The 232,175-nt window shown below is 48.4% G+C and overlaps 6 protein-coding genes and 1 long non-coding RNA gene across 15 annotated transcripts; 4 read left to right on the forward strand and 3 right to left on the reverse strand.

Annotated features, from left to right (window-relative positions):
- Positions 1-29,381: 29,381 nt before the first annotated feature.
- Positions 29,382-47,839, reverse strand: CDK5RAP3 (CDK5 regulatory subunit associated protein 3). The gene is made up of 14 exons (XM_077313980.1): positions 47,711-47,839; positions 46,829-46,874; positions 46,115-46,246; positions 45,848-45,948; positions 44,756-44,804; positions 43,404-43,582; positions 42,550-42,686; positions 41,507-41,651; positions 40,127-40,249; positions 38,675-38,759; positions 35,273-35,361; positions 33,747-33,952; positions 31,723-31,894; positions 29,382-29,694 (listed from the first exon to the last, which is right to left on the reverse strand). The coding sequence occupies exons 1-14, from the start codon at positions 47,714-47,716 to the stop codon at positions 29,629-29,631; spliced, it is 1,536 nt and encodes a 511-aa protein (XP_077170095.1). The 5' UTR covers positions 47,717-47,839; the 3' UTR covers positions 29,382-29,628.
- Positions 47,840-56,539: 8,700 nt separating this feature from the next.
- Positions 56,540-66,884, forward strand: PRR15L (proline rich 15 like). 2 transcript variants are annotated; one of them, XM_077314969.1, is made up of 2 exons: positions 56,540-56,825; positions 66,316-66,884. In XM_077314969.1, the coding sequence occupies exon 2, from the start codon at positions 66,345-66,347 to the stop codon at positions 66,666-66,668; it is 324 nt and encodes a 107-aa protein (XP_077171084.1). In that variant the 5' UTR covers positions 56,540-56,825; positions 66,316-66,344; the 3' UTR covers positions 66,669-66,884. The 2 variants fall into 2 exon arrangements, with proteins under 2 accessions (XP_077171084.1, XP_077171085.1); XM_077314970.1 differs by lacking the exon at positions 56,540-56,825 and adding an exon at positions 56,915-57,022.
- An 11,756-nt stretch (positions 66,885-78,640) lies between these two features.
- PNPO (pyridoxamine 5'-phosphate oxidase) lies at positions 78,641-87,701 on the reverse strand. Of its 2 annotated transcripts, none has more exons than XM_077314114.1 (7): positions 87,550-87,701; positions 86,827-86,951; positions 86,623-86,722; positions 85,057-85,110; positions 84,446-84,574; positions 83,545-83,615; positions 78,641-80,981 (listed from the first exon to the last, which is right to left on the reverse strand). In XM_077314114.1, exons 1-7 carry the CDS (start codon positions 87,682-87,684, stop codon positions 80,819-80,821), a joined length of 777 nt encoding a protein of 258 aa, XP_077170229.1. In that variant the 5' UTR covers positions 87,685-87,701; the 3' UTR covers positions 78,641-80,818. The 2 variants fall into 2 exon arrangements, with proteins under 2 accessions (XP_077170229.1, XP_077170228.1); XM_077314113.1 differs by having other exon boundaries at positions 87,538-87,686.
- A 444-nt stretch (positions 87,702-88,145) lies between these two features.
- LOC143825518 (uncharacterized) lies at positions 88,146-91,833 on the forward strand. The gene is made up of 4 exons (XM_077313545.1): positions 88,146-88,260; positions 91,067-91,171; positions 91,287-91,592; positions 91,719-91,833. Exons 1-4 carry the CDS (start codon positions 88,146-88,148, stop codon positions 91,817-91,819), a joined length of 627 nt encoding a protein of 208 aa, XP_077169660.1. The 3' UTR covers positions 91,820-91,833.
- Positions 91,834-93,913: 2,080 nt separating this feature from the next.
- SP2 (Sp2 transcription factor) lies at positions 93,914-113,055 on the reverse strand. Its single transcript, XM_077313076.1, has 7 exons — positions 112,967-113,055; positions 105,446-105,522; positions 100,930-101,910; positions 99,131-99,446; positions 98,399-98,573; positions 96,220-96,413; positions 93,914-95,543 (listed from the first exon to the last, which is right to left on the reverse strand). The coding sequence occupies exons 2-7, from the start codon at positions 105,506-105,508 to the stop codon at positions 95,443-95,445; spliced, it is 1,830 nt and encodes a 609-aa protein (XP_077169191.1). The 5' UTR covers positions 105,509-105,522; positions 112,967-113,055; the 3' UTR covers positions 93,914-95,442.
- Positions 113,056-113,385: 330 nt separating this feature from the next.
- Positions 113,386-222,654, forward strand: SP6 (Sp6 transcription factor). Of its 7 annotated transcripts, XM_077313078.1 has the most exons (6): positions 113,410-113,818; positions 120,514-120,590; positions 132,932-133,171; positions 134,408-134,497; positions 184,545-184,632; positions 219,934-222,654. In XM_077313078.1, the coding sequence occupies exon 6, from the start codon at positions 219,971-219,973 to the stop codon at positions 221,072-221,074; it is 1,104 nt and encodes a 367-aa protein (XP_077169193.1). In that variant the 5' UTR covers positions 113,410-113,818; positions 120,514-120,590; positions 132,932-133,171; positions 134,408-134,497; positions 184,545-184,632; positions 219,934-219,970; the 3' UTR covers positions 221,075-222,654. The 7 variants fall into 7 exon arrangements, 5 of the variants coding, with proteins under 5 accessions (XP_077169193.1, XP_077169195.1, XP_077169196.1 ...); XM_077313080.1 differs by lacking the exon at positions 134,408-134,497; XM_077313081.1 differs by lacking the exons at positions 113,410-113,818; positions 120,514-120,590 and adding an exon at positions 122,546-122,561.
- On the forward strand, positions 177,995-178,726 carry LOC143826648 (uncharacterized). Its single transcript, XR_013227081.1, has 3 exons — positions 177,995-178,101; positions 178,215-178,520; positions 178,648-178,726. It is a non-coding gene; the product is annotated as an uncharacterized LOC143826648 (long non-coding RNA).
- Positions 222,655-232,175: the final 9,521 nt, after the last annotated feature.

A 232,175-nucleotide genomic window follows, 5' to 3' on the forward strand; every position in this document is an offset into this window, starting at 1 on the left:
TTGACAAGATTTAATAGCGAAGATGCAAATAGTATTTAATATGTGACAAGTGACATGGGGTGGGATCCAACCCAGCTTTCTGCCGGTGAAAAAGAGATGAGGATATGCCGGGGGTCATAAGGTCTGCATAGATAAAGGGCCATTTGGAATCAAGGGGCTGCAATCCGAAAGAGTGCAAGACTGATCAAGGAAGCGGTCTGCAAAACTGTCTGAGGAGCAATACTAAGCAGGGCTACTCAGAAGTAAGTCCCATGTTATTTAATGAAGTGTACTTCCAGGAAAGAATTAGGGCATTTCCGCACATCAAAAAAAATAGCGTTACGCCAGCATAATGGCTTAGCACTAAATATTATCGCGCCTCCAGCCATTCCTCACACAGTGGGAGAATGCCAGGCACTACCTGGAGGTTGGCAACCCTACTGATTGTGAAGCCCACTTCACAACATCTAGAAATAGACAAAGTTCTCCTCTCCAGAACTTCAGCCTCACGGAGATCAAATGCATCCTCCTGACATCCAGATGTATATGTCTCCAGTAGCACAGTGCTTCCTCTGTGAATTGACTCCACTGAAATGAATTGTCCCTGAAGTACCTATGCCAGCCTCTTGGTGGGGGGCTTAGTTGCCGACAATCTGGCATTTTCACATATCAATTTTCACTTTTCTGTCTTTCTGTTTTCAGTGGAAGGAGGAATGATGTGTACCGAGATGGGCAGAAACTATGATATGCCATAAAGTTGAGGATAAGGGGGTGTTGACCTTGCACATCTCTAACAAATTCCCTCCCCTCTTCAAACCCCACCCTCCCTAAGCATCAACCCCCAAATCGCCAAGAATTTCTCAAGCTGGTTTAGCAACTCAACTGAGACCATGTGAAAGTTCAGTTGGTGGCATCAGAGTGAGGGCGGATTCCTTCACACATCCAGCTCATTGATGGTCTGTTTCTAGGCCAGTCTCTTCCAACCGTTTGACCATAGAGTAATCCCTGAAATATTCTTCAAGCTTCAAGTAACCCTAGAAGTGATGCCCGCTGGCCACATTTTTTTCAGTGTGCATGGCATCACTCATAAAAAAATAAAATCCCTGTTAAATAAGATGTTGATTTCATTTTTGTGTGTGCAGTACCTTGCCTGAGCAAAACAAGGAAGCACTCATCTCAGCTGTCATAAAGCCCACTATGCAAAGCAACAATTCTCCTCTGGGGAAATGATCTGTGTGATTTGAAGATTACTTGTAACTTTGGGAGATCTCCATCCAGAATATCTGAATCCCTTGGCTTGCAACAGCCTTCCTCTAGTCGTTTTAGGCGGGCAGGGCTCTGAGAAGAAAGTCTGAGATGGGGAAAATGGGAGGAGCCAATGGGGAGAGTGCGGCAGATTCAGCTCCTCCCTCCTGTTCTTTTTCCATTAAGTGTGAATTCAACAAGGCCACTGCAGACCAGAGAGAAAAGCAGAAAGCCACTCTGCTCTCATGACTCCTTCCTGGATTAGTTAAAATTTTAAATATTATTATTATTATTATTATTATATTTATTGCCTGCCACTATCAGCAAAGCGGTCTTGCAGCGAGCTACACAATAGTAATTTTAATAAAAATCAAATCCTCACTACCAACAACTGGAGTAACCCATCTGGGGCTCTGGAGTAACCCTGAGGTTACTGGTAACCCTGGTTGAGACTGCTGTGGGCACGGTGTCCAGCTGACCAGGAGTGGGGAGGATATGATAGCTTTCCCTGTGGAGCTCCCGGCCTTGCCAGAAAAGTTATGTGGACGAGCCTTTAGTAGCAGTAGCTGGGTTCTGCACTGTTCAGATCCTGCAGCCTGTGAGGAAAGTGTTAAAAGGTACTGCTTAATTCATCCGTTAATCACAGTTAAGAGGAGTGATGAGTAGCTCTCTGGAGCCTGGGTGTTTCTCCGCAGATTAAACACCAATTTACATACCTCCTTTATTCATGTTCACCTTCCCCTGCAGTGGCACGGTGTCCTTTCAGACACAGCCAAGCAGAGCTCGCGGGAATGTTTGACAAATGGCTTTGCAGTGCTGGAGCTTCCCCCCCCCTCGGAAAGGTGGGGGGGGACACGGAGGTGTGGACAACGCACTTGAGAGGAACGGGGCATTTCCGAGACACTTTAATGGATCGGCGAGGTTAGCCAATTGCAAGAACTTTTTTCCGGTTTTATTTTTCCCGACTCGACTAAGTTATGCAGGAGTCACACAAATAAAGGAGACGTCTCCCACCGCAATGGGCAACAGGGCAGCACCCGCCACCACTGCCTGGTCTGAAAATGGGACTATGAAAAATGCCAGAGTTTGGGCATCGGAGACGAGGGACAATTCCGCACCTGATAAATATAGTGAAATGCTTACATTATGAAGATGCCATAATTTTGGCGTTTTGCACGGCGTCGCCAAGCTCCCGTGTCTATCCAGCAAACCTCAAGCAACCTCCTCCATTTTAAAGCACTAGCTGGGGAATCACATAAAGTGTGATTCTTGGTAGCATGAGCTACAGGAGAGCAACCAGTAAGCCACACACTACCTCCACCTCCAAGAGATGGTCCACCTCACCAGCCCTACCAGAAATGGAGACCACGTCACTAAGAAGAACCTCAGGAGACAAACAAGGTATAAAGAAGTAAGCAAAAAGTGTTCCTAAGGTCCCTCCTCCAAGAGGTGCAGGCTTACCCCTGTGGGACGTGAACAACACATGACACTGCCTTCTACTGAGTCAGACCCTTGGTCTAGTAGGGTCTACTCAGTCTGGCAGTGGCTCTCCAGAAAGTCTTTCACACACAATCTGCATGGAGTGAACCTGGGACCTTTAGCAGGCCAAGCAGAAGCTTTTGCTCTGAACCAACTACCTATGGCAAATCTAGAGAGCATCCTAATAAGCAGAGACATCACCCTGCCAACAAAAGTGCGTTTAGTGAAGGCTATGGTCTTCCCAGTTGCAATGTATGGCTGCGAAAGTTGGACCATAAGGAAGGCCGAGCGTCAAAGAATTGAGGCTTTTGAACTCTGGTGCTGGAGAAGACTCTTGCGAGTCCCTTGGACTGCAAGGCGAACAAACCGGTCAGTCCTAGAGGAGATCAGCCCTGACTGCTCTTTAGAAGGCCAGATCCTGAAGATGAAACTCAAATACTTTGGCCACCTCATGAGAAGGAAGGACTCCCTGGGGAAGAGCCTAATGCTGGGAGTGATTGAGGGCAAAAGAAGAAGGGGACGACAGAGAATGAGGTGGCTGGATGGAGTCACTGAAGCAGTAGGTGCAAATTTAAATGGACTCCGGGGAATGGTAGAGGACAGGAAGGCCTGGAGGATCATTGTCCATCGGGTCGCGATGGGTCGGACACGACTTCGCACATAACAACAACAAACTACCTTTTCTTCCTTCTCCTGTTCAGGCTCACTTCAGTTATCGGGGCAGATCCAGGCCTCTGTCAGACTTAGTATGCTTCTACACAATGAGGCTAACATACACTTTACTTTTAGGGCTATAACCATTATGCCATGTTTTAAGGAAATATTTTGGTTGTTTTTTGTTACTTTACAGGCTTTTTCATCTTGCTGTTTGAGAATAAGACGTGGTTGTAAATTTTGACCCTCCATCTTTTTAGTAACAGCTGACTTTTATATTTTTTTAAAGCAAGAGGAAGACACTGCGTGCCCCCCCCCCACACACACACTTTGCAGCAATCATGTACTTTTGCATCAGGCACAATCTAACACATTTAAATCTGCTAATTGCCTCCTCCATCTCATTTAAAAATGGTTCCTAACTGCAGGCGGAGGCTTTTCTCCTGTTCAGCAGCATCTCCTCTTTCCCTGTGTTTGTTTGTTTGTTTGTTTGTTTGTTTGTTTGTTTGTTTGTTTGTTTGTTTGTTTGTTTCGGGGAGGGGGTGTTGACAAATATCTGAGGATGGGCAGTTTTTCTTTTTTTATCTAAAGCCATATGACACATGTCATGTCTTGTATGATGTTTGTGCCTTTAAGAGCACACAGCTGCTGGAGACAGAGTTGGTTCCTGTGTGTAGGGAAATCACTGGGGAAGTTAAATAAAGGCAGTGGGGTATACTTTCAGACCATTTCCGCACTTGTGATATCCCTCGATTCTGATTTTTTTAAAGTGCTAAATTTTGTGTTCCTTTCTGCACCTAATTTTGCCCCTCCAACTGCAGGCCCAAACTGTCTGCTCATTTACTCTGCTGTTAATGACTCCTCAGTTACATGTGGAAACATAACTTGTGGCATATTCTGAGAAACGGAAATGATTATGGATGCAATATGAGTTCCTCATGCCCCTATATGTACATATATTAGCTTGGGGTTCCCGGGGAAACTGCCCAACACGTCCATGTATTAAAGACAGCCCTGATCCCCAGCCCTTTTCAGCCAACAGGCACCTTTGGAGTTCTTGCATGGGATGGTGGCTACAAAAATGGCTACCAAGGGTGAGAGATCAAGCACAAAATGGCTACCAAGAAAAAGGGGGAGGAGAAAAGCAGAAAATGGCTACCAAGACAGGGGCAGAAGCTAATCACAAAATGGCTACCAAGAAAAAGAAGGAGGAGCCAAGCACACGATGGATACCAAGATAGGAGGAAGGGCCAAGCACAAAATGGCTACCAAGGAAGGGAGAGGAGCAAATCACAGAATGGCTACCAAAAATATGGGGGAGGAGCCAAGTACAAAATGGCTACCAAGACAGGGGGAGGGGCCAAGCACAAAATGCCTACAAAGGCAGGGGGAGTGGCCAACCACAAAATGGTTCCCAAGGCAGGGGGAGGGGCTAAACATAAAATGGCTCCCAAGGCAGGGGAAGAGATCAAGCACAAAATGGCTACCAAGGCAGGGGGAGGGGCCAAACACAAAATGTTTACCAATGCAGGGGGAGGAGCTAATCACAAAATGTCTACAAAGGCAGGGGGAGTGGGCAAGCACAAAATGGCTACCAAGGCAGGGGGACGATCTAATCACAACATGGCTACCAAGAAAAAGGGGAGGAGCCAAGCACAAAATGTCTACCAGGACCAGGGTAGGAGCTAATCACAAAATGGCTACCAATAAATATGGGGAGGGGCCTAGCATAAAATGGCTACCAAGTCAGGGGGAGTGGCCAAGCACAAAACGGTTACCAATGCAGGGGGAGGAGCTAATCATAAAATGGCTAGAAAGGCAGGGGGAGTGGCCAAGCACAAACTGGCTACCAAGGCAGGGGGAGGAGCTAATCACAAAATGGCTACCAAGAAAAAGGCCAAAAAACCAAAAAAAAGGGGGAGGAGCCAAGCAAAAAATGGCTACAAAAACAGATAGAGAACCTAAACACAAAATGGTTACAAAGGCAACGGGAGTGACCAAGCACAAAATGGCTCCCAAGGCAGTGGTAGGGGCTAACCATAAAATGGCTCCCAAGTCAGGGGAAGAACGATTTTATGGTTAGCCCCTCCCAAATGGCTACCAAAAAAGAGGGAAGACCTAATCACGGAATGGCTACAAAGGCAAGGAGAGTAGACAAGCACAAAATGGCAGTGGGAGGGACCAACCATAAAATAGATTCCAAATCAGGTTGAAAGGTCAAGCACAATATGGCCACCAAGACAGGGGGAGGAACTAATCTCAAAATGGCTACCAAGAAGAAGGCCTAAAAACCAAGCACAAAATGGATACCAAGACAGGGGGAGGAGCTGATCACAAAATGGCTACAAAGGCAGGGGGAGTGGACAAGCACAAAATGGCTCCCAAGGCAGGGGAGGGGCTAACCATAAAATGGCTACCAATACAGGAGAAGGAGCCAATCACAGAATAGCTACCAAGAAAAAGGGGGAGGAGCCAAGCACAAAATGGCTACCCAAAAAATGGGAGGAGATGATCATAAAATGGCTACAAAGGCAAGGAAAGTGGCCAAGCACAAAATGGCTCCCAAGACAGGGGGAGGGGCTAATCATAAAATGGCTGCCAAGGCAGGGGAAGAGGTCAAGCACAAAATGGCTACCATAGGAGGAGGAGGGGCCAAGCACAAAATGGCTACCAAAACAGGGGGACTAGCCAATTACAGAATGCTTGCCAAGAAATGGGGGGAGGAGCCAAGCACAAAATGGCTACCAAGACAGAAGGAGGAGCTAATCACAAAATGGCTACAAAGGCAAGGGGAGTGACCAAGCACAAAATGGCTGCCAAGTCAGGGGAGGGGCTAACCATAAAATGGCTCCCAAGGCAGGGGAAGAGGTCAAGCACAAAATGGCTCCCAAGCTAGGGGGAGGTGCCAAGCACAAAATGGCTACCAATACAGGAGAAGGAGCCAATCACAGAATGCCTGCCAAGAAATGGGGGGAGGAGCCAAGCACAAAATGGCTACCAAAACAGAAGGAGGAGCCAAGCACAAAATGGCTACAAAGACAAGGGGATTGGCCAAACACAAAACAGGGGGAGGGGCTAACCATAACATGGCTCCCAAGGCAGGGGAAGACGTCAAGCACAAAATGGCTACCAAGGCAGGGGGTGGGGCCAAGGACAAAATGGCTACCAAAATAGTGGGACTAGCCAATCACAGAAGAAAAAGGGGGAGGAGCCAGGCACAAAATGGCTACCAAAACAATGGGAGGAGCTGATCATAAAATGGCTACAAAGGCAAGGAGAATGGCCAAGCACAAAATGGCTCCCAAGACAGGGGGAGGGGCTAATCATAAAATGGCTCCCAAGGCAAAGGAAGAGGTCAAGCAAAAAATGGCTACCATGGTAGGCGGAGGGGTCAAGCACAAAATGGCTCCCATAACAGGAGGACTAACCAATCACAGAATGGCTACCAAGAAAAAGGGGGAGGAGCTAAGCACAAAATGGCTACCAAAACAGGGGGAGGAACTGATCACAAAATGGCTACAAAGGCAGGGGGAGTGGACAAGCACAAAATGGCTTTTAAGGCAGGGGGAGGGGCTAACCATAAAATGGCTCCCAAGCCAAGGTGAGAGGTCAGGCACAAAATGGCTACCAAACAGGGGGAGGGGTCAAGCACAAAATGGCTAGGAATACAGGAGAAGGAGCCAATCACAGAATGGCTACCAAGAAAAAGGGGGAGGAGTCAAGCACAAAATGGCTATCAAAACAATGGGAGAAGCTGATCACAAAATGGCTACAAAGGCAAAGAGAGTGGGCAAGCACAAAATGGCTCCCAAGGCAGGGGGAAGGGCTAACCATAAAATGGCTTCCAAGGGAGGAGGAGAGGTCAAGCACAAAATGGCTACCAAGGCAGGGGGAGGGGACAAGGACAAAATGGCTACCAAAATAGGGGGACTAGCCAATCACAGAATGGCTATGAAGAAAAAGGGGGAGGAGCCAGGCACAAAATGGCTACCAAACCAATTGGAGGAGCTGATCATAAAATGGCTCCAAAGGCAGGAGAAGAGGTCAAGGACCAAATGGCTCCCAAATCAGGGGGAGGAGCTAACCATAAAATGGCTCCCAAGGCAGGGGAAGAGGTCAAGCACAAAATGGCTCCCAAAACAGGGGGAGGAGCTAATCACAAAATGGATACCAAAAAAGGAGGAGGAGCCAAGCACAAAATGGCTACTAATACAGGGAGAGGAGCCAATCACAGAATACCTACCAAGAAATGGGGGGAGGAGCCAAGCACAATATGGCTACCAAGACAGAAGGAGGAGTTAATCACAAAATGGCTACAAAGGCAAGGTGACCAAGCACAAAATGGCTGCCAAGGCAGGGGAAGGGCTAACCATAAAATGGCTCCCAAGGCAGGGGAAGAGGTCAAGCACAAAATGGCTCCCAAGCTAGGGGGAGGTGCCAAGCACAAAATGGCTACCAATACAGGAGAAGGAGCCAATCACAGAATGCCTACCAAGAAATGGGGGGAGGAGCCAAGCACAAAATGGCTACCAAAACAGAAGGAGGAGCCAAGCACAAAATGGCTACAAAGACAAGGGGATTGGCCAAACAAAAAACAGGGGGAGGGGCTAACCATAAAATGGCTCCCAAGGCAGGGGTGGGGCCAAGGACAAAATGGCTACCAAAATAGTGGGACTAGCCAATCACAGAAGAAAAAGGGGGAGGAACCAGGCACAAAATGGCTACCAAAATAATGGGAGGAGCTGATCATAAAATGGCTACAAAGACAGGGGGAGTGGACAAAAGGCAGGGGAGGGGCTAACCATAAAATGGCTCCCACGGCAGGAGAAGAGGTCAAGGACAAAATGGCTCCCAAATCAGGGGGAGGAGCTAACCATAAAATGGCTCCCAAGGCAGGGGAAGAGGTCAAGCACAAAATGGCTCCCAAGACAGGGGGAGGAGCTAATCACAAAACGGATACCAAAAAAGGAGGAGGAGCCAAGCACAAAATGGCTACTAATACAGGGAGAGGAGCCAATCACAGAATACCTACCAAGAAATGGGGGGAGGAGCCAAGCACAATATGGCTACCAAGACAGAAGGAGGAGTTAATCACAAAATGGCTACAAAGGCAAGGGGAGTGACCAAGCACAAAATTGCTGCCAAGGCAGGGGAAGGGCTAACCATAAAATGGCTCCCAAGGCAGGGGAAGAGGTCAAGCACAAAATGGCTCCCAAGACAGGGGGAGGAGCTAATCACAAAACGGATACCAAAAAAGGAGGAGGAGCCAAGCACAAGATGGCTACTAATACAGGGAGAGGAGCCAATCACAGAATACCTACCAAGAAATGGGGGGAGGAGCCAAGCACAATATGGCTACCAAGATAGAAGGAGGAGCTAATCACAAAATGGCTACAAAGGCAAGGGGAGTGACCAAGCACAAAATGGCTGCCAAGGCAGGGAAGGGGCTAACCATAAAATGGCTTCCATGGCAGGGGAAGACGTCAAGCACAAAATGGCTCCGAAGCTAGGGGTAGGTGCCATGCACAAAATGGCTACCAATACAGGAGAAGGAGCCAATCACAGAATGCCTGCCAAGAAATGGGGCGAGGAGCCAAGCACAAAATGGCTACCAAAACAGAAGGAGGAGACAAGCACAAAATGGCTACAAAGACAAGGGGATTGGCCAAACACAAAACAGGGGGAGGGGCTAACCATAAAATGGCTCCCAAGGCAGGGGAAGAGGTCAAGCACAAAATGGCTCCCAAGCTAGGGGGAGGTGCCAAGCACAAAATGGCTGCCAATACAGGAGAAGGAGCCAATCACAGAATGCCTGCCAAGAAATGGGGGGAGGAGCCAAGCACAAAATGGCTACCAAAACAGAAGGAGGAGCCAAGCACAAAATGGCTACAAAAACAAGGGGATTGGCCAATCACAAAACAGGGGGAGGGGCTAACCATAAAATGGCTCCCAAGGCAGGGGAAGAGGTCAAGCACAAAATGGCTCCCAAGACAGGGGGAGGAGCTAATTACAAAATGGATAGCAAAAAAGGAGGAGGAGCCAAGCACAAAATGGCTACTAATACAGGGAGAGGAACCAATCACAGAATACCTACCAAGAAATGGGGGGAGGAGCCAAGCACAATATGGCTACCAAGACAGAAGGAGGAGCTAATCACAAAATGGCTACAAAGCCAAGGGGAGTGACCAAGCACAAAATGCGTGCCAAGTCAGGGGAGGGGCTAACCATAAAATGGCTCCCAAGGCAGGGGAAGAGGTCAAGCACAAAATGGCTCCCAAATTAGGGGGAGGTGCCAAGCACAAAATGGCTACCAATACAGGAGAAAGAGCCAATCACAGAATGCCTGCCAAAAAATGGGGGGAGGAGCCAAGCACAAAATGGCTACCAAAACAGAAGGAGGAGCCAAGCACAAAATGGCTACAAAGACAAGGGGATTGGCCAAACACAAAACAGAGGGAGGGGCTAACCATAAAATGGCTCCCAAGGCAGGGGAAGAGGTCAAGCACAAAATGGCTACCAAGGCAGGGGGTGGGGCCCAGGACAAAATGGCTACCAAAATAGTGGGACTAGCCAATCACAGAAGAAAAAGGGGGAGGAGCCAGGCACATAATGGCTATCAAAACAATGGGAGGATCTGATCATAAAATGGCTCCCAAGGCAGGAGAAGAGGTCAAGGACAAAATGGCTCCCAAATCAGGGGGAGGAGCTAACCATAAAATGGCTCCCAAGGCAGGGGATGAGGTCAAGCACAAAATGGCTCCCAAGCTAGGGGGAGGTGCCAAGCACAAAATGGCTACCAATACAGGAGAAGGAGCCAATCACAGAATGCCTGCCAAGAAATGGGGGGAGGAGCCAAGCACAAAATGGCTACCAAAACAGAAGGAGGAGCCAAGCACAAAATGGCTACAAAGACAAGGGGATTGGCCAAACACAAAACAGGGGGAGGGGCTAACCATAAAATGGCTCCCAAGGCAGGGGAAGAGGTCAAGCACAAAATGGCTACCAAGGCAGGGGGTGGGGCCCAGGACAAAATGGCTACCAAAATAGTGGGACTAGCCAATCACAGAAGAAAAAGGGGGAGGAGCCAGGCACAGAATGGCTACCAATACAGGAGAAGGAGCCAATCACAGAATGCCTGCCAAGAAATGGGGGGAGGAGCCAAGCACAAAATGGCTACCAAAACAGAAGGAGGAGACAAGCACAAAATGGCTACAAAGACAAGGGGATTGGCCAAACACAAAACAGAGGGAGGGGCTAACCATAAAATGGCTCCCAAGGCAGGGGAAGAGGTCAAGCACAAAATGGCTCCCAAGCTAGGGGGAGGTGCCAAGCACAAAATGGCTGCCAATACAGGAGAAGGAGCCAATCACAGAATGCCTGCCAAGAAATGGGGGGAGGAGCCAAGCACAAAATGGCTACCAAAACAGAAGGAGGAGCCAAGCACAAAATGGCTACAAAAACAAGGGGATTGGCCAAACACAAAACAGGGGGAGGGGCTAACCATAAAATGGCTCCCAAGGCAGGGGAAGAGGTCAAGCACAAAATGGCTCCGAAGCTAGGGGTAGGTGCCATGCACAAAATGGCTACCAATACAGGAGAAGGAGCCAATCACAGAATGCCTGCCAAGAAATGGGGGGAGGAGCCAAGCACAAAATGGCTACCAAAACAGAAGGAGGAGACAAGCACAAAATGGCTCCAAAGACAAGGGGATTGGCCAAACACAAAACAGGGGGAGGGGCTAACCATAAAATGCCTCCCAAGCCAGGGGAAGAGGTCAAGCACAAAATGGCTCCCAAGCTAGGGGGAGGTGCCAAGCACAAAATGGCTGCCAATACAGGAGAAGGAGCCAATCACAGAATGCCTGCCAAGAAATGGGGGGAGGAGCCAAGCACAAAATGGCTACCAAAACAGAAGGAGGAGCCAAGCACAAAATGGCTGCAAAGACAAGGGGATTGGCCAAACACAAAACAGGGGGAGGGGCTAACCATAAAATGGCTCCCAAGGCAGTGGAAGAGGTCAAGCACAAAATGGCTACCAAGGCAGGGGTGGGGCCCAGGACAAAATGGCTACCAAAACAATGGGAGGAGCTGATCATAAAATGGCTCCAAAGGCAGGAGAAGAGGTCAAGGACAAAATGGCTCCCAAATCAGGGGGAGGAGCTAACCATAAAATGGCTCCCAATGCAGGGGAAGATGTCAAGCTCAAAATGGCTCCCAAAACAGGGGGAGGAGCTAATCACAAAATGGATACCAAAAAAGGAGGAGGAACCAAGCACAAAATGGCTACTAATACAGGGAGAGGAGCCAATCACAGAATACCTACCAAGAAATGGGGGGAGGAGCCAAGCACAATATGGCTACCAAGACAGAAGGAGGAGTTAATCACAAAATGGCTACAAAGGCAAGGGGAGTGACCAAGCACAAAATGGCTGCCAAGGCAGGGGAAGGGCTAACCATAAAATGGCTCCCAAGGCAGCGGAAGAGATCAAGCACAAAATGGCTACCAAGGGAGGGGTGGGGCCAAGGACAAAATGGCTACCAAAATAGTGGGACTAGCCAATCACAGAAGAAAAAGGGGGAGGAGCCAGGCACAAAATGGCTACCAAAACAATGGGAGGAGCTGATCATAAAATGGCTACAAAGACAGGGGGAGTGGACAAAAGGCAGGGGAGGGGCTAACCATAAAATGGCTCCCAAGGCAGGAGAAGAGGTCAAGGACAAAATGGCTCCCAAATCAGGGGGAGGAGCTAACCATAAAATGGCTCCCAAGGCAGGGGAAGAGGTCAAGCACAAAATGGCTCCCAAGACAGGGGGAGGAGCTAATCACAAAATGGATACCAAAAAAGGAGGAGGAGCCAAGCACAAAATGGCTACCAATACAGGGAGAGGAGCCAATCACAGAATGCCTACCAAGAAATGGGGGGAGGAGCCAAGCACAAAATGGCTACCAAAACAGAAGGAGGAGCCAAGCACAAAATGGCTACAAAGACAAGGGGATTGGCCAAACAAAAAACAGGGGGAGGGGCTAACCATAAAATGGCTCCCAAGGCAGAGGAAGAGATCAAGCACAAAATGGCTACCAAGGCAGGGGTGGGGCCAAGGACAAAATGGCTACCAAAATAGTGGGACTAGCCAATCACAGAAGAAAAAGGGGGAGGAGCCAGGCACAAAATGGTTACCAAAACAATGGGAGGAGCTGATCATAAAATGGCTACAAAGACAGGGGGAGTGGACAAAAGGCAGGGGAGGGGCTAACCATAAAATGGCTCCCAAGGCAGGAGAAGAGGTCAAGGACAAAATGGCTGCCAAATCAGGGGGAGGAGCTAACCATAAAATGGCTCCCAAGGCAGGGGAAGAGGTCAAGCACAAAATGGCTCCCAAGCTAGGGGGAGGTGCCAAGCACAAAATGGCTGCCAATACAGGAGAAGGAGCCAATCACAGAATGCCTGCCAAGAAATGGGGGGAGGAGCCAAGCACAAAATGGCTACCAAAACAGAAGGAGGAGCCAAGCACAAAATGGCTACAAAGACAAGGGGATTGGCCAAACACAAAACAGGGGGAGGGGCTAACCATAAAATGGCTCCCAAGGCAGGGGAAGAGGTCAAGCAAAAAATGGCTACCAAGGCAGGGGGTGGGGCCCAGGACAAAATGGCTACCAAAATAGTGGGACTAGCCAATCACAGAAGAAAAAGGGGGAGGAGCCAGGCACAAAATGGCTACCAAACCAATGGGAGGAGCTGATCATAAAATGGCTCCAAAGGCAGGAGAAGAGGTCAAGGACAAAATGGCTCCCAAATCAGGGGGAGGAGCTAACCATAAAATGGCTCCCAAGGCAGGGGAAGATGTCAAGCTCAAAATGGCTCCCAAAACAGGGGGAGGAGCTAATCACAAAATGGATACCAAAAAAGGAAGAGCAGCCAAGCACAAAATGGCTACTAATACAGGGAGAGGAGCCAATCACAGAATACCTACCAAGAAATGGGGGGAGGAGCCAAGCACAATATGGCTACCAAGACAGAAGGAGGAGTTAATCACAAAATGGCTACAAAGGCAAGGGGAGTGACCAAGCACAAAATGGCTGCCAAGGCAGGGGAAGGGCTAACCATAAAATGGCTCCCAAGGCAGCGGAAGAGATCAAGCACAAAATGGCTACCAAGGCAGGGGTGGGGCCAAGGACAAAATGGCTACCAAAATAGTGGGACTAGCCAATCACAGAAGAAAAAGGGGGAGGAGCCAGGCACAAAATGGCTACCAAAACAATGGGAGGAGCTGATCATAAAATGGCTACAAAGACAGGGGGAGTGGACAAAAGGCAGGGGAGGGGCTAACCATAAAATGGCTCCCAAGGCAGGAGAAGAGGTCAAGGACAAAATGGCTCCCAAATCAGGGGGAGGAGCTAACCATAAAATGGCTCCCAAGGCAGGGGAAGAGGTCAAGCACAAAATGGCTCCCAAGACAGGGGGAGGAGCTAATCACAAAATGGATACCAAAAAAGGAGGAGGAGCCAAGCACAAAATGGCTACCAATACAGGGAGAGGAGCCAATCACAGAATGCCTACCAAGAAATGGGGGGAGGAGCCAAGCACAAAATGGCTACAAAAACAGAAGGAGGAGCCAAGCACAAAATGGCTACAAAGACAAGGGGATTGGCCAAACAAAAAACAGGGGGAGGGGCTAACCATAAAATGGCTCCCAAGGCAGAGGAAGAGATCAAGCACAAAATGGCTACCAAGGCAGGGGTGGGGCCAAGGACAAAATGGCTACCAAAATAGTGGGACTAGCCAATCACAGAAGAAAAAGGGGGAGGAGCCAGGCACAAAATGGTTACCAAAACAATGGGAGGAGCTGATCATAAAATGGCTACAAAGACAGGGGGAGTGGACAAAAGGCAGGGGAGGGGCTAACCATAAAATGGCTCCCAAGGCAGGAGAAGAGGTCAAGGACAAAATGGCTGCCAAATCAGGGGGAGGAGCTAACCATAAAATGGCTCCCAAGGCAGGGGAAGAGGTCAAGCACAAAATGGCTCCCAAGCTAGGGGGAGGTGCCAAGCACAAAATGGCTGCCAATACAGGAGAAGGAGCCAATCACAGAATGCCTGCCAAGAAATGGGGGGAGGAGCCAAGCACAAAATGGCTACCAAAACAGAAGGAGGAGCCAAGCACAAAATGGCTACAAAGACAAGGGGATTGGCCAAACACAAAACAGGGGGAGGGGCTAACCATAAAATAGCTCCCAAGGCAGGGGAAGAGGTGAAGCACAAAATGGCTACCAAGGCAGGGGGTGGGGCCCAGGACAAAATGGCTACCAAAATAGTGGGACTAGCCAATCACAGAAGAAAAAGGGGGAGGAGCCAGGCACAAAATAGCTACCAAACCAATGGGAGGAGCTGATCATAAAATGGCTCCAAAGGCAGGAGAAGAGGTCAAGGACAAAATGGCTCCCAAATCAGGGGGAGGAGCTAACCATAAAATGGCTCCCAAGGCAGGGGAAGAGGTCAAGCACAAAATGGCTCCCAAAACAGGGGGAGGAGCTAATCACAAAATGGATACCAAAAAAGGAGGAGGAGCCAAGCACAAAATGGCTACTAATACAGGGAGAGGAGCCAATCACAGAATACCTACCAAGAAATGGGGGGAGGAGCCAAGCACAATATGGCTACCAAGACAGAAGGAGGAGTTAATCACAAAATGGCTACAAAGGCAAGGGGAGTGACCAAGCACAAAATGGCTGCCAAGGCAGGGGAAGGGCTAACCATAAAATGGCTCCCAAGGCAGGGGAAGAGGTCAAGCACAAAATGGCTCCCAAGCTAGGGGGATGTGCCAAGCACAAAATGGCTACCAATACAGGAGAAGGAGCCAATCACAGAATGCCTACCAAGAAATGGGGGGAGGAGCCAAGCACAAAATGGCTACCAAAACAGAAGGAGGAGCCAAGCACAAAATGGCTACAAAGACAAGGGGATTGGCCAAACAAAAAACAGGGGGAGGGGCTAACCATAAAATGGCTCCCAAGGCAGGGGAAGAGATCAAGCACAAAATGGCTACCAAGGCAGGGGTGGGGCCAAGGACAAAATGGCTACCAAAATAGTGGGACTAGCCAATCACAGAAGAAAAAGGGGGAGGAGCCAGGCACAAAATGGCTACCGAAATAATGGGAGGAGCTGATCATAAAATGGCTACAAAGACAGGGGGAGTGGACAAAAGGCAGGGGAGGGGCTAACCATAAAATGGCTCCCACGGCAGGAGAAGAGGTCAAGGACAAAATGGCTCCCAAATCAGGGGGAGGAGCTAACCATAAAATGGCTCCCAAGGCAGGGGAAGAGGTCAAGCACAAAATGGCTCCCAAGACAGGGGGAGGAGCTAATCACAAAACGGATACCAAAAAAGGAGGAGGAGCCAAGCACAAAATGGCTACTAATACAGGGAGAGGAGCCAATCACAGAATACCTACCAAGAAATGGGGGGAGGAGCCAAGCACAATATGGCTACCAAGACAGAAGGAGGAGTTAATCACAAAATGGCTACAAAGGCAAGGGGAGTGACCAAGCACAAAATGGCTGCCAAGGCAGGGGAAGGGCTAACCATAAAATGGCTCCCAAGGCAGGGGAAGCGGTCAAGCACAAAATGGCTCCCAAGACAGGGGGAGGAGCTAATCACAAAACGGATACCAAAAAAGGAGGAGGAGCCAAGCACAAGATGGCTACTAATACAGGGAGAGGAGCCAATCACAGAATACCTACCAAGAAATGGGGGGAGGAGCCAAGCACAATACGGCTACCAAGACAGAAGGAGGAGCTAATCACAAAATGGCTACAAAAGGCAAGGGGAGTGACCAAGCACAAAATGGCTGCCAAGGCAGGGAAGGGGCTAACCATAAAATGGCTCCCTTGGCAGGGGAAGACGTCAAGCACAAAATGGCTCCGAAGCTAGGGGTAGGTGCCATGCACAAAATGGCTACCAATACAGGAGAAGGAGCCAATAACAGAATGCCTGCCAAGAAATGGGGGGAGGAGCCAAGCACAAAATGGCTACCAAAACAGAAGGAGGAGCCAAGCACAAAATGGCTACAAAAACAAGGGGATTGGCCAATCACAAAACAGGGGGAGGGGCTAACCATAAAATGGCTCCCAAGGCAGGGGAAGAGGTCAAGCACAAAATGGCTCCCAAGACAGGGGGAGGAGCTAATTACAAAATGGATAGCAAAAAAGGAGGAGGAGCCAAGCACAAAATGGCTACTAATACAGGGAGAGGAACCAATCACAGAATACCTACCAAGAATTGGGGGGAGGAGCCAAGCACAATATGGCTACCAAGACAGAAGGAGGAGCTAATCACAAAATGGCTACAAAGACAAGGGGAGTGACCAAGCACAAAATGCCTGCCAAGTCAGGGGAGGGGCTAACCATAAAATGGCTCCCAAGGCAGGGGAAGTGGTCAAGCACAAAATGGCTCCCAAATTAGGGGGAGGTGCCAAGCACAAAATGGCTACCAATACAGGAGAAGGAGCCAATCACAGAATGCCTGCCAAAAAATGGGGGGAGGAGCCAAGCACAAAATGGCTACCAAAACAGAAGGAGGAGCCAAGCACAAAATGGCTACAAAGACAAGGGGATTGGCCAAACACAAAACAGAGGGAGGGGCTAACCATAAAATGGCTCCCAAGGCAGGGGAAGAGGTCAAGCACAAAATGGCTACCAAGGCAGGGGGTGGGGCCAAGGACAAAATGGCTACCAAAATAGTGGGACTAGCCAATCACAGAAGAAAAAGGGGGAGGAGCCAGGCACATAATGGCTACCAAAACAATGGGAGGAGCTGATCATAAAATGGCTCCCAAGGCAGGAGAAGAGGTCAAGGACAAAATGGCTCCCAAATCAGGGGGAGGAGCTAACCATAAAATGGCTCCCAAGGCAGGGGAAGAGGTCAAGCACAAAATGGCTCCCAAGCTAGGGGGAGGTGCCAAGCACAAAATGGCTACCAATACAGGAGAAGGAGCCAATCACAGAATGCCTGCCAAGAATTGGGGGGAGGAGCCAAGCACAAAATGGCTACCAAAACAGAAGGAGGAGCCAAGCACAAAATGGCTACAAAGACAAGGGGATTGGCCAAACACAAAACAGGGGGAGGGGCTAACCATAAAATGGCTCCCAAGGCAGGGGAAGAGGTCAAGCACAAAATGGCTACCAAGGCAGGGGGTGGGGCCCAGGACAAAATGGCTACCAAAATAGTGGGACTAGCCAATCACAGAAGAAAAAGGGGGAGGAGCCAGGCACAAAATGGCTACCAAAACAATGGGAGGAGCTGATCATAAAATGGCTCCAAAGGCAGGAGAAGAGGTCAAGGACAAAATGGCTCCCAAATCAGGGGGAGGAGCTAACCATAAAATGGCTCCCAAGGCAGGGGAAGAGGTCAAGCACAAAATGGCTCCCAAAACAGGGGGAGGAGCTAATCACAAAATGGATACCAAAAAAGGAGGAGGAGCCAAGCACAAAATGGCTACTAATACAGGGAGAGGAGCCAATCACAGAATACCTACCAAGAAATGGGGGGAGGAGCCAAGCACAATATGGCTACCAAGACAGAAGGAGGAGTTAATCACAAAATGGCTACAAAGGCAAGGGGAGTGACCAAGCACAAAATGGCTGCCAAGGCAGGGGAAGGGCTAACCATAAAATGGCTCCCAAGGCAGGGGAAGAGGTCAAGCACAAAATGGCTCCCAAGCTAGGGGGAGGTGCCAAGCACAAAATGGCTACCAATAAAGGAGAAGGAGCCAATCACAGAATGCCTACCAAGAAATGGGGGGAGGAGCCAAGCACAAAATGGCTACCAAAACAGAAGGAGGAGCCAAGCACAAAATGGCTACAAAGACAAGGGGATTGGCCAAACAAAAAACAGGGGGAGGGGCTAACCATAAAATGGCTCCCAAGGCAGGGGAAGAGATCAAGCACAAAATGGCTACCAAGGCAGGGGTGGGGCCAAGGACAAAATGGCTACCAAAATAGTGGGACTAGCCAATCACAGAAGAAAAAGGGGGAGGAGCCAGGCACAAAAGGGCTACCAAAACAATGGGAGGAGCTGATCATAAAATGGCTACAAAGACAGGGGGAGTGGTCAAAAGGCAGGGGAGGGGCTAACCATAAAATGGCTCCCAAGGCAGGAGAAGAGGTCAAGGACAAAATGGCTCCCAAATCAGGGGGAGGAGCTAACCATAAAATGGCTCCCAAGGCAGGGGAACAGGTCAAGCACAAAATGGCTCCCAAGACAGGGGGAGGAGCTAAGCACAAAATGGATACCAAAAAAGGAGGAGGAGCCAAGCACAAAATGGCTAGTAATACAGGGAGAGGAGCCAATCACAGAATACCTACCAAGAAATGGGGGGAGGAGCCAAGCACAATATGGCTACCAAGACAGAAGGAGGAGCTAATCACAAAATGGCTACAAAGGCAAGGGGAGTGACCAAGCACAAAATGGCTGCCAAGGCAGGGAAGGGGCTAACCATAAAATGGCTCCCAAGGCAGGGGAAGACGTCAAGCACAAAATGGCTCCGAAGCTAGGGGTAGGTGCCATGCACAAAATGGCTACCAATACAGGAGAAGGAGCCAATCATAGAATGCCTGCCAAGAAATGGGGGGAGGAGCCAAGCACAAAATGGCTACCAAAACAGAAGGAGGAGACAAGCACAAAATGGCTACAAAGACAAGGGGATTGGCCAAACACAAAACAGGGGGAGGGGCTAACCATAAAATGGCTCCCAAGGCAAGGTGAGAGGTCAAGCACAAAATGGCTACCAAGCAGGGGGAGGGGTCAAGCACAAAATGGCTAGGAATACAGGAGAAGGAGCCAATCACAGAATGGCTACCAAGAAAAAGGGGAAGGGGTCAAGCACAAAATGGCTATCAAAACAATGGGAGAAGCTGATCACAAAATGGCTACAAAGGCAAGGAGAGTGGGCAAGCACAAAATGGCTCCCAAGGCAGGGGGAGGGGCTAACCATACAATGGCTCCCAAGGCAGGAGAAGATGTCAAGCCCAAAATGGCTACCAAGGCAGGGGTAGGGGCCAAGGACAAAATGGCTACCAAAATAGGGGGACTAGCCAATCACAGAATGGCTATGAAGAAAAAGGGGGAGGAGCCAGGCACAAAATGTATACCAAAAAGGAAAAGGAGCCAAGAACAAAATGGCTATTAATACAGGGAGACCAGCCAATCACAGAATGGCTACCAAGAAAAAGGGGAAGGGGTCAAGCACAAAATGGCTATCAAAACAATGGGAGAAGCTGATCACAAAATGGCTACAAAGGCAAGGAGAGTGGGCAAGCACAAAATGGCTCCCAAGGCAGGGTGAGGGGCTAACCATACAATGGCTCCCAAGGCAGGAGAAGAGGTCAAGCCCAAAATGGCTACCAAGGCAGGGGTAGGGGCCAAGGATAAAATGGCTACCAAAATAGGGGGACTAGCCAATCACAGAATGGCTATGAAGAAAAAGGGGGAGGAGCCAGGCACAAAATGGATACCAAAAAGGAAAAGGAGCCAAGAACAAAATGGCTATTAATACAGGAAGAACAGCCAATCACAGAATGGCTACCAAGAAAAAGTGGGAGGATCCAAGCACAAAATGGCTACCAAAACAATGGGATGAGCTGATCATAAAATGGCTACAAAGGCAAGGAAAATGGCCAAGCACAAAATGGCTCCCAATACAGGGGGAGGGGCTAATCATAAAATGGCTCCCAAATCAAGGGAAGAGGTCAAGCACAAAATGGCTACCATAGCAGGGGGAGGAGTCAAGCACAAGATGGCTACCAAAACAGGGGGACTAACCAACCACAGAATGGCTACCAAGAAAAAGGAGAGGAGCTAAGCACAAAATGGCTACCAAAACAGGGGGAGGAGCTGATCACAAAATGGCTACAAAGGCAGGGGGAGTGGACAAGCACAAAATGGCTCCTAAGGCAGGGGGAGGGGCTAACCATAAAATGGCTCCCAAGGCAAGGTGAGAGGTCAAGCACAAAATGGCTACAAAGGCAAGGAGAGTGGGCAAGCACAAAATGGCTCCCAAGACGGGGGGAGGACCTAACCATAAAATGGCTCCCAAAGCAAGGGAAGAGGTCAAGCACAAAATGGCTCCCAATACAGGGGGAGGGGCTAATCATAAAATGGCTCCCAAGTCAAGGTAAGAGGTCAAGCACAAAATGGCTACCAAGGTAGGGGAAGTTGCCAAGAACAAAATGGCAACCAAAATATGGGGATTAGCCAATCACAGAATGGCTACTAATAAAAATGGGGAGGAGCCAAGCACAAAATGGCTACCAAAACAATGGGAGGAGATGATCACAAAATGGCTACAAAGGCAGGGAGAGTGGGCAAGCACAAAATGGCTACCAAGAGAAAGGGGGAGGAGCTAAGCACAAAATGGCTACCAAAACAGGGGGAGGAACTGATCACAAAATGGGTACAAAGGCAGGGAGAGTGGGCAAGCACAAAATGGCTACCATAGCAGTGGGATGGGTCAAGCACAAAATGGCTACCAAAACAGGGGGACTAACCAATCACAGAATGGCTACCAAGAAAAAGGGGGAGGAGCTAAGCACAAAATGGCTAACAAAACAGGGGGAGGAACTTATCACAAAATGGCTACAAAGGCATGGGGAGTGGACAAGCACAAAATGGTTCCCAAGGCAAGGTGAGAGGTCAAGCACAAAATGGCTACCAAGGAAGCCATTGTTATTAGTAGCCATTCTGTGATTGGCTAATCCCCATATTTTGGTCGCCATTTTGTTTTTGGCCCCACCCCCTGCCTTGGTAGCCATTTTGTGCTTGACCTCTTCCCTTGCCTTGGGAGCTATTTTATGATTAGCCCCTCTCCCTGTCTTGGGAGCCATTTTGTTCTTGGCCATTCCCTTTGCTTTTGTAGCCATTTTATGATAAGCTCCTCCCATTTTTTGCTTGACCCCTCCCCCTTTTTCTGGGTAGCCATTCTGTGATTGGCTCCTTCTCTTGTATTGGTAGCCATTTTATGCTTGGCCCCTCCCCCTACCTTGGTAGCCATTTTGTGCTTGACCTCTCACCTTGCCTTGGGAGCCATTTAATGGTTAGCCCCTCCCCCTGCCTTACGAGCCATTTTGTGCTTGTCCACTCCCCCTGCCTTTGTAGCCATTCTGTGATCAGTTCCTCCCCCTGTTTTGGTTGCCATTTTGTGCTTAGCACCTCCCCCTTTTTCTTGGTAGCCATTCTGTGATTGGTTAGTCCCCCTGTTTTGGTAGTCATTTTGTGCTTGACCCCTCCCCCTGCTATGGTAGCCATTTTGTGCTCGACCTCTTCCCTTGCCTTGGGAGCCATTTTATGATTAGCCCCTCCCATTGTTTTGGTAGCCATTTTGTGCTTGACCACTCTCCTTGCCTTTGTAGCCATTTTGTGCTGGCCAATCCCCCTACCTTTGTAGCCATTTTGTGATCAGTTCCTCCCCCTGTTTTGGTAGCCATTTTGTGCTTAGCTCCTCCCCCTTTTTCTTGGTAGCCATTCTGTGATTGGTTAGTCCCCCTGTTTTGGTAGCCATTTTGTGCTTGACCCCTCCCCCTGGTATGGTAGCCATTTTGTGCTTGCCCACTCCCCTTGCCTTTGTAGCCATTTTGTGATCATCTCCTCCCATTGTTTTGGTAGCCATTTTGTGCTTGACCCCTCCCCCTGCCTTGGTAGCCATTTTGTGCTTGACCTCTCACCTTGCCTTTGGAGCCATTTTATGGTTAGCCCCTCCCCCTGCCTTAGGAGCCATTTTGTGCTTGTCTACTCCCCCTGCCTTTGTAGCCATTTTGTGATCAGTTCCTCCCCCTGTTTTGGTAGCCATTTTGTGCTTAGCTCCTCCCCCTTTTTCTTGGTAGCCATTCTGTGATTGGTTAGTCCCCCTGTTTTGGTAGTCGTTTTCTGCTTGACCCCTCCCCCTGCCATGGTAGCCATTTTGTGCTTGACCTCTTCCCTTGCCTTAGGAGCCATTTTATGATTAGCCCCTCCCACTGTCTTGGGAGCCATTTTGTGCTTGGCCACGCTCCTTCCCTTTGTAGCCATTTTGTAATCAGATCCACCTATGGTTTTGGTAGACATTTTGTGCTTGGCTCCTCCCCCTTTTTCTTGGTAGCCATTTTATGATTAGCCCCTCCTCCTGTCTTGGGAGCCATTTTGTGCTTGGCCAATCTCCTTGCCTTTGTAGCCATTTTGTGCTTGGCTCCTCCCCCCATTTCTTGGTAGCCATTCTGTGATTGGCTCCTTCTCCTGTATTGGTAGCCATTTTGTGTTTGGCCCCTCCCCCTATCTTGGTAGCCATTTTGTGCTTGACCTCTTCCCCTGCCTTGGGAGCCATTTTATGGTTAGCCCCTCCCCTGTCTTGGGAGCCATTTCGTGCTTGGCCACTCTCCTTGCCGTTGTAGCCATTTTATGATCAGTTCCTCCCATTGTTTTGGTAGCCGTTTTGTGCTTGGCTCCTCCCCCTTTTTCTTGGTAGCCGTTCTGTGATTGGCTCCTTCTCCTGTATTCGTAGCCATTTTGTGCTTTGCCCCTCCCCCTACCTTGGTAGCCATTTTGTTCTTGACCTCTTCCCCTGTCTTGGGAGCCATTTTGTGCTTGACCACTCCCCTTGCCTTTGTAGCCATTTTGTAATTAGCCCCTCCCCTGCCTTGGGAGCCATTTTGTGCTTGTCCTATCCCCCTGCCTTTGTAGCCATTTTATGATCAGCTCCTCCCATTGTTTTTGTAGCCGTTTTGTGCTTGGCTCCTCCCCCTTTTTCTTGGTAGCCATTCTGTAGCCATCACAAAACAAAATGGCCGCCGCCACCCCCCCCCATCCCCTCCTGAAAGCCGGGAGAACGGCAGCAGTGGGCGGGCAAGGCTTCTGCTGGCCCCGGGCGCTCCTTTGCTGCTGCAAAGGATTGGCCGGGCCCGGCAGGACCCGGGAGAGAACGGCGGTTCGCACTTACCTGAGGTGCGTGCTGCTAGTGGCGTGTGTGGAGTCTGGGGCGGGCCAAGTGGCCAATAGGGAGGCGTGCTATGCGCGCCTCCCAATTGGCCACTTGGTCCCTGAGTGGCTCTCGGAGAGGGCCAATCAGGAGCCGCTTTGCGGCTCCTGATTGGTCCTCTCCGAGTTTTTCTCCCGGACGGGTCCCACCCTAACTCCTCCCACAGAGCCCTTACTCTTTTATTTATTCCGTGCCGCACCGCGCCACGGTGCGGGGTTTAAAGATACTCAGGTAGGGCACAGTGAGAAGCAAACAGGCACTCCTCCAGAGCAGCAAATTTCCTGCCCTACATATCAGAACCTCCAGGAAGAGAGACCCTACACAACCACCCCTCAAGAGTTTGTATGCAAAAGAACATAAGAACTTAAGAAGAGTGGTCCATCTATCCCAGCATCCTGTCCCACACCATGGCCAACCAGTTCCTCTGTAGGGCCAGCAACCAGACATAGAAGCTGAGGCCTCCCCCCCCCCCCATGTTACCTCCTGACTTAATGTGGCCACTGATGGATTTTTGGAGGACAAGTCTACCTAGTCCCCCTTTAAAGCTGTTTATTCCTGAAGCCATCACCTATTGTGACTGTTTCCTATTTGAATCACTTTGGGTGGCTGTATTCATATGGCATTTTTCCAGCACCACTGGGATATGCACAGAACAGTTCTTCCCACACTATCCTTGCCACAACTACATCTCCCTCACCCCACCCTGATGACTGGCATTCCATACTCCTTGTAAGCATGGAGAGGCACAATAAAATCAGAGTCCATTAGCACCTTTAAGACCAACAAAGATTTATTCAAGGCATGAGCTTTTGTGCTATTTCAGACCAACATGGCTACTCATTTGAGGCATGGAGAGCGTTTTTAAAGGCTTTAAAAAAAATCAGTAGTTGCTAGATCGCTATAGCACCATAACATTCTAACAACCTTTTCTTCAAATCCCCAGAGTAATATTTTAAATTAAGCCTCTAAGACTTATTTGTTGCAGAGACATACAGAGCACCTTTCTCTCGAAACAGAGACCTCCAAAAACGCAGTCACTTCAACCATTCAGGAACCTGGTTTGGATCAGGGCCGCTTGGAAACTAGTTAGAGAGTTAACTCTTTCCCAGTATAGTTTTGTCAACTGAAATAATGCCAGTCTCACTGTAATGATCTGACCAGCAAGGCTCAGATGGTCCATAGTGTGTCACATTTTGGAAGCAAAGGGGTCTCTGGACTCAAACTTTCTTCTGCTGCTTCAGTCCAACATGGCGACCCACCTGAAACTTTTCCCACGTGGTAAGTATAGTTTACCAATGAAATTGATAACATAGAGATGGGAACTCTTTTTGCTGGAAATCTAAGCAGAGACTGGACAGCCATCAATTCTGTGCATTGAGTTGGACTAGATCAGGGGTAGTCAAACTGCGGCCCTCCAGATGTCCATGGACTACAATTCCCGGGTGCCCCTGCCAGCATTCACTGGCAGGGGCTCCTGGGAATTGTAGTCCATGGACATCTGGAGGGCCGCAGTTTGACTACCCCTGGACTAGATAGAGCAAAAGGCCTCCCCCTTCCCCCCAACTCTAGAAATAAGACTTTTACTGTGTACATCTGAATCCGCAGGCTCCTCCCCATCATTCAGCAATATGCCCAATATGGTGTTCACCTGCTTCGTTGCTTCTCTTCCCCAAAGCAAAGAGCCGATCCCGACTTTCCCCCACCTACCTCGTTGGAACAAGAGAAGGTTCAAAAGAACACAGGGGGTATCATCTGGGTTGAATCCAACCAGTTTTTCTGCTGGTGAAAATGGAAGGAAGGGTCTCCACTGAGGCCATGGTGAGACTCACGAGACATGCATGCCCAAAAGCTGTGTGAGGTGGGGGCTGAAATAAGTAGCAAAAATATGGCTCAATCCAATTCATTATCTTTGCAGGAAGTACCCTGACAAACCTAATGGTTAATACAAAAAGCGAACTGGAGGCCCCTTGGCCACCTTTGGAGCTCTGACAGAACTGCTGTATGAGATCAGCGCTAAGAAATGTTTGACTGGCCTGAGGTCACCCAGCTGGCTGAAGGTGCAGGAGCCCCATCCAACAAATGGGGTGGCCTGGGATTAGTCTAGCATGGCAATATGACTCAGTTGGCAACAGCTTGTCTCTACCAGCCAGCAGGCGAAGGTTTTACACTCTCCGCAAGCAGGTCGTTTTAGGAAAGAAGCCATTTTATGCAAGCAGCAAACAGGCTTCTAGCCTTGTAGCACGAACATAGAGGCTCCTATGAGGCAGGTGGAAACGGATGACCCAGCACTGGCCAAGACATTCTTGAAGAGGCTAAGTCCAATGTGTTCATGCCAAGGAAAACCGGATTTCCAGTTCTGGCCACTGCAACGCCACCCAACCAAGCATGGTAGTTGCAATCTATGGGGAGAAATTGTGTTTTCTGAGGATTCTCAAACCAGGAAACATTCAGATCTATTTCTGTGTAAAGGTATGTTAACCCATGCAACTTTAGGGAGGCCACTGCGGCATTTTTCACGGCTGTGGAAACAGTCAAACCTTTAGCCTAACGTATCTCACAGGATGGCTGTGAGCAGGGGTAGTCAACCTGTGGTCCTCCAGATGTTCATGGACAACAATTCCCATGAGCCCCTGCCAGCATTCGCTGACAGGGGCTCATGGGAATTGTAGTCCATGAACATCTGCAGGACCACAGGTTGACTACCCCTGGCTGTGAGAACAGATTGAAGAAGGAATGTTGCAGGCTGGGGGGGGGGGAGCAGGGCATCAAAATGGAAATAAAGATGCTGCAGAATAGACGGGACATAGCAGAGAAAATGCACATTTGAAAATCCAGCAAGAATGAAAAATGATCAAAAAAGCAAGAACTTTGAACTCGACTGATTGAGTTTTGGACTTTGTGTTCTTGGAATGAACAGACAAGATGTTGAGAAATGCCTTGAGTTCTTTGCACTGAGCTACCTGCAGACAACAGGATGGCTTGGAGAGCAACATGAAATTTGCAATATTAAGTGGGTCTGGAGCATCAGAAGGATTTGAGTCCAGTGGCTTCTTTATCAGAAGTGTACATGCACACAAAAGCTTACACCTTTATATATTTTATATAATATCGTTCCTTAACAGCTTTAAAGGGTGACATTCTTTTCAGTATGGTAGATCACAGCTCTTTTGTAATCCTCTGGAACGTTTTGGGATGGTCATCCAGAAGAGCATACTGAGTAAAAGCCTTATGACCCCTCCTTTCCTAGACCTGATGGGCCCTCCCCTTCTGTTGTGGACTCATAAAACCGCTTTTCGGTCCCTTGGCAAGTGGGAGGGTCTACTGGAGGGAAAGTTGGTGGCGTAGCTAGTCTGGGTACATGCAGTTGAGAAGATCATGGCAAGCCCTGGCCTATCTTTTTAAAAGCCTGAGCTTTAAGAACATCTTTATGTCCAGCAAGTCTTCTCCCCCATGGAAACTTGGGACATGTAGTTCTGCAGAGAGGAGACAGCCAACTGCTAACAAAGAATTTTCAACCACATCACTAAATCAAAGTCCCCGGGATTCTTTGGGGACATCCTATGAAACATCATATGCGAAATAACTAGGCAGGGGGTGACTTGAGGTTTTCCAAAGTTCTCAAGTCTAAAAATGGATTTGGAATACGGCCTGCGTTGAGAAGGAACTGAGAACTGTCGCCTTAGGTGGTGGCAGCAATCCCATTATGAGATTTGGGTCACCACTTCCCCCCTCCCAGAAGGCTTTGAAGAACTTGCAGAGATTCCAGCCAAGGATCCCGGGACATGTCCGGGAAGCACAGTCCCCGATTTCTCTCTCCTTGCGCCTTTCTCCGCCCCACCAGGAAAGATGTCCACCTCAGGAACCACAAGAGGGTGAAAGCAGAGGAGAAGGAAGGAGGGGCCGGAGAGTCCTGCTTGACATTAATTGATCGGAGCGGCTGTTGGTGCCTTATCTCTCTCCCCTTCTCTGCTGGGGAGCGTGTGTCCGCCAGAGTCCGCGGGGTCGGTGATTAATAGGGCCCATCACTCACTGTCCAGGATGGCTGAAAGGCGGCAGGGGGGGGAGGGGGCGGCCCTCCCCCCGCCGCTGAGATAACAAGCAGCAGGAATAATGAACGCTGTCATTCCACTTTTCATTTTGATGGAAAGTCATTACGAGAGTCAACACCACCGACAAAGAGCAATGAATCAACTGCTCTCCTATGAAATTAAAATCGAATCACCTCCCTACCACCACCCCAAACTGATCGCCCTCTCTTTGCCCCCCCAAATGGCAGGAAAGTGCGTGCTGGGGGGAGGGGGGGAGGGTTTGAGGCTACTGTGGTATCCTCTGGCCAGGATGAGACGCAGATCCCAGGCCAGAGGACGGCCTAGGCACCAGCCTCAGTGCTCCTCCTCTGCCTGTCATCTCTTGCTGCCAGTCGACTCGATCCAAATGCCCCCTGGCAGCCAACATTGGCTGGGTGAAGTTGGATCTGCCATGCATCTGGCCCCGGTTAGTTTGCTTGCTGTTCCAATGGCCAGGCTTGCTGGCAGGGCAAAACGGGAATATGGTACTTCAGACAGGAATGTCCCTCGCCCTCCTCGCTGGTGCTCTCCATGCGGGAGAAAATGGTGCTAATATGTGATGCACGAGATGTCTCAGCAGGGATCCATTCTCTTGAGCCTGTGGGCAGGACTGTATTTCAGAGGGATAGCATCTTGCGTTTTAATGCTGTATGCCTAAAGTGTGATTGCACCACACATTACCAAACATGCAGTCTTGTTCATTTAGGGCAGGGGTAGTCAAACTGCGTCCCTCCAGATGTCCATGGACTACAATTCCCATGAGCCCCTGCCAGCATTCGCTGATTTAGGGCACCTTTTCTCAACTTTTTGATTGTTGAGAAACTCCTGAAATATTCTTCAGGCTTCAAGAAACCCCAGAAGTCGCATGATCGTGCAGAATATGGTTGGGATGGCTGTGTACATGGCCACCTGGAGCTCCTCCCCTTCCCATTCTCTTCAGGCCCATCATTGGCCATCTTGGGCTGGGCGGGTGGGTTGACATGACCATATATGGCCATCTAACTCGATAATTGTTCAACAAACTTAAAAAATATACTAAAAATTAATTAACTACCTCCCATTTGGGAAACCCTTCCAGGACCCTCGAGAAACCCCAGGATTTCACAAAACCCTAGTTGAGAAAACCTGATTTAAGGTCTGATATTCAGCTCTGGTTCCTCTAGAGTAGGGGCGGCCAAACTGGGGCTCTCCAGATGCCCATGGACTACAATTCCCATGAGCCCTGGGGCACATAGGAATTGTAGCCCATGGACATCTGGTGAGTCAGTTTGGCCACCCCTGCTCCAGAAGCACACCTGGACAAACAAACAAACAAACAAACACAAAGGTTTGCCCTGTATGAGGAGTGAAAGAGCCCACTAAGTTTGGTTCCCAGATGGGGATTAAACAAAGCTAGTGTCCCACTGAGAACAAACTTGTGGGTGTTTGCTCTTTTCTCAGGGCTGAAGATGGAGGCACAATATCAGAAACTGGTAACAGGAGGCAGCGTTGTCCTAAAGAACAAATGGGACAAAAATATATCCCAGCAGGACCTTCCCCCCTACCTCCCAGGAAGGTCAGGAGTTGAATCCCCCAAACAGACAGAGGGCCTACTATTCCCAGAGGTATTAATAAGACACTAGTGGAATGCTCCAATAACTGAGCTGACAGCTGCACTTCCTCCTCTAGTTGGAATATTTTTCTTAAGATAAAACCGAGACTAGTCCAATGACTCTTGCAAGACGTTTCCCTGGGGAGGCAAGAATTGGTTTCACGTAGGGCAGGGATGTGTAGCTGAACCATGTCTCTCCAGATGCCCATGGACTACAATTACTATGAGCCCCTGCATGTAGGAAGGGTCTCATGGTAATTGTAGCCCTTGGACATCGGGAGAGCCACAGTTTGTAGGGCGTCAAGAGGCAAAGATCATACACTTTCCTTGGCCAGAGAATATGGATATAAAAACATACAAAGGAACTCATGGTGGAGAAGAGAAATTTATTTTGCCCTCAAGGATTTGTTGATGCACTTCTGTCCCTATGTGGAGGGTGGTGGTGGTGGAATCCCTCGTGTTCTGGCTACGTCTCACTGCCAGAGTTCAGCAAGTCCTTTCTCCTCAGCTCTTGCACTCCTTCTGTTCTTCTCCCTTAGGCTTGGTTGAGGGCGTGATTCATGCCTCACTGCTCCAACCCCAGAAGGGGTGTCTGCGTGGAGAGGAACGGGGATCAGAGGGAGGCACCCATCAGGTTCACCGGTCGGCCGTTGTACCGTTTAGAAATGTCGGCTTCAATCTGAAAAGACAAAGAATGTCCATCATCAGGGGTCCTCTGGAACAGCTCAGCCAAGAGCCTAAAATCCGACCGGCTCCCCTGGCAAGGCTTTCTGACCGGCTGGAGGCCACCATTCAAACTTTCTTCCCAAGTATGACCTGGTTGTCCACAAGGCTGACAGTGCCTGGCTGGGTTTATCGATAAAGAAGCAAAACTTCCTGCTTGTAGTCCTTTTTTTTTTTGTATTAGTTTTGCTTGAAGTAAACGCAAAACATTTGGGTGTGGATTCACCTTCCTCAGTTATGTTCACTCCAAAGCACAGGGATGGGTGTATCTATGGGCAATGGAAGCCCAATATGTAAAACTTTTAACTCAAAAACGCCTACAAAGTGTATCTTTGGGCTACAAGAACCTATAATTAACAATTGCTCACAGCGACGGTACTTCTAGCTCTTTCACAGGTTCCATGAGAACAGATGTTCTTGGTATATTATTGTTTATTTCATAACTGCGTCTCTCAGTTATTTTATGATATGGTCCAGCTTGAGACTTCACATGGAAAATCACAATTGCAGCTCCCCCACCAGCCAGTAGCTACAGCACTCCTCCCGGCCTTTCCCCGAACGTCCCACTGAAAGGTACAGGAGGTGTGTGAGAGCTCCTGTTTTCTGAAACACAAGGCTCACTTTCATTCGTCTTCGAGCCTTGGTGAAAAGACATTGCTTGGTGGAGTGAGTCAATGTCTTTTCACCAAGGCTCAAAGACAAATGAAACCATGGTTGATTTAACCACGGTTTATGAGACCAGGATTCAGTTCATGGAGGATCATCAAAACCCTGGTTGATCCAGCTTGCTCTTTCCCCTGTCTCTCCCACAGACACCCACTTGGGACCTGCAGGGATGTCCGTCTTGATATGTTGTGGGAAACCACACTTGAGGCAACCAGTGGTTAATAGACCATCTTTAAACTGAAGTTTCAGATCCTGGTTTTCATGGATCATAGTTAGTGGAGGTCTTGAATGATCACACTAACTGGTTTAATCACACCAGGGTTTCATGGGATGTCTGAACTAAGCCTAAGACTTGATATGAGGGCCTGAAATTTGTTTCAAATCCCAGTGAGCAGTAAACCTTGTTAGTGTGAACCACGGTTAAGATTAGCAAGGGATAAAGCACAGAGAGTGAGAACTAGGCAGACGCAGGGTGTAGTCCTGATCCCCAATGCTTTACCCATGGTGAGGAGATTATAAAGTCGCAATGGCACAATCCCAGCCCCTCCCCAACTCCCAAAAAGAGTTAGGCTGCTAGTCTACATCCCTCAGCCTTTTCTACTTCACCGGGCAGCACATAAATCTCAGACAGAAGCCCTTTCTTAGCTCAGTCACACCAAAAATCCTTCCATTAGACTTACACTTGGGAACCTCAGCATGCAAGGCACTTTAGCAGACCAGTAAGCAATGGGTCTGCTTTAATTCAAAGAGCTGCATTTACTGTGCGAAAAAGCCAAATGTAGATTTTTAAAAATTCTGCTTCTGCTAACAATGGGGGGTGGGGGTGGACACAGAGATCAACAGCACCAGTGGATTTTGAAGGGCTTCTTCATACTCCAATAAACCTGCCATAGATGTGGGCTCAATACTAAAAACCATAATGGTGGTGAAACGTTATGGAATTCTGAAAAATGTAGAGTAGAATAGCAAAGCCACAATCCACTGGTCGGTTATGCAGCAAATCCTGATGTGTCAACCAGACCAATGGTGCTCCAGTTGGCCTTACAAGGCTCCCAAATCTGGTTTGACTCCTTAGTCTAAGCAGGTCATTGGGAGAGGAAAGAATACCAAGTCCCAGTGCTCTGCCTGTAAGCTTCCTCTTCTCCAACTCCATTACTTCCCAGGTGACCCATTTACCAAGCTTCACCAGGCCCTCCAAGGCCTGATGGCTCTGGGAGCCTGTCTGTAATAGAACTGACCTCTGGACTTTTGAGGTGGTGGAGACAGGGCAGAGATGGGAGCCCCCTCCCCAAGCTTTGCGCTGTCCTGCTGTGCTCACCAGTTTTTGCAGCTCCTTCGTTTTCTGCACAAGAAGGTCAAGTTTTGGCTCCAGGGCAGCCTGCTCTTCCAGGGCCTCTTGCCGTTTCTGGATCATTAGGTCCTTCTTCAGGTACAGCAAGTCTGCCTGCTTTAGTTTCTGGCGAAGGAGCTCCGTCACTCGATCCACGTACCTAAAGCAACAACATGTGAAAGGGGCCAGCAAGGTCTTCTCTGCTGCAATTCTTCAATTGGTGTTTTTTCTCATCGCTCTCGTGAGATCTCTGAATTGTAAGATTTGCAGGGATTGGAAAGGACAATCCAGGCTGGCCTTTTAGAGCTTGCCGGCATATTTGGAAATCTGATGCGCCATGGTGGGTGCAGCAACAAAAATGGCTGCCGCTGGAGGCGGAGCCAGCCACAAAATCATTGCTGCAGCTTAAATTCAGTACCACAGGGCAGATGCTTGTGATGTCTTGGCAGCTGCAGAGAAATGTTTTTTTAAATGTGCCCAGCCAATCAAATCTCCAAAAGGTTCTACCTGGCCCCACCCACTTCCTAATCAGTGGGCACCAGAAAAGGTTTCCTATGCTAAGCAAAATCATCCCTTTCCACTCGCTAATGCTCTCAGTCTGACTGGCTGATTTGCAGATTTTGTTTCTCTTAAGCAGCTATGTGGTAGCAGGAGAAAAGGCAGGGAATGGGATGAGAGGTCTTTGCACCTGGAAAGGACACACAGCAACAGACCTATGGCACATGCAGAACAGGATTAGACTGTGAGCCACATCACATCTTACAGCCTAGGAGACACTGGTCACTGGTCCTTTCCCTCAATACTCTAAAAGCAATGGCTTCATTTAGGTACTGCAGTATTTAAAAGCAACCCAGATTGAATTAACGGATTGGTTTTCTTTTTTAAAAAAAGACCTTTAAATCAGCTGACAGTCCTAATTAGGGTACATCGGCACAAGCTTTCCTCCGTTTGCCCGTTAACAGATAACCGGAATTGTAGGAAACGGTGCCAAGGAGAAGAGGGTGTGCTGCAGTGCAGGAATATTTGCCCAAATGCTGCACTCTCCTTTATATGGAATGCGGCAGACGGTCTGAGACGCCCGGCATCTGCAATGCAAACATCCAAGGAAGGGGGTTGTGAATGCCTGTTTGTGAATGCTGCTCAGGGCCCTGGGTGCGCTGCGTGAGCACATCTGATAAACTTCCCTCTCTGTGGCAGAAGGAAGGCCTTCGGTAGACTTGGAGAATGAAGGCAGGCAGGACAGACTCTTTAGCCTTGGGATGCTGGAGCTTTCACAGCACTGGACCCAACCAGGTTTTCCACTGGTGAAAAAAACAAGGGGGCCCCTGTTTACCCCCCACAAAGCCTCTGCTGGACATCATGGGACCTGTATGTGGAATGAAGGCCGCAGTAAGGACAGGAATCGAGTGATCCAACACTTAGGCTACAGTAATGGGGGCTACATATGTGTGTTTAAAGGTAAAGGTATCCCCTGTGCAAGCACCGAGTCATGTCTGACCCTTGGGGTGACGCCCTCCAGCGTTTTCTTGGCAGATTCAATACTGGGTGGTTTGCCAGTGCCTTCCCCAGTCATTACCGTTTACCCCCCAGCAGCAAGCTGGGAACTCATTTGACCGACCTCGGAAGGATGGAAGGCTGAGTCGACCTTGAGCCGGCTGCTGGGATCGAACTCCCAGCCTCATGGGCAGAGCTTCAGACAGCAAGACAGCTGCCTTACCACCCTGCGCCACAAGAGGCTCTATGTGTTTACCTGTCATCAAAAGCGTAGCTCTTTCATCAAATCTAAACACTGTGCCAAATTCCAGATTCTACGTGGCCAATAAATCCATGGTCTTCCTACAGAACCAGTCCTCACTTCCCAAGAGGGATTTAAATCTTGGCCTACCCGTACTAACAGCCACTGTAATTCTCAGGCATTAAGAGGTTAGAAATTTTGTTTGACGGCGCAGCTAAAGGAGGGACCCTGATATCGAAGGGAAGATGTTAGGTTTGGGCAGGGAACTGGCACCAACCTTGGGGAGGCCAGGATCATGAACAGATGTTGCATCCTCAAGCTGGTCATCCGGCCAATCAGATCCTGGAGGGTTGCAACCATGGCCTCTAATTTCTCTTTGATCTGGTCCTGCAGGATGGGCGGGGCTAGCTGGAACTGGCTGACGGACAAAATGTCTACCTCTTCACTCGTCTCGACAATGCGCTGGGATAGGAAGATCTCTAGCTGTGGGAGAAGGGAGAGAAATAGGAAGTGAGAGGACACAGCGCAAGGTATCTGTCAGCCAACCAGCCCCCTTCTTTTAGGCTGGATCTGGCTTGCAAGCTGAGAGGAAGGCAGTGAGGTAATGGCACAGGGTAGCTTTCGGCAACTGATCTGACCAGAGTTGTACTACGCTGTCCTATCCCATATCCAGGTTTCAGTGCCAGAACAAATCCAGAAAATACGGTGCTATCATTGAAATGCATACCTCTGAGCATATACAGGACACCTTCCCCAAAATTTAAAGGCAAGCTAGGGACAGATACAAATGCTGCTGGTAGAAAGATGTAGATTGTACTACTACACTGAAAACATCCTGCCTTCTACCCCTTAAAACTATAATCACTTGAAGGAGGGGGGCATGTGGGAACAGAGATAAAATTTGTAGGGCACGCCTGAAAAGGGCATCTCAGCCTGCATGTGGAAACATACATGAGGTGTTGAACCCTCCCTCTTGACACATGAGCACTTAGCTGCAGGCTTTTTCAAAAAGCAACAAAAAATGGCTACACAGTGCATGTGTTGATGGCCACTGTTCTACTGCATAACAGTGACTGCAAACACGGGCATTTTGAGTCCCTTTAAGACCAACAAAGTTCCATTCCAAGTATTAATTCTGGCTTTTATGTGCACACACACACTTCTTCAGAAAGCTTACACCCAGAATTAAACTCTGTTGCTCTTAAAGGTGCTGCAGGCCTCCAACTTTATTCTATTGCTCTACTAACTCATCTAAAAGACCACCAATGCTCATGCAAGCCTACTTGGTGAACTTTTGAGGGCACCCTTGCCTCCTGATGCTTGGGTCAGTGGCGACCCAAGAAAGGGGCTTCTTGGTGATAGCACCAAAATCATGAAATTTCCTCCCATGGAGATTCATCTGTCCCACTCTCTTCATTGTATCCCACCAGTGCGTCCCATCTGGCATGCCCTCCCTGATCCTCCTTCCTGTTTATGTATGTGGTTGCATTATGCATTAAGTTTTTTGTTCCGCTGTGGTTAAACTGTTACGTGTGCTTCTGCACGTATACTTAAAATCTCATTTAAATGATTCTGAACGTTTGCTGCCTTGAGGTTCCTAAGTTGGGTGGAAAGGGGGCAGAAAAAAATGTTTTAAATAAATAAATAACTTGGAAATGGAGCTTTTCAGGAAAACAAATCGCGAGAGCTGAAGTCTAGTAGAAGAGAAATACATGGGAAGAGCTTCAGAATACTCAGAAGTCCAGCAGATAAAGTTATCTATGGTTTTAAAAAAAATCTCTTTAAAACCAGTTTCCCCATTACCTCCATTAGTTCATCGATAAACTGGTTACGGGTCTCCGGGGTCTCAAGGAGGCTGAGAGCATCAGGACCTTGGGCAATTCCTTCTGGGGCTGATTACAGAAAACAGATGGGGGAAGACACAGAAGACAAAGGAGGAAGGAAAATTTGTTGTCACACAGGCCAAAAGTTCTAATGCAACAGCTCAGCCCTGCTTCCTAACCCTTGTCCCCTCTCCCCCAGCCAAACAAGGAGGGAGAGGCCTCATCCTGCCTGGTTCTTACTGTTTTAATACATCACCAGCTTTTCTTTTTAGCCCAGGTAAGTGCTCTACCTTTGCCAGAAATTGAGGTCCATTTTATGCTCTCCAATGTTATTTAACATCTTTATGTGCCCTCTTGCCCAGCTTCTGCAGAGGTTTGGGCCGGGATGCCATCAATCAGTAGGTGACACCCAGTTCTTCCTCCTGATGGATGACCGCCCTGAATCACCCCCGGAAACCAGATGTCTGGAAGCAGTGATGGGATGGCTTGAGCAGAGTTGTCTGAAGCTCAACCCTTCAAAGATGGAGGTCCTGGGACTGGGTAGAAAGGACCAAGTGGAGGAAGCACGATTGCCCAACCTGGACAGTGTGCAGCTATCAGTGACTCACTCCGCCAGGAACCTGGGCGTGATCCTCAATGCCTCCCTCTCAATGGAGTCTCAGGTCACAAGAGTAGTGCAGCTGGAGCTCTACCCCCTATGCCAAGCCAAACTACTAGCGCCCTACTTGGACCTGGAACACCTAGCCACAGTGGTCTACGCAACGGTCACCACTAGACTGGACTTCTGCAACTCACTCTACACAGGCCTACCCTTAACCTTGATCCAGGAACGACAGCTGGTCCAGAATGCAGTGGTAAATTCCATAATGTCGGACCGGGAGATACGTTTTCTCTCTCTCAACTATGAGTTGGGAAATTCTTGGCTGCTTGAGGTGGAGCCTGGATAGGGATTTCAGCTGCATATAATACTACAGAGTCCCCCCAGTAATACATCCATTGATGGGCCTTTTGACCATGAGTTTGTCTAATTCTCCCCTTTCTGTACCCTTTTTACAAGAACAAAGTGTCCTGAAGAACAGTAGAGGGCCAGATTCACAAAGATATGAATCTTTGGCTTTGTTGTAAAAATAGAGTCAAGATCCTACTAATCTCACCAACAGTATATTGCGTTATCATATACTGCAGGAGCCCCCAACGTGAAGTCTCTTCCCCATTTACCTATGCCCACTGGATCTTCCACTGGTAGTTGGAACTGGTGTATGGAAGTGTGGTTAGAACTTTGTTACTGGCTGCTGAAATTACTGTTACTCTCACTATTGTGCTATCTGAAGTTTTGTAATGTACTTATTCCTACATTCTATGTAAGTTGCCCTGATCCGCAAGAGGGCAGTATATAAATATAATAAATAATTTCCCCCTTCCTTTTTATCCATTTTCTGCAAGGGAACTGGTTCCTACAGCCTGCAGGTCAGTTGTAATTCCAGAGATCTCCAAGCAATCCCGAGATCTTGCGCAATGCTACTCTGCACACTTTCTTCAAACCACCAAGAGCATTATTTTATAGCCCTGCATCATGCTCCACTTGTCATTGCTCTAAACGCCCCAAATCCCAGAGTGCAGGTCCGTTCCACCAACGCAACATAGGACTGCACAATGAAAGCACCAGAACAATTTCAACACATGTCAACACACAAAACTGGTTTATAAGGAGTTCGGGCTATCGATCCATCTAGTGCAATTCCAAAAGGCGATGGCTCTTTAAGTCACACACAGAGAAAGGCCTTCCCCAACATTTCACTATTTGAGATCTTTTAACCGGAGCTGCCAGTGAATGAACTTTTGCAGACTTTCTGCCTGCACAACAGGGCTCTGCCACAGAGGAACAATCCTTTAGACAAACAGAGGGGAAATTAAATGTAAATAAAATAAATGCATCAAGGAAAAGCGGGATGAGCTTGTCCTGCGGATGATTCCAAGCAGGAGGGAGAAACCATGCATCCAACAGCGCCATCGTGTGTCTGCTTCTTGCCTGGGTCTCCTCCAATTCAAGCACCAGAAACAAAGAAGTGTGTGTGCACACAAGAGCTTATGCCCAGAATGAAAGGTGGTCTTAAAGGTGCTATTTAACTCAAACTTTGTTCAGTGCCTTCAGGGTCGGATGGCATGCCATCATGGGAATCTGCTATTTGCTAAGGTAACATAAATATAGGGGCAGAGAGGAACACATGACATACCAGATGGAATTTGCTCCCAGAAGAGATCAGGGCCCTGCCTGAGCTACCACAGCTCTGCAGGGTCTGTAAAATGGAGCTATTCTGCCAGGCATTTATTTTTATGTATTATATATTTATACACCGCCCTCCCCTAAGGCTCAGGGTGGTTTACATAGGGGAGTACATTATAACCATAATAACAAAAATCATAACATCATTGGATTGAGGTCGACTGAACCAACGACATCTGCTGGCCCCTCCAGAAACCTCCCCCCCCCATGAACTGATGCCCAAATTGGCCAACCTAGGAGACCACAGCTGACACCACTGATGTTGGAACTGTTGTATGGAAGTGTGGTTAGAACTTTGTTACTGGCTGCTAAAACTACTGTTACTCTTACTATTGTGCTGTTTGAAGTTTTGTAATGTACTTATTCCTACGTTCTATGTAAGCTGCCCTGAGCCGCAAGAGGGCGGTATATAAATATAATAAATAAATTTCCCCTTCCTTTTCACCGTATCTAGACAGGCAACCTGCTAAGATCTACAAGTCCGGCCCTTCCACCCAAAGTCTGATGCTAATTAACTTAGTGTGTTAAGTTTATCTGCAGGCTGCACTCATTGGGGAGAGCTTAAGAAAGGGAAAGGAACAACCAGCATTTGCTGGCAGGGGCTCATGGGAATTGTAGTCCATGGACATCTGGAGGACCGCAGGTTGATTACCCCTGAGCTACAGAACAGGCTTCAGAAGAAGCAAAAGGAGGAAACAGCCTCTGGGCACGTACAGAATGCAAGCACCTTCTCACTGGGTAAGGACAGCCAACACATGCACAGGAGAGATTAAAAGGAGGGACTTCTAAATCAAAAGCTTCCGGGTAAACTTGAGACCAGAACCTCTCTCTCTCTCTTTTTAACAAATCAACAACTGGTATGGCGTTACCAGCATCTCGAGCAGCCCAGGCTAGACCACTCTTATCAGAAATTGTAAATTAAAACAAAGTAGCCTTCCCATACCCAATTCAGCCTTTCCCGCTGCCTTGAAATCGCTTTCCGTTCATCCGCGACTTTTCAACCACCCCCTTTTTTCCTCCAAATGTGTTCCACCCCATCATGCACCAAGTGCGCCCCTTTTCCTCTTGGGATTAATAAGCAACGGGGTGGAGGCTTACCCTCACTGCCAGCGTCCAGCACCACAATCTGCGCTGGGTCTGCTACGCTCACGCCTCCCTCGTCTGGGCTGGTGGTCCCATTCGCCTGCAGAAAAGGAAACCCAGAACACTTCAGCGACTGGACGCCAGCAAGTCGGCCCCAGGATCTCAGCTATTATTTCATGCAGCCTTTCCCAACCTTTTGACTGTGGAGGAGCCCCTGGAATACAGATTATCACTGCCACAAACAGAGTGTTCCCTCTATACCAGGCTTCCTCAATCAGGTTTTTGCAAAACCCTGGGGTTTCTTGACGATCCTGGAAGGGTTTCTCAAATAGGTGGGAGTTAATGAATGTTTTTATATTTTTGTAAAAATTGTAACACATTTATCAGGTGATATGATCGTATACAGCCGGGTCGCCCTGCCCCCCCAACCAAAACGGCCAATGAAGGGCCTGAAAAGGGAAGAAGCCCCTGATGACCACGTACACAGCTCTGCTTCCCAACCATATTCTGCATGATTGCGACACTTCTGCGGTTTCTTGAAGCCTGAAGAATGCTTCAGGGGCTTCTCAATGGTAAAAGAAAAGTTGAGAAAGGCTGCTCTATACCTTGTGGCCAATTACAGGCCAGACTAAGATGTCACCTTTACTATTTGTTCATACTGCATCTTGTTTAAATTGGTATTGTTTCCTCTTTGGGGAAAACAGGGTTACAAGAGCTGGCAGATTTGCCCATTGCCACTTCAAGCAGCTACCGGGGCGGGGGGGATCCTTTTAAAAGGCTTTGCTGCGATGTCATTTCTAAGCAAAATCCAGAAATAGCAATAGATAGCCCTAGGAATGGTAGAAGCTCTATGGTTTTGCCACAGAGTTCCTAGCAATTCCTAGAGCCACCCAACGTCACTTCTCCATTTCCCCAGAAAAGATACCATGTTGCAGAGACTGCTGTTGCCTCCCCCCCCCCTCCACCTCTGCCCCTGGAGCCCCCGCCAAGTGAAGCATGGCCTAGCAACTCTAGGAAAAGTAAGATAACAAATGCCCTAATCTGGGAGATGAAGGTTGTGCTGGCTACAAAAGAAGCTCCACTTGAGGTATGGGGTGGGCGGCAGCAGCAATGTCCCCTGTTCTCCAGAGTAGTGGCAACCCTGCATGCGCAGCTGGCAATCTCCCACACCCACCTTGTAGTCTGAGCAGAGGCAATAGTCACAAAATACACCACCACCCACTCAGGTGGGACTGCTGCCAGCAGGAAGTGCTCTAGTGGCTGACATCACCACTCCACCCCCCTCTCCCTGAGGTCCCAGAGCTGTGCTGTAGTCCCACCTGACTTGACCACACCTTTTGGGAGCCAAGGTAGCTGCTGAAGTTGTCTGCTCCCGGTTTGAATCAAAGGCTCTCCCTGAAACCAGAAGGGAAGCCCGTGCCAGGGGGAAACGGAACACAGAGGAAGACGGACGGGGAAGCTACCCACCAGCTCATTCGACTCTAGGGAAATCCCCCAATCTATCTCTTCGCTGGCTTCTTCAACGGAGATGCCATAATCGACCGTCTCAGGAACAGACGCTGACTCTGCTCCGAGGTCTCCCCAGTCGATCTGCAACCAGAAGAGGTGGAAAGTTCACCAAGCCCTTTGAAAGTCCGGTGTGGCCTCAGCAAAGATGATTCGGGAAGGGTCACAGAACTCCCAGCTCAGGATATATTTACATACCCCACCCCCATGCAAATGACTTTTTATTATCCAATTTTAAAATCCTGTGATCATACATGAAGCTGCTTTATACCAAATCCAACCCTTGGAAGAAGAAGAGTTGGTTCTTATATGCTGCTTTTCTCTACCAGATGGAGTCTGAAAGCAGCTTACAGTCACCTTCCCTTTCCTCTCCCAACGACAGACACCCTGTGAGGTGGGTGAGGCTGAGAGAGCCCTGAGATTACTGAAGAAGAAGAAAAAGAAGAAGAGTTGGTTCTTAAATGCCACTTTTCTCTCCCCAAAGGAGTCTCAAAGTGGTTTCCATTCACCTTCCCTTTCCTCTCCCCACAACAGACACCCTGTGAGGTGGGTGAGGCTGAGAGAGCCCTGATATTACTGCTTGATCAGAACAGCTTTATCAGTGCTGTGGCGAGCTGCATGGGGGAGAGCAGGGAATCAAACCAGGCTCACGAGAGTAGAAGTCCTCACTCCTAACCACGACACCAAGCTGGTCTATCAAGTTCAGTATCATCTACTCAGACAGTGCCTCTCCAGGGTCTCAGGCCTTTCACACCAGCTCCTTCCTGGAGCTTTCAACTGGAGATGTGGGGATTGACCCTGGGACCTTCATTGCCGTTGCCCATTATGATTACTTGCTCTGAGGGACCCACAGCCATGGTCAGTCTCTTCTACAGTGATTAACATGGTAAAAGGATTTTAAAAATCCCGTGCCATGATCTTCCTGACTTCCAACAGCACTGCTTTGTCACAGAAGCCCTTATGATTCTGGGGAAGAGGGAGCCTAAGAAGTCACCAGCCACATTTAGATGTTTGACATCATCCCTATGTCGTTCTGTGGAAACGGTCAAAAGGGTCCTTTGTTTCTAAAATGTAATAACACCCTCTCTCTTGATATTCCTCCATGCGTAGCGCCATGCTCAAGAGTTCCTGATATCATGGAAGTGAGGCCTCAAATCACGTTCCTACTCAATGCTACAAAAAACTTGTGAACTAATTGTGCGTAGAGAAGCCTGTAATATTTTGGCTGCCCTAAACAAGACCTGGGTGGACCCTTGGCTGGGATGATGCCCTGAGCGAATCCTCATTCAGCCCCGCATCTCTTAGCATCCATTTCCAACTCTTTCACAGAAGTGGGCTTACTGCCTCCTGGTCCATCGACTCCTTCGCTTCCTCCGTCGCGAGCCGTTCCACCGAGGTTGGCTTGACGCCCCGTCTCCACTCGTAGATGGTGGTGTTGCCCCGAACCTGCATGTGCCTCAATAACGGGACCACCTGTTCGGTGGAACTGGAATGTAAAGAAGGAGACCCCAGATCAGCATGCAGAGGTGAGGCATCAAGAAGCTTGCCTTTGGTTCCAAACCTCCTAGAGCAGGGGTAGTCAACCTGTGGTCCTCCAGATGTTCATGCACTACAATTCCCATGAGCCCCTGCCAGCGTTTGCTGGCAGGGGCTCATGGGAATTGTAGTGCATGAACATCTGGAGGACCACAGGTTGACTATCCTTGTCCTAGAGACATCTCTTCCATCCTGGGCAGAGAGCAGCACTTACCAACCCAGAGCAGGTACCAACCTCCACATGCTGGTGAAAGACACTGATAGGTGGAGCAGACAAATCTCCCTGGCAAGGGAGCTCCAAAGTTTTGGTGCCATGACCAAGAAAGCCCTGTCTAGCCTCAGTCGGCGGGGGCAACCAAAGCAGGGCCTCTGAGGATGACCCAAATAAATGGGGAGGTCTGCAGGGGAGAAGGAGGGATGCTGGGACCAGGTTCTACAGGGCTTTAGTCATCAATACCAGCAAAATGATTTGAAACTTGAAGCAAACCGGAAGCCAGTATACATGGAATGGGAAGGGGGCAATATGGTTCCTATGACCCACTGCAGTTCAGCCTAGGGGCAAGACCTTTTCAGCCCAGTTTGACTACTGGTCCATCCATCCACCGTCCACTACCACCTACTCTGACTGGCAGCAGCTTGTTGGCATCTCAGGCAGAGAAATGTCCTTCCCGACAATGACTATTGTAGAGAATTTCTTGCCAGAGATAGCAGAGGCTGAACCCAGGACTTCCAACCTCCCTTCACCCCCAAGCTAGCTGGCCCATCCCCAGCAGCACCAGCAAGCTGTGGGGAGGAATCTATGTAGACAAAAAGGGGGGGAGCGCAACGGAATGTTAGCAGCCACCTACCTCTCACATACAAACTGCACACAAGCTTGGTAGAGGTCGATGGCATCGGACAGCCCCTTGGCACCAGCCCCGATCTCATCCAGTTGTGATGGCAAGTCTTTGACCAGAGCCAGAAGTTCCCGTCGCACGTCATCGCCCTGTGTAGAAAGGGAGCATGCCATAGAGCAGGAGTGGGCAAACTGTGGCCCTCCAGATCCATGTACTACAATTCCCAAGAGCCCCTGCCAGCACCACGCTGGCAGGAGGAATTGTAGTCCATGGACCTATGGAGGGCCACAGTTTGGCCACCCCTGCTATAGAGACACCTGTGACCCTGTCTCAGAGCAAATACTCTTTAGTTTAATGCTCTGTACAGTTATTTTGTATGGTCACATCACCCAAGGAGTAGGATGTTTTTCTGCTTTCTTACGTGGTGTGCATACACTGGCTATATACTGCTCTGATTATTACTGGACACGGTGACACGCCCTAGATTAATTCCTATTTTTACGGCTCGTGGCTAAATAATTTCCTTCTCCTGGAAACCTGTAAAAAGCCCCAAGCTTTGACATTTCCAGCATTTCCAAAAATGCTGTAGAACTTTGATCACCTAAGCTGCCTTTTGCTGATCAATGACAGAATGACCAAGGGGTGGGTTTTTAAAAACTGACACTACTAGCACTCACTGCACGGACATAACTACAGCCCAGAAGTGATATCAGGTTGCAAAGAGCTAGCATGAAAGAAGAGTCTGCAGGCTTCTGAATTAGGTTTGGCCATAACAGAAGACCAGTTGCAGACGGTTAGCATCCTGCCCCATTCTTAAAGTGGCCAGTGGGGGGTGAGGGTGGGTGGGGGTCAGCAGCACGTCATACCGTGATGCCATACTGCTTGCAGGAACTGTAAAAACGCTCCCTCATCTCAGCAGCTGTTAGCTGGCACTCCTCCTCCTTGCGACTGTATTCCTGTTGCAGCTGCTGGCACTTGCTGATCTGCTTTTTGAGGGAGGGGATTTCGTAGCTGATGTTCCGCACCAGAAGGCTGGCCAGTTCCGCTGGGAGGAAAGACACAGGGAAGTCAGTTTCTGTGCTTGGTGGAGTGGTTAAGAGCAGCGGCCTCTAATGTGGAGAGCCGAGTTTGATTCCCCACCGTTTCCTAACATTGGCATTCAAAATAATAAGCTAGTTCACTTCCTTTCCTATTATCTCAAAACTCCTGAGAAATCTTGTATGCTACCCACCCCCAAAGGTTAGCCCTCTTTATACAGGGCCGTCAGAATCCTACCTGGTAACCCATCATGGCAACCTCCAGCAGAAGTTCCATCTAGACACACCTGTGAAATTGGGTTTGTTCTCAGGCTCTAAGAACAGCCCAGTACAATGCACCCCTTCCCATGCAACTGCTTCATTCATGCACACTCCCAGGCGATCTGGGACTGCAGCCATAGGGTTATAGTTCCTGTAGGTGTGTGTGACACTCAGTAACCAGCTGAGGGGAAGAAGGGATGGGGCTTATGGACAACTAGCAGCATGTGGACCCACAGGGATCTATAAACCCTGAAAACGCCATAAGGGTTAAAAGTTTGAGGCAAGTCCAACTGTGGATACAGAAGTGTACAAAGGAAATACAGGGGAGTTACAAGAGACAATCTTGTGTAGACTGATAAAGGGCAAGTGGGTGTGAAAAACAGGGAGCTAAAGGACTGATCCATGTATTCTGTGCAGCCAGACCTCAGATCTTGGCTGCAGTCACTGAACAGTGGCTTGCCATGTGAACCTTTCCCATGGATGACGACGTCCCACATGAGTGACAGGTGCCTTAAGGAATGTGAGCAAGTTGGAGGAGACAACTAGTTCACCATATGGGAGCAGCTTCCCACAACCATTACAGATCCTCATTCCTGTTTATGGGTCTGTTTGTGTTTTGTTTTATTGTATCGCATGTGTGTATTTTAAAACTTATTAAAGCGTCTTGACTGTGTGCCACCATGGGGCCCCTGAACTGGGAGCAAGAGTGGCGTAGAATAATGAAAATAATGTAATAATAAATAATAATCCTGGGCTGTAAAAGGTCTTGGTCTGATCATGCAAGGAGCTTTGGAGATGAAACTCCTTCAGCTGCAGAATTCACAGGGTCTGACTTGCAAAAAGCTCGGTGAGAAACGAGTCACCTTTGTCTTCCTATTATAATGGCATGTCTACCCATCCAATGCGGAGAAGTGCCTTACCCAAGTAAGAATTCTCTTTTTCATAAAGTGACACAACTTCTTGCCAGTCCTGTAAAAGAGAGAGAAGAGTGAAAATATCACAGGGTCAACCAGTACACAATTCTATATTCCCTCAACCAGGAATCCAGAATGCAACCTGGCCAGACTTGATCACAGAGGTGGCATCCCACAAGGTTCTGTGTGTCTGGTCCCTACTCTGGGATCTCTGAAGGGATGGGATCATCTGGGCAGAAAGGGGCAAGTCAGGATACATGAGCAGAACAGGAAAAGAATAAGGAAGTCAGGAAGAAAGCCAACCGTTCTAGAATTTTAAAAAATCCAACAGCATGTAATAAAGAAGTAATTATCAAGTATTCAAGTAACAAATACCGTAGAGTTTGGCAGGGAATTTGAGCACTTCGCTTCATGTTTTCACCTAGCTGTGACATCAATGTGATGTCATTTCCGCTCCTTGCATGTATTCCACCAGCCCAGACACAAGAGCAGGTGGGAGGGCTGGAGGTTTCCCTACCCAAAGAAGAAGCAGTGATCAGCTTACATGGGATTCACCTTCCAGTGCGACAGATGGGAGATGTCGCTATTTGTGATGGACACAGTCCAGTAAATTCTGCCCTGTAAGGGGAGTATGTAAAATATGCTGCTGCAGAAGCCTATGAGAGGCTGTGGAACTTCTAGAAGGATGGAGGGAGATGAGTTAGTGTAAACGTGGGGTCTGGCTCAGACAGGGCTTGGGGAGGCAATGGGCTTGGGGAGGCAATGGAGAAACAGGGGAAACTACCAGGAGATTAGCTAGGCCGAGGACCCATATACACATGTGGAGGCATTGTCCAGTTATGCAAGAAAGAACCACAAGAACCAAGCATGGACACAAACCCTTCTGACCACCCACTTACAATCTACCTAAATCCACAGAATCTTCTTCCTCTCCAGGTTTCTTCTGTAATAGTAGCACATAATCCAGTATGGTTATGTGCTAACACTTCTTCATGGACCACTCACAAGCCATTAAAATCAACTGCGTTTGGACAGTGTGACTGGTGAGGAGCTGAGAAAGCCCATGGCCATCACACTCCTCCTTTACAAATCACTCACTTTCATCCGCTGAGAAGAGTAACGTCCAAATATGTTTTTAGTGGAGGCCTCTGTCCCTTTAAGGATCTCCACAATCCTCAGGCAATGAAAATAGTGAATATCTGGAATCAGAGACAGGGATGACTGTTAAGGTTCTGATAAACTATGTGCAAATCCCATTCTCTTCTCCCAATCCAAACCGGGAAATTCCCCGGTACTTGGTGAGCTTGGAACCTAGAAACCCAAAGTGGGATGTTTGACCCTCGACAAGCCTCCACAAAGACTTACAGGAGCCAGCAAGAAGTCTTTTGATCTCCTCATTCTCTGGCATGTCTTGGATTGCCGTGGCGATCTTCTCTCGGACAGTGCGAACTTGACCCTGCCATTTCAGGCTGCAATGTCGCCTGTCCACCAGCCAGTCTGCAGAAGGAAAGTAGTCATGTTAAAACATAGAGCCCTGGAGGCACACTTCCTGTCTCAAGCAACATTTGCAGTGCAAGGGGAACAAAAACAGAGCCCAATAGCACCTTTAAGGTGCTACTGGGGTCTATTTTTGTTGTGCTACTTCAGACCAACGAATCTATCCTAATGCAAGGGGAAGGCAATTGGTTTTTGCACAAGAGACACCACTTTAAAAAAAAGGGCTACCATTAAAATAACTGGCATAACCACTGAGAGCCAGTTTGGTGTAGTGGTTAGGAGTGCGGACTTCTAATCTGGCATGCCGGGTTCGATTCTGCACTCCCCCACATGCAGCCAGCTGGGTGACCTTGGGCTCGTCATGGCACTGATAAAACTGTTCTGACCGAGCAGTGATATCAGGGCTCTCTCAGCCTCACCCACCCCACAGGGTGTCTGTTGTGGGGAGAGGAATGGGAAGGCGACTGTAAGCCGCTTTGAGCCTCCTTCGGGTAGGGAAAAGCGGCATATAAGAACCAACTCTTCTTCTTCTTCTTCTTTTCATTATTCCAACCAGCAGGGGAAAACAAGAAAAGTACATACCAAGCAGCTTGCTAGTCTGTATGTCAATCGGCAAATTCTGATAGTCCTGCCCCCAAAAAAAGAAAGAAATTATATTGTATAATAAAGATTACAAATCCAATGAAATGGTTTGTTGCATTTGTGACACAAAGTGTTACCACCTTTGCATTGGCCATAAGAAATATTCGCAAGAACAGCTGATGAGCAGAGTGTGTGGGTTAAATGTAAGTTTCATTTTGTTTTAGCTGGTAATTGCAATAGATTTGCCATTGTCTCTTGAACTTATTGATGCTTTTGTACAATTTTACCGTGCATTGGATCTTGCACCAGCCTAGTGCAATAGTCTGCTGGCTTGCCTCCCTCCTGTATCACACCCCACCTAGGAGTCCGGCTTATACTTCTAGGTGAGATTTTAGGAATTAAAAAAAAATGTTTTAATGTGATTAAGTCGTATTATTGCGCACATGCTGCCCACCGCCCTGAATCTGCTCTGCTGGAGAGGACAGCTTGCAAATTTAAATTCACTACCAAACTAATTGGGGTCAACAGGCTACATGGACTCCAGAGCATCACGGGCCACAACTCATGGCAAGAATATGTGCAATTGACAACAGGGTCTTGACACTCCAGCACAACTACCAGACTCAGGACAGGCCTAGCTGCAGGCAGGTGGGCCTCCAAGGTGAAGGAGGGGGTGCCTTTGGCTGCAGAAAACCGAAGTCTGGAGAATGGGGGGGGGGGGTCTTGGGGTGCCCTGCATAACGAAGTCGCCCCCAAAGGGAAATGCCAGGAAGCCTAGGCAGGGAAAAGCTTCCTAGGGACCAAAGCAGAGGGCTGTTGCCTAGCAACGCAGGAGACCCACGCCCTCCCCCTCCCGTTTCGCTTATAAAGAGTCTCGCTCACCTGCATGGTCTCTACCGCGTCCGGCAGCAAAAAAGAACGCGTCACCTCTTTGAGGTCCCGCCCCCTCTCATAGTCAGCCAGTCACCGGAAAGGCAGGTTGGAGGACGTCTCCCGCCGCAGCCATTCAGCAACGGGCTGCGCTTCGCCCAATGCCCACTCGCTTTACACAGCTCTGAGGGAAGCTTCGTATCCTGTTTCCTAATTGGGCTGCGGGCACTGTCCTATGAGAGAGGGAGGGCAAGTGGGCAAGCTGCGGGGAAGGGCGGGTGACGAGGTGATGGCGGCGACTGGCCAGTGGGTGGCGCTCGAAGGCTGCAGGCGCAGGTTCTTCTCGCCGATACTTTTGGAGGACGCAAGGAAGAAACTGCGTCTAAAAATGCTTTTTTTGGGGGGAAAAGCCACATTGATTGAAATGGGACTCATTGCTGAGTAGACCTCATCGCTCCATAAACGTATACAGCAGTATGGGTAGTGTAGTGCATGGGATGCTGGATTTGTTTTTATAGTCTGCCTTTCTCACTTGAAGGTCGCAAGGCGGATTACACAGAATGAGTACAATCGACAGGGTAGGGTTGAGAGCGCCTGGCTGGGAAAGACCCAGAGAATTTGGATTGTGCAGTTCCCTAGAGAGGAGGGACTTCAATGGGGTAAAATGCCATAAGATCCACATTTCAACGTGGGTTATTTTCTCCAGGTGAATTGAACTCTGTCACCTGGCAGCTGGAATAGTGAGAGATCTCCAGCCACCCCCTGCAAGTTGGCAACCCAAGATAGGACACTGAATAAACAATGCAATAGGGTTAGGGTCGTGGAACCCACCAGATGTATCAAAACAACTGAAGCTAAGCATGAGAATGACACATTCAACGATCCAAAATTTTGAAGACTGCAGTTTAAAAAATTGAAAACAGCTCCGTAGACCAGACTGGACCTTTTAGGCTTGGCTTTAGTGTTTTTACAGACCTTCTCTTGCTGATGGTGTGCACAGGTGAAGAGCGGCAGCCTTCAAGGTCCTTTTAGCACTTGTGAATTTATATCTGCTTTCTGAATCTCTCTTATGGCCACGCAAGAACGCTGACTGACAATCACATTCCAATCTCCTTGCACTTTACAATGCATGTGTGATTGGAGTCCCGGAGACGTGGCCAGAGAAAAACATCTTATTCAACCTTTCACCCTCTCTTCCTCCAGGCAAATTCCTCCAGCAGTTGTCAAAGGTAGACACTTTGCATTTGAATTCACATAGAAATCCAGAATATTGCCAGATCAGAGTTTTCAGAAGTTGATTGTTAAATGTGCTGTGGATTTCCCTTGGGAAACAAAATGAAACCTGAACTAATTCAACAGCGGCAGGCTTCCCGGTCTGAGAGTAGGAGTTACTGTAATTTATTTGTTCAAGCCAGAGGTCATAGCGAAATAGGGCTGGCCAAATCACAGGTACTGTACAGAACAAAAGCTTTCATTACGCACAGAGGAAGCCTATACTAGAGTTGTAAAAGTGTTTCTAACCTGTATTTCAGCCATCTATCGGACAATCTCCCTGCTGTTTCTGTATCAGGTGAACACCTTGGCAAGATCTAGCGATTGTTTACGGCTTCCAGGCAGCACCTGTGGATTATAATGCTATCGGAGATTTGTCTTTGTTCACCGGAAGACAGAAAAATAGTTTCAAAACTGGACATTGCAGAGGGTCTATTCAAGCTTGCCCAGGTCTTTCATGGTTTGCACTTTTGCTCAACCTGGGAGAAAGGTAGGGAGGCAGGCTTAAGACTAAGGGCCATTTCGCACGGCTTCAAAATAGCACAATGGTTGCTAATTGGAAACGCTACTAATTTGCCATAACCCACGACGTCGTAGACAATCTGCAACAATCCTGAAACCGACCCGCCAAAAGCGCTTCGTTGTGGCGCTTTCAGGGGAATCCAGAAAAGTGGATTCACCCTCCGGATAGCGATACACTCCTGCAACCAATCTGCAACACTAGCGCTAAAGACCTGTGCGTTACCATTGTTGCGGGTTCTTCAAAGTCCCTCCCCCTGGCTCTCTCCTCCAAACTTCCGGCGAAGCGATCGCCATTTTTTTTTCTCGGAGCGAGCGGGGATAAACGCACCGGCGAGCCTCTTTCTGTTTAGAGGCTTCCCTGGCTTCAGTCCTTCACCTTTAGTCACTAAGCACAAACCACTTAAAAGCCCGTTTGCTGAAATAAAGTCCCTTTATTTTTTACACATAAATTCAGCCGAAAATCGAGCCCGTGAGAAGGGGGGGGGGAATTTTTTTTTATCACTCGAGGCAGCGTGCAAACGATCATACAATCAAACGACAGCTCACATTAGGCAGCTGGATGGGTCTCTCCGTAGCAACGAATCTACACAGATTCGTTGCTATGGGTCTGTTTTTTTTTTAAAAAACCTTCCTTAAAGGGAAAGCGGCTGTTTGGGAGCATGCTAACGGCTGCCCATTGGCTGCTTGACGGCCAGGGGCGGGACGAGCTTGGCAATAGCGCTTCCTTTCTAGCGATTTCTGCCGAGACCGGAAGCCTGTGGGAAACGCTAAAAAACGCAACTGATTCCACTACAAAGCCAGGTGTGCAAAACGACGAATTCCACTATTTTAAATGGCGATTTTTCATTCAGTGACCAATTTGCAACAAAGATCCCCGTGCGAAATGGCCCTAAGGTTGCCAGCCTCCAGGTAGCAGTAAGTAATGAGACCGCCTAAAAGGTTTTTGTATACACATATGCCTTTTTTGTACTTTCCCACTTCCTTCTATGGCATTATGTTATTTTTTGTCTTATAGTTGCCACTGAGGGAAGCACTGAAACTGTGGTTTCTATAACCTGTACACAGTTTGGCAGTTTTTAGTTTTTTCCCCCACAGGATATTTACAATCATTGTTTGCTCAGAAGTGAAGATTCAAGATCTGCATTATACAAGCCTGTCTGTCAATTTCTTCACTTCCGGGCTGCAGCCTACAAGTAGCCCCTGAAGATCTCCTGCTATTACAATTGCTGTCCAGGCAATGAAGACCAATTCCCGCAAAGAAAATGGCTCCCTTGGAGGGTGGATCCCACGGCAGTGTACCCTGCTAGTTTTGCTAGCCTGCAGTGAAGGGCCTAGAAAGTCTCTCCAGACCATAGAGATCAGTCCCCCTGGAGGAAAGAGATGCTGCAGAGGGCAGACTCTGTGACATCACACCCCTATTGAACTTCCTCCCCTTCCCAAAGTCCACCTAGGGGCCAAAATCTACACCCATATCCCCAAGCCTGATTCTCACTGTAACTGCAACCATTTTATAGGCAATGTCTGGAAGTCTCTAAGGATTACAGCAGATCTCAAGGCAACAGAGCTTCGTTCACCTGAAAAAAAGGTACCTTACTGAGGTCACTCCCCTCCCCAAATCTGCCCTCCTCAGACTCCAACCCAGACTTGGCAACCCTTCTGTCATAAGAGAATCTGGGACCCTACCCATTATTGCTGGTATTTCAGCACAACTCATGAATGGCCCCCGCATGTTCCTGATTAGAAGAAGAGTTGGTTCTTATATGCTGCTTTTCCCTACCAGAAGAAGTCTCAAAGTGGCTTCCAATTGCCTTCCCTTCCTCTCCCCACAACAGACACCCTGTGAGGCAGGTGAGGCTGAGAGAGCCCTGATATTACTGCTTGGTCAGAACAGCTTTATCAGTGCCGTGGCAAGCCCAAGGTCACACAGCTGGCTGCATGTGGGGGAGGAGCACAGAATCAAACCTGGCTCACCAGATTAGAAGAAGAAGAGTTAGAATTAGAGAATCATAGAGTTGGAAGGGACCTCCTGGGTCATCTAGTCCATCCCCCTGCACTATGCAGGACACTCCCAACCCTCTTGCTCATTCCCTGTAACCTGCCACCCCCTTGAACCTTCACAAAATCAACCTCTGCATCAGATGGCTATCCAGAACAGCTTTGTCAGTGCTGTGGCGAGCCCAAGGTCACCCAACCGGCTCCATGTGGGGGAGCGAGGAATCGAACCCAGCTCACCAGATTAGAAATCCACGCTCCTAACCACTACACCAAGCTGGCTCTCTTAAATTTGAATTTCCCACAGTTTGTTTTCCCTCTGCAACTTCCTGAATTACACGATCTCTCAGCCCCAATGTTTGCTGGGTCATTCTTTTTTCTTCAGACCTACTAAATTAAACAATTGCTAAGTGAAGATGGGCTGCTGGCATCTGAGGACGTGGGTGCTGGGCCACAAAAGCACCCGTTGAGAAGGGGAATCTCATCATCTTTAATGTTTTGCACGGCTCCTCTCCGTCTTTTGGTAAGATCTGTCGGGGCAAGGGAGGGCAGCCTGACTTTTACTGGAAACACAACTAAACAGTCCTGTAAAGCAAGGGAGAGGAACAGTCTCCCACCGAAACAGGCCAGGTATCTGGTAGGCAGGCCGGAAGGCCGAAAGGTGACCAGGGAGACAGCGTAAGCACAAGAAAGAGAGGGAGGAACCGGTCTGACAAGTGGCCAGGCCAGAATCTGGTCTGATTAATTCTTTGGAAGGCAAGAATAGATTTTAAAGGACAATAGTCCTACCAGGCAGCTGGAGGCCTTAACTCTTTCGTGGCAATGTGGAATCCCAGGGAGGTTTTTTGCTTGATGGTGGGAACCTGACCTTTGCAAGCAGGGAGTTCCAAAAACGAACTGCTGCTGCTGCTGCATCATTTCCCAGGTGGGACAGGCCTCAACCCTACCTGGGAGGCGTTTTTGTCTCTGGATACTCATGCTTTGCTCTGCTCCCCAGCAGGGACCCAAAGCAACTCACAACGTCAGTCTCTCCTGACCCAAGGAGAGCTGCCAACCTCCAGGAGGGGCCTGAAACTCTCCCAGAATTGTTATGGAGATCTTGGAGAATACGGCAGCTTCAGAGAGTGGACTTTCTGGCAGCGTACCCCACCGAAGTCCTTCCCCTCCACAAACTCCTCCACCCACCAAGCTCCATGAATCGGGGCACCCAGCATTGGCAGGCCAGGGCCTAAGGTAATCCAATGAACTTCTATCCCTGTCAGAGAGAAGGCTCTCCCAAACCCCAGTCCGACACCCTTCGCCTTCCTTTTTGAAGATCTGCCCACAACGGTTGTGGTTCCTTGGCACTGCAGGACGTGCTTTTATTTCTGTGAATCTCCAAGAAGTGCTTGCAAAGAACAAGTGTCCAAAGTTTGCCCCAGATGTGTGCCCTCTTGGTTGTCCCCAAGAAATAAATCTGTGCAAATAGAGACCTCATTCTGCAGCTGCCATCTCTGATGGTAAGAGGCAGGATTTTGCCTGTTAATCATAGGGAGGGATCATTCCTTCCACAGTCTGGAAACTCCAAATATACGTGGCTGAGCTCCCGATGACAGAGAAAATGGCAGCTTTGGAAGGGGGTCCCTCTGTCATTATGCCCCTTTTAAGCCCCTCCTCCAAGCCCCACCCTCCTTAGGCTCCACCCCCCAAAGTATCAAGAGATTTCCCAGTCAACAGCTGGCAACTCTACTGGGGGAGCCCATGGCTGTCTCCCCACCATCACTTCCTATTGGAGACTTGGGTAGGGTTACCAATCTTAAGACAAGGCCTGGAGATCTCGTGGAATTACATCCGATCTCCTGAGTACAGGAGACGAAGAAGAAGAAGAAGAAGAAGAAGAAGAAGAGTTCTTAGATGCCGCTTTTCTCTACCTGAAGAAGGCTCAAAGTGGCTTACAGTTACCTTCCCTTTCCTCTCCCCACAACAGACACCCTGTGAGGGAGGGGAGGCTGAGAGAGCCCTGAGATTACTGAAGAAGAAGAAGAGTTGGTCCTTAAATGCCACTTTTCTCTACCCAAAGGAGTCTCAAAGCGGCTTACAGTCGCCTTCCCATTCCTCTCCCCACAACAGACACCCTGTGGGGTGGGTGAGGCTGAGAGAGCCGAGATATCACTGCTCGGTCAGAACAGCTTTATCAGTGCTGTGGCGAGCCCAGGGTCACCCAGCTGGCTGCATGTGGGGGAGTGCAGAATCGAACCCAGCATGGTGTTAGTCATGCCCTCACTTGTCACATAGTCATGTAAGTTTTTACATAAGCAAAGCAGGCTGTTAACCTGATGTTAACAGTACATGACTGAGCTGCCTCCTTAGAATAAATCTGCCAAATGAGGCCAAGAAAGTGGGAAGGCTCAGAAACTACCATGGCATAAGAGTCACTGTCTCTCTGGCCTTCAGGTCACGTAACGGTGATGCTTACCAGCTTCCAGTGGGAGGGCTCCCATGGATCCTCCCTGCTTGGCTGCCTGCTGCTCCAGTGCATGGTGGGAGGAAATGAGGTGGTGGAAATGGCATTGCACAACACTGCAACTTCATCTCTGGCTGAAAAACTGGGACTTGCATGACACTCTAGGAATCCCTCAGATCTCTATAGTAACCAAATAGACTGAAGATATTCCTAGAGTGTCATCAGGATGCAGTGACATCCCTTCGGATTGTTTGGCTGGTAATGACATTGCACTGGGCCATTTCTGCCTCTTTGAACTTTGAGATCCTCCTGGTCAGTGCAGCCGGCTGGAACCCTAAAGTCACTACTCTCAAGAGAGTGTTCACCCAAAGAAGTTCATCCCTGAGATTTTGGAAATGTCCCACATGTATGAAAATGCTCTCAGAGGTCAAACGCCATTGACAAACTTTGCATATCACGGGTCGTTTTATTTCCTGATTTACTTCATTGATGGGCTGCCTTCCTTGTTGGGACTCAAAGCAGACTGCGCCATTAAAAGAACACACATATTTCATCTAACAAGCCCTGCAATAGAACAGGATGGCAAAACTGGAGGAAAATGCCATAAAAACAGTATTGAACACAGAAAAGAGCTTACACTACATGGCGCTATAAAGCTGGGTGACAAGCTTAGAAAACTGTGCCATCAAAAACTGAAATACATATAATAATGCATTGAAAACTAAAATATCAAGCGGGTAGCCATGTTGGTCTGAAGCAGCACAACTAGATCAGAGTCCCGTGGCACCTTTAAGACCAACACAGATTTATTCAAGGCGTGAGCTTTCGAGTGCAAGCCTTGAATAAATCTTTGTTGGTCTTAAAGGTGCCACTGGACTCTGATTTTGTCCCTAAAATTTCAACAGGGAAAACTTTAAATGATTTTAAACAGATGCAGTTTGCCATACCCGGCCGACTGGGGGCCAAAATATAGAATGACTTGGGTGAGCCAGCCTTCAGGACACTGCGGTGTTATGGGTAGAGCGTTCGGTGTTGATGTAGGGAGTCCAGATTCAACCTTGGCTCAGTCGTAAGGGGAAATGCTAAGCAGGGGGTGGACTCGGGAGTAAGGGCCAAACTAAGTTCCCTTGCTGAACGGCTTGGATCCAGGTTCTCCCTACTCGCTTTTTGCACAATCAAACAGGTTTGGAGAGCTAATTTGTCAAGTTCCACAGGCACGTAATTTTGGATCGGCACCATTGTTTGTGTGGGGAGGGGCTTCATCTCCCCTCCCTGCACTATTTTCCTGACCCCAGTTGGCCTTGGGTGGGGTCTGCTCTGTTTGGAAGCTGTCTGTGTAGGGCTGCTATCCCCAGATTGGGAACTCCCTGGAGATTTGAGGGGTGGAGCTTGGGGAGGCGGAGTTTGGGGTGGAAGGGGCCGCAGCAGAGTATAATACCACAGAGTCCGCCTTACGAAGCAGCCATTTTATTCAGGAGAATGGATCTTGATTGCCTGGAGATTAGTTGTAACAGCAATAGATCTCCAGGTGTTACCTGGAGGTTGGAAACCCTATGTATGTGTCATATGGTTGAGGCCGGGCTGGAGTAATAAGATCAGGTCCTCCCCCTCCCTTGTGTAATCAGTGCCCTCTGGGCCAACCTCACCTGGTGACACCTACTTGAACATTGCAACGGTGAACAGAAGAGTTGAGAGGTTAAGTAGGGGGTGCAAACTGTTGCCGCCATCCATTGTGTGGTTTTGTCGGCCGACTGTGTGGGGATACTGTATTTTTATGGTCTTGTGTTTTATTGTAAACCACCACGAGCCGGCTGGTCTGAGAGTGGCGGTATACAAGTTCAATAAATAAATAAATATTCTATGTATGTGCTGCAGTTCTAGACTAAGGTGACCAGATGGTCCCACTTTGGGAGGGACATCTGGGGGCACCTGGCAAATGGTGCTTATGTTGAAATTTAAATATATATATTACAATACTTTGCGTTCTATGAACATTTTTGTCGCTCCATATAGACCAAATTTTTAATCCAGAACCCCCCCGGGTCAATGGTGTCCCGCTTGACCAGTGTTAAAATCTGGTCACCTTATTCTAGACCGGGCAAGCCACAGGTCTAGAATGGGCAAGTCACAGATCCAGAATGGGCAGGTCACTTTCCCCCTGGGATGTTTTGACTCCAGAAAACCGTGTGGGCGAGGCAAGCGATCCCTTTGCGCCACATTCCTGAGGCGAATTGGCCCCCGTGGCCTTTTAAGTGGTTGTGCTCAGCCGCTGCCTGAAAGTTATTCATTAAGAAAGGTAATTTTTGGCCCCGGTAGTGCAGCCCTGCTCAACAAAGGTGCTCCCTTCTAAAGCAGTGAGCTAACTCTGCATTGAATTGCCAGGGGACTGAACTTTTCTTTACAAAAGAGACCCGTTGCTGTTCTGGAATTTGGCCCCTGGTGCCTGGCGGCGGGTGGGGGTGAGGGTGGGGGTGGCGTTTCTCTTTCTTTTAGGTGACATCAAAAGAAGGAGCTTGGGGGCAGCAAAAAAACCACACACACACACACCTTGGTTCGGATTCCTCCCACCATGAATATTCAAAACTCTCTCTGGCTCAGCCTCCGTTGGCTCTTGTTTACTTTAGGCGGGAGCGGCTCCCTCTCAGGTTAACCTTGACATACAGAGAGAGCGAGGTGCAGCACAGCTAGGTATGTGGCACCTGGGCACACCTGTGTCCCAAGCACCTGAGATGTGAGATCCGCGTTGCTCTGGGCTGCGGGGAGCCAAGCCTGCCTGTTTGGCCACAGAGACCTGTTCCACCTCCGCTCCCATCTCTTCTCCATGTCGCTGTCTGCGGACAACGACTGACCGGGGCCACCCGTGTGTCGGAAGGAGTGTCACAGACCGAGAGAGAACAGGTATGTTGCCGGGAGGGAGGGGAGGGAAAGGGGAGCCACTGGCTGGGACGTTCCGCCTGGGTGCCTCCACAAATGTTTAATTGATCAGCGCAGCAGATGGGAGGCCTGAAGGCGGTGTGTGGCCGCGGACAGGATTTGGACTCGGCGTCTAGGAGACAAGAGTCCTCATCCCCTTGTGAGCTGCCCACCTGAACCAGGTATCCTCGGACGGACACGGCACAGTCGCTCCACTTCCTTGTCCTCGCAGGGCTGTCTGGGGGGGAATAAAGTGAGTTTAAGGGCAATCCGTGGCTTGACTCGGAGATAAGAGAGGAAGGCAAATCAAAAACACGGACAGCGGCCGGAGAACCCGTCACACACTACAGGCTGGGAAATCTGGGTTTGGCGCTTGAAAGGCTCCTCGGTTTGAAGAGCCAGCCTGTCTGTGGTACGAACATTTGCATATACAAACAGATGGAGCAGAGGTCCTTCTGTGGCCATTAGCTAGAAGGTATGGATGGAACACTACGGGTGCTTTCACGCTCGCTAAATAACACACTTGCAATCCACTTTGAATGCACTTTGCAACGGGATTGGCCTGTGTGAAATGGTCAAATCCACCTGCAAACAGCAGCTGAAGTGGATTGAATCATTTAGTGGGTGTGAATGCGCCGTACATCAGTGGACGTGATGCTCTGTATTTTTGGGCAGGGGGGGCAGTGGGAGGGCTTCTGGAGTTCTGTCCCTGCTGGTGAACTTCCTGATGGCCCCTGGGTTTGGGCCACTGTGTGACCCAGAGTGTCGGACTGGATGGGCCACTGCCTGATCCCATATGTTCTTAAGTTTTCCCATTCTTTTAATAAGAACCTCTTTTACACGTATCATGTCGAACTCCATGAAGCTGCTGCCTACTGAGTCAGACCCTTGCTTCATTAACGTCAGTATTGCCTGCTCTGGCAGACAGCAGCCCTCCAGGGTCTCAGATGGAGGTCTTGCTTCCAGATTTTTTGAATCTGGAGATACTGGGCATGTATGCAGTTTGGAGGTGCCCTGCCTCTGAACCCCAACCCTCCTAACTCTCTGAGTCTTTCCGGACCATGTTTTAATTTTTTGCACTATGAAAGCCCAGTCGCTCCTACTGGGTGCCACTAAGTCCAAGATCATCTCTTGAGGCAGTGCTTCTGCAGCAAGGAGATTACATTTCCCGACCAAAGTTTGATCTTCTATACTGTAGGCTTACTCTCCTTCCCGCCCCCACACCGGCAGTGGGTGTAGCAGGCCCATGGGGGAAACGGCAGTGAGCTTTTCTGCCCTCTGGATGTGTGAAGTGTCAGCAAGTCGTAACATTGGTTGCTGGATGCAGCCCGGATCCGGTTCAAGGTTTTGGTTTTGACCAGGGATAGTCAAACTGCGGCCCTTTGCGGTCCAGGACCCACATATCTGAGGGATTGTCTGTTGCCTATGCCCCCCGCAGGGCCTTGCGCTCTGTAGGTACTAACTTGTTGGTTGTTCCTGGCCCTAGAGAAGCTCGCTTGGCCTCAGCCAGGGCCAGGGCCTTTTCGGTCCTGGCCCCTACCTGGTGGAATGAGCCCCTGGAAGAGCTGAGGGCCCTATGGGAACTTTCTGTGTTCCGCAGGGTCTGCAAGACGGAGCTCTTCTGCCAGGTTTATGGTTGAGGCCGGGGTCTGAGTGGAAGATCTGATCCCCACCCCTTGGCGCTAATGCAGCAGTACGCCAGGGTCATCTATTTGGCGTCGCGTTATGGCTCCTTCACGCCACTTCCTCTATTGCAGTGGTTCTCAACCTTCCCAATGCTGCCACCCTTTAATACAGTTCCTCCTGTTGTGGTGTCCCCCAACCTGAAAATTAGGCAAGGGTTCTTTCACAGAAATGAAACCGAAGCTGACCAATGGCGTGAAGATCCATTGTTCAGGATTGTATATAAATTGTTTTCCCCCCGGAGTTTCTCAGTTCAGTTCTGCCTCTTGTGCCACCATGCCGATCTCGCTGTTTTCCGCTGCTCCAGACAGACGAACGCTCTATCTCGATCTACCCCACAAGGCTGTTGTGTGGATGGCGCCCACGGTCAAGCTGCTCGCCCTGCCACAACCCCTGTGAAAGGGTCGTTTGACCCCCAAAGGGGGTTCTCCCCAAGTTGAGAACCACTGCTCTATTGAATGTTATCATGGGGGGATGGGTAGTCGATTTATACCACCATGTTCCTTATTCCTATGTTGTAATTTTTACATCCTGCTTTTGATATTTTTAATGGTGTTTTATCGGGGATTTTATGAAAGGACTATTTGTAACCCGCCGCGAGCCAGCTTCAGGAGTGACGGGAAATAAATATCTAAATAATAATAATAACTGACTTATGGCGACCCTGAAAGGTTTTCAAGGCAATTTTCTTTCAGGGGTGACTTGCCCTTGCCTGCTTCTACATAGCAACCCTGGACTTCCCAAGAGGTCTCCCATCCAAGCAGTAACCCAGGTTGACCCTGCTTAGCTCCTGAGATCTGACCAGATCAGACTCACTTTGGCCATCCAGGCCAAGGCAGGTCTGTCCTAGTGCTGTACCACCATTTGCAGGTCTGTGTTGTGTTTATTTCTGTCATGCTTTTGAGACTTAGTGTTCCTTTGAGCCCCTGATGGAAAAGAGGCTGGGCTGCTTCATGAGCCCTTCTTTGATCTGGGGAAAGGTGGACAGGAGATTAGATCAGCAGCTCTGAAAATTCAAAGTCATTTCCAACTTTCTAGCCATCATACCTCCCAGCCAATGAACCCTAAAGTCTGCGTTTTCTGAAGGACCGGGATTTCTAAGCTATGACCGTCTGTCCTTGTTGTACGCACGCAAGGACAATTGGTATAGTTTGTTGGGGAAACAATGAGGTCGAAACCCATAGATTTGGTGTCGATATTGCCCAAGAAGTCTGTGGTTGCGGGCAGGAGGAAGAGCCTTCGTTTCATTTCTTACCACCCCCACTTTTTGGCAGTTTAGAAGATAATAATGGAGAACATCAGAGAAGCCATGTTGGATCAGGCCAATGGCCAATCCATTCCAACACTCTGTGTCACACAGTGGCCAAGACCCAGGCGCCATCAGGAGGTCCATCAGCGGGGCCATAAGAGCATAAGAGAAGCCATGTTGAATCAGGCCAATGGCCCATCCAGTCCCACACCCTGTGTCACACAGTGGCCAAACTCAGGCACCATCAGGAGATCCATTAGCGGGGCCATAAGAGCATAAGAGAAGCCATGTTGGATCAGGCCAATGGCCCATCCAGTCCAACATTCTGTGTCACACAGTGGCCAAGAACCGGGTGCCATCAGAAGGTCCACCACTGGCTCCCAGTGAAATTGGGGGATTGGGGGGGATGGAGCCTGGAGAGGGCAGGGTTTGGGGAGGGAGGGACTTCAGTGGGGTACAATACCATAGAGCCCCCCTTCCAAAGCAGCCAGCTTCACCAAGTGAACTGATTTCAGTTACTTGGACATCATTTGTAATCCCACGGGATCTCCAACCATCACCTGGGGGTTGGTAACCTATGCAGTCTCCTTTGCTGGCCCCTGACCCAAAATCTCCAGGAATTTTCCAAGCCAGCATTGGCAGCCCTGCAAAACATCCTACCCCAGATCATGCTGGGTCACCTCCTCCCTCCTGGCCTCACGACCCACTGGCCTAATGACCCACTTTGGGATCCTGGGCCAAATGCTGAGAGCCAGTCTTAGGGCATGTTTACATGGATACTTCCTGGATCACTGCTTCAACAGGAGGTTTTTTTCTTCCCACAAAAAAGAGACTTTACATGCCTGAAGAAGACCCTGCACCAAAACATTTTTGTGGACTTGTCAGATCTGCTAAAACCTACATTGGAAAAATCCTGGAGATTTGGGGGTAGAACATGGGAGAGAAGGGTTCTCAGCAGGGTGTAATGCTGTGGAATCTGCACTCCAACCCAGCCATTTCCTACAGGGGAATTGACCTCTGTTGTCTGAGGAGCAGTTGTAATTCTGGAGAGTTTCCAGGCCTTACCTGGAAGTTGGCAACCCTAATGAAATGGGCCAAGACGCCAGCCTCCAGGTGGGACCTGGGGATTTTCCAGAATTACAGCGTATCTCCAGACTACAGAAATCAGTCCCTTTGGAGAAAATGGATGCTTTTGAGGTGGGACTCCATGATATTATACTCCACTAAGGTCCCTGCACTGCTGTTGGCTCTCCAGAGGAACTGATTGGCCACTGTCTTTGACAGGATGCTGGACTGGATGGACAATTGGTCTGATACAGCAGGGCTCTTCTGGTGTCCAACCCAGGCTCCATGCCCAAGTTTCCATCCCCAAATGCCAAACCTGCATCTGGCAACCCTACCTCCTTCCCCTCCATGCCTAGGGGGATAAAATGTGTACACTTTTCTGGGGCCCAGCCTGGGTTTCAAGCACATTATCAAAAAGTGGTTTATTTAGGTCATATCCAAAATGAGGCAGCTTATTTCCCCCATGACTCATGAGACTGTACATACAAGAGAGTGTGGAGGTGTGTGTCCTGGGAGTTTGTACTGGGCCTGGGAAAGAGTGTCCTGCCTCTCCTTTGAGAAGTTTTTCCTAGGAGGCTTCTGGTTTATTTAGGAGATTTTTTATGACCCTTACCCATTTTGCTCAAGGCCATTTACAATTAAAATAATAAAAATTATCTCTATAAAACCAACAAAGCCATTAAAACTAGCCAGGAGACATAAAAACTGCACAAAAATATCCATAGAACATGCCTTAGACCAGAAGTATGATATAAAAGAGCTGGAAAATAAAACTCTCATAAAAAAAAATACCAGGGTTGATTTTTGACCATCCCAGGCCTGCAGCTTGAATGCACAGCAAGTCTGGCAAAAAACGGCTGCCCGGATCTTGGCCCTGGAAACTGAGTAAAGGTCACCGGAGAGGATATAATGAGGAAGCTCTTCCAATCAAGTATAGAACCGTGGATTCCTCAATGTGGACTCAAAAGAAAAAAGGAAATCATGAGGCACAATGATATATAGTAGTCCTCTATGTTTATAGGTGAAAAGGTTATAACATAAAGTCTAAATGGTCAAACACATGATCAAACGATTAGGAGCATTTTGCCAATGCGATACTACGGCTACTACTAAGACAGTATATTGGAAGGTATGTTATGCTGTTTTGTAAAATTATGAACTATGTTTTGGAAATTCGACATGCACATATTGTCTACCTGTCTATTCATTTTGCAGAGCAACCACTGACGAAGATCAAACAGAAAGCGGGTCACTTAACCTAGGATCCCGTTTTGGTTGACTCTTTATGTTTGATCATATGTGTGACCATTTAGACTTTATGTTATAACCTTTTCACCTATAAACATAGAGAAGTCTACTATATCATTGTGTCTCGTGATTTCCTGGGTTTTTTTTTCTGAAGCTCCCCCAATGTCAGGGGTCCACAGATACATACTCAGTGAGCAACTGGAGTATGCTGATGACGGCCAACTAAAATGGCTGCTCTCATTGTTTGACACCTGAGGGCTGTAATGGCTTCTCCACGTTTATAATGCCCCCCTCCCCCCTATCTCCGATGGCATCTACTTTAAGTATCAGATCTGAAGTTTAGAAGCCAGCCAGAGGGAAGCCCTGGGGGGTCAACAGATATTTGAGATCGACAGAAGAGCCTGTGGTAACTGGCAACTGAAGAGGAGTCTTTTGGGAGCTAGAGGGGGATTCCTTGACTTTATTGTATTCATTTATTAGATTTATATACTGTCCTGTGGGGAATAAAACCTGGTTCTCCAGATTAGAGTCCATTGCTCTTAACCGCTACACCACACTGGCTCTCTGACTGCCTGCTGACTGCCTCTGAATGTGGAGGTTCCACTGCAAACACTTGGCAGGGCTTCCTCCCGATATTGGGGTTGAAGTCAAGCCATTCATGCTTTGCTTGGTGTGGATTTTTCCTCTTTCTCCAAGAGTTGTTGCTTTGGTTTGGGGCTGGACCCACACATAGCCTTCCTTTCACCTTGTATGTGCAGCCCATCAAGGCTCCTGACTGCAGCACCGTGTGCTTGCAGACCAATCTCAAGAGAGATCGCCGGACGAGCGGCAAACACCTTCAGCAAACACCTGGGAGAGATCCTGCTAGAAGCGGCTTCATCCCCGAGAAGCAGCCAGGTTTAGAGAAACCGACCAGCTGCCATGATCTAGCCCAAGCTGGCTTTTCTTGGAAAGAGGATGGAAGGCAAAGGGCCCCTTTCCAGCCAGTTCTCGGAGAACCGTTTTGCCCTTGTGACCCAGCCAAAAGGCTACCCTGACAGCTGTCAAGGCAACTGCAGAACGATCAGAAGGTGCCCACCCCCAGGTCCAGAAACGGGACTGGCAGCAGACGCCGGGCACAATAATAGAACTGCCCCTTGCAGTCCGCTTGGCGGGAGAGTCTGATCTTAGTAGAACAGCAGAGTTCTGCACGCAGGAGGTCTCAGGTTCAATCGCCCGCAGCTCCAGCAAACAGGATCAAGCAGGAAGTGATGTGAAGTAGCTCGGAGAGCCAGTTTGGTGTAGTGGTTAGGAGTGCGGACTTCTAATCTGGCATGCCAGGTTCGATTCTGAGCTCCCCCACATGCAGCCAGCTGGGTGACCTTGGGCTCGCCACAGCACTGATAAAGCTGTTCTGACCAAGCAGTGATATCAGGGCTCTCTCAGCCTCACCCACCCCACAGGGTGTTTGTTGTGAGGAGAGGAAAGGGAAGGCGACTGTAAGCCGCTTTGAGCCTCCTTCCGGTAGGGAAAAGTGGCATATAAGAACCAACTCTTCTTCTTCTTCTTCTTCTTCTTCTTGTCCTGGAGAGCTGCTGTCGGCCAGAGTACAAAAAGTTGACCTCGACCGACCAAAGTTCTGATTCAGTAGAAAGCAGCATCACATAGTTCCCATGTAGAGACAAGAAGGAGACCTGCAAGGAACTGCAGAGAACACAGTTCTTCCCCCGTGCACAAACACCAATCCCCGTTTCTTCCCCACTGAACTGTGGCACAGTCTGCCCAGTCAAGTAGATCTCCATTTCTTCCTGCTCCTTGCCTATCGGGGCAATTGTCCCAGGCCCCGAGTCATCAGTTTTCCCTCCTCCTTTGCCACTGGCCTAAGTGTCCTTCAACAGGGTTGCCAACTCCAGGTGGCACCTGGCGATCTCCCAGTAGTACAATTGATCTCCAGGTGACCAAGATCAGTTTTCCGGGGGGGGGGGGGATGGAATGGCTGCTTTGGAGTCTGGACTGTAGAGTATTATACCCTGCAGAGGTCTTTCCTCCCCAAAGCCCACCCCACTCAGCCTCCCTCCTCAAAACCTCCAGGTATTTCCCAAATGACAGCTGGCACCCCTATCCTTCAACCCACCCAACTGCAGGCTTCCCCTCCCCGTACCTTATCCTCACAGTGTTTCTTCCCCCTGGTCGCTCTCCTCCCTCTCCCTCATTTTTTACATCTTTGTACCGCATCTCCAGTTACCTGTTTTGTTTTTAGCCACAAGGCCTGGACAGCTACAGGTGCCACTGTTTACTTTGGGGAGGGGGGCTAACCCTGGTTTTCATACATTAGTTTTCATGCTTTTCCTGCAAACTCAATTTTGTAGAAAGATCTCTCTTAGCGGTGGGTTGTCAGTAGGTTTGCCAGGGAAATAGGGGGTGGTAGGGGTGGGGGTGGGGGAGGAGTTGCCATCTCCAGGCAGAGAAACCCCTAGAGATTTGGGGATGGAGTTTGGAGAGGACAGGGACCTCTGTGGGGTACAATGCCCTAGAGTCCACTCTAGAAAATTTTTAAACAGAGGCTGTTTATCTGACGGAGAGGCTGATTCTGTGAAGGCTCAAGGGGGTGGCAGGTGACAGTGGATGAGCGATAGGATTGTGAGTGTCCTGCATAGTGCGGGGGTTGGACTAGATGGCCCAGGAGGGCCCTTCCAACTCTATGATTCTATAATTCGGTGATTCCAAAGCATCTCTTTTCTCCAGGAAAACTGATCTCTGTCATCTGGAGATGAGTTACAATTCCAGGGGATCTCCATGTCCCACCAGGAGGCTGGCATCCTTAACTGGCACACTGCTTGCCGTTTTTTAAAAAAATCTGCACAGGAGTGTCCCCCATTGCAATCATTTCTATGCTAATTTCTATCTTTATCACATGTACAAAAGTCAGCAGGCAGGTCAGTCCAAAGCTAAAGCCATAAACAGAAATTATCTCCTATCTGTGACCAGATAAAAGAGCCTGGCAACTTAGGCAGTCGTGTGATTTCAGCTGACTACCAAGAAAGGGGTTTGATGGCTTTTGGTTTGAGCATTTGTGCAGCACGAAGGTTTAAAGTGAGCCTCACAGTCACCCCGTTCTTCCTTGGAAGCATTTGTCCACAGGGAGGAAGGGTGGCGGGTTACAACTGCACAAATGCAGCATGTTTTTGCAATCTAAACACGAGCCCACAATCTAGGAGGAGGAAACATTTATAGGCGGGAAAGATGAAATGGACTTGAAAAACTGTGGCAGATACTGAAATCGAAAATTGTGTGTGATTTTTAAGTCCCTGGGAAGGTGGGGGCTGGACCGGATGACCTTTTGCGGTCTCTGCGAACTCTGCGTGATTCTGATTTTGATTCAGCCCACCCACCGAAACAACAATGCCGTTAGATTCAAGTGGGTAGCCGTGTTGGTCTGAAGCAGCAAAACAAAACAAAATTAGAGTCCACGGCCAACAAAGATTTATTCAACGCGTGAGCTTTCGAGTGCAAGCACTCTTCCTCGGACTTAGTCGAAAGCTCACGCCTTGAATAAATCTTTGTTGGTCTTAAAGGTGTCACTGATTTTGTTTTGTTGTGCTGCTGTTAATAAGAGGCAGCCAGAAGGTGCTTTCTGCAACAACCCCCCCAAACCTAGAAGAACTGGCCTCAAGGACAGCCAATTCAGTATCTGGGTTATAATTTACAACCTGAATTAAACAGGAAGGACTACAAATGATGCTTTTTTCCCTGGGTCAACAGCGGAAGGCAGCAGGAAAAGAGGAAGAGCCAATGTGGGATGGATTGATTCAATAAAAGGAAGCCATGGCCCTCCCTCCCTTTGCAAGGCCTCAGCCAGGCTATTAACGTTAGAAAGTTTTGAAGGAAGCCAATTCATATGGCCACCCTAAGTCTGAAATGACTTAACTGTACTTAATTGAAGCCCTCCAGATGTCCATGGACTACAATTCCCATGAGCCCCTGCCAGCATTTGCTGGCAGGGGCTCATGGGAATGTTAGTCCATGGACATCTGGAGGGCAGCAGTTTGATTACGCCTGACATAACACAAACACATGCACACCCAACCCACATGCACTTGTAGGGAACTTGCTATGGAAATCTGCACTGGGAGTCTAGCTGTGCCCAGAGACAGGGGTTTTGCCACCATGCCTGAAATCAGGAAGTGAACTGAAGCACCCAGCATAACCACATGCTCTTGCTAACCTCCGTGTTTCGCTTTTCTTCCCCAGGGGTGCCGGGATTCCTCCCGACAGCTGCCATGGCGGAAAACAATTACAGCTGGTGGAAACTGACCTTCCTCCGGAAGAAGAAATCCACCCCGAAAGTCCTGTACGAAAGCCCCGATATCTATGACGTCGCCGGCAATGAAAACCAACAAGAAGTTACGCCGGGGGACGGTGGCGGCGACGGAACGGGGGAACAGAAATTCAACGCCCGGCTAGAGAAGATTGTTGACAAAAGCACCAAAGGCAAACACGTCAAGGTCTCCAACTCAGGGCGCTTCAAGGAAAAGAAGAAAGTCAGGTCCATGTTATCGGAAAACCCCAATCTCTTTGTTGACAGTCCACAGGACGAGAAATGAAAGGACTATGAAGGAGCAGCGTCCCCTCGAGCACATGAGGACCTTCCGCTGATCAGAAGGCACCTCTGACGCCTCCGTGTCCCTAATTCCGCCGACGCAGTTAACGAGGGGCCCATCTGCAGACACAGACCCATGTCCCGATTTTCACTGGAAAAGAAGTGAACTTTATTATTATTTTTTAATTTAAGGAATAAAGCGAATGGTATTTTAAAAAAATGCAAGCTGGGTGAGTAATTGACAGCGGGGAATGAAAAAGAAACCAAAGGCAGGCCATTCCGTTATCCATCCCCATAATCAGATGCTTTGTTCCACCTTGGCTTCCTTACTGCAATACCGTTTACAAGAGTTTCCTCTATTGGTCCTGTTGTCTGTGTATTTCCCTCCAGTTTGTCCCGACATGGTTTGGTACGATCTTTTTGGAAAGGTCACAGTCAAGGCGCCTTTTGATGCCATGAGGATAAGATGTGCTTTTTTGCCAGCCCTGTCCACACTGGGACTACTTTCCTGGCTTAGCCCCCATGGCCACTCTTCTTCCCCCATAAGTCTATAGTTCTTTTAATTGTGGAAGAGAAATACACAGCCAGTACCTTTCCCTTTATAACTCAGCAACAAAAAGGGCTAGACGGTTTTCCTTCGCATGAATTGACTTCCATGAACTTGGAAGAGTATAGCACCGCTCGGAATGGTAAAACTCAGTCCTGGAAATCTGCTATTTGGCTTCGAAAAACACACTAAGTTTCCTTTCATTGAGGCAAATAGCTGACAGTAGCTGTCCAGAGTCTCAGGAGAGAAGGGTCTTTCTTGCCACTTGCTATCCAAGGTCCTCTAAGTGTGGGTGCCAGAGATTTCTGTATGCAAGATATTCACCATACTGGCACAAGGAAGTCTTGCTTTCTACACTAGCTGTAGCTTGAACGTATGAAGCTGCCACCTACTGAATCTGGCCCTTGGTGCATCAAGGTCAGTATTGTCGGCTCAGACGGGCAGCAGTTCCGCAGGGTCCCGGGCCTCCTGCCTGGCCTTTTTAACTGGAGATGCCGGGGATTGAAGCTTGGACCTCCTGAATGCCAAACGGAGGCTCTGCCACTGAGCCACGGTCCCCAGCCTTCCAGCATGGGAAATTGCTCTGCAAACTCCCTGAACTGGTTTTTCAGCTAGGCTGCAGGGACAACATAATGAATAAATCTTTATTTTCCTAGCCCTTCCTTCCGATACAGCCCACGGCAGGTAACGACATCATTCAAACAATAATGGGGTTAAAAACATAAACCTTCACTAATTTCCCGCAACTAATTATGTAACAAATTGGGGCGATTCTAGAGTTTACAGAGCAGGTCTTTTCTCTGAATGGTTATTTGGTGCCCTGACCATAAGCCTGGCGGAACAGCTCTGTCTTCCAGGCCCAGCGGAACTCATGAAGGTCCCTGATCTCTTTCCGCAGAGCGTTCTGCCAGGCCGGGGCCAGGGATGAGAAAGCTGGACTCAAGCATAGCTTTCAATGGAGATTAGACAGATTCCTGGTCATCGGTGCCTATTAGCTGGGAGTGCCAACACCAGGTTGGGAAATTCCTGGAGATTATAGCCTGAGGAGAACAGGGTTTGCGGACGTAGGAGAACTCAACAGCCATTTTCTTTCTGAGAGGTGCTGATGCCTTTACCTTGGAGGTCTGCTCTGATTCTGGGAGATCTCCAGCCTCACCTGGCGGCTGGCAACTAGCCCAAAGGGAACGCCTCCCCTCCCTCAAACACTGCTCCTGAATGCCCAGAGATTTCCCAAACCAGAATCAGCATTCTTAGATGGATGAAAAGGGGTGCTGGCACAGGAGGGCCACTGGTCTGCCTCAGCAGGGGTCTTTGGACGTTGTCCTTAAAGCTATTTCCTCCCCCTTTGTGTCATTTTATTCCCAGGGATGACACCCGGGGGCCTTTACGGGGCGGGAAAAGGACTCCCGACAGCGCTTGCTCTGCACGCTGAACCCAAGGCTGTTCTTTTCCCACATTCAGTGCAACAACCCCTGGGCCGATCCCCGCCGCCTCTCTGCCTTGACATGAACTTTAACTCCGAGGAACGGTATTAATAACTCACCCATCAAGCTCATCACGGACTCGTAAAAGCCGAGTTTTGCAGACCTTTGCACCCAGCGTGTGCCGCTGAACTCTGCACCAGTTTGTCTCCCTGCGTGGAGAGAGCCAGAGTGGCGCGGTGGTTAAGAGTGGCAGCCTCTAATCTGGAAAATCAGGCTCGATTTCCCCGCTCCTCCTTCGCATCCAGCCAACTGGGTGACCTTGGGCCATTCACAGTTCTCCCAGAGCTCTCTCACAGAGTTTCTGTTGTGGGGAGAGGAGAGGAATGTAAGCCGCTTTAAGACTCCTTCGGGTAGAGAAAAGTGGGTTATAAAACCAACACTTCTTTTTCTTCCTTCTCTTTGTCCTCTAAGTGATTAAACTTTGTCCTCTAAGTGATCACAAAAAGAGAACCTTACCAGCTGTTATAGAGATCCAGGCAACAGAGATCAGATCACCTGGAGAAAATGGCCCCTTCGGAAGGTGGGCTCCAGGGCATTGCACCCCATTGATGTCCCACCCCAACCCTGTCCTCTCCAGACCTCACCCCTAAATCCCCAGCCATTTCCCAACCCAGAGGTGGCAACCTCATGCCGAAATAGGGTTGCTAGGTTCCCTCAGGTCATTAGTGGTGGATGGGAGGTTTGGGCTGCCAGCTCTGGGTCGGGAAACCTCTGGAGATTTGGGGTGGAGCCAGATAGGGGCCTCAGTGGGGTACAAGGCTACAGAGTTCACCCTCCAAAGCATCCATTTTCTCCAGGGGAGCAGATCTCCGTGGTCTGCAGAAGATCTGTAATTGTGGGGGGATCCCCAGGTCCCACCTGGAGGCTGGCCTCCTTAGTTGAGGCCCCTCCCCTTCCAAAACTTCACCCTCCCCAGGCTTCACCCCCCTTCCCAAATCTCCAGGGATTTTCTGACTCTGAAATGACACCCTGTATCCCACACCCCAATCCCTACTGAGAGGATTTGACTTGTTTGGCCTATCACTCCCTTGAAGAAAGGATGGGACATTTCCCGGCTTTCCCCCATGCCCTTCCGCAATTGTCGTCTGGTGTTATGATTGCCTTGCGTCACATTGCCAAAAGAGGTGGTCCCATTATAGGGCAAGGACGTATAGCTTGCATTTGGTTCAAAAGGGGTGCAGCATAGGAGGCAGAGAAAGCCAACAAAAGGCAGAAAATTCTCTCGAACAAGAGAACAGAAAGGAAACTGTGTCTTGCCTAGAAGGAGATATGTCTCATGAATTCAGGGAGATCTCCAGAGCTCATCTGGAGATTGGCAACCCTCATGCTGTTGCCTGCCCTCCTCTCAACTTCTCCCCCCCCCCTTCTCTGGCAGCATGGGGGGGGGAGGCCTTCCTCAGTTCCAGGCTGCAGAGGAGGAAGGGAGAGGCTTTCCACTGATGCTGCATTCTGGGAGTACCTCTTACCATGGCAAACCCCAACGGCATGGGGGTGGGCAGGCATAGGGCTCCCTCCAGCCCCCTAGATGATAACCTAGGTGCATCTATGAGCAGGCTAACCCTATGAGCAGGGAGAAAAACCTGGGTCCTTCCCATCTGCTGAGAGCCATAGAGAAAATCAGGATTCTACCTGCCCTTCAATAGCAATAAGTTTTTGTTTGCTAACGGAGGGCATGTACTTCCCTTCCCGGGCAAGGAGGGGAAACGTCAGCAACTGTTTTCAAAATATCATCTTTCCTAAAGGTTTTTTCAAAGGAGGAAGTTTGTTAATGTTGTTCGCTAAACAGCTGGCGGAGCTTGAAAGAGGAAGACCTCGGTGCTGTTTATAACGACGGCTTTTGCTCAGACACCTTCAACCGGGCATAATTTATAGCATGGATCAGCCCTTAACATGAACAGGCTGGCTCTGAGCGTGCACAGAGTGTCTCTCCCACACCAGTTCACCTTCTTAGCATCTGGATTTCCTTCTTCTCTTTGTGTCACTTTTTGAGATTGCAAAAAGGCATGGGACCCTTAGCTCTCAAAGAAAATTGTCACGAATGCTAAATAAAGCACTTTCCACTCACTTTGAATGTACTTCACAACTGGATTTTCCAATGTGAAATGGCCAAATCCACTTGCAAATGGTCACGGAAGTGGGTTGGAACGGCATTATTTACGAGGTGTGAAAGACCCATTCTGAAGCGTGTTTGTCACACACATGACGTATCAATAGCCTCAGGCATGAAAAAGTTAAAAAAATAAGACAAAACTGTTAACTGCTTGAAAGGACAGGCCGAATCCACATTATAAGGATAAAGTAAAGGTAAAGGTATCCCCTGTGCAAGCACCGGGTCATGTCTGACCCTTGGGCTGATGCCTTCTAGTGTTTTCATGGCAGACTCAATACAGGGTGGTTTGCCAGTGCCTTCCCCAGTCATTACCGTTTACCCCCCAGCAGCAAGCTGGGTACTCATTTGACCGACCTCGGAAGGATGGAAGGCTGAGTCAACCTTGAGCCGGCTGCTGGGATCGAACTCCCAGCCTCATGGGCAGAGCTTTCAGACTGTATGTCTGCTGCCTTACCACTCTGTGCGACAAGAGGCTCTATATTATAAAGATATACACCTACAAATTCAGTGGCTTCCCAGGACTTTTCCCCACAAGGAATTCAGCTGGGCCCAGCACTTGTCTGGTCTTGGGGCTAATTCCCGCTTCCAGACGACACCAGGGGTGGACTGAGGCCTGCCGCAGACAAATGCTGGACCGAGCCAAATTCCTCATGCAAAAAAGGTCTCACTTTCCCATCGTCCTACCTGGCACCAGCCTGATCTATCACTCCTTGCCCTGTTCCCTTAAACTGTCCTATGTTCTCCGCCCTCTTTCAGCTTGGCTAGGGTCTCCCTCCACCCCTGATGAAAACCATTTCCATTTCTTTTGTGGCAGCTGCCTTATCTCTAACGTTCTGTGACAGTACCCCACCTTGGAATATTTGTGATGATTCCTCATCAAGCCACAAGAAATCTGACTGAAAGTAGAAGGTGGATTGAACAGAACAAGTTCCCAGGGACCAGGGGCAGCTGGTCTTTAGGTTTCATATACAGAAATGCTCCTCCCCACCCCTTTCCGGATCTCACCTGTGCTATCCTCACTGGTCAAAAGAAGCTACTAGATGGGCTCATCTGGAGGGACAAAAGAATCGGCTGAGTTGAATTGTGGTGAACATTATAAAGACAGATAAAAGGGGGAGAACGTAATCCCCTTTGGTCAAATGCGGCTGTGTGAGAAAGCGATTCAAGGCATAAAGGGCAGACAATAGCTTCTCTTTCCAACCCAAGTGTCCTATTCATGTTTGGCTTCAAAGCTGACCACACCCAGCTGTTAAAAGAGAGAGGTAAAAAACGTTCTTTAGAAAGTTATTCTCATCCTAGCCCAGGAGATACAAAAGGGCTTCTTCAGTCGCATCCACTACAAACGCACCACACCCCTCATCTGTTTAGGGTCACAAAGAAGCATCTCAGATATAGCTTATGGCAGGGATAGTCAACCTGTGGTTCTCAAGATGTCCATGGACTACAATTCCCATGAGCCCCTGCCAGCAAATGCTGACTACCCCTGGCTTATGAGATAGGGAAAGCTGAATCAGGTGTAGGTAGATGCCCCCCCCCATGGATGCAAGGAAGAGCCAGGGGTTGAGCTCCCCCTCGAAGCTCTGCCCCCCAGTTTCCCTATGGGGGTCAATGAAAAATGCCCCACCCATCCGTCTGAATACTGCTTTGCACAGATCCTGCCACTGAAAGCGAGTTCCGGGATTAGGCCTTGGAAACCACGAAGCCCTCGGGCTTGTTTACCCTGCTGTCTAGCACTGCACAGATTTCCCCTGGTTTGCAGCATACAGTTTCATGCCTGACCATTAACTGCTGCCTGTCGAAAAACCAAGCACAGATGCTACTGTGATACTCCGGCGTAACTGAAATGTGTGGCCAAATGGCTTTTCGAACTCAATTGAACAGAGACTTGGCCCCCTTGACAATTGCTGCTAGGGTTCTGTTTCCCCACCGTGTGCCATATAACTTTGGATGTTGGAGGATCGCCTCAGAATGTAATGGATTGGAATATCTGAATGTAGACATTCCGGATAAAGCCTCTGAGCGTGGACAGAGTACTTCCCTCACCGTTTTCTTCCATCCTTCATCACACACAGCTCTAGGAACAGGGATGTCAGGCTGCCCCTTGCCTGCTGGCAGATGGTGACGGAAGGGTTGCCAAGTCTAGGTTGGGGAACTCCTGGAGAGTGGGGGTGGTGCCTGGGGAGAACAGGGACCTCAACGGGGTGCAATTCCCTCCAAAGCAGCCAGGTTTCTTGAGGTGAACCAATTTCTGTCGTCTAGAGAAAAGCTGTCATTCCAAGAGTCCCCAGGTGTCACCTGGAGGTTGGTAACCCTATCTATGAAGGGGTGATCCATTTTCTCTAGAGGAACTGGTCTTTGTGGGCTGGACAGCAGATGCGATTCCAGGAGAACTCCAGGCCCCGCCTGAACGTTGGCACCCTTTGTCCCAAGGTTGTGCCGAAAAGAGAGCTGACAGCTGTGGCTTGTGATATATCTGGAGATTTGGGGGGGGGGATGGAGCCTGAGGGGGGCAGGGTGTCAGGAGGGGCACAATTTGATGGGGTACAATGCCACAGAGTTCACTTCCCAAAAGCATCCCTTTTCTCGGGGTGAGCAGATTTCTATTGCCTGGAGATCAGCTGTAAGCCCAGGAGGTCTCCAACCATCACCAGGGACTGGCAACCCTGAGGAGAAAATGTCGGAAGAGCGTGATGTAGGCTTCTCTAAGCTCCTTAAAGCAGGGATCCTCAACCTGTGGTCCTCCAGATGTTCATGGACTACAATTCCCATGAGCCCCTGCCAGCATTTGCTGGCAGGGGCTCATAGGAATTGTAGTCCATGAACATCTGGAGGACCACAGGTTGAGGATCCCTGCCTTAAAGGAAAGGCAGGATAAAGGTGTGATAGGAGACTAAATGAGGTGATAGAATGGACCCCTATCTTCAGATTACAGGTGTGGGAGACCACGTTCTACTGCTTTTTAACACTGAGGGTCGGAGCACACACAAACACCTGCAAGGTGGGGTTTCTAGGCCACCCGATTTGTTTGCTGTCTTGGCTTTCTGTTTGCAGGGAGTTTTACTCACCACGCAATCCCTTAGCCATCCTCTGAGGTAGCCTCCAAGGATTCTACAGCAGTCTAGCTGACCGAGAGATGCAAGCCTCCAGGTGGGACCTGGGGATCCCTTGAAATTACAGGCTGTCTCCAGACTGCAGAGGTCAGTTTCCCTGGACAAAACGGATGCTTTTAGACTAGAGAGTTGTTTGTATGACATTGTACAGCATATATCATTTTAGCCTCACAACAACCCTGCCTGGGATGCCTGGCTGAAGGGTAGCAAGCAGGTTTAATCTGCAGATCAAAAATGGTGCCTGTTCCACTCAAACTGTGGACTATGAGAGACCTGTAGCATGCATGATTCGACACCATAAGAAGACTATCCTGCAGGGGGCATCAGAGGAGATATGCAGTTAGCATATTTAGATTAGAAACTTCCTGATATTTTCAAATATTCTCCTCCCGTGTTCGAATTGGCCCGGTTGGAGACAGTCCGCTCCTTTGAGTATCCTTCCTGTCCGCTTTCTTTCCAGAAAGTTAGTCAGTTAGGACTCTCCCCTCTTACTCACAGAGTTTGTTTTTCTTCTCAATATTCTTGTAAGTAGCAGGCGCTTTGTTCCTTTGCATATTTAGACACTGCCAACAAAAACAGCAGCCTAGTAAACAGAGCAAGGGAGAGAGAGAAAATAAGACACTGGAATTTCTTTCTCCTTACGTTTTCACTGAACATCACTTCCTTCCAACAGAGGTCTGGGTGTGTGTGGGAGGCGGATGAGGATCTAATAATCTGGAACAAGATACTGTTCATCAAGTTGATGAACACCTCTCCTTGTTTGAGGCCACGGCCCTCTCAGTTACAGGAAGGAGAAGGAGGAGAAGTTGGTTCTTCTATGCTGCTTTTCTCTACCCGAAGGAGACTCAAAGCGGCTTACATTCACTTACAATCTGGCCACCTTATTAGAAATGAATGATGAACTATAAATGAATATAAATTCAAATGGGCAGCCGTGTTGGTCTGAAGTTGCACAATAAAATCAGAGCCCATAGCACCTTTAAGACCAACAAAGATTAATTCAGGGCGTGAGCTTTCGGGTGCTTTGTTGGTCTTCAAGGTGCTCCTGGACTCTGATTTTATTATAAATGATGAATATATTGTTGTTGTTGTTTAAGGTGACCAGACTGTCCCATTTTTGAAGGGACATCTGGGGGTACCTGGCAAATTGTACTTATGTGAAAATGTAAAAAATATATATTACAATACTATTTTTGCATTCTATGAAACTTTTTGTTGCTCCATATAGACCACATTTTTAATCAAGAACCCCCCCCCCCCCGGTCAATGGTGTCCCGCTTTTCCAATATTAAAATCTGGTCACCTTATTGTTGTTGTTGTTAATCTTCCCCAAATGTCAGCATGGTACATTAAGAGTATGGGAACCTTCAGAACATCAAGGGCAAAACTCCAGGCAAGCAGGACCAGAAAGAAGGTCAGGGGGTCACGTCCAGGAACATAACAACTTTAGGACTTAGATAACACCTCTGAAGGAGGATTTGTCATCAGCCCAATGGATAAGCCAGGTCAACAACTATTTACCTGATGGGATTTACTCTTCAAACTTTAACTATTATGGTGCTTTTAAAACTTTCTTTCCTTCTCAGTATTGCAGTTGTACACAGGTTTCTCCACTTCCACGTTTCTGGAATACCAACAGTGTTTTCCGTGTTCATATAAACACATGGCCATTATTAACCATGTGGCTTCTTGCATCTTATAATTGCAGCATGTTCAGCAGACAATAAAACTTAATTGCTTAAGATTTCCCCCCCACAGAGAGAGAGAGACACTGAATTGGTGACAAGAGGCAGGGTTAAATATATAATCCCAGGACCTCTAGCAAAGTCATTCTTTTAAGCCCGAGGGGCTGTCCAGGTAGGGGGTTGTGCTACTTCGTTCATCACTGAACCCCATTCCCAAGGATTCCCACATCAAGTCTGAACACTTAGAAGGGAATAAGAGCCAATCTGACTGCTCTCACTACAGCCCATTCCGATGCATGTTTATTCAGAGGGAAGTCTTACTTAGTGCAGTGGAAAGTACTATGTGTACAGCTTAAAAAAAAAATTCTTTATACTCTGACTTCCTGATTAACAGGGACACAAAGCTGTTTACAAGATTCCCACTGCCGTTTTATCCTTACGCAAGAAGAGTTGGTTCTTATATGCTGCTTTTCTCTACCCGAAGGAGGCTCAAAGTGGCTTCCAGTCGCCTTCCCTTTCCTCTCCCCACAACAGACACCCTGTGAGGCAGGTGAAGCTGAGAAAGCCCTGAGATTACTGAAGCAGAAGAAGAGTTGGTTCTTAGATGCCACTTTTCTCTACCCGAAGGAGTCTCAAAGCGGCTTACAGTCGCCTTCCCTTTCCTCTCCCCACAAGAGACACCCTGTGGGGTGGGTGAGGCTGAGAGAGCCCTGAGATTACTGAAGAAGAAGAGTTGGTTCTTATATGGTACTTTTCTCTACCCAAAGGAGGCTCAAAGTGGCTTCCAGTCGTGTTCCCTTTCCTCTCCCCACAACAGACACCCTGTGAGGGAGGTGAGGCTGAGAGAGCCCTGGTCAGAACAGCTTTATCAGTGATGTGGCAAGCCCAAGGTCACACAGCTGGCCGCATGTGGAAGAGCAGGGTATCAAACCCGCCTCGCCAGATTAAAAGACCGCACTCCTAACCACTATCTTGACCTGTCTCTCCTACAACAATGCTGTGAGAGAGATTAGGCTGACTTTACACGATTGGCTCGAGGTCACCCAGCAGGGACACAAGAAGAGGCCTGTTCCATTAGATCAGTGGTCCATCTAGTCCAGCACTGTCTCACACCTCCACAGGGCCAACCACAGGGCTAGGAATCCCAGGCCTTCCCCTGACGTTTCTTTCTGGCTCTGGGATTCACAGGATTATATAGATTCATGGAGGATACGTCTATCCGTGGCTGCTAACCGTGGTGGCAGAGGGGAACCTCCACAATCAATCTCCCTTTTAGAACTGTTTATTCCTATGGCCCATCACCACAACCTCTGGCAGCCAATCCCACATTTTAATCACCCTCTGGGTCAAGTAGGATTTTCTTTTCCGACTGTTTCTGTGGCAGAGTAGGGATACCAGCCTCGGTCTCCCAGCTCCGGACTCAGTGCTGGATTGCATTTGACAGTCTCCACCTGCAAGGTATTATTGCTAAAGTGGGAGAGGCTGGGACACAGGGCTAAGGGGAAGCCACGCCTCCCCGCTAGGAGCCCTGGTAGCGCCAGTGGTGCTCTGCACGTGGGCACTGAAGCATGTGCGTCCAAGTTAGAACAAGGAGCACAGAGCCTTCAGAAACCACCAGAGGGGCTCTCCCACAGCCTTGGGGGAATCCCAGCAGCCCCAGTCAGTTGCCCCTGGGGATTTTGACCCTGGGAAGGCAAATATGCTGCAGGGAGCTGAGAAAGGGCAAAAGGTTATCTGGGCTGCAGTTTCACTGGGAAGCAACCCAAGAGGCAGCAGAGAGTGCACACCTGAGAGGAGCCCCAACAGTGCCACCTGGTGGAAGACAGGGGCAGAGCACCTTCATGGTCAGGTAGCCACTGGCTCCTGCCCTGCTGGTCTCCAGGCCGAAGTCTGACTCCCTGCGGGGGCTTGTCCTGAAGTTCTTTTGCTCACACACACACACACACACACACACACACACACACACACACACACACACACACACACACACACACACACACACACACAGACTTTCTGTTCCCATGCTCTGAGCCACTGGGCTCCCTAACACGTCCTCAGATATTTGGGCTGTTTCCTTCCCAACTAGAGGTGACAGCTGTACATCGCATTATCCTTTGATAAGGACCGTCTACACTGAATTGTGCAGTTTGGGAGGGGAGGAATTTGCCTCTGTAAGTGTTCCTCTTTTCCTGTTGCCGGCGTCTCCAGCAACAAAGGCATTTGTACTCTTTGGAATAAACTACTGAGATTCTAGCTAGAACTCTGAGTTTGAACTCTGAGTTTGTCCTTTTTTCTAAAGTGATTTGCCATGGAACAAGACATTTGCAACTGTGCATGCACCTGAAAGAATGAATCTTTGTGGCTCTTGAAGGTGCCACTGGACTCACAGCTTTGTTCGACTGCAGAAGTTATAATCCACGTGAAAATCAAATAGAAATTCCCCCCTTTCATACAATTGTTTCTCTGTTTGGTGCAGAAAGAGCAGGTGCACAAGAATTAACAGGGCCTTCCCTACAACTGGGGCATTCCATTGCACATCTCAAGCCCAAATCTTTTCTAGCCGTGTTCTGTTGGGGAGAAGAAGCGTGCATTAACAGATAAGATCCTGGACTATAATGCTTTAACTTAACCTCACGAGCAACTGAGCTTCCATCTCCCCCCCCCCTTCCTGCAGTGCTTCTACTGCACTTCTGGCCAGGGGAAGGGGGAATTCCTTGTTGTCTCTTTCTGCAAAGTGTAATTCCCCAGGATTCTTTGTGGCAAGCAGAAGCAAGTTAAAACTGGTATCATCTGTCACACATTTCCTCCATATCAAAAAGGGGGAAACAGTAAATTGGATGGCTCCTAACACCAGCTGCACCTGTTGAACTTCTCAGTTGTTAAAGATCCAAAAGGAGAGAGGAGTGGGGGGGGGTAATGTGAGAGAAAGATGAGACGGCACCATACTGGAAGGTTTTTTAAAAAAAACACGGGGATGGGGGAAATATCCCACTTCTGAAAAACAATCGGGGCAAAAGTGAATATTAAACCACAGCCAAAATTCAGTCCCCAAATCAGACATTTATTTCCAAACATTGGTACAGAAGACAGGCGGAAACTTGACACACAGCAGCACACTGATGCCAACTTGGCTGGGCCACAGTGGAGACTGGAACTGCTAAGGACAATCTCTAGAATCTGAACTTATTTTGCAAAGAACATTAACACTGGATCATATATATATACACATACACACACACACACACATACACACAGAGCAAAAACACATTTTGATGCACTAGGATCAGTTACTGATTTTCAGTGCACTTGACATTCTAGTGCAGAACCACCACGTCAGCATCTATAGCGGCTGTCACCAGGGGATACACATGACAGAATGGAGCTCTTAGGTTTAAACAATTTACAAGTGGACTTGATTAACTTCATGAAGCCCTGAAACCGACCGGCAAGTCCGAGCTTGGGACCAACGGCCAGAGGACCATATGCTCCCCTTTGAATCCACCCAACTGCCATGGTCATCCTTAGAGGTTCTACTTTGGAGGGCCCTGCCTACCAAGATTAGCCTCTTGGTCATGGCACCAAAACCTCTTCTCCACTGTCCTCTTTCACCAGCAGGTGAAGACTTCTCTGCTTCATTGGGCATTCCCTCCATGATCCCTCCCCACCTTCTTGGCCAACGGTTTAATTGTTGTTCTCGTCCTTCTATTTCAGGGCTTCATTGTTGTGATTTCATTATTTATGTCTCCACTGACAGCCGACTTGTTGGCCCTCATAAGGTATAGATTTGGTAATATAAAAGAAATACATCAATAAATATCCAGACTAATAATTTAAAATCCGGGTCAGGTTTCAGCATTCTTAGATGCTCAATTCCTCCCCCCTTTTTTAAAAAACAAGTTTCTGGTTCTTACTGAAGAGCAGACAGCAGTGGTAATGAAAATCAGAAGCAAAAATGAAGCGGGGGGGGGGGAGCAGAATATGCAGATACCAGCCCCCTCCTCTCCGATTTTCTAGCTTCTGTGTGGGTTATTCACACACACAGGTTCCTATTGAGATGTTCGGTGCCTAATGCTGCATTCTGGAGCTCTGGCAGAACTGGAGATGGGCACAAACCACGTTTTTGCAGCTTACTTTATGGCTGAATCACAAGCTGAATGACAAACCTGTATGAACTGGGAGTTTCGTCTGCAAATCAACACAATTCGTGTCGGTTTGTGAACTATTTGAAGTTTAAACCCCTGTTTTCTGCTCCCCCGCTTTTTGTGAGGAGCAGAAAGCAATGGCTTTAATAGCTCGCAGCTGCTTTTCACGGAGAGCAGAAAGCAGCCCCCCTGCTTTCTGCTCTTCATGAACTGCCATAAGCTACATCAACATTTGTAAACGTTCATGGAGGCTTGCCTGTTCTCTCAGGGCAGAACGCAAGACAGGCCTGATCTTGACTTTCTAATTTACTGACATTAAGGAGCCCCAAATTTTAGCCTACCTAGTATGCTCCAAGACAACCCCACCTGGAACAGTGGTTCCCCCCAACACACTGCCAACCCCCAACAAGGCAGAGTGCCAAGAATGGCTTTTCCTCCATCTTACTGGACCAGGAGGTGCTTTAAAAGAGCTCCGGAAGTGTGACCTTTAGCCTCCAGGGAAATGGCTCCTGACATTTTGTAATCGGCCCTACTATTTTGTGGTGGCACCACAAATTCACAAAACGGCCGACAGGGGCCCTTTAGATGACACCCAAACTGTAAAACGAAGCCCATCTGAAACAGCCCCAGCCTCCCAAATGCCAAGAGCCTTGGAAAGTATAGTTTACGGGTTTTAAGAAAGCAAACTCCCTTAAGAGAACTGCATTTTCCAGGGATGCTCAGCCCTGGGATACAGGATACAGGATAGATTTGCTCTCAACCCATGTGATGAAGTAGCTGATTTCCATTAGTAATTTGTCTTGTTCTGTCCAGCCTCTTGCTCAGAGCAGTGTAGCTGAGCAGCAGCCCACTTTTTACCCTCACAGCTGAGATGGATTAGGCTGAAGAGTTAGGCGCAGGGTCCCCCCGTAAGGGTTTTGAGCCAGGCCCCCCTGCCTGAGCCCGACCCTCCCTCCATACCCGTCTGCTCCATCCTGGGTGTGTAGGGGGTGGGTGGGGAGGAAAGACTTTGGCATCAATATTCCAAATCTGGCAGGAGTGGGGCAATACCCCTCCTGCCCCAGGCCACGACTTTTTCAAGGCGCCAGTCTCTCGTACACCCAGCTGCCAGCCCCTTGGTGGGTCATGGGCCCCACAGGGCTGCTGCTGCTGCAGTGCCTGAAGACGATTCGGTCGTGCAGACGGTTGGTTTGCCCCTGCCAGAACTCCATGACTTCCGGCTTCAGGATGTAGCCTCCCCTGGAAGAGAAAAGAATCCCTTTTTAAAAGGAAGAGACCCCATGCCCTCCTCCTGTTTGAAGGTCAGGGACATTGAGAAGGAAGCCAGCTGCCCAGTCAATACCTAACACAAAGAATAAAGCTGAGTTTGCCCTGCTGTTCTTCAGACCCATCACAGGTCTTCCTTTAGGTACCAGAAACCCAGTTTTTCTCTTCAGTAGGGGCCCAAAGCAGCCTCTAAGCCAGTGGTTCTCAACCTCGGGGTCGGGACCTCTTTTGGAGTCAAACGACCCTTTCCCAGGGGTCGCGGCAGGGCAAACAGCTTGGCCGGGGCGCCTTCCACACAACACCCTTGCAGGGTAGATTGCTAGAGAGAGCGTTCGTCTGTCTGGAGTGGCGGAAAAGAGCGAGATCAGCACGGTGGGACAAGAGGCAGAACTGAACTGAGAAACCCTGGAAAAAAACTCCAATATATATACAATCCTGAACAATAGATCTTCACGCCATGGGTCAGTTTTGGTTTAATTTCTGTGAAAGAACCCTGGCATCATTTTAGGGTTGGGGGTCACCACATCATGAAGAACCATAATTAAAGGGTTTAGGAAGGTTGAGAACCACTGCTCTAGAGTCAGGTTAGGCAAAAAGAGCAAGAAGCACAATGCGGGCAAAAAGAGCAATTGGGCCAAAGTCACCCAGAGAGCTTCTACAGCAAATTGGGGATTTGAATGGGGGTCTCCCAGCTCCCAGTCTGATGCTCTCAGCATTATGCGGCGCACTATTTATTTATTTATTGGATTTATAACCCACCGCTCTCGAAACCGGCTGGCGGCAGGTAACAGCAATAATCCAGCAATAAAACCCCAATCAATAATATTACAACCCCAAACAGATGGCAAAGCTTCATATGGGGAAAGACCTTATGAGGATGGCATAGGGCCTTGATCAACCTGCATCAAGAGGTCTGACGCTGAGACTCTGGGGTAGGGGGACGGAAAGCACATCGTCTCTGCTTAGCAACCACCCAGTATGCTCCCAGATCAATGGGGCATTTTAAGCCTGACGGGGCATCTCCTTTCCTCCCTTGCCCTCAACTCGAAAGGATAACACTATAGAGTAGCGATCCCCAACCTGTGGGCCACGGACCACATGTGGTCCTTCAACTAATTGAAGGTGGGCCCCAAAGGACGCCTTCTCCCCCCCCCGGCCCCTTACTTCACCCCCCCCCTCCCAGCCCTTTACAACACACTTCATTGTTGTGGCGTGTCTGTATCTTATTTTGAAGGGATGTTTAAACATTACCATAGCGATCAGAGAGCGTTAGGGCAGTGGTTGAAAGTAGAGGAGTAAACTACCCCCCCCCCCCGAGCCTCAGTAAAAGGCGTTGAGTGGTCCCCGGTGATAAAAAGGTTGGGGACCACTGCTTTAGAGTACCTTGCAAACTGTTAGAAAAATATTTGCTGTAGGTAAGATCAGAAGTCTTTCTATATCCGTCCTCTCACTCCCCAGCCCCTTTCAATGGCAGATGGTCTCCTCATTCCATGTCAAAATGGGCCCATCTCACACATTCCCGGTCCGCTGACCTTGTTTTAATCATTACTCCCTGCTGCTGAGAATTTATGCTGTAAGCCCTTGAGGATGGGAGTCTGCCTTAAAACCTGACCGCAAGAAGGAGAGGTGTTCCAAAAATCACACTGGCCTTTGGGAAGGCCATGTGAAAGTGGGAGGGACATGTCTAGGGCCCAAGCTGCTAACGTTAGAAGCGGAGTCCCCAAAGGAATATTCAAAACAGGAAGGCGATAGCTGTTTGGCTAGGCAGGTTTCAGCAGAAAAGGGATTCTCCCCCATGCTAGGCAGAGGGCAGATATATCAATGCCCTGCAGGATGAAAGCGTAGTGATAAGACATCGTTTTTGCAGGGGGGGGGGACCACAGGAAGCCAAAGGGTGATAGGATAGCTGTGTTTAACTGTATAAAAGACATGTTGGAGAGGGGACCAACCGGCTTACTGCAGATTTAGAGACAAGGATTGGAACCATGGGTTCAAATTACAGGAAAGGAGGCTCCACTTAAATATTAGAAAGTCATTTTCTAGTGGCGAGGACTGTTTGTAGATGGGATATGCTGCCTCGGAGAGTGGTGCAGTCTGCTTTGTTGGAAGTTTTTAGGGGACGTTGAGCACCTGTCAGGTGGGGGGCTGGACTGGATGACCCTTTTTCTGGTCTCTTCCAGCTCTGTGTGATACCGCTATGACTTCGTACACCTTAAACCGCAGATTGTTATTCGAGTACATGTTGGCATGGACCAAAGGTCACTTTATCCAGTCCATAAAAGTTTATGCTAGAGAATAAAAACCCATTAGCTTACAAGGTGCCAAAAAAAATTTGTTTGCTCTGGCTGGGTGTTGTCAAGCTTTTTTGCCGGAGCTCAGAATGTGATGCGGGAATTGGCTTCCTAGGACTCTCTGAGTTGTTTTAGAAAGAGAACAAGTATCTGGACTAGGAGTGAGGATTTGATGGCTGCCGCAGAAGCAAGGGACTGAGGACGACGATAGAGCCCAGCTTCCAAACGCTTGAAAATCAACTTACCAGTAAGCTGGCTTAGGCACTGGGGCATCACGATACGCCTCTTCCAGCTCGGCGTTTTTCTTCCGCAAATACTAGGAAAGTGAGAAGAGCTGTGAAGGCCTCAGGTTGGTAGGCGTGAACTAACAATGCCATAAAGACACTTGGTGCTGCAATGCAGTGACTTGCAGGCCATGGTGCACAATTCAGATCATGGCTGCTAAAAGCGCAGCATGATGCACTCATGCAGCCATCTCAGCCCTGACACTTTGTGTTGGTCTAAAGGAGGTCTAAAGTGGAGGAGGTCTAAAGTGGTTGTCAAGTGGAGGTCTAAAGTGGTTGTCAGGATCCACCAAACAGTGATGCCCCTTGAGAAGAAGAAGGGCTGTTTCTTATATGCTGCTTTTCTCTACCTGAAAGAGTCTCAAAGCGGCTTACAATCGCCTTCCCTTTTCTCTCCCCACAACAGACACCCTGTGAGGGAGATGAGGCTGAGAGAGCCCTGAGATTACTGAAGAAGAAGAAGAGTTGGTTCTTATATGCTGCTTTTCTCTACCCGAAGCAGTCTCAAAACAGCTTACATTCGCCTTCCTTTTCCTCTCCGCACAAGAGACACCCTGTGAGGGAAGTGAGGCTGAGAGAGCCCTGATATTACTGCTTGGTCAGAACAGCTTTATCAGTGCTGTGGGGAGCCCAAGGTCACCCAGCTGGCTGCATGTGGAGGAGGAGTGGGGAATTAAACCCGGCTCACCATATTAGAAGTCCACACTCCTAATCACTACGCCAAGGCAGGAAAAGTCCACTAGAATAAATTTACAGAACATAACCAAGCATGCAGTTTGAAAGCAAACAAGAAACACGTTCTCTCCACTGTTTGGCTGACTAAAGGGAACTGCCCAAGGGACCCAGCGCCGTAGCTCCTCACCTCTCGGTCAGCAATCACCGTACTTTGCCTGCTTACGGCCGCCCCGATCTGGCTGCACTTTGGTCGCGAGTGGAAGTATTTCTCAGACTCCTTCTCGGGAAGCCTCTCCACAGAGCCCTCGATCCGCACCTGCCGAGAACCCAAACAGTTCTGAAGTCAGAAGGGGTCCCTGTGAAAGATGTGAGCTTCTGTGAGGTTTTAATATTGATGAGCTGAATATTGATGAGCTGAAGCATAGCCCGCTTCCACGCTTTCCCCATGGGATGTTTCTGTGGCACTGAAGTAGTAAGCCTGGACCCACATCTAATCCCTCCCCTCCAATGCACACATCTGTCCCAAATGTCCCTGATGTGGAAGAAGATAAACAGAGGACAGGATCAGAATCTGGCTCTCTCCAGGATAGGTTGGGGGAAGCAGCCAACTCTGGCTCCCAGCAGGTTTTTGTTCCTCAAGCCTTGCCCGAAACGATAAGGGCTTGGAGCATTAAAATGACTGCTGGAAAGGGGGAGTCTCATAATCAATTTTCCTGAAACCGCTCTTTGCACACCAGCCTTTCTACTATAGGCACATCTTTGGCAGTCTTTTCATTAGCGGGAAAGAAAACAGGATACCTGGCGATTGAGGGGCTCCCAGTAGAAAACGATGGAAGCAAATGGGTTGGAGTCCTGCAAGCGACAAAACAACAAATATACTCATCAAATATTGAAATGATCAATGGTGAGAAGAATAGCAAAGAATACGGAAAATTAAGCCCACTGAAAAACGACAGTTTCCAGGAAGGTTTCAAATCTCTTTTGTCCCAGATGTTTCATTGTACATGGAGAGGGCCCTTCTTCTCAAAGCAAATGCAACAACTCCTGAAGAAGCAGCCCTGAGGACAGGGTTGCCAGGTGGGTTCGTGGCAGTTCATTCATGGCCTCAGCAGATCGGCTCCCATGCCCTACCCCGGCAAGTATGCAACCCTAAGCAAGAACCTGTGCACACAACAAGCCGGCCCTGCTGACACCACATCTACACTTTTCTTTAGGCCATCTAAACAGGTCAATATGGTTACGAAGGAGGTATCAAATGGGGAGAGCATGCACATGCGTAGCTCCAGTTTCTGCAGGGCTGGGATCATGATAGTGCCGTGTTAAAAAAGAAAGCGGCTGGTTGCATTCACTAAACCCTTGAGGGCATCTCTCTGCAACCAAACGGTAGAACTGATGCAGACCAATGCTTTATGGAAACCAAGGTGTTAGAAAATATGGCTATGGAAACTAGTTTGGTGGGTAGTTTCAGAGGACGGCCTTGTTGATCTGACCTTAGAGACCTCAAAGAGCTTAACTCTTTTTGGTCTCTACCATGTTACTGGACTGAAATCTAATTACTTTAGTTTGTTGGAAAGCTAGATTCTCTAGTAGACCATTTTCTGAGAAGGAAAGGCGGGCCCTGGCACTACCCTTTGCTGCTCACTTAGGAAGCACCCCGTTCTTCTTTGCCTACCTTCCATGTTCATTGCCCTCACCCTCTGTGCTTCTCTCTAATGTCTGTCTTGACTTCTCCTGATCTTTTCTTCTGCTTGAAGCATTTGACTATAGGCAAGAAGAGGAACCAGTTCTGGAAAAAGGGATGGTCAGGGACCCTTCTGTCTGCCAGGTTATTTTTGACTCAGAGACCAGCACATCTGCTTATCTGGGAACATCTCAGAAGCCACGGTTGGTTTCTGTGGGTCATCCATTGGGGCACAGAGCTTCAGTTTCTTCCAACTAGTTTTTGTCCTTTCCCATAAGTCATGCATGTGGAATGATGCAAAGGAAAACAGATCTCTCAGAGTGTTCTACATTTGTGCAGTTGGGGGAGCAGTTGGTATTACTAGCATCCCCATATTGAAGAGCCAAAGGCTATATATGCTATATTATTCAATAGAGGTTGAATTTCACAATTTGGATATTCATGATATTTACATTCAAAGGACAACCATTGAGGACATATCTAGAAACCGTTCTGTTTGGATCCTACAAGATACTAAACAATAACAAAGAATCCTTTACTTTATTTATTCTGCAATAATTTTAGTAACATCAATAGTAGCCTTGGGATAGGTTTTTTCTTACTCTCATTGTATTCACCACAAATCATCCCACTTGTCTATATATCCTATAAAGTATGGCTTTCTTTTGCCATAGTTTACTCACCAGCTCCCTTCCTTTCCGGCTCTCGTGATTGGTGAAGAAGCGAAAGCCATCCTGGCTAAACCCCTTCAAAAGCAGCATGCGTGCAGAGGGCCTTCCATCCCTGAGAAGACAGGCCAAAACAGGAAGACAAACATAAACCTAGTTGCGGGAATGAATCTGTAAAAAATTCATGAGCCAGAAGCCATTGAGAGTGGCAATTCCTACCTTGTACAGGTGGCCAAGCACATTGCATTGACTTCCCCAATGGAGGGGCACTTCAGAGCCTCTTCGAACCATGCAGAGAACTGCTTAATGGGATCAAGGGAGGAAAGGTGCTTCTCCTCAAAAACCTGAGAAAAGTAGCAAGAAACATCTTCAGAGAAGTCTCGGTTAGACAAAGGACACCCACCATGGAAGGCAATGGCCGCACAAGCAGGGACAAGACCCTGCACCAGCTCTCTCTTCTCCAGAACCTAGCCCATCCAGAACTAGTTTCTTTCTCCCCCCTGCACTGCCTTGCCCTCTCATCCAGCTCTTTGTCCCCTGATCCCCAATAATGGCAACCACCCCAAGCAAGGCAGCATTCCTTGAAATCCACAGAAACTGACAAGCTAAGCAAAACATGGCTCTACTGGGTTCACAATTGTGTAACAAGTCTCCCACGGACCATCCAACCATCTCTTGAGACCCTTCCTCCTCCCCATGGCAAGGGGCCACGGGGGTGGGGGTGCCCATCCCGGCTTGCCCCTGGGGCCACATGTGCTTTCCGGTCCATTCCTCTTAATTCCGGACCCTCCATCCCGCCTGCGGGATCGATCTCGATCTGGGACCCTTGGCTGCCCATCCCAAAGATCGACAGGTGCCTCCCCGCGTCCTCAAAGCACCCTCACCTGGCGCCACCCACTCCCCGCGGAAAACAAGGCTTCGGGTCCCCACCTGACCGCTCACCTCCTCATCCCCCCGGTAGTTTTTGCGAAGGGAGCCCAGGTCCATAGGACAAACCGATTTTCGCGCTTGGCCTGAGCTACGGAAAGCGAAGGGGGCCAAGCTGCGCAACCCCAGACCCACCTGGCCACTGAACATAAGCTCACCTTTACCTATGGTGCACGCATGCGCAGAGGGGACTGGAGGCGGGCTTCAAAGCAATCTCTCCTCAAGCCCCTCCCTCTCTTTGCAGACATCCTCAGAAGCCGAGGAGAAGGGGGTGGAGTCCAAAAGCCAAAGCGCCCAATCAGAATCAAGAACTGCGGGGGAGGGGAGGGGGGTGTTGGAACGATCGCGTCTGACTTGCTCGGTTTTCTCCTCCTCCTCCCTCAGCCAATAGAGCGAGCGAAACAAGGGGGCGGGCTCTGTCAATAGACGGCTCTCCTCGGCCGTTGCGATGCGGCGTCATGAATGAGGTCTTTCGGAAAGGCGGGCCACGGAGTTTGTCAGCCAATCGGAAAATGACCGCTGGCTTCCTAGCCTAGAGGAGGCCGTAGCGCGCAGCCAATGGGAACGCAGTAATTAGAGCTTGAGGTGAGACGGGTGCAGCTATTGGATGAATGTCAAAAGAGGGCGGGGACGAGGACCGGGAAGTGGTGCGGAAGGTTGCAAGCGAGCACGTGGAGGGCTTGTTGAAGGTCGGGGGTCTCCGCTGGCTTTGCGAAAGAGGCTCAGGTGGCTGGGATGAGTTGGTTTCCTTATCATTTGCATTGCAGAAATAAGATGCTCAGTGGCTCTTTTAAACAGTTTTTGGACAAATTGCTGGTTTGTTCTATTTAATGTTAACCATTTTCGTTATGTTGCACTTTATTTACTTATTTATATTTTTATACTGCCACTACCAGAAAGCTGGCTCGCGGCAGTTTACAAAAAAGTAACACAATTCAGTTTACTAAAAATGCATTTTAATAAATGGATCCTCTCGCACCTTGCCCGAAAGTATTAACTGGTGACTTCCATTCCAGGACATTGGATCTGAGGAAGTGTGTGTGTGCACATGAAAGCTCACACATCTTGAATAAAACTTGGTGGGGCCCTAAAGGGGCCACTGGACTTTTTGCCTGTGTGTACTACTGAACATGCTCCTGGGATCAGTGCGGCGATTCAGAGGAGGTTCCTTCCTGGGCAGGGCTCAAATGCAACCAATTCCCCTTTTAAAAAATTGCGATTCAAATGCAATCTTGTTTTACCCTCCAGTTTCCTCCTGGGATATTTAATCTCCTGCCTTTCTATAATTCTATCCCACATGGACAGCTGTAAAATAACCCCTGAGATCTCAGGTGTCATTGGTGGTTTTAAGAGCTTGGCCACTGGGAAAGATTGCCAGGTTAGCTCATGTTAGAGTGCCCATGAAAGAGTGACATTTTTTTCTTCCCCTCCCCAAATATTAAGTCAAGGGCAGCCAGTGAAGCTGATGCACAGTAGTTTCAGGACAGAAAACATTTCTTTACACAGAGAGTGATTAAAATGTGGAATTTGTTGCCAGAGGATGTAGTGATGGCTACAGGAATAAACAGTTTCAAAGGGTTAGATAGATTTGCAGAGAATAGGTCTATCAGTTACTACTAGCCGTGTTGACCGAAGGAAACAATGTGCCTCCACATTCAGGCACTAATCTCAATCTCAGAACCCGGAGGTAACATTAGGAGAAGGACTTGGCCTCTATGCCCTGCTGTTAGCCCTCCAGAGGAATTGAAAAAGAGTTTTCTGTAACTGTCTCTACACAGGACTGCCTTTGAAACTGCTCCAGAAACTCCAAATGGTCTGGAATGCAGCAGTTTGGCCTTTTCTGAGGCCCACACGTTACACCTGTGCTCTCCCACCTGCACTGGCTCCAGATCAGAAAACAGAAGAGGTTCAAGGTTCTGGTGCTTACAGTCAAAGCCTGTAAGAAACGGTCTGGGACCTTGTATCTATGCGACCATCTCTTTCCCTGTACTCTCCAAAGAGCGTTAAGATTGAGTAGTCCAAACCTCCTCAGGGTCATCAGCCACACAGAGGTAAGACTGACCAGGGCTGGGGCTTTTTCGGCTCTAGCTCGAGCCAGGTGGAATGCTCTTTCTGGGGAGATCAGGGCCCTCCAGGACTTTAAACAGTTCCAGAGGACCTGTAAGATAGAGGGGGAGAAGAAAGAAAGAAAGAAAGAAAGAAAGAAAGAAAGAAAGAAAGAAAGAAAGAAAGAAAGAAAGAAAGAAAGAAAGAAAGAAAGAAAGAAAGAAAGAAAGAAAGAAACTGGTCTCCAGGTAATACAGAGATCATTTCACCTTTAGAAAAGGGCTGCCTTGGAAGGTGAACTACCAATTCTTTAGGTGTTCTCTTTACCCAATGGATGTTGTTCATTTACTACCCTCCCCTTGTGGCTCAGGGAGCTCTCGAGGTGATGTGGGGTAGGGGCTGGGAGGGGATCAGCAGGCACAGCTGGAGGGGGGGTGGCCTGGCATGCTGGAGCCCTGACTCTCAGGACCTCTGGCAGGTTCCCCTCCTTAAATGAAGGGGATGCACGAAGGGAGGGAGGCCTTTAGTGAGTCATCTGGGGTTGACAGCTTCAGACAGGGAATACCTGGAGGTTATTGGGGGGGGGGTGAGACTGGGAGGGAGGGCTTGGGGTCGGGGGAGTGGATGACATCATGCCACAGGGCCCGCCCTCCAACGCAGCCTGGTTCTCAATTTGTCTACCTACTTGGTTCTTCAGGGACACTAATCTCTGCTGCCTGAGAGCCACTGGTTGGCAACCAAGAAGTGTCTCCCAAACAGAGGGAATGAATCTCTGCCCAGTTCCCCTAATTCTCTCCTAATGGTCCTAAGTCTCTCCTCTGTCTCTGGCTGAGCCCCTGGTTGGTCACTCCTGCCTGCCCTGAGGCCCTCTGCTGTCCTCAGCACTGGCCTCTCCAGGGCTCCTTCCTGCCTCTGCCTAATTAGCTGCAGGGTTGCCATGGGGATGGCCAGAACCATTCTCGCATCACAGTCGGTCCAGGGGGACATCCTGCCCCCCAGCACCCGTGGGGGCATTTGATCCAAATATCTGGATGAAGATGCCAGCACAGGCAAGTGGTGAGTCCAACTTGGGAGGTTTCCCAATAGAAGGGAGAAAAGGAGGGAGCCCCGTGGGTGTGAACTAGCAGGGAAGACGTGGAGTCCCACAGCACCTTCACGCCCCACCCAGTTGTGTTCCAGGTGGGAGCTTTTGTGTGCCTGGCTGAGGAAGCGTCCAGGAGCACAAAGTTCCCACCTGGAGTCAAACATTGTGGGGCCTAAAGGCTGAAGGAAACCAGGGACCCCTGGGGGAGGAGGCTACACCTTGATACACCATTTTATCCCTTTTATTGTAACTTAGTAGTCCATGTTTACATTTTTAGGTACACAATATTGGACACAATATTGTTTTATTTATTTATATTTGTGCCATATTGTGTAGCCTTTGGCTACATACAATAAATGTTATCGTAACTAGCACAGTTCTCTCTTTCCTCTTTTTCTCCAGGAATGGATGGAATCCTTCTTAAAGGAAAAAAATGGAATATTTTGGAAACATCAGCCCCCCGCAGCGGAGAGCCTGGCCGCCTTCCGCCTATTTTTACCAACAACGGTAAGAACCTCCAGCTGCCAGTAAAGGAGCCAGGGGGGGGGGCATGGAGGAGCTTGGGGGGGCATTTCCCCCCAGTAACTATTTTAATTTTGCTGTTCTTGTTTTTCATTTCCAGAGGCGGCCAGGCAGATCCCACCGCGGCTGGAGGACCGGGGTGTGGGCTGCGTCAGCCTGGCGGGGGCTGGTAAGGGCGGCCCTGGCTCGAGGTGGGTCAGCTTGAAGCTACCCATCAGAGAGCCAGGGCCCCTCGCCTCCCCCCCAGCAGCAGCCCCACCCCACGGAAGACCTCCGCTCTTCCCCCCAGTTGAGAACACCGCCCTGGTGTGTCGGCACCAGGGCCTGAGGGGGAAGAGCGGCTCACTCCAGCCGCGGCAGGGTGTCCCGCTGACGGGGAGGACAAAGAGGCGGTCGGCGGGCGGAGGTGAGTATGGTCATTTCTTGATGTGATGGCGGGTTAGAGGGAGGCAAGACTTTGAGTGGCCAGGGTGGCCCAGATTTTCTCAGGCACAATGTGTGATGCTGGTATATCCGTCTGTTTCACTTACAGGGGACCATCAGAACAGGAGAACAGGCAACAACTTCCGATGGCGGGACCATCACTGTCTCCTGACAGTGGCTGGCCCATATTGTTTGTTAATATATAATTAATTAAAATATTCATATGTGATCCTGCTCTTTCTTTGGTTGTCTTTTATTGCAATGTGTGTGTGTGGGGGGGTGTTTAGGATTAGATGTGGTCGAGGGCTCTGGGAGTTCAACCCACGGGAGGGAGGGAGGGAGGGAGGGAGGGAGGGAGGGAGAAAAGCAAGAAAAGACTATCTAGCAAGAAAAGACTTTGGATCCCATTTACTGACAAGCCAACAGTTGAATTCAAAGTCCAGTTTTATGACATCTGGTTTGCAGTATTTCAGCCTGAGGTCCCGCTTTTTTCTAAAACTCATGTAATTATGTTATTGGAACACCAGGTTTTCTCCCAGTCCTCAAAAGAGTAGAAATTCTGGGGAGAAGAAAACCTGTGCTCCACGTTAATATGTTAGCCTGTTCCCAAGGATATCTTTCCTCTTGAGCTTTTAACCAAATAATGTATGAATCTATTGCAAATAATACAAGACATCCTTTGCGCTGTGGTCAAGAATTTTGTAGCCAAGAAATGGACTGGGGCGTGTCTATTGCTACTTTTTCCATTTAGATACTGTGTTAAGAATAGCTGGATTTTGGGATGCTCATAAATTGTGACAAAGATAGTCCACGGTAGCTTGATCTTGTCAGATCTCAGAAGCTAACCAGGGTCAACCTTGGTCAGTATTTGGATGGGGGACCTCTAAGGCAGGGGTAGTCAACCTGTGGTCCTCCAGATGCCCATGGACTACAATTCCCATGAGCCCCTGCCAGCATTTGCTGGCCAGGGCTCATGGGAATTGTAGTCCATGGGCATCTGGAGGACCACAGGTTGACTACCCCTGCTCTAAGGAACACCAATGGCAAACAACCTCTGGATGACTCTTGCCTTCAAAACCCCATGGGGTCACCATAAGTCACCTGTGACTTGATGACACTTTCCAACGACAACCTGGATGGTTCAGTCTAGCCTGATCTTGTCAGATTGCAGAATTTAAGATGGGTCAGCTGTGACTAGTACTTGGATGGAAGATCTCCAAGGAGGTCCAGGATTGCTAGGCAGCCTCTGAAGTCTTCTGCCTTCAAAACCTTGCAGGGGCGCTGTAAGTCAGCTGAGACATGACAGCAAAAATAAATAAATGGTGAAGTTTAAACCCATTTGCATGTCACATGTTGCTTTTCTTGCAGGGTGTTTGTAAGAATTTGCTGTAGGGACACATTCTGACAGTAGCAGAGTGCTCTGCAGGGCAATGGCTCTCACCCAGCGTCTTATTTATGAGCTAGAAGAGCTCTAGACTGGTGGCGTTTTCTTCATGCGTGTCAAAACCAATGGTAAATTTAACACGGCTGTAGCGGCATCTAGTGGCAGAAAACAGACATGAAAAGAGGGAGACCCCAACATACAGCCCTGTTTCCTTAGACCAGGGGTAGTCAAACTGCGGCCCTCCAGATGTCCATGGACTACAATTCCCAGGAGCCCCCTGCCAGCGAATGCTGGCAGGGGGCTCATGGGAATTGTAGTCCATGGACATCTGGAGGGCCGCAGTTTGACTACCCCTGCCTTAGACAAAATCCCACTTGGCCTCTGTTAGAGGGTCAGGTCTTTTATTTTCCTCCTGGCAACCCTAGGAAGACGTCAGCTCTGATGCTGGGCTAAATTTTGTTAGTCTTAAAAAGGGCCACTGGATTTCCATTTAATCGTGCGGCAACAGACTGACGTGACTACCTCTCTGGATTTATCAAGGATAGATTCAAATGAGTAGCCGTGTTGGTCTGAAGTAGCACAATAAAATCAGAGTCCAGTAGCATCTTTAAGACCAACAAAGATTTATTCAAGGCGTGAGCTTTCGAGTGCCTTGAATGAATCTTTGTTGGTCTTAAAGGTGCTACTGGACTCTGATTTTATTGGATTTATCAAGTTAGTTCCCTTCTCCATGTGCATCATAAGCGATTCTGACAAAGGGCCAGTTTATGTTCCTCATGAGAAAATGCCCCCCCCAATCCTTTCATACCAACACATCTCTATAGTACCCAAGTTTATGTCTCAGTGAGCCAAACCCCAATGAGTCTGTGCTTCCCCCCCCCCCTTAACGTAACAAAAGGATTCTTTGCTCCCAAAACTAGTCAGGTTTGCTTTTCGACAACTAGATTTATTTAATCAAGAAATGTGATTGTTTCTCCCCTCGGCTAGCCTCACACTGGCTGGCCGTGTTACATCGTCGTTAATAAAAAAATAACAAGGATTTGACACAATTAAAGAAAGAACATAACTTCAAGCAATTACAACTAAAAAATAAAGTGGATTTTTTTTTAATTTAAAAGCTCAAAAATAACAAGCCGTATGTTTTTGAAACATGTAGGAAACACAACGCAATATATAGTCTATGATACAATATACACTATAATACAAAGAAAGAAGCTGTTACCGGGAGACTTTTTTTCTTTTAAAAAAAAGGAGGGGGGGGGAAGCAACCCAATGAGATCACCTGGAAAGAGAATGCCTGCATTTCAGTACCCAGCAGCATTCGGGTTCCACATGCTCATCTGCAGAACCAGGCGGGCTAAAGTTGCCAACTCCAGCGCTGCGGGATCTGTCTACCATGGCCCAGAGATTCCCCTCCCCTCCGTGTGCCTTAGAGCTGCCTTCTACTGCAGAACTGTCCAAAACGAGGAGTTTCCCTTTTGCTCAGGGGTTTTCCCTCCGCTCTTTACCATGAGCAAAGGGCTGCCCCCCTGCACATGCCCCCAAACAACCCCTGCTGCGCGCACAGAGAAGGCCCTGATTCACAGACCGGTAAATGGAGCTGTCTGGGTCCCGCATTTGCTATTGATACAGGGGCTTGGGATTGCCCTTGCACCATTCCATTCAAGCAAGGCTTTGTTTCTTTCACCAAGGAAATTTGTTTTTTAAAACCCCAAACTTCACAATACATAATTTGGAACGGGAGGGGAGGGGAGGAAGAATATAAGGCAACGTTCTCTGTAGAAAAAACATGGGGCTTTCTAAGGAGGCTTTTTCATATATAGATATAGATATATTTATAGATATTTATAATTTTAAATATAAAGTAGGAATGTGCTGGGGTGGGGGGAGATGCAGAGAGTCCCAAGGTTCAGGTGGCATCCCTGTCCCCCCCATTAAAAAGCTTCACAAGCACATGGGGGTGGGGAAGAGGGAGCTGGGACTATAAGGGGGGGGGTGCAGCTGGTTTTACTATCACTTACATACGGAGGCCCTTTGGTGCAATGGAGTAAAGATTTTTATTTTGTGGGCTTCCCAAGGACTGCTGGGGCAGGGGGCGCTGCCTTGCTACTGCCCCCCATCGCTTTCCTGCCCACTCCTGGACTCTGTGCTGATCTCAGCCCATTTGTTTGGAAGTGATGTAGCTCCTCCTTCGCAGCCCAGCCTGACGCCACGCCGTCCGATGCGTCTTCTGAGAAGGGTCCAAGGAGCACGCCAGGAGGCCGAGGCCGTAGGTGGAAACCACAGTGGCTTTTACTCACTTTTCCTGCCAAGAGGACATCTGGGAAAGGTGACGTCCCCGATCAGGAGTGTCGTCTGGGGCCCTTTTTCTGTCATTTGTCCCCTCGCGGCAACGGGGTCGACAACGCCCTCGGGATGGCTCCCCCACGTCTTCTGGTGGCATCCAGCCCTACAAGTTCTTGGTGACCAGGTGAGTTTTATAGTGCTTTGTCAGGTGGTCACTTCTAATGAAGCGCTTTTGGCACTGGGCACACTCGAAACGCTTGTCGCCTGTTCAAAGGGAGCAAAGGAGTGACATCTGAGTACGCAACAGGGAGGATCTGCAGGGTCCTTTCCTGGTGTATTCTGGGAACGTGAGTAGAGCTTCTGATTAACCCCTGGAGACCTGGTGAGCTTTAGAGATTTTTTTTTAAAGTTACCTTGGCCACACCTGCTGCCACGGAACACTGTGCAGTTCAAGATAAGCGATGGACAGCCGTTTTGTGGCCAGCGCCACTTTTTGTGGCAGCCATTCCCATGGCTGCATCCACCAGGCAATGGACAACCACAGAGAAGTTATGCCTGGGAGGAAGCAGCTAGGCTAGAGCCTTCTCCCCTACCGGCCTAGTCTTCTACACAGAGGGAAGGCCGTGTACATCGTAGGGCTCTTACTGCACGAACCACCACCTGCATTCTAAGGATGGGCAGCCCAGACACAAGTGGACCGCCTCAGTGGGAGAGCCAGGCCACTGTATCTGAAGTCACTGTTCTTTGCCTAAGACACAGCTATAGCACTGCTAGAATGCCGTACACCTTTACGACTGGGCCATGTTAATAGCGAAATATGTTGTTAATGATGCACTTGGGGCCGGAGGGTTTTTGCAGAGCATGCCCCACACATTAATCATCAGCCAGTGCGGAAGAGGAGGGGTGTGGCAGTGGAAAGCAGGAAGATGGCACCACTGACCTGTGTGTGTCCGGGCATGCCGCTGCAGTTCATCGCTGCGTGTGAACCGCTTCCCGCAGAACACCCAGTTGCAGATGAAAGGGCGCTCCCCGGTGTGCAGGCGCACGTGGGCCCGCAGCAGAGAGGTCTTGCGGAAGGTCTTCCCACATTCGGGCACATGGCAAATGTGCCTCTTTTTCCCCTGATCCCCCAACCTGCAGGGAAAGAAGAGGGGAGGGGAGGGGAGGGGAAAGGAATGATCAGTGTCAGAAGGCCTCCGATCCCTTGACCATAACAGGGTAGCAAGTTGACCTGTGGAGATCACTCCCTCGCAGCATCAGGGCCCAAGAAGTGGCATCCTTGCTGACTGATGCAACAACATGGAATAATACTTCTCTAACTGAAGACACCCCCATGGTTTCTCTTGCGCCCCACTCCTAACTTAGCACCACAAGTGCTGCGGTCCTGCTCTGTAACAATGTGCAGCAGAGACCTGCAAAATGTAGCCAGCAATAGATCAAGGAATGCTGCCTTGAGCCTTAAAGCATCCACCGGCCATCCTAACAATCACCTGGATTCTTCAATTATATAAGCTTTTGTTAAAATTTGAAACAGAAACTGAACAGGTTAAACAATGTATGATAAAATGGATGCAAAACTTACCATGTAATATTTCAATGAATCAATGGGAAAGCTCAATTTATCTAATACAATCTTTAAGAGAAAATTGGTATAAAATATTTTACGGCTGGTATATTACACCTAAGGTTATAAGCAAAATTGCGAAGGATCATAATCATTTCTGTTGGAAATGTAATGCAAAAACTGGCGCCTTCTTTCATATGTGGTGGAACTGTAATAAAATCTCCAAAATGTGGGCTAAGGCCCATTCTTTATTGGAGATGAATTCCTTTGAAACCAGAGTATATGCTTTCAAGTGTTTGCCCAGAGAACCTACACCATGTAGATTTTTTTTCCCCACGCTATGACAGGTGTGAGAATCACTCTGCCTAAGTGACAAGAAAACGCAACAATCCCTACAGAATCGGCTTGGAGGGACAAATTGGCAGAACTTTCAAGGATGGCTAAGCTAACCAACAAAGTCAACAAAAGAACAACTCAAGAATTTCAAGAACAATGGCACTATTATGTAGATTTTTCTCAACTAGAAGAACTACATTTGAGACCTGGGAAATGGGGTATTATCTGATATCATCTGTTATTATGTACTCCAGCTATATCTATTTTCTATCTTTTCTATATTGCATTGTAAATTTTAATAAAAGGCAATTAAAAAAAATTCTTGATTCTTCTGCTGTATGGGGGAACAATGCTGTGCCACAACAGTAGAACATCTGCTCTCTAGTTTAATGGATGAACTAGTAGAAGATACAAAAGACCTGTACTAGAGGCTCCAGAGAGCTGCTGTCAACCTTTTGACTGTGGAATAACCTCAGAAAACCTTTGCAGGCTTCATGGTGACCCTGAAGTGATGCCAACTGGCCATGCCTCCTGGCCATGACACAAGACGCCACCCCCTCCCATCCTTCCAATCCACCCACAGGTTTAAAAAACAATGGAACAGGCCATCACCAAAACACAAATGGATTCACTGTGCTGAACTTCAACCACCACCAAGAGGTCCACCATGATAGGGGACCCTCAGCCGGCAAAGGTTGGCATCTCACCCTTACCCCCCTCCAGGGCCAGGCACTGGTAGAACTGTGGTTGGGAAACGGAGGTCTAAGTAGACAATACTGACTTTGATGATCCAAGGGTTTGGTTCCGTAGAACAGGGGTAGTCAACCTGTGGTCCTCCAGATGTCCATGGAGCCTCTGCCCATGAGCCCCTGCCAGCTCCTCCAAAGGCTGACTACCCCGGCCGTAGAAGGTGGCTTCATGTGTATTGTTCACAGGGACTTAAGACAGTTTTAATGGCATCTTCAGGACAGCTATCCTCCACTGCAATCGGGTGGGGGGGGGGGGAAGTATTGTTTTGGCTGGCAGACACCTAGTTTTGTATCCCTGCTCCTCTTTGGCTGTCGTGATGATCCAACCCCCCCTTGTGTGAAAGGGCCCCAAGTTTCTTCCCCATAATCCTTTTACTGCACTGATGCAAGTCTCTGAGCAGCAGTTTGTTCAGGGAGAGAGGGGTTGGTTTCTCTTCTCTCTCCGGAGGCCTGCACGTCTTGGGCCTCACCTTTTCTCCCCATCCTTGCAGTTAGGGCACGTGCACGCCATCCGCCGCCTCTTCTCTCCAGGCTGCAGGTCCCCCGAAAGCGCCTGCTCCATCTGCAGCTGGATCTGGGTGGGGCTCAGGCCGCTGATGGTCAGGTTGTTGCCGGAAACATTTTGCACCGTCAGCTGTTGCTGGCCTGGAGGAAGAGGGACAATGATGCCCCGCCTCAGGGTCTGTTTGAATACACCTAACCCTAACCACATAGCTATGCCTATTCAGTTCCACCTTCTCCTACTCGCTGCTCATCTCACAGTGTAACCGGGCTCCAGGACCACTTACATCTCTCAGAAGGGAACAGAAAATATCATGGCTTCAAACTCTGCTGAGTGGTAGGATACAGGACACTCAACTTTTGTGTGTACATATAGCTAGGAACTATATAGGGCACAGAAAATGAGACCCCTTATGTATACAAGTTCCAAGCAGGTTGACTTAGAAGGCTTAAGGTAAGGATGCTTCCTGTTGCCTTCCTGTTTCCAGGCAACACCTTCTTAACGTATGGCGCACAGTCACGGTTTTGTCCTGCCCCTCTCTCTTTATGCTCTCCCACATTCCTAATCTCCATGCCTCTTGTCCTTTATCTTCTCTGCGAGTTTCCAAATTTCAGGCAGCCTAAAGACCCCTGGGGCAGCTGCATCACATCTCCCACCCTCATGGGACCCCCACAGCACACATCTGACCTCAAGCACTCACCTCCGGTGTTGGTGATGGTGACCGGGACGCCTTGAACTTGCACCCCATTGATGCTGATGGTCTGCATGGCCTGCGCAGCAGCAGCGAGCTGAGCCGCGTTGAGGCTGATGATGCCCCCAGCGGGGGCGATCTTTGGCAGGGCGCGCTCCTTGCGAGCCCCCATCTTTTTGGTAATGCCGCCTGCCTGGGAGACGCGGGGGATGGGGCTGCTGCAGGAAGTGGCAGAGGAGGCGGTGGGGGAAGGGGCCATGGTGACCGCTGGGGCTTCTTGGAGTAGCACTGTCTGTAGCTCGCCAGAGGGAGTCTTGAAGTAGACCTGAAAGGACAGCATTGAAAAGGGAAGAGTAAGCAGGGTGCAATATCCCACGCTGGTCGAACCCACAGTTCAAATGGGTAACTTGAACAACCAAGTATTATTATTTTGGGGGGGAATGGCCAGCACTCCAAGGAACCTGCTGCCTGAGGCAGTTCACAAAATAAAATACAACTGTTACAGTTTTTTTATAAGAATCCGGGATTAAAAACCTACCCCCAGCATAAAAACAGAGCACCAACAGGTTATAGATGTTCAGACTAAAATAGTTGTTGTTTTTTTAAAAAAATCAATCCCTGAATGAAACTCCTAGGCAAACACAGAAAGTTTTCAGCCTGGCACCTAAAAGAGAGCAATGCAGGTGTGTCAGGTGAGCTTCAAGGGGAAGAACATTCCATAAATGAGGTGCCACCATGGAGAAAGCCCTGCACTTGAACAATTTTACTGAGGACCGGGGGGGGGGGGTTAGTCTTTTGCCGAAGATGAACAAGTAAAATAATGGATAGTCGAATGGCATAGAAATTTTGGTTATAATGTACAAAGGGATCAATGGGAAAGGATGTGAATAAGGGGATTAAATTTACAATGCCTGCTAGCTGGAAAGAAAATGTTTAGAACCTGATGTGTAGGTGGTATTTGACGCCAAGAAGATTGTGTAAAATGTATAAAAATATATCAAATAAGTGTTGGAAGTGTAAACAGCTCCCAGGGACATTTTATCATAAGAGGTGGCATTGTAAGGCTGAAAAATTCTCAGATTCACACGTGTGTATGAAAGATCTTAAAGATTAATGTGCAAATGAAGCCACAGATATTTTTACTTGGACTAACGGACAGAAATTCCGGAGGCAAAAATTAGGGACATTATTCCAATATATATGAAAACAGCTGCAAGAATACTATGGCCGTGGAACTGGGAGGAAGAGAAGATACCAATAACTGAAGACTGGATATTAAGAGAACTTGCTGAAATGGCAAAACTCACAGCATTGATAAGAAAGAACTCAACATCTTCTTTTGAAATAGAATGGAAACCTCTTATAGACTTCTTGCATTATCATGACTAAAATGATCTGCTAACTGAAGGATTTAATGATTAAACGAGGGGTTATTGGACAATGTACTGATTATTCGATATAGAAATGTTCAATAACTTTAGATTGGACTTGATGCATTTTAATATGTATGATAAACATAAGACTGATGAACTGTGTTTTTAATGACATTTGTATGCCTGTTCTTCTATGGCCTTTTTTCCTCTTTATCTCCCTTTTTCTTGTTATTTTACATTTTTAACTTTTTACTATTTCTGCTCTTTTTTACGTGATGAAAAACTGACAATAGAAATTATTTTAAAAACATACAAGTAAATAAATAAAAATAATCCACTGGATATGTAACATGCAGAAGACACTGAGATTTCCTTGACTCTCATTCCAGCCCAGAATCACAGAAATGCCCCACCTGCAACCAAAGCCCCAGGTACCTGAGTGGGAGTCGGCTCAGTGGTCTGGATCTGGAAATTTTGCGGTGACTTCTGGGGGACCGTCGGCAGCGTGGCCGAGGCTGCCTGGACCACCCGCAGAGCTTGCTGGGGGATCTGAACCACTTGCTGCTCTTGCTTGGGTTGGACCACTTGGACTTGCTGGACCACTGCGGGCTGGCCAGAACCGGGACTCTGCACGATCAACAGGTTGTTCCCCGCCTGGATGATGTTATCGGCTGTGGTCTCTATCAAGACCGTCTCCACTTGTTCTGCCACAGCCATGGCGGTCGTCTGAGCCGGCGACATGGCTTTCTTCCGAGCTTTCTTGCTCGGCTTTGAGGGGCTCTCTGGGACAATTGGAGCCTGGCCTCCGGCGTCCCCAGCGCTCACCAAGTTACTCACGGGGAGAGTAAGCGTGACGTTACCACTGGTGCCGGTCAACTTGACAACGTTGCTTGTGTTGTGGACAGATGCCGGCGGGGTCTTGTGAGCTGGTGCTGGCTTGATTGGCACAGGCTTATGAGCGGCGGAGGAAGAAGAGGAGGAGGAGGAAGAAGACGACGACGGGGAAGACGTGATGGTACTGGGAATAATTTGTATTTGGTTGCCCAGGTTCTGCTGCACTTGGATGGTCTGCCCTGATGTCGTCTGGATCTGTGGAACTGCCTGGTACTGGATGTTGGCGGGTGAGCGAGCCCCTTTGTTGATCACAGTTGGATTCTGGATCGTAAAGACAAGCTGACCGCCAGGATAGGATGTTCCCAACTGGGAGCCCTGGATCTGGAAGAGGTTCCCTTTGGAGGACAAGATCCCGATGCTGTTCTTGCTGGAACTCAGCGGGAGGGGAGCGGGCTTGATGGGGACGAGTTTCCGAGGGGTAGGCTGAGGAGGGGCAGGAGAAGCAACAGCTGCTTCCACAGCCGGAGGGCCAATTTTGCTACATGTGGCAGCAAGCAGAGCTAGTGGAGATGGCTGAGAATCCTGCGTGGGGGGAAAAGAAGATTGGAGGAAGGAAAAGGAATTAGAGGTCAGCAGATGATAAATAGATGATTTCAGGATCAGCCTGGCTAGAGATGAAGAAAGAGCCACTGACCAAGTTCTGACAACTCAGAGGTGGGACTGTGTTCAAGAGGCTGCAACATCACACCCTCAAACCAAGAGGGAACTATCCAACTTTAAAAAAGATATCTAAATTGGCTCTTGATAAATGTTTTTGGCTCGAGAAGTCAGACCAAACGTTTAGGAGCCAAATGCATATTTGAGCCTTTAGGGTTAGGTATGACCATATTTTCTAATTATTGCGACCAGGTACTACAATGAAATGTGTGGTGCCATGGCAACTTGGTTCCTGGGATTGTCAAACTCTGATTTAAAAGATCAGCTTCATGCAAATGGGAGAATATATGTTATATAGATTGTCTGGCACCATGACGCTTCATCCGTGCTTCTGCAAACCAAATAAGCAAGGGTGGATTGGCACAACTGGACACAGTCCACCAACAGCTGACCGTACGTGGCAGCTACTGAACAGATACAATGCCAAGCTATTTCCAAACTGCTTAGCATTACTGTGAACAGCACAAATGTGCATTTGAGTTTAGCTGTTTGTTTATCGAATACAGCATAGTGCCAGTCACACTAAAAAGATACAGAAGGTAAAAGATAAGGAAAAACATATTTGATACAAAATTAAACTGTTAATACATTATTAAAATGTTACATCTAGTGCATAGTACTTTACCAGCTGAATTCTGGAGCCAATTCAAGGTAAGGCTAAAGGCTATATGCAATCTGGACCCTGCATACTTGGGGGCCACCTGTCTGAGAATGTCACCCAGAGTGGTACAATCAGCTAATTCCAACCAGCTGAATGTCAGAGCTCTTCCGCCAAGCTTGTGGTTGAGGCCAGTGGAGCCCAGTTCGATCAGACTGGGCCTCCCTCCCCTCCTCCAATCCCCACTGGGGTTACTGTTAATTAATTCAGTTGCGGTCAAGACTCACAGTTTGAAATGTTATTTCATTGGTTGATGGTTTATAGTTATATTATTGTAACAATATATTTCAAGGTTGTACACTGCCTAGAGATGGATGGTTTGAGAGGGGCACTATGTAAATTAAATAAATACCGGGATCCCTTGGAAGTATAGCTAATTTCCACACTAAAGAGAAAAGTTCCCCTGGAAAAACTGTCTGCTTTGGAGGGTGGCCTTCATAGCATTATAGTGAGGTTCTTCTCTGCCCCAAATCCTGCCCCCACTCCTGGCTCCACCCACAAAGTTTCCAGGCATTCCCCAACTCGGAGCTGATAACCCTAGTCATGATACATATAGACAAAAAGCTTTTGTTTTTGCTATTCTGAAAGCAGATTTGTTTACCTAAATTACACCCTGGCAAGAGAACAGATTTTCCTTGTCCTAACAAAGAGTGTTGTGTGACCTAAAAGCTTATGTCCAGCATTTTAAATTTAGTGTACATAAAAGTACTACTTAATTTGCTCTGGCTCTCTGACTCCATGGAACTGAAATTTATCAAGCACAGAAGTGACATGGAGGAGTTTTGTGAAAATAGCAACTTTCACTTGTAACTTTCATCCTGTTGGTAACACTAGTAAACAATACCAATTATCTTTTGAGCCATTTTCAAAATCCATAACATTAACTAAAAGCACAAAAAAGGTTAATCACGATCCCTGAGCAGTTTGTGGGTGTCCAGAAAAGGAAAATTTTAAGTACTGAAGGCTGCTGCTTAAAATAAATATCCAGTAAATATCACACAAACTGGGTTTTTCTGTTGTCTTGCATTCCGCAAAACACAAATAGAATGGCTTGGAAAGAAAATGCAGCAAACAAATACATCTTGATGAAATGGCAATTGAAAATCATACCGGAAAGCAGGGAGATTAAAAGCACACACCCAAACAAAAGGGAGAAATAGGACATGATGAGAGAATTATGATCAACCCAACAGTACATCAAAACAGTGTGAAGGCACATTTCACATCTATGAAGACAGAATTCTGAGCCCTCTTCCAGGCCTACAGGACTGAACAGTTAAAAATCCTAGGAAATATGCTTAGTACACCTAGGAAATATAGTTCCTACATGATGTTCTAAGTGGTAGGAAAGAAATGCTGGTGGTTTTTCCTTATTACAAAAAGAAAACAAATGCAGAAAAGCTAACAGATCCACCCCTAACAGACATCAGAAGACATCTGAAAGATAAACAATGGATCAAATAACTACTACACCCATTTGAATAAAATAAAAAAACTAACCACAGTTGACTGCCTCAAATTGTTATGATTCCCCATCCCAAAGTTCACAAATGACTGCCACTTTTCACTTGTAAATTCCTACTAATCACCTTCACTCAAATTGTTAACAGAGGAAGAAAGAACATGATTACTTCTGAAAAGGTTTCCTAATTTCATTTTGTAAAGGAAGGAAGGAAGGGAGGGAGGGAAGGAGGGAGGAAGCCAAAAACAGGGACTTTTGAATGCTGAACATCAATTCAGCCAGCATTCCAGCACTCTTAATTGAGTGCTGGACTTTTTATAGGTGGGGACGAAGAACTATCTTCCCTTTCATTGGCACTCTGCCCTATGCTAGTTCAAACCACATTCTCAGATGCACAGCTTGTTCTTTTATTTATTATTTATTTATTTATTATATTTCTATACCGCCCACCTCAGAGGCTCAGGGCGGTTCACATTAAACTTATAAACAATACATTCAAAGCAGGTGGCATTTGTTGAAAAGAAAACTCTGGTTCAAGAGACATCAGGGACAGTACATATATATCACCTGGAGCTGCATTCTACTGAGTTAGCCTCCTGGTCTATCAAGGTAAAAATTCGCCATGCTTACTGGACACAGATCTCCAGGGCCTCAGGTGGAAATTTTTCATATCACCTACTACCTGATCCTTTTAGCTGGAATTGCTGGGGATTTCGTCCCCCATAATCTTTACATTTTGAACCAAGTGAGGTTGTGATGTTGCTTTAAAAGCAAAAGGTCTCTTTGTACCACCACTGAAACTTCTAGCAAAATGAGTTGCCCTGGCCTTAGGAAATCAAGTAGGCATTTCTCCAACTTGAAGGCCGTTATAAAAAGACATGCATTCTTTTTGAGAAACCCAGAGCGACACACAAAATTCCCAATATGGATGCAGCACAGTTATGGAGCAGCATGGCAGTAAATGCCACAATAGCCACCAGTGGAAGGTACCCCTGAGAAACCGATTGCAACATCATCATCAACTATAAAAGATCTTTTTGTTTGTTTCCCAGCACCACGCTTCATCAGCCCAATAATCTGATGCTAGCCAAGTCTAGAAAGTTCCGCACAATCTGAGAATCTGAGATATTTCTCAAGTTCTGATAATAATCACCAATCGGAAGGCTGGGTGCACACACCGGACAGCCCTCCTCGACCAAGCTGAACGCTGAACAAAAAAAGCAACTCTTCCACACTCCAAGTAATCACAGTCTTAAATCACACTCCTTTCAAAGACCTACCTGGGCCGTCGAAGCAGCAGGCTGCAAATATTCACTGGGGCTGACAGCGGCAGTAGCAGCCATACTGTTCTCTGAATCTGCAAGAGAAAGACAAGCTTCATTAACTGGAATGGCTTTCGGAGGGTTGCATCAACCCATCTTTATGCTTAACCAACCACTGTCCTTGCGATGAATGCAGCCCAAGAGAATAAAAACAAGCCGGTATCAACGGCACAATCCGAAACAGAGTTACACTCCTCGAAGTCCATGGACTAAGAAGCAGGTAACTCTAATTAGGATTGCAGCACAGATGGACAATAAAGTTGACCCTAGTTTAGAGTGTGACAAACCCCAGGAGGTAGGTCACCACAGAGCCCAGGAATTCCATTGTCTCACCTGGCGTTTTCAACAATTCACTGTGAAACTACAAAGCTATCAGAATGTTTTTGCTGTATGGCAAAAATAATGCGTATGATGTTCTTGCCATTCTTCATTTAGGTATGTTAACTTCACGAGAGGGCTTTTCTGTGCAGATAATAGGATTACTCAGATAGATATTAGGGACAGTGGCTGCTGTACAATGTTCCTTCCACCCACCCCCCGCCCCCAATAACACAGCAATACACATCTTGAGCAGAATTTAACTGCTGTAATCGTAAAATGGGCAATGCAAGACTCTATGTCAGGGGTAGTCAAACTGCGGCCCTCCAGATGTCCATGGACTACAATTCCCATGAGCCCCTGCCAGCGAATGCTGGCAGGGGCTTATGGGAATGTAGTCCATGGACATCTGGAGAGCCGCGGTTTGACTACCCCTGCTCTATGCAGCTTCCGACTGCTGCTGAGCAGGACTTTCTGTGTTAATGAGCATCTGCTTATGCACACAGTATAGAAGGAATCCTGCTGCTGCAGTGTATAACTTATTGTTAAGTAGGATCCTGTTTATGCAATTACTGTACCGCTTCATGTGTCATGATAATACTTATCCTTCAGTTCTTTCAGATGGTTCCGTAAGCCTAAGGCATTGTTTACTGAATGCCCCATTTTGCCAGCTGTATTGACTCACTCTGTGCAATCCACCTTGAGTCCAAGTGAGAAAGGCAGATTATAAGTAACATAATAAATAACTGTACCATTCAAGGACAGTCGAAGGACCCCTTTCTTAACCACTCACTTTCTATACTGGCTCCAATACTCAATTAAATGAAGCTTTTACAGCAATTTTGAGAAATTCAAGGGAAGTTAAGTTAGGAGTTATGTTTCTGATGTGAAAATGGCCACGTCACTCCCATATTTATTTGTATTGTGCCAAGCTTTCGTCATGGCTTTAATAAAGTTACAAGAAACCAGGAGGAGGTTTGGATTAAGCTTTGCGGTGGCAATAATGACAAAAATATGGTCATCAAGTTACAGTTCCCCAAAGGCTGAAAAATTAATCAGGGCCCTATGTTTTCAGGCTGGCTCTTAGAGCAAACTGACAAGTTCTGCCCTAACTTAAAAAAAAAACCTGGAAAAAACGTAGTGCCCACAAGTAAAAGTTCACATGCCTGCTCAGCCCAGAAAAAGTTTTCCCTTGTCCTGGAATTGACAATTTGGTGATAATATTATCAAAGCTTACACTGGAGGATTTGATTGGTTTATACTTTCCATGGCATGCTGGATTTTATTCAAGAAATTGTTATCATTCAGGGAGGAGGAGGAGGAGGAAGAAAGAGTTAAAGCACAAACAAGCTCTGCCCCTTTGCAGTATTTCCCTAATTGAATCAATAACCCTAATTGAATCAATAATCACAAGGTTAAAAACCTTTCACTAACTTAAGAGGGAGGAGGATCACTATCAGCCATGAGCCCTACAATAACACTAAAGACACACAAAGATTCTTGCCATTGCGGTTTGTGGCACGGAAGAAAGAGGGGAAAGGTGAGTGATTCCTACCTGTGATATAAGGTGAATATATGCATTGCAGGGTCGCTTACAAATATTCCACAGATCCAATTCACTGTGTTCTGGAAGAAGTTCTAGATCTTACCGCTCCAGTGGGAAAGTAGGAGAGAGGAAGTGACTGGGGGAAATCACGAGGGGGCAGAGCCCCCACCACATTTCCAGTGGCAAGGAAGAGAGGAGGACTTTATGACCTTCAACAGGACGTTGTCCTTCCCCCATGGCACAATGTAGTTCACAACCCCTACACAGCCCACCTCTCTTGAGAAATGCATCCGACTTACTGCAAATGCATGAACATCTGGAATGCCAAAGCCGAATATATTTGCAAACTTTCTCCCTACTGAACACGAACAGCTCCAATGAGTTACTAAAAGTAGCCACATATTATAAACTGGGGGGCCCAGGTTGAGAGAAAATGAATGACTGGCCTGGGGCTACCAAGAGAGTTCATTTTGAGGCAGAATTTAAATAGGAACCTCCAGGGCTTGGCCTCTTAGCTGGTACAAGCTCTCCCTTCACTGTCCACTGTTTTCCTCCTTTACTAACTTCAACGGCTTGTTTGCCTTTGGCAAATGATAAAGGAAGAAAATACCCGAGATCCTCCTCAGCCAAGTTCTGAGATGGGGAGAGACCTCTACGCAGTGACAGGCACTACTGAGACTAATGCCTGCTTGGGGAGACAGGCAAAGCTCATCACCCCCCTGTGCTTGGCTGGAGGCAATGAACAGTAGTCACCCCTCAGCAACAGACTACGGCCTGCAATAGGGAGCTTCATAATTCTTCTCTTAGGGTGAGGCTAGAGTTCCAGACTAGGGCTATGGTGAAGGTATCTCGTGTGCAAGCACCGGGTCATGTCTGACCCTTGGGGTGATGCCCTCTAGCATTTTCATGGCAGACTCAACACGGGGTGCTTTGCCAGTGCCTTCCTCAGTCATTACCGTTTGCCCCCCAGCAAGCTGGGTACTCATTTTACCAACCTCGGAAGGATGGAAGGCTGAGTCAACCTGGAGCCGGCTGCTGGGATTAAACTCCCAGCCTAATGGGCAGAGCTTTCAGACTTGCATATCTGCTGTCTTACCACTCTGTGCCACAAGAGGTAACCAGGGTTCAAATATCCATGCAGAAATTCACTGGGATGATCATGGGCTGGCTATTTAGCCTAACCCACCTTACAGGGCTGTTATGGGTGGGAAATGGAGGAATGGAGACACATGTACATCACTCTGAACTCCCGAAAGACAGGGCGGGATGTGTGTAATAAAGAGACAATAATTATTTCTGTCAAACATGCTGGGATGTTAAGGCAGCAATTTGCTCAAAGCAAGTGGAAAGGTAATAAATTCTCTCTTGGCCAAAAGCATGCTGGGAAAGTGTATGAGTGACAGGTTGTCATGTAACTCAGTCTAGGAATTACCTCAGCGAGCATCACAGCTGAGCAGATTTCCCTCAGAAACTCACAGCTGCACCAGGCAAAATAATAGCTCAATGCAGTGACTAGCTTCTTTACAAGTACCCAGCCTGGGACAATACTGCTTTCTCCACAATTGCTCCTACATAAATGTAGATCTTGTGTAATGATCAGCTTGTACAGCTCTGCTCATAGCTTGTTTAGCACAGCACTCAAGCAACAAAGTTTCCAAAGAGGGAGAGGCAGCTGGGCATCACTTAAATCAGGGGTAGTCAACCTGTGGTCCTCCATATGTCCATGGACTACAATTCCCATGAACCCTTGCCAGCACTTGCTGGAAGGGGCTCATGGGAATTGTAGTCCATGGACATATGGAGGACCACAGGTTGACTACCCCTAACTTAAATGGTCTGCAAAACATCCTGGGAGTGGAAGCATTCACACGGACACCAACCAACACGGAGCAACCACAATGGTCAGGAATGGGAATGTTGTAGGGGAAAGAAACTGAAAATTAATGTTGCAAAAAGCACAGCAAAAAATAATATAGAGCCCACTGAAATGGTCTCTCTGGGACTAAGCAACCAGAACAGAGATTTTTTAAAAGAATGCATAACCTATAGTGGTGATGTTGGAGTCACACCATGCAAGGAGAACATCTGGTTGGGGTAAGGATAGTGCGTTGTTGGTGTCCCGCTGAGCAGAGGAAATCAAACGCTGCTTGCACTGTGCTTACTGCCATTCTATGCAGTTATGCCCTTCTAAGGCCATTGACATCAACGGACTTAGAAGTCTGCTTTGGATAGCACTGGAAGCAATTAGCTCTGGTGTAGCAAGAAGGTGGGAAGGATAAAAGGACTCAACAACATTGCCAGCAGCCAAGGACATTTTAATGCCAATCCCCCTGTCAGGGGCAAATTAATCCCGTTTCAGTTGTGGTGCTAAATGAACCATAGTTCTTTAAGAATGCATGCCCAGGTTAAGCGAGCCTGCTCCTTGCCTGGGGCAAAAACTTTCAGCCTCTAACTGGAAACCAGCAAAGGGACTTGGGACCAACACAGACAATGGTTGTGATAGATGGAAATAGGACACATAGCTTTTCCTGATAGCAGTTGGGCGTGAAAGAGCATAGCAACGGCCCTCTTTTTACTCTTTGTCCTGCCTGGGCTACAGACATAAACATGGATCAGCAGATGCAAAAAGCTTCTTTTAAAAATACTACAGTAACTGGCCTCTATTCCTCCACCCACTGCCTATTTTAGACCAGGAAAAATTGGAATAAGCAGGCTCCAAGAGACGCTCTCAGCCAGTACCTTTGTTAAGAAGCTCCTGAAACAAATGCAACTAAATTTTAGCTCCTAACGAACGTGTCCTACAGAAAGATGGTCTGAGACACTTACCATGGGTGTGTGGGTGGGTATGTCATTCTTGCTGCTGTTTCCCATTCCATGGTATGTATGTATGTGTATATGAAGTGCTTTCAAATCCTTTATGACTTACGGTGACTCTATGAATTAATGACCTCCAGTGTGTCCTTTTGTTAATCTTGCAGACAGAAGGCGGTGGTTTTCTTTATAGAATCAAAACCATCTCATGTTGGGTCTTCCTCTTTTCTTACTGCCTCCAACACTTCCCCCTAGCAACTGTCTTTTCCACTGACTTTTGTCTTCTCATAATGTATCTCAAGTATGATAGCCTCAGTTTAGTAATGTTAGCATCCATGGAAAGTTCAGGCTGGATTTGATCACGATCAGAGCCAGTGTCTACAGTTACCCCCCCCCCCCCCCCCAGAGAAGTTCACGTGGGAACCCTCAGAAAACAAGAGGCAGCCATCCTCTGAGAGAATTTAGGCCAAGTTAAATTTAGATTGCAGTTAAGGTCTGTTTGACCATTCTTCCTCCAAACACCCACCATTACTTGGGGGCATCTGATGAGTCCCTCTTCCTCCATTGCAAGGTTATATCCAAGCAGGACTGTTTGTTTGAATGCGTGATCATGAGACGCCTCCAGATTTTAGCTTTAAATGAAATTGCAGCAAATCATAGGCTTGATGAGACAAGGTTTGTAAGAATAAGGTTGTAAGGCAAGATGGGACGGTATTTAGGCTTTTGGCCACTGGATCCCCATTTCAAGAAAACTCTATGAACCTATATATGGTCCAAGTGGACAATTATAAGGCAGGATTTCATAGCAGCAACGGTAAAGTCTTAAGACATATAAAATTTGAATTTATTAATGGAAAGGCAGAATATAACATTATATATTATGTTTTACAGTGGAATATTATAAAATCACTTTCTTTTAATTATATGAAAGAAAGGTAGGCAGTCATGACATAATTTATAAAAATTATTTATTCATTGTACATTTAGCATTTTCTAAAGCATATCCATAGTCACTGTGGAAGACGTAACGATTAATAAGTTCCTGGGGCTCATTTTGGCTCTGATTGGAGGATTTAATAAAATCATTAACATATTTGCTTGATCTGCTTGATCATATTCTTTGCTGGGCAATAGGTTCAGGACAGACAAAAGGAAATACTGTTTTACTCAATGAGTAAATAAACTGTGAAATCTATTGTCAGGGGACATGGCAATGGTCATAATCACAGATAATGTTAACCAAGATTTGTAGAGATTCATAGAGAATAGGCTACTAGACAAAGTAATCAAAAGGAAGCTCTATATACAGAGACAGCAAAACTCTGATACCAGTATGAGGAACCCTCTGTGCTCTGTTTATTGGGACAACAGGTAGCTGTTGATGTAAGTCCCCAATGGAGACCCTGAAGAGCTACTGCCAGTCACAGTTGTCAACACAGATCTGGAGAAGAATCTCCCACTCCTTTAATAGAGGTTTAATGTGTGAAAACAAACCACTAAAGCTTTTCTTGGAATAGAACAACAACTCATTAAGTTTCTACTAATGGGACAGGACTTTTTTCTCCAGGTAGTTGGCAACTATAGAGTCACAGTAGACTACACTCAACTTGGTAGACCACTGGTATGGCTCAGTATGAAGCTTCATGTTTTCTCATAACCAGAGACAGATATGTTCATGCATCCAAGCATTTATAATAGTCAAACGATCACTTTCAATGCTACAGTACAGGCATCACAACAGAGAATTCACAGTCTTTATACAGATTTAGTTTACTGCACCCCTCCTTCAGTTTCCAGCAGTCTCAGTGTGCATACCATCTGTCTACACTGAAGCTTCCTATACCTACCACGGCTCACTCCCCTGCCTGTCCCAGACATACCAAAAAGCTCCACATTATAAGAAAACAGGATGAGCCTTAATCTACCACCACAGTAAACCACTTTGCCCAGCATCCTGTTTCATATACAGTGGACAATCGGTCACCCTGGAGAATCAACAAATGGGACATGGAAGCCAAGGCCACCTACCTTCTTCCCTACCCCACCATGATAAAGAACGCACCTTCTCCCCTGCCCCATATCCTTAATTCCTCTTTGCAGCCCACTGTGTCCGCCACACATACCTACAGTCCATCATCCGCATGCATTTTAGCCATTTTACTTATTTAATTTCAACACCACTGGCAAGGAAGAAGAAACCCTTCTAACAATTCCCTTACTGAACTGTCACAAGCAGACGTGAGGCCATTACCCAACACCAGTCTTCCTCAAGAGAGTCCAAAGCAGCTTACATTATTACCTCCCGTCCCCCTCCATTTTGTCCAGCCCAACAACAACCCTGCGAGGTAGATTAGGCTGAGTGTGCGGCAAGCCAGGGACCTTCTATGGCAAAACCCAGGATTCTCAGCTGGACTTCGTAACCGAGTCTTCTGAACGGCATGGAAACCAGAAAGGTGGCCCTTCTGCATTTTGCTCCCTGATTTTCAACCCAAGAGCAGCCCCCTCCTCCACATGCCCTCTGGACCCCGGAAGCAGCGAACGAGCATCAACCTTCCCTCCCCCCCCCCCATGCCTGTTTAGTCTACTGGGTCCCCGGAGGAGGCGGGTTCACCTCTTGGCCCCGCCCCCTTCCGGTCCCAGTTGCTTCGGCCCCGCTTACGCGCCCTCGGCCCCCCCTCTCTTGAGGCCCCCCTCGTCCCGCCTCACAGACCCTCCTCTTCCTTCCCTTCCCGCCCCGGCCCCATCGCCTACTTCCTCCACCCACTTCGCCGCACCGCCGAACCCGCCTCGCCAGGCTTGCTCACCGGCTGGGAAGCGGAGGCGGCAGCGGCTGGGACCCCCCTCACGGCGCCATCTTCCTCCTCAGCAGCCCGGGCACCGCCCTGTAAGGCCCGCCCCGTAACTGGCCCGAACACCAATCTCTGCGCGGCTTGGATACCGCTTGTCCAATCAGAGCTCACATTGTTGACTTTGGCACCCTCCCTCGGCTTGATGGACGTTCTCCCTTGCCAATCGGCGCTCTTTAGCGGGAGAGCCCGTCTTAGCCAATTAGAAATAAGAGCGGCTTTGACAATGACGGACGCGACCCCAGCGACCAGTAGCGTGCGCGGGTATGAAGATTGACTCGACGCCTGACCACTCCTGGATTAAGAGCGGCGTCACGCCCACGGGGACTTGATGGACAAGGGCCTGGGTGGGAAAAGACGCAAACAAACACGGAGACGCGCGCACACACGCAGCGCTTCACGAAGGGGGTGGGCTTTATTTCTGAAGGCTCGGGTTGGCCGGAAGAGATAAGAACGGCTCGACACAGAACCAATAGGAAAGCAGGGGTGACGTTCTGCCGTGCTGAGGGGAGCTGCGCTGGCTCCACCCCCAAAATCCAGGTGTTTCCCGACCTTTACCTGGCAGCGCTCGTGCCAGGGGACCACCTGGCGGCCTGAGAGCCCTGGGAGCAGGACAAGGAGTGGACATGACCCGGGGCTGCATGCTGTCTTCGTGGTGCCCAGGACAGGGGGACAGCCTGCGCAAGACTCCAGAAGCATTGAGCATAGGAGTTTCCAGAGCAGCCTTGCTCAACTTTTTCACCACTGACACAGTCTTACGGCCTCCAGAAGTGGTTCAATCATGCAGAATATGGCTGGGAAAGCAGAGCTGTATGTACATGTCCACTCTGAACCATTTGGGGAGAGGGTTTGACATTACCATTTATTTATTTAATTTATATACCGCCCTCCCTGTTAGCTCATGGTATGGTTGTATCATGAGAAATGTTTAACAAAATCGTAAAATATATATTATATATATTTAGAAAAGATTAACTCCCACCCGTTCAGGAAACCCAAGGCTGTCAAGAAACCCCACAGTTTCATAAAACCCTGCTTGAGAAGTGTGTTCTAGACGGCCGCTGCCATAAACCATTTATGCACTGGAGGTTTCATGCTGGGCTGTAGGCTGGAGTTTTAGTCATGGCAGGTTGCCCCACCTCTTCCCGAATCCACATGGGGGGGCATTTGGCCCGGTGTACCTCATCCACCCCCGATTTGTGTTCTTGCATGGAAGCTGGGGCAGTGAAGTTCCCAGTGCATAAATGGTCATAGAATGATATCAGGCAGCATGTATGTATTTTTGCCCAAGCATCACCTCAATGATTGGCATGATGTCTTAGGGATGTCAGCCTCCAGGTGGGACCGGGACCATTTCTGCACTGGAGATGCTGCACAGGGCTGCAGGCTGGAGTTTTAGCCGGGGCAGGTTGCTATGCCTCTTCCTGCTCTCACATGGGGAAGCATTTGGCCTGGTGCACCTCATCCGCCCCCGATTTGTGCTCCTGCATGGGAGCTAGGGAAGAGAAGTTCCCAGTGTGGAAATGGTCCAGGAGATCCCCTGGAATTACAGCTCTCCAGACTAGGAAGACATGCTTGGAACATCACAGGCCATGAATGACAGCATAGCCGTGTGCTGCCCCTGTGGTGGGCATACCGTTATGGGGGAAGGATTGGCTTTGCTGCCAGGCTGATGTTTTTTGTAATGTTTCATGGGGTTTTAATGGTTTTTTAAATTAATGTAGGGTTTTATATGTTGTATCCCGTCATGAGTCGGTGTCCCGAGAATAGCAGGCAAGAAAATTAATGAAGTAGTAGTAGTAGTTGTTGTTGTTCTCGTGGAGACAATGGATGCTTTGGGGGGTAGACTATAAGGCATTGCATCCCACTGAGGGCCCTGTCCTCCCCAGGCTCCAGCCCCAAATCTCCAGGATTTTCAACCTGTGTCTCCCAGGTCCTAGTTTGATATGTGAATCAATACACCTTTGTCACCACACTAATTCTAGAGGGGTAGCCATGCCAGGTTGTTGCAGGAAAATTAAATTGCAGTTTAATGGGCCCTGAAGCAATCAACAGCATTTTATTCCAGGGTGAGCTTTTGCAGACTAGAACCTGCTTCTTTAGATGCTATGCAGTCATTTCACGTGGGAGGTTTGAGAACGTACAAACAACCAAGTCATGGCTCATTAAACGCAGAGTGGATGTAAGCATGCAAAATTAAAACGTCATCGCGATTACATAAATGGTTTCCAATAGCAATGATTGGATTTATTTCTTCTCGTTTTGCAAAGCCAGCCTTGCCGCTGACAGCTGAGGAATCCCAGTTTTGCCTGTTAACACCTGTAAAGGCTGTTTCAAACAGCAGTGTAGCAATTCAGGGTGTCGGACAAGGATCTGAGAGGCCTGGGATCAAGTCCGCACTCAGTCTTGAGCCAGGCAATCTCAGTCTAACCTACCTGACACCGCTGTTGTGAAGATAACATGGTTATAAGTTTAAGTTTACTGTGGTAAGACCCCCCCCGACACAAATAGGAAATCAGTTGGTAGATAAATGGTATAGTGTAGACATTGGCATGGAGAATTCATGTTTGTCTGTGGGGAGGAAGGACTCGAGCCACACCCCCAAACTCCTGGCCGAGTTGACCTGACAGATTTCCCCTTAATCACCTCAGAAGTCTATGTGAAGGGTGATGGGATTCTGTGGACAAAAACTGTGAAGGGGCTGTGGTGAAGAGAAGTGAGAGTGAAAAATCTGGCTGAATCCAACCCATTTATTCTTTTGTCTATACCGAACTTACAAGGGTGACAGACAGCTCATCTGTTCCACTCAATATTTCTGGTAAGGACTTGGAGGAGGAGCTGGTCTCATGGCTTAAGTGCCACTCAGCACTTAACACCCAATTAGGGTGGCTGTCCCGCCCCTGAGTGCCTCCTCCTCCAACCAGCATGCCTGTCTGTCCAGCAGCCAGCCAATCTCCTTCCATCCCCCATCCCTGACCACCCCCTCCTCCTTCCACTTCCCTATGACGCTTGGAGGCTGCAGATCCCTGCCGCTTGAGAGTTGCCCCTGCCAGTGAGTTCCCTTCCTGGGGCCTCCAGCCTGCAGCCTTTCCAGATCCTGGGGGGAGGGAGAGGCCATCCGCAAAGTTCTTCCACCCCACCCACCCCAATCTTGCACCCGCTGTATTCCTGAATGCAACGGGCTTTGCCCCTAGTCAGAAGGACAAAGCAGGAGCCCAGTAGCACTTTCAAGACTAATATATCCCAGAAGAAGCTAACATGAGCCCGAGCTCACTCTATCAATACAGTTGCCAGGTTCCCCCTGGCGAGCAGAAGGGGACGAAAAGGTAGGGTTGCCAGATCCAGGAGGGGAACCTTCTGAATATTTGGGGATAGAGCTTGGGGAGAACAGAGACCTCAGTGCAGTACCTTCCCAAGCAGCCATTTTCTTCAGGGGACCTGATCTCTGCATTCTAGAGATGACTGCAATTCCAGGAGATCCCAAGGTCCCTCATGGAGGCTGGTATCCCTATCCATCAGGCTTTGAGCTTCTTGAGAACCTATCACTCGATCAAAAACACAGCCTGGGCAGGGAAATGTGAACTTTGCACTACAGAGGAAAAACAGGTGTACGTTCATTCGACACCTACTCCTGTTTCCATGCTTGCACGCAAGCGGCAGCCATGCAGAAAACAAGATCTGTAGGTGCCAATGTGCTTCATGACTCTAGAGGGCACCAAATACTTTGAGAATACACAAGGCAGCTTGCACTCAGATTTTCTGCCTTGTGTTTTACCAGCCGGGCATTTCTTAACAGCTGTGGGTAGTATTTAGTTCTTTGCCCATGTGCATGGCACTGACTTGAGCTCAGAAAGCAGCATTTGGAAAGCAGAAGGAGCTCAAACTATGTCCCAAATGTCACAGGCAACAGGAAATTGTGGTAGTTTCACTCCAGAAGGCATAGAATTATAGAACTGTAGAGTTGGAAGGGGACCTACAGGCCATCAAGTCCAGCCTTCTGCTCAATGCAGGATCAGCCTCAAGCATCCATGAGACGTATCTGTCCAGCCGCTGCTTGAAGACTGCCAGTGAGGGGGAGCTCCCCACTTCTTTAGACAGCCAATTCTACTGCTGAACTACTCTGGCTATGGGATTTCCCCCCTTGATATCTACCTAAGTACTGTTCTACATGTATATTAAACCCATTACTGTGGGTCCTCTGCTGTCAACAGGAACCTTTCCCTGTCTTCCTCCAAGTGACAGCCTTTCTGATCCTTCAAGAGAACCATCATGTCTCCTCTCAACCTCCTCTCCTTCAGACTGAACATTTCCAAGCCCCTCAGCCCCCTTCCTCATAGGGCTTGGTCCCCAGACCCCAGATCATCCGTGTCCCACTCTCCTCTTCACCCTCTCAATTTTGTCCACATCCTCTTTGAAGGGAGGCCTCCAGAACTAGTCTGACCAAAGTGCTATACAGCAGAACTGTGACATCTTGTGAGCTTGACCCAATGCCTCTGTTGATACAGCCCAAGATTGGATTCGCCTTCTTTACCTGCACCTGTACACTGGTTTGCAGAGTGTGGACCACAAGGGGCACCATCCTGTTCCTTACTTGTGGCACATTTGCCTGAGACCCTGGAAAGTCATTGCTTGTCTGCGAAGACTCACCTTGATGGACCAAGGGCCTGATTCAGTAGAAGACAGCTTCACGTGTTCAGACTCTGGCAGATTCAGACGGGGGCTACACGGTTCTCAAAAGCAGACTGTACAAGGGACTGGTAGCCAGGTCTGGTTCTGTCTGGATTTGGAGAAAGGTGAAAGAAATCAAAAAGGAGAGGCCCTGATAGTTTTGAAATACTTCGGAAGGTCGTGGAAAAGAGGAGCTTGCAAGTTCAGCGTGGACAGGTGACAAAGCAGCGGCCCTGATCGGGAGGGGGGTGGATCATGGGAACATCAGAAGCTGGTAGGTACGAATGGACAGATTGTGCGTAGTTGTGAGATCAAGCAGCCCTCTTCCCACCTAGTACAACTGGTTTTCCCATCCTCCGTAAAGCACATCCGTGTGGCAGTCTGTTGCAGCATGCAGACTGAACAAAACAGGAGTCCGGTAGCGCCTTAAAGAACAACAAGCCTTATTTCAGCATCGGCTTTCGTGAATCAAAGCTCACTTCATCAGATACACAAGGTGTACGTCCATCACCATCATGATTTGTATACGCAAATCAAAGGCAGCGGCAGGGATGTGAGGAAGGGAAGCCGCCTCAAAAACAAGACCCAATCCAAAGAGAAATCTGTTCAGCTCAGAGTGGGTGAGAGACACTCCCAGTCGTCATGGGATAGACGAAGGGAAAACACACAGGATGAGATGGGATAAGCAGATACAGTAGGAAGTTACAGAGGTATATCTAAAGTAATTAATATCTGTAAGGTATGCCAGTTTAGTTTTATCAGCAGACTGTATTTCCTGTTGCGACTCGCCAGGTTTTAAACGGCTAGAAGACAGATTTTGGTTAAATCTGAGAAAATGTTTGGTAATGAGAAGAATGGGACAAGATGTCCGCCGGCGTCTGTGAGTGGTGGGTGGTTGAGGGGTTACTCTTGGAAATGAAGTGCAAGGCCAAACTGCCATCTTTGTACTGCATGTAAGTAGGGCTTTTTGCGCAGAGGTTTTGCCACGGATTGGGTGCCGGCCTATGGCAGTTTTTCCTTTCACATCTCCGCTTCCTGTCTTTCCGCGTTTTTCTCATCATTTCACCCCTCAAATGATTCTTGACATGATTTTCGCTGTGAGTGGGGAAATACCTGGAGATTTCGGGATTGAGCGTAGGAAGGGAAGAGCTTGGGGAGGGAAAGGGCTTCCCCAAGGTACAACGCTATCTTTAAAGCAGCCATTTTCTCAAGAGGAACTGATTTCTGTTGCCTGGAGAACAATTGTAACTGCAGGAGAGCTACAGGCCCTGCCTGGAGGTTGGGAACCCTGCAGAGGGGCAACCAATAGACTATGAGGAAGTGAGAAAAATCACCCAAACTGTAGGGAAACGTCCAGGCGAAAAGACCCACTGCCCAAGTCTAAGCAGGTCTCCTCAGACTCCTACCGAGGTTTACTCAGTGGGCCTTACTCCCAGGAAAGCCTTCTTAGGAGTACACTGCCAGTGTCTCAAGGCATCAGACTGGTTGCTGTTGGGAACTTAGGACATAGGAGAAGGAAGGAATCTGTTGTGGACATGTTGTTGGTTGGCCTGGTCCAGATGACTCGAGAACTCCCTTTAAATTTTGTTAATGGGACAATAAGTTGGTACTTGGTTGAAAACCAAGTTACCACCAGTGTGGACACATTGGCAGCTAGAATCCATGTAAAACACATAAAAATCACCCTGCTAGGAAAGATCAACACATTCCATCTAATTCAGCATTTTGTACATCTTATTTCCCCCCTATTCCCCTCCCCACACTATTTTTTTTTTTTTGCTCCTTCTCCTTGGCTCACCTTTTCCTATCACCTCTTCTCTTTGCAATCAACTTTTTTAACCTGTAGGGACCTTTGGAATTCAAAATGTACAAAATGGCTGCTGGAGGAGGTGGAGTCAACTGCAAAATGGCTGCCACAAGAGGGAGAGCCAACCACAAAATGTCAGGTTGCGAGGTCATGCATAACTCTTCAGCATTTCAGGCCAAGGCTCTGCTTAACAGAATGCCTTTGAAAAGGAACATACTATTTTAAAATAAGTTCCTGCATATATTCAGCTTACTTTCAGTCACGCGGTGAAAATTGATGTGTTTGTCAAGTCAGCTGCTCCTGAAGCAGCTTTGTAAAAATCTGCACGAACAACTAGATCAGAAGTCCTGTAAGGTAAATGTTCCATTTGCTGCCATCTCTAGAAACCCTTTGTGGACGCCAGGAAAGAGGTTGGGAGGTGCCCATATGCACCATGGGGATCCCCCGATGATTATTTTTATGGCTTTCATTTGAGATTCCAGGCCTGTCGGCTTCCACCCTGGAAAACAAAACTCTGGGTCCCACAGACTGATGTAAAAAGACCAACATTTGAGTTCTTATTTTGGGTTGATTATACATTTGAAGGGGGCTAGGTGGTGAATTTCAAAAGCTAGCACATTTTAAATCCGCTCTTCCTTCAAGGAGCTCAGGACAGCATATATTACTCTCTCCTTCCTCCCTCTTATACCAGCAACGACCCTTTGAGGTAGTGTAAGCTGAAAGAGAGTAATTGGCCCATGGCTTTTCAGCAGATGGGAGATTCGAACCCAGGTCTTCTAGATCCTTATCTTGCATTCTAACCAGAACACCACACTGACTCTGTCAACTTTGGATTTTTGAGATCTGTGCATGCAAATACAAAGTGTGGGTGAAGAAGCATGTACCCTCTGTATTCTCTAGCCTCTGCTTTAGAAAGTGCCAACTGTTTTGACTGTCAAGCCAGGACATGGGCCGCTGGGAGAGGGGAGCTTGGCATTGTGAATAATTATGTCCTTGAGATGTCTCAACTGCACCTTCATTCCCATTGCAGATGGAGGCCACAGTGCATTGCTGAGAGTTTACTGGGAATCTTTGATGTTCCTTCAAACAGGAAAAAAAAATAAAAAGGTAAGGTTGATTTTTTTTATAGACCCAACGCTTCCCCCCACCCTTGCTGCTTTGTGTTAGAAACAGGAAGGCAGGTTCTGGCCTGTCCTTCCAAGCGATGGGGTTAGGACATGGGCTTCAGAGGAGAGATGGCAAAGACCTCTCATCAGTGACAGCAAGGCACAGGGATTTTAAAAGGGCTGTGCAAGCATTTGCACCCGATGGAAGCAGAGTTTACAGATATTAATTGGGTGGTCCAAGGTTTGCAAGATCTCTCCCTCCTCACCTGTAAAACTGCAAGTTTTAGAAAAGGCTGGAGAGTGTCTGGAGAGTTGCCTGCCTCTCAAAACAGTCATAGTGCGGCCAGCTCCAAGTTGGGAAATACCTGATTTGAGGGTTGGACTCTGAAGGAGTGGGGTTTGGAGAGGGGAGTGGGAGTCGTACCAGGAGAAAGAAAAGCCCAGGCCGTGTTGCTGGCGTCATACAGGAACTGAGGTCATCGTGGCACCAACTTGCAGGCGACGCTGGTTTGGGGGCAAAAAGCTAAGAACTATGGGGGATCCTCCTCAGGTTACACAATAACATCCAGCGTACCCTGGGGGGTGGACAGTTGGGGGGGATGGGGGGAGGGATTATACCGCCAAGCTTGTTTTATCCTTTTTTATATCTATGTTTTGGTGTTTGTTATGGAATGCGGTTTTATCATGTTTTATGGGGGGGGGGGGCTTATATTGCACCCCACCACGTCCCCGGAGAGTGGCGGGCTAAACATCTAAGGAATAAATCAATAAAATAAAAAAAATAATGAACAGTAAAACCAGCTTCTGCATAGAGATTTGGCCCAAATACCAGAGTATTGTCCTGAAGTTGCTGTCATGATGTTGTCATTTCCTGTGTGATGCTGGCAACATGGCCAGGGCCTGTTTTCTATTAGAAAGCCCCCTGCTGGCCAGCTGGTTGCGGGCTGCAGGGTAGGAACCCCCCACCTCCACCAGGGGGCCTGGCAAAAGCTAGAGGGGAGGAACTTCAGTGGAGTATAATGCCATAAGATCCACTTTCCAAAGCAGTAATAAATAAATAAATAGAAATACATTTTCTCCAGATGAACTGATCTCTGTCTCCTGGAGACCACTTGTAATCCCCAACCCATCTTTGTCCTCCTTTTCTGCACCCCCCCCAGGTACATTTGGTAAAAGAAGCATATACTTAATATCATTGTGTCTGTATTCAGCAATATCCCAAGTAAAGGTAATTTGGGTTCCAATACTCTTCTTCGCAATTCCCATTGAAATGTGTGTGTGTTGGGGAGGGGGGGCACTACGTACATTAAGTATTCCCTCCACAGAGATTATCCGTTGTGTCAGATGTCATGTACATTTATGTCTCATGTTGTTTTGGCTCCCCAGTTCATCTGTGTATTTGTGCAAGTTGCATTTCACGAGTGAAGTCGTGAGCTCCCCCCCCCCCCCCAGGCACACACATGGAGATCATTGCATTTTTGAAAAATCGTATGTGAGGTGGGTGGGTGGCTGAGAAGTGAATCCAAATTAGATTTCCTCATCTGAGGAACTACCTAGATCAGGGATGCCCAACCAGGGGTCGGTGGACCCCCAGGAGTCCATGGGTACCCCAGAGGGGACCCACTGCCTCCCCCGTTCTGCCTTAAAGGACTGGGCCACAATCTAAGGACCTATCCCCTTCTGTTGCTCCTCCTCCCCCCTCCTGAGCATGAGTAAGTTCCCTCATGGCTTCTGTGCCTGGGTGAGGGTGGAGCCTACATGCCTCCTCCCACTTCCTGTCTCCCCCCAGCCTTCCTCAAGACTGTTACCACCGGTCATGATGTCACTTCCATGTCTGTTTGAGGGCAGGGAGGCATCACCGGGTGACATCACTTCCTGGGATCCTTGAAGCCTGAAAAATTATTTCAGGGTCAAGAGGTTGAAAAGGACTGACCTAAATTCAAAGGCTTCTGTAGGTGGCACCTGGAAAAAGGTAAGGCTAAAGGGGCCTTTAAAGTGGTTACACCTCCCGCCTCCATTGTTCAGCTAAGGAGGATGCGGAGGGGGAAAAGTGGGTGAAATAGTTCTTGCAGATGGTTGTAGAGGCGTAGTCATGTGGGAGTCCAGGGGAGCAGTATGAAGACAAAGGGGTGAGCAAGTAACTCACAAAAGCTCCTATTGAACTAAATATTATTAGCCTTGAAGCTGCCACTGGACTTCTGTTTTGTGAACCACTTTCCTGGGAGTAAGTCCCATCGAATAAAATGAGACTTGCTGTTGAGTAGAGCTGCTTTAGACTTGCTGTCCTAATCTCTGGGAAAAGAGGCACCCGCTTGCCTGCTGGACCTTTCCCCCTGAGAAGGCCAGGAGGAGCAGATTTCTCATCGGGTGTTTGTTATACAAGGGGCCATAAATTTGACCTCGCCCACAAAGCTACCAGCCTCAACTTCTCCCTTTGCCTCTCCCAAGGGGAGGAAGTTGCATCAAGCCATAAATCTTTTCTCCGGTGCCCTGGGGCTGTCCAACAAGGCAGATGTTCACTGAAGTTAGAGAACTGGAATTCTCCCTTGCTGCACACGACACAGCGCTTAAAATTGGTTTCACTAGCCATTCCCGCTTGCTGGGGAGCCCAGGGAAAATATATTGGGGGGGAGGATATCAAAGGATCAGTTCTCATTCCGTATCCTCACTAACCCCTCCTCCAAAAAAACCCTTTGAGGGAAGCTGGTGATTTGCAGGGCTGTCCTAAACACAAAGTACATCCTTTGAATTCCAGTTTCTTTAGTGGAGTTAGAACGCTGTCAATTCTGTTGAGAACGGCAGGATAAAATTGTTGCAAAATGGACAAGTGCTTGTGGGGTCACTGAGCAGATGGAGAATTGTTTATGCACAGGGCTAGGTTGCGTTTAACTTCAGGACCTAAAGTAACAACTTTAACTTCAGGCATCTAAAGTAACAATAAGAAAACAGTACCCGTGTGATTTTCTCAGAATTGTACAACTATTAGAATGAGGATATTGATTAAACTTATGCTATTTTGGAATTATATTTCCAGTTTGAGAAAGAGCTGAGCTCCTGAGCTCCATTCAAAAGGCTCATTCATCCCTTGAAGGCCCTTCTGACCTAGGGCCCATCCTGAAAGGCTCATCACCACTGTGCAAACCCAGGTCTCAAATTCATTCTAGTCTCTCTGCTGAGTGATAGTCCTATTTGGGGAACTTAAACATCTATGGCACGTTCTTTGTTTGATTTTCTTTGTAAGCAGCGGTAACTGTCTAAATATAACCTACCCTTCTTCCCAAAGGGAAGCCTAAGCAGCTTACATTAGTCTCCATTTTATCCTCACAACAACCCTGTGAGGAAGGTTTGGCCAAGAGAATACCTGACTAGGGATGCAATTCAGTTCCTGATTTGTGGCTGAGCAAGTAACTCATACGAATCGGGACGCTGGCTCATGAACCGATGCTGTTCGCGTCAGTTTGTGAGCCATTTCAAGTTTTAAATCCCTGATTTCTGCTTCCCACAGCTTTTGCGGGGAGCAGACAGCAGGGGGGGCATTTAAACCAACAACTGATTGGTAGGCCCACTGCTCAGCTTTCTGCCCCCTGTGAAAAATGGGTGATGAACTTGAGTTCATCAGCCGGTTCATGTCCATCCCTATGATTAATCCACGGTCACAAAACTAACTTCCATGGCAGGTTGTGAACCTGGGTCTCCCGGATCCGAATCTAATCCTCTATCCAGCATACCACACTGGATTGTCAAAGAGGATGATAGTCTTAAACCACATCCATTACTTCCTCCCACGTTTAGGATTAAGAGCATAAGAACAAGAGAGTCCTGCCAGTGGTCCACTTAGTCCAGCCTCCTGTCTCACACAGTGGCCAAACTGTTCTTCTGGACAGCCAACCACAGGGCACGGAGGTTGGTGTTGCCTCCTAGCTCCTCCCCTCACTCACCATAGCTAGTAGCCATACTTATCCTCCATGCTATCTAATCCCCTCTTAAAGCCGTTTCGTACTGTGCCCATCACAACATCCCCTGGTAGCAAATTCCATATTTCTGTGTAAAGCAGGATTTCCTTTTGTTCATCCTGACCCTACTGCCCATCAGCTGCATTGGATGACCTCGAGTTCTAGTATTTTGAGAGAGGGAGAAAAATTTCTTTTCAACTCTCCACCCTATGAATAATTGTAGAAACCTCTATCATGTCCCACCTTAGTTTGTCTCTCTTAAAAATGGAACATCCCAGACTCCTCAGCCTTTCTTCATACGGAAGGTGCTCCAGCCCTGTAATTAGATGCTTTCCTCTGTACATTTTCCAGCTCAGCAGTGTCCTTTTTGAGATATGGTGGCCCAAACTATTTCACTGTAAATTTTCCCCTAAATATAGGAAAAGCTTTGGGGGGGGGGGGGGGGATATGAATTTGCAGATTTCCCAATGAGCTTTGAGTACCTAGATAACTTCAACCCCTTGGGTCTCTCCTAAATATTATTGGAAGAAATGTTTGATGGATGCTGCCTTGAGGGAACCCTATTTAGGTGGAAAGGTAGCATGGAAATGTTATTATATAAATAAATTTAAATACATTTCTCAACACCTCTCCTGTCCCCCTCCAAATTATGTGGAACAGACTGTCTTTCCAGCATGACTAAATTCTTTTTTGGGGGAGAGAGAGAAAAAGTCAAATTGTTTTTTAAAGGCAAGTATTCTTTAAAAGCTCTGAGCTGGATGGCCCAGGCTAGCCCGATCTCAGAAGCTAAGCAGGGTCGGTCTGGTTGGTGTTTGGATGGGAGACCTCCAAGGAATACCAGGCTTGTGACCAGGGTATAGTCTGCACTGGGCTTTTTACCCACCCCCAGCTCAAATAAATCCCTCCCGTCTTCATTTTGATTTTGGGTGCTTTAAATTTTCCCTCTGCAACATGCATGATTGATCCGCTATCACCCTAATTTTTCCCAGCGATATCCAAGAGTCGATATAACCCTCAATATTTGAAAAAATCGCCATCCATAAGTGTGTAAATTTCTCCTTTTTGCGAATTAAATTCCTGCTCTGTGCCTCGTAGCAAAACAGTCTTCCCTGATTGGCCAGGGTGTCAGTTCAAAGACTTCCTGGTTCCCAGTTGCAAGGCTTTCCTCCCGATTTATTTTTGCCCTCCTTTTGGAATCTGTTTTAAAGTGACTGCGCTCCCACTTCTCTCAGCCGACTGTGGACTGGAATTATCCCCACGAGTGTCACTGAATGATTGTCTGTCAAGTGGAGTCACGACTGGCCAGCAGAGGATACTCGGAGCCCCTCTGGATCCTGGTGGCCTCTTGGATAGGCACCGCTGGTGCAATAAGTCACCTTGAACCATTTCACTGACCTGCAGTCAAGCCCTCTTGCAACTCATTCATCCGGTGATTAAACACAGAAGTAACAACACTGAACAAGTTAAAAGCTTCAAATACTTGGGAATATTTCTTCACCATAATGCAAACTGGGCTACACAGAGGAAATAAGCAATCACATCTGCAAAAACTAGTGCCCTGGCAATTACACGTTTCTTCTACACCAGAGGTAACCAGTATGTGCCAGCAGCCCTCAAAGTATTCAATGGGAAACTAAGTGGGGTCGGGGGGGGGGGGTGCAAGACATCATGCCACAGGGCCTGCCCTCCAACGCAGCCTGGTTCTCAATTTGTCTACCTACTTGGTTCTCCAGGGACCCTGATCTCTGCTGCCTGAGAGCCACTGGAATTCTGGGAGATCTCCAGGCTGCCCCCAGAGGTTGGCAACCAAAAGGTGTCTCCCAAGCAGAGGGAATGAATCTCTGCCCAATTCCCCTAATTCTCTCCTAATGCTCCTAAATCTCTCCTCTGTCTCTGGCCCGAGCCCCTGGTTGGTCACTCCTGCCTGCCCTGAGGCCCTCTGCTGTCCTCAGCACTGGCCTCTCCAGGGCTCCTTCCTGCCTCTGCCGAATTAGCTGCAGGGTTGCCATGGGGATGGCCAGAACCATTCTCGCATCACAGTCTGTCCAGGGGGACATCCTGCCCCCCAGCACCCGTGGGGGCATTTGATCCAAATATTTGGACCATGAGGCTGCTACAGCCAAGCGGTGAGTCCAACTTGGAAGGTTTCCCACGCCCAACCCAGTTGTGTTCCAGGTGGGAGCTTTTGTGTGCCTGGCTGAGGAAGCGTCCAGGAGCACAAAAGTTCCCACCTGGAGTCAAACATTGTGGGGCCTAAAGGCTGAAGGAAACAAGGAACCCCTGGGGGAGGGGGCTACTCCATTAATGAGCCAAAAAACTCTCAAAACTTCTTTTTTTTCTCCAGAAATTGATGGATTCCTTGTAAAAGGAAGAAAACTGAATATTGTAATAACATCTGCCCCCCGCAGCGGAGAGCCTGGCCGCCTTCCGCCAATTTTTACCAACAACGGTAAGAACCTCCAGCTGCCAGTAAAGGAGCCAGCCCTCGCCTTGGAGGGAAGGGGGGGAGGGAGAGCACAGAGGGTCCCCAGGAAGCCCCAAAGGGATCTCTCTCCACCCCCCACTTGAGCAGGGAGAGGGTGTGCCCCAGCTGAGAATACAAGCGCCACAAGCTCCCTGCCTGATGTTCTGACTGTTGCCCAAGGGAAGAGCCCTGGAAGAGCTTGGGGGGGGGCATTTCCCCCCAGTAACTATTTTAATTTTGCTGTTCTTGTTTTTCATTTCCAGAGGCGGCCAGGCAGATCCCACCGCGGCTGGAGGACCGGGGTGTGGGCTGCATCAGCCTGGCGGGGGCTGGTAAGGGCGGCCCTGGCTCGAGGTGGGTCAGCTTGAAGCTACCCATCAGAGAGCCAGGGCCCCTCGCCTCCCCCCCAGCAGCAGCCCCACCCCACGGAAGACCTCCGCTCTTCCCCCCAGTTGAGAACACCGCCCTGGTGTGTCGGCACCAGGGCCTGAGGGGGAAGAGCGGCTCACTCCAGCCGCGGCAGGGGGTCCCGCTGACGGGGAAGACGAGGAGGCGGTAGGCGGGCGGAGGTGAGTATGGTCATTTCATGATGTGCTGGTGGGTTAGAGGGAGGCAAGCCTCTTAGTGGCCAGGGTGGCCCAGATGTTCTCAGGGCACGAGGTGTGATGCTGGCATATCCGTCTGTTTCACCTACAGGGGACCATCAGGAGAACATGAGAACAGGCAACAACGGCGATGGCGGGACCATCACTGTCTCCTGACTCTTGGATTTGGACATGGGCTGGACCATTTTGTTTGTTAATGTTTAATCAATAAAAATGTTCATATGTGATCCTGCTCTTTCTTTGGTTGTCTTTTATTGCAATAATGTCTTTTTTTACTTTATTCATGGGAGACCCCAGTGTCTGGGGGGGGGGGGGCGGGTAGGATTAAATGTGGTCGAGGGCATTAGTTTTCCTCTGGCCAACATTGGCTCTGGGAGTTCAATCCACGCACTGTGGGAGGGAGAGGAAGGAAGGAAGGAAGGAAGGAAGGAAGGAAGGAAATCCCCTGCTTCTGTGTGAAAAAGAGAACCAGTATAGTCAATTAAGCATCCTGTGTCTAATCTGCAGCTATTAAAATACAGCCAGCAAAATAAATGTTTTGTGATGCTGACTCTTGTGGGAAAAGATAGAATTCCTGTTCCATCAGCCGCCAGGATATGGGAATGCACGTTTGTGTGTTATTGAAGAGGGAGCCATAACGATGATGAGGCCACCAAAGTATCTTTCCATTTTTCATCCTTAAAGAAAGCTTGGTTCTTGCATATAGCACAGACAGCAAACCTGTCTTGTGCCTTAGCTTGACGTCTCAGCTAAATCAGGAAGGTCCCCTTGACTTGCCATTCTTTCAGTGCCCAGGTCTGATCCCATCTTAACAGTGATATGTCAGACTTGGAACAAAGAGACCCAGGCTCAAATACCCACAATGCCATGGAAACTTGCTGTGTGAACTGGGGCCAGTTAAACACTCTCGGTCTACCTCACAGGGTTGTTGCGGGGGGGAAATACAGATGAATGGAGGACAAGCTGCTTTGGGTCCCCATTGGGGAGAAAGGTGTGGGATACATAAAGTAAATAGATAAATAGTGTGGTTAGAACTCTTTCCCTGTACACACAGCATTATGTTCAGGACAGAGCATCTTGCAAATACTTTGGTTGGAGATTTGGGAGGACAGGGACCTCAGGGGTGGGTACAATGTGATAGAGTCTACCCTCCAAAGCATCCAAAATATCAATTTTCTCCAAGGGGAACTGATCTCTGCCATCTGGAGATGAGCTATAATTCCAGGGGATTCCCAGGTCCCACCTGGAGGGTGGCATCCTTAGCTGGTAAAGACTTATCCTTAGATAACAAAATATTTCTGTTAGCCATCAGCCAAGATCAGCCTTAAGCTACCCAGTGGTACATCCTGCCTGCTCTGTTGTCAAAGAGACTTTTCCTGGTGGGGAATTCAACCTCCCATCTTGGATTGGGCAGGCTAATGACTCGGGACAAATAAGGAAGAAAAAGTTTTAAGCTGAGATATAAAGATAGCAAGCCTCAATATGTCCTTTAATAAGTGTCCCATTTTATTCAATGGGGCTTACTCCCACAATATTCTTCTCTTAGAAGAAGTCCACCCTCAGTGTTACCTTCTCTCTCAGCAAGAGATGTAGTTAGGAATCTTTGTCTCTCCTCCCTTTCCTATCAAGTATATTGATTCCTAAATCAGGTTGTTCATCACTGTTGTGATAACTACTCTGCCAGCGCAAATTTTAAGGTAGCTTGTGGTGGTGCATAAAGAATAGAAAGCAGGGATGGAAGCCATTTAAACCCCTCCTTTCTATTCTTCAGAAAAATCAGGGTAATAGGGAGCTCAGAGCCATTTAAACCCTCTTTTTTCTTTTCCCAGCCACTTTTCCCTGGGAGAATTGCTTCTTTCGGCTCCCTGTGGAAAGTGACGGGGAGCAAAAAGCAGGGGCTACAAAATGCTATGAACCCATTTCGTTCACAAACCAACCCTTTGGTTCACATTGGTTGAGGTTTGATTCCAAATCACAAGTAAAAATGAACTGTAAAAATGTGCCAATTCCTAGACAGAAATAATGAAGTTGGTTTTATACCTCACTTTTCTCTACCAGGAGTCTCAAAGTCGCTTACAATCGCTTTCCCTTCCTTTCCAGATGCTCTGTGAGGTAGATGGGGCTGAAAGAGCCCTGACATTACTGCTGTGTGAGAACAGCTCTATCAGGGTTGTGCCAGCTGGCTGCATGCAGAGGTGTGGGGAATCAAACCCGGCTCGCCAGATTAGAAGCTGCCACACTTAACCAGGCACCAAGCCGGCTCCTTAACTCCTCAAGACAGGATCAGTGTTAAATAGTTTACAGAGTCACCAAAGGCTCTCTTTACAGTCAGCAGAACTTAAATATCTCCAGATCTTTACAGCTCTCTCTAGTTGTCTAATTGACCTTGAAATTTCCTACATAAGAAAGGAGGGAATATAGTTCCCTGTGCCCAGTGCTTCAGTTCCAGAACTCCCCTATAGATTCACTCCTGGGCCATCTGGAGATCTTAGTCATCGGGAGTCAGAGGCAGGAGTCATCCAGAATAAGCCTGCAAAACTGTGAAGCAGCACAAAGGACTCTTTTTCAGTGACATTTCTTGTTTTCCAGCTCATGAGAGCAGGCTTTCTCGGACACATAGAGAGGACCAACAGAAAAAGAAAAGATTCGGCTAGCCGAAGAATGGATTGGGCCATTTCAGAAGGGGAGATAGGGAGTCACGTCCTGAAGCAGTCCCTGGTGCCTAAAAATTCCTCTTCACGCAGAAAGCCAATTCGGCAAACAAGGGGATCTTTCCCCTTGTCATTTGGTGTGCCTTTTTGTTAATGCAAATAAATAATTCTGCCTTTGAAATTGCCATTATAATTTGATTATCTAATTTGAGGTTGTAGAAATAAATAATGAATCTTTATCCTTATAACCTGCCCCTTCTAAACGCACAGGGCGGGTAACAACATAGATTTAACAAGCGATAAAATTATAAATTCATGTACATATATATATAGATAGATAGATAGATAGATAGATAGATAGATAGATAGATAGATAGATAGATAGATAGATAGATATCATAAAAACATTCTACTTCTGTGGCCCCCAGGTCATTAATGTTTTGTTGGGGGGATCAGGAGCGCTGTGGTGCTCACCAACCCCTTTCCAGGTGCTTTTAGAAAATGGATTCGGGCAGGTGTGGTTTTTATCCAGCCAGGTATCTGATTACCCAGAGGAGATCTGATTGGCGGTGCAGATTTTTTTAAAACATTGCTTTGGCAGCAGTCGCCACCACAGCACAAAGATCGTGCTGTTCAACTGTGGCAGCCACTTTGCAGCTGGCTCCGCCTCCTTCAGCAGCCATTGCACGGCAGCCGATTGGGGGCTGTGCCCACCATACTGTGCCAGAATTGCAAAGGTGCCCACTAGCTCAAAAAGACAGAGGACCCCTGTTCTGAACAAGAAAGAGATAACAGCCTTAAAAGTCCATAGCTTATATCCATCGACATGCAGTTCTGCATTTATTTATATCGTTTTATTTACATGGAAGCCAAGATCTGCCATGCCGAAGAGCCCAAATGCCGTGCTGCCTTGTGGCCGGGCTTACACGTAAGGCTCCCAGGTTTACTAGCTTGCTGTGCCAGTTGAGCATCTTTTCTAGCAAACTCTATTTCTTCCGCACGTCGAGACCCATCTGCAAGGAGCCCGCATCACGCCCGTTTGGTTGGCACACAGCGTCTCTTATTAAGAGGCTCGCTCGACGCTGGGCAACGCTATCTTTGTTTGGCTGAAACAGGGCTGGCCCTGCTATAAATAATTCCAGTGTCTTAATTGCAGTAAATTATCAGATTACATGGGAGTCTCAGTTGGCTCTCAGACCAGACAAGAGTCATTGCATCTCTGAAGTAATTGGCGGGGAGTTGGACACTTGTCTTTTGCGTGGCTGTGTATTGCCCAGGAATGGTGATCTTTCATTCCAAGCATGGCTCGCCCAACCATGGCCAAAATGAATCCACATTAAGATGAGTAGCCGTGTTAGTCTGTCTGTAGCGGTAGAAAAGAGTGAAAGTCCAGGAACACCTTAAAGAATAAGGAGAGGAGCTTTCATGAGTCAATGTGAACTTCTAGAATGTGAGTCCATCTGTCCTTATGTCTTGCAGAGCAGAGCGATTTCAAAGGACAAGAGCAAGCAAATGACAGTAGCAGGTGAAAGACAATAGCTGGTGTGCTTAGATTAGGTGTGAAATGCAGAGGGGTAGTAGACATAGAGAAATCAGCTCTGGTAATGAACAGGAAACCTAGATCTCGATTCAGTCCAGGAGGATGCACTGTCTTGAGGTTCACTGTCAGCTGCAATTCAACAGATTGTCTTTCTAATGATCTCCTCAGCAGTGGTTGGCCCCAGGTCACCCAACCAGTTCCCAGGGCAGAGTGGAGATTTGAACCTGGGTCTCTGAGATCCTAGTCCAACTGCTGCTCAACACTGGCTTTGAGCGATTGTCTACTTGTTCCCTGCTAACAATTGTGTGTTTGTCTTACTAATAATTTATTGGCTTCCCACTGTATTATTTAACATTTAATTCATAATTTATAATCGTTCAATGAGATATTGGAATTTTTGTATAATGTATAGGATATCCAGCTTGGTGCAGTGGTTAGGAGTGTGGACTTCTAATCTGGTGAGTGAGGTTTGATTCCTCGCTCCCCCACATGCAACCAGCTGGGTGGCCTTGGCCTAGTCACAGTCCTAATAGTTCTGTTCACACAGAGCAGTCCTGTCAGGGCTCTCTCAGCCTCACATCCCTCACAGGGTGTCTGTTGTGGGGAGAGGAAAGGGAAGGCGAATGGAAGCCGCTTTGAGACTCCATCGGGTACAGAAAAGCGGCATCTAAGAACCAACTCTTCTTCTTCTTCAGTAATCTCAGGGCTCTCTCAGCCTCACCCACCTCACAGGGTGTCTGTTGTGGGGAGAGGAAAGGGAAGGCGATTGTAAGCCGCTTTGAGACTGCTTCAGGTAGAGAAAAGCGGCATATAAGCACCAACTCTTCTTCTTCTTCAGTAATCTCAGGGCTCTCTCAGCCTCACCCACCTCACAGGGTGTCTGTTGTGGGGAGAGGAAAGGGAAGGCGATTGTAAGCCGCTTTGAGACTGCTTCAGGTAGAGAAAAGCGGCATATAAGCACCAACTCTTCTTCTTCTTCAGTAATCTCAGGGCTCTCTCAGCCTCCCTCCCTCACAGGGTGTCTGTGGTGGGGAGAGGAAGGGAAGGTGATTGTAAGCCGCTTTGAGGCTGCTTCAGGTAGAGAAAAGCAGCACATAAGAACCAACTCGTTTTTTTCTTCTTTATCCAGGCTAGCCTGATCTCATCCAATCTCAGAAGCTAAACAGGGTTAGCCCTGGTCAGTATCTGGAAAGAAGACCACCAAGGAAGTCCACGGTTGAAACGTGGAGGCAGGCAATGGCAAGCCACCAGTGAACATCTCTTGCCTTGAAATCCCCACGGGCCACCACCGCTGGACAGAAACACAAATAGAACAAGAAGGATGAGGAACTTCACATGGATCCTTGAAGGCCGGGAGCTAAGCAATGGAGTAAGTTGCAATTTCAGAGTAATCCGCTTCATATTTGAGGGAAATGATCCCTTGGCAGCAGATTAAATATTCAAAACCAACCAACTACCAGCAGGGGACGCTTGTGGTTTCTAAACTTACAGTTTCAATTACTCAGGTGGTTTTGGGGTTTCTTCTCCCTCCCTAAGGGCTAGAAACTTGCTGGAGAAGGGAGAGATGGGGAGGAGAGAAGGAAAGCTCAGGCTTCTTCTAACTCGATTCTGTGTTGCTCAGAATCTTAGTTTAAACTGCAGAGAAATGAACTGATCTTTAAAAAAATTAACTAGTCAACATCCATAAGCCTCAAATTTGATCTCTAAGGGTTCCCCAATTCCCCGTCACACACGGCTACCTTGCCATAGGTTTCTCACTGTGACATCATGGCAGGCATTCCCCTGAGAATGAACAACCCAATAACATCTACAGGTCCCCCCTCAGACCCCTCTTCCATGGCCTACACCAATCTGGCCTCTCTGGGGGTTTATCTAAGTTGTTTGTGTTATATTATTGTTGACTTAATTCATTGATGTTATGTTCATTTAAACCACTGTTGGGTTTTGACTATGTTCTGTGCTTAGGTCATTCCATGTATTACCCCACAACGTTGTACGTAAACCGCCCTGAGCCGTATGGGAGGGCGGTATAAAAATCTAATAAATAAATAATATAGATTACCTTTAATGGCATTTTTAAAAAAACCCACAAATATATACGGATATCCACCACTTGGGAAAACATAAAAGGCGTACACAGGAAGCCAAATGCATACCCTAAGATTCTGACAAACACAGAGAGTTAAACCTTAACATTGCACAAAGTACACTTGCAACCTTGGACCATCGGACACGGTTCTTCTCACTGAGCAAGTCTTTGATTATTTGTAGTTCATTTCTGCAAAACAGCTCTAGTCTGGCTATAAGGTCATGAATCAGACTAAAAGGGACTGGACAGACGAAAATAATTTTGTGGGAGGAGGTCAAGGACACCACACCACTTGGGCAAAGTCTCTCTGATGCTGAAATTCGACAAAACCTGCCAGGAGTCATATTGGAGGGAAAAACATATAGTCTTGCCAAAAGTAAGGCCACCCTTGTCTGAAAAGCATCCAAGGGGTATAAGTAAGGATGGAGAACTTTGTAGGATGCAGAAATACCCCAGAATCTGGGGGAATGGGCTAACTATGAGGCAATGCAGCTGTGGACATCTCTCCCTGTCTAGGCCTGTTGAATTGTCAGAAATGATTCGTCAATGACTCAAGGAACACAGCGGGCAGAGATCAGGGGTGAAGAAGACCAAGGAACAGTAGAGGTCAGTAGAAAGGGCTTCCACCTGCCTTGTGTTTATATACTGATTGTATGGATACTGACATGTTATTGAGAGACAGTGTGGTATAGTAGTTAGAGGGCTGGACTACAACCTGGGAGACCTAGGTTCAAATCCCGGCGCTGCCATGGAAACTTGCCGGGTGACCCTGGAATGCAGCAAGGCACGGGACAATCCAGCTTGCATTACAATGTTGTGTTAAAGATGTTGGGACAACAAGATGAAGCGAAACACTCCTGTGGAAGCAGCAATAACTGCAAGAGATTCCCATTCGCACTTCTCTTGCGCTTTCTCCTTGCATTCTCGGAAGAAGTGGACAGCGATGCACAAAAGCTCATGCCCTGCCACGAATTTTGTTTGTCTTAAAAGTGTTCCTCAACTCTTGCTGTTTTTTACATTCAATGGGTCCCTGAACAGCCCTTGACTCTTCCTGGATAATAACTACTGTGAAGCCATAGGAAAAAGCAGTGGCTTTGGGCATTGATATCCAGATTGTGCACACCTGTCTTGAACGGCCAGGTAAACACAGCCCCAGTTAGCCCCAGTCCTGGGTCAGAAGAACCATTCAGGGTCAGGACAAACAGAAGTCAGAAGCACGATCAGAACACAGTCCAAGGTTAGGGCAGTCAGAAGTCAGTAGTCAAAATCACGTTCCAAAAGTCAGATACCTGTTAAAACACGTTCACAGCTTCAAGTCCAAGGAAAGATCTAAAAGTGGAGTTCCAGAGCACGGCCCGTGGTCAGAGTCCAAGGAGTCAATGCTGCAAGGCCAGGATCTAGCAGACATTTTCTTCCACACAGTCCCCTTGTTTGCTGCTTTTATACATTTATTATTTATTTATTATTATTTATGGCTGGATTTATACCCCGCCACTTCTCCAAGGACTCGTGGCTGCTTACAATAAAAACCTTGATAAGTTAAGAAAAACCCAATAAAATCCCCAACTAACCCTCCAAGAATGGCAGCCCAAAAAACACCCTCTAACTCCCAAGCAGACCAACCAGAGTGCGGAGCGACGGATGTGCATGCTGTAGCCTGAGGGGGGCCCACTTTGATCTTACTCTGGCCTCAACCCAGGACCTGGTGGAAGAGCTCCGTTTTACAGGCCCTGCAGAACTGTGACAGCTTCATCAGGGTCCTCAGTTGAGGCTCTTCAGTCCTGCTCCTGCAAGCACTCATTCTCATGGCTCATGCAGACTCTGTGCTGTGCTGCCGATGTGTCTTGCAGCTCCCTCCTAGTCTTCCTTCTGTGTTGTTCCCAAGGTTCTGAAAACAGGGGAGGTGAATTGGCTGGCAGCTGGCTCTCTGGTGCCAACTCAGGGATGGGGTGTGTGTGTGTTGAGGGGTCATTGTGCTGGTACCTGGCTGTGGAGCCCTATCTGGCCCCTCGGAGACTACCTCCTCCTGCAGCATCTCTGTCCCTGCCTGTGGGTTTGGTTTAGCCAGTGTCTCTATTACCAGCTGTGAGTTTGGGTCAGGCCTGCCGGCTGCCTCTTCCTCAGAGGAGTCAGAGTTGTAGCCAGATCCTGGCGGTTCCCTGACAACACCTGCATGTGAGCGTTGCACTTTCTGCATTTGCCTCCCTTTCATCCAATTATGAAAGCGGCAGGAGGCCCGTCAGGAAGCAAGCTGGCAGCTCCACCTGGCTTTAAACCTGCAGGTTGGGGAGTTGACACACAAGATCAAGCTAGGGGTGATTCCTTTCAAAGGATGCTGCCCTGCCTTCTTCCAGGCATGCCTGGAGCCTGGCGTGCTTTGCAGAGCACTAAGTGACTAAATGGCACTGTAATGAAAACGTAGTGGAGTGATTTATCCCTCTGGTGTAGCCTGATTAAGGTAGGCTGGTCTTAAGTCAATTTACCATCTAAGGTGGGTTGGATATTTCATGGATCACTTGGATCAAGTGCAAGCAGGGATTTATTCCTCAAACAAGAGGGACAAGCACCTCTGGAGATTCCCCCCCCCTTTCTCCCAGATGTTCAGTGGTGGTCTGCAGTTCACAATAAATAGGATCCTAGAGTTGGAAGGGCCTGTACACAGGCCATCGAGTCCAACCCCCTACTCAATGCAGGATCAGCCTCAAGCATCCAGGAGAAGGATCTGTCCAGCCACTGCTTAAAGCCCACCAGTCCCTCCTTAGGCAGCCAATTCCATTGCTGAACTTCCATTGCTGAGCAATTCCATTGCTGAGTGTGAATCCCCCCCCCCCCAAATATCTGGCTGGTACCAGTCTACGTGTAGTTTAAAGCCATTCCTGTGGGTCCTCTCCTCTGCTGCCAACAGGAACTGCTTCCTGCCCCCCTCCAACTGACAACCTCTCAGATACTTAAAGAGAGCCATGTGTCCCCTCTCAACCTCCTCTTCTCCAGGCTGAACGTTCCCAAGTCCCTCAGCCTTTCCTCCGGATCTTCCTTGGTGCTCTCCTCTGCACCCTCTCACTCTTGTCCAAGGAAAGCCAGTTTGACATGCTCAGAGGAAAGTAGTCTGTTTTCTCAGGACTCCCATGCCATCCTCAGCCAAGTTGGTGGAAAGTGTTGTCAAATCACAGCTGAATCAAAAATCATTCAGAGGTATTTTGCCATGACTCGTGTCATGACCCCGGTATTCTTTGGAGGTCTCCACTCCTGCCCAACGATCAGTCAGGGCCAGCCCTGCTTAGATTCCAAGATCTGAGGAGATCAGGCTAGTCTAGCCTATCTAGGTCAGGTCAGCAGAGTTACATCCTTCTGAGTACAATGGCTGTACTCTGGCTTGTATCCAGCCACTTTCCCTCACTCAGTCTCAGTGTCTTTTCCAGAGGCCTTATCCCATATTGCTTTTATCCGTGCAAGTGCCCCATCCTTGGCATAGCTTTTTTTCAATAGTCAAACCGGTCTCCTTCTTCCTTCTTCACCAACAGATATATACAACCAACCATAAATTCCATAATGGGTAAGGTTGGTGGTGAAGAAAAATAGTTGGTTTTTATACCCTTCTTTTTCAAAGGGGCTCACAATCGCTTTCCCATCCTCTCCCCACAACAGACATCCTGTGAGGTAGATGGGCTGAGAGAGTTCTGACCAGACTGCTCTGTGAGAACCGCTCTAACAGGACTGTGACCAGCCCAAGGTCACCCAGCTGGCTGCACATGGAAGATCGGGAAATCAAACCCGGCTTGTTGGATTAGAGGCCGTGCTCTTAACCACAACCCAAAGCTGCCTTTTTGTTTTAGGCTTTAGGATTGCCATCAACTGTTTTACATGTTTCTTCATGCATTTGATGTTTATTCTCCTGTCGTACTCCAAAATCTGAAATCATGTCCTTGAAACTCAGTGATAAACCTAGAAGAAATGTAGGACATCAGAGTGCACTTGATGTGGGAAATTGTCAACAGACCTCCTAATTTTTTTTAGAGAGCCAGTTGGGTGCAGTGGTTAGGAGTGTGGACTTCTAATCTGGCGTGCCAGGTTCGATTCTGCACTCCCCCACATGCAACCAGCTGGGTGACCTTGGGCTCGCCACGGCACTGATAAAACTGTTCTGACTGAGCAGTGATATCAGGGCTCTCTCAGCCTCACCCACCCCACAGGGTGTCTGTTGTGGGAAGAGGAATGGGAAGGCGATTGTAAGCCGCTTTGAGCCTCCTTTGGGTAGCGAAAAGTGGCATCTAAGAACCAACTCTTCTTCTTCTTTAAAAAACTGGATTGAAAGTTGGGGAGGGAGAATGATGGTGCACTAGATCCTTGTAATACTTGATTGATGTGCAGCTTGCATTGGTTAAAAACAGCAACAACATTAAAGCACCCCACTCCCACACACACACACCCTGTTACCTGTTAGATAATGTCTGTTTAGCAAGAGGCAGGTTCTCCTCTGCTTTCTTGCTTTCCTTCATTTTTTCAGATCTTTATATCCCACTTTTCCAACCAACAGGAACCCAAATTGGTTTTCTCCTTTCCTCTGTTTTATCCTCACAACAACCCTGTGAGGCAGATAAGGCTGAGAGAGAACCATCATCCCAACTCAGCAATCGTCATGGCAAGAGCAGGGATCAAACCCGGGTGTCTCGAATTCTAGTCTAGTGCTCTAATCATTGCATCACGCTGGATTCAGGTTGCCAGCTATAGGTTTGGGATAGTGAAAATTGGGGGGGGGGGGTGGAGCCTGAAGAAGAGAGGGATTCCAGTGGGCCATTTGGTCAGGAAAACTTATCTCTGTCAACTGGGCTGATTCTGCACTTACTTTGTTAATTCCGTTGTGGATCCTGCTGAATTCAGATCGATTTGAACTTGGGTCTTCCTCTACCCCCCCCCATTGAAACAGAAAGTGTTCTGCACGTGATTAGGGAAGCTCAGAAGTGGGGGAGCCAAGCACAGCAGGAGCCTCTTTCTTTCTTTTTTTGAACGAGGGTGGGGGTGGGAAAGATTGGAGACAGCAGAGGAGGGGGAATAAATCCAAGAGGGAAATCTCTGCTGAGAGAAGTTAGGGCTTCCCCTTTAAGGGAAGCCTTGCAACCTGGGAACCAGGAAGCCTTTGAACTGACACCCTGGCCAATCAGGGCTTTTCTACAGCATTGGAGGCTTGAGTCAGCAAGTTAGTTTGGGACAAGCAGAGAGCTGCACCTTTACTCATGCCGGTTTTTCAAATATCGAGGGTTATAGCCACTCCAGGATATCATGGGGGAAAGGTAGGGTTATGCTGGATCAAGCATGCTTGTTGCAGAGGGAAAATTTAAATCACCCCAAATCAAAATGGAAGTCGCATTCAGTGTGGACGGCAGGACTGAATCAACCTGGGATTCAAATAAAAGCTCTGTGCAGATTCTGCCGCAGAGATCAGTTGTCATAGCAGCTATATGGAGCAAACCATCAATGTAATCCTTCCTGCAGCAACCCAAGCAGTGTCCCATTTGCTTCTAGATATGCAGAAGCTGCTGCTGGGTATGATGTGGTAAATGCGTGACACTCTAATGAGAGTTCATGGGTGAGTGGAGTTTTGAATCAGTGGCTTTTTAAAGCTTGTAAATCACTCTCCTCAATACTGTGCTACACCTTGAATTCTCGCAGCCTCAGGTAAGTTTCACTGTAGGGCCAGAATCGTAAAGTGGATGGTATCGTGCTGGAAGCTAGAAATAGAATTGGAAGTCGATCTCACTGCAGGGCCCGGCAGTCTACTCTGAAATCTGTGTCCTTATTTCTGCACTGCTCCTTGGTCTGTCAAAGTCAGTGTGGCCTACTCTGCCTGGAAACAGCTCTCCAAGATTTCAGACTGATGTCCATCACATCGTCTGCTGCCTGAGGCTTTTAACTGGAGATGCTGCAGAGTGAACCAGAGACCTTCTGCATGCAAAACAATACATGGACTTACGGGAAATCCTGCTGGATCAGACCAATGGCCCATCTAGAGAATCAGAATCATAGAGTTGGACCTCCTGGGTCATCTAGTCCAACCCCCTGCACTATGTAGGACACTCACATCCCAATTGCTCATCCACTGTAACCTGCCACCCCCTTAAGCCTTCATAGAATCAGCCTCTCTGTCAGATGACTATCCAGCCTCTGTTTAAAATTTTCCAAAGATGGAGAACCCACCACCTCCCAAGGAGGGCTGCTCCACTGAGAAACCACTCTGACTGTCAGGAACTTCTTCTGGATGTTTAGATGGAATTTCTTTTGCATTAACTTCATCCCATTGGTTCCGGTCCATCCCTCTGGGGCAAGAGAGAACAACTCTGCTCCATCCTCGATATGGCAGCGTTTTAAATACTTGAAGATGGTTATCAGATCCCCTCTCAGTCGTCTCCTCTCCAGGCTAAACAGATCAATCTCCCCCAACCTTTCCTCATACGGTCTCCAAACCCCTCACCATCTTTGCTGCCCTCCTCTGGACACGCTCCACTTTGTCTACATCCCTCTTCAACTGGGGTGCCCAAAACTGAACACAGTCCAGTATCCTGTTTCACATAACAGCCAACCAGTACTTCCAGAGGGGCAACAACAGTGCAGAGAGGACAAGGCCGGTCCCTGATGCTGCCTCCTGGCCCTGGGCTTCAGAGGCTTAGTGCCTCTGATTGTGGAGGTTGTCCTCAGTCACCAAAGCTAGTAGTTACAGATAGATTCACGGGGGGATAATCTTTTAATATTCCTGTGCCCATCCCTACATCATCTGGCAGCAAATTCCACTTCTTTAATCACTCTGCCCTGATTGCATACTTAAAGCAGACCAACAGAGGTAGCGTCTCTAAATCAGAGTTCATCAGAATGCAGTTCCGAGGGTTGGCTTCAAACCCAAACCCAAAAGCACAGTGTTTGAAATACAACTTCAAACCCAAAAGCACAATGTTTGAAATACAGGCTCGGGTCAGGTGCCAGGACATCAGTCCAGAGCATAGGCTACAGAATCAGAGACAGATTTCCTCCACTCCCTTGTTGGCTTCTTTTAAACATCATGCTAAGCACCTACCAGTCACCTCAGCCCTGCTCCTGCAAACACTCATCCCCTTCATTGATGCTGTGCTGCCAACAGAGCATTACACCTTCTGTCTTGCAGTTCTCTCCTTATCTTCCTTAAAGCTCCCTTTCTAAGATTTCATTCCACGCATATATATGAATAGCAGGAGAGAAGTTGAAAGGCACTTTTCAGTGGCATGTGTCAGTTCTGTCTTTCCCATCCTTCTGGAGAACTAGGTGGACTGGATCTGTTCTGAACGCTGGGAATTCTCTTTGGCACCTCTTAGTTCCTCTGAGCATATGCAGAGCCATACCAGCAGGGTTAGTCAAACTGCGGCCCTCCAGATGTCCATGGACTACAATTCCCAGGAGCCCCTGCCAGCATTTGCTGGCAGGGGCTTGTGGGAATTGTAGTCCATGGACATCTGGAGGGCCGCAGTTTGATTACCCCTGAGCTAGAGGGCCAGACTAGGATCTGAAAGGCCCAGCTTTATAACCCCGTTCAGCCATGGAGGAAGCTGGCAGACACTCAGCCTAACCTACCTCACAGGGCTGTTGTCAGGACTAGATGTGGGAAGAATTATCCAAACCTCTTTGGGTCTTCCTTGGGAGAAAGCCAGGGTCTAAAGGAAGTCAATAACTAGATGGAAGGAGAACCTCCTTCTGTGTGGAAAGAACATTGTTGTTTGATTGGAAGGCCTAACTCAGAATTCCTGTCCATGAATTTGCTGGTGACAGTCAGAACCATCACAGACATAGCAGAGTCCCTGGTTCAATCACCACTCCAGGAACACTTAAGCACCTCTCCACGTGACAAGTTGTATCGGGCATCTATGTGTGCGCATGCTCCCCTTTCCTGGGAGGGGGCAAACCCAGAGGAGAAGGTCTTGAGCAATGTAACCTCAGTGAAGAAAGAGGGACTTTGGGTGTGGCCTGTCCTTTCCTGTCCCTGTTTTGGATCGGCTCCAAGCGAGCCACATGAGCATGAAGAGAAACTGAGCACAGACAGAAGGGAAGGCCAAATCAACGTCTTTCTATGCACACTGCCTCTCCCTCTTTTGGTCATCACATCCTAACAAGCTGAGATACGGCAATTTTGCTTAGGATTTTGAGTGTTACTTGGAATTTTGAAAAATACTTTATCCTGCTGCAGGAGGGCCTAGTTATGTATCGCATTTATTTATTCCAGTGTGATGTAGTGGTTAAGAGTGGCCACTCTTAGGATAGACTCCTAAGAAAAGCAGGGCATAAAATGTTGGCAGAGTTTAAGTAGGCAAAGAGAAGCGAGACAACAAATTTTGTACGGAAAGAGGAGAGAGAGTCCTAACTTACTGTCTAACTGTTGTTCTGCATTCATTTATTCTGTCATGGAGGCAGTAAGTCTCCAAAGAAGAAGAGTTGATTCTTAGATGCCGCTTTTTCTCGACTCAAAGTGGCTTACATTCGCCTTTACTTTCCTCTCCCCACAACAGACACCCGGTGAGGTGGGTGAGGCTGGGAGAGCCCTGATATCACTGCTCGGTCAGAACAGCTCTTTCACAGCTGTGAGGAGCCCAAGGTCACCCAGCTGGCTGCATGCGGAGGAGGAGTGGGGAATCAAACCCGGCTCGCCAGATTAGAAGTCCGCACTCCTAACCGCCACACCAAGCTGGCTCTATAAGGAGCAATTACTTTATCGGCCTTTGTACATTTCCATACCGTCTGTGCAAGGGAGCCATGAGGGGCTGGGAAGACAGGATGCAGGAGAGGAAATCTCGTTGCATCAGGAGATTAGGGGGGAATTGGCTTCTCCCGCCCGTCCTGTTTGGCTCAAAGGGCAGGCTGGAATGAAAAAGGGACTTGGCTTCCGACGGGGCAGATTAGGGACTGTAATGTAGGAATCCCGTCGCCATGGGTGGATTTCGGTACCATAAATAAACCAGTGCTCACTCTCTGTCCCACACCTGTGTTTATCTGTCTGTGTCTTGGCTTCCGCTCGTCCGGGAGGGAGGGGGCATGGAGGAAGGAGTGGGGATCTCTCTGGCTACTTGAGCAGATCTGTGCAAGGCTCAGGGGGAAAGTGGGGGCAGGCGAAGAGAGACAAAGCTCGGTAGCCAAGGCTGTGTGACTGTATGTGTGTAATGGGGAGGGGTATGTTTATTTTATTATCCCACTTTTTCTGATTTACAACCTCCTTCTTCCCACCTTGAAAAAGAGTTCGGTTTTATGCTCTGCTTTTCCCAACCGAAGGAAGTCACAAAGCGTCTTAGGATTGCCTGCCCTTCCTCTCCCCGCAACAGACATCCTGTGCAGACATCCTGTGAGGCTGAGAGAGCTCTGAGAGAACTGTGACTGGCCCAAGGTCGCCCGGCAGGCTTCATGCAGAGAATTAAACCAAGGGAGATGACTTGGTCCAGATGCCGTAGCAACGAGTGTGGAATATTCAGAATAGATTCTAGTTGCAGGAGCAACAGTGAGGCCACGAGGGCAACTGAATATGGAAAGGGGTCTGTAAACACAGGGTCCTCTAACTCAGGTCCTCCAGCATGAACCACAATCAGCCCTTCAAAGCTTCAAGCAAAGCAAGCATCTTCTCAGCACATGCATTTCAGGCAAGATGTCAGAAGAGGTTTCTGTAATGGACACTGGGGAGCAGTATGACTGCAAACCCCAGAAGTATTTAGGAATGGTTACTATGGGATGAGGGGGACACTTCTCCCACTATATCAGGAGACCTCCTGGCCGAGGGCTCCTAATCCTGCTGTGACTTGCCAGGCCAGTGGGGAGAAATGATGGCGCTCTTCAACATCACAGTGATGCACGATCTCACTTCCAGCACAAAACCAGAAGTGATGTCATCGTGTTGACATGGCATTCTAGGATACATCCAAAACGCTATGGTTTAACCATAGAGTTGGGGGGTGAATCCTAGAGCATCTCCCTGACATGATGGTGTCACGTCTGGCTTCAGGCTGAAAGTGATGCATAATATCAGGCAAATAGCTCTTACCCTCCCGACAGTCTTGTTGGGTTGCTAACTACAATTTATTTATTTATTTTTTGGATTTATATTTATATACCGCCCTCCCTCAAAGGCTCAGGGCAGTTTACAGGAAACAGATACAGATAACATGGGGTAACACATGTGACAACAGCAATAACACTACAACAACAATAACCCCAACATAATAACAGCAATAATAATAAGAGAACTGCAAAGGAGCCTTAGCTCAACTCTTGCTGGGACCCAGTGGGTTAGGCAGTTTAGTGGCAGTCGTAGTAGGAAGGGGGGGATTGGGGGCCAATTGGAAGCGATGGTTTGGGTTGACCTCAACCAAATGCCTGGTGGAGGAGCTCCCTTTTGCAGGCCCTGTGGAACTGCTTGGGCAACCTTACTATGGTGTGGGGCTGCCAATTCCTACCAAGGACAGGGGCCCCTTACTCCTGACTCCCATTTTCTGCTGTCGCAGCCAGTGATAGAAGAAATAATCTTAAAAATTCACTGTCAGGCTTTGCTCTTTTTGGAAATTGGCCAAGCGCGTTATGATGCCCTCTGGATGGGAAGGCGGCATATCTGAGAATTCATCTCCCCATCAGCTTTTGTAGCCCTCACTGACTTTCAGGTTTCATAGGGATGGCCTCTTGGTTATATGTACACACAGGTTTTTGTTTGCGTATTCATTTTTCAGTGAACCTGGGTCCCCTTGTCTCCTCCAAAACTGCATCAGCCAGCGTGTGCTGGGAACGGAAACCAGGTCCAATGTGGCATAAGGTTTGCTGCGACAACCCTGCCATTTCCCTCCCAGTGCGGACTGCGGAGAAGACTCTTGCAAGTCCCTTGGACTGCAAGGCGAACAAACCGGTCAGTCCTAGAGGAGATCAGCCCTGACTGCTCCTTAGAAGGCCAGATCCTGAAGATGAAACTCAAATACTTTGGCCACCTCATGAGAAGGAAGGACTCCCTGGAGAAGAGCCTAATGCTGGGAGCGACTGAGGGCAAAAGAAGAAGGGGACGACAGAGAATGAGGTGGCTGGATGGAGTCACTGAAGCAGTCGGTGCAAATTTAAATGGACTCCGGGGAATGGTAGAGGACAGGAAGGCTTGGAGGATCATTGTCCATGGGGTCGCAATGGGTCAGACACAACTTTGCACCTAACAACAACAACAAGCGTACTGTGGTCCCTTCTGGTTCCTAAGAGAGTCCCCAGGTCTGTTGTGTGGATAGCTGGGCGGGCTATTCAGATCATCAGACTTATTCATCCAATGGCTGAAATTACCTTCTGTATGCAAAGAGATCCAAAGTTCAGGACATGGAATCCTGCCTGATTTGAGGCCAAGAGACGGGTGAATCTTCCCAGAACTTTACAATAAGTGGAAGAGTGAGGAAAGAGCCTGCTTTTATTTCTCTTCTGTGACTCATAAAAGCCCTAAGGAAAAGGGCCTGGGTACGGAGGAGGGAGGGCTTCGATACCTTTCCCACCCACCAACATACCCGCATCAAGAATCAGAGCCCCATGTGGTTGCTGCTTCCCTTTGAAAAAGCTGGGCAGTTCCATCCATGGGTCTGCCTTTTGCTAGGCATTTGGAATCTGGCACCTCAAAAGGATGGGGGAATGTGATGATGTGGGCTTGCTCCTCCAAGAGGCACTTCAGAAAAAGATGCTAGAGAGAGAAAGACGTGAAAACACGGGGAAATGGGCAGGAGCGCAGTAAATGGATGAAACAGGTGTAGAAGTTGCTGCCCCTCCCGACAACTGAAAAAAAGGACCATCTTTTTGTCTGCAGGCCCACAATGGATTCCCAAGAACCCCGGAGGCGAGAATTGCAACCCCCCCCCTCTCTTCCTGCAATGCTGATCTTGGGACACCCCCTTCTACGAGTGCAGTGCTGCGGCCCGGATCCCCCTAGCACCGGGGGCATTTGCGGATAGCCCTGGCCCCTCCGCCCTGTGCCAAACCTCAGCATTGCCCCAGGGTGGCCAGCTCAAACCAGCTCCTCGCTGGGACCAGCACCTTCCACTGGAGCCAAATAATTGCTTAGTCCTTTGTTGTTCGGTGTCTACAGCCCCGGGGCCTTCATTTGTGGGAACTCGCTGTGGCTAGTGCCTCCCTCTTTAATTACCTTCCCCTCCTGCTCATGCACCCGCTCCCTTGGCTTACTCACTCCCGGCAGCCGGGCGCAACTCCCCAAAAACAAACCTTGGTCCTTTAAATTGGGCCTTGGCAGCTGTCTCCCTCCCTCCCTCCCTCCCTCCCTCCCTCCCTCCCTGGGATGCTCTCCTCCCCACCCCGCCACAAGGACTCTGAATCAAAGGACTGAGCTGGAATGATGTGAGCCGCAGTTAAAACAAAAGCCCTTGGGAGTTACATCTCCAGACTAGAAGGAAGTTTGAGTCCAGTGGCACCTTTAAGATCCACAAGGCTTCATTCGAGGCATAGGCTTTTGGGGTCAGGCACACTTCTTCCGATACGATGGAATAGAAGTAACCAGTCCATGGAAGAAATGCAATTTCTGCAGGCTGCTGTAAAAATACACAATGGACGCATAGACACCACCTTGTACTGGAAACCTACTGCCTGACGAACATACCTACATGACTCCAGCTACCATCTTCTAAGCTACTGACTTCTAATCTGGCGAGCCCGGTTTTATTCCCCGCTCCCCCACTTGCAGCCAGCTGGGTGACCTTGGGCTTGCCACAGCACTGATAAAGCTGTTCTGATTAAGCAGTACTATCAGGGCTCTCTCAGCCTCACCCACCTCACAGGGTGTCTGTTGTAGGGAGAGGAAAGCGAAGGCAATTGTCAGCCACTTTGAGACTCCTTTGGTTAGAGAAAAGCAGCTTATAAGAACCAACTCTTCTTCTTCTTCTTTTTCTATACAGCCAGGCTCTGTGCTGCAGCCGCATATGCTCCAATTGTGCAGACAGAGATTCTCACCTAAGAGATTTACACACACAAACACACACCCTAATCTCAAACAACTCCTCACCCACAATAATATGTCTACCTTGCAATAAGCCCAGATGCCACGTTTGCTGCCACATACGCCTGGACAGTCACTGGACCTAGCATGCAACATCAACTACACCATCTCAGGCTTATTCATGTGCTCATCTTCTAACACCATATGTGCATTCAATGCCAACAATGCCCTTGGGTTCTTTACCTAGTACAAACAGGTCAAACCCTATGCCAAGGGATAAATGGACCCAAATCTGACATCAAAAATCACAAGACACTGAAACTTGTAGGAGAACTCTTCCAGGATATTAGATGGGTGAACTCAAAGTAGCTGTTTTATTGCAAAGGAATCTCAGGAACAGACTAGAAAGGGAAATTACAGAGTTGCAAATTGTTACAACACTCAGAACAATGGAATCACCAGGACCAAACAGGGATATTGGTTTCTTATCTCACTACATATGCTAACCTCATTGAGCCCTTACACCTGTATTCTCACCAAGAAGGGCAATTCAGTTACTTTATTTTATTGTATTTCATTTATTCTTTGGAATAATAGACTAAATAGTAGATTATCCTGTAATATGATGAACAGTAGAATGTAAAGTAATTTGAAATGTATTTATCTGGTCTGTGGACGGGGGAGATAACTCTGCACAGCCAGTCGCTCCACGTCAAAGAAAAAGATGCTATAAGGTCATCTCCATGCTTAGAGATTGGTAATTTCCATTTCATTGTATCTGAAGCAGTGTGCATGCACATGAAAGCTTATACCTTGAATAAAACTTTGTTGGTCTTAAAGTTCCCACTGGATAAAAACTTTGTGAATCAGACTAGTGGTCTATCAAGGTCAATATTGTCTCCTCACTCTGGCAAGGACTTTCCAGTGTCTCTGATGGTCTTTCACATCACCTACTTAGCTGGTCCTTCCAACTGGAGCTGCCAGGGATTGAATGCATGCAAAGCAGATGCTATACTGCTGAACCACAGCCCCCTCCTACTTCTTGGGAGCCTGAAAGAATGAAAGAGCCTGAAAGAATGGCATGAAAGCAACAGCCTGTGCTTTCATGGTAAATCCCCCATATCTTGTATAAAAAGGTATCCCGGCTCTGAAAATGGAAGCTCCATTTAGCTGTATTGATTAATAGACCTATCTTCTGTGAATTTGGGTCATGGCTTTTTTAAGCCATCTGAGCTACTGGACATCATCATGTTCTATAGCACTTGAATCTCATTAATTGACTTTTGCTTATCAGTTTTATGGGGAGACCACAAGTACAATATTCTGAGAGATGTAGGGGAAGTTTCAGGTTTACAACCCTTTAACATGCCTCCTGGGAGAGAAGGCACAGCAGTGAGGGGGTTCTTTCAGAGTGACAGTTTTGCCTTTCCTCATCCATGTTTCAGTCACCTGACTCACAGTGTTGTTAAGGGAGGAGGGAAGAATGACATTATAAGGTGTATTGGATCCCCACTGAAGGAGAAAGCAGGGTATAAATATATCGATAAAGGTTTCATTGCCAGTTTGAGAATGGGCAATCCTCCAATTATGATAGGGCTTTTAAGTTGTTGTTTTATGGGCCAATCCAACCATGTATCCAGGGAGCAAGCTTTAGTATGTTTTTCAGGATGCAAGAGTCCATATCAAAGTCAGCTGCATGCAAGTTTTCTGCTTCACACAATTCTGCTTCACAATATTTATTTATCTATTTACTAAACTTTTATACCGTCGTTCCCTTAGGCTCTTGGGGGTTTACAAGATAAAAATTGCAATAAAACCCATAGTGAAAGCCATTCTAACCAATCCACAATATCAATGTTATCAACATTAGGCAACAGGCGAGCACTAACTAACCCCAGTACCCCCCCCCAAACCGCCCCACGTTAGCCGAGGGACATCATGTTGCTAATACTGTAATACTGTAATATGGGAGTGAGGCAATCAGACCATTCAGATGAACCCAGGGAGCCCAGATCTAATATCAGGACCACCCGCCCTGGCCTCAACCACATGCCTGGCGGAAGAGCTCCGTCTTGCAGGCCCTGCGGAAAGCTGTTAACTCCGGCAGGGCCCTTAGCTCTTCCGGGAGCTCATTCCACCAGGTTGGGGCCAGGGCTGAAAAAGCCCTGGCCTGGGTCGAGGCCAGGCGGACATCCCGAGGGCCCAGAACCACCAGTAGGTTTGTACCCACAGAACAAAGGGCCCTGCGGGGGGCATAAGCAACCAAGCGGTCCCGAAGGTAGGCAGGACCCAGGCCGCGTGTAGCCTTAAAGGTTAAAACCAAAACCTTGAACTTGATCCAGAAACAAATTGGCAACCAGTGCAGATGTTGACGTACCGGCTGAATGTGGGCCCTCCAGGGTATTCTAGTGAGGACCCTAGCAGCCGCATTCTGTACCAATTGTAACTTCCAGATCAAAGACAAGGGCAGGCCCGCGTAGGCGAGTTACAGTAGTCTAGTCTGGAGGTGACCATTGCATGGATCACTGTGGCTAAGTGATCTGAGGCAGCCGTGCCGTATTGGTAGCATTGCAGTTAGCACACGTTCCTGCTAAACATGGCTGGATCTCCTCAAAGATGATGTCTGAGCAGTTCAAAGAAGCATAAAATCGTAGAGCTGGAAGGGGCTGTGCAAGCCATTTCTCACATGATTGCACGTTTTGCCACATTGCAACATTGACGGGGCATTTTTTCATCACCTGCTCCTGGAGTCATGTGGTGGTTGAGATTGGTTCTATCTTCCTTTTCATGCTCCATGAAGAAGATTGGTCTTCCGTACATTCCTTTCCAACTTTCACCCCTTTAGGCTGCAAACCACTGTTGATTAGGCCAGATGCACCTCCCTGAAACTTTTGAATTTCATTTACCACTTCCTTTGTAGTCTGCTTGGCTGTAAGTCAGGTTGGCCTAATGGGCTACCGAGTATTTATTCCTTCATTAAGGTTTCCTAAAGAATGTCACCGGCAATTAAGATGCTCCAGATATGCTTGCAAGAACCGTGTGGCTGACTCAGACTATTAAGGGTGACAGTTACGGCACCCTTTGCGAGAGACAATCCAATGAAAGACCATTCAGATTAAATGACACCAAGGAAAAGAAATTGAGGTTTTGCTCCCTTTCGATGTCCAAACTGAAGGGCTTTTCTTGTTCTTTCTTTTCTTTTTTGTATATCTACATTGTCCTCTATGCATCCCTAGAGAGCTATTGGGTTTAGTTTGTTTTTTTAATCAGCAATTGTTTTAGAATTGTGACGTTGTAGTATTATAGCACTATACTATTTTAGCAATTGCTGATTTTTACAAGAAACCTTCAGAAAGGCCTCCGGTACTACAATGGGGGAAATGCAGGGGAAATAGCTACTGATGGAGGAAAGTGTGCACAAGGAAGAGGATGCAGAAAAATCCCATGTCGATGCTTCTGCCTTCACACTAGCCATGAGCCTAGTGCTGCCAACCTCCAGGTGGGGCCTGGGGATTTCCCACTATTGGTCTCCAGGGAGCCAAGATCCTCTCCCCTGGAGCAAATGGCTGCTTAGGGGGATGGGCTCCACACAGCATTATACCCTGCTGACGTCCCTTCCCTCCCTAAACCCTACCATCTTCAACATCTCCAAATGTTCCCTAGTCCAGAGCTGGCGGCCCTAAATGAGAGTCCCCCATATGGAAGCAACCCCATTTAACATTTGGCCTTTGAAAATTAGCAATAAGGAATTCATAACGTATGTTACCGGCTCAAATTAGGGTTCCTTCCTTGGTGTAGTGGTTGGTGTAGTGGTTAAGAGTGCGGACTTCTAATCTGGCAAGCCGGGTTTGATTCCACACTCCCCCATGTGCAGCCAGCTCGCCAGGGCACTGATAAAGCTGTTCTGTCTGAGCAGGAATATCAGGGCCCTCTCAGCCTCACCTCCCTCACAGGGTGTCTGTGGTGGGGAGAGGAAAGGGAAGGTGATTGGAAGACACTTTGAGACTCCTTCAGGTTGAGAAAAGCGGCATATAAGAACCAACTCTTCTTCTTCTTCTTCGGTGATATCAGGGCTCTCTCAGCCTCACCTCCCTCACAGGGTGTCTGTTGTGGGGAGAGGAAAGGGAAGGTGATTGTAAGACACTTTGAGACTCCTTCAGGTTGAGAAAAGCGGCATAGAAGAACCGACTCTTCTTCTTACACGATAATCAGGTGAGCAAAACGGAGTTTTCAGGCACTCAGCTATTAGTTAAAACTAGGACTTTGTGATCAGTTCATGCTGATAACGGAACCTAGGTCCTCAAAAACAGAACTGCCAGGTCAGAATAGAGATGCTTAATGTGAAAGACCTGTGCTCTTCTCCTGCTTCTGTTGATAAATTCATCTCCTGTTACTGCTGACAACCGCTTCTGTTCTTTAGAGAAGATGTGCACACAATAAGGTCAACCGCTGATATGAAGAACTAACAAATGGAATTATCTCAAACCTTTTTATTTAATTTTGAAATACGTGAAAGTTGTCCTTTTTGATTTTTGCCTTTAATGATTTAATTTACTTGCTTGCTCACTTCATAAGTCACCTTTTTAGTCCAGTCTGCTGCATAAATCGGGAATTCACAACTACCTCCTACCTTCATCCCACCCCCCCATGACCTCAGATTCCCCAGAGACCCCTGCTCTATGTCCAGAAGAAGGTAAAAAACCTCCAATCTGGCCTGGAGGCAAATTCCCTCCTGACCCCAAAGTGGCAATCAGCATTATCCTGGGTGTGTAAGAAAGGGCCATGAAAGCCAAGCACTGGCTCATCCCTTCCTGCCCTCCCTCTCACAATTTGCCTAAATTCACAGAATGTGCATTGCTGTCCAATGGCCATCTAGCTTCTGCTTTAAAACTTCCAAATAATGTGTGCCCACCACCTCCCGAGGAAGCCTGTCTCACTAAGGGACAGGGAAGCCCTCCTTAACGTTCTTCTGATTTACTTTCAACCCTTTGGTTCTGCTTTCAACTTCTGGGGCAACTCAGCTCCATCCTCTGTATGAAAGCCCTTGTGTTTAGCCATTTGAATTTAGGAATTTGATCTGAGTAGATACAGAGATTAAAATCATTGACTTTCAGGCCATCCTAGACATTCTGTCCAGGGAGCAAGCCTCATGAAACAGTATGATTCTAAGTAGATCGCCGTCGATTCAATGATGCTTATTCCCCAGAAGGTGTTCTTAGAACTGCTTTCAATTTAGTTCAGCATGTGGACTCTTCCGGGTCAGGAGAGAAGAGACCCAGCCCTGCCGGTATTTAGAGCATCAGAGAGTATGTCATTGATACTGCTGACAGAGTTTCACTTCTGGGCTTCTGAAGTCCCATTTCCTGAGGGCTTCTGGTGAATGCCTACTAAGGGGAACCAGAGGAAAGCTCCTTGCAAAACCAGCTGTTCCCCAAAGCACACGCAGCTGCCGTCAGAATTATTTCCCATGCTGGTGACGTTTATGTGTAGGGTAGGCTTTAGAGAAACTGCACCTGGAGAAAGCCGGAGCATCTCTGGAAATATCAAAGCGAAAGCCGTTGGCATCATTTCCGTCAGAAATGATTTAAGACCCAGCTAATTCAATGCAAGTGGAAGGGCTGGATGAGTGAGGAAGGAGATTCTTTTATCTATCTGCCCAAACAAAGGGCCGAGCGAGATGAGAAGGGAAAATCCCCATTCATTACTTGCCCACCTCTTCAAGCCTCGAGTGGGGAGTGGGGGAACTCCTGGGGTGGCTCCAGCCATGCATGAGTGGAAAGCCCAAATGAACTTTGTGCACTAGCAAGAGCAATGCATAGAACTTGAGCATCATGTTTAATGAAATGACGCGCATATGGAGCGAGGGAGAGGACAACCAGTGGCTTTACATGGTTATATTTTGTTTGCTTTTAGGGTGGTATCAAAAGAAATTATTTGTGATATGCAGGATTTCCACAGGTCTTACCGGGTGACCTTGGCTCCCTCTCAGCCTACCCTACTTAATTGGGTTACAGTTAGGGTTGCCAATCCTCACTTGGGGCTTGGTGATTAACTCCCTTTGTGGAGCCTCTTCCTCCATTTTTGGTTTCTCAAAAACCCCTGGAACTTACCAGGCACGGGGGGGGGGGGGAGAAACACGACATGATGTCAAACAGAAACGATGCAGGCACATCAGTGATGCTGGGGCGACACTGGTTTTTGAGCAAAACTCTATGGTAAGAAGCTAATTCTACCATAGAGTTTTTGTTCAAAAGTCAGAGCATCCCCTACGACGCTACCAGGTTCTAGATCCGTGGTTCTCAACCTTCCTAATGCCATGACCCTTTAATATGGTTCCTCATGTTGTGGTGACCCCCAACCATAGAATTATGCAAGGGTTCTTTCACTTTCAATTAGGCCGAAACTGATCAATGGCGTGAAGATCCATTGTTCATAATTGTATATTAATTGGTTATAAATATACAAATTGGGGGGCGCCTTCAGGAGGAGCGGCAACAGTGGCAGCGCCCCGCTCCCAGCCAAGCTGCTCGCCCTGCCATGACCACTGTGAAAGGGTTGTTTGGCCCCCAAAGGGGTCCCGACCCCCAGGTTGAGAACCACTGTTCTAGATGATGTCAGCACGTCACATTCACTTCCAGGACTTCTCCTCTCTACCGGAATTTGCACCACCGCATCCCCCACCGGCACCTCCGAGGGACTGGCCACTCCTAAGTGAGGATAACGTGAAGTGAAACCATATGTTGCCCTGAGCTCCTTGGAAAAAGGGCAGGATAATGATGTAATAAATAACAGGAATAATTAATCAATCTTCTCCCCACCCACACCTTACCTTGCTGTTGTCCCTGTGCTTTTGGCATTTTCCTCCTGGCCTAGTTCCAATACAGGAAGAAAAATGCTGAATGCAACAGAGCACAGGAGTGCAAAGCTAACCCCTCTTATCTGCACATGCCATTTATGTCTCCAAAACCATAGACACACATACCCACACATTGGATGTGAACTGGGGGATCTGTGCATAAGTTTCCTGCATCAAGAGTCACATGAAACAGCTTTACTATTGGTCTATCATAGTCTAGGTTAGATCTGTGGGTTCAGAGACCAGGGCTGATTATGCACTTACTTTGTTTTTTTTCCGTTGACAATCCTGCTAAATTCAGATCGATTTAAACCCGGGTCTTACACTTTCCTGGGTCGAGTCTGCAATTTGCTATCCCCCTGCCCGAATTGAAACAGAAAGTGTTCTGCACTTGATTGGGGAAGCTCTGAGTGGGGAGGGGGGCCAAGTGCAGCAGGAGCCTCTTTCTTTTCCTGAAAGAGGGTGGGGGAGAGGATTGGAGAAAGCAGCCTCACAAAGAACGAGGAGGGGGAAATAAATCCAAGAGGCAAATCTCTGCTGAGTGTGGGCCTCTGGAGATCCCAAAATGAGGGCAAAAATAATCTTGGGAGGGAAGTCTTGCACTGGGAACTGACACCCTGGCCAATCAGGGAAGACTACTCTGCTACATTAGTGCTGGAGGGACAAGCAGGAAGTTAATCCGGCAAAACGCAGAACATCTACACATATACTGGGGGCTTTAAAAGCTGGTTCTTTAAATACAGTGACTTATATCTGCTCCTGGATATTGCGGGGGAAAGGTAGGGTCGCCGTGGATCAATCATGGATGTTGCAGAGGGAAAATTTAAAGTACCTGAAATCAAAATGAAAATCGAATATAGTGCAGAGTGGAGGGGTTTATTCGGGCTGGGAGAGGATAAAAAGTGCAAACTCAGCTCAGGACACTGGGAGTTAATTTCAGCTCTTTATTGTGACCACAGCATGATGGTACAGAGAAGCAAAATGGAACCGGAACTGAACCAGGGAAACCCCACGAAATCCCCAACTTCCATACAATACCTAACAATAGATCTTCCCGATGACGCCTGCAATTGGTCAGTTTCCCTTTAAGCTGACTGGATCCGGCTGTCGGGATCTAGCAACGCACTGGCTGATTACGGGGCAGGATTGGTCCTCGGACCTCAAGGTTGGTCCTCAGCAGGAATATAGGCACAACAGGCGATATTGTCGTCTCAGACTGGCAACGACTTGCTGGGGCCTCCAGCAGAGTTCTGTCACATCACCTACCGCCTGGTGCTTTTAAATGGAGATGCTGGGGATTGAACTTGGGTCCTTCTGCATGCCAAGCAGATGCTCTGCCACTGACCCACAGTCCCATATCAGGTTAAACACAGACCAATTCCCTGTGGCATAAATGTTGCAGATCTGAGTCCACTCCTGGACCGTTTATGCACTGGAGGTTTCATGCCGGGCTGCAGGCTGGAGTTTTAATCATGGCAGGTTCTCCTACCTCTTCCTGTACACACATGAGGGAGCATAAGCGGTCCTGTAGAGGCACAAAGCAGTATCAGATGCTAGCGGATAGGGGCCCAGAGAAGAAATTGAGTTTGCAAGCCAGGCCACAGTGCCGTGAAGTTGTGGCTCCCACTTTTGATAAGGTTCCCCATGATATTCTTGTTCACAAGTTGGTAAAATGCGGTATGGATCCTGATTCTGTCAGGTGGATCAATAACTGGTTGACAAATCGTACCCAGAGGGTACTTGTCAATAGTTCAGCATCTTCTTGGAAAAGAGTGACAAGTGGAGTTCCCCAAGGATCTGTCCTGGGCCCTGTGTTGTTCAACACATTTTTAAATTATTTGGATGAGGGATTAGAGGGGATACATTAAATTTGCAGATGGTACTAAACTGGGAGGGGTAGCAAACACAACTGAAGACAGCAACAGAATACAGGACGATCTTGACAGGCTCGAGAAGTGGGCCAAACTGAATAAAATGAAGTTCAGTAGGGACAAATGTAAAGTTCTGCATTTAGGTAGGGAAAACCAAATATAAGATGGGGGAGACTTGTCTTGGCAGTAGCATGTGCAAAAAGGATCTAGGAGTCTTAGTAGACCATACATTGAACATGAGTCAGTGTTGAGGACCCCCATGCTTTCCTGTTGGGAAATGCCAGCATCCTCTTGGGAAATGCCAACGCTATTCAAGGCAACCCAGAACTGTCCCGTGCATCTTAGTGAGATCGTACGTTTCGTCTGGCATTCTCTGCTGGGCAAGTCGATAATGCTAAATCCCTCCCACAAGACTGGGAGGGATGGATTGGTGGACTGGAATGGTTTGTGGAGACCTTGGTGAAGATTCAGCCTAAGACGGGAGGCGGGTGCTGCTGTCAAACGGAGAGGTGGTTTAGGCAGTTGACACAATCTCTGCGAAGCATCTCTTCCCCCTCTGGCTAGAGCTTGCTCAGCTCCTTGGGTGACGGAACAGCCTGGACGGCAGCTTGAACGCAGGGGGGGAGAGAAGCTCAGGGCCTGTGTCGGCTTGTCTTGGGCTGGCTGGAGTGCTTACCCGGTGTCCCCGATTGCAAAAGGAAATTGCTTTTCTGCCACCACAGCAAGCCCACCGAGTCATCCAGCAGAACTGTGTGGCGTAGTGTCAAACATGCATTATGGGGATTTTCAGGACGATTATATGGAACCCTCAAGAGCTTGCTGTCTTTCCCGCTCCCTCTTTATTTTCTGGCTTCATGGATAATAAAATTGCTTGCATCTTCGCCGACTGGGGTTGAACTCACAAGCGCACAGTAAAGCAAGTTGCAGGACTCTTATAAATCAGGCTTTATGCACAGCCGTTAATCAAGTCACAACACTGTTGCAAGAGCATTTGAAGCTAAGCTCTCTCCTTTTCATTCGTGCACGCTGGAAGTAGCAGAGGGGCGTGAAAAGCATGTTCCGTGTCACATGTGAATTCTGTTTCAGAGGCCACTTGATTCAAGGAAAAGCTCTGATTCCTACCCCAGTGATCCCATCTAGTCAATAGTGCTTTGTAGCAGGAAACAGGGTTGACAACCTCCAGCTGGTGGCTGAAGATCTCCTGGGTTTACAACTAACCTCCAGATAACAGAGATCTATCCCCCTGGAGAAAATGGCTGAATTCCTTCCATTCCCGCAACCCAGGCTTGGTGTCGTGGTTAGGAGTGCAGAATTCTAAACTGGAGAGCCGGATTTGATTCCCTGCTCCTCCTCCACATGCAACCAGCTGGGTGACTTTGGGCTCGCCACAGCACTGATAAAGCTGTTCTGACCAAGCAGGAATATCAGGGCTCTCTCAGCCTCACCCACCTCACAGGGTGTCTGTTCTGGGGAAAGGAAAGGGAAGGCGAATGTAAGCCACTTCGAGACTTCTTCAGGTAGAGAAAAGTGGCATATAACTCTTCTTCTACACTCCCCTCTTAATATCCAGGTATTTTGAATCTGCCAACCCTTCCTACAAACATTTTGGATTTTGCCCTTCCTGATGTTTTGCCAAGGTGTGTCGAGCAGTTGGATCCAGGGCTCCTTCCATATGGGAATCCCCCCACCATGGAATGCAGGAAGCCCCCCCCTTAAGTGGGCGTGTCCACACAACATCATTCTCATTCTGTGGGATTTGTGAGCCTCTTGGGGCTTTCCCCTTTGAACCAGATCACAGGGAAATCTTCTTTGATCTGATTCAAAGGAGGCACTGCAATGGGAGGGGGGAGCTGTGGGCAGAGGATCCACATGGAATGAGAAGGTAATGAAGAAGAATTGTTTTTTATGTCCCCACTTTTTGCCTAGTGGCAAGACGAGAGCCCAAGTCTAGATATTCCAGCATGAGATGGGTTATAGATCTACTTCAATCTACTTTCTGGCCCAGTTTTTGGAGATTTGATAGTCTTGATTATTCAGGCACATAATCTATATTAGAAGACATATTCCAACAGACCTCTCAGTGTTTACCTATCAAGCAGTTGTCTGATCTGAGCTGGTTGTTTTGACTTGACTGGTGGGTTTCAGACAATGATGCTGTCCAGCCATAGCCGATGTACAGGGATCCCATAGAGTCTGCAAGGCAAGAAACATTCAGGAGTGGTTTGCCACTGACTGCCTTTGTCATGACCTTGAACGTCCTTGGTGGTCTCCCATTCAAAAGCCAACTAGGGATGACACTGCTTGGCTTCTGAGATGTAACGAGATTGGGCTAGCCTGGGCAACCCGGGTCAGGGCTGTTGTTATTAGGCCAATTTTTTTTTTTTGATATATGCACATCATTTTATAGAAAAAGAGCATCCATTGTAATCTCCATCCAGTTATGGTGTCATGGCTAGAGTGTGGGAGCTGGGTAACCAAGTTTCCAATCTGCTTTTCTTGTTGGGTGACCTTAGATTGATCAATCTTTGTCAACCCAGTCTACTACACAGGGTGGTTGTTGTGAAGAAGGAAAGGAGAGGAGAGGGGCTGTGACTATAGCTGTGGCTCAGTGGCAGAGCATCTGCTTTGCATGCAGCAGGTCTCAGGTTCAACCCCCAGCATCTCCAGCTGTAAAGGACCAGGCAGTAGGTGATGGGAAAGACCTCTGCCTGAGACCCTGGAGAGCCATGGAGAGGGCCTGTGGCTCATTGGCAGAACATCTGCTTGCCATGCAGAAGGTCCCAGGTTCTATCCTTGACATCTCGAGTTAAAAGGGGTCAGGCAATAGGTGCTGTGAAAAGACTCTTCCCAAGACTCCGGAGAAGGGCTACATCTGAGGAGACAGTAGTGACCATTAATGGGCAATGATCCGATTCTGAATAAGGCAACTTCATGTGTTCATGTGATGCCATGAGCTGCTTTGAGTCCCCACTGGGGAGAAAAGTGAGGTATAAATATATAAATAAACAAATTATCCTCTCCCTTTTCAGTTTTCCCTTTTTCTTGCCGAGCCACAAAATCAGAAAGCTATAATTAAAAGTTCAACGTCAAACATTCTATTGTTATGAGCTGTATGGTTAGAAATATTACATGTTCTCAATTATGATATGTTCTAACGATGGCGTTCCTTGTGTTATCTCATGAATGTCATTGTGAACTGCCCTGAGGGTGGTATATAAATGTAATAAATATGGATGGATGGATGGATGGATGGATGGATGGATGGATGGATGGATGGATGGATGGATGGATGGATGGATGGATGGATGGATGGATGGATGGATGGATGGATGGATGGATAGATAGATAGATAGATAGATAGATAGATAGATAGATAGATAGATAGATAGATAGATAGATAGATAGATAGATAGATAGATAGATAGATAGATAGATAGATAGATAGATAGATAGATAGATAGATAATGGGAATACAAGTAGCAGGTGATTGGTGAGCACTGGATAATACTTACTTGAATAATAATGCTAGGGTGGTTCTGTTGGTTCTGTTTCTGTATTGCAGACAGGTGCAGAGGGGAAGGGATTTGCCTACAATCTCTAGGGTTGCCAGCTCCAGGTTGTGAAAGACCTGGAGATTTGGGGGGAGTGGAGCCTGTGGAGGGCAGGGTTTGAGGAAAGGATGGGCTTCATTGAGGTTTAAGGCCATAGGACCCGCCTTCCAAGTACCAATTTTCTACAGGCGAACTGCTTGCTGTAGCCTGGAGATGGGCTGTAATTCTGGGGGATCTTCAGGTCCTCCCTGGAGGCTGGCACCACTCCGAAAAAAGCATGAAGTCCCTTTTTAGCGGCATGGGCACTGGAATGAAGACATCCTCCCTGACTCACATCTGTGGGTTCTTTTCCCTCTGAGCAATTCTGGAATGGAACTGGGCAGCTGCTGGGTCACCTGGCAGGTTCTAAGAGGCCGACAGCTGGCCGGGCAGGTTTGTAGAGAGCCGGGAAGAGCACAAGGTGTCAAGTGAATCTGATGTGCGTTTCTTGCTCTCTGACTCTACCGGCAGGGATGGGGAGGAAGCCCGGGGCGGTAGGAGAACACTGTCATCGTGTGTCATCGTGTGTCATCTGTATGGTTCATTGACTCAGTCCTGCCCACAGACTCTCAGCAATGAGCAGGAGAGCAGAGAGGTAGAACTTTTCACAAGCAGAAAACCAACAGGCCTCTGAGTACATGCAGAGTGCATTTCCCTCTCCCCGGAGGGGCTGGCCCCACAAACGTGTGAGGTGATTTGAGCACTTGCAGAGCTGGGGAGGGGCCAGTGCAACGGATGGGCCTCGGCCTAGAAAGTCACATCTATTTTTATGCACCTGTAATGTTGACGCAGTGCCTTGCTTGTGTTTGCAATCCAAAGGGACAAGTATTGATACAATAGTCCTTAAACTATCACTCAATCAGTGTCATTCAATCAACTGCTTCTTTCACTATGCAATAATGTTAAAGTAATCGAACTAAAACCTGCTTAGGATCCCTGGCCCGAAAGGTGAGAGGGGGCTTGACCAGGGCCAGAGTTTTTCGATGGAGCTGAAAAGGGTCAAGGCCCTGCGGGACTTTAACCAATCTGGCAGAGCCTGTAAGGCAAAGGTGTTCCACCAAGCCTGTGGTTGAGTCCAGAAAGAACCTCAAGAAATGCTAGCCTCACTGCTGAAATAAAGGGGAAATCTGCCTATCCAAAGATCCAGAACCAATGAAGGCAGATTTATTTATTGATTTTATTTATCTACTACTATTGCATCTCAGGGCGGTTCACGCAGAACGTAACAGAACAGCACAGAACAGTTCACGCAGAACGTAACAGAACTCACTGATTCTAATCAATGAAAGGTAACAGTAAGAACAACAATAAACAGAAATAAAATTCTGACATAGCTAACAATCTAACAGCTCCGTGGTGGGTCAGATGCAATGGATGGATATGTTTTGAATGGCTATAATCAGATTGGTATGTGATTGAAGGTTTTGACCCGTGCTGCTACCCGCCCTGAGCTATCCAGGAAGAGAGGAGTACAAAAATACCTATTTATTATTATTAAACATAGGCACAAGAAAGGCAGTGGCCCTGATTGCCCTGATGGGAATTGTAATTCACGGACATCTGGAGATCCACCGTTTGGCCACCCCTGCTCTAGTACAAATGTTATCCCTTTCTAAAAGTGTGTGGGTTTGGGGGAAGTATCACAGGAAAAGTCAGGTTGCCAACCTCCAAGTATTGGCTAGAGGTCTCCTGTTATTACAGCTGGTCTCCATACCGTAGAGATCAGTTCCCCTGGAGAAAACGGCTACTTTGGAGGGTGGACCTTGGGTAAGGTGACCAGAGTCAAAGGGATGGCTGCGGGATGGCTCTCCGCGGTGACTGCGGCCTCCCTCCCTCCCTCCAACTGGGCTCACCGTCGCCTCCTGAGCTCCTCTCCCGCGAGCCTGTCTTGTGCGCCTGCGTGACCTCGGTTGGCGCAGGTGAGGTGGGGGCCGAGGGAGGGCCTCTGCCTGGCGCACCTGCGCAGGCTAGCCACAGGGCCAGCTAGGGCAAAGCTGCTGGCCGGGGGGCAGGGAGAGAGTGAGGCAGGGAGGGGGCTCCGGCTGGGCCATGGCCCATGGCGCCACAAGAGGAGGCAGAAGCGGGACTTTAAAGGACCCATACAGGACGCGGGACAATGACCTTGAAGGCGTGAATGTCCCATGGAGGTCGGGACAGATGGGCAGCTTAACCTTGGGTTGCCAACTCTCAGCTGGGAAATTCCTGGAGATTTGAGGTGTGAGGTCTGAGGATGATGGGGTTTGGGAAGGGGGAGGAGCTTGTCTGGGTACAATGTCATGCAGTTAAGCAGCCATTTTCTCCGTGGGGAGCTGATCTGTGTCATCTGGAGATGGCCGGGTCCTGCTTGCAAGCTGGCCACTCTAGGTGGACCCTGTGGCCTTAGACCCCACTGAGGTCCCTCCCCACCCTATGTCCTGTACTCTGCACCCCTACCACCCCCAAATCTCCAGGATTCTCCCAGCCCAGAGCTGGCAACCCTTGCCACTACCCCCCTGAAAGGCAAAAGCTGGTCTTCTCACTTGCACCTAAAAAAAAAAAAATTCAGCGCTGCTAATGGTTTCTTCGAAGAATTAGAAAGTGTTGGGGTTTTTAAGGCCTTGTAACCCACAAGAGGTGTAATTTACCCAGAGCTAATCCTCCTGGGGTGGCGTCATCCTCGCCCCGGGTGGCTGTGACGTTGCCTCCGCTGGCTCATTCACCGATCCCTCTCCCTTTGATCTGTCTCCCTGAAACAAACCTGTTCCACCATCGCCAAGGCAATCCAAAACAGACTTCTTCCCCGCTCAGCGGGCTGACCGCAGCGGCCTCCGAAAGGTACAAGTCTGCTCAGGATTGCACGCTCGGGAGGCCGGGGCTCCGTGTTTCCCTTTGCACCCTCGGCACCGCGAGATCTAAGAAGCCAGGACTCCTGGGCAAACAAGGGCGTGAGCTGGACAGGTGCCTTTGAAAAAGAGGTCCTTGGTCATGGACTGGTTTCTTCACTTGCCTCCTGACAACAGGTGTGTTGTACGTTCTGACATCAGAGATAAGCAAACGGGTGTCTGCATTTTTAATTGGGTGAGCAGCATTGCAGCTTCTTCTCCCCACCCCCAGGTTGCAGCCAACTCATGCTAACCCTGTAGGGCAGGGGTAGTCAAACTGCGGCCCTCCAGCTGTCCATGGGCTACAATTCCCATGAGCCCCTGCCAGCATTATTATGGAAGTGCATTATCTATCCCATGAGCCCCTGCCAGCATTCGCATTCGCTGGCAGGGGCTCATGGGAATTGTAGCCCATGGACAGCTGGAGGGCCGCAGTATGACTACCCCTGCTGTAGGGTCTCAAGGCAACAAATTTCCAGAGGTCATTTTCTATGACTTGCCTCTGCGTAGGAACCCTGGACCTCCCATCCTAACACGGGTGGTCTCCCATCCTAACACTGACCAGGGACAACCCTGCTTAGCTTCCAAGATCTGGTGAGATTGGCCCAGGGTGGGCTATCCAGGGCCCACTCTACACACAGTGTGCTTATACAGCTGGATTTTCTGGAGTGGAACAGGAAAATCTACTTCTGAAGTGCATTATCTAATGTGTGCGGAATGGGCAGTTAGGGCACAACTCACTGGTCAGAGAAGTGAGCCGTAGCCAGAGAGATCAGAGACACGCTCACCCCAAGGGGTAGTCCCTTGTTCTGGTGACCAGCCAGCCATTCAAGCTGGTAGGAAAGTGCCTGGTTTGGTCAGTGGCTGTTGCTACTTTCATAGCAAATAATGGCTTGGATCCCGACAAGGGTGCAAGGACTTCCACCTATGGAACACAGAGAGCCAACTTGGTGTAGTGGTTAGGAGTATGGACTTCTAATCTGGTAAGCTGGGTTTGATCCCCTGCTCCCCCACATGCAGCCAGCTGGGTGACCTTGGGCTTGCCACAGCACTGATAAAGCTATTCTGACCGAGCAGGAATATAGAATTATAGAATCATAGAGTTGGAAGGGGCAATACAGGCCATCTAGTCCAACCCCCTGCTCAACGCAGGATCAGCCCAAAGCAGGGTTCTCTCACCCTCACCTCCCTCACAGGGTGTCTGTTGTGGGGAGAGGAAAGGGAAGGTGAATGTAAGCCACTTTGAGACCCCTTTGGGTAGAGAAAAGTGGCATATAAGAACCAACTCTTCTCCTCCTCCTCCTCCCCCCCCCCATGGTAGCCACAACTGCCCTCCAAAATCCTCTTCCTGGAAGTCCAGACTCATCCAGAAATAGGATTTTGAGGTATATTGGGGGAGGGGGGGATGATGCTTTGTGGGCAGAAGTCATGTTTGTCTGTACCGAATGTCTGTCAATTGTTTGACAGTTTTATTATTATTTATTTATACCTTAGATTTTTATGCCACGGCTCCCGGGGTCACCGGCCCATGGCCACTCGCAATTAAAAGTGCACAGTAAAATCAGTGCATTAAAAACAACACATAAAATAACCCAGCGGCAGCAGCAGCACATCGAATTTAAATACAGTATACGTCGCAGTTGACTCAAGGCTGTGATCTTCTAACAGCATCAGGCGTCAAGGTTTCGAGGAGGGACCCCAGATGGAATTTATGTCCCTGTCCTGCCCTCAACCAAACACCTGGCTAGTCATATATTATTGTTTGGGGAATCAGTTGGCCGTACTGTGCATGCAGCATGCAGTTTTTTTAAAGAAAATAAAAACCATGTTTCCCAGAGATCCACACACTGAGTCAAGGGACCAGAATTCTGCATAGAATACTCTGAGCCTATTTGTGTAATTTCATTGGTTGCTGTTTTGCATGATTTAGTCCTGTTTTGCTAGTTGGGAAGAGGGGCCAGGGGCCAGACTGGGCCAGAAGCTCCAACTATTATCAAATGGGATAGGTCCAACCACACTTAGCATGCAGTGGTAGCATGGGGGAAGGATCCACCCACACACCCCATTACCTTCAACCACTCTTCCGGCTTCTGAGATTTCAGGAAGCCCTCCTGCACACTGTAAGAGTATCTTTTCAACCTTAAGGGCTAGAAACTTACTTTAAAAAATGACAACAGGGTTTTCAGATGGCATTCCCATGATCCTTCCCTCAGGACTATATGTAGTGCTTCTTCTGTGTTCTTTTATAATGCCAGCAGATAATAGCCTCTTGGCATATCCTTGAAGGCTCTTTGCTCGTTAACCATCTAATTCTGAGTGGAATTCAACATACCAAGGTAATGAAGCTTGCAGGACGCATCTGGACTTTTACTCTTCCAATTGGGACTCTGGGATATAGTGGAGCATCCACAGCTTATCCGTCAGGGGTGGCCAAACAGCGGCTCTCCAGATGTCCATGGACTCATGGGAATTGTAGTCCATGGACATCTAGAGAGCCACTGTTTGGCCATCCCTGCTATAGATGCTGACTGCCTTTCCTCTGGGCCTCTCTGTTCACGAACACATAAAGCTGTCCTGGTCCATGAAATTCAGGGCACTTCCGCACATCAAAAAAAATAGCGTTATGCCAGCATAATGGCATAGTGCTAAATATTATCGTGGCTCTGGCTATTCCTCCACTTCTTGCCATCTTGCTGCAGTCTGCTGCCTTTTCGTGCTTCTTAAACTCCGCAAATGCTGCTGGAAATGGTGGACGAGAGCAACGCGGTTTATACGTGACTCTGTTCTGCCTGTCAATCAAGCCAAGCAGCCAATCCCCTTTCTCTTTTTTTTAAAGTCCCACGTTGCCCACCTATTTTTTAAAATGAATAGTTCTCCATTGAAACGCCTATGCATCTAATCATGTTGGTAAGTCCTTCCATGCTTGAAAACACTTGTATACCATGGGCTGCCATAGAGACCAATAATTGGGGTCTAGATCAGATCAAGTCCCAACTCTCCTTAGAAGCGAAAAATGACTGAATGTAGGTGATCGTCCTTCGGCCCCACAATGAGGAGACAAAAGTCCCTCAAACAGATTATAATGCTGGGGAAAGTCGGAGAAGGCTGAGGATAAAGGAAAATCCATCTCCCAACATGTGGTGGGTTGGAGTGATCAAGGTCGCCGTGGCCCTCAGCTTGCAAAACTTGAGCCAAGCTGTGAGCGGCGGGATGTGGCAGAGAACTATTATTCATAGTTCAGAAGTGACTTGATGGCGCTTAATACGTACGCACAGCTTGAGCCCTTTGCAAGAACGATTGTGTACAATGAGACACAGACGGATAGATGGACAGCTCGCTGCAGAGGTGGCTAGGCAGATAGATAAGGGTGACAGTGATTTGAAAGGCCGTCATCCGGAAGCGTTGTTGTTCTGCCCTGCTAACCAGAAAGGTGGGGAGCTGACAGAGCGTGGGCTGGGCCCACTAACTGCGTCCCCCTCGAAAGACAAATGCAGGTGTGGCCTCAGATGCTGTCAACCGTGTGTGGTCTGTTCGCAAAATGTGTTTCATGTTAATGAACTCTAATGTCCAGAAATGATGAAACTTGAGGGCGCGGGCCAAGCAGGAACCTGGGTTTCTGTGCCACAACCCCTGGTGTCTTTTTTGTAAGATTTGTCTTAAAATCTCGTAGATTCCCCACCCCCAATAGATTCTAAGTTTGGCCAAACAGGCCTCTCCTCCCTCAACAGCAATGCATGTTTTCTGGCAACATCAGGGAGGAGAAGGAGGAAGCCGATATAAATAACAAAGAGGGCTTGAATGATTCAGGATTGTCAACTGTAGCGCTCAGAAAATGTTAGGAGAGGCCAGGCTTGTCCTGTTCTGAAAGGTTCAGATTGCCGAGTCTTCTTGGGGGTTGGATCTAACCGGCATTTCCCACTGCATCTCAGCCAGTTTCCCTCACAGCAGCCGCTATCACGTAGGACAGGGGTAGTCAACCTGTGGCCCTCCAGATGTTCATGGACTACAATTCCCATGAGCCCCTGCCAGCGGTTGCTGGCAGGGGCTCATGGGAATTGTAGTCCATGAACATCTGGAGGACACACAGGTTGACTACCCCTGACGTAGGGCTTTTGCCCATGCAGGCCCCGAGATGCCCAGCATAGCACTGGGGTGGCTGAAAAGAAGCCCATCTTTCTTTTCCCCGAGTGGAAAGGCTGGTTGTATCCAGTATTTGGCATCTTCTTCGTAGGGTTGCCAGCTCTGGGTCAGGAAATACCTGGAGATCTTGGGAGTGGAGGCTGAAGAAGACAGGAGAGATTTTATTGGGGTATAATGCCATGGAGTGCCATGGGGACAGGGGGAAGTGCATGCACTCGAAAGCTCATGCCCTGAATCAATCTTTGTTGGTCTTAAAGGTGCTACAGGACTCTGATTTTGTTGTGCTACTTCAGACCCACACGGCGACCCACTTGAATCTCCCCCTGTGTGACCATTTTGTCGCAGCCTCAAATCTCCGGGCCTTGGGGAAACTCTTCTGCCGCCCCAAACATGGGTTTGTTTGGTGATAGTCGGAGTTTGGCGCAGGAGAGGGGTGAATACACCCCAAATACGGTCTTGTGTATATTTTCCACAGGGCTTTCCAAGGGCTTAACCCCAACGGACTGGGAGAGCCGGAAACCCTTCACTTCTGGAGAGCTTTGGCTGGCTTGGAGCCCCCAACATGCCCAGCCTGTGGGACATGCATGCACAAGGCGCTCTGCTCCACGGACCAACCGGCTTTCCTGACAAACAACAATTTGTTTTATGACAGAAGAGGAAATTACCCTCGGTTTCACAAGAGCCAGCTCAAGTTGTTTGATGTGCTCTACCCGGAGGAAAGAAGAGAGATCTTTCCCTCTCCTTCCCCCTCGCTCTCCCTCCCTCCCTCCTTTTCCTTCTTCTCTCTTCCCCCCCCCCCACTCCTTTTTTTCTAATTACTGTTTGAGAAGCTCCCGAGCAGCTGGGTGGGAGCGGCCCAGGGAGAGGCGGTGAAGGAGCCCTTGAAGAGCGGGGAGCCCAGCCGCCCCAGCACCCTCGGAAGTTTCCCAGGGGGCGGAGGAAAGGGCTTTTGCGGCTTTGGCTGGCGATGGTGTTGCATGTCGACGGTTCTGGGCCCGTGCATGTGCAGAGGAAGGATTGGATTAAAGAGCCCGTCTGATTCCATCTGCCTCCCCGGTCGGCCCTTCGGCGTGATCCAACGTCGTGGTTTTCGAAATGCTGCGTTTGCCCGGGGGGCCTTGTCCGTCTTCATACAAAGCGGTGCGAGGGAACGATTCCCTTCCAAACCGAAAACTGGCGAGCAACTTTGATGCTCAAAGTGAGCTCGGCAAGAGCTGAGCTGCTTGTTTCCAACCAGTATGTTGATTTCTTGGCCTGCGTGCCGGTCCAAAATCCGCCAGGGCTCCAGGGCTCAGTCCCACCGCACCGGGTAGACAATGGGTCTTTCCGCCAGTACACGTCATTGGATATTAACGGGATTGAAACAATTGAAGGTTCCCTCCTTAAGGGATTGCCAAGGCAGGGTGGAATGACTTGAACAACGAAAAGGATTTCAAGGGACTGTCCTTAAAATCTTTAAAAATCCCCCAAATATTACCGTGGACTGCCCTGCTGGTGTGCCCGGGATCCCTTTGGAAGGGAAACCACCCCTCTCCCCTGCATCACGCTTGCAGGGTGGGAAAGGGGGCGGACGGCATAGCTTCTCTAATTGCTACTGCGGGTGGCATTGAAGTGAAGGGGAAAGGAACGGTTTCCTTCTCAGCTGCGTTTCTTTCTGCCGGCATGAGCGGCTGTGCCATTCCCACTCCCCAGGCCTAGAGAGAGTCAGAAAAAAAGGATGGATATTTTTGGGATATTTATTAAGGTGGGTTCCACCTTCCTCTCTGAGACTCAAAGCAGATGGGGCAGTGTAAGTCAGATGCAGTCAACAGGGTGGGACATCCAGTAAGTCCCAGCCGATGTACAGTGACCCTGTAGGGCAGGGGCAGTCAAACTGTGGCTCTCCAGTTGCACTGGCAGGGGCTCATGGGAACTGTAGTCCATGGACATCTGGAGAGCCACAGCTGGCCACCCCTGCTGTAGGGTTCTGAGATGGTTTGCCATCAGCTGCCTGTGAATGAGAGATGCCGGCTTCCAGGTGGGCCCTGGGCATCCCCTAGAATTAAAGCTCTTCTCCAGACTCCAGTGGTCAGTTCCCCTGGAGAAAATGGAAGCTTTGGAGGGTGGACTCTGTGACATTTTGCCCCATTGAGGTTCCTGCCCTCCCAAGGTTCCTCTGGAAATTTTATTGAGTCACTAGCTTCAAAGCCTGTTCCTAAGAACGGGCCTTGAAAGGGTCACCTCCCCTTAAGCTTAAGGTGGCTTTGGGCCGCAGCTCGCAGCCGGATCAAGTGGGGTGGGTGGGGGCAGGGCAGCTCATTAGCAGGCCCAGGACAGAGCTCCTTAGCAGGTAGTCAGCAGGCCGGGAGGCCCTCGTTAGCAGGCCCTCCACCAGGACCCTTTGCCCAGGGCCCTCTCCCCTTACCTGCTGCTGGCTGCAGGCACTGAGGTGCATCTGAGAGCAAGGAGGCTAGCGTCCAGGGATGGAGGGCAGAGCTGCAGGGGCAGGGCCAAAGCTGGCTGCACCCTGATTGGCCCTATTCCAACTTGGACAGCCGGACACATTCCACCCCCAGTCTGTTTCACAAATATATAGAGGAACCATGGATAAGGATGTTCAGGAATGAGCTAGGACCATTTGCCAAGGGATCTCATTTGCCACTCCAGGTCTTGGGAAATCAGGGTTCACTCTCCAGCAGCCTTTTCCAACCTTTTTACCTTTGAGAAACCCCTGAAACATTCTTCAGGCTTTGAGAAACCCCAGAAGTGGCATGATTGTGCACAATATGGTTGCGAAGCATAGCAGTGTGCACGCCCACCCAGGATCCCTCCCCTTCCCACCCCCTCTAGGCCCCTCGTTGGCCATTTGGGGGAAAGGGTCAGCTCAACAGGATCATATCTCGTCATATTACCTGATAAATGTGCAACACATTAAAAAAATTAATGAACGCCCACTCATTCAGAAAACCCTTCCAGGGCCGTCAAGCAACCCCAGGATTTCACAAAACCCTGCTTGAGAAAACCTCTATAGTAACCATGTCGAAGATTGCGCCTTGGTGGGTCATCTCAGCGGGCGAGCCTGCTTTGTTTTTGCCAATTCTGTGGCAGAACAAAAACCCCAGACATTTCAGGAGCATCTCTCAGTTTGTACCTTGGACTTTGCAATGGAGCCTTTTAGTCTCGGGAGGTTCAGTGACAGAAAGAGAACACCGCGGTGCCAAAATCCTTCTCAGAAGCCATCCCTTCCTGGAATCGTCATGACCTTGACCTGAACTCTCCCCCACCCCGCCCCCATTGTCAAGAGCATGCCCTGCTCCAAAGGGAGCTTCAGGCACGAGTACACCATCCTGCCACTGGTACCATCTATGGTGCCACGCCCTGTTCCATGGGTGTGGAACTCAACAAATGAGTGATTTATTGACGGGCTTGGCTTAACTCACACAAAAACACAGAGCCATAAAGCAAAGGCTAATTAATTAATTGGATCGCGCTTGCTCTCTCCAACCTCCAAGGAGGTAACCCCCTTCAGGCTGGTGGTAGCTTCCCAGCTGAATCAGAAGCAGGGCTCAGAGGTCGGGAAGGAGCATGGTTGATTTCCGGCTGAAATTCCGCAGGCCAGTTCCCACATCAAGGAAAGTGACATGCTGCTGCCTGTGTAAATATTAGGCAAATGTACACAATGTCTTTTCTTAGCTGATTCTGCACTTACTTTTTTATTCCATTGTGGATCCTGCTGAATTCAGATTGATTTGAACTGAGGTCTTCCTGTATCCCCCCCTCTCCATTGAAACAGGAAGTGCTCTGCACATAATTAGGGATGCTCAGAAGGGGGGGGGGAGCCAAGCACAGCAGGAGCCTCTTTCTTTTCTTGAAGTGTGTGTGGGGGGGGAGAGGATTGGAGGCAGTAGGGGGAAGAAATCCAAGAGGCAAATCTCTGCCGAGAAAAGTTAGGACTTCTGGAGCTTCTGCGGAGAGAAGTTAGGGCTTCCCCTTTAAGGAGAGCCTTGCAGGCTGGGAACAAGAAAGCCTTTGAACTGACACCCTGGCCAATTAGGGCTTTTGTACAGCGTTGGAGGCTAGAGGCAGCAAGTTAGTCCTGGAAAAGCAGAGAGCTGCATCTTCACTCATGCCGATTTTTCAAATATCGAGAGTTACATCCACTCCAGGATATTGCAGGGGAAAGGTAGGGCCATTCCGGATCAATCCTGCTTGTTGCAGAGGGAAAATTTAAATCGCTCAGTATCAAAGTGGAAATCGCATTCAGTGTAGACGTCAGAGCGACCTGGGATTGGAATAAAAGCTCTGTGTAGATTCAGCCCTTGTGAGTGAGTTATTTGGCAGTGGCTCCAGGGTGGTGAAGGTCCTGAGCCCTGACCTAGGGCCAGGGTAACCTGCTTTTGTCATATCTCAAAAGCTAAGCAGGGCTGACTTGCTTAGATGGGAAGATACCAAGGAAGTCTAGCAGGGTTGCTGTGCAGGGGCAGGCCGTGGCAAACCACCTCTGTCCATCTCTTGCCTTGAAAGCCTTCTGGGGTCACCATAACCCAAGGGTGACTTGTTGGCACTTTCTGCCAGTTTCTACCAGTTTGGTGTAGTGGTTAGGAGTGCGGACTTCTAATCTGGCATGCCAGGTTTGATTCTGCGCTCCCCCACATGCAACCAGCTGGGTAACCTTGGACTCACCACGGCACTGATAAAACTGTTCTGACCGGGCAGTGATATCAGGGCTCTCTCAGCCTCACCCACCCCACAGGGTGTCTGTTGTGGGGAGAGGAATGGGAAGGCGACTGTAAGCCGCTTTGAGCCTCCTTCGGGTAGGGAAAAGCGGCATATAAGAACCAACTCCTTCTTCTTCTTCTTCTTCTTCTTCTTCTTCTTCTTCTTCTTCTTCTTCTTCTTCTTCATATAAGGTGCTGAATCAGGAGAGAACCAGTTCAGCCACACTTTCAGATTAGGAGGTGCCCATATAACTGTAAACATCTTGGTGCAACCATAGGGGCTAGAGACTTGTTGCTGTTTTGTTGTTGTTTTTAAAAAAGGGAAACTGAGATTCACAGGAGTGTATTTATTTTGTTATTTCTACCCCACTTCTTTCCCCAGCGGGGACCCAAAAGAGCTTACCATGTCACTCTCCCTACTGGGGCATTTGATTAATAGAGCAGAGTTTTACCCAGTCATAGAGGTGTGCAGCAAAGAAGTATCATAGAATGCAATAGATAAATTTCCCAAGAAGTATATTGCAGAAAAAGTGCATTTATTCAAATAGATCCAAGTTTGAGAGCAGCGGCACCTTTAAGACCAACCAAGTTTCACTCAGAATAAAGCTTCATTGGCCTTAAAGATGCTACAGGACTCAAAATTTGTCCTGCTATTTTAGACCAACCTAGTGACCCACTTGAATCGATCACAGTAGATTCATGTGACATTCTGGTTGCAGTCAAAAGAAGAGAAAAGAAACCTAATGGAAAGACGACTTTTCCTATCACCATGGCTGGTTTGCCCAGCGTCGGGGTGGGGGGAGTATGGGGGCATTGATTCTAGAGGAGAGAGATGTCTTCATGGAAGGCCATGTGGAAAGAGTGAGAGGACAAAGTGACAGAGGAAGGATCAGAGGGCTGCTCCCAGGATAAGTCAAAAATAGGTATCCCATTGAATGAAGGAGATAACGCAAGTAGAATGATATAGCCCCTCCCTCCCCAATGCCCTGGCATTCTGAGTTGCTCACTACAACACTCTCCTTCTCCTATTTTTATCCTCACAACAAACCTGCAAGGTGGGAGGCAGAATTTCTGCACCCAGTAGCACCTTTTGTGCTTTTCTGCATTCCTACAGATGTGAAGCACACATACAGAGTTCTGATTATAAGGCCAAAGAATGCACACAGCATGACCCTTCAGCTCCCTGCAAGACAGACCAAAATTTGCCCCACAGGCAAAGAAGGGAGGCAGCCTGGAAGATGTGTCCCACGCACTTGCTCAAGAGAAATTCTGCAAGAGTGTCTATGTGCACATACCACAGAAAGGGATGGGGGGAAATAGCAACGTACAATCTGACCTGGGGGATGAACTTATTAGCAAACACATCTGGTGACCCTAAATCTCAGCACAACCTGCATCTTGTTGGAAGAGGTTAAATATGCAAAAGAGCACAGTACAGGTTACTTAAAAGAATAAAGTAGTTTTATTAAGAAGAGAAACACAACTATGCAAAGAAGAAAGAGATAGTCCTAACTATCTAACTGACTAACATTCTTCTTCTAGAGGCTATCAGGGAGGTGGTATGCTCAATCTCATTATGATAAATACACATCTTCAATGCCCCCTGTAGGACAGTGGTCCCTAACCTTTTTATCACTAGGAACCGGTCAATGCTTGACAATCTTACTGAGGCCCGGGGGGGGGTAGTCTTTTGCCGAGGGATGTCACCACCACCACCTGAGCCCCTGCTCCACTTGCTTTCCCACCAGCGCCCCTGTCTTCCCGCCGCCCACTGGGGAGCGCTGCCAGCAGAAGCTGTGCAGTGCTGCACCAAGGGGGAGCCCCAGCCATGGTGGCTGCTAGAGAGCACCAAAGGTGAGCCGGTGGCAGAGTTGCAGGGCAGCCCCCAAGGCAGCAGCCGGGGAGGAGGATGAGGAGGAGCTGCGGCACGATACTGACTGATCTACGGACCAGTACCGGTCCTCACCGGTCATGCACAGTACAACAAATCTTGCATATTCCAACATGATCCTCAGCCCTTGTTTTGCTTGGGTTGGTAAGCACACAGATCCAATTGAGCTGCTTAGTGTGGTTTAGTGTTTAGAGTATCGGTCTAGGACTTGGAAGCCCCATGTTTAAATCCCTCCTCTGCCATGGCAGCTGGCTGGGTGACCTCAGGTCAACCCTACACTCCCAGACTAACCTACCTCACAGGGTTGCTGTGAGGATAAAATGAAGGAGCAGAGAATGACCTCCCAATTGAGGAGAAATGACGATGATGAAGTTAGCCATTTAGTCAAGTCTGACTCTTGGTGATACTGTGGCTTAGTTTTTGCAACATTTTTTGGTCTTGCCCCACTTCTTTTGGTTGTAGAATACTCTGGCCAATGTCCCTTTTGGAGGTATCTAAGCCCTGTGTTCTTGGTTGGCCTGGTTTCCTCTTACCAATGACCAATCCTAGCACAGTGGCTTTGGATCGCATGATATGGCCAAAGAGTTTCGTGATTTTGCCTACCAGTGATATATCGGGCTTCGTGCGCTGCAGTATTTCCTTGTTTGCGACTTCTGCTGTCCACGAAACCCCAACGCCCGAGTTCAAACAGATCAATTCTCCTCTTCTCCATTTTTTTGCATCGTCCAACTTTCACAGCCTGTTGGAAACTGAGGAGAAAAGCAGGGTATAAATCAATCAAATAAACTTTCTAGAAGTTTATTTAAGAAGGCGGCTGCAGTCTTTCAAGAAAGCCTCTTATTTGCAACTCGAGCCTTGCTAGAGTTGCCAACTGTGGCTTGAGAAATACCTGGAGATTTGGGCGGGTGGGGTGGAGCCTGGGGAGTGGAGGGAGCTCAGCAGGGTATAACCCCACAGAGACCACCCTCCGAAGCTGCTATTTTCTCCAGGGGAACTGATCCTGGTCATCTGGCAGGAGATCTCCAGGTGTTGCATAGCGGGAAACACTGCAGCAGCCCCCCCCCTCCAGATTTGGCAGCTGTGTGTGTGTGTGTGTTTTAACAGCACTGAGGAGTGGAAGGAGAGGGCGGGGGGGGGTGGCTGATAAAGAGAGGAGAAAGAAAAGCGGGGAACAAATTATAGATCCCTGGGAGGAAGGAAGGAAAGTCTTAATGCAGCGGAGAAGGAGGAGGAAGAAGGGATTTGAGGTAAGAGCAGGAGATGCCGAGGCGAGTCGACTTGTCTGAGCCACTGAGAGGCTTTCGAGCCACCTGGAAGGGCGGCTTGTGAACTGCAGACTTCAAAAAGCCACCGACGGACGCGCCGTCTCCGGCCGAAAACCCTGGCCGCCTGCTGAGCACAAGGGGGGGGGTATTGGAGGATGGGGCATTAGAAGAATTTGGGAGGGGAGGTGACACATAGGCAGGAGGACGGTGGCCCAGAAGGTCTCAGGCTGACTTCGTGGTTCTTCTTGGGGGCATTTCCCACTGTGTAGCACTTTGGTCAGACCCCACCTGGAGTGCCGGGTGCACCTCTGGAGGCCTCGCTTCAAAAAGGATGTGGACAAAATGGAGAGGGTACAGAGGAGAGCGACGAGGATGATCCGGGGCCTGGGGACCAAGCCATACGAGGAAAGGCTGAGGGGCTTGGGAATGTTCAGCCTAGAGAAGAGGAGGTTGAGAGAGCATATGATTGCTGTCTTTAAGTCTTTGAAAGGTTGTCACTTGGAGGAGGGCAGGGAGCAGTTCCTGTTGGCAGCAGAGGAGAGGACCTGCAGGAATGGGTTTAAAATACATGTAGAATGGTACCGGCTAGATATCAAGGGGGGAAATTTTCACAGTCTGAGTAGTTCAGCAGTGGGAATGGGCTGCCCAAGGAGGTGGTGAGCTCCCCCTCACTGGCAGTCTTCAAGCAGCGGCTGGACAGATCCTTATCCTGGATGCTTTAGGCTGATCCTGCACTGAGCAGGGGGTGGGACTAGATGGCCTGTATGGCCCCTTCCAACACTCTGATTCTTTGCGGAGGAAGAGGTTTCCCCATGGCTCAGAAAGGTCACTTCATAGGGTTGGGAATTGTCTGGAGATTTGGGCTGTGTGGAGAAGTACCCTCCGCGAGTCCTCAAAGGCCCTCTTGTAAGCTCTGGGACGGATTTCTTGCAGAGCTCCCATTTGGGTCAGATAGGCTGGGACTGTGCGGGGAAGCCCCAGTGGGTTGGGCCCCGACTTAATTAGGGGGAAGCGGAAGACCTGTTTTGCATTGTCCACCTGGGGCCACAAAATGCTAGCCTCACCTTGGGGGACACACACAAGCCATGTAATTGGGGCCCAGTTTTGTTCTCGTCCTTGCCAATGGGCCACAGAGGACAGAATAACCCTTTTGGTGCCTATTCCTCCCTCCGTTTACTCCTCCTCCCGGCAGGCTCCCAGGTTTAATGCTCAGCATCTCCTGTTAAAAGATGTGAAAGAACTGGAAGACCTCAGCCAGAGCCTGAGATCCTGGAGAGCTGATGATGGTCTGAATAGACAACACTGACCTTGGAAGAGCAGAGGTCTGAGTCTGTATAAAGCAGCTTCTAATGTTCAGTGAAGAAGCATTCTGCTTTAAATTTGAATAGGGCAAATTCTTGGAGGACAGGTCTGTTAATGGCTACTAGATAATGGAACCCCTGTGGCTACAGCCATTAGGCTTATATTCAGATACAGGTAGGTACTGAGTAAACAATGGTTGTTCCCTTCAATTCCCCCTCCCCGATCTATCTTGATAATGTTGGACAGTGGATGCTGTGCTAGATGGATTCCATGGTGATTGAAGGATGGATTCCATGGTGTTGTGCCCTGCTGGAGTCCTCCCTCAACTTCCACCCCTCAAACCTCTAGGCCAGCCTTTCTCAGACTTTTTACCATTGAGAAACCCTTGAAACCTTTTAAGGCATTGAGGAACCCCAGAAGGGGGGAGATCATGCAGAATATGGTTGGAAAACATGCCCACCCAGAGCTCCTCTCTTCCCCACCCCCTCCAGCAGCATCATTAGCCATTTGACATGAGGATTTATGGTCACTTCACCCGATACATATTTAACAAATTTAAAATATATGTCATGTGCCATGTTAATCCTTTCGGTGTTTTCCTGAGCTGGAGTTGGGCTCCCCTGAACCACCCCTCTCCTCCCTGTAGCCAAGGTGCTTTGCCCCTGCCTCTGTTCGGGGGGAGTCCTCTGAAATGAAAAACCTTCTCAGTGTCCTTGCATTGAGGTGTGAATATCTGCTAGCTGCTAGAGGCAGCTGCAGCAACCTGGCCATGGGGTTTGGAGTGCTTTTGGTCCATCAAATGGTTCTGTCCCAGGAACAGGCTTTTCCCAGGCATTATTGGTGGGTGGAAGCCTGAGTCTGTATAAACCCCATTTCCCCCTTCTTCCCCATCTTTGCCAGTTTTTTCAATCTGTATGTTCCTTCTGCTTGTCCCTGCAAAGAGTCTTCAATAAAGGCTAACTTTTGCTACAGTTCCCTTGACTGGGTCAGCTGCCAGACTGCTTCCCATGGGTCGTGACAATATACATGATGATGATGTTATCCAGTCATGTCCAACCCTCAGTGATTCTATAGGAAAGTCTTCGCCATGCGCCCCTGTCTCTGACTGCTTCTTTTAGTTGGTCCATGGTCATCCCTGTGTCGGCTTTGATCGTGTCGAGCCAGCGGATCCTTTGGCGACCACGTTTCCTTTTGCCGCTGACCATGCCGAGCATTCATGATTTTTCTAGCGAGTTTGATCGCAGGATGGGTCCAAAGTAAGTGAGCTTTAGCCGTAATATCTTCCCTTCTAATGATGTGGTTGTCCTGCATAGTGCAGGGGGTTGGACTAGATGACCCACGAGGTCCCTTCCAGCTCTATGATTCTATTATTCTAATGGCAAAGTTGGTTTGCTCCTCTGTAAAACAGTCTTGTTGGTAACTTTGGCTGTCCATGGTATTCGCAGCATTCGTCTCCGACACCATAATTCGAAAGCATCTATTCTCCTTCTGCCTTCCTTCTTCGGGGTCTACCCGCCCATTCGGGAAACCTTTCCAGGACCATCAAGAAACCCCAGGGTGTCACAAACCCGCTCTAGGCACACCTGCCAGGCTATTAAATGTAAATCTGCTGCCTAAGGAGGTGGTGAGCTCCTCCTCTTTAGTGATCTTCAAGCAGCGGCTGGACAGATACTTTTCATGGATGCTTTCGGCCAGTACAGCCTCTTCCCACTCTATGATTCTATAATTCCATGACTGTCCCTGTGATCCTTACAACATTTATGCAAGGTAGGCCAGAGAATATGCAAGGTAGGCCGCCAGAGAACATTTATGCACGGTAGGCCAGAGAACATTCACGTCCAGGACATGTGCACAGGCAATCCTCCCAGGACAGACATTCTACCTGCCCTAAAAACTGAAGATTTCACACTTAAAACACTGTAATGGCATTTTGGCAGCTGGAAGTTTTAGTTGTGGGGTCGTCTCACTGAACAGATTCAGCACAGTTCCCCTAATTCTCTCCTAATGCTCCTAAATCTCTCCTCTGTCTCTGGCCCGAGCCCCTGGTTGGTCACTCCTGCCTGCCCTGCAGCCCTCTGCTGTCCTCAGCACTGGCCTCTCCAGGGCTCCTTCCTGCCTCTGCCTAATTAGCTGCAGGGTTGCCATGGGGATGGCCAGAACCATTCTCGCATCACAGTCGGTCCAGGGGGACATCCTGCCCCCCAGCACCCGTGGGGGCATTTGATCCAAATATTTGGATGAGGATGAGGCTGCTACAGCCAAGTGGTGAGTCCAAGTTGGAAGACGGGAGAAAAGGAGGGAGCCCCGTGGGTGTGAACTAGCAGGGTAGATGTGGAGTCCCACAGCACCTTCACGCCCAACCAAGTTGTGTTCCAGGTGGGAGCTTTGTGTGCCTGGCTGAGGAAGTATCCAGGAGCACAAAGTTCCCACCTGGAGTCAAACATTGTGGGGCCTAAAGGCTGAAGGAAACAAGGAACCCCTGGGGGAGGGGGCTACACCTTGATACACCATTTTATCCCTTTTATTGTAACTTAGTGGTCCATGTTTACATTTTTAGGTACACAATATTGGAGAAATATTGTTTTATTTATTTATATTTGTGCCATATTGTGTAGCCTTTGGCTACATACAATAAATGTTATCGTAACTAGCACAGTTCTCTTCTCTTTTTCTCCAGGAATGGATGGAATCCTTGTTAAAGGAAAAAAATTGAATATTTTGGGAACATCTGCCCCCCTCAGCGGAGAGCCTGGCCGCCTACCGCCTATTTATACCAACAACGGTAAGAACCTCCAGCTGCCAGTAAAGGAGCCAGGGGGGGCATGGAAGAGCTGGGGGGGGTCATTTTCCCCCAGTGACTGTTTTAATTTTGCTGTTCTTGTTTTTCATTTCCAGAGGCGGCCAGGCAGATCCCACCGCGGCTGGAGGACCGGGGTGTGGGCTGCGTCAGCCTGGCGGGGGCTGGTAAGGGCGGCCCTGGCTCGAGGCGGGTCAGCTTTAAGCTACCTGACCTTGAGCCAGGGCCCCCTGCCTCCCCCCCAGCAGCAGCCCCACCCCACGGAAGACCTCCGCTCTTCCCCCCAGTTGAGAACACCGCCCTGGTGTGTCGGCACCAGGGCCTGAGGGGGAAGAGCGGCTCACTCCAGCCGCGGCAGGGGGTCCCGCTGACGGGGAGGACGAGAAGGCGGTAGGCGGGCGGAGGTGAGTATGGTCATTTCATGATGTGCTGGCGGGTTAGAGGGAGGCAAGACTCTGAGTGGCCAGGGTGGCCCAGATGTTCTTAGGGCACAATGTGTGATTCTGGCATATCCATCTTTTTCACCTACAGGGGACCATCAGGACAGGAGAACAGGCAACAACTTCAGCGATGGCGGGACCATCACTGACTCCTGACAGTGGCTGGCCCATATTGTTTGTTAATATCTAATTAATTAAAATATTCATATGTGATCCTGCTTTTTCTTTGGTTGTCTTTTATTGCAATAATGTCTTTTTTTACTATATTAATGGGAGACCCCAGTGTCTGTATGTGAGGGGGGGTATTTAGGATTAGCTGTGGTCGAGGGCATTAGTTTTCCTCCGAAAGAAAGAAGGGAGGGAGGGAGGGAAGGAAGGAAGGAAGGAAGGAGGGAAAGGAAGGAAGGAAGGAAGGAAGGAAGGAAGGAAGGAAGGAAGGAAGGAAGGAAGGAAGGAAGGAAGGAGGGAAAGAAGGAAGGAAGGAAGGAAGGAAGGAAGGAAGGAAGGAAGGAAGGAAGGAAGGAAGGAAGGAAGAAAGAAAGAAAGAAAGAAAGAAAGAAAGAAAGAAAGAAAGAAAGAAAGAAAGAAAGAAAGAAAGAATCTCCTTGCACCAACGGAGGAACCTCCATCTCTCCTTCCCATCCTCCCCTTGAATCCAGCCTGATCAGGGTCTCCTCCACTCCCCCCCCCCCCCCCCGTGTGTCGCCATCCAACAAACGGAACTCTTCCCTAAGTGCATGGAAAGGACTGTGGCGGCAACTGCCTCTTCCCTTGTAATTTATGCAAATGGCCTCTATAATTAGCCGTAATTTCAAGGCACAGCACGGTGCTTCAGACGCTCCTCGGCGAGGAAATGCCCCGACAGTAATTCTACGGCATTAACTTTATTTACTCCACCTGTGTGGTCTCCGCACCAGCGAGGCCTGTGAGCGAGGCTCGGATGCCGGCTCTCTTCCTGAAGATGATCCTGAACTGGGGGCAGGCCCCTACCTGTCCCCCGGGAACTGGGACCTTGGCAGGAAACCACGAGGCAGGCAGTCGCGAGCAAAGCTCCCCTGCGTTTCACAGCAAAGACTCAACAAGAAGGGCTGTCTCCGGGGCTCACAGCAAGCCGGAGAGCCAGGATGGTGTAGTGGTTAAAGGAGGATCCGGGGGAATCCAGGACCAATTCTGCACATGTTGGATAATGCACTTTCAATGTGCTTTTCTAGCTGGATTTTCCTGGGCAGAACAGGAAAATCTACTTCTGAAGTGCATTGAACACCCACTGTCCAACAAGTGCAGAATGGACCCTAGATTCAAGCTGGGGGGGGGCTGCTGGGTGATCTCGGGCTGTTGCCTCTCTCTCTGTGTCACCTACCTCACAGGGCAGTTGTTGCAAGGCTAAAACTGGGGAGAGGTGGGGTTGCCAGCTCCAGGCTGAGAAATGGAGAAATGAGGTGGAGCCTCTGGAGGGCAGGCCTTGGGGAAGGCCTCCAATGGGGCACTGTGCTGTAGTGTCCACCTTCCAAAGTGGCTATTTTCACCAGGGGAACTGATGTCTGCCACCAGTCACACCATGGAGGTTGGCAACGCCAAAGGAAAGAGAATGATGTGATTAACTGCTTGGGCTCCCAATTGGGCAGAAGAGCAGGGTAGAATAAAAAATAAGTTCCATCAATCAATCAACAGACGGGGATAAATCCTTTACCCCCTAAGCCAGGGGTAGTCAAACTGCGGCCCTCCAGATGTCCATGGACTACAATTCCCAGGAGCCCCCTGCCAGCGTTCGCTGGCAGGGGGCTCCTGGGAATTGTAATCCATGGACATCTGGAGGGCCGCAGTTTGACTACCCCTGCCCTAAGCAGTGGCACTTGAAATGAAATCCCCTTTTTCCCTTCTGTTTGCCTATTGCATTGTGAGTCACTGTGGTTTCGTGGTCAGAGGATTAGACTAAAGCTTGGCAGAGCTGGGTTCAAATGCTCCCTGTGGCCATGAAACTATCATCCAGGTAACCCTGTGAAAGACAGATTCAGATGGGTAGCCATGTTGGTTTGAAGCAGCAGGACAAAATTTGAAGCCGGGGGGCACCTTTAAGAACCACAGTGTTGTATTCAAGGTATAAGCTTTTGTGTTCCTCAGATCTGAAGAAATGAGCGATGACTCACAAAGGCTTTAAGGAGTCTCAAAGTAGCTTGCAATTGTCTTCCCTTCCTCTCCCCGCAACAGGCACCCTGTGAGGTAGGTGGGGTTGGGAGAGAGCTCTGACAGAACTGCTCTGCAAGAACAGCTCTAACAGGGCTGCGACAAGCCCAAGGTCACCCAGCTGGCTGCATGTGGAGGAGCAGGGAATCAAACCCAGCTCTCCCGATGAGAGGCCGCCACCCTTAACTGCTACACCACTCTGGATCCCTCAGTTTTCAAGGGGCTGCTGGACTCGTGCTGTTTTTGACTGCTACAGACAGGCGAAGGCAGCTGCCTGTCTCGGTCTCTTTCCAGGAAGATGCACTGCAAAATATCCAGAAGCCGTTTTGGTTGGTCTCTTTGTATAAAAATAAATCTTGTAACACTGATTTTACAATATCGCCTTGGATAGGTTGGTTGGTCTGTTAGCACTTGATATTGATACCGTCCTTATTTTGCGTTGTAACGCTAATATGCCTTCCGCAAGCTTTGTCTTTGCGAAACGTGATCCAAAAGTGACAGCCACTGACTCGACCGGATGTTGGGCCCCTTCAGACGACATAATACAAATAGAGAGCCAGTTTCGGGTGCTGCGGTCCATTCCGCATGCACAGCTAACTGCAGGGAATCCGAGCAGTCGAGCCTTTGAGATAGATTTTGGATTCTGTGCCTGCCGTACACGCCATTCTTTCTTCTCCAGTGTATTTATTCCGAAACTTTTTTTTTGTTTTAAATAGAGTTTTCTCATTTGGGATGGGGCCGTCACACGGGAGGTGCATCCAAGGACTTTAAAAAATTGACACAGTTGCCCTGTCACAGCTGTGCAGTAGCAGGAAGTAAGCACCAAGCTCTAGTGGACTCTCTGCTGTGTTATTGGCCACTCTGAGAAATGGAAAAGAGTCACCCCCCTCCGCCTCCCCCCCCCCCATCTCTTTGCATGCAAGCGTCAGATCTGCACGGGCTCATGGACAGGAGACTGGAGGAAGAGAAAGGAGGGGAGGGGAGATGGTTGGAAAGGGGTGTGGTGGGGAGAGAAACCCTCCAGCATGACATCCCAGTCAATTTCCAAAAAGAAGCTTGGAGGAATTTCCCCACTTACCGGCTTGATATAGTGCTTAAGAATGGAGGCCTCTAATCTGGAGAGCCGGGTTTGATTCCTCGCTCCTCCCCAAGCAGCCACCTGGGCAACCTTGGGCCAGCCACAGTCCTGTTAGAGCTGTTCTCACAAAGCAAGATTTCATCAGATTCCCGTCCTCAAAAGACTTTGTCTACATGGCTGTAATGTCCTGGACACGCTACCACATATTGTCCATCGATGGCAACTAGCGATGGTGGTTGAGGGAACGTAATGTTGTTTAATCTGTTTTGTTTCCTCGGATTGTGTTTGTATCTGCCAGTAAAGGTTTTCTGAGTCACAAAGCAATTCTGTCCGAGCTCCCTCAGTCTCACCTACGCTTATAAGGTGTCTGTTGTGTGGAGAGGAAGGGAAGGCAACTATAAACCGCTTTTAGACTCCTTCTGGTAGTGAAAAGTGGGGTAGGCAAAACAACATGCTGGATCCAACTTCTGTTAATCCAGTTTGCTGCAAGAACAAAAAGAGCAAGCTTGTGGCCACAGTACTTCGGAGGCTTGTTGGATATACTCGACTGTCTGGGTTAAAGCTTTCTTTCCGTTTCTCCCATGGCCACCAGGTGAGCATGGCAGCTATGGTGCTCGTTCCTGAGCTTGATCAGCAGCGCATGACTCGATGCCAGTTGTGCCCGCCCCACTCCTTCGCCCCTTTCAGAACTTGTGGAAAGACTTTATGGAGAGCTGCCAAAGAAACACATTCCATCCTTTCTTCCCTCTGCGATCCAAGACTAGCAATAGTCTAATAACGCTAGACTTGTATCACCTCTAGGGCACACACCTCTTGGGGTGACAGTACAAGTTATCCTGGAAGATGTATCAGGGTTTGTCTGAGCATAGTTTGAGGAGTGCCTCTACTAGTTCAAGCAAAAATAATATAGGAGGGGTAGGACCCAGTGAAGGACCAAACAGAGGGCAAGTTATGATGCACTGGGATACCAATATGGCGAATTAAATCTACAGAGTAGACTTCTATGGAGACCTCAAACTTCCATTGTTCTTTATTCTTTGATATTCCCCAAATCCCAACGTGTTTCACTCTTTAGCTTTTTCCAGGGACATCAGTTTTAATGTTTTCAAAACCAACTTCGATTCTGTGAAATAATCTCTTAACAGTGAGGGAGGTTGTCTTCACAAATACTACTCGTAGCTTATGGCGGCTTTGATTCACCATATTGGTAACTCTACCAGTTCAAAGCATGAGTGTGGTTTTTGATATGCACGATGTGACCGAGAGCTGCTTTGCAGCGGTGTGGTACTTGAAATGCATTACCAGAGACTGGTGCGCCCAAGTGAGCTCACTGCACTGTGGGGAATATCACACCGACCACAAGCCACAGGTGCCAGGAGGGAGAGGACGCATCCAAAGCCATGCGCTATAACCGGCCCTCGTTTTCATCACAGAGTGGAACAGGGTGGTCAGTAGGTGGCGCTCTTGCCAGTGTGACTGAGAGCCATTTCACAGGTGACAAAGAAAAGACCCATGAAGTGTGTGGGGTGGGAGGGGGGGGGTCATGTATGGAGCATCAGCTGCAGGACTAAACATCCCAAGAGCCTCACTGCTGTTTTTTAAAGGCCCGTAGTCCTCATGGCTACAAATATAGCCTTGAAAGTGCAAAGGCAAAGTGGACACATGTGACGTTGCCTTAAGCAGACCAGCGTTCTACAAAGGTCATCGTTGTCTCCTCTGACTGGCCGCAGCTCTCCAGGGTCCTAGATCTCTCCAGGGTCTCTTTCCCACCATCTGCTTCTCTGATCCTTTTAATTAGGGATGCCAGGGACTGAACTTGCAAACTTCTGCATCCATCGCAGAAGATCTAACACAGAGCTGTGATCTGTCCCGCCCCCATAGGGGGAATAGAGGTGGGCAGAACGGATCAGGACATGCCGTAGACTGGGCTTTGGTGACTTGCATTTGGTGAATTCACTGTTAGTGGATGTCTTGTCGGCCACTAACCCAGCGAGATGAGATTCATGGAGGAGAAGTCCATCGATGGCAACTAGCGATGGTGGTTGAGGAGAACCTCCATTTTATATGAGGCAGCACCAGGCTTCTGTGTTCTGCTTGCTGACTCTCCAGGGCAACTGGTTGGCTACAATGCAAAACAAGAGGCTAGATGAGATGGACCACTGGTCTGTTCTTCTGGTCTTCTATACTTATTTGCATTCTACCCAAATCGCATGACTGCTTTGACCGCTGAGTATTATTACCATAGATCAGCCTTTCCCAACCTTTTTACTATCGAGAAACCCCTGAAACATTCTTCGGGCTTCAAGAAACCTCAGAAGTGGCGCAATCATGCCGAATATGGTTGGGGAGCAGAGCTGTCTTCAGGCCCACTGGAGCCCCTCCCCTTTCCACCCCCTCCAGGCCTATCATTGGCCATTTGGGGAGGGGGGCAGGTTGACATGACCACATATGAACATATCACCTGATAAATGTTTAACAAATTTAAAAAAAAACTATTAAAAACTAATTAACTCTCACCCATTTGCGAAACCCTTCTAGGGCCGTCAGGAAGCCCCAGGGTTTCACAAAAGCCTGCTATAAATATTTTCTAGAGTAATTTGGTTACCTTTGTGACTGAAAGTGTCTCACTTGTGAACTGACCAGCAATGCCACCATCCAACGTTTCATGGGGGATAATCAAGACGGTTTCTTGAGCAGCTTTTGAATTCATGCATTGTTTTGTTTAGATATGCAATACGGGATCGCTTACCCTTTGACGGATCCGAAATGTGGAGCACAGCCACAGGAACCCACACAGGACCCAGCCTGTTCCAGGTAAGTCGCTTGGGCTGAATCTGCATGGAGCTTTTATTTCAATCCCAGGTCGATTCAGTCCCTGCTGTCCACACTGAATGCGATTTCCATTTTGAGTTTGAGTGATTTAAATTTTCTCTCTGCAACAAGCAATATCTGGAGATTGATCCGGAGTGACCCTACCTTTCCCCCACAATATCCTGGAGTGGATAGAACTCTCGATATTTGAAAAATCGGCATAAGGTGCAGCTCTCTGCTTGTCCCGAACTATCTTGCTGCCTTGAGCCTCCAATGCTGAGGAAAAGCCCTGATTGGCCAGGGTGTCAGTTCAAAGGCTTCCTTGTTCCCAGACTGCCAGGCTTCCCTTAAAGGGGAAGCCCTAACTTCTCTTGGCAGAGATTTTCCTCTTGGATTTATTCCCCCTCCTCTGTGGTCTCCAATCCTACCCCCCCCCCCGTCTTCAAGAAAAGAAAGAAAGAGGCTCCTGCAGCGCTTGACTCCCCCCTCCCTAATCATATGCAGAATACTTTTCTGTTTCAATGGGGGGGGGGGATAGAGGAAGACCTGAGTTCAAATCAATCTGAATTTAGCAGGATCCACAACAGAATAAACAAAATAAGTGCAGAATCAACCTTTGTCATTCAAGGTCAGTACTGTCTATTCCAGGGTCCCAGAGTTTTTGAGCCTGCTGGCACCTCTGGAATTCTGACAAAGCAAGGTCTTGTAGCTCCAAAAACAACTGCCATAAAATGGCTCCTTCAGGCGGCAGAGACAGCTACAAAATGGCTGCTCCAGCTTTCCTTCAGTACTGCAGCGAAGATCTGTGTGCTATGGAGGCTGCCATAGCAACATTTTGAAAAATCAGAAACTTTGCTGGGCAAAAGCTTCCCCTGGCCTTGCCCACTTTCTGGCAGGCATCAGACCTACACCATGACACACATCAACCCCTGGTCCACTCAGACTGGCACCATTGCCTGAGGTTTTAGGCTGTCTTGGCATCTGAACCTTTGTCTTACCTGAAGGCCTGAAACTGGGGCTTGTTATGTAAGCAGCCTTCTACTGAGTCATCAAGCTCCACATTATTGACTGGCAGGAGTTCTCCAGGGTTTCAGGGGGAGACCTGTCACATTATCTATCATCAGATCCTTTTTAGTTGGAGATGCGAGGGGTAGTGGTGGTGGTGGTGGTGATTCTCCAAGGATTCGTGGCGGGTTACAGATAAAACCATAACCCCCCCCCCCAAAAAAAACCCCCGAATAATACAGCCTGGGACCTTCTGCATGCCAAGCAGAGGCTCTGCCACTGAGCCTTGGCATACAGTCTGCTGGTTTAGAAATACAATTGAGTGCTGTGCAACATATTACCATATCATTGCTAAGCTGTTATCCATTTCAAAGACTAGGATGAAGAAGAATAGACATTGGAATAAATGACTATATCAGTGTGCAGTTAGATGATTAAAAGGTCACCATCGGAGCACTGCCAGGCCATCCATGCACCAGGCCTCAGCAAGCGGCAGAAGCTAAACAAAGAAGCCAATTAGAGATGTGTGCATTAGTTCAGATCATCCTCCCTACTTAATTGTGCAGTCCCAAGCACAGTTCTGCCCATCTAAGCCCATTACCTTTGATGGACTTTGAAGGCTGTCACTGTGTTTTGGATGGCACTGTAAATCTTCATGCTCCTTTTGGTTTTAAGGATACTGCAATCCACTTTTCATTCATTCATTCATTTTCTTAAAATTTTTATACCGCCCTCGCATATGGCTTAGGGGGGTTTACATGAAACGTCATGAGGTATTACATAGAACAGGGGTAGTCAACCTGTGGTCCTCCAGATGTAGTCCATGGACTACATCTTCCTTCCATTGTAGTCCATGGACATCTGGAGGACCACAGGTTGACTACCCCTGACATAGAACATCAAAACACATATCATAGTCATAACGTAACACAACAATAACAGTTCCAACAGTGCTTATAAGATCAACAGAATTTGCAGCAGGGTTCAATTGAACAATACTTTAACAAGGACAACAACTTTAACAGGAATCCCTTGGGAGGTCAGGTTGGATCCTGCGGCCAGGATTCTCACAAATATACCATGGAGGTACCACATCCGGCCCGTTCTCCAACAACTGTGCTGGCTACCAGTCAGATTCTGGATCAGGCTTAAGGTTTTGGTAATTACCTTCAAGGCCATACATGGTCTGGGCCCAGTGTACCTGAGGGACCGCCTCTCTGCCTATGCCCCTCAAAGAGCTCTGCGCTTTATCACCTCTAACCGATTAGCGATTCCTGACCCCAAGGAAGTCCTGGCCCCCACCTGGTGGAACGAGCTCCCAAAGAAGATCAGGGCCTTAACAAAACTAAAACAGTTCTGCAGGGCCTCCACCAGGCATTTGGTTGAGGTTGACCGAAACAAAACAGCATTTACTGGGGCCCTGAACCTCCCTCTCTTGAACCCATGCAACGGATATGACCAACTATGGGCCTGTTAGATTGTTTGCCCTGTTAGAGTGTTATCTTCTCTGTTTATTGTTATTAGTATTACTGTTACCTTCATTCGTTGTGATCACCAAGTTTGATGCTTTGTTCTATTTATGTTATATGTGAACCGCCCTGAGCCTTAGGGGAGGGCAGTATACAAATGCAACAAATAAACAAACAAACAATCTTCAGTCCTAATAGATGGCTCATATAAATGACAGCCAAAGTTACCAACAGGATAGTTTTAGAGAGGAGCAAACCAACAATGTCATTAGAAGGCAAGATATTACGGCTAAAGCTCACTGACTCTGGACACATCCTGTGATCAAACTCGCTAGAAAAATCATTAATGCTCGGCATGGTCAGCGGCAAAAGGAAACGTGATCGCCAAAGGAGCGACAGAATCAAAGCCGATACAGGGATGACCACGAACCAACTAAAAGAAGCAGTCATTGACAGAAATGTATGGTGAAAACTTTCATATAGAATCGACCGAGGGTCAGACATGACTGCACGGATAACATCATCATAAATGTCAGTTCTCTATTCCTTGCACGGCAAGCTGCAGTCTAAATCATGGGAGGAAAGGTTAAAATGATCCACATGCACATATACTCCATGACCTCCAGGTTGGCCTTTGTGTGACCTGCAACGCAGGGTCAGGATTTTTAAAATTCTATTTGTTTTGCTTAGGGGGGGGGGTTCTCTTTGGTCATTCAGGAATGCTGATTGCATTGCCTAATCCGTTTCATCTCTCCCGCTAACCTGTTTTTACCGGGCTTCAGCAACTTGTGGGGTGTTCATTCTTTTTTCGTTTATTTTTGGTTCGGTTGACAAACAGTTGACGCTTTCTGCAAAGACGAAATATACTGTGAGGAGGCTCTGGCTGTATTTGGTGCAAATCCCCAATGTACTTTCGAAGCAGATTTTCCTGTTCTACACTACTAAAGTATGTTTGGGCCCATAGGTCTAGGCCACAATAAACTTGTTAAGTTGTTTAACTCTGTTTGCACATAAGCAAGAACGAGGCAGAGAAAAAGCAAGCAAGAGATTAGAGAATTCACATTTCACAATGCCAGATGCTTTGCCTGGATATTCATGTGCAAAGGTTCTTCAGGACCAGAATAACGTCCCATTGCAAAACCTCAGGGAATCTTTGCTAAATCACACCAACGGTAAACTAGCACCAGATGGGCATTCACCTGTGTTCTATTTATTCATAGCGTACCTTTCTCACTGAGACTCCGGATGGATACATGGCGACAATTTTAGGATATGTTGAGGATGTTTAAATTGTCTGTCTCTATGTATGATAAATCTCAATCAAACAAAGGAATACCTTTTTTTTTCAAAAGGGTGTTTAGTTAATATTTTTGTCTGGGCATCTGTCTTGAATTTGTGAGTCTTTTATTTATTTAATAAATTTATTTATAGCCTGTCACTCCCATGTAAGACAGTGTTAACACACATACCCCCCCAATAAAATATTGTTAACAACAAAACAGGAAAAACCTTCCTGCTTGACAGGCTGCATGCTTGATCTTAGCCAAAAGGCCGAAAAGCGATACTTAACAGACCCTGAGAGCAATTAGAAAAAATTACCTATATTTCCATTTCCATTTCGTTTTAAATTGTATTTTAGCAGACTCATAGTCTAAATGTTTAACATAATGCTATTTTATGAGTAAAACGATGTTTTAGCCATATTATTTCTGCAACTGTGAAATAGTTTTGATTTTGCTGGTCTATGACCGTAATAAAGATATGTATGTATGCTTGACAGGCTTCATTCCCCCTTGGAGGTTAGGCTAACTCGGAGAGGGGCCCTGTATCTTCCTTGCCCTGGCCTCAACCAAAGACCTGGTCAACATTGTGTAGCACCTGCAGTGGAAAAGCTATGCAACCGACATTATATTGCAATTGAAAGCACACTTGCAATATATACTGTCTTGTAGTCACATACTTTAGAGCAGGGGTAGTCAACCTGTGGTCCTCCAGATGTTCATGGACTACAATTCCCATGAGCCCCTGCCAGCAAATGACTATCTGTGGTCCTCCAGATGTTCCCATGAACCCTGCCAGCAAATGACTACCTGTGGTCCTCCAGATGTTTATGGACTACAATTCTCATGAGCCCTGCCAGCAAATGCTGGCAGGGGCTCGTGGGAATTGTAGTCCATAAACATCTGAAGGACCACAGGTTGACTACCCCTGCTTTAGAGCACAATTGTATTTAAGGTGCCACAAGACAGTTCTGTTTATCAGCTACAATTTATATGTGTATATATAAACCGGGGAAAACCATGTGGTTGCAATGGGACAGTTCTATTTGCATAGAATGCGCAATGGCCAAAGTATGCAGTGTGTATATTACTGCGAGGGTGAATGCAACGTATATTATATTGCAGTTAAATATTTTCTATTGCAATAGTCTTTCAAGAGCCGCTGGACGGTTTGGTCGAGAAGCCGGGGTGGATGTTGGTACAGCAAAAATCATGCGAGGCAGGATAGATGGACATATATGGTAGATAGACCCCATCTCTTTTGTGCTGCAAGATTGATTCAAGGTTGATTCAAGATTGATTCACGCCCTGAATCAATCTTTGTTGGTCTCAAAGGTGCGACTGATTTTATTGTGCTGCTTCAGACCAACGCGGCGACTCGTTTGAAATCAACATAATGCTGTTTCTGTGTTGCAATACACGATGCATCTTCTGTTTCAATCCTCTGTCAAGCGCCTGCCGAGCTTCCATGGAACGTCCAGTCTAGTCTAGTCCGCCTTTCCCCACTCGGCCTCCAGGCGGCTCCCGCACAGATTCTCGGGCCGCTTGCAGACCCGCGCCACGCTTCGTGGCCGGGGCCGGGCGGGATGCGAGGCGGTTTCCAGGCGGCCGCGGCCAGTTCCGCGCCGGGAAGGGTTAAGGCGGCAGGTAGCGGGTGGGTGGGGCGGCCGGGCGAGGCGAGGCGAGGCGGGGGCCGTCTCTGCGCGGCTCCTTCCCTCCCGCGGCCGCCCAGCCCGCCAGTCCCGGAGTGGCGCTTGCAGCTGCCTGCCTGCTTTCCCGCGTCCCCTTCGGAGCAGCTCCCTTGTCGCGGCGGCGCTGGGCCGGGGACCGCCTCGCTGGCTGGCTGGCAGGCAGGCTGGATTGGGATCTGCGTCGAGAGCAGCCGCCGACGCCGGGGAAGCCCATGTGGGAAGCGCTGCCGGAGGCTCGACCGCGGCTCCCGTCTGCAACTCGAACCCGGTAGGTGAGCCCGCGCTTCGCTTCCCTTCCCTCTCCTCTCCTCCCCGGCCAGCTCGCTCGCTCTCCTCTGCTCCGAGTCCAGCAGGCGCACCTTTGCGCGCGGCCAACTTTCACTCCGGGGATCATCCAGGTGGGGCGACGTTCGAACTTTTGTTCTGGCTCGCACGCGGCTCCAGCTAGGGGGAAGCCCACGGAGGAATGCGGGTCCGCAATGGGGAGCTGCGCTGCATCCAACTGCGCTCGGATGCTTCCAGTTCACACCGGCGCGGCGAGCCACCGGGGGGGGGGGGTTCGTGGGCGCGCACAGGGAAGCAGGAGCCTGAGATGAACTTCGTGCGCTCGGCCTCGGACAGAGCCCCCCAGGGACCCACCGCAGTCTATGCTCTGCTTTTAGGTTCGGAAGGCAAGCCTTTGAACTAAGCCGTTCCGAATTTGGCAGGTGGATCATAGAGTGGGAAGGTACCTCGTGGGTCATCTAGTCCATCCCCCTGCACTATGCAGGACACTCACAACCCTATCGCCCGTCCGGTTACAGGGAACTGGCTTCCTCCCATAAGAACCACCGAGGGGCACAGTTGTGTTTTTAAATGTGGTAATGTGTAAATTTTGCTAGGTCCTTTAAAAGGCCCTGCTTTTTCCCCTTTAGTGGACCGACTTTGTTTGGCATTTCTGTTGCTTTCATGAGTCACTGGGGGAAAAGAAGCATGGATTTTGTTATGTTTTCTAGGGTTTACAGTTTATCCTCGTGAGTTTCACTAGAAATCCTAGTTCCCACTAAACTCAGTTGGGCTTACTCGTTGGGTAAATGTGCATAAGATGTAAAGGGGGGGGTGAGAATTAACTGGGCAAAAAGAATTAATTATTGGGGGGGGGGTGTAGGCAACAAGAAAATGCAAAATTCAACTGGGTGGCTGTGTTGGTCTGAAGTGGCATAACAAAATCAGTCCAGTAGCACCTTTAAGACCAACAAGGGAGAAAATAGGACTGTGTTTTTAAAACCCTCTTAATTTGTCGTTTTCAAAAGTTAATTTTTTCATCATAAAATTTGTAAATTGGAAAAGGACCGTGCCGTTGTAGAGAAAAGCATTTAGGATAAACCCAAAGGCAGATAAATATATTTGAGTTTATAAATCATGGGAATAAGTGGATAAAGAATAGCTCTTTTTTACAAATGGGAGGGTGTTGACAACACAGAATTACACCGAACCAGAGTTAGGGAATTCGAAAGATGGAACTCTGATTAAGATTGCACTGTTAAAAAGGTACCTGGTGATGTCCTGCTAGGAGGTATGAAAACAGAAGTTATCGCATATTACAATAAATTGTTGTCGTCCCCCCATCTGTTTCTGATGTGAACTCACAGGAATTGGTTTACTCAGCTTGGGTCGATGGGGACATCAAACAGAGCAGTTCCTGCATTTTAAGAAAAACAGGATCAACACAATTATTTGTCTCTGGGATGATTAAAAATGCAACCTGGGGGAAAAAAAAGAATTTTCCCATTTCAGAATTAGATTTCTCATTATACTGTGGGGAAACTTGTTTTGGATATAGAGATACGGCTTACAAAGAGATTAGGAAATCAGTCAAAAATAATTACAGCCTTTTGTTTTTTTTTTGAGATGCGCATTTTAACTTTTATTATTTAAAAAAAAATCCAGGAAATTGAAGATCGGTGGCAGTGGAGTGTTTTTCTTTTTTTTCTTTTTTTGTTTGGGTTGGCTTGCTTCCTGGAAACCAAAAGTTAATTTTAAAAAATTAGATTTCAATCAGGGCTTTTTGTTTTTCAACAAGGTTTGCTTGATTGTTTGATGTAATCTTTTGGCATCTGCAGCATGTAGCAGTGGAGGAATCCAGCTTTTTATTACAAAAGAGAGTAGGGAATTGTTGTAACCTCCATGCCCCCAGGAACACAACCCCAAGCAGGAGAACTGGCATCTGTTCTTTTGCATATGCCCCATTTTTGACGGTGGCCAGTAAAAACTGTGTGGAAGGTGTGTTCAGGTGTCTGGAGGTGGGTGACAGTCACATGATACCCAACAGAAATAGACCCGCATCCCTATCCGAAGAATACTATTACTGAGCAGATACAGGCTTCTGAAGCAAGCCTGTGGTAATGAAGAGAATTTTTAGCAAAGGGACAATTTATTTATTAGATTTATATAGGCCACCACTCCTGGACCAGTCGGCTCACGGTGGCGAACAACAAAATTTAAAATACGTAAATTAAAATTCAACAATTACTAACAGTACAATCACACTAAAACCTCCACCCTTGTCATATTCCCAAGATAGGCACTAGGTTTTGTGGCCTGGCCTCAGCTGAATGCCTGGTGGAAGTATAGTTGGATCCCCTACCCATTGTCTGATTTGCCTCGTAAGAAGCTCTGGCCATCTTCCCACGTCTAATGTTTAGGGACCTTCTTGTCGGAGATTCTGCTGAGAATCACCGGTGGGTTTGTTGCAGTTTTTCAATTTGTTATCGCTTTATTTTATTTTACTTCGTTTGTACCCCACTTTTCTCTCTGACGGGGACTCAAAGAGGTGTGTGTCAGTCTGCTCACCTCCATTTTGTTTTTAGGCCTGCTATTCTGAGGTAAATTCAGCGGAGAGCGAGCAAGTGGCTGAAGGTCACTCAGCAAGCTTTCATTGCAGAGTGGGGTTTTGAATCTGGGTCTCCCAGCTCCTGGCTGGCATTCTCGCCACTGCACCAGGTTGGCTTGAAATGGTCCGCCAGGTACTTCTCGAATAGTTCTCTGATGTTTGGCCAGTGATTTGTGGGCACGATGGAGCAGCATGGAAGAAGCAACATGTTGGAAGCTTTGCAGAAGGCAAGGAACTGAGTTTTAGGACAGGGCCAACCCCTTTCAACAGCGGCGGATCTTGTGATCTTTGCCAGGGACTTTGATCAAGATAGTTCTGACTTTTGATGGGCACTTCCCCAAACCCTGCAGAGGCATCTGTTTATGTGCCATCCACTTTTGCTCAAGCTAGTTGCTGTGCTTTCATACATTTTTATTTATTTATTTTATTTAGCTTTGAATTTATATACCGCCGCTTACCGTAGTCTCACAGCGGTTTACAATAAAACATAATAACCCTTTAAACCCCTTAATATACAAAACATTAAACATTAAACGATGGCGATATAATCTGAGTTCTAACTCCCATTCCCTGTTCAGCATGTGGTCCAATGAACTCTCTCATCAGGAGCGAGAGCAAACTAACCACCACTATGGGGTCCTCTGTTGGAACCACTGGGCCTCAACCGTATGCCTGGCGGAAGAGCTCCGTCTTACAGGCCCGGCGGAAAGCTGAAAACTCCAACAGGGCCCGTAACTCCTCCGGGAGCTCATTTCACCAGGTTGGGGTTGGGACCGAAAAATCCCTGGCGTTGGTCGAGGCCAGGTGAACGTTTTGGGACCCGGGACAGCTAGCAGGTTCATACCTGCAGAGCAGAGTGCCCTGCATAAGCAGATAATCAGTCCTGCTGGTAGTTAGGGCCCAAGCCGTGTATAGCCTTAAAGATCAAAATCAATACCTTGAACTCAATCCAAAAATCCAGATAGGTAACCAACATGGTGGAGCATCTGTAGAAGGTCTAAGGTTCAATCCCTGGTTAAAAGGATCAGGTAGTAGATAATATGAAAGACTTTTTCTTGGTGCAAGGAGATTCTTTCTTTCTTTCTTTCTTTCTTTCTTTCTTTCTTTCTTTCTTTCTTTCTTTCTTTCTTTCTTTCTTTCTTTCTTTCTTTCTTTCTTTCTTTCTTTCTTTCTGTATCATGACCCTGGTTTTCCTTGGAGATCTCCCATCCAAGTACTAAGCAGGGCCAACCCCACTTGGTTTCTGAGATCTGTCAAAATCAGGTAGGCCTGGACTATCTAGTTGAGTGCTTAGACAATGTCAGCTCATGTGTTCATGAGATATATCCAAGAGGTGCTCTTTCTGCTGTTCGTTTTTTGGTCTTAAGACCCTCCTCATGCTTGTTCAACCTGTGCCACGTGGCATGTGAGTTCTTGGTCCACAGGTCTAGAGGCTTGTACTTTTTTTCTTTTGTAGAACTTCCTGTGTTGTTCCTTCTGGGTCTCGTTAATGGCCGTCAGCATTCTGGCAATGGATTTGCACACAACCCAGATCTTGGAGAGTTTAGAGCAGGGATAGTCAAACTGCGGCCTTCCAGATGCCCATGGACTACAATTCCCATGAGCCCCTGCCAGCATTTGCTGGCAGGGGCTCATGGGAATTGTAGTCCATGGACATCTGGAAGGCCGCAGTTTGACGACCCGTGGTTTAGAGGCTACTCCTTGGCCATACGTAGCTGGGACCATTCTACTTTGAGATTGTCCAGACTGCTTCAACAGTGCTAATGTGAAAGATTTCTGAATGAATGAATGAATGAATGAAACCTTGGAGAGCCCCTGACAGTCAGTAGGTGATAATGACCTTCATCGGCCAGTAATACCGGATAAAGCAGCGATGTCTTGCAGAGACCCGACATGTGGGGCGCCTACACCAGGAGACAGCTTCTCCATGGGTTTTGCTGCATAGGTCAGAAGAAGAAGAGTTATATGCTGCTTTTCTCTACTTGAAGGAGTCTCAAAGCAGGGTGTCTGTTGTGGGGAGAGGGAAGGGAAAGCGACTGTAAGCTGCTTTGAGCCTTCTTCGGGTAGGGAAAAGCGGCATATAAGAACTAACTTTTCAAAGCGGCTTTCAATCACCTTCCCTTTCCTCTCCCCACAACAGACACCCTGTGAGGTGAGGATGAGAGAGCCCTGATATTCCTGCTTGGTCAGAATAGCTTTCTTAGTGCTGTGGCGAGCCCAAGGTCACCCAGCTGGCTGCATGTGGAGGAGGAGCGGGGAATCAAACCCGGCTCACCAGATAAGAAGTCCACACTCCTAACCACTACACCAAGCTGGGCAGAAGTGTTTGTATCCCTCTCTTTAAAATCTGCAATGTGGAGGGTCTGCATAATGGGCGTGCCAACCTTATAGATATACCGATGAGGACAACTGAGTTGCTTCACACGTTAGGTTTAAAAAGCATACCTGTCAGTCTTTTGCACATGCCACGTGGCTGCGATCATGGCGTGCCTGCAAGCACATGCAATATGCTCCCTTGCAGAGGATTGGCCAGGACCGCCTGGTGGCTACACGCCCAGCTGCAGATAGAAAGTTATCACTGTGCAATTCTGTGACACAACCCAAAGTAGGCTGCTTGTCAGATGAAAATCCCAGGTGGATGATAGCCATGTGAGGCTGCAACAGCAAAATAAAACAGGAACAAGAAAGCTCACTTCATCAGATGCACCGGAGTGTTTGTTCATGTTTCCCGGATGGAGTTCTGACTTGCCCCAGCTTGTGTGTGTGTTAAATGCCGTCAAAGTCGCTTCCACCGCATGGCAAATGACCTTCAAAGCGTCCCTTTGTTAATAGCCTTGTCAGGGCTTGCAGATGGAGGGCCGTGGCATCCCTGAAAGATTCAACCTGTCTCACATTGTGCTCTTTTCCTGCTGCCTTCCACTTTTCCTAGCTGGATTGTCTTTTCCACTGACTCTTGTCTTCCCAGATACCATGTGACCAAAGTACAATAGCTTCAGTTCAGTCCTTTCATCTTCTAAGATGGAATAAAAGTTGGTAGCTCTTAGGGACGGCTGCCCAGACTCCCCCATCCCAGATATATTTGTCAGTTGTTTGGAAGCTGTTGCTGGATGGCTAGAGCAAAGTCGCCTGAAGCTCAACCCCTCCAGGATGGAGGTCCTCTGGCTGGGCAGAAAGGTGGAAATCCAGGAAGCACGTTTACCCACCTTGGCTGGGGTGCAGCTTAACATCTCGTCCTCAGTCCGGAATCTGGGGGTGAGTCTGGATACGTCCCTCTGTGGAGGCCCAGCTCACAAGGGTAGCCTGGACGGAATTTTACCACCTTCGCCAGGCGAGGCTGTTAGCCCCCTATCTTCCCCCAGACTGTTTAGCCACAGTGATCCATGCAACAGTCACCTCTAGGCTGCATTTCTGTAACTTGCTCTGTGTAGGCCTACCCTTGTCCTTGACCCAGAAACTCCAGCTAGTGGAGAATGCAGCTGCTAGGATTGTCACCGGCACACCTTGGAGGGCCCATATCCAGCCTGTGCTGAGGCAGCTGCATTGGTTGCCTGTGCTGGCCCGGATCAGATTCAAGGTTTTGGTGTTTAAGGCCATTTGTAGCTTGGGCCCTGCCTATTTGAGGGACCGCTTGTCTCCTGATGCCCCCTGCAGGGCACTTCACTCTGCGGGTGCTAATCTACTGGAGATCCCTGTTCCCAAAGATGCACACCTGGCCTCAGCCAGGGCCTTTTCGGTCCTGGCCCCAACCTGGTAAAATGAGCTCCCTAAAGCCCTAAAGCAGGGGTAGTCAACCTGTGGTCCTCCAGATGTTCATGGACTACAATTCCCATGAGCCCCAGCCAGCAAACCCTGGCAGGGGCTCATGGGAATTGTAGTCCATGAAAATCCGGGGGACCACAGGTTGACTACCCCTGCCCTAAAGGAGCTATCAGAGTTCCGCAGGACCTGTAAAACGGAGCTCTTCCACCAGGTTTTTGGTTGAGGTCAGCCAGGAACAATGGGGGACCCTCCTCAGGTTACGCAATAACATCCAGCGTGGCCCACCCTGGAGGGTGGACGGCTGCAGGGATGGGGGGAGAGATTATACCGCCCATCTTGTTTCATCCTTATTTATCTATGTTCTGTTGTTCTGTTACGAGATAGGCTTTTATCATGCTTTATGGGGGGATTTATATTGTATCCCACCACAAGTCCCCGGAGAGTGGGGAGGCAAAGAAAAAAAAAAAAGGAAACTAACAAACAATAAAACCAGCTTCCGCATAGAGATTTTGCCCACGTATTAGTTCCTGGAGAGTGGCGGGCGAACAATCTAAGGAATAAATAAATAAAAATAAATAAAGGTTCCCCTGGACTTTTTTTGTGCTCTCGTTTCCTCGTGAAGGATCTTTCTGTGTGTCTTTAAGACTTCTTCACAATGTCAGAGCTAATTTTCAAGAAGCGTTTTGTAATAGTGGCCGTCCTAGAGAATGTCATAATAACGCACAATGTTTTCTCGAGCCCTTTTCTTTTGCACGGGTCATCTTCAGAAACTCTTTGACTGGCCTTGACGGTAGGCCGGAACGTCTCTGATCAGGGTAGACGTGAATGGGTGCTTGTGGATAAGAAGCAGCTCCCTTGCAAACATCTGAAGAGTGCTGCTTGTGCAGTTGTTGAATTGGATCCCAGAGGACAGGGAGGTGCCACATCCATCGGCTGGCCCACAGTCTGTGAAGTTGGGGCACGGGCTACTCTCCACACGTGTCTTTCCCCTATGGATATCTGTCCCTGCAAGGGAAGGTAATCTATAACAACCTCTGGTCCTCCAGATTATCATGGACTACAATTCCCATGAGCCCCTGCCAGCACTTGCTGGCAGGGGCTCATGGGAATTGTAGTCCATGGACATCTGGAAGACCACAGGTTGACTACCCCTGATCTATAAAGCAGCACACCAACCCTCTTGCTTAGGAGACCTCAGTCCACCAGATCATTTGACTGTCAGACTATTAGACTCTTTTTCTCTCTAAGCAGACCTACGTGTTTGCTACTAACCCACTAACTTACTGACCTCTGTGTTCATTCACACCAGTGTTTATCCTGGCAGAGGGCAGGGTTCAAGTACCATCTGGCTACCTTCTCCTGGTCAGTCAAAGTTGGTATTATTTTCTCTGACTAGCAGTGGCTCTCCAGGACCTTCCTCATAACCTGTTACCTGCTCTTTTTAACGGGAGATGCCGGGGTTTGAACCGGGGATTTTCTGCGGGCGAAGCAGATGCTCTGCCACTGAGCTACAGCATCTCCTCAATGCTCCACTGTTGCTTCGCTTCTTTATTTATATCCTACCGTTCTCCCCTGATGGGCTTATATTGTTCGCCGCTTGTCCGGTTTATCCTCACAGCAACCCTGTGAGGTAGGTTAGGCTGAGAGTGTATGACGGGCCCAAGGTCACATAGCGAGCTTCCCTGGCAGCGTGGGGATTAGACCCTCTGTCTTCTAGGTCCTAGTCTGACCCTTTAACCAAAACACCACACTGGCTCTTCAGGGAGGGGGACTTCTAGGGAGTCTGAGGTCAGAGATGCCTTTCCCAAGCAGTCGTGCATGAATATACTTCCCAGGAAGAGCATCCTATTACTTTCAGAGAGGCTTGCTTCTGAGTAAACCGGTTAGGCATTATGCAACTGATTGACAGTTAACTCCTTGAGTTAAGACTGAAGTAATTCTGCATTAGGATTGCAACTTTAGAATCGGATGTGGATCTTGGAAACCTGGCTTCACTCCCAGTTTCTGCTCTGGATTCATTCGGAGGCCTTGGGCGCATCACAGTCCTGTATCCGTAAAAAGGGATAATATTGACTTGAAGGCTTGGGTTAATGAGAGATAGGGAGGGGTGGGGGGTGGAAAAGCTAATTTAGCTGTTAAATAAGGGACAGCAACAAATGTATATTCTATTTGTTCATTCTGATTCTTTCTTCTCATTCATGGCTGCCGTTTAGTAATAATAATGTAGTTTCCCTGGTACGTGCAAGAATTTAAAGAGCTACACAGATGTTCGCTTACTAATCTTACAACAGCTCTGTAAGGGAAGTTGTTATCATGATTTTTATGTTGTAACTGAGGAGGCTAAGGCTCATAGAGTTTACCGATAAGGCAAGATTTCCCAAGTTCAGTCTCTTAGCTGCTATTCCACAGCCTGGCGTTAAAGCAGTATATGAGAGCCGAGCTATACTTAATACTAAACTATACATTTTTCCAGGTCACAAAAATGAGAAGCATGCGTACTGGATGAGAGGTACATTTCTGGGGAGCAGCATGTATGGGCGAGATTTTGGAGTATTTGTGGACTGCAAGTTAAATATAGGTCTTGGGTTGTTTCAGTAGAGGCATCATAAGATGTCCTTGTTTCCACTGTGTACGGGTAGTCAAACTGCGGCCCTCCAGATGTCCATGGACTACAATTCCCATGAGCCCCTGCCAGCAAATGCTGGCAGGGGCTCATGGGAATTGTAGTCCATGGACATCTGGAGGGCCGCAGTTTGATTACCCCTGGTATACCGCATTGGTCAGACTCCACCTGTAGTCCTGTGTGCAGTTCTGGAAGCCTCACTTCAAAAAGAACATGGACAAAATTGAGAGGGGCCAGAGGAGAGTGATGAGGATGATCCGGGGTGTTTTTCCTATGAGAAAAAGCTGGGGGACTTGGGAACGTTCAGCCTGGGGAAGAGGAGGTTGAGAGGGGACACGATGGCTCTCTTTAAGTATCTGAAAAGTTGTCACTTGGAGGAGAGCAGGGAGCAGTTCCTGCTGACAGCAGAGAATGGCTTTAAACTACGTGTAGAACGGGACTGGCTAGGAATCAGGGGGGAAAACTTCAGTCACTGTAGTACAGCAGTGGAATTGGAAGCGTTGATCTCCCCTTCACTGGCGGTCTTCAAGCAGGAAGGGAGAATCGAGGAAGGGAGAAGGACGGTGTACGTTTTGGACCCTCATTGGGGAGAAAAGTAGCATATAAATAAGTAAATAGATCTTCCAGGCACTTTGGTGCAACATTCCACATTTTGCTGAGATGGTGCTCATCTCAGCAAAACTGAGGGCTTTTCCTTCCCATTCATCATGTATACTTGCTCACCCCACCCATTTTTGAGGGGTTTCTTGCTGCTTCTGTCTCAGCTTTCATTGCAAAAGTTTTAATGGTATTTGTTCATCCGTGATCTTGAGACTGGATTTTTTTGGGGGGGGGGATTTTGCCAAATAGCCGCACAGAAGGAATTAGCTCAGCAGTTCAGAATAATAAGTGTTAAAGGTTTAACAGGAGCGATTGAGATCAGCTCCCAAAGGTTGGCGTGTTTGCAGTGTCCAGGGCTCGACAATAAGCCAAGCGTTGTCAGAATGGATACCTCAACTTGCACAGTCAACCGGGGCTGAGCGGCATGCTGGTCAGTTCATTGCACAAATTTGCCGGCGTATCCCAAATGCTGTACAGATTCATTCAGCGCATGTGTCATGCACTTGGTCCCTCAGATGCTTGGTCCCTCAGATGCTCATTTAAACGTAATGAGCATGATTGTTTAAGGAAAATCAAAGGGCAGGATCTTGCCCGAAGGAGCTTATAACCTGGTTGTTTCTGTGTCCGTGTGTGTTGGAGGGGAGTACATAGGCTTAATTCCGATTTGGGGGGTGGGGGAGGTATGAGGATGTTGCTGATGGGATAAGACAGAAGTGAATAAGGTTGGCAGATTTCATTCTGGGAAACCCCGGTGGAAGGATATAGGGAATGCGGCCCCTAGCCAAGTAAACTGTAACCATGTGATGAACGTGAAGGGTCTGAGATAACGGTCGAAGCATTTTGCTGTTCAGCCAGAGGGGAGCAAGAGAAACTGTCGGCCATGTCCGCACAGACCCATTAAGTGGTGCTGTGAGAATGTTTCTTCTGTGACAGACCCCCTAACCATGTAGGGAGCACATTTTTGGTGGAGCTTGCCCGGAAGACCTTCCTGGACGGATTGTGTCCCAGTAGACTGGGCTCTGTCTCCCATTTTGCCACCGTTTACAGCATCCAGTGATAACCACCTTGTCTTACCTCATGGGTCTCTTAATTGTATACTACCTGAGGCCTTTTTAGGTTCTCCATCCATCCATGCATCCATCCCTCCATCCACCCACCTCCCTCCCTCCCTCCCTCACACACACACACACTCACACACACACCATGAACATTCCAATAAAATATGCTCCACAGTTTCTAGGGCCCCTAAACCACAGCTCCAATATCTCTCTGAAAACATTATCCCCAAGATATGGTCTTCCGAAATCCCAGACGGTGTACCATAAACACTCAGAAAGAACTTTTACTTTTGGCACATCCATTTCCTTAAAGAGTAATTATATCTTACAGCAACCTTTCTCTCACCCACTGCCCTGGTGTTCTGTCGGTCTTCAGAGAAAGAGAGGCCAGTCTCCAAAGCAAAAAAGAAAGAAAAAACAGTTCAGGGAGTCCGTAAATACCTGCTCCTCATTTTAAAGGCAATCCATTGATTTTAAATTTTTTTAAGTACACCTGTTGTAGAAAATTCAGTCGAGACAGGACATTTCAAAGGCACGGACAGTTTTACAATGCCCAAATCCCAGATTTCGAACTGGGATGGGAAAGTTAACAGATTGTAACTGCTTTGTATTGCTCCCTTGTTTTTGTAGCCTGATTGCCAGTTTTCCCTTGGGAGGCTGGGACTGTGGGAGAGAGGAGCTTGGACGTTATCACATTACTGGTGAGGCTGGCCTTGAGGTCCCCTTGCAAAACGGATGTAATGTGAACCTGGGTGCAGGACTAGTTCATACTTTCCCCTGAGAACTGGGTTGGGGGGAGCCCGCCTTCTCCTGGGGACAGGGGAGCCCTACCTGTTGTCAGTTGGGAAATGAGGTTTTGGGGATTATATTGATCAGTGTGTCGTTGTTGTTGGGTGCGAAGTCATGTCCGACCCATTGCGACCCCATGGACAATGATCCTCCAGGCCTTCCTGTCCTCTACCATTCCCCGGAGTCCATTTAAGTTTGCACCAGCTGCTTCAGCGACTCCATCCAGCCACCTCATTCTCTGTCGTCCCCTTCTTCTTTTGCCCTCGATCGCTCCCAGCATTAGGCTCTTCTCCAGGGAGTCCTTCCTTCTCATGAGGTGGCCAAAGTATTTGAGTTTCATCTTCAGCATCTGGCCTTCTAAGGAGCCGTCAGGGCTGATCTCCTCTAGGACTGACCGGTTTGTTCGCCTTGCAGTCCAAGGGACTCGCAAGAGTCTTCTCCAGCACCAGAGTTCAAAAGCCTCAAGGATCAGTGTATTGCCTATCAAATCATTTTCAACAAGAATAATCATAAGCTTCAGACCGCTAATTCAGTAAATTGCTTTTGCTGATAATGCCAAGTATGTCCATTGAGAAAGTCAGCAGCAATCTGACTTGAGAGGGGACATGATAGCCCTCTCTAAGTATTTGAAAGGTTGTCATTTGGAGGAGGTCAGGATGCTGTTCCCATTGGCTGCAGAGGAAAGGACGCACAGTAATGGGTTTAAACTACAAGTACAATGATATAGTCTAGATATCAGGGGGAAAATTTCACAGTCAGAGTAGTTCAGCAGTGGAATAGGCTGCCTAAGGAGGTGGTGAGCTCCCCCTCACTGGCAGTCTTCAAGCAAAGGTTGGATACACACTTTTCTTGGATGCTTTAGGATGCTTTGGGCTGATCCTGCGTTGAGCAGGGTGTTGGACTAGATGGCCTGTATGGCCCCTTCGAACTCTATGATTCTGTGATTCTGTCAAGTCATCAGGAGGGACCTATCAGGGAAGCAAAGTTAGAAAGGGAGGGGCTGGCAGGGCCACAAAGAATTTTAAAAGGTAAGGTGTTTGTGCCTGATGCAGAGGGGGATGAGAAGCCCTGCTGGTGGACTTCCTGATAGCACCTAGATTTTGGCCACCATGTGACATAGAATGTTGGGCTTGATGAGCCATTGGTCTGCTCCAACATGGCTTCTTGTATGTTCTGAAGCCAGTGTTAGGTTTTAAGGCAGATGTTGCTTCACCTGGACGTCTAGATAGAGACAAGGATGGCAAAGAAAGGCCCGAAGAACGGTACAGTCAAACTGACTCTGGATTTATGAATTTACTTTCACTCCAGTTATCCTTTTAATCCTCAAGAATGGCTTTGCAAGGAGTAGTCCAGGGTGGCCACTGGGGAGACTTCAGAGAAAAATGAAAACTGTGGTTTGCACATATTGAATTTAAGGTTGGAGTTCATTATGGAGTCAGGGTACAGCGCTGACCACTGAGCAGACTGAATGCAACTTCTACCGTTTTCTTTATGCGTATTTGTACTGGGCCATGCACATGTGGCTTGAGTGGACGCATGAGCAGCATGTCCAGCTGGGTCGTTAATTGGGTTGGTTTGCTAACGTTATGTTACTGCCCACCGAAAAGGCATATGCTCACTTTCCGCTTGAGAAGCTTAAAAAGGTGGGTCCTTCTAACCTTTTTTTCGAGTGACCTATTTTGGAATTTAAAACAGCCGCATGAATAAACAGCTTCAAAAGGGGATTAGATAGATTCATGGAGGATGAGTCTATCAGGGGTTATTAGCCATGGGGACTGATGGGAGCCTCCATGTCCAGATGCACTAAGCCTCAGAATCTCAGAGCCAGGCGGTAACATCAGGAGAAGGCCTTGACCTCTATGCCCTGGCATTGGCCATCTAGAGGAACTGGTTGACTGTGGTTTGAATAAAACGGGACTATCCCGGGGGAGAGGGGTCCTGGTTATACCGTGATTTCCACACTCATGAAAACCTGGAACTGGCCCTGACTGGATCTCCTAGAGAGCCAGTTTGGTGTAGTGGTTAGGAGTGCGGACTTCTAATCTGCCATGCTGGATTCGATTCTGCACTCCCCCACATGCAGCCAGCTGGGTGTCCTTGGGCTCACCACAGCACTGATAAAGCTGTTCTAACCTAGCAGTGGGGAGAGGGAAGGGAAGGTGACTGTAAGCCACTTTGAATCTCTTTCTGGTAGAGAAAAGCGGCATATAAGAACCAACTCTTCTTCTTCAGTAATCTCAGGGCTCTCTCAGGCTCACCTCCTCACAGGGCGTCTGTTGTGGGGAGAAGAAAGGGAAGGCGAATGTAAGCTGCTTTGAGACTCCTTCAGGTAGAGAAAAGCAGCATATAAGAACCAATTCTTCTACTACTACTACTACTACTACTATTACTACCACCACCACCACCACTACTATTAGCTGGAGCTAATGGCTATCCTCAGCTCAATTTATTTTATTTATTTATTTTTATTTCGTTTTGGACGTATATCCCGCCTCTTCCAGCGTTGCTGGCATGAGGTGGATTACAACATAAAATAAAACAATACAACAAATAGATTACAACAGTGGTTAAAATTATTTAAAAACATTTTTAAGCCGTCAACATACAAGCCGACGTATAGCTGTGTAGGCCGCTTGAGCAATCGCAGCATCTTGGTTTTTCCAGGGGGTGGGTGGGAAATGGGGGGGGGGAAGGTATTTAGTTATGTCGTTTTGATCTTCTTTGGCCCCAATCAAATGCCTGGCGGAAGAGCTGCGTTTTATAGGCCCTGCGGAACTGGTTTAGTTCCATCAGGGCCCTCACCTTTTGCCAAGGGAGGAAGTTGTTCTTGGCTGAAGGAAGATTTGGAAAGGGGGGGGGGGAGCGTCACTGGGCCCAACTCTGTATCTTCCAGAAGATGACTCTGGCAGGCCTTAGGCAGCCTCCAGAAAGACTCCCGAAAGGCCTTTGTGTAACCCAGAGGTCGCATAGGATGTAGGGGAAGATTTGGGGAATTCTATACGCCCTGGCTTGAAGGCACTGGGCAAGTTGCGACATATTTGCAGCCAAACGCAAACTCCTAAAATAGAACACCCGAAACTCAGCACTGGGAACCCACAAAACACAACAGAGGTTTTAAATAGCACACCGAACCAGCCTTCCCTGTATCGTCGGCACAATCCTGTTGCTCTTAAAACAAGTGAAAAGATGAAGAGCAGAACCTGTGCGGAACCTTAGGGGTTTGATGGGGTTGCTTTTTTAGAGAGACCATGTGGCTACAGCAGTTTGCATTCTGGCTACGGGCGGCTAGAAGTGGTTCAGCGGCAAAGATGCCCTGTTCACTGTGCCATTTTATGATTATGCCATCGGTGGGCAGCCTCCCAACTCCACCAGTTGATCTCTCTGTCTGCTTATGGCAAATGAATCATTGGCACGTTTATTTGTTTGTTTATTGCATTTGTACACCACCCTCCCCTGAGGCTCAGGAGGGTTCACGTGGAATGTCAAAGAATATATCAAACTCAGGTTTTGTGCCAGATAGAGATATAACAGTGGTAATATCCAGTTTGGTGTAGTGGTTAGGAGTGTGGACTTCTAATCTGGCATGCCAGGTTCGATTCTGCGCTCCCCCACATGCAACCAGCTGGCCTTGGGCTCACCATGGCACCGATAAAGCTGTTCTGACCAAGCAGTGAGATCAGGGCTCTCTCAGCCTCACCCACCCCACAGGGTGTCTGTTGTGGGGAGAGGAATGGGAAGGCGACTGTAAGCCGCTTTGAGCCTCCTTCGGGTAGGGAAAAGCGGCATATAAGAACCAACTCTTCTTCTTCTTCTAATAACAGCAACAACAACAGAGAATAACAATTTAACCGGATAACATGCAGGTCCATGGTTTAGTTCAGGTGCATGGAGGGAGATTCAGGGGCCCGATGGGTGTTGCTGGTTCCAGCTGATCTCAACCAAATGCCTGTCGGAAGAGCTTTTTTTTGCAGGCCCTGGAGCTCATTCCATCAGGTGGGGGCCAAGACAGAGAAGGCTCTGGCCCTGGTTGAGGTCAAGCGAGCTTCTTTAGGGCCAGGGATCATTAGCTGGTTGGAGGTGGTGGAGCGCAGAGCTCTTTAAGGGGCGTAGGCAGAAAGGCGGTCCCTCAGGTGCACCAGACCCAGACCTCATATGGCCTTGAAGCTGATGACCAGTTCACCCCTGCTGCAAACAGCGCCAATATGCACTAGTGCTCAAACATCTTGTCGTTGCACACTGGAACGGTTGCCAAAGCCCAGGGTCGGATTGGGATGTTTGTGAATTCAGTCCTTGAAGAAGCAGAGCCTATTAGCCTCCGTGGAGCTCACCGAGTGACAGAGATCACTCTGTTGCCGGCATTCCAGATGACACTTAGCTCAGTTTGGTATAGTGGTTAGGAGTGCGGACTTCTAATCTGCCGTGCTGGGTTCAAATCTGCGCTCCCCCACATGCAGCCAGCTGGGTGAGCTTGGGCTCACTGAGGATGGCACTGAGAAAGCTGTTCTGACCGAGCAGTAATATCAGGGCTCTCTCAGCCTTACCCACCCCACAGGGTGTCTGTTGTGGGGAGAGGAAAGGGAAGGTGATTGTAAGCCGCTTTGAGACTCCTTCAGTTAGAGAAAAGCGGCATATAAGAACCAACTCTTCTTCTTCTTCTTTTTCTTCTTCTTCTTCTGTTTCTCCTAGCCTCCAGTGGCATTCCAAGGCAGTGATCCCCTGGGGAATTTTTCTGGTGATTTAAAGGGCCCCCCTGCTCCTGCCAAAGTCAGTGATTAAGAACACATATGCTTGGAGCAGATAGTAATCTAGCTAGACAAATTACCACCCACTCTGGTCATTTCCTTTTTGCCCTGACCCTGATAGTTCAATCTCACCAGATCTTGGAAGCTAAGCCGTGTGGGCCCTGGGTAGTATTTGGGTGGCAGACCACCAAGGGAGCCCAAGGTCATGATGGGAAGGCAGGTCATGGCCACCCCGCTCTGAACGGTCCCTTACTTTGAAAAACCCACTGGGTTCCCCGTGACTTGATGGCAAAAATAAAGGAAAAGGTGATTGGGAGGCATAATCTGGCTTCCGCATATTGGTTAGGATTTGGTGGCCCCTGCACAGAAGGCAGACCCATGTTCACATTTGGGGTTATTTTTCTCACACGGGTCCTAAAGCAGTTCTTACCTCAATTGGTCTGCTATACAGAAATGGGACCTACATTTAGCAGAATACTCATTTGCAATGTAAAAGCCTTCCTCTTCCTCATGAGTATTTTTGGGGTAAAGAGATGCCCCAGTGTGGCCGTATTTTTTTTGGGGGGGGGGAATGGTATGAGGGAGAACTTGGCCACAGCCTCAAGCCAAATGGGGGGGAGGACCCCACATGCCTGCTTTTTAAGAGACAGAGGAGTGAGCTCCCAGCTTCTCATATGGTTTGTCCCTAGCGTTGACCAAACATCCTCATAAATAGGGGTAGTCAAACTGCGGCCCTCCGGATATCCGTGGACTACAATTCCCATGAGCCCCTGCCAGCGTTTGCTGGCAGGGGCTCCTGGGAATTGTAGTCCATGGACATCTGGAGGGCCGCAGTTTGACTACCCCTGCTCATAAACCTAGCCTGAATGAAAGTTTAAGACTCATGAATGGGAAGGCATCTAAAGGTTTTGTCCCCCCTCGTAGCGATGCTCAGTTGACTCACTCATGCAAAGACAGAAAATTGACTAACCACTTTTCAGAACATCACAGCAAGATGAAAGGTTTATTTTTTCCCCCTTCCCTGTCATAGGTGAGTGAATCAAAGGGCATTGATTTTGTGGGGTTTTTTAAAAAGAAGAGCTCAAGAAAGCTCTTTCTGGACAGTCTTGGAACCGTGATATTCCTAACCTTTTTTTTTTAATGATGAGGATCAGGTTCTGTCAGGCTGCATGTGGCGGAGTGCAGAATCAAACCTGGCGTGCCAGATTAAAAGTCGACATCTGCTAACCACTACACCAAACTGGCTCTCCAAACCACTGCACCAAACGACACCAATTTGGCAATATTCCCCCCTCCCATTTATTTATTAAATAAATCAGAAGTATCAGCCTCGGGGGAACACAGCCCCAGTGGGTTGCACAATGGCTGCTCAGGCCTCAGGGTCCAGTGTAGCTGCTGGCTGGGCCTTCCATCTTCTGGTGCACTTCATGAGCAGGACAACGGACATTGCGTCCATCTACATTTCCGTTTGATGAGGCGGCCCAGAAGATGTGTCGCACATCGACAATACCCATTTTCCCATACATCTGTTGCTACCAGAATCTCATCTCTCTGTACCATAACATGCTCATCTGGACATTGCATCAAAATCTGCTCACACTAATCCATCCGTGGAAGTGGACGTGTTGTTCTCTCAATCTGCAGCAATACATTCATGAGGATAAATCTTTTAAGCTCTCTGTTTTTAGACTAACCCAACAGGCTTGTCGAAGGGCAACTGAATACACGGCACAGCTGAGAAGGAGTAGGCTGTTCGGCAAAGCCGAATAATGGTAGGGGCACGGTTCCAAGCAGGGATCCGTGTTGTGAAAATAGAGGGTTTACAAGCATGGCCCTCTGTTCATCTATGAAAATGTTGGAAGGGTATGTAATCTTAAGCACTATACTTATTTACCCAGTATGTGTGAAGGAATTCCTATGATAGCAAGATTCTTCCCCCCCCCCCAAGACAGAGGGGGAACCAAGATAATTAGAGGTTGAAGCACCTTCTCTATGAGGAAAGGCTAAAGAAGCTGAGACTTTTTGGTTTAGAAAAGAGACAACTAAGGGGGGTGGGGGTGGACATTGTAAAGGATGTAGTTATGGCCAGAGGAATAGATAGCTTTAAAGTGGGATTAGATAAATTCTTGGAAGAGAAGTCTGTAATCGGCAACCACGGTGACTGTAGAAGAGTTGTTTTTTATACTCTGCTTTTCACTGCTTGAAGGAGGCTCAACATGGCTTACAATCGCCTTTCTTTCCTCTCCCCACAACAGACACCCTGTGAGGTAGGGGAGGCGGGAAGAGCTCTGGAAGAACTGCTCTGTGAGAACAGATCTAACAGGACTATGACCAGCCCAAGCTCACCCAGCTGGCTGCACACAGAAGGGCGGGGAATCAAACCTGGCTCCCCAGAGTAGAGGCTGCCACTCTTATCCATGACACCAAGCTGAGGGGAAGCTCCATGTTCAAAGGCAGTCAACCTCTAAATCCCAGACCCAGGAGGCAACATTGGGGGAAGGTCTCAGCCTCTGTGCCCCTGTTGTTGGCCCTCCAGAGGACCTGCATGGCCACTGGGTGAGACAGGATGCTGAACTAGATGGATTCCTGGTCTGACCCAGCAGGGCTCTTCTTCTGTTCAGGAGCAGTGGTGCGGAATTGAGGATATTTGCTCAGGTTCAGTGTGATGCCAGAATGTGCTTCAACCTCCAGAAGCCTCTGTGCTGTAGGAGCAGGAATACTGGGTGGATAGAAGATGAAAACAGGCAGGCTGTTCTGAATCATGGTTTGTATAGTCGGATGATCATCATCAAGGTTGGAGTTCGGAAGGATAATTAATGCAAAACATGGTTTGTGTGATATCTGATCTGAGCCATGGGAATTTGCAGGGCCAGAGCTAGTCTGACCCAGCCTATCTCAACTTTTTTTTACCCTTGAGAAACCCCTGAAACATCCTTCAGGCTTCACGAAACCCTGATTGAGAAAGCCTCCTGTTTGGCTGCTGGCCAAATGCTCTACTTCAAAGAAGTTGATGCCCCCAAGATGCTTCCATCCTCAATAGGAAAGAGCTAGATCGCGAACTGTCCTTGTGGAGTAACAGCGAAAGTTTTAACATTGATTGTATATATTATCTATTATGTATGTATTTGGGAGAGAATGCCAGGTGATCACTCTTCAGCTTCAGTTCCTGGGATTCCGTTAGTTAGCAAAATCAGAGAGCCATTCCCCACATGCCACTAAGAGCAGAACTGTGTACTCTTGTGTCTTTGCACTTCTTAGCTGGCAAGTCATAGGCTCCACTGTCCAGCTTGGTGACTGGCACTCCTCCGAACCATCTTCTTGCTGTCTTTTGTTTCATACTAAAATCAGAGTCCGGTGGCACCTTTAAGACCAACAAAAATTGATTCAGGGTGTGAGCTTTCGAGTGCAAGCACTCTTCGTCAGACTATGATCTTCTTACATGACAGGGAATATATAGCAGAAATCAATTCTGTTACATCAGTAGACTGTGTCACAACCCAATACAGCTTGCTCCTTACAACTGTGAGACATTCCTGCCAGGGAATTGCTGGTCACTTCCCAAGGCCAGGGGGTCAAACTCAAAATTCCATTACAATGCCATATCTTACAGTCACATTATCACAAATAAAATACATAGTGAGGAATATGGATGCACAAGTTGAACAAGGTTAGCATGAATAGTGAGATAAAAAGCCCTTGTCCCTATTGAGTCCTGGGTATGTCATAGTATTGAGTTTTGTAATAACTTGCAGTTCTGCAATCTCCCTTTCTAGCCTGTTCTTGAAGTTCCTTTGCAATACCACAGCTACTTTCATACTGTGGAAGCATCCTCTTAGCATGCTGCATTTTAATGTACAGATATAATAAATACAATAATAAATAAATTGTCTATGAAAAACTGTAGATATCTTCCTTGCATCTTGGTGTGGAGAGCCAGCTTGGTGGAGTGGTTAAGAGCCTCTAATTTGGAGAGTTGGGTCTACACAGCAGCTACCAGGCATGGTATTTAAAAGGTCTGCAGGGACCGGAATTGTGTCCAAAGAACCCCAGTTTGGAGCAAGACTTCTGGTGCTCCCCCCATCCCCTTTTCCTGAACTGAAATGGCCTAAGAGGAGGTTATATGCCCCTTTTTACCTGCATGGGCATAGACCATAACCCAAATGAAGTGGTGAGCAGGCCAATATAATCCCTGACGGAATCTGCAGGCCACCTATTAGGAAGAGAATGTCTTGGGGTAAAGTGGGTACAGATCAAATCCTGATAAGTTAATTTCAAAATTTAAGGCGGATTAACCCTCCTCCATTGCACACCTTCCTTATAGTGAGTGAGTCACATCTTGGAATTTGGGAGAAAGCCATAAACCTCCCACGGGATACACCATTGACATTGATCCTATTGACATTGATCCTATCGTCTTCTGAACCATGTGCCAGATCAGATGGGGTGGCCACCCCCTCTTTTTCCTGCTACTTTGCCAAATAGCAAAAGGAAGGTGCCAAATGTCACCTTCAAAATCTTTCCTCATAATTAAATTTGAAACAAAACGAGAAAGCCAAAGGTCAGCATTGACTTCCAAAGATTCATTTTTATGATTGCGAACTTTTCAATTAACACACACACACGGGTGTTTCCGTTTCTGGAACATGATTCTTTTCGAACCAGCATGGTCTAGCAAGTAGGATGTTGGATATAGGCGTAGGAAGACTGGGGTCCAATATCTACTTGGAACGTGAAGCTCACTAGGTGTCCACAGGCTGGTGTTCACAACCTAACCCAGGCCCTGGAATATCCCAGACACCAGGCCACCATGGCGCTTAGAAATTTCATTGTGGTATATTTATCATTTTTGATTGTAGCATCTCTCAGCAGTTCTCCGTGGAAGTTCACAGAGCTGGATCCATCCTTTTGCATAAGCGTGAAAAGGGGAAGAAGATACCCACTTTGACCACCCAAGAGGCAATCCTGGGGATCCTGAGTCCAGCATGAACCAAAGCCATGCAAAATAACAGAGGTTGCCGAACTGTGGCTCGCCAGAAGGGGCTCATGGGAATTGTAGTCCATGGACATCTGGAGAGCCACCGTTTGGCCACCCCTGGAATAAGGGCTGTTAGGGAAATTAACTGAGGTTGAACAGAAAAGCTGGCTGGATCCAGTGTAAAACTTATTTCTCATCTCACAGCAGATTATTCATTTGCGTAACATAAAAATAAATAGTTTTAAGGTTGTTGGTTTGCAGCTCGGCCTGCCATCTTCCAGATGGGAGCTAGAGATTTTCTGGATTACATTTGGTCTCCAGGCAACAGAAATCGGTTCACTGGGAGACAATGAATGCTGCTTTAGGAAGTGAATATGGTATTGTACCTCATTGTAGTCCTTCCCCAAACCCTGCCGTCCTCTGTGCTGGCAGAGTTTAAATATGCAAGAGAGGAGTCGAGCAGCAGGTGTTTTTCTTATTTATTTATTTTTATATTTGTATCCCGCCTCTCCCGGCAACTGTTGGCCCGAGGCAGCTCACAGTAAAACAGTAAAAACAACAGAACTGTTATCTGCAGTTATTGTTCTATTCTGGAGGTCAGCAGAAAGGAAGGGCGCTCAAAGGCACAGGAAGTCTCCAACTGAGCTAATCAGGATGCTGGAGGAAATTATTTGAAAATAATACAGAGATTCCTACTCTCACTATGCCAAAAACGCATGTCCTCCAATGCCCCCTGCAGGGCACTCTTCATATTCTGTTCCGTGTGGCACACTGCAGATTTTACATGTTTCAACACATAGATTCCATGCCCCAAATCTCCAGGTATTCTCTAACCTGGAGCTGGCAATGCCATTTGCAGTAGAAGAGCAAGATTTGGGACCAGTTCTTAACTTGATAATGTGTAATGAGTTTTGATGTTGATGGTTTGCTGTGTGGTCCCTCCTCTTTCCTTTGCATCCCTTCTATGTTGCTATCTTTTTATTTAAAAAAAAATTAAAATACTTGACAATAGGTTCAGAATAGACCTCCTCCCCCAAATAAAATTCTAGAGTATACGCTTTCCAAAGTTAAAGCTCTCTTTGTCAGATATTTTTTCAGAGTTTTGACTCCCCGGAATTCTCGCTGGTCTTTAAGGTGCCCTTGGAATCAAATCTTGCTTCTATAAGTAAATGTCCACAAAGTCTTTGTCGCAGCTTTTTTACCACTCAGTTTCTTAAGTTATTTTCTGCCCTATTCAATTATCTGGGACTTTTCCAAGCAAAAACGGAACTATGAGAAATTTGGGCGAAGTTAGCTTCTGGTGGCAACGTCAGATATGGTTGACCCTTATGTGTGTTTGTATAGTACAGTGTTGATGTTGCAGTGTTAATAAAGTAATGAGAAATTAGGAAGGGGGGGAGGATTGGTGGCACCAATAATGAAAAAGGCAATTAATAATCAAAACCCCGAAGGTTGAACAATTATTGTGGTTCCTAAATGTTTAGGCTGGCTCTGAGAGTCAAAGAAAAGTGGTCAAGATCGCACTCTGCCACCCTACCCTACCCAAACAACCAACATGTGTGGGTTGAACTAGCATCAGAGAGACCCAGATTCAAATCCCCACTCTGCCTTGAAACTCACTTAATGACCTTGGGCCCCAAATTCTCTGTCAACCTAATGGGTTTGCCAACTCTGGGTTGGGAAAAGCTGGAAATTTTGGGGGTGGAGCTGGATTTGGGGCAGGGAAGGACCTCATGAATTATAATGCTATGGCGTCTACTCTCCAAAGCAGATAGGGAACTGGCATCCCTAAAGCTTAACTCTACTTGACGGGGCCATTGTGAGGACAAAATGAAAGAGATCAGAGCGACACGCACTACCCTGAGCTTCTTTTAGGAAAGTTAGAATAGGTTTTTCAGGTCTTCCCTGCCTGCCCGCGGGGGATGGAGGAGTAGGGTGGCCGGATCCAGGTTGGGATGGAGCCTGGGGAGGACAAGGACCTCAGTGGGGTCCGCCTTAAAACCCACCCTCCAAAGCAGCCATTTTCTCCAGGGGAAACTGATCTCTGTAGTATGGAGATGACCAGGGGATCCCTACTGGGGGTGGGTGTGACTGGATTGGAGAAGGCTCAAAATACAGGACAACTCATACGGGGCGAGTTCCAGAAAATTACACATGGTGAGCTAAGAGCACCTCGTATGTAGTAAAAGTCTGTTCAGTGGAACAAGGACATTCAGAGAGACGGTGCATTTACAAGCCGCCATGCCTTTCCGCAGCTTGGAATGTCTGTTAGGCCAGTGGGTGCCCTCCTGGTTTGTAGAAGCCTTTAGAGCAGCCCTTGTCAACCTTTGGACCATTGAGGAGCCCATGAAGTCAATGTGCAGGCTTCGAGGAGCCCCTGAAATGATGTCATCTGGCCACGCCCCCAGAAGTGACATAACAACTCATCCATATCCTTTGCCTTCCTTTCATTCTCTTCCCCCACCTTTACCGGTACTGTGGTGGCTCCGCCTCATGGAGGACGGAAAGAAGGGCAGGAGCTGAGAAGACAGCCTGGACCCTTCCCGTAGCATCCCACAACCCCTTTGATTTTTACAACCATGGCCTACCCACCAAGCCCTCTGGGCAGAGGCCAGCAGTTCTGTAGCTTGTGGCCAAGTCCATTAAGGCCAAAGGGGAAAGGCTGTGGACCCCTTCTGGAGTCCCTACGGCAGGGGTAGTCAACCTGTGGTCCTCCAGATGTCCATGGACTACAATTCCCATGAGCCCCTGCCAGCGTTTGCTGGCAGGGGCTCCTGTGAATTGTAGTCCATGGACATCTGGAGGACCACAGGTTGACTACCCCTGCCCTACGGAACCCCTGGGGCTCCACGGAACCCTGGTTGGGAATCTCTGCTTTAGAGGCTTAAAGCGCCTGTTACTTTTGTGTGTGTGTGTGTGTGCGTGCCTTTGGTTGGCAGGCATCAAACCCTCATTTTCTTCTTGGGGGTGGGGGGGGGGGGGAAGCAAGCACACAGCAAGTCTTCCCACCAGGATGAGGCAAAAGTGTTGCCTCGTCCCAGCTAAGTGGGCTGAAGATCAGATGAGATAATTACTGTTATCTGCCTCTTAGAAGCCCACGATTAGAGGGTCTGTCTCTATGACAAGCTTTTGAAGAAAAGGAGGATAAGCTGTGTTTAAATCTCTTTCCCCACCCCACACCTCACCACCACAACCTCTGCCACCGGTCTTTTTGTTGTTGTTGTTGTTGTTTAAAAGAAAACCGGCAGTGTGTGCCCCACACAACTATACCTGCCTTGAATCTGCTGGTGACTCCTGCTTAAGTGCATGTGTTTCAAAGCATCGTTGACTTGCTTCCGAATGCAGTCCCCAGAACGGTTTTTTGGGGGAAGCCGTGCTTCCGACTAGGATTCGGTAGATTCCAAAAGGCAGCTTTGCTTGTGACCTTTTAAAAGTCTACACTTAAAGGGGGGTGGGGGGAATGTACTTTAAGAAAAAAGTAATGTTTGCAAAAATAGCATGTTTGCGAGCTTATGTATGCCCTCATAAGGATTTCAGGTTGGCCATGGTTACATCTCCTTGGAGGTATCGTTTGATAGTACTTCGTGGTCTGTGGGTGGAATGGCATTGGTAGTGCCTCTTGCATTGTGCAAACCCAGGGCTTACCAGATAATCTTCTCTGTTTGACATGATCCCAATTCATGTGCCACTATTATGGTTGATCTCCAGATAACCGAAATCTGTTCCCCTGGAGAAAAGGGCTGCTTGGGAGGGGGAGCTCTGTGGCATGAAACCCGGCTGATGTCCCTCCCCACTCTAAAATCTGTCTTCTGCAGGCTCTGCCACAAAGTCTCCAAGTATTCCCAACCTAGTACTGCATGACGATGATATCATGTCTATCCTGAGTCATATGGATCATTTGTGGGAATCCCATGCTTGGAACCTAATTCTCAGGATCAATTTAGATCGGGATAGCCACCTGCAAGTCGAGGGGGCTTAGGCCTTTCCCCCTGCACATTGTTCTGAACGTGAAATGATTTCCGGATGCCAGTGGTTGCTGTATTGGGGAAACACAGCTGGAAATCCCAACAGAGCATATAGTGGCTCCCTGGAACCTTTCAGGGAAGAAAATGGGATAGGCCTTGGGGCGGGGAGTTAAGTTTCCCTCTGCCCATATCCTACATTCTTGATCTACATGAGCCTGTGTATGTCTGGGAATTAAGTCTCAGAGCACATCTGGCTGTAGACTTGCCATTTGCCTGCCCCAGGTGGGTAAATTCATTCTCAGCCCCAATCCCCTGCCCCAGAAATTGAGGTGTGTAGGAAAAAATGGCCAGAAAACGGACTCCATACTGACCTTCTAGGAATTTCCGCATCTCTGTGGCCTTTATAAGGAACAATTCCTAGGATGTTGCCCAGAAGTGACATCACTACCTACCTACCCAAACTCCACTGTTCCTGGGCACTGTCCACAAAGTCTCCCACCATTGGCCAAGGTAATCCTGGGAACACTGTCTCATTGAGAAAACCTGGGTGGGTATGTGAAGGACATGAGGACATCGTAATGTGGGGATTGACCCGACATGAGGACATTGTAATGTGGGGATTGACCCTTTGTGTCAGAAATAGAAAAGAACATGAGGACATTGTAATGTGGGGATTGACCATTTGTGTCAGGAATAGAAAAGGACATGAGGACATCTTAATGTGGGGATTGACCCTTTGTGTCAGGAATAGAAAAGGTCGTCACTTAGAAATGTATATTTTAATAGCACCGGAGGTGCTCGGGGACTGAACATAGGCACTTTTTGAGGAGAAGGGTCCCTCATGCTGCAAGATCAACCATCCTGGGTCTCTTTGAGTTCTTTGTAATAAAAAAAATTGGGGTCAGTGCTGTGCCCAGTCATTCTACATCTAATACCAACCTTCCCTTAGAACCTAACATCTCAGTTTTCTGAGGAATAATGTGTCATGGGTAAAAATACAAAACAGGATTTACCAGTAGATTGGGCCCTGTGAGGAATAGTTGCAGGCGAGTTAAGAATGGCTTGGGGCATCTCAGGAATATAGTTATTGAATTGCTGGGTTCTTGGTGCTCCGGAACAGAGCTCCTGGTGTTTTAAATGGAGACAGCTCTGAACTATTGTGCTAAGGGGGGTAAGGGGGGGGGAAGACACCCTGCTGATGGTTCCTCACCTGCTGGAGCCGTACATCTTTGGATTTTTCCTCTTCATCAGCAGAATTCAGTGGCTGAGTGTGCCTTACTATATTAAGCTTGAAGGCAGAGAGCTCTAATGAGAGCCTGTGAGCAAGACGCCGGGTCTGCTGCCCTCTCTAAGCCTTACGAGCAAGCTGTTATTGAGCTTTTCATCTTCCATCTGGAAAACATGTTTATTGCTCTCCCCGCAGATGAGGCAAACGTGCCGCCGTTCGATGTTTTAATCACTCAGTGCTTTCACACTCACTTAATAGTGTACCATCGATCTACTTGAAATGGTCCACTGAAGAGGATTGAAACTGCATTATTGTGAAACTTGCATTTATGTGAAAGCGCCCGCTATCAGTGCATTGGATAGCCTTTGATGTCCATGGTCCCACCCCTACCCAAGTTGGATCCATGGCAAGGATCCCCTTGACCCTAGACACTGATTTTGGGTGGGAGGGGCAGCACTCTGCAGACATGCCAATTCGCACCAACTGGCAGCCTTCCAGCTGCATGCATTGGATAGGCTTTGGGCCCCGGCAATGCACTCAGTAGCGTGCAGTGGGGGTGGAAAGCCCTGTCACATTGCAGCCAACTTGCCCAGATCCTGTTGGGTTTTCAAGGCCAGAGGTAAGCAGAGATGATTGGCCATTGCCTGCCTCTGTGTAGCAACTTTGGACTTCCTTGTCTCCCACCCAACCAGGTCTAGCCCTGCTTACCTTCCAAGACCTGAGGAGATCCAGATCAAGGCAACGTGCAGTGTGGAAAGTCCACTTGTTGCCCAATTCACATGAGATGGATTGGGAACTGCATACCTAGGATGCTTCGTGTGCTCAATAAATGTCACTAGGGAGCTGCTGGGTTGCATGAATGGAACAGAACATAATGTCTACCCCGATACACTCTGATCTGACCGTGAATGCAACAGCACAGAAGCCAGTTTTCAGAGAGGACTATACAGTGTCAGATGCACCAAACATAGCTGGGAAAGCAGATTGCATCTAGCGATCTCTATGATACATGTAGAACTCCAAGACTTATTCCATAAAGGACCTGATGTGTCCCATATGGGGCAATTTGTTGTATTTCATCACTGGCACGTGCAGCTGCTGTGCCTACTGAGGCTGTCAGAAGCCTGAGGCTTGGGGTGTGGTCTGTGAACGTTTCTGAGGGCCAACAAGAAGAACTGAAATTTGTAATGTTCAAGCAGAGCAGACCGGAGGTGGAAGGAGGGCGATGGATCAACCGTAGCAGAAGTGGGTGGAAAAGACACCGCTTTAAGATGTAGGCATCCCACAAAACATTTCCAATGTTCATGGTTGCAATTGGGATTTCTCCCATTTTCTTGTAAGGGCATATCTGCTGCACAGAAACCGATATAATGTTCACTATTTCTTGCCTGGGAAGTGCAATTCTGAAAGTGATTGAGCAGGGGTGGGGGTGGGGAGGGAGATCTCCTGAGATTATAACTGATCTCCAAGCAACAGAGACCAGTTCGCCTGGAGAAAATGGCTATTTTGGAAGGTGAACTCTATTGCAGGGATGGCCAAATGGTGGCTCTCCAGATGTTCATCATAGACTATAATTCCCATGAGCCCTTGCCAACATGGCAGGGGCATATGGGAATTGTAGCCCATGAACATCTGGAGAGCCATGGTTTGGTCACCCCTACTCGATGGTATTATAGTCTATTGAAGTCCTTCCCCTCCCCAAACCCTGCCCTCCTCAGGCTTTAACCCCAAGATTGATAGATATTTCCTGATCTGGAGCTGGCAGCCCTATGGTTAGTCAATGATGTTTATTCCAAGGAAACCATAGTTTGCAAAGTGGACCATGAGTCTCCCAGATTCTAACCCAACATTTGGGCTACTATGCCATGCATGATTAAACTTGCAGTCTAAGTCTACTGGCCAAGTCAGAAGTCCTGAAAGATGTTGGCATAGCATCCGGCATGCAAATGGTGCAATCCAGTGTTTATCAGATAATCCCAAAATACCAATAGTGTTTGGATCACACAGCTCTTCCCCAGAGGAGTAAAGCTTAACAACTATGGTTTTGGGAACATTTTATAGCTTGAAATGCCCTGAGACACTGGGGATTTCTAATAGGTCTGCATCATTTTAGGGTCCTTCTTTCTTTTTTCTGTTTTGTCCAACACTTTCTAACCAACTTTGTGACTGAATCAGGAACAGGAGAGCTAGCATGGCATAGTAGTCAGAATATAGGACTAGTACCTGAGAGACCGATGGTCCAATCTGCCATGAAAGCTTGCTGTGTCTCATAGGACTGTTGTTTTGAGGCTAAAATGGAGAAGAGCTGAATGCTGTTGTATGATGCCTTGGCTCACCATTGGGCACAGAAGTGTAGCATAAATGCTGAACAATATGCTTTCCATTTCAAAAAGACAAATTGCATCTGTAGAAGCTTCAGTTGCAAGGATGTTTATCCTAGGAAAGTATCCTTGTCAAAGTGGACCTTGGGTCTCTAAGGAACCACTTCTCCAAATATGTCCTCGGAAGTGCACTGTGTTCTGCTGATTCTAATCTGTTGGTGATTCCTGGCCCCAAACTAGTACACTTGGCCTTTCTGACCCTGGCTCCAGCTTAATGGAATGAGCTACCAGTAGAGATCAGGGCCCTTTCAGAACTACCAAAGTTCTGTAGGGCCTGCAAAATGGTGTTCTTCCATTGAGGCCAAAAAGCGCAAGCAGAACATCAAACTGTGCCCCCCCCCTTCCCTCCTCTCTCCTTCACTACCAAAGGAAATCAGGTTTAAAATAACTAGACAACCACACTAATCTACTGAGGAGAGCACTACCCTTATCCAGTAGACTTAAACAACTAATGGCCATTGTATTGTTATATTATATTTTTATAATGATTTTTAACATTGGATAAATTCCATGATGTAAACTGTGCAAGGAGGGGCAGCCAAAAATTAAATAATACAAGGAGTTGCCAAGAAAAAGGGTTATCTGTTTTATTTCCAGGTGAAGTAAAAATTTGCTGTGGGAAGGTGATTTTTGGTGGAAACACCAAGCAAGTGAGAAGGTTGAATGGTTCCTCTCCTTTTTGCCATAACCTCTCCCTCAAAACTCAGGCTGGAGAACCTCTGGAGAAAAGGACCACAGAACTCCCATGAGATGCCTAATTCCACCCCACGACATGGGTTACAGTGGGATGGGAAAGGTTAATTTTTCTTGCACAACACTGTTGTTGTCTCACGGCCATTTCTCTTCTCTTTCCTTCTCCCTGTCTAGGTGTGTCTAAAAACTCACCCACCACTGGAGTTTGGCAATGCTCACAGCCGTCTGTGGTTCTCTTGGCAACCAGTGCTCAGAGACACCCCGTTCCTCCCCAACACACCTGGATCTGCAACCGTTGCAGACCTACCAGCCCCACACCAGCCCTGAGAGCGGGGGAGATTTCCCGTCCCCACTGCAGCCCACGGAACTCCAGCACCTGCCTCTGGCTGGGCCCGACGCTGAGTTTTTGGGCAACCCTGGTTATGAGCTGCATGGGTCTCCGAGGTTAGACCTGGACGGAGACAGCCAGCTGGCCCCCGGCTCGTACTCCAAGCTCCTCCAGACTGCACCGGAGATGGCTCACCACTATGAACCCTGGTTCAGGCCTACACATCCTACCAGCGCCACTGAAGACAGTGGTGTCAATCCGTGGTGGGATCTCCACGCTGGGTCCAGTTGGATGGATCTTCAGAGTGGTCTCCAACCGCCAGGCCACACGGGTGGACTTCAGCCGACACTGGGTGGCTACGGCTCTGCAGAGCATCAAATCTGTGGCCCGCCTCACCACCTCTTGCAGTCAGCACCACACCTCATGGGCCAGGAAGGGGTCAAACCCCTGGATTCTACCCAGGAGCCTCACCCTCTAGAGCAGGCTGGGGATGGGAGTGGTCGGCCAAAGAGCTCAAGGCGTTCAGTGACCCGAAGTTCTGGGCAGGCTGCTTGCCGGTGCCCCAACTGCCAGGAGGCTGAGAGGATAGGTCAGTGCCCTGATAACTCCAAGAAGAAGCACCTCCACAACTGCCATATTCCCGGATGCGGCAAGGCCTACGCCAAGACATCACACCTGAAAGCTCACCTGAGGTGGCACAGCGGGGACCGCCCCTTCGTCTGCAACTGGCTCTTCTGCGGGAAGCGCTTCACCCGCTCTGATGAGCTGCAGAGGCACCTTCAGACCCACACGGGAACCAAGAAATTCACTTGCCCGGTTTGCAGCCGGATCTTCATGAGAAGCGACCACCTCAGCAAGCACATGAAGACACACGAAGGGGCCAAGGAGGAAGCAGAAGGAGAAGCCAAAGCTGGGACAGAGCCACCGGCCAAAGTCAAACGGGAGCCCGACGGAAGCTCTTCAAGTGCTGCTTCCCAACCCAACTGAGCCTTTATTCCTCGGCGAGGATGTGCCCTCCCCCCCCATCTTTCGCGACGGTCGCTCATGGCCTATTGACTTGTCTACTTAGCTCAGGTCTCTGGGGGTTGTCCCACCCTGTGAGCCTGAATGAGACTCTGTCCTTAAAACGAGAAGTTATTTATTCTCTAGGAGGAAAATATGATGTTGTTAGGAAGGGCCAAGCCCTTGAGAAGGTTGAGGGGAGGGTCTTCAGATAGAGCGTGTCTTCGGGGAGTATGGGAGGGATGCTTTTTGAAGGATGGCTGCTGAAGTAGACCTGGTGAAATGGGCAGATCTCAATGGAGGGATATGGGTCTTACCTGTCTCCACCTTAAATGATGGGTTTAGTAACACAGATAACACACAAGTGCATAAATACTTGGTGGGATTTCATTTTTTAGTTTAAGCTTGTAGAGAGATTGGTGGGTTTGGATCTAACCGTCCACTCTTCAGTCCCCATCCCCGGTTTAGCAGGCAAGATGGCGGCTGCCGCTCAAGTTTCTATTGGTTGAGTGTCTTTTCTTTGGGAGGCTCTAGGATTCAATCTTAGGTTTAGTCCTGAGCAGTGCTATCTGGTTCTGTTCCCAGGGCATCTCAGAGCCCAAACCTTATTCCTTACTATGGACATTTTCTCAGGTGATGTTAAAAATGCACTTGTGAATGGGAGTAGTCAGGTAGATAGTTCGATCCAGCCAGCGTTTTGGTCCGTCTCACCCCATTCTTCTCCTCAGTACAGCCCCCATCCCATGTGACTTTTGTCCATGGAGGTGACATGATGAGCATTAGTTGGCCATGGAGGACTGCCTTCCTTTCTTTTTTCACCCGTGGAAAAGTTGCTTGGATCCGGCCCTGTAGCACACACTCCAGATTAACATTAACTCTAGGTTAAGTTAAAATCCTGCTTCAGACCCAGCTGAAGAGTGGGTTGTTGGTAGGTTTGCCAGCACTGCCTTGGCAAACACCGGGGGATTTTTGAAGGCAGTGCCTGAGGAGGAGGGAGCGTGAGGGAGGGGGGATTTGGGGAGGGTGTGATGTCACTTCTGGGTGGAGCTCTCAGAATTTCTCCTAAACACTCTAGAGCGGGAGTGGCCAAACTGTGGCTCTCCAGATGCCCGTGGACTACAATTCCCATGAGCCCCTGCCAGCATTCTGGCAGGGGCTCATGGGAATTGTAGTCCATCGACATCCAGAGAGCCGCAGTTTGGCCACATTACGGAGGACATTTCCCGGCCAGTTTTATGCCCACTGCTCAGGGAGGCTGTTTCTCTGCACCAGGAAGGCAAGTGGCAAGGCTAGTGACACGCAGTGCTTTTGACCCAAGTCCTTCCAAATCTCATGCTTGCCACCCTCAAATTTAAATGAAGCATTCTGGTTCCCTTCCCTGGAGAGGTGGCCTTTCTTGATCTGAAAAGGAAAGAGGTAGCTGGGGGGAAATGCTGCCATATGAACGTTTCTCCACAGGTGTTGGAAACAGTGTAAATTTTTGGAAGGGATTGCCTGCCTCGCCTGTGAAAATGCTCCCAGAGTTGCAAAGTTGGAAATTAATTAAACATGTACATACATCTTCATGACGCTGAAGTTTTTGTCCTGTGCGAAGTCCAAATTGCCAAGGAAACAGAGGCGGAAGGGGTCTGCAAGGTACTGGCTAATAAAATTCTATCTCTGTTTGGAGCCTGCTGCAGTTCGGGTGGATAGTAGGGCCGGTCTGAAGCAGCAGCACAGAGTTTGAACTCAGTGGCTTTGCTGTCCTAGAAGCACGACTGGTGTGAGATGGCTGTGGCCACCTGTGCAAAAGGCTGAATTAAATTTGGCACTGCCCAATACACAAAGCAAGGGTCTTCTTGTTCTTCATTCCCGCCACCAAAAATATTCAATTTTTTCAATCCCATCTTTCCCCTAAACTCCCTTTTTCCCCTGTCCCCATTTTTTTCCTGTCCCTAGCAAAGCATCCAGACATATAGACTTGAATTTATAGTCAGGGATGTTCAGCCCATTGAGTTTTGGATTAGGATTTGGGAATTGGTCGTCCCTGGGCCAGATCTGGTTTGGCGGGGGGTTGGGGATTGGCCTTCCATCCCATCTCTCCTGTAAAATCCAATTTGGGGTGTTTTCCTCCCCCGAAATCAAACTCAACCCGGAGTCAGTTTTGGCATTTGGGATTAAAATTTGAGCACTAACTCTGGCATACAGCTCTCTTGCCAAAACCCGGCCTTTGTGCTTTTAGCCCAACAGCATCCCCAAATTATAACAAAATATCTTGCTAATTTATATTCTAATGAGCAGACTCTCCATTGGAGATCCTGCAGGCATCTCGAAGAGAGGAAAAATGTGTTCAGGAATCTTCCCCAACCGTGTGCCCCATATGTCCCAGTGCTTCAAAGCATCGTCCCACATTCCAGGAGCTCAGCATGTTTCGTTCCCCATTAATGGCCCTCCCTGGGGAGTTCATCTGCCATAGTGCCTCATCCCCAGTGGGAGTTTCACTCTCTGTGTCTCTCTCTGTTTCTGGCCTGTAGCAGTGTCTTCTACATTTGTGACTCCCGTTGCCCTTCCCCGGCCCGCCATGCGCGGTGCGCATCGCTGCTTTTGACAGGAGGATGTTCAGAGAAGGAAGATCAGCAGCAGGCGTGGGATCTTTTGCCAGCGCACCGCCAGGAGTTGTCCGGACACGTCTGGACCAGAAAAGGGGTGGGGGTTGGGGGACTGAAGTACAATTGCTTGGGAAACGCTTGTTAAAAACCATAACTCAGCCTAAAGGAACAATCCTGCCATGTCTTCTCCTTTTAAAGAGGAAACCGAGGAGGGGGAGTCGCTCCTGGCTCCACTCTTTCAATGCCCTCTCCCTGCCCCCCAGCGTTCGTCAACAAAGGCCTGTGCTGCTTTTAACAAGCTTGGATGGGTTTCAGCGGTGAGGCTGAACCTACGGATGGCGCGGGGAGCATCACCAGCCCTCCGTCGGAAAGCTTTCCCCCTTTCCCTTTCCGATTGGGTACTCCTTGGTTTGCCAACCTCCAGATGGTCACTGGTTGTCTGCTATTACAGCTGATCCCCAGGTGAAAAAGGTCAGTTCACTTGGAGTAAGTGGCCTCTCTGCAAGGTGGCATAAAGGTAAAGGTATCCCCTGTGCAAGCATCAGGTCATGTCTGACCCTTGGGGTGACGCCCTCTAGTGTTTTCATGGCAGACTCAATACGGGGTGGTTTGCCAGTGCCTTCCCCAGTCATTACCGTTTACCCCCGAGCAGCAAGCTGGGTACTCATTTTACCGACCTCGGAAGGATGGAAAGCTGAGTCAACCTTGAGCCGGCTGCTGGGATTGAACTCCCAGCCTCATGGGCAGAGCTTTCAGACTGCATGTCTGCTGCCTTACCACTCTGCGCCACAAGAGGCTCAAGGTGGCATAATAGTGCCTAACCCTACCATCCTCAGGTTTTCCCCCACCCGGAGCTGGCAACTATAAGTACTCCCCAGCCTGATCCTGTCTTTCCCTCAAAAGTGGGTTGCCAGCACTGGGATGGGAAATACCTGGAGGTTTCGGGGGTGGAGTCAGAGAAGGGTGGGGTTTGGGAAGGGGAGGGGCCTCAGTAGAGTCCACCCTCCAAAGCAGCCATCTTTTCCAGGGGAGCTGATAGTTGTTATTTGGAGATCAATTGTAGTCGCTGGAGATCTCTGGTTAGGTCCCCAAATTCAGTGTGCCAGGATGAATGTGTAATTTCTGTGAATGGTTGGAACAGCATTCTGAGAAACATCTCGGTGCTCAAATCCACCTAGTTGCTTTGTCCCCCTGTGAGATTGTGTTTTGAAAAAGAATGGCACTTTGCGCATGCTCAGAGTCTTCCTCCAGCCTCCCCGAATTCGCTGGTGCAAAGCACAGTGGAATGCAATCAACACCATCAAGCCTTGCATTTGAAAAATGTAACGCTGGAGGAACCTTTACTTGGATTGTTGCTATTTCCCCCCAATGTTGGTAGATGAGACTCTGCTTATCCAGTGCTGAGGCAAACCCTAATAAATATTATTGGGCCACCCTATGCAGAATTACTCCAAGCTAAGCCGGCAGAGCAGGGTTGCCAGCTCTGGGTTAGGAACTACCTGGAAATTTGGGTGATGGAAGCAAGAGAGGGTGGGGTTAGGGACGGAAGGAACCTTAGCAGGGTCGAAAGCCACCCTCCAACGCAGCCATCTTCTCCGGGGACCAGATCCTAGTCATCTGGAGATAAACAGTAATAGTGGGACATCTCCAGGTGCTACCTGGAGGTTGGCAACTCTACTGCTGAAACCATTGTGCTTAGACTGAAGTACTTCTGCAGTCCTAAAGATACTTTCCTGGGCAGATTCTCCACTGAACAGGCTTGAAAAGGATTCTCCGTCACCTACCCAGGCTGGTGGCATTATGCATCTCTCCAGGGCTGGTGCACTAAATCCTCTCTTATGTTTTAGGGCATTCAACACAGCTAGGCTCCAGTGAGGTCTGACAGGAATGAAGCCCTGGCGCCTGCATACCCTGAGAACTCCCTTTACGTTCTCCCAGGTCTGAGCAGGCCCGAACCTCGGCTGTCGACTCATTCCTGTTTCAAAAGGCCCACAGGAAAATACAATATGGCAAATGGCAGATGCGCAGGAAATGGTGAAAGCTGGGGTGGTTTATCCGTAGAGGGGGGTGGGAGCCAAGGGCAAGGTTCGCCACAACCATTGGAGTACACAGTTATCTCCGAACCTGTTTTTGGAGGGGGGAAATGGGACCAAACATTCCCAGCCCAGCATTGCTAATGATCTCTGGTCTGAGCAACTTCCAGTGTTGTAAGATTTCAGCGATGGCCCACACCATCCAGGACAAGATGACCATGTTCCTGTGCGAGGAAGGGGTGTGGGTAAGGGCATCTAGAATCAGCAAGCCTATGGTTTCCAACCTCAGCCACCTGGGGATTTCTTGGGGATTAGAGGACAGTGCTTGTGTGGAGGGGGAGAACTTGAGGAAGTATTTTACCTGCAATCTACCTAGGGTTGCCAGCCTCCCACCCCCAGTCAAGGCAGGAATCCCCCACTTTCAGGCTGCACCTCCCCACCTGTTAACCCCAACTCCAAAGGGAAGGTAAAGGTATCCCCTGTGCAAGCACTGAGTCATGTCTGACCCTTGGGGTGACGCCCTCTAGTGTTTTTATGGCAGACTCAATACGAGGTGGTTTGCCAGTGCCTTCCCCAGTCATTACCGTTTACCCCCCAGCAATTTTACCGACCTCGGAAGGATAGAAGGCTGAGTCAACCTGGAGCCGGCTACTGGGATCGAACTCCCAGCCTCACGGTCAGAGCTTCAGACAGCATGTCGGCTGCCTTACCACCCTGCGCCACAAGAGGCTCTTCCCCAAAGGGATGAATGCTGTAAACTAACATGACACGATACATGGTCCAGAAGTGACGTAGCAATGGGGACTGTGACACTCTGTTTTGGGACTAAACTCTATGGTTAGAAGCTAAGTCTACCATAGAGTTTTTGCTCAAATGCCAGAGCGTTGCTCCCTGATGTGCCTGCATCACTTGCATTACTTTCCGCTGTTGCTCCCCACTCCTGGGGAGGGCACCCCCGTCCCCCGCTGGCCTCTCCGAGGGGACTGGCAACCCTTAACCTGACATATAGTTTGTCCTCTGGAAATCCCACTTCCTCTAGGAGACCTGATTGCTGTAGTCGAGATGGGGTTGCCAAACTCCAGGTGGGTTCTGGAGAACTCCCAGGATTACAGCTGATCTCCGGAACACAGAAATTGGCTCCCCTAGGAAATATCAGTTTTGGAGGTAGACTCTATCATTATATTGCTCTGAGGTCTTTCCTTCTCAAAGCCCCGCCCATTCTAGTCTCCAGCCCGAAATTCCCAGGAATTTCCCAATCCAGAATTTGGGAAGAACATTAAGCTTCACTGGATGAGGGTTACCATGTCTTTCCTGGCCGTTAGTGATGGTGGGGTGCATGTGGGGGCGGGGGGGATAGGGTTGCTAGCACCAGTTTGGGAAATGGAGATTTGAGGATGGAGCCTGGTGAGGACAGGGGTTTCGGCGGAGTACAATGCTACAAAGTCCTCCCCCCCAAAGCATGCATTTTATCTAGGGGAACTGGGAGACGGGCTGTAATTCCAGCAAATCCCCAGCTCTGTCGTGGAGTTTGGCATCCGTAGACTGGCAACCCGCATTCTGAGCCTCGTTTGGTCTGAGCCGGCAGCCAGAACCTCCCCGAAATAATCGGCTGTACTTCCACGACAGGATTTGGGTGGCCTTTCAACCTTGGAGATGAAAGCAAAGTTTTAGACAGCCGAACACCTCTCTTGTCGTGGATGGGGGAGAAACTCCTGGAGGGGAGGGGGGGGGAAGGAGAAGCTGGCTCGTGGCTGAATCCCCTGGCTGCCTTTCGTGCAACACGCCATCGCCGAGCGGTTGCCAAATGCCGAAGACACCTGCTCCTTTCTCACACCCACTCCTCTCTCGCCTTCCACTCTCTTCGCCTCAGGGAAAGCTCAGGCAGGCGGAACAGTTCCCAGAAGCCAGAGGAGCCGGCCAAGCCAGGATTCCAATGAGCTGCCCCAGTTGTGTGGGGCAGAGAAGGGCTGGCTGCCAATCTTCTCCTGCCTGTCCCCCGGCAGAGAACCAGGGTTGTATTCTCCAGCCAGAATTGGGGCAGGGGGCTCACTGAAAACTCAGATTATATTGGCGATAGAATTCGTCATCCTTGGTTACGAAAACGCTCTGAATTTCCCAAACTGTCCTCACAAATATTATTGTGGGTTTTCCAGGCTGCGTGGCCCTTGGTCTGGTCATTTTAGTCCCTGGCATTTTGCCAGTCACTGCGGCTGGCATTTTCAGAGGTTGGACACAGCAAGATGGGAAAACCTACAACAACCAGGAGGGCCTTTGACAATTCATTCTCCTTACCATATTTTCTCAAGGAAATGAGTGTCTTCTTCTTTTCCTTCTTCCCCCTCCCTCTGTTTTCGGTTCAAATAGCTTGCATTTTCTGTTCCCGCCTTCACGGAACCTGAGCAAAAACAGATTTCCTCCAGCTGAAATGCAGTAAAGAAGAAAATAAATATGAGGCATCCAGGGCGAAGGGATTTTACAGCATAGACTGGAGTTTAAACACAAAACAAAACACCAAAACCTAGCTAACTGATCACATCTTGATGCTGACTACCCAGGATTCTCAACTTCCTTGAACAGCTTAACCAAGTTTCTAGCCCTTAGTCATGATCCACTTAGCTGCGGCCCCAGCTGCCTTGACAGAGCAGCCCAGCTACACCTCCCCGAAGTCTCCCGTCTGACGAATGACAAGAAAAACCAGCTAAGACAGTGCCGTAATCTGTCCCTCAACAAAACACTTAATTTCAAATGAGACTTCCAGCCAGCCTGCCCTATGAACCCTTCTTTTTAATGGTATGTATGTGAAGGATGGTGGTGGTTTTTCAGACATACTATATATGCTCTAAGGCAGGGGTAGTCAAACTGTGGCCCTCCAGATGTCCGTGGACTACAATTCCCAGGAGCCCCTGCCAGCATTCGCTGGCAGGGGCTCCTGGGAATTGTAGTCCACGGACATCTGGAGGGCCGCAGTTTGACTACCCCTGCTCTAAGAGCAATTTCCTAACTGCAAGCAGATGGGGGGGGGGAGGTTGTGATTTGCCTCGTTTGTATTCCAGCTGGTGACATAGACACACACAAACACACACACAGCTTGAACCAGATTCATCTCACCAGCCTGACTAGGGCTGCCAACCTCCAGGTGGTGCCTGGAGATCTGCAATTACAACTGACCTCCAGGCACTAGAGATCAATTCTCCCAAATAAAATGGCCCCTTTGGAAGGGGCCGTTAAACCCCGTTGAAGTCCCCCCCCTTCCCCAAGCCCCTCCTTCTTCAGGTTTCAGCCCTAAAACTTCCTGGGATTAATTATAATTTCCAGATGACAAGAGATTACTTCACCTGGAGAAAACGGCCTCTTTGAGGAGGATGCTCTGGCATTAAACTCCATTAAAGTCCCTCCCCTCCCTATCTCCGAAATTTCTAGGCAGAGTGCAACAGAATCTTGGAGAGAATTCATGTTCCTCTCAAGTGGGGAGGGGGTCGTGTTTTCAGTAGCATCAGAATGACCTTTAGGGAGGGATAACAGCTCTGGGGGGGGATTTCTGAAGATCTGGGTGAGGGGGGAGCTTGGGGAGAAGAAAGACCTCACTGGGGTACAATGCCGGAATCCACCCTCCAAAGTTCTCATTTTCTCCAGCAGAACTGGCGTCAGTTGTAATTTCGGGAGATATCTAGGCCATGCACTAAATGGACTCCGGGGAATGGTAGAGGACAGGAAGGCCTGGAGGATCATTGTCAATGGAGTCACGATGGGTCGGACACAACTTCACACCTAACAACAACAACAACAACAACATCAACAACAATCTAGGCCATGTATTTAGGCTGACAACTCGACCTTTAGGATTAATAGTGGAGCTGGTGGCTTTGTAGGATCAGGAGCCTACATCTTTTCTGGTAGCCCTAAAGATTTAGAAAAAGATGGGAGGGGATCAGCTAGGAGATATTTCTTTTTAACTGAGGGCTCACTAAGGACTAGAACATTTTTTAGTGAGAGAGGATTTGGCTGCGTTGCAGCGGTTGCTGTAACAACCACAAACTTATCCCTGCCCTCTCCCAGCACAGTCATTTGGGATCATGTCTTGATCTGACTTGGAGAGGAGGCGGCAGGCAGAGGGGGGAGGAGGGGGTTCAGTAGAAAAGTATGTAGTCAAGCTGCGCCATTAAGTTATAATTACAGGATTTGTTTTCATGAGAGCTAGAAATTGCCTTTGAGGAAACACACACAATTGTAGCTTTTTTTCTCCCAGGATTCGTAGGAGCTCTGGGACCGTAGCCATGGCAATGACAAATTCCTCCCCGACCTTAGTGTATGTCTTGGTTTGACTATGCCTTTAAATGGTAGCAGGAGATCTCCTGGGATTACTACTGATCTCTAGGCAACAGAGATCAATTCACCTGGAGAAAATGGCTACTTTTGAAGGTGGCATTGTATCCCACTTTGGAAGGCGGCATTATATCCCACTTTGGAAGGCGGCATTATATCCCACTTTGGAAGGCGGCATTGTATCCCACTTTGGAAGGTGGCATTATATCCCACTTTGGAAGGCGGCATTGTATCCCACTTTGGAAGGTGGCATTATATCCCTCAAACACCCCTCTCAGGCTCCCCCCTCCCCATTCCCCAGGTATTTCCCAACCCAGAGCTGGCAACCCTAAGTTGGGCCCATCTAGATAGCTGGAAGAGGCCTTCGTCAAATGAACACCACATAAATAAACTTTTTCCAGGCAAATGGGTCCAGTCCATTGGTTGAACATGAACTGGGGCTGTGTAGGAACTTTTGGTCCTGTGTGTGGAGAACAGGCTCCATTGAGTTAGCAAGAGGGCCATTTTGACAAATAAGGACTGCTTTCTCAGGACTCTGAGCTGTTCCCCAACCATTCCTGCCTTCTGGAAATGGATGCTAGAGTTTCCAGGTCTGAATTGAGAAATAACTGAGGATTTTGGAGATCTCCATCACCTGGAGTTCAGTTACAATCCCAGAACTTCTGCAAGCCTACGTTGGGGGCCATAAATAAAAATCTATCACATTTTTAAACATACACCATTTGGTGCACTTTGCCCCATCTTAACATGCCCCGGGCTTCCTTTGGCACCTGTGTTACCGCCACTGCTTTCCTTTTAATGTTCTTTGTAGATGGTCCCTTGACATACCTGGGACATGTCCGGAGGTGAAAGGAAGCAGGAAGTGGTCATACCGGTACCTCCCGTCTTCTGCTGTGAGTCGCTCGAGAGAGACAACATCAGTATGAAATGTAAGATACTTTCACCCCTGGGTATGTCTGTCATTTAACAGAAACCCAGAAAAGGAATAACGAGGGCAGCGTGCATCAGGAGTGAGGGAAGTGTCAAAGACTTTGTCCCTCCCATGTAGAGCTTGAAATTCAGCCAGGGCTAGTTTGAAGGCCTGTGCCTTCTGCCAATGTGGGTGGAGAACGGAGGGGAGCCCGTTTTCGTCTACTCCCCCACCCATTCATCCCTCTGAACCTGTTGGACCTGATTCGTGGGACAGGTATTTTGGGAAGGGTTTTGCTGAGTTATTTTCTGGAAACAATTTTCTGGTAAGAGGTGTTCTGAAGCCTCGTGGATCTCTCTGCTGTGACTGTGGGAGGCTCGTCCACCAGAGCAGAGTGGGGAAAACACACTCCATGCAGCCAAGTAAGGCCAAGAGGACCATAGATGGAAGCCGTAAGAACATCAGAAGGGCCCTGCTGGATCAGACCAGTGGTCCATCTTGTCCAGCATCCTGTCTTGCTCAGCAGCCAACCAGTTCCTCTGGAGAGCCAACAGCAAGGCACAGAGGCCCAAGCTTTCCCTTGTGTTTGTTCCTGGCACCGTTGTTGAGGGGCTTGCTGCTTTTGACTGTGGAGGCTCTGTTTAGTCACCATGGGTAGTAGCCTCTGATTGACCCACCCTCTGTGAGCCAAGCAGTTTTTTCTGAGCAGGAGCTAAAATCTCAGGAAGACCTGCATATCTATGGCTACCAGCTCTAGACCCACTGATCTGGGAGGGGGGTCTCCTGCTTTCTGGATCCTCCTCACCAACCAACTCTCCCCCAACTTACCTTAACCCAGAAGAATGCTGCCTTTTAAAATTATGTGCTGACATTGCCTGGAAGTAAGGTAGGCATGCTGGGGTCATGGTGTGTGTGTGTGTGTGTGTGTGTGTGTTAGAGAGAGAGAGAGAGACTCTATTTTGGGGCATAACTTTATGGGTTGCAGCTAATCCTGCCATACAATTTTGCCCCAAAGCCAGAACATTGCCCCACAATGTCTCCAACGTCACTTCCAGGTGACATCAGGACATCACAATCCCCCCCTTCCCTGCCAGTAGCACTAACGGACCTGTCAACCCTTGCCCTGGAATGGGAAACACCTGGAGATTTTGGGGAGTGGACCCTAAGAAGGGTGAGGTTTAGGAAGAAGTAGGACTTCAATGGGGCCTAAATCCATAGAGTCCACCTTCTGA

This window comes from Paroedura picta, chromosome 16, assembly GCF_049243985.1.
Source record: "Paroedura picta isolate Pp20150507F chromosome 16, Ppicta_v3.0, whole genome shotgun sequence".
Taxonomy (NCBI): Eukaryota; Metazoa; Chordata; class Lepidosauria; order Squamata; family Gekkonidae; genus Paroedura; species Paroedura picta.

Excerpts from the sequence above, each read along its gene's own strand:
- LOC143825518 (XM_077313545.1), top strand. The coding sequence starts at position 88,146 with ATGTCAAAAGAGGGCGGGGACGAGGACCGGGAAGTGGTGCGGAAGGTT. Across the intron at positions 88,261-91,066 it reads GCTTTGCGAAAGAGGCTCAG|GAATGGATGGAATCCTTCTT; the intron begins GTGGCTGGGATG and ends CTTTTTCTCCAG. Across the intron at positions 91,172-91,286 it reads GCCTATTTTTACCAACAACG|AGGCGGCCAGGCAGATCCCA; the intron begins GTAAGAACCTCC and ends TTTCATTTCCAG.
- PNPO (XM_077314113.1), bottom strand. The coding sequence starts at position 87,684 with ATGTTCAGTGGCCAGGTGGGTCTGGGGTTGCGCAGCTTGGCCCCCTTC. Across the intron at positions 86,723-86,826 it reads TGCTTGGCCACCTGTACAAG|GGATGGAAGGCCCTCTGCAC; the intron begins GTAGGAATTGCC and ends CTGTCTTCTCAG. Across the intron at positions 80,982-83,544 it reads GTGCCTAAGCCAGCTTACTG|GGGAGGCTACATCCTGAAGC; the intron begins GTAAGTTGATTT and ends TTTCTCTTCCAG.
- CDK5RAP3 (XM_077313980.1), bottom strand. Across the intron at positions 43,583-44,755 it reads AAAAGAGAATTCTTACTTGG|CGGAACTGGCCAGCCTTCTG; the intron begins GTAAGGCACTTC and ends CTTTCCTCCCAG. Across the intron at positions 35,362-38,674 it reads GCTGGACGCTGGCAGTGAGG|CCCCAGAAGGAATTGCCCAA; the intron begins GTAAGCCTCCAC and ends TTCTGTAATCAG.
- PRR15L (XM_077314969.1), top strand. The coding sequence starts at position 66,345 with ATGGCGGAAAACAATTACAGCTGGTGGAAACTGACCTTCCTCCGGAAG.
- SP6 (XM_077313078.1), top strand. The coding sequence starts at position 219,971 with ATGCTCACAGCCGTCTGTGGTTCTCTTGGCAACCAGTGCTCAGAGACA.
- SP2 (XM_077313076.1), bottom strand. The coding sequence starts at position 105,508 with ATGGCTGCTACTGCCGCTGTCAGCCCCAGTGAATATTTGCAGCCTGCT. Across the intron at positions 101,911-105,445 it reads CTGCTGCTTCGACGGCCCAG|GATTCTCAGCCATCTCCACT; the intron begins GTAGGTCTTTGA and ends CCCCCCACGCAG. Across the intron at positions 99,447-100,929 it reads CTGAGCCGACTCCCACTCAG|GTCTACTTCAAGACTCCCTC; the intron begins GTACCTGGGGCT and ends CTGTCCTTTCAG.